The 288,358-nt window shown below is 38.6% G+C and overlaps 4 protein-coding genes and 1 long non-coding RNA gene across 9 annotated transcripts; 1 reads left to right on the top strand and 4 right to left on the bottom strand.

The window, feature by feature from the left end:
• Nucleotides 1-95,258: 95,258 nt before the first annotated feature.
• On the top strand, nucleotides 95,259-143,806 carry DAPP1 (dual adaptor of phosphotyrosine and 3-phosphoinositides 1). Of its 2 annotated transcripts, none has more exons than XM_026015644.2 (10): nucleotides 95,259-96,014; nucleotides 96,735-96,870; nucleotides 115,697-115,819; nucleotides 119,701-119,834; nucleotides 131,385-131,515; nucleotides 135,767-135,814; nucleotides 137,113-137,175; nucleotides 138,116-138,201; nucleotides 140,499-140,586; nucleotides 142,065-143,806. In XM_026015644.2, exons 2-10 carry the CDS (start codon nucleotides 96,770-96,772, stop codon nucleotides 142,131-142,133), a joined length of 843 nt encoding a protein of 280 aa, XP_025871429.1. In that variant the 5' UTR covers nucleotides 95,259-96,014; nucleotides 96,735-96,769; the 3' UTR covers nucleotides 142,134-143,806. The 2 variants fall into 2 exon arrangements, with proteins under 2 accessions (XP_025871429.1, XP_072611682.1); XM_072755581.1 differs by lacking the exon at nucleotides 95,259-96,014 and adding an exon at nucleotides 96,143-96,577.
• Nucleotides 140,498-144,842, bottom strand: LOC140598586 (uncharacterized). The gene is made up of 2 exons (XR_012001042.1): nucleotides 144,766-144,842; nucleotides 140,498-140,528 (listed from the first exon to the last, which is right to left on the bottom strand). It is a non-coding gene; the product is annotated as an uncharacterized lncRNA (long non-coding RNA).
• Nucleotides 144,843-150,760: 5,918 nt separating this feature from the next.
• Nucleotides 150,761-164,601, bottom strand: LAMTOR3 (late endosomal/lysosomal adaptor, MAPK and MTOR activator 3). Of its 3 annotated transcripts, none has more exons than XM_026015624.2 (7): nucleotides 164,453-164,601; nucleotides 164,116-164,161; nucleotides 161,537-161,571; nucleotides 157,122-157,180; nucleotides 154,969-155,102; nucleotides 153,832-153,895; nucleotides 150,761-151,622 (listed from the first exon to the last, which is right to left on the bottom strand). In XM_026015624.2, exons 2-7 carry the CDS (start codon nucleotides 164,122-164,124, stop codon nucleotides 151,549-151,551), a joined length of 375 nt encoding a protein of 124 aa, XP_025871409.1. In that variant the 5' UTR covers nucleotides 164,125-164,161; nucleotides 164,453-164,601; the 3' UTR covers nucleotides 150,761-151,548. The 3 variants fall into 3 exon arrangements, with proteins under 3 accessions (XP_025871409.1, XP_025871410.1, XP_025871411.1); XM_026015625.2 differs by having other exon boundaries at nucleotides 164,339-164,590; XM_026015626.2 differs by having other exon boundaries at nucleotides 164,420-164,590.
• Nucleotides 164,602-171,159: 6,558 nt separating this feature from the next.
• On the bottom strand, nucleotides 171,160-219,100 carry DNAJB14 (DnaJ heat shock protein family (Hsp40) member B14). Of its 2 annotated transcripts, XM_026015607.2 has the most exons (9): nucleotides 218,693-218,896; nucleotides 212,699-212,781; nucleotides 202,696-202,867; nucleotides 195,549-195,694; nucleotides 184,161-184,346; nucleotides 182,256-182,350; nucleotides 181,366-181,475; nucleotides 180,349-180,521; nucleotides 171,160-176,112 (listed from the first exon to the last, which is right to left on the bottom strand). In XM_026015607.2, the coding sequence occupies exons 3-9, from the start codon at nucleotides 202,848-202,850 to the stop codon at nucleotides 175,988-175,990; spliced, it is 990 nt and encodes a 329-aa protein (XP_025871392.2). In that variant the 5' UTR covers nucleotides 202,851-202,867; nucleotides 212,699-212,781; nucleotides 218,693-218,896; the 3' UTR covers nucleotides 171,160-175,987. The 2 variants fall into 2 exon arrangements, with proteins under 2 accessions (XP_025871392.2, XP_025871391.2); XM_026015606.2 differs by lacking the exon at nucleotides 212,699-212,781 and having other exon boundaries at nucleotides 218,693-219,100.
• A 1,310-nt stretch (nucleotides 219,101-220,410) lies between these two features.
• Nucleotides 220,411-222,974, bottom strand: H2AZ1 (H2A.Z variant histone 1). The gene is made up of 5 exons (XM_026015639.2): nucleotides 222,558-222,974; nucleotides 222,043-222,120; nucleotides 221,639-221,752; nucleotides 221,127-221,256; nucleotides 220,411-220,850 (listed from the first exon to the last, which is right to left on the bottom strand). The coding sequence occupies exons 1-5, from the start codon at nucleotides 222,558-222,560 to the stop codon at nucleotides 220,789-220,791; spliced, it is 387 nt and encodes a 128-aa protein (XP_025871424.1). The 5' UTR covers nucleotides 222,561-222,974; the 3' UTR covers nucleotides 220,411-220,788.
• Between the last annotated feature and the right edge of the window lie 65,384 nt (nucleotides 222,975-288,358).

Here is a 288,358-nt window from a genome sequence, read left to right as displayed (position 1 = left end):
TGGGTCCTTTCCCAACTGCCCGAATGCCTGCTGCCGTCTGCCCTCCTTTCCTCTCCCAGAGCCTGTGTGGGGCAAGGACTGTTTCAGGTTGGCCTTAGCTCCTAAAGGCTCCTGGTAGGCATCTTTCCTTACTCTTACCTATTCTGTTTAGTTGGGCTTATATACCTCACATGACATTCCTCAAGAAGCTATGTAGACTTCTTCTGGAAATTTTTGTTTGCACAACCATAGAGAAGCAAGATGGCAGGACTGCACAACTGAAGGGGCTGTGGCCTGAACACATTACAGTCTGTGTCAGTAGCGTCTTCTGTAGTGGACAGCAATATACAGCCTGTTCGGTCACATGTGGGGTAGCCCCAGTAGGAGAGCTAGAAGCTGTAAGAATATTCCTTGCAATCGAGTCAGAAGCTTGATCACATGCACACTCTCTTCCATGCTCCGGCAAATTGTTTTGGTCACTTTAATCTAACTTTCTAGTCAGCACTGGAAAGTGTTCTAAGTACCGGCATTCTTTTTTTTTTTTTTAAGATTCATTTATTCATTTATTCATGAGACACACACACACACACACACAGAGAGAGAGAGAGAGAGAGAGAGAGAGAGAGAGGCAGAGACACAGGCAGAGGGAGAAGCAGGCTCCATTCAGGGACCCCGATGTGGGACTCGATCCTGGGTCTCCAGGACACGCCCTGGGTCAAAAGCAGGCACTAAACCGCTGCGCCACCCAGGCATCCCCAGGACATTGTTTCTGGCTCTTCCCTCAGTCACCTACCCTCCAGCTGGGCTACTTACTGTCCAGGGATCAGCTGTACTTGTTGACTATATTCTTTTAATTACATATTATATAAGCCAGTGAAATGAGAGTCCTTTTTTCTATGAATACTAAGGGGAATGACCTGGAAAGACTTAATAAAAACAAGCCACCAAAAATATTGCTATGGAATTATGTATGGGAAAGTTAATTCTGTAGGGAAAGATCGTAAAAATCTATATGGTATCTACTTTATGACTGTTTCACGAGTATCTTGGAGTTCTAATTCCACTTTAGAGAAATCCAACCTGGAAATCGTACATAGTGTGTCAAAAAGTGGAATTCACTTAAAAGGGGCAACAACATAAGTCCAGTGTGTCCACACTCAAATCAAGCCTGGGCCCTACATTAGTCACTGGAAAATAGACATATATGCTTTAAGATAAAACAAAATATTTAGACGGATATGTATAATTTTTATTATTCCCCACTTTGAGACAGACCGGAAAGTATTCTTTCTGTAAAAACAACCAGGCAAACAAGCAAGCAAACCCACAGCAAAACAGTCCAGGCTCTGAGTTTCTGTTGGCATTTTCATTCCAGAGAAGTCCCTTCTATTGAAGTGGTCCCTGACTGGCCTTGCATTTGTGCAGCTGTCAGGCTCAATGGCCACTATAACACAGACAGCATGGTCATTTCCAACTACAACAGGTGTCCCTGATTTTTAGTCTTTCTTAAATTTCAGCAGAGACTGCAGTATGACCATGAAAAAAAAAGTTGGACCAAAGGAAGAAAGATAGGGGTGCAGAGTGAATGGTTTGACCTGGAGGCTCTCTCTCCAACTGGTCAGTACATTTGTAGCGCCAAGGAGCTCTGCCTGGCAAAGCCACCAGTACAAAGGTTTACTGATTCTGCTTTTAACTGAGATCAGCTGCTGAATGACTTGTATCATTTTTGTTGGGTAAGAGCAGGATGGTGATTATAGAAATCTATCTGTGCCCAGTGATAGTTGTAACTATGTACAGTAAAATTGGCATTGCTAGGGGTCAATAGAAGTGTGCTGGCTAAGTGGGTATTGACCTAAAAAGTGTAATATATTAGTGCAAAGAAGATGTGTTACACTCTCTGGTAGAAGGTATAGCCATTCTGAAATCAGAGTGTGGATCTCTGGTGTGCAAAGCAGTTTGTGAGAGACTAAGTATTTTATCAGGAGTCTCTATGATCTGTAATTAATTATAGTCTTTAGTAAACAAATCAAGAACTTAATGCCTTAAATTATAGATAAGTCGTGAACTTTCAAAATGGCATCTTGTCATCTATAGAATTCTACCTGGGAAAGTGGACTAGGTCTTCAAATCTTCAAAGTGAACATCTCCTACACCCTACCACCAACTGACCTCCTCTGACCCTCCTCCTTGTGATAGCCATTGTCTTAGTCCAGACATATTTTGAACATATTAAAATATATTTTTTTTTACAACACAGTTGAAATCACATCTTATATACTGTTCTGCAACTTTCTTTATGCCTTTTATTTTTAAAGCTCTACCATAAGGTAGAGTTCTATGTATTTACTAAAGATTATTTAGCTAGCTAGCTCATGTCCTACTTTGTAGCAGGTATATGGGCATAGTAGGAAAAAAACCCACTAAAATAATACAGAAGGATAAAACTTTAAAAATAACTGCTGACAGTCTGGAAGACACAAGAGATAGTCTGAGGGGGTGGGGAAGGGGCTGACATCTGAGGAGAAGTAATTTCTATCAAGAGCAGGAATAGGTTTGCTCTGATGAGTCTTTTCATCTTCTTTGAAATTCAAGGCTCACCTCAGGCTCAATGAGAATCTGTTTAATTTCCCAGGGAGCTATCTGTGGAATAAAACTGGAGCAATGTTAGGATATGTCCCCCACCTTTTTCATTATCCCTAACTAATCTCTGCTAATTTATAGCGCCTCAACTAAGGTACTAATTAGGTGGGAGTCAGCGTTTTTGAGAGTCAGACTTTCTGGTAGAATGGGAGTTAAACTATTATGAAGCCTGTTGATTCCTTTGGTTAATATTTTTCCTTTCATCCAGAACTATGCTCACTTCTTTGGTGGAGAAGCTGAATGAGCTGAACAGAGCCCTCTAAATTAAAAGAGCCAATTGGAGGATAGTTCTTAATGGGATAAAAAGTTGTGCTCCCCAGTTTTCATCAGTGGGAAAGAGTTATGGAGTTCCACAAGAGGGGCATTGGCTTTGGGGCAGACCATGTGCTTGGGTTCAAATCCAGAGTCTACTACATACTAGCCACGTGATCTAGGCACAACTCAACTCTCTCCAAGCCTTTATCTACTAGTGTGTAAGCGGAGGTATATGAATCCTTTCATTATAGGGCTACTGGGAAAAGTACATAAGATAATGTACATTCTCATGGGTTAGGTCCCTCTGTGCACTGGGTCAGACATTGTGTTAGATTTCCAGAATGACACGTGCTAAGTATATGGTAGGCAGTTATTAAAGACTTGTCGACTTGACTCAATTTCATAAAGTAACAGGGAATCTAAAAAAAATAAAGAAAACAAATAGGAGACCATCACTTAAAGAGCTTTGGAATGGTGCTATAAGATAGTAGATTAGGTAACTCTTTCTAAATATGCCCCCCAGGCCTTCTTTTCCAAAACAGACATAGAGAGAAGGAATAGGGAGAAGAAAAATCAGATATTTCTTGAGACTAAAAGACAAGTTATACAAATAATGAATATAATATATCCACTACAGGGTGATTTTTAATGAAAAATTCTTTTTGTGAAGGGCCATGGCTTAACCTCTGACCCTATTCACTTCCAGGATACAGATATCTGGGATAATATTTCCCAGTCTCAGCCCTACTACTGACATTCTGGGAGAGATGATGCTCTGCTGTGTGTGTGGGGTGGGGGGTTGGGGAATGTGTCCCAAGCATTTTGTTATGTTTGGGAGCATCCCTGACTTCTGCACTCTAATACTCTCCACCTAGTTGTGACAACCAAAAATGTCTCCAGACATTGTCAAATGTCCTAAATCCCACAAAATTGTTCCTGATTGAGAACCACTGCTTTAGGGCTAATTTGACCAAAGAATGTAAGAAAATAATATATTCCCAAGGCATAATATATTCCTAGCACTCGGGCTTAGGCCAATATGTTGCTAGGACATATTAGAAGATATGTAATTTATATCAAGAGTTATTGGAGGATAGTTGCTGGGACACTTCTGAGTGCAGATGTTTCTGTCAGCCAGATTAGACCTCCAGTCCAGCCATATGTTTGTGCCCAAAGGGGGAAAGGATTACAAAAACTGGGAAGATCATTTTTCACTGAAGTCCCTCAGAAACAGTGAGAAATGTCATCCTTCCTCATCATCTGTCTCTCTTGCTAACTCTGGCCACTCTTCCCCCTGATGTTCCTCCAATGTACTGGATTAATCATGTCTTTTACTCTGTACTCTGTTTGATCCTTTGACATCTCAGGGCGTGCTGACTCTGGAGGGACTCCCATCCTAGGGCTAGCCAATTTCTAGAGATAGCAAACAACCTGCCCGCTAGTGTGACTTTCATATGCAAACTAGCCAACCCAGAGCCCACACCATCACCTACCTCCTCAATGGGTTCTGACAATTAGGGCCACTATTCCCCTGCCTCTATCACCCCCAGAACCAGGTACCAGATAATGAGGGGGCAGCAACTTTGCCTCAGAGCCTGCTGAAATCATTCAAACTTGCCAATTCTGAACTGTGTATCCTGCATACTGTGCCTTCTCCTACCACAGAGCTCTTGCCCTTGCCGTTCCTTCTGCCAGAGATGGCCCTCTTTCTTCAGAACTCCTTCACCCAGACCCCATGAACTTCCCAAGACCCCAGAGCTCATTTCAATTAGGAACTTCCTTGGAGACCTGAGCCCCAGCCAAGGTCAAGTCCCTTTGCCATTGTTCTTATAAGCTCTCTACTCCTTCTTCTTGTTACTTAAGGTAGCTTGCATTTGATTCCCTGAGTCATTATTTGATTAAGTCTGGTATCCCCTTTTAGATTGAAAACACCCAAAGAACAGCAGCTGTGTCCTTTTTTTCTTGCTACTGCATCTTCAGCACACTCCCTGGTACCTGATACGTGCTCAATATTTGTTGGTTGAATGAATAGATTGGATCCATTGGGGACTCCTAGAAATGACAGGAGGAGTCTTTGAAGAGGACCTAAAGCCCAGCAAAAGAAAATTAAGAGAGAGTCAGAGAAATATATTTCATTATAGTTAACATGGCTTCATTGTCCCTGGGCAGCTGGATGGTAACGGACAACACAATGTTAATAGATTATAGCACATATACATGATGGCATATTATGCAACCACTGGAAATCACGTTTGATTTGTCTCATACACATAGAAAGGAACACCATGTATATATTCAAATTATATTGCAGATTTATGTTTAACATGTAAAAATGATCCCGATATATTATTCAATATTTAAAAAGCAGGTTGTAGAACAATTTGTAGAAGGTGATATTGCTTTGTTTAAAATTAGTATAAAATTATAAATATGTGCTGATCATATGCCAGGCACTGTGAGAAACACTTTACTTTTATATGAAATATCTTATAAGAGCCCTAAGAGGAAGATACTTTTATCTCCATTTGCTAACTCTGGCCACTCTTCCCCCTGATGTTCCTCCAATGTACTGGATTAATCATGTCTTTTACTCTGTACTCTTTTTGATCCTTTGACATCTCAGGTCAAAGATAAAAGTTAAAGAAAGATAAAAGAAAATAGATAAAGAAAGATAAAGATAATAATGAGCTTTTACTGGTAGAACACTTGCCTGTAGCTCTATATTAATATCATAACTACTTTAACAACTATGTGAATAATGATCCCCTCAAGTTAGGATTATTTACTTCCTCTTTTTCCTAAATTTTATGCAATGAATATGGGTTAATTTTGCAACATAACATAATTCATTTAAAAATACATGTATAAATAAATAAATAAAAATACATGTATATGTTTTTTAATGACAAAAATGTTCTTAAGCAATGTTAATTGTCAGATAAGACAGTGAGATAAATTTTATATACATTTCAGTGATGTTTTGTAAAAAGCAAAATATATATATATATATATATATATATATATAGAAAGGAAATGGGTAAAAAAAAAAAGAAAGGAAATGAGTATTAATGTTATGTTTTTTTCTCTTTACTTGAGCACTTTGGCATTTCCCAAGTTGCTTATAATGACCTTGCTTTTGTTATTAAGCAGTTTGTGAAAGTTGGCCACTGGACAACAGTTAGTACTGGAATACTTTAATTGCAGACTAACCCCCCTCCCTAAAGTTTCTGAGGCATTTTGAACTCTCACCCCCAGAATGTCGGGTATATAGGAGATTTCTTTTTTTTTTTCCCTATAGCAAAACTAATTTTTATGTCAAATTTAAGAATGGAAAAAGTCTCGATGCCAATGTACTTCACTCCCCCTTCTTCCCCAGCCCACCCCTACCTTCACCCCTGCCTGCACTCCATTCCTAGGGATTAGTCACCGTGTTGTACTGTAACTCAAAATATCAGGGAAAATGAAACACATGTTAGTATTTCAGAAATATGATCCTTCCTCATATCAATCGTACTGAAACAGTCAGACCCCAACCAGACCAAACCAAATTCACCCCCCCACCCTGCGAGGGATTGACACATTGGCCTTTTCAAGGTAGGACTCTAAATTGTGAAAATCTTACCCTCCTGTGACTTCAAGTCAGCCAGGCTGGCAGGACCTCTTTTTCCTCAGGTTGAGGGTTAATCGTCAAATGGAGATAGAATCCTCTTTACCTAGAAGGGTGGTCATATCAGGTCATCCTGGAGAGAACTACAAGAGTACATTGAAGCCTAAGCTGGCAGCTGCTTTTGGCTATTAAGTAGTCTTTCTGCTCTAGAGCAGATGGTGTTGGCAGTGCCATAGAAGTCACCCTGGAAAGACACAAACACTTGAAAAGTTGGCTTTGACTTGCCATGTTAAGTATCTTTTGAGTTTTTATATATATACACACACACACATATGTATGCGTATAGATTGAATTTGATAAATATATATATAACATATATTTTATGTATGTTACATATATGTCACTAGCATTTATACGATGTCTACATGGTCTGACATCAGACCGTGTTCTTTCACTGCCTACCTAAGCCAGGGCCTGGTACACGCTGGGCACTCCATTTCAATTTGTGGCATTTATGACAGATAAATGGCAAATGAATTCTAAAGGGTGAATATCCACAGGTAACATGCGCACAGCTAGGACACAATTCAAATGTATTCTATCCATAAAAGGACACAGGACGAGTCTTAAGGAATAAGAGGGCAGCTCGCAGCTTTTGGCGGAGCCCCAGAGTTGGAGCAAGGACAGGCCTGGAGTGGGAGATGCTGACTTGTGCCATGCTGGGTATGGAGGGGAGGGAGCCCCTGCTCCGTCCGAGGGCCTCCCGGGTTCACAGCAGACCCGGAGCCACCGCAGAGAGTCAGCCCCAAGCGCCACGTGTCTCACTCAGGACAGCCTCACGTAGGACTGCCCTCCCCAGACGCCCCGAAGCTGCCAGAGCCCTGCAAGCACTAAGTCCTTCTGGGGGCTGGGGCTCCGGAGTGCGAGGGCTCATCTGAACCTGGTTTGGGAGTCAGCCAAGAATCTGATGGCAAACGACCATCTCAGAATGACTTTGGGAATTTGGAACTCAGTGCTGGGTGACACCCTCTGTTTCCATTATTATCGTCATGATCATTAACTTTGCAATTACATTTATTTGAACACCTACCCACCAGGCACTGTGCCAACTACTTTGTTTCTAATTGTTACAATTTCTCCAGAAGGTATTATTAGCTCCATGTTACAAAAGTGAAAATGAGCCCCAGAGAGGCTAAATAACTTTCTTAAGGCTCACAGCTAGGAAAAGGCCTGCCTTCTCAGCTCCAAAATCCATCAATGACTGCTCATTACCTAGAGTCGCTGTTTGTATCCCTATTTCAAAGAACACGGTGGTGGTAGTGGTGGTGGTGGGGGGGGGGGGTGCCACAAAGGGACTTCAGGAGCCATCTCAAGGGCAAGATCATGTGGCAGGTTCCAGGGTTCCTCCCCGCAGAGCACGTTTTGATGAAGCTTCAATGATTTCCTCTATTTTCGATACCAGTCATCCAAGTAAGATTTAATTTGATTTCTTCAGGGCTCTGCTCTAATATTTGAAAAAAGAAAAAGAAAAAAAAAAAAACAAAACAAAGAGTGGAAGGAATTGAAATAGGAAGGGAGGGCTGGAGGGAGAAAAAGATTTTTAAAAAGCCATTGTCATAAAGGAGAAAATCTAAACTTCTCAATTGTGGTATTTCAGGACCTTCCGAAACTTTCCCCAAGACATCATCCCACCTATAACCACATCCCTGTTCTTGAATATTTCTGCTCCCATCACACTGGCCAGATTGTTGTTTCTGGAGCTCTCCTCTTGTCTATTTGCCTCTGTGTCTCTTTTCTTCAGTCTCCCAAGCCCGAGCTGTTTCCTCCTGCCCTCCATTCCTGCTGTTACACAGCTTCTGCCCCTTGAAGACTTCCCTAGTATACCCCACCTGGAAGTTATTCAGAAGGGCAGTGGGTGGGGGTGGGTGGAAGGTGCCACTGGCATCTGGTGGGTAGGGCCCCGGGATGCTGCTAAATATTCTATAATGTACAGGACAGGCTAAAATTGTCAGTGGTGCCACGGGATGGAAGCCCTCCAACAAGGCATGGAAACTAAATAACAAACATTGAAAAGAAAAAAGTAAAACCATCTTTATTCTCAGATGACATGATTCTTAATGTAGTAATTCGTAAAGAATCTATAAAATACTATGATAACTAATAAGTGAATTCATAGAGGTCATAAGATATAAAGTCAATACGCCAAAAAATTAATGTTATTTTTGTGTGCTTGCAGACAACACTTAGAAAATATTTTCTGATCAAAGCAACAAATACATAAATTTGCTGAAAGATATCAAAAATCTAAATAAATGGGGAGACAGAATTTTTATGGCCCAACGGACACAATATCGTTAAGATATCAATTCTCCCAGGCCGCCTGGGTGGCTCAGTGGTTGAGCATCTGCCTCTGGCTCATGTCATGATCCCTAGGACCTGGGATTGAGTCCTGGCAGGACTCAAGTGGGAGCCTGCTTCTCCTTCTGCCTGTGTCTCTGCCTCACTCTCGGTGTCTCTGATAAATGAGTAAGTAAAATCTTTTTTAAAAAAGAGATAAATTCTCCCTATATTAATCCATACATTAAAAACAATCTCAACTAAACATTAAGACATTTTTCTGTAGAAATTGACGCCAGTATGAATCCAACATGATTCCACAAATATTTGGACGACTCACCAAGTTTTAAGATGATGTTAAGACCTATTATAAAGCTATAGTAATCAAGATAATGTGGAATTATCATAAGTATAGACAAATAAATTGATGGAACAGATTAGAAAGTTGGGAAATACACTGATACATATAGAATCAATTGATTTTCTAAATAAAGGTTTCAAGACGAATTGTAGGAAAGAAAGTCTTTTAAACAAATGGAGCTGGAAAAACTAGAATAAATATATAGGGGATAAAAATGAACCTGTACCTCACACTTTATAAAAAATTAATTCAGGATGGATCATAAACCTAAATGTAAAATCTAAAGTTATAGAGTTTCTAGAAGAAAATGTAAGAGAGTATCTTTGGAAATTTGGGGAAGGCAGAGATTTCATAAGGGTGATCCAAAAAGGATGAATTGTTTAAGAAAAAGAGAGTTAAATTTCATCAAAGTCAAAAACTTCTACTCATTTGAAAACACTATTAAGAAAATGAATAGACAACCATAGACTAGGAAAAAATATTCATTCATGAATATATATCTGACAAAGGTCTTGTATCCAGACTATATATACAAAAAAGCAAACCAATTAAAAAATGGCAAAACATTTGAATAGATAATTTATACCCCAAAATGAGCATTAATCCAAGGGAAAATTAGCACACATAAAAATGATTAAGCACAAATACATCCTAGAATATACATATTATAGATAAAATTATATTTATATTCTAATTGTATGTAATATATGATGTATTCTAATTATGTATTATACATATTCTAATGATATATTCTGAATAAAAGTAACTATATATAATAAAATATACATTTATAATTTATAATATAATTATGTTATAATATAATGTATAATATATAGAATACATATAAATTTATAATATATAGTATATATAACTAGAATATATTTAATTCTATTAAAATTCTAAAATTTGTGTATTCCAGGATGTATAGATCCTTGAATTGGTGCTATGCTTTCCCCACTGTATCCTATTAGCTGGTACGTGATTCTCATTTGTCCCATTCCTAGTTATGCCAGCTTTGATCATTTGATTAAGGTAATGTCAACCAGCTGTCTGTTTTTTCCACTGTAAATTCACTCTTTCCCTCTTGTATCTCGTCAGTATTTTGTGAAAAAATACTTTTTCATTAGCAATTTTTATTTATTTTTTAAAATTTTTTTTACTTAAATTCAGTTTGCCAACATATAGTATAATACCCATCAAGTCCCCTCAGTCCATCAAGTGCCCTCCTTAATGTGAAAAGATATTTTGAGGCTATGAAAACAACCTGCTTTTCATCAAATTTTTACTTCCATTAAAATGTAACCTCTATTAAAGTTTCTTACCCGAGTAATTGCTATTCTGTTTGCCCAAAAATGATATTTTAATGTTAACCTCTGTTCTACATGAATTACTTGCTGTGTTATTGTTAGAAATGTTGTAAGAAGTTTTCTCTTCATTTTTCTGCCTGTTTATTTATTTATATCAGTCTGGACTCAGATATCCCTATTTAAATCAGTAGATTATAACTTGTTACTGTCATTATTTATTTTGATGTTTGGATTGTCCCAGATTTGGCCAATAGGAGACCCCTTATACTAGCTACTATGTTCTTTTTTACATAGCTTTATCATTCTTTGAGTTCTTCCTTACTTCCTAGCACCATATGACTAGCAGTGTAATTTCCCTGACCCAGCCCTAGAAATCAGTCACTTCTCCAAGGATCCTGAGTCTTTCTTCGTGGTAAGTGATATTTATAAGCTTGGTTATAGGGGGCGCTTGGGTGGCTCAGTGGTTGAGCGCCTGCCTTTGGCTTGGGTGGTGATCCCAGGATCCTGGGATCAAGTCCTGCTTCTGGCTCCTTGCGAGGAGCCTGCTTTTCTTTCTGCCTAAGTCTTTGCCTCTCTCCCTATGTCTCTCATGAATAAATAAATAAAATCATAAAATCTAAAAAAAAAATGAATAAATAAGCCAAGCTCAGGATGCGGATACCTATTACCATTGGGGTATTGCTGCTTCCAGGACTTCTCAGTAGCCAGAGCTAGGAAATAATGAATGCTTGCAGAGGAAGACACACACACACACACACACACACACACACACACACACCCATATACATACAGTTACATATACATATATATCTATGTTTATGGCCGTTCTATATTGAAAACTACAATATTTATTTTAGCTTTTCTCATTTTAATATCTGTAGCTTCTTTCTCTAACTTTGAGAAATCTGGCTCCCATTATCCTCAGTATACTTATATGGTCAGTCCTCATATAAAAGCAATCTATTGCCCTTGCCAAGCTGCCACACACACGACTAGGTGCACCTTCCTCACAAGAGCCCCGACATACCTCTGAGATGCTGCAGCTTTACAAGGTAGGCCTTCCTATCTCAGGCTCTGATCCAATAGGTTTTGAGAAGGAGGGAAAATAGAAGGATGGAAGGGAAGGAGCGATGGATGGAGGGATGGAAAGTTCTTCCATTTAATGTAACTGAATTTACCAATATTTTCCTTCACTGTTTGGATTTCATTGTCTAAGAATTCCCTCCCTATTCCAATTTTGTAAAGACAGCCTGACACATTTTCTCTTAAAAATTTTATAGTTTTGTCTTCCTCATTTAAATCTTTCCTTGGGATTGATTTTTATCTATAGCATGTGGTTAAGGGTCCAATTTCTTTCTTCTTTTTCTTTCCTCCTCTTTCTCTTTTTATGTTTATTATTATGATTATTTTATAACATGGAAAATATTTGTCCCAATAGCATATATTAAAGTGCATTTCTTCCTCACAAAATATGCTTTTTAAAACTGCAAAGTGAAAGTAATTTAATTTGAAAAAGAGAAGAGAAAATTCAGACTATATCATGTCTGAGTCTCAACAGATCACATGCCTTTATCTTCAGTTGCAATCATTTTGAGTCACACCATAATGTTTCTTGGGAACAAAAATCAAATGTTAAACCAAGGTGGGCATTCATATTTCCAGCAGAACTAAAGGATTATTCAGATTGCATTGCCAAGAAGCTATTATTTATTGAAGCAGAAATAATAGGGCCATTTGTAGGATTTGTCATTAGAAGGCATCCCCTAACCATTTGCTTGGCATGCATTGCCTTTGATTAATATGGTATTGCACACACATTTATGGCTGCCCTTTGATATGAATATTTGTCACAGCTGACACTGATGGGCACAGAATCATTTCTGACTGGCCAACTGGCTATGTTGACTCATCCAGGATATAGATGCTCTAATCTTTTAAAAGAAGATAATGTAGCAATACAGAATGTGCTTTGTTTAAAACAATTGCAAACACATAATAAACCATAGTAATAAATTTTCCAGTAGAAAATAAGTCTTAGAACTATAGGGTATGCTTATGGGTGAATTAAAGCCCTGTACACTTAATGAGGTATAATGTCTAAAGTATGCCAATAATGTGTGTTGGAGATCTAACCTGTTATTACCCTATGGAGGTCATATTCATGTGTTTTGTGAGCAAGGAAGCCACTTTTAAAATAGACACTATGGGCTTTTTCCAATATTAGTCTTAGGGGTAATTGATATTTTATATTTGTCAGTTACTAACTCTTATTTTCCCTTGATGGAAACCATATCTGTTGCATTTATATCCTGTGTAAAACTGAAATTTTCTCTTGTAGATGTATTAATATGCTTGATATGGTGACTCAGCAGCTGGTAGGAAGTTGACGCTCTCAGAGGTTATCAGTGGATACTTCCATCATCACTCAGCAGTGATAAAGGGAATTTATGTAAGTGATTGCTTTGTGAACACAGCAGCAGTCCACAATAATATTCTGCTTCCTAACCCCACGACAAGACTCAGTGAAGATGTTAAATGTGGATAATGAATTTATAATAGAAATCTTGGAACAGGACAACGTTTTGTACAGAGTAGGAACAGTAAGCTCTTCTTAACTGCCCAGACCTACTAGAGCCTCTTTCTCAGCCCTTTTTTCTGGGCTTGTTTTCTAAGCCAATCCCTGGGTTTTGACTTTTGAGAATGAAACCCCTTTTTCCCAACCCCCAGTCATTATCCACCCCTTTTCTTACTTCCTACGCCCCCACAACACCTCTCCAACACAACCATGCTCTTTCCCTGCCCTATGCTTCTGGCTGACTTGACCCAACTTGATTCTCAGAGCAGATCGCCTCAGCCTACTCATTGTTCCTAGACCTGCTTTATGTGGGGCAGTCTTAAAAAAACCTCACAATACCACTTCCTTTCAAAAAATGGGTTGCTAATAATTGTCATTCATATTTACTATATGCCCCAGCATGTGTATTGGGCACCACAGAAAGATATGAATGGGGTGTCTATCCCACCCTGGGGAGTCTTGGTCACAGAGGACCTCTAGGCTGGTAAAATTCCTCTCCTTTAAGTTTGAGCAGCACTTGGAACAAGCAAATTGCATCCAAGAAATATGAATTTGTAGAGAGATTGTCAGTTATCATCTCACTGTGAAAAACACTACTGGCAAGACACTTAGGTCTTCTGGTTGACAAGTTGCATTTCTGGTTAGAAAAACCATCTGAAAACATGTCCAGTAATTTGTTTAGTATGTAGAGCCCAAATTTAAGAGAACTGGGTGTCTTGTATGGGACATTCTGTGAAATGAAGACAAAACCTAGTGACTTTTCTTTGCTTCTAGAGCTCATCTTTATAGTAATCTGGATGAGTCCAAATGCTGCAAATTAGTAGTTCTTATCTCCATAGATAATGAAGATCAGATCCTAAAGCGGCTGTTTTCAAGGCCTAGTGACTTTCTCTTTCAGCCTGGTGATCTCTTGATATTGAAATTATGTTTCTCTGAGCATTTATCTATTGGCATATACACAGGAAAGTAACTGAGGACTTAGACACAATAATTTTGCTTTGGAAATCACACTCTAGAAGGTAAATAAAGCTCCAAAGCCTGAAAGATAGAAGGTGCTCTGTAAATATGAAAAACCCAATGATAAATAAATGAGTACAAATAATTCAAAATTAACTAAAATTTTTTGAAGAACTTTATGAAAAATAGATTCAAAAGTGGCCATTCTTGGTGTCGAATTCTTTTAAGAAGAAAGTAGTTTTATAGAACTAGTAATGAATAACAGTTGATACATCATTTATTGAAAGGTTTCACATACAAGGGATGACTCATTAAGGTGGAGAATCCCACACTGTTCACTTGGAATCTAATTTGCAAGACTTTCTGTTCAGTAAAGCCCAGTAGTAACATGGCAGGAATAAAAATCTGCCAAATCAAATTGAGCACGTACTCAAAGCTTTTCTTTCTTCCAGTTATAAAGTGAAAAAGAGCTCTTGTAAAGAAGAAAAGTAAAGAAGAATATGTAGGGTGCCTTGCTGTGTGTGCTTCACATATTCAAATATATCTTTTCAATAAGGACCAAATGTCATTTTCAGACATAACCCTTAGTCAGTTTTGTTAATGTATACTCTTTGTGAAGCCATAATCACAAACTGTATTTGAATGAAATGGCCTTATTATACATGAGTTGCCATGCTTTGTACCACATGATGGTGTGACCATGAGCAAAGCTGCTCTGTGGCCAAGGACCAGCCATTGAGCCAAAGGCAGTCATTTATAGTCTGGCCAGCAGCTTATGAGCTGGCTGGAGCCATAACAATGCATACTAAGGATGTTCCTTTAGCACCCAATGCATGCTGCATTCCGACACTTTCTCTCAGGGAGTTCAACTAAAAGATAGATGCAGCTGGTGGAAAAGAAGACCTGAAGGCCCAGAAATAAGGCAGTAAACAGAAGCCTGAGACCACAAAGGCACAGAGACAGTTTTCAATGGTATCATAGTAAAGGCAGAGTGCTGTCCAAAATGGTGGAATGCTAGAGTAGAGGATGAATGATGTGTCTTGTTGATGGAATGTGAAAATAAAGGCCAATCAAATGACAGCAAGCAAAAGCTATTTGTTCTGAGTTTGCTATAGCAAGGGAGACTGCCATGTCACTTGCAGCCTTTGACAGAGCCTCAAAGCAGGCAGAGGAGTGGGGGAAACTTTATAGTAGATGAAAGAGAAGGCTTCTGGTGTGCCCTCATTGAGGCCTCTGGCAAGGGGAACTACTGGTGGGCTAACTAGAAGTAGGACATTCTGTGTGATTGGTTAGGGGTGCATATTTGGCTTTCTCTGATTTACCCTAAGTTGGAAGCAGGAACAAAAATTAGGGCAGACATTGATTATTAATGAAGCCCTGGACATTTGGGCTGATTGTTACAGAAATTATTGTTTAGCTTCCTGGGTTGCCACCAGAAATGGCAATCTGGCTTCCTTCAAGTGAGATATAACTGGTTGTTCATTGCAGACAAGGGGTTGGCTTCCTGGGAAAAGGACTGTAGGTTGCCAGCCAATGGTCTAGTTTTATATATGGTCTAGCCATTGTCCATTTGTGTGTTCAGTCCTTAAGGAATCTAGCTGTTGTGTCTGTAGTCCCATTCTCCAGAGGGCCTGCCTCTGCAGTTGTTGAAATTGTTTCCAATATTTTCTGCTTTAAAACTGTTTAAAACTGTTTCTGTTTGGGGCACCTGGGTGGCTCAGTCAGTTAAGCAAATGACTCTTGGTTTCGGCTCAGGTCATGATCTTGGGGGTCATGAGATCGAGCCCCCCATCATGCTCAGTGCTCAGCCAGGAGTCTGCTTGAGATGCTTTTCCACCTCCCTCTCCCTCTACTCCTCCACACTGTTCCAGCACTCTTTCTCTCTCTCAAATAAATAAATAAATAAATACAGTCTTAAAAAATAAAAACAAAAGACTGTTTCTGCTTTTAAAATTAGGATTGGGGATCCCTGGGTGGCACAGCGGTTTGGCGCCTGCCTTTGGCCCAGGGCGCGATCCTGGAGACCCTGGATCGAGTCCCACATCAGGCTCCCGGTGCATGGAGCCTGCTTCTCCCTCTGTCTGTGTCTCTGCCTCTCTCTCTCTCTCTGTGACTATCATAAATAAATAAAAATTTAAAAAAAATAAAATAAAATTAGGATTGTCTGAAGTTTAACACAAAACTCCCATATGCTGGAAATGCCCTCAGTTCCAGGCAAACCGGGATGGTCAGTGGCAGTACCTATTAATATCCTTTCAGTAGTCCTAATTAACTGAGTTAATAAGCAAGGCATTGATGGTTTTTAACATCTCATCATGTTCAGCGCTCTCTATCCCTCGAAATATAAAACAGCCTAATACAAGGCAAAATGATATCCTCATTTTTAACAAGCAAGGTAGTGAAAACTCCATTTCTCTCGGATCATTTGCACATGAGTGCAATAGAATGCTGCATTGGGAATTAGGAGGCCTGCCTTTGCTGCCAGCCAGCTCTGTGACCTTGCATACATCGCAGAGGAGCAGAATGGTAACGTGTGCACTTTCTGGAGACTTGGTTTCAACAATTTGTTCACTATAGCTTTGGGAAAGTTACTTCAGAGCCCAAATTTTCTCATTTGCAAAACAGAGATTCTACTCATCTAGCTTTTAGGATCATTGTAAGAAGTGTATAAAATTACATATGTAAAACAGTTATCCCATTGCCTGGTGTGTAATATGCTTCAATAAATCTATACATTTTGCAAATATATTTTTCTTGCTAATACCACTGATCAGGGCCTGAGTTGTGCCCCCCTCAACCAATTCGTATGTTGAAGTCCTGACCACCACCACCCTATATCTGAGAATGAGACTGTATTTGAAGAGAGACAGTTGAGTTAAAATGAGGGAATAAGGGCGGGGCCTAGACCAGTATGACTGGTGTCCTTACAAGAAGTGGAGATTAGGACATAAACAAGTAGAGAGGCAAGAAGAGGTGAAGACACAGGAGGGAGGCAGCCATCTACAAGCCAAAGAAAGAGGCCTCAGAAGAAACCAACCCTGCCAACACCTTGATCCTGGACTTCTAGCCTCTAGAATCATGGGCAAATTCCTCTTGTTCAAGCCCCCTGGTACTTAGTTATGGCAGTCCTAGTGATTGACTATATCTCTAAAGATGACATCCTAATTCAAATAAACAACTTGAGATAGAGTAGCAACATTCTATAGTCTGCTAGCCGGTCAATTATTGGTTGATTTAATCTATACCTGATGCTCATACATAGTGAGAAAATATGCAAAATGTTTTCATCCAGAAGGTCTCCACAGCAAGCAAATATTTCTATGTCTCAGAATTAGTGGGTTTCTAAAGATGTTGACTGAAATCACAGTATCTCTCAGCTGTATAAAACTTAAAAATTACCTGTTGGGAAGAAGATTTCTATTTTTTCAAAAATACTATGTTCCTAATCTCAACAAATAAGACAAGAGGGGTTTCAGAGAGCTGTTTACATACTCCATACTGAAATAGACTGTCCTCATACCCAGAAAAGCAGGAAGAGTGTTCTGAGAACAAACAGCTGCTGTCAAGAAGGGTTCCCTCTTCCCCATCTGTCACTCTCAATTCTTGGGACTACATCCTGGCCTCTGGGTATCCTTGTGAATCTTCAGGTGCTACTGAGCTCTAGTGCCTTAATGACCACACAGTGGGGACCTTCACCCAGGAAACTGCTACAGAGCACCAGGGGAGGCTGTTGTCTTGAGTCTGCCATGACTGTGATAACTCAGCTTTTGATAAAAGTACCCAGTTATTGGAGGGCAGGATATTTCAGTGATTGCTGAAAGGAGTTAAAAGGTCAAGGCTACAACTTCAAGCCATTATACTGTGAAGTTCTTTTTTCTCTTAATTGTTTGCTAAGAGGCACAGGTTATCTGCAGATGCCTGATTGGCTTTGAGAGAGACTAAAATTGCCCCATGTCCTACATTCCCAGAGGAGAGTGTGAGCTACTCTCACTGAAGAACCAACTACCAGTGTGGTTTGGGTATACGTTTTCTCCAAAAAGACAGGAACAGTGCAAGAGGAAAGATAAGTAATAAAATAAAATGGGTAATCTTGCCATGCTGAATGGCAACTACAAGTAACACAAAGTAACACTACAGCAAATATGCTGTAAAAACACTAGGCATATCTCCTCAAGAGAATAACATAGTAATTTCCGATGCTCCCATGTGGGACACACAAAAGAGCTTTGAAAAAAAACCCCAAAAACAAAAAACAAAAACCACAACCTGAGGAATCCAAGCTAACAGAGGTTTCTAAAAACCCAGCAGCATGGAGTATCTAACAAGGAAGAAAATATCTAGGGTACACAGAGTGCCAAGCACCCCATCAATTTAGTTAATCATCTGCAACCATATTACATGCTTTGACTGACTACAGTTTGGATATTTGGGTTTCCTGTAACATCAACCTCCATGTGACGTCTGAGCTCAATTGTCTTCTGTCCCCCTGAAGGCAGTGGTGGGGAAGGACAGAGTGGAGGTTGGAGGGGCATGGATTGCTTCTCAGGCTGTCAGAGAAGCAGCTGTTCCCTCCTAACAGGGACTGAATTTCAATCTGAAGACTTTTGTCACAATGCTTTTTACCTCTTTTCCAACTTTCCAAATTTGAATTCTATAAACATCTGTATGCATTTTGTATCACTATAGAAAACAGCTACACCTTTGATTTAATTTTTAAGTATCTTTTCAAATATTTTGAGATCATTAAATGGTGCTATGACCTGATCTTTAGTTTGGGGGATATATTGTTTACCAAAGAGCCAAATAGCAGTTTCCAGACAGCAATTTTAAAGTCATGGGAAGCTTGCCAGTTACTCTGAACTCCCATCTTTCCTTTCCATCAAATGAAAAGGATGGTCAGGGGAAAAGAGACATTATTTTTTTAGTCTTTGCAAACTTTGATCAGTCTACAAAATCCCATTTCCAAGGACGGTGACTGTGAACTGCTTAATGACTATAAGTCAAACAGGTTTCATAACATTCTCCAAAGGTATGATTTTAATTCAGGTTCAAGCTTCTACCTTCCTAAGTGATGGCTTCTTTCATGCTTGCTTAATTTTTTTCTTGCCTTGTGCCACTATAATTATTTTAATATAAATCAAATACAAAAGGATAGGATTTTCAACCATATCCTTCTACTTGCTAAAGCCCTCAATCAAGGCCCAACTAAGATCCCTCTAACAACCTTGTAGAATCTTCTCCATATGGATGGATCTAATCTTGCCCTTCCTAAGTGTCCTACAGCATCATGTATCCCATCTAGAATAGCACTCACCGTATCAGAAATGCCTCTCAACACTGGATTATATACTCTTTGAGGAGAGAAATAGTACATGATTCTTTGTATTCTCAGGGCCTGTGTTCTCCCCCCATATAATCCCTGGAGTATAGTCAATGCTCCATTAATCCTTGTTGAATCAATTTAAGGCTCTATTGAAATCAAAGACACCACTGGATACCTCTGTTTTATGAAAACTCACTCATGATCAAGGTGCTAAAAAATAAAGACCATCCCAAGACAACGTTTATACATGATATTCCATCTTTGGAATAATTTTCTATAAAGTTACCAAAACAGTCCCACAACTGTAATGTGATGTTTATTAAGGCCATTGACCTAGAAATTCATAAAAAAAAAAGCTATTGCAGAAAGAGCTGACGCCAAGATCTTTGCAACTCTGAGAGCTATAATGGTATAAAGATGGCTAGAGCATGTTAAGGACCTTCTTTTTCTATTTCATCAAGAACATTAAGAATCAAAAAGAATCAAATAAATATTTGCTTTGCACATTTATCTCTATTACCATGAAATTTTCTCACAGGTATTTGCTTAATCACATATATTAGTGACACCTGAAAGGGGCTTAGCAGTTTAAGATTTGACCATGCTTTATCTTAATATTTTAGGGCCTCATTCAACAAGTACGTATAATTTACTATTTCCCAGGCACAGTGGTAGATGCTGGGATTATAACAATCAATACTCTTTCCTCCCCAAAATCAAATTCCTGTCCCTCTCTACTTCCTTAGTAATTTTAATCAGGGTAACAATGTGCCTGGCTAAAAATCTCAAGCTTCCTAGACCGTCATAATTGGGTGCAGTGAAGCAATACATTGCAGACAATAAAATATAAGCTGAAGGTTTTCAAGAAATCAACCTTATAATTTTAAGTTATTTGGGGGGCATTTCTCTGTTTCTTGCAGCTGAATAAATTTCTGACAATACAGCAAGGCAAACCCAAGTACTGTTGAAGTGTGACACTTAACTGCCAGAGGAATGATAGGGCTTAAAAGTTGACGTCTCATATCCTGAGCCTTTTATTTCTAGACTAATCTGAAATCTTCTCAGTGGGTGGATGAATGAGAAGAATTGAGGAAATACACCTTCCTCTGTTTTAGGGAAGGAAGTGGATTATGGACCCATATTATTACCATTAGGCCCGAGATACAGTGTGGGTGTTTGTTGTAAGGCAGTATCACGCTAATGAATCCAGTTGGCGTTTGTGTTCTGTGGACAGGTAAAGAAGTAAACTTATAAGTAAAGGATCAGTTCCCACAGTGCTATGTCCCTCCTTTGGGCCACAATCTGGCCCTTCCAGGGGAAGGAACAGGATCTTTATAGGAGAACTCAAAGGCATTTTCTCTTCTTCTAAATCCAGATTTCCTTACCGACACTGCCACTGTACACCCTTGAAAAGAAGGCAGTCCAGGGCAAGAATTTTCTTATTAGCAAGCAAATTATGGCTGGAAGCCAAAACAACCAGCAGAGGAGTAAGTGTCTGGTTTGGGGGGAGAGGGGGCGATGCTAAATGAATTGAAATAGAGATATATTATTGCATTTCCTGCCTCTCTTTTGAGGTCACTTTGGTCCTTAGATCATCCTTTGTAATAATCACTCACCTCTGACTGGAAAAGCAAAGTCACTCCCACTGGCGGGTAAATATAGTAAGACACTTGCAATGCAATGCCTTTGAGGAGCCAGCATCCTCTCTATAGGGAGCAACCTCATCTCAATAACAAAGAGATAGTGAGGGACCTCCAGCTGGCCTGCTGGGTGTTCTGGGCCTCAAACAGCTGCTTCCGGATGTGTCATTCCCACCTTTCACAGCCTTTCACCGGAAATATTTACTGGCTCACACATAGAATAGAAAATCTTTCCAATTGGGCAAGTTGGTGTAAAGGCCCAAGGTGGGAGCTGTCAGAGTTCTTGGAGGAACACACCTGGAACAGCAGCCTGAGTCCCAGCGGAGGACAAGGAGGTTCCAGGCATGTCAGATGCCTTTGGTCACGGACATGGGGCTGGGTGCCTAGGATGGGGTCCTTCTCATTTTTTTCTTTATAATCCCATTGCTGCTGTTAAAGTTTTTAATTTTTCCAAGTCGCCATTACAAATACAGTGCCCCCTTCCTGCAACTGTGTGTGTGTGTGTGTGTGTGTGTGTACGCATGCATGCACACACATGCACGTAACACCCATATGTTTGTAGAGAAAGGAAAGTAGATGGGAAGAAAGAGCCTCCTGCACCCTGGAAACGTATTTGCAATTACTCAAGACATTTGTAAATAACTATACTTATAGCTCTGTCGGAGTAGCTAAAATATAACAAACATAGAAAAGAAGTGAATGGACTAAAATAAAAAGTGAGTCTCAGGAAAGGGCCTTGCTGCTTGGTTTACAGAGCAGTTTTTTTTTTCTCCCTCTATCACCTGCCTACCAGGTCCCCGCCAGCTTGTCTTGCCAAGGCCAGTGACTCAGCAGAGCGTGCCTCCAGCAGCTACTGAATGACACCCTGGGAGCAGTTACTGTGGGTCTCTATACTCAAGAGCAGCATAAGGACTGATGAGGCATTGTATCTTTGTTCCTGCGGTTTGCATCTCAAAATGCATGCCCATTGCAGTGTGCATTTTCTGCACGCCTCTACCTTGCCTCAGTGCCATGGAGTGATGCAGTAAGAAGCCACAAGAGAGGCCTCCTGCAGTCTTCAGTCTCAAGCCTGTGATTTTCTCATCTGACTTGGCATTTAGAACAGCTGAGTGGCTCCAGCCCTGGCCAGATGTTGCTCAGAGCTGTGCAGGGGGGGTATCTTGCTTTGTGACATGATTAAGTGAAAGCATACGCTTTCTCTTTCCTTGACTTTCTCAGTGCCCAGAACTGAAATCAATCCAATCGGTAAAATCCTGATGCAGCAAACGATAAACGTCAAGGCTTACTACCCTTACTGAAAAAGCACCAGACTCAGCTCCCTCTGACACAGCTCCACAGCTGGGGGAGTTTTGCCTTTACCTGGAGACCAGGCATTTCCCTCCCTGTTGAAAAGCAGGAAATTGCCATTAGATGGAGCTCCATGAAAGAAAAAAAATAGAGGATGGGCTTTTTCTGGGCTAGGAAGAGGTTTTTCCTAGGAAATCTACTGGAATTGTTAAAGGAACAAGCTTCATTCTGGTATGTGATTTTACAGAGTAAAACTCCATAAGAACTCAGCAGACATCTCTCTGACATTAACGGTACCAGTGCAAACCCCTCCGGGTTAACATCCAAGAGGAACCTGGCAAATGGGAAATATGCAGGCCTTGGAAATGACATCAAAATCACCAAGAACAATCTAGTTCATGTCATGGGGGGGGGGTTAGAGTATACCAGTGAACTCAGATCTCTTTGTAATTTGTAAAGTGGGCTCTAAACTAGCTCATTTACATCTCTCTGCTTCTTGATCATCCAGGCCACCAGGAGACTTTTGTGTGTTCAGACATGGAGCAAGCTAAAGTCAAAGAGATGGATGGTCTGGGAAGAGAAAGGCAACTTAGTGTATAGAGTCAGAACGAAGCTTCTAGGCTGGCTCCATGTGATGGTGTGCACGATGCTGGAACCAACTACTCCAGCCAAGCAAGATTGTTCTCCTTTGCTTTATGGATAGGGTCAACTCAGAATGTGCATGATCCTGCGAATATTTATGCGTCATGGGAAAAACACAATCCTTCTGAGTATCACAGAAGAAAAAAACTGTAGTTTTTTGTTGTTGTTGTTAACAGCCAGCTACTAGTATTATTTAACTGAATCATAATTATGGATATTCCATGTCAGAAATTTGTGAAGCATGTTTCATTTCAGACCTTCTGTATGCCGAGGTCTCAGATACTACCATAGAGCTCAAAACAGCAAGAGAAAGAAAATAAAAATAAATCATTTCACTGAGTTTCTTTATACCCACATGAAACTATAGTACAAGATTTATATGCTATAAGCAGTGAAGAAATGATGGATTTAAAAAGTGAAAATGGTTCTATGAACTGATCTGCACCAATCAATTTTTGATTGTTTTGTTTGTTTTAAGATTTTATTTATTTATTTGAGAGCGAGAGAGAGAGAGAGAAAGAGAGAGAGCACGAGTGCAGGGAGAGGGGTAGAAGAAGAGGGAAAAGCAGACTCCCCACTGAGTAGGGAGTCCAGTGACGCAGGACTCAATCCCAGGACCCTGGGATCACGAGGCAGATGCTTAACCAACTGAGCGCTCTGTTGTACCAATCAATTCTTGAAAGAAGTTGTTTTTCTTCTGTTTTCTAATTGTGCCTATATAATTCTTCCATCAATGCAGACATTGTCCATTTGTCCTTTTATTTTTACCCCATATACATCACTTGACATGTCAGAAGAGATGTGCCTTTAAAGCATTTGTTTGTGAATCAAAATCTATTCTAATTTTTTTAAAACTGGTGGTTGCCAGAGGGAGATGGGTAGGGGATGGGTGAAATGGATAAAGAGGATTAAGAGGAACAAGCTTCCAATTATAAACTAAATTAGTCATGGAGATGAAAAGTACAACATAGAGAATATAGTCAATAATATTGTATTAACGTTGTGTGGTGACCGAGGGTGACTACACTTATAGTGAGCATTGATTAATGTATAGAATTGTTGAATCACTGTGTTGTACACCTGAACTAATATAAAACTATGTTATTTTTACTTCAATTAAAAATATATTTTAATCACACTGGGAGAGTCTTTATTACACTATTGAGAATAATTTCACAGATAAAACATTTTTTAGAGAGTGAATAATTAAACTACAGTAAATCTTTTACATACATAGGAGTTCGTATACTGAGTGTGCATAGTACAAAAAACTCTACACAAAGTAGCACATTGTGGTACCCTTTACATATATGGTGGGTGTTCTCAGTTCGGTCAGTTAGCTTGTGCCTTCCAAAAGATATCCCAGAGATCCTCAAACATTCCGAAGATCTGAGTTCCTTCACTAGACCTCAAATGATGCTCTCCCACACCTTCACTTACGTCCTGATTCTCACCCTGAACTCAACTATCCACCTGGTCTTAAGTCTGCTCACACCCAAAAAGGCAATGTATAAGAAATGATAGCCTTGTTACTGAGACTCCCAGAAGAATAAGGGAAGAAATTTCAAGGCTTAGGAGGGCAAGATGGAAGAAAAGGAAGAGGGCAACAGAGCATAATCAAACAGTGCTGAACCATTTGTCTGTGATTCGACGTTAACTTCATCAGCGAGTGCCTGGATGGAGTATTCATTTGGATTTCTATTCTCGCACTTACCCTCCTGTCCCCCAACAAAGAAAAAAAAAAACTAGATTCCCCAGGACTCACTGACTGATTGGGGAATGAGAAAAGAAAAGGATCAAGGGGGAAAAAAAAAAGAAAGAAAAGGATCAAGGAGGATGTGGTATTCCTGACTTGGATTACCAGTAGATGATGATGTTGTTCGCTGAGGTCAGGGTGGACACTTCTACAACATGTCTATCTGAATTTGGTAAAAGAGTGTGGTAAAGAATTGTTGTACTACTATTGCTTTATATCTATTTATAGTTCTCAAAGTTTTTTCAAAAACACTATCTCTTTTGATATAACAGCCCAATAAAGTATGTAGGTTAGTCATCAATAGCCTTGTTTTCAAGATAATAAATCTGAGGCCCCAAATGCTTAAATGATTGTCCAAAGATCACAGAAGAAAGAAGTGGCAAGGCGGGGCTTGAACTTCGGTCTTCTGTTTCTGGATCCTTAGAGCACTGAGTTTAGTATTTATTTATGCTTTGTAACTTCATAAATGTTAGTTAAGTCGCCCTTACAAAAGTATATAGTCTCCAGAAAAGACAATGATAATAATGGTCTATGTTTAGTCTCTGATTTTCTCTGTCTTAGCACTATTGACCTTTTGGGCCAGGGGTTGTCCTGTGCACTGAACGGCTTCTAGAGCAATCCTGGCCTCTACCGATTTAATGCCAATAGCACATTCCAAGTTACGACAAGTAAATATGCTTTTAGTCTTTGCCAAACATTCTCCAAAGGGCAAATCGCCCTTGGTTGAAAGTCACTGATTTAGTATGTTACAATCCTGGGCACATAGGAGAAGCCCAATAATTTCCTGGTGATTGAAAGCTAATATGCATCCTGGCATGTTTTTAATAGAAACTGATCAAACAACCAAGTTAAATTGGAGTGTAAAGTCAAGGACGTGGCCTTTTTAGCACTTGGAACAGTGCCTACCAAACTGGAGAGGATCATGACGGGGACTGCCCTTCCGCTGGTTACCAGAATCAACACAATTCTATAGGGCTTAATTTAGGAAGAGAAGAGGGACCTGGTTTCTTTCAAAAGTAGGTATGTCCTACACACATCATGTACATATGTGTACATGTCATGCACAGTCTCGGCTTCCCTCCGCACTGCAGCAGCGGCCTGGAGTAGAGGGCACACTTGTGTGTGTTCAGAAATCCCAGCACAGGGAAGAGCTCCTCGAAACGCTGTGAGTGGAAGGAGCCCGGGACTTGAGCACCTTGGGAGCAGAGTCTATTTCTATCTCTGCTACTAACCGAGTAGTAAGACCTTTGGCAGGTCACTGCACTTCTCTGGACTCAGCGTCCTCATTCATAAAACGAGGAGGTTGGAATATATTATCTCCTAGGTACCTTCCAACTCGAACATTTCTTTATGATTCCATGACACAGGTCCCCAGCGCCCTGTGTGAAAACCTGCAGATTGCTTGTGCTACTGAGTTCAAGCTTTTCACATTCTTTCAAAGATAATAAAGTGCCTATATTATTCTTTAAACAACATTTCCAATGAGGGCTGAAGCAACACCCCTTAATAAAATACATTAATATTTCTGCAGTAAAATGTATGGCTGTTCAGACTCAGTGAAATACATAAAGATGATTAACAACAAGGCATTGGTTCAGGTTCAATTTTATTTTTTATTTTTTAATTTTTTTGGCCACAAAGGCAAACAAAAAGAAGAAACCCTCCTTGGTTTTCATACCACTTTAAACTTCAGAATTGTGGCTAGGCAATCCTCTATGTGTACTTAATTTTGATTATTGATAATTCATTAGTAAATCTTGTTATAAGGAAGTAAAGCCTGCTAAAAAGGCCTAGGGTGTACTTTAAAAATTTTTTTGGATGTAAGAGTTATATTTAAAAAAAACAATAGAAAAAAAAGGTCTTTCCTCAATATTTATTCTCTTGGTTTCCAATTTCAAAGCTAGCACAGTGGCATTCCCTCAGGCCTTGATTTTTCTTCTACTCTTGTTATCATGCCAAAAAATGATGACCCCAGGTAATATCATGTGATGGGAAAAATATGAACACCAAAATGAACATTAAATGAATTCCTTCTTTATCTTAATAAAAAAGTGAATAATCAATTTCATGAAAATGGTAACTAAATGAAAAGTTATCGAAATGTGTTTAACTCAAAAAATTTAACAAATACAATACAACTGTTTGTTTTATGTTATATTAATTGAGATCATGTTAGCAGGCAGTACAACAAAATGAAAAAGGAAGAAAATTCAGTAAATGATGTTTACAGTGCAATGCTGCTGGAAAGCTCTGATAGTTTCTGGCTGGCAAAGATTTTAGGTTCTACGGTTGGACGTGAGTCTGACTCTCCTGCAGGTGTCCGTTTTCCAAATCTCTATTAATAGTGCTGCCACGCACGGCACTTTCTTTCACTCACTCAACACTTTGTCACACATTAGCAATACTCCTCAACAGAAAAACACCACTGAGCTAAACATGTTCAAAAGCCTTTTACCAAACAGAAAATGCATGCTCCCTCTACTTAAAGAGAAACTAGGGCAGGTAGGGAGCCCACGGTTAAAGTCATACAATCTTTGAGTCAGAAGCGAAAAGCAGAATATAATTGCTTTGCACTTTCTGGAAGCAGCAAGGTAGAAAGCCAAGACTTGACATATTTCAAGCCATAGAGAAATCGAGAGACAGGGTGGAGGGTAGGGGGAAGGACAGAGGGAGGAGGGAAAAGAAGGAGGGAAGAGTTTGCGAAATGGTGTTGATTATGGAAATTTGCCATGAAATATCCAGTTGTTCACTTGTCTGTTTTGTCTCATTTGCTATTCTAATAATGAAGAGGATGATGACAAATGTCAATCATAGTGCTAGGTGTTGGGAATTCTAGGGCAAGGAAGACACTTGAAAGCTAGGGCTTAGTGATATGAACAAATAAACAAAAAAGAAAAGAATTTATTTTCAAGAAATGATAAATGCTGCAAAGGAAAGCAACCACGCGCTCAAAGGAATTGTCAAAAAGCCTTTCTGGGATGTGGGAGTTAGACTCAAAACCTGAAGGAGGACAGTAAGGCAGCCACGGGACACACTCCCACTGCCAAAGCCCCACATAGGAAGGGGCTGGGGTAACTGCAGAAGAGAAAAGAGATGGGCAGGGGGCAGGTGGTGGTTGGAGAAGTGGCAGGACCTGGGCTACAGGACCAGAGCTACAGTAAGGAGGCTGTGTTCCTGCAAGGATCAATGAGAGGGCCCAAAGGGCATAGCAAAGGAGAGACGATCGGTTTTATATTTTTAAAATGAGCATGCCAGCTGCCTTGTGGAGAATGGATTGGGAAGACATGAGAGAAGGTGAGAGTCCTCATTAGAAGGCTGATTTAGATGGGGCGATTGCAAGAATTTAAGAATGTTCAAATACACTAAGATTAAGGCTGGTCAAGGAGAGGAAGGGCTATTATATTTACAGAGTCAGGTCCCCCAAAGCCTGTGATTTCTAAGCTTTAACATGTATCTGCTTATACTTTCAACCTTCAACTTCTGTACGATTCAAAAAAATATGTTGATTTCCTGGTGTGGATAGTTGTTTTTATAATCCAAATATAGACAAGACTGCCACAAAGGCCATATTGCTACACACCTAAGCATTCACCCTGACCTCAGATGAACAATCCTTTACCTTCTCCATGTCCTGTAGGATATTAAAAATTGAAATTATATTTCCTCTCAAGCTTTATCTTCCTAGGCTGAAAAACACCTGTCTCAAAAAAAGTTGCCCCTTTGTTAGCATATCTATTTTAGATCCTCCCACCACTCCTTTTTCTAAGTTGACCAGTGGATCTTCTTAAGATGTAGAGTTAGAGGCAGCCCTGGTGGCCCAGTGGTTTAGCACCGCCTTTGGCCTGGGGTGTGATCCTGGAGACCAGGGATCGAGTCCCACATCAGGATCCCTGCATGGAGCCTGCTTCTCCCTCTGCCTGTGTCTCTGCCTCTTTTTCTCTCTGTGTCTGTCGTGAATAAATAAATAAATAAAATCTAAAAAAAAAAAAAAAAAAACAGATGTAGAGTTAGCATTCCATCCAAAAAACCAAACATGGATACTATGCTTTATTTAGTTTCCTTGTTCTTTTTTCTTAAAATTTTATTGATTCATTGGAGAGAGAAAGTTTGAGCGAGCATGAGTGGGGGAGGGGTAGAGGGAGAAGCAGAGTTCCTGCTGAGCCCAAGGGGAGCCTCCACCTGGGCATCCACTGGGCCTTGATCCCAGTACCTTAGACATGACCTGAGCTGAAATCAGAGGCTTGACTGACTCAGTCTCCCAGGCACCCTCTAGGTAAAGGGTTTATTTATCGTGTGTATTATGCTTAAATGGGTGAGCAGTTTGTTTCAGCTAGGAACCATGGGAAGTGAGGGAGACACCTGCTGGTGTGTGTGTGTGTGTGTATGTGTATGTGTACACACATACACATGCACACACGTTGGCCTTAATTACCATATTTTCACACTTTGAGTCAGATTTTTACATGTCTTTTCAATTTTTGTTATCCTGTTAAGATTTATGCTTTCATAGTGGGCTGAGTGTTCTCACTGGTGAAACAAGGTTGAATGAAGAATTTAATGAGTTACATATGACTGTGTAACAAATTTTCAAACCTAGAAACTTCTAACAAGAAATGTTTACCATCTCATAGCTTCTACAGCGTAAGAATTCAGGAGAAACTTAACTGGTTCTGCCTCAACGTCTCTTACGAAGTTGCATTAATGATGTTTGCCAAGTCTATGGCCATCTGAATGCTTGAATGGAGTAAAGATCTTCTTCCAGAATGGCTCACCTACATGTTGAAAACTGAAGGTGGCCCTTGGCAGGAGGCCTCAGTTCCTTTCTAGGAATGCTTGAGTGTCCTCATGACATGGCAGCTGGCTTCTCTCAGAGCTAAGAATCCAAGAGACAATGAGGCAGAAACCCATATCTTTTATGACCTAGCCTCTAAAGTCATGATTTATCCTTTCTGTGGAATGTAGGGGCCAAGCAAGGTTTTACAAGGGAGTAGATCAGGCGTGAGAACATGGCACTGATTCATGCCAGAGCAAAAGGTGTTCTGATTCAGATAGGCACTTACCTAGTACTTGGAAAAACATTTATGATTCACAATAATTCATTAATTATTATAATAGTAAATAATATTATTACTGTTTATTTTTCAACAACTACTGTGTACTGTGTACTAAGAATACAGTAGGAAGGGACACCTGGGGGGCTCAGTCAGTTAAGTGTCTGCCTTAAGGTCAGGTCACAATCCCAGGGTGCTGGGATCAAGTCCTTCATTGGGCTCCCTGATCAACAGAGAGCTGGCTTCTCTCCCTCTGCTGCTTCCCCTGCTTGTGCTTTCTCTCTCTCTCTGTCAAATAAATAGATAAAATCTTTAAAAAAATACAGTGGGAAGATGGGCTCCCTGTCGTCATGAAGCTTAGAATCTAGGAGGGACTATGTGTAAATAAAAAGGCAATGTCGTTATACTGTGTTGAACTCTGTGACAGGAGAGGTACAGGATGGTGGAATTTCAAAGGAAAAACATTTGATCAAGAATTGAGATGTTGAGGTGCCTGAGTGTCTCAGATGGTTAAGCATCTGCTTTTGGCGCAGTCCATGATCCCAGGGACCTGGGGGTCTGCTTCTCCCTTTCCCTCTCCCCCCCTTCTCATGCTCTCTCTCTCTCTGTCTCTTTCTGTCTCCCTCTGTCTCAAATAAATAAATAAAATCTTAAAAGAATTGAATTGAGATGTCAATGGAAGGTAAAGGAGGACGTGACAATGGAACCAAAGCTTTAAAAAAGGAGTTAGCAGCTGAAAGGGAAACAGAGAGTATTCTAGACCAAGAGAATAGCACACGGAACAAGAATAACCCTGTAGCAAGAAAGAACAGGTCCCTCTATAACAACTAAAAGTGTGTCTGGAGCTAAACATGCAATCCTGAGGATGGCAAGAAGTGAGAATGAAGTGGTAATCCAGTGGCAGGATTTCAGTTGGGATGAAGGGGTAGGACCTAAACCCTAGAAGAGAGAGAGGACTCAAAGGGAGGAAAGCAAAGGCTAGCCCTGGCAACACAGGGATTCTTGGGGGTTCTCCAAACAGAAGCTGTGAGGTTGGGACAGACATCTGGTGGGAGGTTTTGCCAATTCAAGTGATATCTAAGATGGGACATCTCTTATGATGATTCATATTGAAAGTGGTCACACTTACACAAGTGCCAGGTCAGGGAGGTGTGGGGGTTCACCATGGAGGGCAGCTGAGATGCAACATGGCTCATGAACTCAAAGGAGAGGCCAGCAGATGCAAACGAGAGTCCTCAGATAATAATGTCAAGAGAATACCGTGGACATGGAGGTAGAGGGTGAATAAGGCTCAGGAACCAAACCCACGAACCCTGGATAAATGTCTCTTCATGCAAAGCCTTGAGCTTCTAGCCAGGGGCAGAGTAGTTCCTTAGACATCCACCCCAGACCAGACTGCATGAGTAAAGGGAACACATCTGTTAGAAATTAACGTCTGAAGAACAAAGAAGAAAAGTAGATGGCCTTGGAATTTAAAGATAGAGGCATCCTGGGTAGTCAGTCTGGATGCTGTTGCCTCAATTAAATAAGAGATCTTCAGGATTGCATTTGGAGAGTGTATGGGCTGAGCTTTCAAAAAAGGCTTAATGGTGGGCCCGGTAGTGCAAGAAAATAGGCAGGATCTAGAATCCAATGGTTCCTGACCCATGGAAAATCCAAGGCTGTTTTGTATGGTGGTTCCTAAACTTTAGTCTGCATTAGAAGAATGCAAAATCCTTGCTTAAATTCAGATTTCTAGGGCCCATACCCTGGCACTCTGATTCAACAGGTCAGGAGTTGAAGTCAGTAATCCATATTGTAAGAAGACTTGCCGGTGACTCTGAGGCTAAGAGGCTGGCAAACAACACTTTGCAAACAACTATTTGGAACTTAAAGTTAGGCATAGTGGTGAAGAGTGTGGATCCTGCAGCCAGGCTGCATAGATATTAGTGCCCCGCTCAGTCACTTACCTTCATCTCCAGGAAGGTGAGTCTATGCCTCAGTTTGCTTAGATGTGAAAGAGAGTCATAGTACACACCTGACTGGTTGTTATGAAATTAGGCAAGTTAATAAATGTAAAGTCCAGAGCCTGGCACAGTTTAAATATTTGACTTATGTAAATAATTACTATGAACTCCAAACATACGAATATTGCTTGAAAAAAAGGTTTAGCAAAATTTACATGTGAAATTCCAAACCTCATGCATTTTTGTGGTGCTACAGATTTATGGTACAACAAAAAAAGAGACAAATTTATATCAACATTCATTTCTGTCTCAACATATCTTTCAAATACTTCAACATCACCTTCTGCCTACTCTGAAACTCTTAAACTCAATATGATTATTTAGAAAAGGTTAAAATGGGGGGAAGTTAGAAATGATATTGGCAACGCTGATTAGATGGTAGTAAAGCTGATGATTGTCATTTGTGTTACAAGTATATGCCTGTTGGCATTTGGAGGGCAATGTACACAATGACCCATCCACCCACTCAACCACCCATCATGACAGGCAGTGGGCAATGCTGCATACATTTGCACTGGCGGCTAGATGCAATGATGTGGCCCTCACCCCTGAGTTGCTACAGGGAAGACAAGGATGATGTCAACTTCCACCTCTGTAATCCTGGGCCATTTACTCTGGAGGGCTATAAGGCAGGTCATACTGTCCTACATTTTTATGAATGGAGGAAGCTGGAAACCCAAAAGTTTAAGTGGCTAATAAAAAAAGAATATCAGGATTCAAATCCAGGTCTTCAAAGATTGTTTAGATTGTTGTTCTATCTCGTTTTAACCTACTATATAGTGTCTTTCTACCCAATAAAAGGAGGGGCTATTAAAAATGACTTTCTAGCTCAACTTTGGAGTAGGCCTCAGAGAAAAAGAAAAACAGAAGGAAAGCAACACACTAATTTCATGCACATAATGAATGCTAGTGACATTTAATGCTAGTGAGTTTAAATGTTTGGGTACCCACATTTGGGGGATATTTGTGTGACATGATTGACACAAATACATAAAAACCCTACACATATAAAATGATTTGATGCCATGTAGGTATAAATTAAACTTTATGACAGGGGTTGAATTTGACAAAATAACGTGATATAAGTGGGGTTATCTGATAGTTGTAAGGAGACACTGACAAAGGATATTTTCATACCTACTTTGGAGACCATGAAGGATACTGTACTCAGTACTATTTACTGAGCACCTACTCTGTACTAGGAACCTTAAAGTGGTTACCTCAAATACCTCTAAAAATAACTAGGAGAGGTGGGCATTGACTTGAACATCAACAGAAAAGAAATTGAGAACCAGTGTAGTCTGTCCAGTGGCACAGGACTTGTTAGTGATGGGAAGAGTTGCTGTTTGAACCCAGGTCTGTCTTACTCCAGGCATATGGTCTTGCTTCTTTCTACACTAGATGCTGCAAGTCATTGGAACCAAAAGAATTCTTGGTTCTTTCTCTCCTAATTCCTTAATGCTGAGTTTCCTAAAACCTATTCTTGTTAACTGACGTTTCTCCCAAATCTGCCTCTCGTCATGTGTTTTCTCTCTGTGACTCCCTTGGCAATCATCCCAATCAGCCGGGCTTGACGCCTTTTTTCCATTCATCCTACCCATCCAATCTGTTTGCAAGTGCTGGCAATTCTAATTCTATCTTCATTTTCACACCGTTCCCCTATCTCGCCTGACAGGAACCACCTACTGCAATGCCTCACGACTTCTAGCCTACTAGGTTGAAATAACCTTTAAAATGGTCCCCAATAAATCCCACCTACTGGTATTTATACCTTGAGTAACCCCCTCCCCTTGCATGTTGACTGGGGTTGACAATTTGCTTTGAATTAGTAGAATAAGGCACAGTGAATAGAATATGGCACATGTGATGGCATATCACTTCTGAGATTGGGTTACAAAGAGACTCTGGTTTCCATCTTGCTTATCTGTTTTTTTTCTCCTTCCCCTCTCCTCCCCTCTCCTCTCTTTCCCCTTCCCTTCTCTTTCCTTACCTTCTCTTCCCTTCCATTCCTTTCCCTCCCTGCATTCTGGTTTAGAACAAAAAAAATTATTGCCTTACTGTTCTGGAGGTCAGAAGTTCAAGATCAAGCTATTAGCAGGGCCATAGTCTCTCTGAGGCACTAGAGAGTGCCTTCTTCTCTTCCAGCTTGTAGATGCATTACTACGATCTTGAGTTCATCTTCATATAGCCATCTTCACATCCTCTATGTGTGTCTCTTCTTGCTCTTTTTTTTTGCTCTCTCACTTGCAGGCTCTGATGGAAGCTGGCTGACATGTAATGAGCTACCCTATGGACAGATTCACTTGGCAAGAAATTGAGGGGGGTCTCTGGCCAATGACCTTGGAAGGACTGGGGTTCCCAGTCTAATGGCCAGTGATGAGTTGAATCCTGCTATGTCTACACCCAGATTTCTGATCTACAGAAACTAAGTTAATGAATGCTTGTTGTTTTAAGCTGTAAATTTTGTGATGCTTTATTATGCATCAACAGGTAACCAATATACTTTCAATGGGATTCCCAAATCTAGGAATAGCATTATTAATTTTGGGGCTGCCAAATTAAACTTGTAGTAATATAATTCTGATTGTGTCATTCCCCTGTTAAAAACCTTCAATGACTACTCATTTGCCTTTAGAAAATATCAGCTTCTCAGCTTAGCAATGAGATGTTTTATCATCAAGTTCCAGAATAATGGTTAATCATTAAGGATTTTTTCATAGTTGAAGGCAATAATATGTAATTCAGGTATCATTGGAATCCACTCTGTCCTTTAAAGCCTAAATACGATAGGCTTCAACCACCACTACACATTCTGTGGAAAACCCAACACCCTTTCCAATATTTATATCCGTTCCTGGTGGGTTTATGTTCTCATAATCACCTCTGGCTTCATTTTTCCCCTGATTAATTAATTAAGTGTGTGGATTCTCTCTCCATCCTACACAGTACTGTTCCACATCATGTTAGCCCAGATAAGAAACTCAAATCCTGTTCCGTGATACACATAGAACCACACATATAAACAAGACTGTTAAAAAAAAAAAAAAACCACAAGACTGTTGTGGGGCACCTAGATAGTTCAGTGGGTTAAGCATCCGACTCTTGATTTCAGCTCTGATCATGATCTCATTGGTCAGAAGATCAAGCCCCCTTCAGGCTCCACATTCAACAAGGAGTCTGCTTGAAGATTCTCTCCCTCTGCTCCTTCTCCCACTCATGCTCACTTGCTTTCTCTCTCTCTCTCTCTCTAAAATAAAGAAATCTTAAAAAAAAAAGTGTTGTGTGAGGCAGATTTTGCTAAATTTTGAAGATTTGCCTCATATCTCAAATAATTTCAAGTGAATGTTAGATACTGCCATTAAAATATTTTTGGAAGTTAGAAAATTAAAACATAAATTAAGGTTGATTTGTATTGGAAACACTGGAAAGATACCCTAGAAACTAAAAAAGAAACTTCCTGGAAGTGAGAGAGAGTGGAATGGGGTAGATAAGGACAAAAGTTGGACTAAGACATTTCATTGAATATATTTTGATTTATGAACCATATAAATGTATTTTTCTAGATGACTAAAATTTCAAAGAATTTAATTTAATTTACAAAATTATTTAACACCCTCCACTGGGAATTTCTCAGTGATCACATCACCCTGCTGGATTCTGAATCCCCCTCTCATTTCTCCTCTTTAAATATTCCTTCAGGGCAGCCTGGGTGGCTCAGAGGTTTAGTCCAGGGCATGATCCTGGAGACCCAGTATCAAGTCCCATGTCAGTCTTCCTGTGTGGAGCCTGTTTCTCTTTCTGCCTGTGTCTCTGGCTCTCTCTCTCTCTCTCTGTCTCTGTGTCTCTCATGAATAAATAAATTTTAAAAAATCTTTAAACACTCCTTCAAGGGCTAAATCCTTTCCTGCTCCAATGGATTTTTCTCACAATTCAATTAAACTCTCTTTTGTCCTCACTCTCAAACTCAGCTCTTTTCAAGGCTACTTTTGCACATTAAAAACTCATGAAAGTATTGATATACACAAAGTACAAAGGGAGACCTAAGAGTGGTACTTTCCAATGCACTCTCTCATCCAGGATATAGAATAAGGTTGGAGAAATGGGGAACAGGTGTCAGTGGGGCTATGTTACCACAGAGAAATTGGAAGGGGGGAAACCCAATAGAGGAGGTGAAAGGATAGCAAAAGCAAGTTGTGCTTATTAAAGAACTTGGCTTGGGACCAACCGGACTGCACTCTCTAGCTTCTTGTACCATCTTTGTTGGGCATGTGTGTCCTGGATACGCTAATAAAACTTAAATTGCCTTTAATTACTTACGTTGTCAAAGTGACTTTGAATTCTGTAGTGTAACTTTTAAGCATCATATTTTTTTAATTAAGCAAAAATTTGAACTGGCATTTCACCAAAAAAAGGATATACGAATAGCTAATAAACATACAAAAAGGTGCTCAAGTTCATGAGTCATCAGGAGGTGCAAACCAAATACATGAGATATACTACAGGCTTATCAGAAAGGCTAACATGTAACAGACAATCCAAAGTGTTGGTAAGGTTGTACAAAACTGCTGGTAGAAGTGTAAATTGGTATAAGCACCTTGGTAAACTGGCAGCATTGACTAAAGCTCAACTTCTGCATCATTTAAATATTCTTTGACTCAGCCATTTCACTCTTAGGTATACTCCAGATATGTGTACATATGCCATGGTGAGGATATTTTAAAATTTTATCTTATGTTAAATTTAACTACATTTTTGAATATAGTCTGGGGTATTTAAAACTCACAATTCTACTGCTTATTTTATTTTGTTCCTTAGCTATCTATGTGACCTTGGGCAGGCCACTTTACCTCTCTGGGCCTCATTTTCCTCAGATATTGAATGAGGAATTTAATGAGCAATCCCAAATTGAAGATCCCCATAATGTCGATATTCTATGTATCCATGATTTGGCTTCCATACCCTCCTAACTGCATCTCTCCCACATCCCCCCATCTCTTGTTAATCTATGTTAATAGATACCATCTATGTTAATAAAAAACCATAGCTAGCAGTTCCCAGGATAGCTTTGCCCATTCTCCCCCACCTGCATAGCTTTGCCTTTATCTCAGCAGGTCCATACCTGCTTGGAATATCTTGTCCTCCAGAAAACTCTTCTTGATTTCACTCTATTAAATATCATCTGACTTTTCTCTGAAATACTATGATACTTATAATGCTTAATTAATAATACTTAACTTATAATACTTAAAATAATTTATGCATTTATTTATGCATTTCTTGTGTCAACATCATTCTCTATCTTGTATTTCAGTTATTTGTTTACATTTTATCTCTTATTTCAGACTCTGAGATCTTTTGAGAGAAAGATATTTGCATTGTTTGGCCTATCATAGAAATTTATCAAGAATGCGTTGACCAAATGGAGACTTAGGTTGTTCTTGACTTTGTTTTCCATCACAAGAAGAACAACTAACAACTATTCAAGATTAAGATGCCACTGAAAGAATCCTAGAACATGGTGATGAGGTTCAAGCCCTCCCTGAACCACAGAGACCAAGACAGACTGCATTAGAAAGGTAAGAGAAGTGTCTACACAGAGACTGCATTGCCTCTACCCTGGACAAGTGCAGCACCATGCTCAGAGATCTCCTTAAACTTCTCATTCCTCCAGCAGGAAAAGAGGATCCAGTGGGAAAAATCAGCCCCACTCCAGCATTGTGGTTCACTTTTTAGGAGCCCTACTCTGATCTCACACCACAGGGATTGCAGAGGAATCTGCAGGGCTCAATCACTGAGAATCTGACTGTAGTGAAGGAGGAGGGAGGGACTTGCAACAGCCACCATATGGGTCTTGGCAGACTGAGTTCATACCTTCAGTGCCCAAGTAGTAATCCTAATAATTGTTTTTGCCCATATACAGAACCAAGTTAGGGATGCACTCTCACCTAGACCTTGGTAGGGAACAGATGTGCCTGGTTGGGATTCTCAAATGAGGCGTTTTGCCAGCCCTATGGCCTAGTGGACCCACACCCTGGCAAGGAGCTGAATCACAGCTCCACCCACTGTGGAGAGTGTCTTCTAGCCCCATATGACCAGAAGGACTGGTGAAAACTCCTGGAAGCAGTATGGCACAGACCTGCTCAAGTCGAGGTGGTGGGCAAAGCTGATTGTTCCCAGAGCAAAGCCAGTACCAGGGGTAGAGTTTCTGTGGCATGCACAAGCAGGGGGTTTAATTCATATCCAAGGGTGAAGGTAGTTCCTGGCCCCTGCCAACTGGAGAACCTCCTTGGGAAATTGAGAGTAACCCAGAGTGTCCTCTCCTCCTCTTGCCCAGGCAAGGGAGCTAAGAAATAGCTCCCACCACTGTGGAGAGTGTCTTCCTGCCCCACTCAATCAGAAGGGTTGGAGACATCTCCAGGAAGCAGTGCAACCCAGTAGCCCTGGAGCTAAGAGGGGGGTAGGTGAAGCTGATACACTGCAGAGCAAAACCAGGACCTTCTTTAGTCAGGGCACTTGGAATATGGGTTGGCTTAAGACAACAACAATGAACTTTACCAGCTTTAGAGTTATTTCTCCTAATGCGCCTGAACAGAAAATCTAATTCACATCCCCATTCATCATTGAATACAGCCTTCAGCCTGTCCAATCAAGGTCTCTAATTATAGCACACAGGAAGCTGTATAACCCATTCAACAGCCCTATGCATGGTGGCAATTAAACACAGAGCACAGCCCATGGCTTCCCCATCTGCAGAGCAAAACTAGTGACCTCATCTGACCAAGGAATTCAGTGCACACTCTGGCCAGATTTAAGTCTCCAAACAATGAGTTGCACAGATCCTGAACACTAGCTGCTCTCTCAGGGCAAGAAAGCTAATTTATAGCCCCATCTATAACTGAATATAGTACTCAGTCTCAACCATCTAAGCCTGAACAGAGAATCCAGACAACTGCTGAGTCTATCCTACAGACTCACATGGGGAGGGAATCAAGCCAGTAGTCCTATCCAACTATTCTCAGTCAGTGGCAGATATCCCCATCTCCATCCTCAGAGTTCAGATAGTTGCTTCACCCCAAAATAGACCATAATAGTAGCTCCCAAAGGCATTATCAGCACATACCCCCAGAAACCCAAACTGTGTTGACTAAGGAAGAACTTTCTCTGGAAGAAGTGCCTAGTTACCCAAATACAGTGATACCAACATAAAGAATCAAGGATCACAAAAAAATCAGGTACATATGACACCACGAAGGGAAACTTACAAAGTTCTAATAACTCACTTAAAAGAAATGGAGATCTACAAACCACCCCAGACACAGAATTCAGAACAATCCTTTCAAGGAATTTTAGTGAACTACAAGAAAACACAAATGACTACACAAAATTAGGAAAACAATGCATGAACATAATGAGAAGTTGAATAATTGAATAATTATTGAACTAATAACTGGGGTTGAATAATTCAACAATTGAACTAAAGATTTTAATAGAGAATGTCAGAAGTACAATCAGTGACCTGGAATATAGGACATGGGAAATTACCCAGAGGAGCAAAAAGAAAAAGAACTTTTTAAAAAGTAAAGAAAGCCTACGGGACAAAATGAAAAGAAACAATATTTGCACTATGAGAATTTCAGAAGGAGAAGAGAACTAAAAAGGAAACCTTCCTGAACTTGGGGAGAAAAATGAACATCCAGATTCACTATACTTATTATAATTAAATTGTCAAAAGTTAAAGATAAAAAGTTTTAAGAGCAGAAAGAGAAGAGAGCGAAGTTACATACAAGGGAATCCCCATAGCCACAAATTTCTCAACAGAAACTTTTCAGGGCAGGAAAGAAGGGGATGACATATTTAAAATATTGAAAGAAATTGTCAACCAAGAAGTCTGTACTTGGGAAAGTTGTCCTTCAAAAATGAAGGAGGGATAAAAATTTGTCCAAATATAAGCCGAGGGAGTTCATTACCACAGAGCTGCTTTGCAGAAAATACTAAAGGAAGCTCTTTGAGGGGAAGTAAAAGAATGCTAATTAACACCAAAAAAGCATAAAGAGTAGTGTAAATATTAGTGGTAATGGTAAAAATATAGTCATTGTAGAATTCAGCAATATGGCAACAGTGGAGCATAATTCACTTATTACTCTAGTTTAAAAGTTAAAAAATGAATGTAGTATAAATTACCACAACTACAATAATCTACCATTAGTATCACAATATAAAAAATGTGAATTTATGACAACAATAATCTAAAATGTAAGTGGAAGAAGTAAAAATGTGAAGTATACTAATTCTATTGAAGTTAACTGCAATCAGTTTAAAGTAGGGTGTTATAAGTTTAAGATATTTTATTTAAGACTCATAGTGACCACAAAGGAAAATTCTGTAGTAATTATACAAAAGAACACAATAAAGAAGCCGAAGCCAAAGCAGACTTATACCAAAAAACATCAAAAAACACAAGAAAAGACCGCAGGATAAGAAACAAGGAACAATGGATCTACAAAACAACCAAAAAACAATTAACAAAATGGCAATAGTAAGTCCTTACCTATCAATAATTACTTTAAACATAAAAGGATTAAAGTCTCTAATAGAAAGTGTCTAAAAGACATAGAATGGCTGAGTGGATTTAAAAAAAAATAAAGACACAATATGCTGTTTATAAGATACTCATTTTAGCCTGAAAGACACATATAGACTGAGAGAGAAGGGATGGAAAGACATTTTGAACAAATGGCAACCCCTAAAAAGCTATACTTATTTCAGACAAAGTAGACTTTAAGCTGAAAATGGTAAAAGGAGACAAAGAAAATCATTATGTAATGAATAAAGGATAAGAGGATATAATAATTATAAATAAATGCACCCAATATGGGAGTACCTACATATATAAAGCAATAATGAATGAAAGTAAAAGGAGATAAATAGCAATACAGCAATTGTGGAGGATTTTACTACTTAACTTTTAACAATGGGTAGATCATCCAGAGAAACAATAATGAAACAGCGAATTTAAGCAGCACTGTGGACCAAATGAATCCAACAGACCTATATAGGATATTTTATCCAATAACAGAAGAATACACATTCTTCTCAAATGCACATGAAATCTTTTCTAGGATAGATCATATGTTAAGCCATAAAACAAGTCAGTAAATTCAAGAAGGCTGAAATCATACCAAGTATCTTCTCTGACCACAATGGCATAAAACTAGAAATAACAGCAAGAAGAAAGCTGGAAAATTTGTGAACACATGGAAGTTAAACAGTAGTCTTCTGAACAACCAATGGAGCAAAGAAATTCGAGGGGAAATAAAAATGTTTCTTGAGATAAGTGAAAATGGAAACAAAACATACCAGAATTGTGGGATGTAACAAAAGCAGTTCTAGGTGGGAAGTTCATAGCAATAAACACCTACATTAGAAGCAAGAAGGATCCCAAATAAACAATGTAACTCTATACCTTAAGAAATCAGAAAAATTAAAACAAACTAAGCTTGAAGTTAGCAGAAGAAAATAATAAAAATTAAATCAGAAATAAAGTACAGAAAGGAAATACAATAGAAAAGATTAATCAAACTAAGTTGTTTCTTTTAAAATATAAATAAAATTGATGACCCTTAGATAGACTAACCAAGGGAAAAAGAGAAAGAATCCAAATCAACAAAACAAATGAAAAAGGAAACATTACATCTGATGACATCTGATTCAAAGGACCATAAGAGGCTATAGTGAACAACTACATGCGAGCAAACTAAACTTAAAAAAAGTTTGAAAAATTCTTAGAAATATACAACTTAACAAGACTTAATAAGAAAAAATAGAAAATCTGAATAGTCCAATTGCTAGTTGGGAGATCGAATCAGTAATCGAATATCTCCAAATGAAGAAAAGCCCAGGACCAGAGAGCTTTTTGGTGAATTTTAGTAAATATTTAAAGAAGAATTAGGAGTTGGGGGGATGGGGCCAGATAGTGGAGGATTAGGGTCCCCAATTCACCTGGCTCCACCAACTTACCTAGATAACTTTCAAATCATCCTGAAAACCTACGGATTTGACCTGAGATTTAAAGAGAGAACAGCGGGAACGCTACAGGGAGAAGAGTTTGCGCTTCTAATAAGGTAGGAAGGCGGAAAAAAATAAAAAAGAATCCAGTGGGGGAGGGGCCCGCGAGGAGACGGGTTAAGGCCGCAGCGAGAGCCTCCAGGACAGGAAGGCCCAGCCCCTGAGAAGTGGGGACTTTATTTTTTTTAAGATTTTATTTATTCAAAAAAAAAAAAAAAAGAAAAAAAGATTTTATTTATTTATTCATGAGAGACACACAGAGAAAGAGAAAGAGGCAGAGACACGGGCAGAGGGAGAAGCAGGCTCCATGCAGGGAGCCCGACGTGGGACTCGATCCCGGGTATCCCGGACCATGCCCTGGACTGAAGGCGGCGCTAAGCCGCTAAACCAGCGGGGCGGCCCGGAAGCAGGAACTTCAAAAATCCGCACCAGATTCTTCTCTGACCGAAAGGCGCTTAGAGGGAACTCAGGCAGGACCGAGGAGGGGCCTCCGGTCTCCCGGGGTCACTAACAGAGGAGGTGAGCCCGGGGGAGAGCACCCCACACCCCGCGGCCGATCTCGGTAAAGGGCTGGAGCACCTGGCGGGGCCTCGGGGAGAAGCTGGGGGTCAGGCGGGGGCTCCGGGCGGAGGGGGCTGCGCCCTGCTGCCTCCGGGAGCCACGGCCCCCCTGGAGTGTGGTTCCAGCAGCGCAGGCCCCGGGCCCCAGGGCGCCAGGGGACACAGCTGGGATCCTGAGCTCCCCCGGGACAGGTAGAGGTGGGGAGGGTACAGGACAGCGAGGACTCTCCTGCCTCCGGGCGCCCAGAGCTGTGCAGATCAGCGCAGATCAGCGCCCCCGCCCCAGAGCATCTAGGGCAGTCCAGACTGGGAGACTGCGGGTGGTTACTGGGGAAGCTGACTCCAGGGCTGGAGAGCTGGCCGCTGCCAGTGGGGTTGTTCCTCTTGGTGTCACCCTATGCCGGGATGGAGCGGGTCGCCAGGGAGCAGAGGCCTCACGGTAAACAGCTCCCACTGAGCCGTGCACCTGGCAGGGGGTGGGGCAGCTCCCCCGGGTGCACACACCTGAGAATCAGCATAGCAGGTCCCTCCCCCAGAAGACTGGCTGGAAGGACACGAGATGAGCAAGTTCTTGACCGAGCAGCGCTGGAAAGCTCCAGGAGAAGTCGAGGGATTTAGAGTATATAGAACCAGAGGATACCCCTCCTTTTTTTTTTTCTTCCTTTTTCCAGTACAACTCATTTTTATATCAGACTGTAAATTTCCAGTTTTTTTCTCTTTTCCCACCTTAACTACAATATTTTACCACCTCTTCATTTTTAAGATTCTTCCTTTTTGACTTTCATATTTCTACAATTACAGGTCCCAGATATATTTTCCACTTTTAGATTCCCTTCAACATACTCAACTTAATTTGGAGATATACAAGATATGTTTGTTTTGTTTTGTTTTGTTTGTTTTCTCTGCCTCATTTTGTTCTACAATGGCAGAAGTTAATAGCTTCTAAAACATGACCACTATGCACCCAGAACCAAGTGGTATACCGTGCTGGTTCATTCTATGAGATTCTTCATTCCCATTCTGCCCCCCTCTTTTATCTCATTTATGTTTTGGTGGTCAATGTTGGGGCCCTCTACAAGTATTTCTGGTTTATATAAATTTGGGACTGAGCATTTCTAATATACAGGACTTAATATACTCAGAAACAACAGGATCAACCTCTAGAACCCCTCAGGTAGACTATATTCTCCCTCCACTACAACTTCTTCACCACCACCACCACCACCATCACCCAGTCTCCCCCCCTTTTTTATTCTCTTTTTTTTCTTTTTCCTTTTTCTTTTTGTTTTCTTTTTTTCCTTAGGATTCCTGGCCTTTTATTTTTTACTACTTTGTTTTAAAATTTGTTTTTCACTTTAGTGGTCCTTTTGTTTTATTTTGTTCTGACCTTTGTTTTCAATTTCTGGTCTCTGCCCTCAGCAGAATAATCTAGGGTGAAATTTACTTAGGTTGTGGTTGATATTCTTGATGGAGCCTGCTCATACAGCCACTCTGCACTGAGCAAAATACTAGAAAGAAGAACTCACCACAAAAGAAATAATCAGAAACAGTACTCTCTCCCACAGAGTTACAGAATATGGATTACAATTCAATGTCAGAAAGCCAATTCAGAAGCACAATTATAAAGCTACTGGTGGCTCTGGAAAAAAGCATAAAGGATTCAAGAGACTTCATGACTGCACAATTTAGATCTAATCAGGCCGAAATTAAGAATCAATTAAATGAAATGCAATCCAAACTGGAGATCCAAACAATGAGGATTAATGAGGTAGAAGAAAGAGTGAGTGACATAGAAGACAAGTTGATGGCAAGGAAGCTGAGGAAAAAAGAAAAAAACAATTAAAGACCATGAAGAAAGGTTAAGGGAAATAAATGACAGCCTCAGAAGGAAAAAACTACGTATAATTGGGGATCCAGAGGGTGCCGAGAGGGACAGAAGACCAGAAAGCACGTTTGAACAAATCACAGCTGAGAACTTCCCTAATTGGGGAAGGGAAACAGGCATTCAGATCCAGGAGATAGAGAGGTCCCCCCAAAAATCAATAAAAACTATTCAACACCTCGACATTTAATACTAAAACTTGGAAATTCCGAAGATAAAGAGAAAATCCTTAAAGCAGCAAGAGACAAGACATACCTAAATTATATGGGGAGAAGTATTAGATTAACAGCAGACCTCTCCACAGAGACCTGGCAGGCCAGAAAGGGCTGGCAGGATATATTCAGGGTCCTAAATGAGAAGAATCTGCAGCCAAGAGTACTTTATCCAGCAAGGCTCTCATTCAGAATAGAAGGAGAGATAAATAGCTTCCAAGATAGGCAGAACTTGAAAGAATATGTGACCACCAAACCAGCTCTGCAAGAAATATTAAGGGGTACTTTGTAAAAGAAAGAGGAAGTCCAAAGAAATAGTCCAGAAAAACAGACACTGAATAGGTATTATGATAACACAAATTCATATCTTTCAATAGTAACTCTGAACGTGAATGGACTAAATTAAATGATCTCATCAAAAGATGCAGGGTTTCACACTGGGAGCTTTCCCCTAAGATCAGGAACAGGACAGGGATGTCCACTCTCGCCACTGCTATTCAACATAGTACTAGAAGTCCTAGCCTCAGCAATCAGGCAACAACAACAAAAAATAAATAAAAGGCATTCAAATTGGCAAAGAAGAATTCAAACTCTCCCTCTTCGCAGAAGACATGATACTGTACATAGAAAACCCAAAAGACTCCACCCCAAGATTGCTAGAACTCATACAGCAATTTGGCAGTGTGGCAGGATACAAAATTAATGCCCAGAAAAGGGTGGCATTTCTATACACTAACAGTGAGACTGAAGAAAGAGAAATTAAGGAATTAATCCCATTTACAATTGCACCCAAAAGTATAAGATATCTAGGAATAAACCTAACCAAAGAGGTAAAGGATCTATACCCTGAAAACTACAGAAGACTTCTGAAAGAAATTGAGGAAGACACAAAGAGATGGAAAAATATTCCATGCTCATGGATTGGAAGAATTAATATTGTGAAAATATCTATGCTACCCATAACAATTTACATATTCAATGCAATCCCTATCAAAATGCCATGGACTTTCTTCAGAGAGTTGGATAAATCATCTTAAGATTTCTGTGGAATCAGAAAAGACCCCGAATAGCCAGGGGAATATTGAAAAAGAAAACCAGAGCTGGGGGCATCACAATGTCAGATTTCAGGTTGAAGGGCTAGTTTCCAAGATCTATAAAGAACTTATTAAACTCAACAGCAAAGAAACAAACAATCCAATCATGAAATGGGCAAAAGACATGAACAGAAATTTCACCAAAGAAGGCATACACATGGCCAACAAGCACATGAGAAAATGCTCTGCATCACTGGCCATCAAGGAAATACAAATCAAAACCATAATGAGATACCACCTCACACCAGTGAGAATGGGGGATATTAACAAGGCAGGAAACCACAAATGTTGGAGAGGATGTGGAGAAAGGAGAACCCTCTTGCACTGTTGGTGGGAATGTGAACTGGTGCAGCCACTCTGGAAAACTGTATGGAGGTTCCTCAAAGAGTTAAAAATAGACCTACCCTCTGACCCAGCAATTGCACTGCTGGGGATTTACCCCAAAGATACAGATGCAGCGAAACACTGGAACACCTGCACCCCAATGTTTTGCTAGCAGCAATGTCCACAATAGCCAAACTGTGGAAGGAGCCTCGGTGTCCATCGAAAGATGAATGGATAAAGAAGATGTGGTCTATGTATACAATGGAATATTACTCAGCCATTAGAAACTACAAATACCCATCTTTTGGTTTGACGTGGATGGACCTGGAGGGTATGATGCTGAGTGATGTAAGTCAATCAGAGAAGGACAAACATTATATGGTCTCATTCATTTGGGGAATGTAAAAATTAGTGAAAGGGAATGAAGGGAAAGGGGAGAAAATGAGTGAAAATATCAGTGAGGGTGACAAAACATGAGAGACTCCTAACTCTGGGAAACAAACAAGGGGTAGTGGAAAGGGAGATGGGTGGGGGTATGGGGTGATTGGGTGATGGGCACTGAGGGGGGCATTTGATGGGATGAGCACTGGGTATTATGCTATATGTTGGCAAATTGAACTCCAATAAAAAATATGCAAAAATAAAGAAAGAAAGGACAATTAACCCCAGTTCTTTTCAAAAGCTTACAATTAATCAAAGAGGAGGGAGCACTCCCAAATTCATTGTACAAAGCGAGCATTATCCTGATATCAAAATCAGAATAGTACACTAGATAACAAAACTATAGGACAATATCCTCAATGAACATAGTTCTCAATACAATACTGGCAAACTGAATTTAACAGCACATTAAAAGGATTATATACCATGATCAAGTGAGATTTATCCCTGCGAGCAAGCATAGTTCAACATATGCAAATAAATTATTCTAATACATCACATTAGTAAAATGAAAGAAAAGAATCATATGATCATCTCAATACACACAGAAAAAGCATTTGACAAAATTCAACATCCATTCATGAAAAAATTTCTTAACAAATGAGGCATGGAAAAAACATATCTCCACATAATAAAGGCCATATATGATAAGCCCATGGTTAACATCATACTTAATGGTGAAAAATTGAAAGTTTTTCCTCTAAGATCAGGAACAAGACAAGGGTGCCCACTCTCACCACTCCTATTTGACATAGTACTATAAGTTCTAGCTAGAACAATCAGGTAAGATAGAGAAATGAAAGGCATCAGGATTTGAAATGAAGATTTAAATTGTCTCTATTTGCAGATGACATGATTTTATATAGAAAAAATCTTAGAGACTCCACCAGAAAACTGTTAGATCTAGCTAATAAATTCAGTGAAGCTTCAGGATACAAATTAACATACAAAAATCAGGAGTTTTTCTATACTCTAACAATAGATTTTCTGAAAAAGAAATAAAGAAGTTAATCCCATTTACAGTACCATCAAAAACAATAAAATACTTATGAATAAATTTAACTAAAGAAGCAAAAGATCTCTACCCTGAAAACTATGAGACATTGATGAAATAAACTGAGGTCACAAATAAGCGGATTAAAAAATCAATATTGTTAAAACATCAATACTACCAAAGCCATCTATAGATACACTGTAATTTCTATTAGAATTTCAATGGCATTTTTTTACAGAAGTAGACAAACAATCCTAAAATATACATGGAACCACAAAAGATCCTGAATACAAAGCAACCCTGAGAAAGAAGACCCAAAGTCGGGGCACCAGGGTGGCTCAGTCAAACACCTGCCTTCAGCTCAGGTCCTGATCCCAAGGTCCCAGAATTGAGCCTCGCATCAGGCTGCCTGTTCGGTGGGGAGTTTGCTTCTCCCTCTGCCCCTCCCCACCACTCATGCTCTTTCTCTCTCTTTCTCAGATAAATGAAATCTTAAAAAAAAAAAAAATAGAGGCACAAGGCATCATCTTCTGATTTCAAGCTATACTATAAAACACAGTCATCAAAATAGTATGGTACTGGCATAAAAACAGACAAATAAGCCACCGGAACAGAACTGAGAGCCAGAAGGAAACTCAAGCATATATGGTCAACTAACATTTGATGAGGAAGCCAAGAATACTTGATGGAGAAAAGTCTTTTCAATAAATGGTCCAGAGATAATTGCATATTTCCATGTAAATGAATGAAACTGGACCCATATCTTTTACCAATCACAAGAACTAACTGAAAATGGATTAAAGACTTAAATGTAAGACCTCAAACCATGAAATTCCTAGAGGAAAACATAGAAATAAAGCTCCTTGACATGGGTCTTATAATGACTTTTTGATACAACACCTAAAGTACAAGCAACAAAATTAAACTAAACACCTGGGACTACATCAAGTTACAAAGCTCCTACAGGGATCCCTGGGTGGTGCAGCGGTTTAGCGCCTGCCTTTGGCCCAGGGCACGATCCTGGAGACCCAGGATCAAATCCCACATCGGGCTCCCGGTGCATGGAGCCTGCTTCTCCCTCTGCCTGTGTCTCTGCCTCTCTCTCTCTCTGTGACTATAAAAAAAAAAAAAAAGCTCCTACGTAGCAAAAGAAGCCATTAACAAAATGAGAAGACAACTTACAGAGTGTGAAAAAATATTTGCAAGCTATATATCTGATAAGGGGTTAATATTCAAAACATATAGAGAACTCATACAACTCAATAGCAAAAAAAAAAAAAAAAGTAACTCAATTTAAAAATGGACTGGGGCACCTGGGACTGTGACTCTTGATTCCAGCTCAGGTCATGACTCAGGGTCGGGAGATTAAGCCCTGCATCAGGCTTCATGCTGGGCCATGGAGCCTGTTTAAGATTCTCTCTCTCTCACTCTCTCTCTCTCTCTCTCTTCCTCTGCCCCTTCCCCACTCTCTCTCTTCCTAAATAAATGAATAAACAAATAATAAAATAATAAAAAATAAAAGGGGGCAAAGGACCTGAATAGACATTTCAGGTCTCCTATATATAAGAAGATATACAATAGGCCAACAAGTATATGAAAAGATGCTCAACATCACCAATCATTAGGGAAATGCAAATTAAAACCATAAAGAGATATCACCTCACACTTAAAAAAGCTATCATCAAAAAAAAAAGAAAGAAAGAAAGAAAGAAAGAAAGAAAGAAAGAAAGAAAGAAAGAAAGAAAGAAAGAAATAACAAACCCTGGCATGGATGTGGAGGAAAGGAAACCCTTGTGCACTGTTGGTAGGACTGTAAATTGGTATAGCAACTATAGAAAACAGTATGAAGTTGCCTCAAAAAATTAAAAATAGAACTATCATATGATCCAGCAATTCCACTTCTGGGAATATATCCAAAGAAAATGAAAACACTAACTTGAAAAGCTATCTGCAACCCCGTGTTCATAGCAGCACTATTTACGATAGCCAAGACATGGAAACAACCTAATTGTCCATCAATGGGTGAATGGATAAAGAAGTTGGGATTTATTTATGCAGTGGAATATTACTCAGCTATTAAAAAAAACAAGGAAATCCCACCACTTGCAACAACCTTGAAGGCATTACGCTTAAGGGAAATAAATCAGAGAAAAAACAAATACTATGTGATCTCACTTACATATAGAATAATTTTTAAAAATACTGGTAGAAAGAGAAATTGGACCTGTGGTTGATTGCCAGAGGTGGGAAGTAGGGGGTGCAGAAGGTAGTCTAAAGGTACAAACTTCTGGGTGTAAGAGGGGGTTGTAAGAGGGATAAGTGCTACAGATGGAAAGTACCGCATGATGACTGTAGCTGCATGACATATAGGAGAGTTGTTGAGACAGTAAATTTTATGAGTTCTCATCGCAAAAAGAATTGTTTTTCCTTTTTTTCTTTTTTATTGTATCTATATAAAAGATGGATGTTAGCTGAGTCTACAGTGGTAATCATTTCCCAATATCTGTAAATCAAACTATCATGCTGTATACTTTAAACTCATACAATGATGTATGCCAATTATTTCTCCAAAAAATGGAGATAAAAAGAACTTATTGAAGTAATTAATTCTTTTAAGAATGTCAATAATATCAAGCCACTCCTACTGCAAAAGAAATCTAACATAGAAATTTCTTTAAAACATCTGAATCCAATGACCAAGATATCATCGTCATTTTATAGCTTAGTGCATTCCCACATTAGGGTTTGTCATAAGACAACTAAAGGAATCGAATCTGGTAATTACTGTACCATGGGGCTCTCATCTAGAAAGAATGACCATGTACAGCTGAGAAAGTGTGTGTGTTAGTTTCTGAGGCTGAACTGAACTCCTTTCCTAAGTAGGGCAGCAGGAATGAGGCAGAAGAGCTGACTCTATTTGTCTCGTGTTGGTCGTCTTTCCTTCTCTGGCCTCCTGGGTGTAACAGATGCGAAAGAAAGGCTTTGTACAGTTCTATCTAAGCCAGGAGAACCATCCCCAGGGAGGGTTCAGTTAACCTTCATTAGTCGCTAACTATCTTTTGCAGGTTGTTTCTAAATTAAGTTCTGTAGATTAGTGGCTTTCAGTCTTCCCATGCATGAAGCCGACTGCTCTTGCTCCTGTGAGTAATCCCTAAGGAAGTCATAGCCATGATGATCCATGCGGGGGCGAAAACTAAACTCAAGACCGGAGGGGTTTTTAGAGTAATAGTTTTTTTTTTTTCTTTTTCATTTTCAGATAGTAAAGTAACATAATGATGTAGAATGCTAGTCAATTAAAATGCAGTTATCTTTCAAACAAGAGGCTTTACAAAATGATTTTCAAAAAAAAGACAGGTGTGATAGTTGCATCTGACATTTGGCCATCAGCCACAAAGACTATGGGGGTAAACTGAGAACCTCCCTCCCTCTTCTCTCAGATTTCACTCTACCTGAAAATGTAAATGTCAGATCTGTTGTTCCAGGTGGAGTTACTTTAATTCACAGCAAATTTTATCTTGCTGTGAATTGTAGTTACATTGTCAAGATGAAGAAGGATATGTGGTTGGACATATTCTTGCTGATTTGTTAAAAGGCACCTTAATTTTGAGTTCAGCCTTACTGGAAAGCTATCTGGAAATATGTATTCAAAGTTTTAAAACTTTTCCTTTAACCAAGAAATTGCACTTTTGGAAATTTAATCTAAAGAAACAATTAAGAATTTATTTGTCCCAGATATGTACCTCTAAGAATATTTGCATGAGAACTATTTGTAGTAATGAGAAATCAGAAATAATCTAAATGTCCAACAATAGAGGATTGATTAAATCAACTTTGGCCTGGTCATATCCTTGAGTACTATTCAACTCTTTAGAGTGATGTTATAGAAAAATTATGTATTGATATATAAAGATATCCAGTATATATTCTTACTTTAAAAAATATATCTTATGCCCATTTTTTTTTAATTAATTTTTATTGGTGTTCAATTTACCAACATACAGAAAAACACCCAGTGCTCATCCCGTCAAGTGTCCACCTCAGTGCCCGTCACCCATTCCCCTCCAACACCCGCCCTCCTCCCCCTCCACCACCCCTAGTTCGTTTCCCCGAGTTAGGAGTCTTTATGTTCTGTCTCCCTTCCTGATATTTCCCAACATTTCTTCTCCCTTCCTTTATATTCCCTTTCACTATTATTCATATTCCCCAAATGAATGAGAACATACACTGTTTGTCCTTCTCCGACTGACTTATTACACTCAGCATAATACCCTCCAGTTCCATCCACGTTGAAGCAAATGGTGGGTATTTGTCGTTTCTAATCGCTGAGTAATATTCCATTGTATACATAAACCACATCTTCTTTATCCATTCATCTTTCGATGGACACCGAGGCTCCTTCCACAGTTTGGCTATTGTGGCCATTGCTGATAGAAACATCGGGGTGCAGGTGTCCCGACGTTTCATTGCATCTGAATCTTTGGGGTAAATCCCCAACAGTGCAATTGCTGGGTCGTAGGGCAGGTCTATTTTTAACTCTTTGAGGAACCTCCACACAGTTTTCCAGAGTGGCTGCACCAGTTCACATTCCCACCAACAGTGTAAGAGGGTTCCCTTTTCTCCGCATCCTCTCCAACATTTGTTGTTTCCTGCCTTGTTAATTTTCCCCATTCTCACTGGTGTGAGGTGGTATCTCATTGTGGTTTTGATTTGTATTTCCCTGATGGCAAGTGATGCAGAGCATTTTCTCATGTGCTTGTTGGCCATGTCCATGTCTTCCTCTGTGAGATTTCTCTTCATGTCTTTTGCCCATTTCATGATTGGATTGTTTGTTTCTTTGGTGTTGAGTTTAATAAGTTCTTTATAGATTTTGGAAACTAGCCCTTTATCTGATACGTCATTTGCAAATATCTTCTCCCATTCTGTAGGTTGTCTTTTAGTTTTGTTGACTGTATCCTTTGCTGTGCAAAAGCTTCTTATCTTGATGAAGTCCCAATAGTTCATTTTTGCTTTTGTTTCTTTTGCCTTCGTGGATGTATCTTGCAAGAAATTACTGTGGCCAAGTTCAAAAAGGGTGTTGCCTGTGTTCTCCTCTAGGATTTTGATGGACTCTTGTCTCACATTTAGATCTCTCATCCATTTTGAGTTTATCTTTGTGTATGGTGAAAGAGAGTGGTCCAGTTTCATTCTTCTGCATGTGGATGTCCAATTTTCCCAGCACCATTTATTGAAGAGACTGTCTTTCTTCCAATGGATAGTCTTTCCTCCTTTATCGAATATTAGATGACCATAAAGTTCAGGGTCCATTTCTGGGTTCTCTATTCTGTTCCATTGATCTATGTGTCTGTTTTTGTGCCAGTACCACACTGTCTTGATGACCACAGCTTTGTAGTACAACCTGAAATCTGGCATTGTGATGCCCCCAGCTATGGTTTTCTTTTTTAAAATTCCCCTGGCTATACGGGGTCTTTTCTGATTCCACACAAATCTTAAAATAATTTGTTCTAACTCTCTGAAGAAAGTCCATGGTATTTTGATAGGGATTGCATTAAACGTGTAAATTGCCCTGGGTAACATTGACATTTTTACAATATTAATTCTGCCAATCCATGAGCATGGAATATTTTTCCATCTCTTTGTGTCTTCCTCAATTTCTTTCAGAAGTGTTCTATAGTTTTTAGGGTATAGATCTTTTACCTCTTTGGTTAGGTTTATTCCTAGGTATCTTATGCTTTTGGGTGCAATTGTAAATGGGATTGAGTCCTTAATTTCTCTTTCTTCAGTCTCATTGTTGGTGTATAGAAATGCCATTGATTTCTGGGCATTGATTTTGTATCCTGCCACGCTACCAAATTGCTGTATGAGTTCTAGCAATCTTGGGGTGGAGGCTTTTGGGTTTTCTATGTAGAGTATCATGTCATCGGCGAAGAGGGAGAGTTTGACTTCTTCTTTGCCAATTTGAATGCCTTTAATGTCTTTTTGTTGTCTGATTGCTGAGGCGAGGACTTCCAGAACTATGTTGAACAGCAGTGGTGAGAGTGGACATCCCTGTCTTGTTCCTGATCTTAGGGGAAAGGCTCCCAGTGCTTCCCCATTGAGAATGATATTTGCTGTGGGCTTTTCATAGATGGCTTTTAAGATGTCGAGGAAAGTTCCCTCTATCCCAACACTCTGAAGGGTTTTGATCAGGAATGGATGCTGTATTTTGTCAAATGCTTTCTCTGCATCTAATGAGAGGATCATATGGTTCTTGGTTTTTCTCTTGCTGATATGATGAATCACATTGATGGTTTTACGAGTGTTGAACCAGCCTTGTGTCCCAGGGATAAATCCTACTTGGTCATGGTGAATAATTTTCTTAATGTGTTGTTGGATCCTATTGGCTAGTATCTTGTTGAGAATTTTTGCATCCATGTTCATCAGGGATATTGGTCTGTAATTCTCCTTTTTGGTGGGGTCTTTGTCTGGTTTCGGAATTAAGGTGATGCTGGCCTCGTAGAACGAATTTGGAAGTACTCCATCTCTTTCTATCTTTCCAAACTGCTTTAGTAGAATAGGTATGATTTCTTCTTTAAACGTTTGATAGAATTCCCCTGGGAAGCCATCTGGCCCTGGACTCTTGTGTCTTGGGAGGTTTTTGATGACTGCTTCAATTTCCTCCCTGGTTATTGGCCTGTTCAGGTTTTCTATTTCTTCCTGCTCCAGTTTTGGTAGTTTGTGGCTTTCCAGGAATGCATCCATTTCTTCTAGATTTCCTAATTTATTGGCGTACAGCTGTTCATAATATGTTTTTAAAATCATTTGTATTTCCTTGGTGTTGGTAGTGATCTCTCCTTTCTCATTCATGATTTTATTAATTTGAGTCTTCTCTCTCTTCTTTTTAATAAGGTTGGCTAATGGTTTATCTATCTTATTAATTCTTTCAAAGAACCAACTCCTGGTTCTGTTGATCTGTTCCACAGTTCTTTTGGTCTCGATATCATTGAGTTCTGCTCGAATTTTAATTAACTGTCTTCTTCTGCTGGGGGTGGGGTCTATTTGTTGCTTTTTCTCTAGTTCCTTTATGTGTAAGGTGAGCTTTTGAATTTGAGATCTTTCCAGTTTTTGAATGGATGCTTGTATTGCGATGTATTTCCCCCTCAGTACTGCTTTTGCTGCATCCCAAAGATTTTGAACGGTTGTATCTTCATTCTCATTAGTTTCCATGAATCTTTTTAATTCTTCCTTAATTTCCTGGTTGACCTTTTCATCTTTTAGCAGGATGGTCCTTAACCTCCACGTGTTTGTGGTCCTTCCATACTTCTTGTTGTGATTAAGTTCTAATTTCAAGGCATTATGGTCTGAGAATATACAGGGGACTATCCCGATCTTTTGGTATCGGTTCAGACCCGATTTGTGACCCAGTATGTGGTCTATTCTGGAGAAAGTTCCATGTGCACTTGAGAAGAATGTGTATTCAGTTGAGCTTGGATGTAAAGTTCTGTAGATATCTGTGAAATCCATCTGGTCCAGTGTATCATTTAAAGCTTTCGTTTCTTTGGAGATGTTGTGCTTAGAAGACCTATCCAGGGTAGAAAGAGCTAGATTGAAGTCACCAAGTATAAGTGTATTATTATCAAGGTATTTCTTCAGTTTGGTTATTAATTGGTTTAAATATTTGGCAGCTCCCACATTCGGGGCATATATATTGAGGATTGTTAAGTCCTCTTGTTGGATAGATCCTTTGAGTATGAGATAGTGTCCCTCTTCATCTCTCACTATAGTCTTTGGGGTAAATTTTAATTTATCTGATATAAGGATGGCAACCCCTGCTTTCTTTTGAGGACCATTTGAATGGTAAATGGTTCTCCAACCTCTTATTTTCAGGTTGTAGGTATCCTTCTGTCTAAAATGAGTCTCTTGTAGACAGCAAATAGATGGGTCCTGCTTTTTTATCCAGTCTGAAACCCTGCGCCTTTTGATGGGGTCATTAAGCCCGTTCACGTTCAGAGTTACTACTGATAGATATGAGTTTAGTGTCATCATATCTATTCAGTCCTTGTTTTTGTGGATTGTTCCACTGAACTTCTTCTTAAAGGGGAATTTTAAGAGTCCCCCTTAAAATTTCTTGCAGAGCTGGTTTGGAGGTTACATATTCTTTCAGTTGCTGTCTGTCTTGGAAGCTCTTTATCTCTCCTTCCATTTTGAATGAAAGCCTTGCTGGATAAAGTATTCTTGGTTGCATGTTCTTTTCATTTAGGACCCTGAATATATCCTGCCAGCCCTTTCTGGCCTGCCAGGTCTCTGTGGAGAGGTCTGCTGTTACCCTAATATTCCTCCCCATAAAAGTCAGGGACTTTTTTTCTCTTGCTGCTTTAAGGATTTTCTCCTTATCTTTGGAATTTGCAAGCTTCACTATTAAATGTCGAGGTGTTGAACGGTTTTTGTTGATTTTAGGGGGGGATCTCTCTATTTCCTGGATCTGAATGCCTGTTTCCCTTCCCAGATTCGGAAAGTTTTCAGCTATGATTTGTTCAAATACATATTCTGGCCCTCTGTCCCTTTCGGCGCCCTCAGGAACCCCAATTAAACGTAGGTTTTTCTTCCTCAGGCTGTCATTTATTTCCCTTAATCTATCCTCATGGTCTTTTAATTGCTTGTCTCTTTTTTCCTCAGTTTCCCTCTTTGCCATCAACTTGTCTTCTATGTCACTCACTCGTTCTTCCACCTCGTCAAGCCTCGTCGTTAGGACTTCTAGCTTGGATTGCATCTCATTTAATTGATTTTTAATTTCTGTCTGATTGGATCTAAATTCTGCAGTCATGAAGTCTCTTGAGTCCTTTATGGTTTTTTCTAGAGCCACCAGTAGCTGTAAAATAGTGCTTCTGAATTGGCTTTCTGACATTGAATTGTAATCCATATTTTGTAACTCTGTGGGAGAGTGGGCTGTTTCTGATTCTTTTTTTTGAGGTGAGGTTTTCCTTCTAGTCATTTTGCTCAGTGCAGAGTGGCCAAAAACAAGTTGTATTGGGAAAAGGAGAAAAAGAGAGAGAAGGAAAGAAAAGAGAAAAAGAAAAAAGAGAAAGAGGAAAAAAAAAGGGGGGGAAAGAGAAGAAAAAGAAAGAAAAAGAAAGAAAGGAGATAAAAGAAAAAAAAGGGGGGGTGGGGCGGGGTAAGCAATCAGAAATCAAGAAGAAAGAAAGAAAAAAAAAAAGCACAAAACAAAACAAACAAATAAAAAAAAAACACACAAAAAAACCAAAAACAAAAACAAAAAAAAACCAAAAGCAAAAACCACGGGGAGTATCTTCCGATTCTGTGTACTTTAAGTCCCTTGACTTCCCTTGGAACTGGTCCGTGTCGCTGGTCTTCTGGGGGAGGGGCCTGCTGTGCTGACTCTCAGGTGTCAGCACTTGGGGGAGCTGCTCTGCCCCTGCCTGGTGCAGGGCTCAGTGGGGGTTGTTCACCCCGTGAGGCCCCAGGAGGAAGCCACAGTGGCGGGGGCAGCTCTGGGACCCTGGGGTCAGCTCCCGCAGTAGCTCCGGGTCTCTCCGGCTGCAGGGCCTGGGGGCTCCCGGGTGGGGCCGCTGATCTGCTCAGTTCCAGGCAGGAGCGTCCTTGCTGTCCTGGGCCCTCCCGGCCTCTGCCTGTCCCGGGGGAGGCCGGATCCTGGGCTGTGTCCCGGCGCCCTGTGCTCCGGGGCCTGTGCTGTTGGATTCGCGCTCCCGCCCCGCAGCCCCCTCCGCGGAGCCGCCGCCCGAGCCCCTCCGAGCTGTTCCCGGAGCCCCACAGCCCCCTCCGCGGAGCTTCTTCCTCCGCCCGAGCCGCTGCCGCCGAGCTGTTCCCGGAGCCGCGCCGCCCCCTCCGCGGAGCTTCTTCCTCCGCCCGAGCCGCCGCCGCTGAGCTGTTCCCGGAGCCGCGCAGCCCCCTCCGCGGAGCCGCCGCCCGAGCCCCTCCGAGCTGCTCCGGGTCCCGCCGAGCGCTGCAGCCCTTAGGGAGCTCGGCGCATCACCGGGGCGCAGTTCCTCTGTTACTGTCCCAGGGAGCCCGAGGGCATCCCCGCCTTTCTGGGGATCCTGCTCCAATTCCCCGGGAGGCCTTTCCGCGGGGAAGGTGGGTGCAGCTCCTGCTCCTCCGGGACGGGGCTCTCCTGTCCTGGGGACACTCGCCCCGGCCTCAGCCCGGCTCCTCGCGGGGCCCCTCCCCCTTGGAGGCCTTTTGTGTCTTTATTTCTTTTTCCCCGTCTTCCTACCTTGATAGAAGCGCGAACTCTTCTCACTGTAGCGTTCCAGCTGGTCTCTCTTTAAATCTCAGGCCGAATTCGTAGATTTTCAGGATGATTGGATGGTTTTCTAGGTAATTTGTTGAGGACAAGTGTCCTGGAGACCCTACTCCTCCGCCATCTTGCCCCTCCCCCCTCTTATGCCCATTTTTAAAAAAAACAACTAAACATCTAAAATGTGTTGAATATTTACTATGCACTGACATTCATATACATCTTCATATTTAATCCTAAAGCAATTCTATGAAGTAGATATTAATATTACTATTACCTTCACTTTACAAATGATGATTATTCTCAAGGTCATAGGAGTAGTAAATGGCAGAACCATGAGAAAGAAAGAGAGAGAGAGAGTAAGGACAGAGAAAGATCAGGAGGTATGGATTAGTGAGTTACATCCTAAAGGATCTGCTGCAAGATGTTAAAAACTATCATCTATTAATAGGATTGTGAGTGTTTCCTTCTTTTTGTGCCTACATTTTTTTTTTCTATAATGAGATTGAGTTGGTTTCATCATTAGAATTATTTAGTCTCTCAAAAAAAAAAAAAAAAAAAGAATTATTTAGTCTCTCAAACATCTTTTCTTTTCCTTGATCCTTTTCAGGATGGCCTCATATATACCTGAGAACTCTGGCTCATGTGACCTCTTGGTTACAGGACTGGTGGAGAAGGCATCAATTCATGCAGAGTCCTCTAGATCTTGCCAAGCTCTGTCACAGAGTAGCTAGTCAACTGCTCCTTGTACTGGTGACTAATGAGATGAAATGAATCCTATTTGACTTGTTGGATACATACTTCCACTACTAATGACCACATGGTCTTTGGTCATTGATCTCCCCACTCTCAGAGGCCTCCTCTTTCCAATACCAGGCTCTACAGCCAAAGATGCCCTAAGAAACACTGTGTTCCTCTCAGTCAGCACCTGGGCATGTTTGTTCCCCATGAATGCTCTGTGTAAACTGAAGGGTTACCTCTTTTTCTTATTGTGTTAAGAACAGATAATATAAGACTTACCCTCTTAGCAAATTTTTAAGAGTATAATACAACATTGCTAACTATAAATACATGCTATACAGCAGATCTCTGGAACTTATTCATCTTGTGTAACTGTAACTTTGTATCTCTTGGACAGCAACTCCCCATTCCCCCTCTCCCTAAGCCCTGAAAACAATCATTCTACCTTGTGCTTCTATGAGTTTGACTATTTCAGATAAAAGGTATAACCTCTTAAACTCACTCCTGCTGGTGCCTTTCCACCATCTCTCTGAATCTTACTGGAAGTGGTTACAAGTCTGGCTTCCCTTAGCTCCTTGTACACTTTTTCCAGCATGCTCAGGCAACTAGGATTCCTCTGCGTGTTTCCTCCCCTGTCACCATCTGCATCTACCTCCTTCTCTCATAGCCCATCCCCAGTAGAAGAAGGAAGTCTTTCTTTTTTTTTTTTTTTTTTTATTTCTATCAGATCAGGACTTGCCTTAATGAAATCTTTATGAACAGGCACACCAGGCCTGATTTTGAGTATGCTAAAGGTGAGGATAGAGGAATTTCCTCTCTCCAGAATGACTACTTTTCAGAACTGTTATTGAAAATTATGTTTTAGATGCCAGAGGAGGAATAGTAGCTCTTTATTTCTCTTGATATACACGCAGCAACAATTTGAAAACTTCCTTAACAAAGCAGTCAGAAGTATCAAATGAATTTCTTCAGAAGATATAGGGGAAGTCAGTTCAAGAAAATTCAAAGACATGGGGCACCTGGATGGCTCAGTCAGTTAAGCATCTGTCTGACTCTTGGTTTCAGCTCAGGTCATATCTCAGTGTTATGGATTGAGTCCCAGTTGGGCTCTGCACTCAGGGCAGAGTTTGCTGGAATCCTCTCTCTCTCTCTCTCTCTCTCACTCTCTACTTCTTTCCCTGTGCTCACTCCCTCTCTCTCTCTCTAAAATAAATACATAAAATCTTTAAAAAAGGACAATTCAAAGACACAATATTTACATTTCCCTAATACATTATTATAGAAAAGATTGAAATTTGGCATAGAGATTATATACTTAGGGAACAGGACAAATTACATAGGCTTTCAGAAAAATGGAAAGCATCTCAATTAGTGAAAGTTTGAGAAAAATGATCAGATGCTATGTCTTTCTATAAAGCTCTGAAAAAATATTGAGAACATTCTCTAAGAATGCTAGGGTAGTGGCTTGCCATAAATGAGAGTTAGAATAGAAAGGCAAATTTGGAAATAGCCATAAGAAGTACTAAATGAAATACGTAGGATACTTTGAAAGAAAAGCCAACTCAGGAGTAAGAGGAACTAAAAGAAAGGAAAGTGGAGAACTACAAACGACCACTTACAACAAAAGTACATGGAGCTTATCTTTGAGGTCAAACAGAACAGAAATCAAATGCAGCTTTGCTAGTTACTGACTATATGACAACTGGAAGTGACCAAAGCTCACTTTCACCAACCATTTATTCATTTAAGAGATGGAGATGATAATACCTAATACAATGACTTATAGTGACAATAAAAATCAGATAATATGTAAATGAGAGTAAATGACATAATGTAAATTTCTCAAAGTACTGCGGAGTATATAATAGATGTTCAGTAAACAGTGGCTAAACACATGTCATCAACACTATCATACGCCATCATCTCACTATCACTATCATTAGAAAAGGCACAGAACATATGAAAAACAACTAGAAAAAAGGTTATGGTTCAGGCCTAGAAGAAGCTATTAGAAATCATTGTCAGAATGATGAATGAGAATCATAAAAGGAGATATGAGGTAAACCAGACACTCTTTAGGAAACTTCACATGAAGACAAAAGAAAAATGGGGATATATATATGAATTCCTCATGGATATGGAACCAGATGTGGTAGTAAATTCAGACTCTTTACAACAGAGTTTAGAAAGGTCAACTTGCTTCCTCCACTGAGCCACACAACTCTGAAACAAGAAGGCAAGAAGAGGAAGAAGCGGAGAAAAAGAACATGCACTATATTTAGATTTTACACTGATCATGATAAGAGCCTTCAAGTCCTGTATACATCCCCCACACATGTAGCTTCCATATCCAGAGCATGAAGCCCTCCTTGAGCACAGGATGTGTTGCAACCTGAATGTTCTCCTTGAGCTTCTGCACCCAGGCCTCTTTCTCCCTTCCTGGTCTTCATTTCCCTATCGTCCTATGCAAGAGAATTTTAAGTATGCAAAAACCTTTACTATTCGCTGCACCTGGTGCTATGCTTAGGGACACAGATCTTGACACAGGAGCAAGATGGCTTAATGCTTGGGATTGGCATTTCAAGAAAAGAGAAGGATGCCACAATGAAGTCTTATCTGTGAGAGCCCCCTATCAGACACAGTATTTGGAGAGGTGTTCAATATTTGCCCCTTGCTTAAACCTGCTATTTTTTGTTGTTTCACTGCAGTTCTTCAAATTTGTGGAGCTGTCACTTGTTTCTAGCCACAGTATGGCAGGCCCCAGCCCTAACAATGAACATGCTGATGAATTATTGCCTTTTTCTAGGGCTCTCCTCTAGGAGTTCCACATAATTATGTGACTAATTAGCAGATGTGTCTGCTGGCTGGTTTGTTGCCTACTTCTCCATCAGGCAGGAGAGCTTTATTTGGGAACATTCTATCCTGACATGAATAAGTTTGTTTACTTCTGCCAACAGCCCCATATATATGTCTGTTCCCACACTGCATAGAGTTCCACAGCTGAGTTGCTATAATTGCTATTGTGAGTTATTTTTTATCTAAACTAATATTACTATCTGCCCACAGTCTTCTTGGCATGTTTTTGTTTGTTTGTTGTGTTTTGTTTTTTTAGGAAAGAGGGGCTAAAATATCTCATCTTCATCAATGCAAACTGGCATATAGAGAGGAGATTCAGAAAAAAGCAATTTGCACATTCAGGGACCTGGGAAATGAAAGTTTGCATTATTCATACTATAAAAATGCTTTTCTCCCACAATAGAACTCCAGAAGTCCTTTACTCAAATCATTTACTCTGATATAAATATTGTGGCTAAAAGTCCTGACCTTTGGCTTATTCTATCATTCAGTTCTCAAAAGCTACCTCAAAGCTACCTGTTCATTTAATTAATGCTTCATGCCTCGAACACATTTTTTAGCATATGAAAACACTAGGTAGGCTCAAATCCCCAGAGACTTCTGAAACTCAAACAATTATGAAATCCAAAATCAGTTTAATTTATTAGTGATCAATTTTTGCTAAAAACTTGCTAGCTTTGTTCCATTCCATTCAGTTCAACAAATGGAATGTGCCATGCCAGGCAGAGGGGAGACAAAGATGCTCTCAAAGATCTGAAGGTCTCCTGGGGAACACTGGAACACAAACAGATCGTTTCAACCCAATGCCTAAGTGCTTTCTCAGGCCTTTGCACAGGTTGCTATGGGAACACAGAGAGGCAACCTCTTACCTGTTGGCAATTTGGAGGAATTGAAAGATCTGGAGGAAATGGTCACCAGGACTAGGATGTGAGATTTGTGTATGAATTGATCAGGCCAGTGAGGAAGATGGGCATGTGCATTCCAGCAAAGGAATTCACACTTAAGTGTGAAGTGTGAGTGAGGAAATGACAGTAGGTCAGAGTTTGAAGTGAACCATAATACATTGCTATGTCAACCATTTTAACCTACAGAAATGGTGGTTTCATGTGGTTCTACCCCATCAGTGGTGGTCAGTTACAGACGACTTTGTATTAATTTCAGGTTGAACAACGTGTGCTTTCTCTTACGTGGGGTAGAAACAAATGAAGAATTTTAAATAGGTGAGTTTCTTACTCAGATCTGTACTTTAGACAGACCATTGTCACAGGGAAAGAGAGTGGCCAAAACCAGTTGGCTCCCCACCTTCTTTCTGCCTCTCATTTTCTCTCATTGGATGATAGCCCCGGTGAGAGCTAGTGCAGGTCTGAAGTAAGTTCCAGATACTAAAGCAGAGGTAATTACAAGATAAAATCTGTCAGACGAGTTACTGATTTCCAGTGGAGAAAAGGAGAGGAGAAGTCTCAGGTTTCTGGTTTGTGTCACCAGAGGGAATTTGGAGCCATTAACTCAAAAGCCTGGTTTGGGGTGAAAATAATGAGTTATGTTTTGAATGTATTGATTATGGGCTTCCTGTGGAACATTCCAACAGAGACAGTTATCCAGAAGGAAAGTGAATATGGGCATCTAATCCAGGGAGGACTCTGAACTAGAATGAGAAATCTGGGAACCATCAGGTCTTCAGAGGGCAGGGTGGGAACAGCCAGTAAAAAGCATGAGAGTGGCTGACACTACTAAGAAGCATGCAATTTTCAAGGGAACTTTATAGAGCTAATGTTTTCTTTACTTGCTTTTTAACTGAAGATGCTTTAAAAATAATCTTATTTGTAAATGTGAAAAAGAGCTTCCCTGATGAAATGGAGGTGAGAGCCACAGAACCCCACTTGCCCAGGCTCCCTACTCCTTTTTTCCTTCAGAGAAGAAGCCCCAGAAATCTCCAAGGAACACTTGGGAAATGAGAGATCTGGATCAGGGGTCAGAAAACTGAAACCCACGGGCCACATCCAGCCCACTGCCTGCTTTTGTAAATAAAGTTATATTGGAACACAGCTACATGCATTCTTTTTCTTATTCTGTGTTCATGCTATAGCAACAGAGTTGAGCTGTGACAAGGACTGTGTAGACTGCAGAGCCTAAAATAATTACCGTCTGGCCCTTTACAGAAAAAAGTCCCTGACCCTTGGTCTAGACTAAACCCTTGATTTCAGGAATGAGAAGACTGAGGCCCAGAGAATTTAAATAACATCTGAAAAACTGCTCAGGCTAGAATACATCTTGGGATCCAGCTCCCACTCTCCTTCTCTTTAAAAAAAAAAAGCAGAATTAGCGATTAATTTGCAAAAGAATGAACTGGTTGCTATACCCACCCACAATAATTCTCATAAGAGCAGTAAACTAAAAGCTCTTGTCACTGAATTTCCTTTCACTTTGGAGCAAAATACAGTCCTTAGTATTTCATTGTTGCTATTATCTTAGAAATAAACTCCCTTTATCTATACTACCAATTATTCTATGACAAATTACTCCTGCCTAATTCGATGAACTCAATTCTTCCCTAGTTGAACATTTTCTGTAAAAATGTGAAGTATCCTCTTTCCTACACTAGGTAAGGTATATTGGAATATTAGTTCTCCAGAGTGGAGTCAGTAGTCGGTATGGTGGTTCACAGAGGTGCAACATCTGCCGTTCCAAGTGGCAGGCACAGGTCCTCATTACCCACCCACCCTGGCCCCCTGTGTGGCTCCTTCCCCTTCCCTAACTCACCCCTTTCCTGCATCGCTCCTGTAGCCAGACACTGTGTAAGAACTGGGGCCCGGGGCTGGGCCAGCAGGAGCTAGCACAGAAGAGTGCTGGAACTTCAGAGGTGGAGAGATGAGGAGAGGGGGCTGGGAGGAAAGCCCAGGGACCCCGGTTCCAGCATGTGCAGGCACGGTAGGCCTGCCTTGGGTTCTCCCCTCGCTTCAGTCCTGCTCTCACATTTGGACAGAGAAGAAACACAAGGCAGGAGGCACACGTTGCACAGTTCTAAATGTAGTTCAGACAGCACCAACTGGGAAGGGGAAAATTTCCCACGGCTACCAGCAGGATTGTAATGTAGTCAGAGGTCTGGCGATGAAGAGACGTGAATGTGGTCTTGGTTCATCTGCTGATGACAAAGCATTGTTGTATGGCCTCCATTTTCTTCAATCTGTATCCCGTTTGTCTAGAGCAATAGAATGAATATAGAGACAGTAATAGCAAACACTTATTTGTCATGTTTCTTTTAAGAATGGAAAGGGACAAGTGATCCAGCACTAAGGAAAGGGAAGAGGTTTTTTTTAAAAAAAAAAAAAAGATTTTATTTATTTATTCTTGAGAGAGAGAGAGAGAGGCAGGCAGAGGGAGAAGCAGGTTCCATGCAGGGAGACTGACGTGGGACTCGATCCCGGGACTCCAGGATCACGCCCTGGGCTGAAGGCAGGCGCTCAATTGCTGAGCCACCAGGGCTGCCCGGAAGAGGTTGTTTTTATTTATTTATTTTTATTTATTTATTTTTTAAAAGATTTTATTTATTTATTCATGACAGACACAGAGAGAGATAGAGAGAGAGAGAGATAGGCAGAGGGAGAAGCAGGCCCCACGCAGGGAGCCCGATGGAGGACTCGATCCTGGGACACCAGTATCATACCCAGGCCCAAGGTGGCGCCAAACCAGTGGGCCATCGGTGCTGCCCAAGAGGTTGTTTTTATAGATAAACAAGAGCAAAATAATAATAATAATAATAATAATAATAATAAAAATATAAAAAAATAAAACAAGAGCTATGGTGTTTAAGAATATCAGAATAAAATTTCCATTGTGTTTAGCTAAGACTTTTTCTGGACACATGAGGTGAGGGAGAGAAGTGAGATGGAGGAGCATAGAATAAGGAAGATCTTTATAAGAAAATGAGACAGTTAACTCTCATAAGCTTACCAACCCTCTTGATATACTTCTCTCCACTTGTTTTGTAAACCATCAGCTCCACTTCATACAGTTAGCCATGTTATTTCAAGTATAATGAAGAAAAGCATATGTAGGGCTAAATTTGTACCTGAAGGGTAAATATTTTAGTATTATGCATTTATTTATCAAATATTTATATAGCTGCTTAACTATTGCCAAGAACTATTGTAATAGCTTCATAAATATTAACTCCTTCTTAAATAGTTATGGACTACATCAGAGAAAGAACTGAATACTAAGTTAGAAAAGTTGGTACAGAAAAAAAGAGGAAAACATTATTAGAAGCAAGATCGGGAAGGGGGAATGCAAACAATACAGCGACAACTGGTATTTTTTTTTTACTCTATCTTGCTTCTATAGAACAACTCCTGTCCTGAACATTTTGTTGCTTCACTTAGAGTGTTTCTGTGAGAATCCCATGCTAGCTCAGCTAGCAAGGACACTTTATCTCCCCCAGGGGACATTCACATCAATGATCAATTTTCCTCCCTGCGGGGACTTAAAAGAAAAAAAAATGCTTAAATTTATATCTTGCTTTTGAAGTTATTCTAGGTACACCTTTTACAGATTTGTATTTAAATATGTAAACTGCAATACCAAAAAATTATTTAACTACAATATTTGTATACTTCCAATTACCAAGAACCTTCCTTAAGTATCTGACAGCCATTTCCTATAACTGCAGTATCCTCACATTTTCACTATTTTCCTTTCACCTATTAGAATCTTCTCTTTCTTTTTTTTTTTTTTAAGATTTAATTTATTTATTCATGAGAGACAGAGAGAGAGAGGGAGAGAGAGGCAGAGACACAGGCAGAGGGAGAAACAGGCTCCCCACAGGGAGCTGGATGCAGGACTCAATCCTAGGACCCTGGGATCAAGCCCTGAGCCAAAAGCAGACGCTCAACCACTGAGCCACCCATGCGCCCCTAGAATCTTCTTTTTCAAGAATGTGTCCTATCCTTCTAATTAGCTCTTCTAGATCTTTACATGTCTCTGACTTACACATTTCCGCTGGCTCAATAACCTCATCCACACAAATGTGGTTGTGTATGTTTCCTTTCATCCTTCAATTCACGAAGTTTTATTCAAAGAATTCAGAGACCGCATATGATTGTCTTCCTTCCTGCCTCCTCAGTCTTTGGTCAGAAGTTTGCTATTGGCCCTTCGTGCTTCACTGCCTATGGCCAGCAGGGGGCTATGTGGGTTTATCATGTGTCACCACTGCTGTCTGAGTCCATCTGTTCCCTGAGCTCATGGTTCGTCCTCAAGTCCACTCCTTTCTAAAGATCTTTATTTCTTTATATTATATGAACAAGTGTGTCGATCTCCTTTCATCCATTCATCTGGCCAATACCATGTGTGTTGAATTTCTAGTATGCGCCAGACACAGTGTGTTACCTCTACATGTCCAATGATGAACAAAACAGACATCATCCCGGTTCTCATGAAATAAGAGGGAAGTAAACAAATATTACTTTGATTGTGCTAGATGCTAGGAAGGAAATAATCAAGGATCACTGAGGAAAATAAAAGAGCAAGGACCTGTTTAGAGTGGTCAAGAAAGGCTTCTTTAGTGACATGTCATTTTAGCTGTGATCCTAAAGACCTTTTAATGATATATTTCCCTAATTTTCTCTTTTGAAACTTTTACCCTTGTCCTTCAGCCATCTCCTAGCATCCTTTTACAGAGGTCCTTTTCTCTGTTAGCAAAACTAGATTAACACACACTTCCTGCACCTTTTTTGAGACTCATCCAATTTATTGGTAATTGATTCTGGTATGTGTGGTCCTGAAAATCTTGCGTTACTTTGGTGGGCCCTGTGGCCTGGCCTGTGTGTACCATTTACAGTGTTTCCCTATGCGGACTATGGCTGACCCAGGCCATCTCTGGATGTCAACTATTATGACACTGGCTGTTTCATTTTTGACCAGTAATTAAACTCCCACCTGCATTGTTTTCCTTCTCTCCTCACTTTTCCTGTTTCCAAAGTAGTCCCTTAAAGAACTCTACCTTCAAAAATCTAGCTACGCAAAACACTACATACACACAAAAGCATGAATGAGCATGTAAACACATACTAGTGGTTATCCCTGGAGAGTACATGTAGTGGTTTTCTGTGGCTGTTGTAACAAATCATCACATACACACAGACTCAAAACAACACTAATCCATCATCTCACAGTTCTGTAGTTCAGAAGTCCAAAAGGAGTCTCATTGAGCTGAAATCAAGATATTTAGAAAAAGGAATCAGAATTTTCTCCTTCGACCTTGCCTCATATAATAATAAGAGTTTAGATTTGTGTGGTACTTATTATGTTCCAGACACTGTTCTGAACACTTTACATATATTAAGCTAACTCATTTACATACACTTTTTAATGAGATAGCTAGTATCCTTAAAACCATTTTATTTATTTATTTATTTATTTAGAATTTTTTTAATTATTATTTATTTATGATAGTCACAGAGAGAGAGAGAGAGAGAGAGAGAGAGAGGCAGAGACACAGGCAGAGGTAGAAGCAGGCTCCATGCACTGGGAGCTCGACGTGGGATTCCATCCTGGGTCTCCAGGATCGCGCCCTGGGCCAAAGGCAGGCGCCAAACCGCTGCGCCACCCAGGGATCCCCTTAAAACCATTTTAAAGATTGAAATAGGCATAGAGGAAGAAACTGAGACCTAGTAGAGTTACGTAACTTACCAAAGGCCACATAGCTAACAAGAGACAGGGCTGAAATTCAAACTCCAGAATCCAGAATCCATCTTCTGGTATATTCTTATATAGTCAGTCTTGTTTTTCTATCTTCTTGTTCCAACATTTTTTCTTAATTTGCCATATTTTTTTCATCTCTTATTCCTTTTGCCCAAACCTTTTTTTTTTTTTTTTTGATAATCTAATTTCTTCTATTAGCGTAGCAAGATCAGAAAAAGGAAGTACAGCATCTCTCATAACCTCTATTCTTCCAGGTACATAAGAGCCAGGAATACTACTGGTGATTACTCTTTTTTGGATTATTACCGACTGTTCACTCCCTGCAATCCTCGGAACCAAACAAGGTTCACTGCTGTGTTCTTCAATCCTCTATTTATGCAAGTTGATTCTAAGTATTTGGTTTCCTTTCACTTTTTTTTTTATTATTTCTGATGGTGTTTGAATGCTTTCTGCAACATAGTTAGATCCTGTTCTATCACAATCAAGACAAATGTTATACTCTAAAATCAAATTCTCTTTTACATTTATTTTAGAAAAGAAGAAGGGAAACTAATGTATATTGATTGGCTCTTAAGCCAAGAAAGAGGAAATGCTTTTTCAAATGTTTATTTAACGTTCACAATAGAGCTGTGAGGCATGTGGTACCACACTATTTTATAACTGAGAAATGAAACGTTAGAGAATAATTGTATCTATAAATCATTGATGGCTTGCTTTGATCCACAATCTGTTTTCATGCATTATCTCATTCAATCCTCGGAACCAAACAAGGTCATATTTTTTATCTCATCTATAGATGAGGAAACTGAGGCCTAAGGGGGTTAAATAAATTCCCGTAAATCATCAGGAAAACATGGTTTATCTGACTTTAAGGGCTATTATCTTTTCTCATTACCACACTCAGATCTTGGCTCCAGCTTCTCTTGGAGAATCTGTTATTCTTATGTTTTTCAATCTTACTCTTTAGGAATTTCTATAAAGTGAGGTAAATTCAAATGCCCACAGAACCCAAACAGGTAACAAGAAGGAGCAAGACAAACCATGTGTCAGGAATGCAATGATGTGAGCTAAATGGAAACAGTAACTGATCCTAGACTCTAATATCCCCAGGGGCACATGGACAGAACTGATTATGAGGCTGCATCCATGCACAAAATAAAGACTGGGAAGTTCCACACCCAAGAGTGATTGAGACCAACTGGCTGTGGGCTCAGGGGCTTGGAGCCTTGGTATAACATTTTCACGTGGGAATGCCATCCCATATTCCAGACCTCTAGATTTTTTTAAGACAAGATAGAAAGTTATACTTTTAAATTATAGTCCCTAGTTTTTCAATGATGGCAATTAATTTAGCTTTTTGTTCTTGGGCCTCCAGTTTGGGACCTCTGATCTAAGTGGTGTCTTGTGCCTTCTTGTCTACTTGATCTTTACTTTTCTCCACCTTTTCCATAATATCATGGAATTTCGTTTCCTTATATCCTATGTCACTTTTTTTTAAAAAGATTATTTATTTATTTATTCATGAGATACAGAGCGTGAAAGAGAGGCAGAGACATAGGCCAAGGGAAAAGCAGGCTCCCTGCAAGCAGCCCGATGCTGGACTTGATCCTGGATCCTGGGATCCCCAGCACATCTTCATTACATAACTGGAAGTTTATACCTCTTAATCCCCTTTACCTATTTTACCCACCCCTCCATCCTCTCTCCTCCAGCTGCTACCTGTTTGTACAATGCATTTATTAGTCTGTTTCTGTTTCATTTTGTTTGTTCATTTGTTTTTTTTAGATTCCACAGATAAGTGAAATAATATTGTATTTGTCTCTTACTTTCCTATTTATTTCACTTAACAATAGCCTTTACGCCCATCCTTGTTTTCCTAAACAGTAAGATTTTTATGGTTGAGTACTACCATTGTGCGTCTGTACACATACATACATAACGTCTTCTTTATTCATTTACCTATCAATGGAAACAGGTTGTTTCCATATGTTGGCTATTGTAAGTAGTGCAAGAAACATAGGGGTGCATTTATCTTCTTGAATTAATGTTTTTATTTTCTTCAGGTAAATATTCACAAGTGGAATTGTGTATCATATGGTATTTCTATTTTTAACTTTTTGGGGAAACTCCATACTATTTTTCACAGTGGCTGCACCAACTTACATTCCCACCAAAAGTGCACAAGAGTTTTCTTTTTTCCACATGTTCACCAACATTTTTTTTGTTTTTTGTCTTTTTGACACTAGCCATTCTGACTGGGGTGAGGTGATATCTCATTGTGGGTTTGACTTGCATTTCCTTGATGATTACTGATGTTGATCATTCCATGTGTCTGTTGTCCATCCATGTGTCTTTTTTGGAAAAATGTCTGTTCAGGTCCTCTCCTCCTTTTGTAGTTGTATATTTGCTTTTTGGTGTTGAGTTGAATGCATTCTTTATACATTGTGGATATTAATCCCTTATCAGATATATAATTGGAAATTTTCTTCCATTCAGTATGTTGCCTTTTAGTTTTATTGGCCATGCAAAAACTTTTCAGTTTAAGGTAGTCTCAATTGTTTGTTTTTTGTTTCTTCTTTTGTTGCCCTTGCTTGAGGAAACAGATCCAAAAACATATTACTAAGATGTCCAAGAGTTCACTGACTGTTTCCTTTTAAGAGTTTAATAATTTCAGGCCTTACATGTCAGTCTTTAATCCATTTTGAGTTGGTTTTTGTATATGGGATAAGAAATAGTTTAGTTTTATTCTTTTGCATATAGCTGCCCAGTTTTCCCAGCACCATTATTGAAGAGACTGCCTTTTCCCCATTGTATATTCTTGCCCTTTTTGTTGTAGATTAATTGACCATATATGCATGGACCTATTTCTGGGCTCTCTATCCTTTTCCATCAATTTATGTGTCTTTTTGTGTCAGTACATAGTGTTTTATTGTATATCCTGAAATCTGTGAGTATGATACCTCCATACCTCTGTTCTTTTTTCTCAAGATTGCTTTGGCTGTTCAAGGTCTTTTGCAGTTCTATAAGAATTTTAAGATTATTTGTTCTAGTTTCATTTATTTTTTTAATGCCATTCGGTTGCACTGAACTTGTAGATTGTTTTGGCAGTGTGGACATTTTAACAATATTAATCCTTCTAATCCATGAGCTAGCATACCTCGCCATTTATGCATGTCTTCTTCAATTTCTTTCATCAGTGTCTCATGATTTTCAGAGTACAGGTCTCTCGTCTCATTGGTTAGATTTATTCCTAGGTATTTTATTCTTTTTGATGCAATTACAAGTGGGATTATTTTTTTCTTAATTTCTTTTTCTGATGGTTTGTTATTAGTGTATTGAAACCCAACACATTTCTGTATATTAATTTGTAACCTATAACTTTACTGAATTTATTTATTAGTTTCAATAATTTTTTGGTAGACTTTTTAGTATTTTCCTTATTTGTTTCATGTCGTCTGCAACTAGCGACAGTTTTAATTCTTTCTTACCAATTTGGATGCCTTTTGTTTATTTTTCTTGTCTGATTAGTATGGCTAGAACTTCCAGTACTATGGTAAATAAAAGTGGCAAAAGTGGACATACTTGTCTTGTTCCTGATCTTAGAGGGAAAGCTTTTAGCTTTTCATCATGGAGTATAATGTTAGCTGTGAGTTTGTCATATATGGCCTTTACTATGTCAAGGTGTGTTTCTCCTACATCCACTTTAAGAGTTTTTATCATAAATGGATACTGAATTTTGTCCATTACTTTACCTGTATCTCTTGAGATGATCATATAGTCTTTTCTATTTTTTAATATTAATTAACATTTGTTTAATTACCTTTAATAATTTAATTACCTTTATTAATAGGTAATATGACCTTTAGTATACAGGAAGAAGACAGCCAAGAGGGGTTTGAAACAATTCTTTCCTCAGGGCCCTCAGAAGAAACCAAACCTGCTGTCATCTTAATTTCAGACTTCTAGCTTCCAGAACTGTGAGAAAATAAGTTTCTGTTATGTAGGCCTCTCAGCATGTGGCACTTTGTCATGGCAACCAAGAGAGAGTATGAAATCCTCCTTCATTCTATGTTAAACCCAGCAGCCAGAGTGACCCTGTTAAGACCTAAGTCAAATCACACCTCTTCTCTGTGAAGACTCCCTAAAGCCAAAGTCCTTCCACCACCATGCAGTGACCTATTCTCCTCTTCTGCCTTCCCAACACCCTCTCCCACAAAGCTGCCCTCACTCTTTCTGCTTTGGCCACTGCAGCCTTTTTCTGTCCCCCAATCACAAGGCACTGGCTCTACCTCAGGGTCTTTTCACTGCTGGCCTTCTGCCAAATGTTCTTCCCAGGATTCTTCCCAGCACTGGTTCCCTCTCCTCACTTCTTTCAGGCTTTTCCTCAGGTAGAATTTTTTGAGTGAGGCCTTTTCTGTCCATTTAATATGAAATTGCAATCCCTCCTACACACACACACACACACACACACACACACACTCCACTATACCCTTGCCTGAAATCTTCTTCTCCTTAGTCCCCATTACTATCTAACATAGGGTATATTTCATTTCTCTTTTAATATTGTCTATCACCCTACTCAAATGCAAATTCCACAGGGGCAAGGATTTTTGACTGTTTTATTCACTCCTTTGTGTACTGGGTCTGACACATAATTGATACCCAATAAATAGTTCTTGAATGAATGATTCAATAAGGAATTAGTGAATAAGAAATCCTTTATACCAATTGGAAGTCTTCCTTCTTCCTAATTGAAAAGCCTTGGTGATGTTATCAACTTCATCCTTCCCTTTTACAACACACTATAATGCAAAACTTTGGTGGTTTTACTGGTGCTATTAACTTACACACCACATGTAACCATGGCATAACGTGGTTTAAAATCCCTAATAGGGCAGCCGTGGTGGCTCAGAGGTTTAGTGCCGCCTTCAGCCCAGGGCCTGATCCTGGGGACCCAGGATCGAGTCCCATGTCGGGCTCCCTGCATGGAGCCTGCTTCTCCCTCTGCCTGTGTCTCTGCCTCTCTCTCTCTCATTAATAAATAAATAAAATCTTTAAAAAAAAATAAAATAAAATCCCTAATAAATTTTGAAAGAGAATGAGAAGACTTTTTTAGTCATAACTACCAATGACTCTTTTCACCATCCTTTTTCCCCTGATAAAATAAATCTAGTAAATCTAAAATAAAACTAATTTCGTTCCTGTTCCAAAGTTCCTCTCACACCCATTTGCAAGGTATCCTTTCTACTATTCAAACATCCTTCTTACTTCATAGAATTTGAATTGCTACAATCATATCCCTCCATTTTCTCTCTATGAAATTAATAATCAAAATCCTCAGTGCCTTTTTGCAGTAAATGTACAATATCTGCTTTCCTAGTAAAGCTATAGATTTCTGCTTTCTACATGAAAAACAGATTCTGAGCAATATTAAAACCATTATAGCCGTAATAGGATGCTAAACAATAATAGATTTCTTAATTTTCAGAGATTGAACCATATTCTAAACCTGACAAAAGAAAGACTTATAAACCCTATGTTTTTCAAAATATGGCCTGGAAAAGTTTGGGAGTGATTTTAAGCATCCAATGGGGCAAACTGTAGCTTCCAACTTCTCTGTCTCCAGTAAGCCCCTGAGCTATTAATCTTGTCCTGCTTTTGAACAGGACTGCTGCTTTCCTGTCCGCCATGTGACTTACAAGATCAGAGGCAAGATTACATGCCTTCCTTAAAGTCCCTTCCATCAGGATTCTATGAATGTTGTTCATGCTGGGTAAGGAGCTGACCACAAAATACTTCAACTGTCATTGGTGTAAGATTCTTGGTTGGAATATTTTTGGAGTTAAAAGACCTATATTTTTAAGCAGCAATTCAGCCTGCTTTTTAGTTTCTAAAAGATTTCTAGGAATCAAGGTTATAAAGAGACTGCCCTAACAGTTGAAGCTTCAATTACATTTTATTCTTTGACTTGATTTCAATGGCTTCCAAAAAGTATTTGCCAAGTGAGGTCATGGTGGGAGGCAAAAGAGATGCATAATGTCAGTCCTAAAAATGCTTGCCTTCTGGCAGAGAAGATCAAATTAACATCTTTAAAACAGTGAGAAACCAAAAAATGCAAATTGGGTAGTACTAATCAGAAGTGCAAGAGTAGTTCAGAGAAAGGAGAAGAGAGGGACCTATAGAAGTCAGGAAAAGTCTCAGGAATGAGGCAGGATATCAGATCAAAATTTAGGGGAGAATAGGATAAGGGTTGAAAGAATAGGCAAGGGAATAGGCATGGGTATACTGTATCAAGAGAAATAGCATAAGTGAAAGCATGGATATCTTTCCTGAGGAATTCTAAGTGGAAGATAAAAATCTTCAGCCTCCAAGGCTTTTCCTCCCTTCCTCCAAAATGCACAATCACCTGGCTACTATGGGGTTTTGAAAGCACCCCATGACTGAAGCCCATGTGTATCAGGTGAGAAAGCATGTGGAAGTCTATTCTTGGAATAATAAGTGAGTGTCTCTTAGTTTCTCCACTACATTTTGAAGAATATAAGTGAGCAAATGTCAGATTCAAATAGTTCTCTCAAGAAGGATAATTTTAGTTGACTGTTTGGGACTGGAAGCCTGTCTGGGCACGTACAAGCACAGATATCAGTTACCTTTAGTTACTGAGGAGGAGCAGGTGTCTAAACAAAGCTGCTGCTAGCCAAACTGATTTAAAATGACACTGTGCTCCTCCACAGCCCCAGGGATTAGTGAGCATGCAGCAGGCCCAAGATCACCTTTTACAGATGGCTTTTGAGGACACCTGCACTTAATTAACTGTCACAGTCAATGGCTACATATGAACCTGGCATTTTGTCCTGAAAGAGTTGTGAAGTTATAACAGCATAATACTGTCAGGATTAAACCTGGAGAAAGTGACTCTAGGCTGTTTGACCCAGGCTCAGTGTCTTCTGGAATGTTCCTGAGTCTCTTTGAGTTCCCATTTAACTTTAAGTAAGTTAGGTGAAGATGTAACTTATTATTCTTTCTTATTTCTGTGCTACTACTTTTCCTATTTGCCAGAACATGTTTACTGAGCACTTACTGTGTGCAAGGCTTTCTGCCAAATGTTTGAGCAAAGGAGGGAAACACAGAGATGATGAGAAAATTCATGTCTTCCAACAGTGTGAAACCTCTTTTGGTAGCTCAGTGGGGTAGAGTAAGTCTGAAGCCATAAGAACATGATACAGAATATTCCAAGGGGAGGGAGGGGAGGGAGTGATTAATTTGGGGGGAAAGTTTCTACAATGACTCCTCAGAGTTAGTTTTTGATTTGTGTTTTGCAGAATAGACCATATCCTAATTGGGGTAATTGCATGATAATAGAAATGCAAACAGAAGCACAAAATATAAAAGTGCATGATGTATTTGAAAAATACATCTGCAGCCTAGTGTTGTTGGAGGGGATATAATGAAAGCTATGTGTTATTTTAAATTTATTTATTTATTTATTTATTTATTTATTTAGAGAGCCCATGTTTGGTGTGTATGGGGGGGGGGCAGAAGGAGAGAGAGTGAGAGAGAGAGAGAGAGAGAGAGAATCTTAAGCTGGCTCCAGGCTGGACATGGGGGGTTTGATCTCATGACCCTGAAATCATGACCTGAGACAAAAATCAAGAGTCAGGCTTTTAACTGACTGAGACACCCAAACACCCTCAAAAATATGTTTTAAAAGGTTGGTTGAAGCCAGATGATGGGGAAGTTGAATGCCAGGCTAAGAAAATACAATTTTTTTTCTATATACAAATGACAATTACTGAAAATTTTGAGCAAGAAGATATAGCACGACCGTATGTAAATATTAGTATGTGAAAGATAGCAAAATATGCCACTCCAAAATATACTGTTTTGGCATAAGGATTATTATGAGTGAAAGACAATTGAAAAGAAACAAGGATAAGAATAGCTGCTTGCCTCCCCATATTTATCTAAAGGCAGAAAATAAATTTGTAAAGGTGTCCCCTGCCCCTCTCTACCAGAAAGGACAGAAGTTAATCACCAGAGACAACTCTAGCCTTTCACTGGCCCAGAGGAATCTACGTAACAAACCTTGCTAAAACTAGCCCTCAGGTACCATTACTTTCCCCATATATTTGCCTTCCCACAATTTGCCACTCCTAAAGACTCAAAGTCTTTTTCCTCTGTCTTGTCACTTCTCCAAAAAATTATCCTTTTGTAAAGCTTTATAAGCCCAAGTTCTAACCATCATTTTGAGTTACCACTGGATGCTCCCATGTGCATGCACAATGCATTTGTTAATAGACTTCTGTTTGTTTTTCTTTTATTGATCTGCTTTTTTGTCAGCCCAATTTATGAGGCTCCAGCCAAAAAACCTAAGATGGGTAGAAAGAAAATAATTTTCCCCTCCCCTGCCTGTGCTACCAGGGACATGATGGATGGATTCAAGATAAAAAAGGCCAGTAAGGACCAGTCATCACCATATTTCTAAAATGAGATGACAGAGGCCTGACCTGGTCCAGAGACAGTGAGAATGGCCACAAGGGACAGATTCAGTACACAGGCTGAGGTACAGGGAAGAATAGAGGTTGGCTCCAAATATAGCTTTAGTTGGTGTTCGCATGTCATCTTCTACCACACTTTCTCTGAATATCCATCTCATGGACTAGGACGTCAACCTATTTCTATTCACAAAGAAACTTTAACTTATGGACCTTCTAGGTCTTTTAGATCTTCCCAGATCACAATTAACTACAAGTGTACTAAGGCTGGGAAAGGATCTAACTTCAAATCCTAGCTGGGAGGATAGAGATACTTTCAAACTGGAAAGAGAAAACAGCAAGAACCAGTTTGTGAAGAAGGAGACCAGGGACACTTTTGATTTCAGTTGCCTGGTGGCCATTATTGTAGAGATGGCCCCATGGAAATTAGGAATGCTCACTTGGTGTTCTCTCATAGCATTTGACAGAGGTGATTACTGCTGTCTCAGGTATTTGTGAACATTCAGTGTAATCTTTTGTTTGTTTCTCTTCATTTGTTTCTTTGGAAATTAACTATTGCAGGAACATTCTAATGAATCTTCCACATTGAAGACAAGATGGAAAATACTCTCAGAGACTGAATCTTTCTAGAAAACTTCATCAGTGTTGAGATTAACACTACGGGAAATCTTGTAACAGAGCTATAAAGGCCACATCTTGTCTTTTAAGAGGGATAACAGGCTTTGACCTGACGGCACAGGATGAAGATAATTTATTTTACTTTTATATACATAAAATTGCTTATTTATATGAACAATTGCCTTTGATCTATTATAACAGCTTATGCCTTCCTGAATCCAATCCTAGGACATCCTCTTTCCCTAAGATTCTGAAGAGGGGGGAATTCCCACAAGGGCACGCCTTGCCTCAAGAACAGAAGGGACAGCCCCCTCTTTGTCCAAAATGCTTATTCAGGAGTAACTGGATATTAAACATTAGATGGCAAATGTGTTGCAGAGTTTCCAATTCCTCTGAAAGTAAACCTAATGCCCATATTGAAGCTTTCATTAGTTGAAAACTTTAAAAAGATTCAGATCATTGGAATTGATATGTTTAACTGTTCTTGCCTAAATCTAGATCATCTTGAACAATTTAGGTTATAACACTTGCTTTTACTGCCTCTTAAACACTTGTGAAACATAATTTTTTAAAAGATATTGTTTGTTTATTTATTTATTTATTTATTTATTTATTTATTTATTTATGAGAGATTAGAGATAGAGAGAGAGCACACCAGTGGGAGGGGCAAAGGGAGAGGGAGAGTTCCAAGCAGACTCGGCACTGAGTACAGAACCTGACATGGGGCTTGACACACAGCCCAATCTCACAACCCTGAGCCAAAACCAAGAGCTGGATGCCTAACTGATGGCACCACCCAGGTACTGTTGAAACATAATTTTGAAAAATACATTCTTGAATGATAAAAACAAAAATATAAAACAAATTTGATACCCCAGACATGGGAATTTTGATGTGCTCATTCGTAGTCATAATTCAGCTGTGTTTTGACCCAGATGACATTTTCTGATACTTGTTACCTGCCGAAGAGCATTCGTAGCCTAGGATTTTTGAGCAATTTTGAGTGTGTGTGTTTGAAGCTTGCCTCTACTTACAGAAGAAAACTTGCATAAATTTGCTACGTAGGAGACAATTCTATTTTTTATCCAAATGTATCATCACTTTACACACTATATCATCACCTTACAGTTTGAGGAAGAGGAAAACATCATCTGGAAAAAAATATGTGTAGGAAATTCACTATGACTCTCTTTGATTTAGAGGTGGTTTCCACAAAGCTGATATGTTTCTGTGTGTGTGTGTGTGTGTGTGTGTGTGTGTTTCTCTCCCAAAATAAATAAACAAATATATAACAAAGAAGATGTTTTAACAAGACTGAGTTTTACTTCTATGTTTGGTCCTAAAGCCAAATATTTTCAAGATAAAAACTTTCCAAAAAAAAAAAAAAAACTTTCCAAGCTAGGAGAAACAAGCATTCTTTGTAAAAATGCCTTCTTGCCACTAATCAGAATCATTTCAGGTCATTATAGTTGGCCATGATGCAAATTCTCATGATGGAAGGTCAGTATGGCATTAGGAATAGAAAGAGCCTTTCTCAGAGCCTTGGAGACCACCTCGAGTTAAGTCCTCTGCTGCAGGGCTCCTTCTGGCTCATTCCCAACCCGTGGCCTCTTGTGCTAAACCTTGTCTACATCTGATAGCTCCACCAGGCCCTACGCTCAGTGGAAAAATACCATCTGCACATGTTATTCCCCATCCTCTGTGGCTGGAAGACATTGATGACATGTAGTACTCCAGACCTCCAGAGTTGTTTCCAGGAATGAACTCTTTTTCATGGCAGGTGTCCACAAATCATTCCACTCTATAGATGGTCAGGCTGAGTCTCGAGGATTGAATGACTTGCTCTCTGAAAATCCCTACAGAGCAATGACAGAGCCATATTCATAAGGTAGGGAGTGCCTCCAAAGACATGGGTCATCCCACATGTAAACTCAGGAAATGAAAACGTGGCCTTGGGCTAAACTGCAAGAGAGAACATTTAGGAGGGTTAAGTATAGTCACCTCAACTGGAAGACAGCCAGTGTTCAGGGTGCCAGGCCCATGAGCTTACACAAAATCACCCTAGGATCCTTAACTGCCATAGGGGGGTTGCTTTGTTCTTTTTTTTTTTTTTTAAGATTTATTTATTTGAGAGACAGAGAGAGAGAGAGAGAGAGAGAGAGAGAGAGTATGAGCAGGGGAGAGGAGCAGGAAGGAGAGGGAGAAGCAGGCTCCCTGCTGAGCAAGGAGCCTGATGTGGGGCTCGATCCCAGGACCCTGAGATCATGACCTGAGCCAAAGGTAGATGCTTAACCAACTAAGCCACCCAGGTACCCAGCATACTTTTTAAAAAATCTCTCCTCAAAATAAATTTTTCATGAGTCTAACTCCAAGTGTTAACTATACAATCATTTTTAAATTAAGGATGAAAGAGTTAGTGGGTAAGGAGGAGAAAGAATAGGTGTTGATTCTTGGGAAATCAGAGGTACAGTCCAGTACAGCTCAGAGTGATTTCTTCTTTTAAAAAATCCCTCTTATTTGATTTCTTCTTTACAGTATTCTATTTGTTTTGTTAAAGCCTGAGAAGTGTATCTCTCAAGGTGTGACTCCTTGCTGCCCAGGTGTGGGGATAGGGCTACTGCTCCATCTGCCTACCTTCAGAGTTGTCGTGAGTGCAGCCCTGAGGTGCTAACCCCATGGTGGGTGATGTGAGCCCAACAAGTGGGCCAGTAAGGTCTGTTCTCCACTCTCTGGGGAGCCCCAGCCTCCCTGCTTGCAGTGGGGGTGGTAAAACAGAGTGTGTGCGGGCAAGGGTTTTGGGGTCTGATAGACCTATGAGTTGAACCAACGTTTCACTTCTTGCTGCCATGCCATGCGCAGACCTCGTTATTTGTTTTTACCTCAGAAATAATAATACCCGGCCCTCTATTAGAGGCTGTGAGAACAGATGACAGGATGACACAGAGTAGTCATCAAAGGACCTGACAAGGGATATCAGCAGTACATCTTTAGGGGATCTTGCTTCTCATTGAAATAATAATCTTGAACAATTTAGGTAATCACAGTTGCTTTTACTACATCTAAAACACCTTAGTCAGGGCACCTGGCTGACTCAATTGGTAAAGCATGTGACTCTCAATCTCCAGGTTGTAAAATGGGTGTAGAGATTACTTAAAAATATAATCTTTAGGGATCCCTGGGTGGCGCAGCGGTTTGGCGCCTGCCTTTGGCCCAGGGCGTGATCCTGGAGTCCGGGATCGAGTCCCGCGTCGGGCTCCCGGCATGTTTCTCCCTCCTCCTGTGTCTCTGCCCCTCTCTCTCTATGTCTATCATAAATAAATAAATCTTAAAAAAAAAAAAGAGCCTGTCCTCTATTTCTTTCTTTAAAAAAAAAAAGATTTTATTTATTCATGAAAGACACAGAGAGAGAGAGAGGCAGAAGCAGGCTCCCTGTGGGGAGCCCAATGCTGGACTCAATCCCAGGACCCCAGGATCACACCCTGAGGCAGACGCTCAACCACTGAGCCACCCAGGCTCTCCTTTTCTATTTCCAACAATGATGCAATAGGCTATTTTCTGTGAGTTTTCCGTGAAACCACTGACATTTGCTAACTAACCCTGTCTCCAATACTCTATATCCAATACCCAATCACACTTTGCAGAAGTGTCTTATTTATTTATTTTTTAAAGATTATATATATATATATATATATAATATATATATATATATTATTCATTTATAATAGTCACACAGAGAGAGAGAGAGAGGCAGAGACACAGGCAGAGGGAGAAGCAGGCTCCATGCCGGGAGCCCGACGCGGGACTCCATCCCGGGACTAGATCCCGGGACTAGATCCCGGGACTCCAGGATCACACCCTGGGCCAAAGGCAGGCGCTAAACTGCTGAGCCCCCCAGGGATCCCCCAAGGACAGGCTCTTTTAATTGGTGTTTCAAATGTCTCCAATTTTTTTCTTTGACTCTCAATTTGAAATCGTATGAAGTTTCTTCCTTGCTGGAAGGTGTGTGCATTAAGGTGGCTGGCGTTCTATTATGGGAGACCAGCTATGCCAAACTGGCTGTTGGCTCATGCGTTTGCTGTTAGCAGTCTTCCATATTTTCCCATGCATTCTCCCCTTCCTCAAAAGCAGAGGCCATGTGGGCACCTCTCTCAATCCCTGCTTCCCCAGTCCCAAAACTTGCTAGTATTCAATGAATTCTGTCAATGAACTGTTGGATGCATGTGGAACATTTACTGCCTGGGGTTTCTCCAAAGATACAACATACTGAGTTCCCCATCTCATCAAAGCCACTTTCTCCATCCAAATTTCTGTATTTAACTATAATTTAACTATAATCCTCAACAAGCAAGCAGGGGTTTAGGTTGTTTTGGGTTGGGTTTTTTGTTTGTTGTTTTTGTTTTTTGCCACTATCTAGCTCTTTTTCTGTGTAACTGTGTTTGTTTTGATCCAAGTCTACTGGTCTGTGTTTTCTTCCTACAAACTATTCTTAATAAAAAAAATTAAAAAAAAAAAAAAGCTTTTCTCTGAGACTTTTAGCTTCCCTGAGGCTGGGCAGGTAAACTTATGTGGCCTGAATTTTATGTGCTTTGAAAATTCTAATTATAACTTTTTGGGGAGTTGCTGTGCAAAGTGCTATATACAAGAAGAGCTGGATGGTGGACAGACAGCCTAGCAGGGATTAAACTTGCATGGCACTTTGGGGTTGGTGCAGCTGCCACCACTAAGGCCCCAACACATACCCCTGGGGACAAAGGTTTACTGTGACATATTGTTGTATTTTACTGGGCTCTTAGAAAGGGGCCTGGGTAAAGGACGGGAATGTAGTGCTGTTAAAGGTGGCGAGGCTGGCTCCCCCTCGAAGCTCATTTAGGGGCACCAAGGAATCGCCCCAAAACAGTGCACGCCTTTCATTCTACAGCTGAAAGGTAGAATCTGAAAGGTGAAATCTAAAAATCCCTGCTAAGGTCATAGTGTGCCACTTCATAAGAGAGAGTCACTAACTAGTTAGGGAGTGGCAATGAGGGGGACAGCATGGGGCCACTCCCCTTAGAAGGAGGGGCTTCAGAGTAGAGAGCTTATTTACACATTTTGTTCCTGGGGTGGTCCGATGAGGATAAAATAAATTTTCGTATTAAGAATATCCACTTGAGGAGTCTCAGGATAGCTACTTCCTCCTCCTCGCACCACCCTGCTTTATCCAGCTCACAGTCCACCACAAACGGCCAGCCTTGTGGGGTGAGAAATGATTGTCCTCTCCCCCTTCCAAGTGCCTCATTTTTGTCATTATATGCAAATGCTAGGCCACAGTGAAGGTCAATGGGCACATCAGGTTGCTTACATCTTTGCTTTTCAACCTGCGGCCCGTGCGCCAGCCGCATCAACATCACCTACTGACATCTGATTTGTTATAAACGAAGACTCCTGCCCCCACCCCAGACCTTCTGAATCAGAATCGGTACTCTACCAAGATCCCCAGATGATGTATGTGCAGATGAATGTCTAAGAAGCACTGACTCTGATCTTAATGTGGATTTATTCAATTTTGGTTGTCATGTTAGACAATGGATCATTTCTGGATGTTGAAAGAGGATATGAGGACACAAGAAGCAGTACCCCATTCCACTCCTTGATAGATGCACTTGACTGTCTTGAGAGCCCATCATCCTGTCAGGCTGAGGCAAAGTCATTTCACTAGTTTGTCCCTTCCTGGATCAATATCTTCCACCTGCCAGTGACCAGGTCACAGGCATTTCCCTTCCGGAGTCCATCTAAGGGTTTCCAGAAGGGAAAAGGACTAGCTCACGTAGGCTCACGTCTCCACCTGCAGCTCTACTTCCCCTCTGCTCCAGCTGTTACCCTATTCTTGGGCAGCCTCTGCTTCAGATTTTTAGAGATGCAGATGTAATCTCCAATCATCCCCAGAAAAAGAAGGTACATATCAGAGCTCCAAGGCCCACAGCTGCTGTTACTTGGAGCTCTTTGCTGGGTTCTCATATTCACCTCTGTTTCAGGTAAGAACATTTCCTTCCAAGTGGCCACCTCTTTTCTGGAGAGGGGGCCAGGAAGTGACAACATTGGGAGAAGAAAGGCACCCATGCAAGATGGCCAGAACTAGTGGCCAGAGGGCAAAGTTGAGATCCCCAGGTAATGCTCTGTGGAGATGTGGAAGAAGAAATTCAGCCCAGAGAGCGTGCTATTCCAAACCATGAGGTTTCTTGCTGAGCTGTGCTATAATAAGAGCCTCCCTCCATTTCTCAGGCAAGGCGTTAGCAAAGTCTGTTGTCTCCAACTCCTTGGCAGGAGAGCTGACGTTCGGAGACCATGTCTGGCCTACGGTCACCCTAGATTTGGGTGGAAGCGAGAAGTTGAGAACTGTAACTATGAAAGTATAAGCCCCTTAAATTCACAGAAATCTCAGGGAAAACACTATATTTGCCACAAATATGGGATAGGGGAGCCTGGACCAATTACTTTTTTTTTTAATTAAATGAATGAGTGCCCCAGAAGGGACTTGGATCACCTGGGAGACAGTAATACCACTGAGTGTAACTGTGCCCTTTCCTGCCAGGACACAAGGCTTCTGGAGGGTAAGAGGGATCGGGTCAGGAAAAGCCATCACAGCCTGCTGCATCAAGTCCTGAAGGTTCCCCTGGTCACTCTCTGAAATCCAGCTGCCACTCCTTTCCCCTCTGCCCCTTCCCTGTCAGACACATAGCTGTCTGAACCCAAAGTTCTCATTCCTTCCCATGGGACCCCAGAATCATCAATGATATCGAGTAACCCATACCCCTAAGAAGACTTTTGTCTGTGGAACACACTTGGAGGATCTCCATGAGAGCCCCCGACTCCTGATACCTGCTTATCTGAGTCTCAGCTGAGCTGTAGAGACACAGGGCAAGAGCACTTGAGTGTACTCAGCTGCCACCATGCAAGCATGAAAAAATCCCTGCCTTTCCTGTTTCTGGAAGTTCTTCTTGCTCTACCTACCCAGCCCACTGCCTGCCAACACACACCAGATGCATCAAAGGAATGACTGAGCCTTCTTTTGTGAGGAAGTGTTGACTGGTGCAAAGAGGTACAACTGGTTAGGTCATGAGATGCTTGGTTTTCTTCAATCAGGCTTACGACACTCATGTCCCTAGAAACCTGAAAATCTATCACCATGGCACTCATGGTCTGTGGGTTCTTCCACAGTCTCCAATGGACCTCAACCTTTAGAGGCCATGAGAATCAACCGGGGTGACTGTCAAAGATACAGATTCCTGAGCCCTGAGCCCAGTTGGGCCCACTGGGAGAAGCCCTGCTCCAGAGCTTGGCCTTTGGTCTTCCAGGGTGCTTACTTCATCTCCCCACCCTCTAGAGTCATTCATGTCTGCTCCTCCATGGCCTGCAGATTCTTAAACTCCCTTTGGGGCTGGGTTCATCCTTTTTGTTTTTGGCATATTCTTGCTTTAAGAGCCACCCACCTCCCCAGTGTAGTCAGGTTCCTCTTTTTCAGTTTCTCTGACTCCTTCTCAATGTTTCTCCCTAAAACCCTATCCCAGTTCCTTATAATTCTGCCCTTCCTCCTGCCTCCTCTCTCCACTTAACCTTCTGGAAATAATTCACCTTGGTAATAGTCCCTTTCATACAGACCACAAGACAAGATGAAACAAACACATTTACGTTTTAAGGAAAACTTCTCTTTTCTCTCATTAACATATTTGAAATACCAAAGACTCCATCTTTGTATGTTTCCAGACCTGTGGGTGTGGAAGGAGCAGTGACAAACTCGACCTACTTCAAAATTGTTGCTGTGGCCAAATATGTTCCCTATGAACAAGGGGCTGCCCTCCAGCTGCTTCCACCATGAGACCCAGTACCTAAACAGGTCTCACCGTTCCCAGTCAGCATGACAATGAAGGGGTGCTACTTTAGCAGTTTAATAATACCTACAGCCCTGATTTTAAATGAAAAATAAAATGCTTTGAAGATTTATATTTACTAAATGAGTGGGAAAAGTAAGTGCTGAAAATATAATTGCAGGAACAAAGGAATCTTGGTGAGACAGAAAATGAATTACATCTAAACCATTCAATAGTTTGGTTTTTAATGTATCTTCTATAAATATGGTGTCGGGTAACACTCCATTCTTTTAATAAAGAGCTAAACTTTTGTAGATAGGAGGAGGAAAAAATGCAGTGGATCTAATCTGCTCTGCAGATGAAAGAGCGTTCAAACCAGTGTGGTATGACTGCCACCTAGTGGCAGGATATCCTCATCGCAGAAGTCCTGCTCCGTGGAAGCAGAGGAGGGGACTACAGCAGGTGCCTAGACTGCGGGGCTAATTTACAAATGCAAACCACCAGGTGACTACAGTCAAGTTATATTTTCTATCATGTCAACACTTACAGCTCCTAGGGCTACTTTAAGGTAGATATTTGTTGATACAGTTTCAAAGAAAGCAATGTAGGGACCTGTAAATCCTGGTCTTCTCCCTCAAATGGTAGTCTATTTCACTCAGGCTCCAAATGGACAAATGATATATATTTGAGGTTCAAGTTTACTCTCAATTTCATTGAGAAAACACTCAGTGATTTAAAATATCTCAGAAAACACTTGTGATTTAAAAATAAAAAAGCACTAAGGTTTGCTGATTTTTGTATCATTGGAAGCAGTAAGGAAAGAACGGTGAGCTAAGTCAGATTCACTCAGCACCACTGCTGACCCACTGTGGACCTTAGGCAAGTATTTCTGTTACTGGTCAACCCACTTGCCCAACTTGTTAAACAGAGGAATTGAAATTGATTCTACCTAAGACGCTCTCCACAAAAAGTTCCAAGACTTCTGTTTCTTAATTTCCACCCTACGGTGGGCCAAAACTTTTTGAAGCTTAGCAAAGCTGCTCCATTCACTCTGCACCATCCTTCCCCTCCAAGCATGAACATTATTAGGGGTGATTTCAAGCCTGACCCATTTTCATAACCTGATTCGATCACTTCTGGGAAACAGAGTGTCTCAGAAATATCTCGGATGGCCAGTTGGTCAAGTAATCCTTGACGTTTGTCATTTGCACCAATAGGTTTACTACAGCAGTCTTTTCAAGTGAATTTCACCAAAAAGACAGAAAGGATTTAAATAAAGCCCACAAGATTAGAAAATGGGTAACCTGATAGTTTCATTTTGTTGAGTTAGCTACTTTTGCAAACTTAAAAACAAAAGCTGGTGCGTTAGAGGTTTCATTTCAGTACACGCTTTCATTATTCAGAAATCAGTGCCAAGACGATTAGGCATGACCTTTCCATACAGATGGTGCCTCCCTTCGCTGGCGCAAACAGCACCTGTCACAAGAACCCTCAAATGCAGATGTTTGCATATTTTTAAGACACAGTGTCTTAAAATGGTAAAATGAGTGCTGAAGTAAAGGCTCTACGGAAAAGAGCGTAATATCACGTAATCTGTTTGAATGACCTGATAAGAAAGCCACGCTGCAGTTCTAGGAAATAGGAGAGAGATCAAACAAAGTAATCCTCTTTAAACACATGCACATGTGCTTTCTTAAAATTATTAGAATAACATATAAACCTTACTTTATCTGAAAGCAGTTGATTCACTGTGGTAAGAGGTATATTATTAAATGAGCATGATCCCCAGCCTCAACACAAAGTATGATGCGCACTTGGCATGTGTGGGATAGTTTCCAGAATCCTGTATGATTGTTTCCCCAAAGTCCTAATATCTCAAAGTTAAAAGGGATTTTTAAAGTGATTTCCCCCAAATATAAGAATCCCTTCAGTAGTAGCTACAAAGTAAGGGGAAAGGAAGGTTTAGGGAGCAATTTAACTCCAAGGATAGCCAATAAGATTGAGCAACAAGAATGAATCCAGTGATAAGTCAGTCTGCTTTTATTTATCACCAGTGACCCTCAATTCCAAACAACATCAACTATAAGATGCTCATCCAGGCAGGGGCAGACCACCTTCACTTCCCTACCTTTTCCAGCCTGGCTGACTCCCAGGCTTTCTACATGCTTTAGCCTCTCTGATTTAAAATTACATGACTAAAAACATACTCCTTTCTTTTTCTTAGATTTTCTAATAGGTTAGAATAGATTTTCTACTTTATATCTACTAATTATTAAAATGATATTTTATAACTAAAAGGTATAAAAACAACATAAATAAGCACTTAAAAATTTGTCCATAATTCCACTATCCAGAGATGCTTCCAGCCTAGGAGAGGCATATTTACTGCATGTTCTCCTCCTATCAATTTTTCTTTACATGATTGAGGTCATTTATGTATCTATACTAAAGGCCCTTAATAAATCACATTTTTAAAGGCTGCATAATAATCCACTCTATTGGGCTGTGGTAAACATGTTTTAACTATTCTGTTAATGTTATGCATTTAAGTTGTTTCTAACCTGTCACTCTTACAAGATAATGTAATGATGAAGATGACTATAATATTATTGTATTTGTCAGAGTATTTTGGTTAATTCCTAGAAACAGAATTACCGGATCAAAGATTAAGCATTTCTTATGAAAGCCTTAGCAATTATACTGCTAAATGGATAGTTTACATACCTACAGCAGTGCAGGAAAATGCTGATCACATCAGAACTCACTGACTCGGAGTATTACTATCAGGCAGTTAGGTAAGAGGGAGACAGCATTGTTTGTTTCTTTTCATTTTTGCTAATTCCATAAGCAAAAACAGGATCCCATTACTAACACAATTTATATTTCTTTGATACCAGTGGGATTTTGCATTTTCTCATTTATGAATTCTCTTCAAGTCCTTTGTTCATATAGATAGCCACTCTTTGGAACATACTTTTTTTACTAAGAAAATGCATAAAGAAGCACAATTTTTTAATAAGTTTGCCTGCCTGGGCAAGTCTTATACTGAAAGTCTTTCTCTTCTGCCATGTAACCTTGACCCTGCCAACCAAGTGCTGCCTCCTGGGGACACAAAGACTAAGTAGTCATCCTTTCCTTTCCATGGGTCCTTGACCCTTACAGATAACCATCACAGGCCCCTCTGTGCTTCTCTTCTCACACTGATCCACAGTTCCATCATCCTATTCGGTCACATTTTAGTTTGTTGGAGTCCACTGGAGTGGTGGATGTAGAACAAAAGTCAAGCTATGGTCTCACCAGGAGGACGGGTCAGGACTTTGAGCTCTACTGGCTTTGGTGCTGTTTGTCCTTGTTAATGTTGCCTAAAGTCCTTGACCCTTTATCTATCATCTACCTTCCTATCTATCATCTATCTATCTGCTGTACTATCTCATGGATGTTTCACAAGTAATAAAGCTACCAAAACTCCAAATCTCTTTCAAATGACTTTTCTCAGGCCAGATCTCTTTATTCTGTGCTCAAAGGATTGATTTGAAGGCTTTAAAAGCAGATCTTTACATTGACGGGAGATGTGGCAGACATTACTAGTAATGCAAAAAAAAAAAAAAAGAAAAAAGAAAAATCCATTCTCCTCTTATTTTGGTACACAGCTAGATTTCATTTCTTTTTTTTTTTTTAAGATTTTATTTATTTATTCATGAGAGACACAGAGAGAGAGAGAGAGGCAGAGACACAGGCAGAGGCAGAACCAGGCTCCACACAGGGAGCCCGAAGTGGGACCCAATCCCAGGACTCCAGGACCATGCCCTGGGCCAAAGGCAGGCGCTAAACTGCTGAGCCACCCAGGGATCCCTAGATTTCATTTCTAAACTCTAGGTTGCAGTTGGGTAGAGCCACAGGATAAGTTGTGTTCAGTGGAATTGGGGCAGTTATATGTGTCTCTTGTTGGTCTAGCCCATAAAAATCTCCCTTAACTGCTCCTCCATGCTGACTGGATTTATGAAACTGAGAACAATTTTGAAATCCTTGTGTTAAATATGGTGTGACCACTGAAGGCCTGGTTGTAAATGACTATGAGGTAGAGGTTGCCCCCACTGACTTCAATACACGCGCTGGATAATTACATGCATAAGAATTAAACTTCCTTCATGTTAAAGGATTAAATGTTGAGTCTACCTGAAGGAGTAATTTGGCATACCCTAACTAACACAGGAGAAAGTGAGGTATAGTGGAAAGAACCTAGAATGAAAATATATGTTGCAGGTCCATTCCTGCATTCCTGACCCCTATTTTCCTTATATGACAGAGGGCTGGAAGCCCACCAACTACATTTTGTTGGTTCCCTTGCCAACTGTCTTCTAGAAAGAGTCTGTCAATTGGGAAACTGGAGAAAGAAATAAATCTTTTTTTTTTCTTTTTTTTTTTTTTCCTTTCTGCTTTAGGCAGTACCTCCAGCAGCAATCGTGGCTTCTGCAAGCTGGAGAAGCATTAGTGCCACTTTTCGGCTGCATCTACAGAAGCATGTCTTCCTAGGTCCCCCAGACCAGCAGTGGCAGTGTCTCCCTCAGTACATCAGCAATGAGGACTTGTGTGCCTGGATCAAAGGAAGTCACAGCTTCCCAATCTCCCTTTACTTCTCTTGTTCTTCTGACATCTTTGTAGCCAATTCCCTACATTATATCCCTCCCTGATTGAAGTATCTAGAATGGTTTCTACTTTCTAACCTGGACACTGACTGATGATACACACAAATTCTGTTCTTGGAGCTGCTAATTACTAACATATCCCTTACCATTTCTGAGCCCCAATTTTCTTGTCACTTAAAAAATAACCAGAATTGCACCTAGGTGGGTCAGTCAGTTAAGCGTCTGACTCGATCTCAGCTCAGGTCTTGATCTTGGGGTGTGAGTTCAATCCTCTCATTCGGCTCCACATTTGGGGGAGGGAGGAGCCTACTTAAACAAACAAACCAACCAAGAATAATGAAAACTGCTCTACCTAATTAACATAACATTCATGATATCCAAAGGAAAGTGGCTATGGAAACTCATTGCAATTTATACATACATTACTGTCTTTTTTTAAGGAAGTTAAGTTACCTCATGTTGGTCACATCTCCCTCTTTCTAGAATTTTAGGAACCTCTTGAATATTTCTAAATCCTCATCCAGTTAAATATATTATCATTGTCCTCTGAAAAAAGACTAATACAATCTGCTGTCAACAGGGAAAACTGTTATTCTAAAACCACTGAGGGCAAAGCTTCAGTCCTTTCACATCACCTGATTGGCAAAGATCACCAATGAACCAATGAGCCTGGCTTCCTGTAACTATGCAGAACTGACTGAATGCCAAAGATGGCCTTGGGCACAGAATACATGGTAGACACAAAGGAAGATGGACCTCAGTATCCCAGGTGAATGCTCCGTGACTTTTACCTGCATACACTTAGGCCTTTCTTAAAAGAAGGACCTCAGCCCTTTATCCCTCAAATCCTCCCCAATAATTTCTGGGAGTTCCCTGAAACATCGCCTCACATGTGCTGAAGACCAGGTCCCCCTCCTGATTTTTGCTCTATCTTTTGTACCAAAAGTCCTACGAAGACCATTTAGCCATGCCGTCCATGAGTGCACAGGACTCCACCCTACCTTCTGGGCTCTGTGGACAGAGTAAAGTAGACAGAAGCAGGACAGGACTGGCTTTTAATCCCACTACAGTTCTCTCCTCAGGTAGGTGACTTTACATAACTGCCTTTAGTGGATTTGTGATATCATCATTTTTATGATGTTCTTAGAGAGATAAAAAATTGTGCTGAGGTAGACTAGACTGGCCTTTCTGATGTTTTAAGACTAGGCAATGCTTTGCGGTTAGATGTTATGTATGCCTAGGATATTTGGCAGCACGATATACCAGATGCCAGTAGGTGCCTCAGGTTGTGAAACCAAAAATGTCTCCAGACACTACCAAATGTCCCCTGGAGGACAAAATTGCTCCCAGTTGAGAACTACTGTCTTAGGGTCTATGGATATGCTGTATTAAGATTCCCCAGAGAGGGGCACCTGGCTGGCTTAATCAGTGGAGTGTGCAACTCTTGATCTTGAGGTTGTGAGTTCAAGGTGTATGTTGGGTATAGAATTTACTTAAGAATAATAAAATCTTAGAAGAAAAAAAAAAGATTCTCCAGAGAAACAGAACCAAAAGGATATGTATAAATAGAAATGAGATTTATTATAAGGAATTGGCTCGCATGATTATGGAGGCTGGCAAGTACAAAATCTGCAGGGTTGGCTGGCAGGCTAGAAACCCAGGAGAGTTGATGTTCTTTTGAGGCCACAGGCCGTCTGCTGTAAAATCAGGAAGACAGATGCTACAGATGAAGTCTAAAGGCATTCTGCTGGAGAATTCTCTTACTCAGGAAAGGCTGGTCTTTTTTGTTCTATTCAGGCCTTCAACTGATTGAAGAAAGTCCCCTCAATTATGAAAAGCAATTTGCTTTACTCAGAATCCATCAATTTAGATGTTAATGTAATTTTAAAAAGCCCTCACTAAAATGCCCAGAATACTGTTTGACCAAATAGCTGGGCACCCTGTGGCCCGGTTAAGTTGATACATAAAATTTGCAGTATGTGGATACATAGCTATCAAGACAAGATAACTGCTACTTGAAGCTCACATTCCAAGCAGTGTCCCAAGAGATAAACAAGTGTTTCAGGTGTCTAGCGCTGGGAAAGAGACCATTCCAAACTTTGCGGCAAAGAATAGCAACCATTTTATTATGTACATGTATTTTTTTAGATCCAAAATTCAAACAAGGCAGAGAAGGGATGGCTTGTCTCTGCTCTTCAGAGCCTGAGCCTTCAGTTGGCAAGACTCAAACCACTGGGAATCATATAAATGGCTGGAGGCTGGAATCATCTAGAGGCTTCTTCAGTAGTGTGTCTGGAACCTGGATTGGGATGATTCGAGCTGGGCTCATCTGTAACTGTCACCCAGAGTACACACATTCCAGAGTAAAACATTCCATGTGACTTGGGCTTCTCTTGACATCACAGCTAGCTTCTAAAAGGGAGCACCTTAGACAGAATGTCTGGAGAGTGAGTATTCCAAGACATCAAGCAGAAACTGCAAGGCTTCTTACAACCTAGCCCTGAAAGTCATGCAGTGTCACTTCCACCATGTTCTATTGGTCACAGGTGATCACCAAGAATAGGCCAAATTCAAAGGAGGGGAATTAGGTACCACCTCTTGATGGAAGAGCAACAAGTTCACACTGTGGAAGATCATTTGGGCTGAGAAATAAAGATAGATATAGAATATATCACTTTATATATTATACAATTTACTTGCCACAACAAGTAAGCAAAAACCCTATATAATTAATTCAGGTAGAGTTAAATAGAAGAGGTATCCAAAATATTGAGATTGCAAGTGAATACAGGGAATCTTTCGGATGATGAAAACATTCTAAAATTGAATTGTGGTGATGGCTGCACATTCTGTAAATTTACTAAAAATCGTTGTATTGTATACTTTCAGGACACTATGGTACATAAATTATACTACAGTACATCTGTTACATATACAGTTAGCATGCCACAAGTATTGAAGAATCAGAATAAACATGGGTGCTGACTCTAATGCTAGAACAGAGTCCCAGAGATCCCTCTTCATTTACTGGGTAGTGGAAAGGTCTCAGATGTCTGGGAATAGGGATGGCCAGGATGACTGGGGGACACTCAGGGGTTCAGAGCAGTAGCTATTTTCAAACTTAGATGGAAATATTTTAACAACCAACATCGAGTGCTTTGACAAGCAGTAAGGTAGAGTAAGGGAACTCAAAGAATAGGCTAGGGGCAGGAGGAGAAGCATTTTAATACAGTAGCTAAGGAAGCTCCTTCCTGAGAAGGTGACCTTTGAACAAAACACCTGAGTGAAGTGAAAGAGGAAACCACATGAGATCTAGAGAGAGAGAAAACCAGGAAAAAGTAAAAGCAATATATGGCCCTGAGGCAAAAATGAACCAAGTTCAAGGAGGAGCAAGGAGGACAGAAAAACTAGTTGAAGAGAGTGAGGAGAATGCCAAATGTGTATGTCCTATAATCTAGAAGATACCCTATCTCTGCTTCAATAACACAGCAGCTGAAAATACTGATAGGAACGGAGATAAAGTTCCCAATGCCCATAAACTCGATCCTTGGCACGCCCTTCCTGTGGCCCTGATGGAGCCTGGGACTTTGCTCTACTCTGGATTACAGCAGGTGTGGGCCACCTATGGCCCCTGAGAAGTTCTGACAGAACGGAGCTTTCTTGGGTGGCCTACCACAGTGTGATTCCTAGGGAGTCTCAGTGCGAGACAGGGATTTCCCACTGCTGCAGGGGACTTTAGATTCTCCACCTTCCCTGATGGGTGCTCTGCATTGCTGTGCTATACTACTTCTATAGAACTCTCAAACACTGCAAGATGATATGAGGGAATTAAATCGCACCACTGGTTTAGCGAAAGGAACCAATAGTTCCCATTAGATTAAGAAGGCGAGGAATGGAGCTCAGGATTGACTATTGAAAGTGAAAAGTGAGAAAACAATAGAGAAAGGAGGAAATAAGAAAGAGGAACAAGGAAAGGTTCAGAAGGCTGGTGAGCTTTAGCCATATCCAGGCAGCCTGTTCAACAAAGAAGCTAAGACCGCTTGTAGAGATGAGAAGAAAATAAAATAGGGTCTCAGTTAATTCAAGACAACCCAATTGCCTTAGCCTTTGAAACTGGGTTAAAGATCACATAATTGTGGCAGAGAACACAGAGGTGGTGGCTTCAAGCAAAACTAAATTGGTCTATTTTTATAAGCAGTATGGCAGCTCTGAGCCTGCCACAGAATTAAGAGAAGCGATGGAAGCCCTCGGGTTGGAGAGCTGTCCTGCAGCTGGAAAATGTGGTCAGTCCTTTCTTTCTCCACTGTTTCTGTGCTCTAATTTAATATTAAATGGTAATTTATTTATTTTTCTTTTTCATGGATCGGGAGAACAGAAAGTGGGAAACAGAGTAAGGCTGCCTCAACACTAAACTATGGTAACCTTGGTCCATGGTAATCCCAAGCCATGGTTTCCCTTACAGAATGTATCCTTTATTTCCCACCAACATAAATGATGAAGAAAGAGAGAGCATGCTTATTTTATAACAAACAGTTAACCAAGGAAGCTGAAAGACCATTCCTTCTGTGAAGAGAATGAGTAAAATTGCCATTGCCAGGTAACCAGGTAAAAAGCAGACATTGTGATATTTAAGCCTTCTGTAGAGAGAAATAAATTAGGGTAAGATCGAAAAGGATCTTCAACTATATTCATTCTTTTTAAGTTCTCCTTAGAGGAGTCTCAAGTCCTAGAAACCCATTCTTCTAATAAAGAAATTCAAATCTAGACACAATAACTCTCCCCAAATTTCTCTTTATAAGAAAATTGATGGTTTGGATGTGATAGTCATTCTGATAAAGGCCCAAGATTTCTTGATAAATAAAAATGTTTCCAACAAAGCATAACATGTTCCAGAATTGTTAAAACAGCTTGGTTGTTTGTATCCATTTCTATGTTCAAAACCCACATGGAAAGAATTTAGTGCTAGGAACCACTACTATTGAAAAGAATATTGAAGTAAGTTAAAAATTAAGTAAGTTAAAAGAATATTGAAGTAAGTTAAATAATATTTATATTTATAATATATATATTATATAAATATATATATACCTCCTATTTGTTTGGAAGCAAAAGTTGCAGTTTCTTGAGATATATATATATGTGTGTGTGTGTATGTGTATATATATATATACACATATGTAAATATGCTTATGTGTGTATAATATCTAAACAATCCAGTATTTTGATGACTACCCAGCATTTTGTTGAATCCAAGTGGTAATGCTGCAGCAACTGGTACTGCTCCAATGCTAAATGTGTAGTTAGTGGAGCAGGAGGCCAGTAGGGAAAGGAGACTGCCTGGGGGAAATGGGGTAAGTGACAGAAAGAATGACATTAGAGGAGAGGGTCACCAATGGAGTAGCAAAATGAGAACAGGAGGAAGGCAGGAAGACTGAAAATGGGAAGAGGGTGATATTAGTAAGCTTTGCTTCTTCCCTGAAAAAAAAAAAAAAAGAGAGAGAGAGAGGAGAGGTTAAGTAAAAGAAAAACCAGAATCTGCTAAAATGGGAACAAGATAGATACTGAAACACTGAACAAAAAGCTCTGGAAAGAGAACAGGAAATCTCTGCCCAGATGCCCCAATCTCTGCCAAATGTACATTCAGCACCTCCCAGGCCGGGGCTGGCGTCTGTTGCAAGAGGACCCTGTGCTCCTCTCCGTACACGCTGTAGCAAAAAGAATTGTAAATGTTCACGTACAATCAGTTACAAGAGTGTTATCAGAGCTTAGTCTCTCCCCCAGGCTGTGTTTAGACATCAGGAATTTCTCCCACACAATCAAAGTAAGCCAGGGTCTCCCAAATCACTGACAAACAGGAACACGAGGGAGAACTTTTATTTTTTTTATTTCAAAGATTTTCTTTTCTTTTCTTTCCTTTTCTTTTCTCTTCTTTTCTTTTTTTTTTTCTTTCTTTTCTTTTCTTTTTTTCTTTTCTTTCTTCTTCTTCTTTTTTTTTTTTGGAGTTCAATTTGCCGACATATAGCATATCACCCAGAGCTCATCCCGTCAAGTGCCCCCCTCAATGCCTGTCACCCAGTCACCCCAACCCCCCCACCTCCCTTGTACATTTCCCAAGGGAAGAACCTTAAGGAAAGGCGGAATGGTGCCAGATGCAGATCCTCTGCTTTAGGAACAGCTCCTCTGGACTGGCATCCTGCAAGACAGTCTCCTCAAACTTGAACGGGCACGGGAGTCACCTTGGGGATCTTGTTTAAATGCAGATACTGGTCCAGACAGGCTGGGACAGAAGCTCTGCATTGTGACAAGCCCCTAGTCATGCCAGTGCTGCTGGTCTTGGGTTACAGAGCACCCCTGTGACCCCTGAGTGAGTTAGGGTAAGAGAGATAGAGAGAAGGGAAAGAATCCAGAAGCACATTCTCTCCTGCATGTAAATAGAGAGAGAAGGCCGGAAGCCACACATGTTCTTTGTTCATTTACTACCTCACTTCGTCCGACTCCCAGACACTCAGCGTTGCTGCAGTTTCCCTTGAGCACCTGCAGGCAGACGGGCTGCTCTGCTGCACCGATACCAGCGGTGAGTAAGCCCAGTGAAGGAGGGGGGCTCCCAGGCTCCCCGCACCAGGCTGGTCCCTCCAACTTTTCCTGCCATCTCACCCCAACCTTCCTCCTCAGAGAAAACAGCAGTTGTCTCTGAATCTTGCCAGTCTGAATGCCACGGGCATGTTGAAAAGCTTGGGTAATCAAGGCAGAAGTATCGAGAAGGCACTAAAAACCAGACTTGAGGATCGAGGCTAGTGGTTTGACTCTGATTTCTACACCTGCCGTAAAGATGCTCCTGATACAGAAGCTTCCTCGGAGCCCCTTGCGTTGGCGCATGAGATGGAAGATGGGGGTGCCTGCCTGTACCCTCTTCTCCCAGGGCTGATAATAGCACCTGGGAGAAACTATGTTTGGCCTTGCCAAAGGAGTGTGAATGGATGGATAGTCCGAGCCCAGCTGGGGTGACTTCATCTTACTTTGCTTTGACAGAAACTGCATGTTGCATGATGCAGTGTGGGTGCCCTCCGAGGTAGCTACCTACGTTTGCATACTTCCTGGCTGACAGAAGACTCCTGCCCGTGCCTCAGGGCCAGGGTGGTGAGTGTCAGTGGGAGGAGTAACCCAAGTTTCACTTCCTCGCTGGTTGGAGCCCAGCCACAGCAGGCTTCTCTCTCAGAGGAGGAGAGCGGGAGGAGCAGTAGAGCCCATCTCTCTCTCTCTCTCTCTCTCTCTCTCTCTCTGCCTCTTCCCATAGCAACTGGCAGGGGCTCGGGGACGTGAGGAGCGCGAATGGGCAGAGCAGAGTCTCTCGAAGGGAAGATGAGCACCCAGGATCCTTCAGATCTGTGGAGCAGATCAGATGGAGATGCTGAGCTGCTTCAGGAATTGGGGTAAGAAGCAAGTCTTCTTTTCAAAGTACTTCTTGGGTGACCATTGACTCCCAACTCCCTCCCAGATGTTCCCTTCGGTTGACTATCTTCAGCACCCTGCCGTCTCAGTCCTCTTCGCTTTCCACTTCACCCCTTTGTGTCTGTTAGGCATCTTTCTGCTTGGGGCCAATCACATTTTAAAGGCATATAGTATTTTCCCAAGTGTGAAAACATGTAAGCAGAAAAAATGGGACAAAAATCAAATGTTGGGCATTCTTTGAGACTAGGAACAGGATCGAGATGTATGAGTCGATGCTACTTGGTTTCCTTGGTGCAGATCTGGTTTATGAATAAAAGTGCTGTTCAGAAGTTTGGAGCTCTAAGCTATTGACAGTAAGAGGGCTGCATTGCCAGTAAGATAAACAGAAAGCCTAGCCTATTGCATCGGAGAGGGACTTTTTCAAAAGAGAAAGAATGAGGAAGTATCTGCCCTGTCTCATCTGTGTTTCTCTCTCCTGACACTGCATTTGTCTTGTATGTATGTGTGTCTTGTAGGTGCAACTTTGAGCCTTTTAAATACTAACAAGTCAGGAAGAGGATAAAATTCCTGCCTCAAACAGGTTATAAGTTTAGGTAAGGTGGCATCATCCTAGTCCTGTCTTTAAGAAGGGACCAGATGAGACAACCCATCAGGGTATTTAATAAAAGAAGCAAGTATTACACAAGAGAGGTGTAGGGGGTTTCCTGGAAAAACTGGACCTTTACCCTAAAGCACCAGAAATATCCTAATGAGGCTGATTTTGACACCTGTGCTTCACAAGAGGCAAGACCAGCACCTCTTCATAAATAGCACTGTCTCCACAGCAACCCAGTGACATAGAGCCTATTATCTCCAACTTACAAAGGAAGAAAATGGCACCCAAGGGGTTGAAGAACTCTCCTACATCACACATCAACAAATGGCAAAACTGGGATTTCAACCTGCAAAAGCCTATGTTCTTTGCCAGAGAAAAACTGAAACAGGGATGAAATCTCTGCATTAAGTCAGCAGAGATTATATCTTTTGTGTGGTATTATTGTAAAAGTTCTCCATAAGTCCAGCCTTCAGATTTTAAAATGGAGGTCTCAGAATTGAACTCTACCCTCACTAGATAAATCAGATATAACAGTGAGAATTTTCCAGAGTCTACTCCCCTTACTGGGAATTCAGAGTTCTCAGATACCACTGTTCTTCTAGGATGAATCTCCAAAGTGAAAGGGTAAAATACCCCTGAGCATCCAAACAGGTGTCACAAAGTCCAGGCACTAAAGCTAGACCCTTGGGCTCTCACTTACAGCCTTATGAAATTATTAAAGTATAATTTGTTACATGCTTCATTATCAATATCCCCAGCCTATGATCAGCAGGAAGCTCCAAAAGAGAAGAGAGACAAAGGAGGTACTCAATTCTGGTTCTATGAGCCCACATCCAATGCTTGAGTGACGCTGTAACCTCCTTGGATGACAGAGATGAGCTAAATGATGTCTCTTCTCTCTACCATATGCCCACAGCAGGAAGTGACTGTGGGCAAAACCCACAAGGAAAACAGAATTGTGCCTTCCCTCTGTTGTCAAAGAATGGGCATTTAATACAACCCAGAAACACCCAAACCAGGTACTTTTATACCAAGACTTCTGTATTTCAAACGGCCTGGACATTTACTAAACATTTGATGATGGTTTCCATAAAAGGCAAGCGGCAGTTAATCTGGGAAAATTGCTCTCCGGTTCAGGTTTTCAACCTTAGCTGTACACTGGTGTCACACAAAAAGTTTTTAAAAATTGCTGTCCGGGCCACATGCCAGACAAATGACATTAGGTTCTTGGGAGTGAGCGTTTTCTTTTTATACTCCCCAAGTGACTCCAGAGAGAGACCAAGGTTGGGAGTCACTGCATAGAGTATAAATCCATCAGAAGTGCTGAGAAAAGTATGATTTTATTTTTCACTTATTGGGAATGTAGCTGAATCTTAAAGGCATTAATAAATGTTGACATTTTGTTTGTTGGTTTGGAAGCAGTTTGCTTAACAATTTTATTGAGGTGTACTTTACGGATAACACACCCTCATTTCAAGTATACAAATCCACAATTTTTAGTGACTTTAAAGAGTGGTTCAAACATCACCATAAATCAATTTTAGAACATTTTCATTTCCCCAATAAGAACATTTAGTAGTATGGTTTATTTAAATACGATCAATAGCATGCTGATAAACCACTTGGACAAGGGATGATTTCTAGAGTCTGCCTATACTTCTACTACAGGCGATTTCAAGCTGCCAAAGGTTCAACAACCCACCTGTAAAATTCCTGGAAATTTAATAATGGACTTGAGCAAGTTCTTGCCCCTTCAGGACATCTCTGATATACCTTTTGCAGGTGTTAATATGTCAGAAAACCCGAAAACGAACTGTTACCCCTTGCAGAATTCTGAATATAAGTGAGACTCTTCCTTTGAGACTTTAAGTCACTGGTTAGGTGTGATCTGTACCAAAACTTTGGATTAATTCAGTTTTTAAAAGGCTCCATTAAAACAATATGACTTAATGTAATTGATAAATAATCAGTGGCTGGTTTTAGTGACTTAATTTTTGAATTATTTTAAATATATTACTTGAGTTGTTAGGTAGATTTGTATGTTTGTATTTTCCTCTTTTTTTTTTTAAGATTTTATTTATTTATTCATGAGAGACACAAGCAGAGGGAGAAGCAGGCTCCATGTAGGGAACCCAATGTGGGACTTGATTCCCAGACTCCAGAATCACACCCTGAGCCAAAGGCAGATGCTCAACTGCTGAGCCACCCAGGCGTCCCAATATTCTTATTTTTCATAGATATAAACAGGTAATGCGATGGTTAGAGTTCATATATCCTTGTTCTTGGTCCCTATTTTTATTCGGGCTCTCGAATATGTAAACTCCAAAAATTAAACCCTGAACTGCAGCAAATCAATCCATCACTTGTCTTTCTAGGGCACACATGGCTTACTCAGAACACTGGTTTATTCTTTTCTAAAGTACCCAGATCATGGAACTCTGAGGCATTGTTGAGTCTCATCTATAGAGGGTCAATCTAAAAACATTTATTTTCTTTAATTAGAAATGTATGAATGTGTCCAAAACAAAGGGGAAATAAAACCATCTGTGATTGTTGCTCAGCTTCATTTATACTTTGGAGGGATGGGATTAGGGAAGGAGGTGGACTGTGGGGAGGAAGGAATGGACAAGGGGTGCCCAGAATGGTCAGTGATAAGGAAGAGGTGGGCTGAGAACAGCTGGGCTGTTTGTTGCTTTCAAAATGAAGCAATGGGGAAATGAAACAAGTAGTGACTACTAGAGAGGTCACCTAAATAACTAACTAGATATAAAACTGCTAGTTAGCCAATAATTTAAAGTTCCAGACATTCTTTGATTATAACAATGTTTCCTACAAAGACAATGTATTAAATCAATCAGTCAATCAATCTCTAATTTTTCTACCCTTGAACATATAAGAGGAGGTTAGAATAGATCAGGGGTCAGCAAGTTTTTTTTGTAAAAAACCAGATAAATTTTCCAGGCTTGGCAAGCTTTATGATTTTGGCCACAACTACTCACATCTGCCACTGTCATGCAAAAACAGCCATAGATAATACAGAACCAAATGACCGTGGCAGTGTTCAAACAAAATGTTATTTATGGATAGTGAAATTTGAATTTCATATTATTTTCATGAGTCATAAAATATTCTTCTATGGTTTTCCCCAACCATTTAAAAATATAAAATAATTCCTGTCTCTTAATCTATACAAAAACTTGTACCCTGGCAGGATTTAGCCCTCGAGTGGTGGGTGGTTTGCTGACTCAGGGAACAGATGATGATAATCAAAATGAGTCCTCATAATGAGGCAGACAGTTTTGCATACACTAGCTCTTGTCTTCAGAAGGTACTGGCATTTCAACTTTACATACAAGAAGACTCACTAGTAGAAAAATCAAGTTGCAGAGAATCTGTTGTGATAGTCATTATTTACTGACCGCATACTATGTGCCAGCATCATGCCATAATGTCCATTATGTCACTAAGTGTTATGTCCAGTAACACTTTGAATGTGGTATAATTAGGCCTATTTCATAGAGACAGAGAGTGAGTTCAGATAAGTTTGGTGAACCATCCAGGTCACAGACCTCACAGAGGTGCAGCTGAGGGACATGTGTGAGAGCTTACCCCAAAGCGGATGCTCTTTCCACTGATCGAAGAAGCTCTATGTTCTAATAATGGCAACGGTAATCATTGGATGTCACTATGTGCCAGCCACTATTTTAAGCTCTTTGCATGTATGATTTATTAAATTCACACATCACTGTGATAGATACTATCACAAATATCATTTCCATTTACAAATGAGAAAAGTGAAGGACAGAGCTTTTATCACATGTCCAAGTTTACATGCTCAAAAATCTTTAAATCCTAAAATTTTGTTCCAGGCTCACATGACTGTGCACTAAAGCAATTTGCTAATTTTCATCAAACTTGTCTCTTCTTATGATAGTAGCTCTATTTGTTAGTACTACTATGAACTGAGAGACACAAAGCAAGTTCTGTGATTACTACTACAAATATTATTACTAAAAGATACTATTCTTAAAAAATAAAAAGATAAAACATACAGAAAAAATAAAATAAAAGACATTTTTCTTTCAAGTTCTTCAAAAAATATGCATTCTCATGCACACAAAGCTAGGCCAATACCCTAATTAATCAAAACTTTATTGAATTTTGTGTAGATTCCATTTTTCAGAGCTAGACAAACAGAATAGGCTAAGTATAGTAAAGTCAAGGTTTTGCCCTTGTTTTTGTTTTTGTAGAGAGAGTGAGCAGATGGGGATGGGCAGAGGGAGAGAGAGAGAGAAAGAATCCTCAGCAGGCTCCATGCCCAGCACAGAGCCTGATGTAGGGTTCTATCTCACAACCCTGAGATCTCGAACCAGGCCAAAATCAAGATCAGAGGCTCAACCAACTGAGCCACCCAGCTTCCCCTAAAGTCAAAGTTTTAAAGGAATCTGTTTACAAAGCTCTGATACCAAGTAGAGCTATAGAGCTTGTTCCTTTTCTGTGCACAACTCTATAATCTTGGATTCTAAAAATGGAAGGTAATTCTCTCATGGATGTAGGGGAATATGTAACTAGTGTACAGTTCAGTCTCCCCTTGACTCAAATTAATTTCCTCTTCAGTTGTGTTTTCTGTTCCTCTGTGAGTGGTGGTGACTTCCTTCTACCTACATGTGGAAATCTGTCCACAAAGCTTCTTCAGACTGAGTGGGGTCACTTTGTTCATTCATTCACACATCCATTCATAGATCCAGCTGTTGAATGATGACATTATGCAAGGTAGTGTGGGGACATTGAAATTAAGAAGAAGAAATGGCTGTCCCTTCAAAGGGTTTACAGCACAGAGGACAGAGACTGTACACGCCCATGTAGTTAGAATGTGGGGGAGAAGGGCTGAGGGTCATGACTGTGTCTAGATAAAGAACACAGCACACGGCAAGATGGAAGGAGCTCACTGGTTGTGGACAATATGGCTTTGGACCTGGTAGGTATTTGTCAGTTGAGTCAGAAAAGATGACATTTGCTAATGAGAAAATGGCATGAGTAAAGGGGTAAAAGTGGCAAAACACGGGAGTATTCAAAAAGTAAAAGAAATCCACACAATTCTGGGCCTCTCATCCTTGGGACTCAGCACCTAATGAGCTCTCATTCAGTTGGTTCTGGGCTCTAACTCTCAGAGTCCCCATGGGAAGCCTCATTCTTTGTGGAACATCCACCTGCCTTTCCTCTTCTAGTTTCTATTGTCATAGCCATAGCCATAGCCCTTTTTTTTTTTAAGCCTGCATTAATTTCTTTTTCTTCCCAACTCCCCTAGAGGATAAATTCCTATTCTGAGCCCACACGTTTCTGGCTCCTACTCCCTGTTATGGACCTGTCTAAAACCAGTACAGATCACCTAGTGGACTCTTTTTTTTTTTTTTTTTTTTTTTTACCTTGTGGACTCTTAACCATGTTGCTTGCTTCACCTCCAGATTCTCTATGGTCATATGTTCTCCCTGCCACCTGCTCACTAGAGTCTTCCCCCATTATCTGTTTTTGTTTAAAAATATTTATAACTTTAGGGGCATCTGAGCGGCCTGATCGGTTAAACATCCAACTCTTGATTTTGGCTCCGAATCATGATCTCAGGGTCATGGGATCAAGCCCCACATTGGGTGCTCATCGAGGAGTCTGCTAAACCCTCCTCTTCTGCTTCTCTCCCACTCCCTGTACTCTCTCTCTCTCAAATAAATAAATAAAATCTTTTATTTTTTTAATTAATTAATTTATTTATTTATTCATGATAGACATAGAGAGAGAGAGAGAGGCAGAGACACAGGAGGAGGGAGAAGCAGGCTCCATGCCGGGAGCCCAACATGGGACTTGATCCTGGGACTCCAGGATCGCACCCTGGGCCAAAGGCAGGTGCTAAACCACTGAGCCACCCAGGGATCCCCAATAAAATCTTTTAAAAAAATGTTTATAGCTTTTATTTATTTTGTTTATTTATTTATTTATTTATTTATTTATTTATTTATTTATTTATTGTTTATAGCTTTTAAAAAGCATAAAAGCAATGTTATTTGTTTTGATAAAAATATGGTTAGGAAAGAGAATGTTACTTTTTAGAAACCCACGCTGGACTACTTAAAGTGTCATTATATCTAAAATCAACTTTTAAATTGTTCATCCAAAAATATATAAAGAATATATGGCCAAAGTTTGAAAATTATGCTACTTAAAATATGGGTATTATTTAAGTATGCATATTATTTTTTCTATTATATATGCTATTTTTCTACTTACTGAAGTTACTCATAATAAACAGTTAAAATAATAATCATTATTTTATAATAATAATAATAAAAAAAATAATAAAAATAATAATCATTATTGAAAATTTGGGATATAAAGGCTCCCAAAAAGTCAGTCATGTACAACCATCCAGAATGACATATTGTTCAACCTGTCTTCAGTCTTTTAAAAATATTTTTCTGTAAATACACCCCCCCGACACACACAGATAAAATTGTGGCCATAACACATATATATATTTTTCTCTTGCTTTCTGATAGGATATTTTTCCGTCATCTATTTTTAGTCTGTGTCAAAGCAAGTTCTGGGTCTGGTTTTTCCCCGGATCAACCTGTTTCCCTCTATTAAAGTCTGGATATTTAGGTTGGTCCAAATTCCAGAAGGCTTTATATAGATTAAGAGTTTGGACTTTGGTCAAACTCCATTTGACAATACGGACTTACTGAATGCTTTTAGGAATGTGGAATTATGTGGTCGTCATGTTTTGTTTTTAGATTAATCTGGTAAATAAATCTGGTAGTTGAGCTCATGATAGGTAGCAATGGGTCCAGAGCCAAGAAAACTAATTAATGAGGGACTTTACAGATTGGTGAATAAGGAACTAGAATGGTGACCTAGGAACAGCAAGAGAGGAAAGGAGGTAGAAGCCACTAATTCCACTTAGCTAAGCACAGTAAGTGATTTACATTCAAGTAAGAATGAGTTCTGCATTTGTATAGTTTTTCAAAATAATGTCAAAGGTATTTTGAAAACCTTAATGTCACAAGTGTCTTTGAATTCATTCTTTGTTTTCTTTACCACTACCTATTTCTAACGTTGTCTGCAGTTGTAGAATTCTGACTTAACACCAGTAGATACTGTGTCTTGGATTGATTCTCTAGATACTACACTTCACAAATGTCAATCCTAAAGCACTGAGAGGTTTGTCCACCTGCTCTAAGCTGAACACAGTAAACTCCTTTACATGGTGAACTCCCAGGGAGCAGGAATGTAGCTGATTCATCCTTGTCTGCTCCACGCCAGCCCACCACTTGGCAAAGAACAGATGTCTGAAGATTTGAATTCCCCCAAGTTGAGTCAAAATCAAGACCAGAATTTAAAGTCCTTGACTTTAGCCCTCTTCCACACCAACCCTGATGATACATTTGCATTTGTTACCCTCAGACTCATTCTGTCCCCTTGTACCTGAAAGTTTTTACACATGGTGAGAGGCATCATCTGAACCATGCAACACAGAGGAGATAACTAATAACAAAGATCTGTTTGTATTTTTTTCATCCTACAAAGTTTGGGACTCTCTCCGGTAGCTGTAGCTTGCTAAAAGTGGCCCTGTCTTCTGTAGCCACCTGCAATAGCAGCTTGCCAGCAGTAACTCCAGTCCAAAGACAATGACCTGGAAGCAGTATTTTATGCAGAACAGACTACAAGAATAATGAGAATGAGCACAGAGTCAAGCTTGATTCCACTTGCGGATGAACGCTCCTGAGAAAATCTCTGGCGTGGGTCTCTACCCAGACATTCCAGGCCTCTGCAAGTTCTTATCCATGAAATATTTTTACCAATCAGTCTCTGAGGTTTGGCTCCCAGTCCAAATCAAACTGTTGTTAAGCCCCAATCCCTGGGGGACCAGTAATGCTCTTTTAGTCTTGTGACCATTCCCGCACTGTGCTGGCTGACCTGGGCATGGCCTGAAGGACCTGGGCTGGAATGAGATACAAATTGCCACCCATCCTCCCACACTGGGCTCCATGACACTGCCCACCCTGGTCCCTGCAAGTCCTTGAGTTCCCTGGTGTGGCGACCCATCTATGAGTGAGGCTCTGCGGATCTCTATGGGTCTGTGTCCTTCTCTCTCTTTGGTTTCTCTGCCTCTGTCCCCTGAATACTCTGTGTCCCTCTGTTTTGTGTTTCCCAAGCCACTGCCCTGTGTGCTTCCGCTGTATGTGGGAGCCACTGTGCCTTTCTCTGGCTCTGAATCTCTGTGCCACTCTCTGACTATATGAGTCTTTGTTTCTGCCTCTGACTCTGTTTCCATCCTCAGAACTGCTTTCCTCATTCCTTGGACTCCTTCAAGAACAGGTTTGCCCTGATCTCCGACTCCTGGGAAAATTCTCTCTTTCCCTTCAGTCCTGTTTTGCTTTAGAGAGTTTTGACACCTACAAAACAAAACAAAACAAAACAACAACAACAAAAAAACCCCACACACCAAAAACAAAAACAAAAAACCCAAAGTTTCGGACCTACCTTCAGTTCCTCATTTGACCAGCTAGCCAGAGCCCTGCTTCTATCATCACTCAGGTATGTCTCCTAATGCCCGGGGCAGCTGGCCTCAGCATTTAGTTCTGCTATTAGCACATGTAAATGTGGGCATTCAGAATGGCAATATGAAAAGCCACAGACAAGCAGGTTGTATGACAGAAACTGCCTTATTAGAAGGACTTTGGTGAGCTTATCTTCAGCCTAACCTCTGCATAACACTTAGGCCTCTCTTAGGCTTCATTAATATCTAAAAACTTTGCAAGGCCTGTTTGGTTCTCTCCACTTGGACAGGGTCTGTTGCTATGATCAATGGAAAAATAAGCTCACATTTGTGAATATGGGATATAACGTATTTATATGGACAACACTGTCTTATCCTAGATATTGGCACGACCTTAGTATAATATGCATTGCAGTGCTGATAGTTGAGCTGACAAGGTTTTTCCTTATCCTAAACCCACAATTTCTGATGGCGTAAAGGGCCAAGAACTTTATTTCTCACAAAGTCATGGTGTTTAGAACCAATCACATGACCAAATGAACATGAAGGAAATCAGCAGCCAAGCAATCCTGTAGAACAATTCAAGTGCTAAGGATGGGTTAACCCAAGTTAAGATTGTTTGGAGTAGGATTGCTCAATAGTTTTATCTTATGTTCTATCAACTGTGTGTTGAGAAGGATTCTGAGGCCAAGTATAACCTTAGCCAGAAAGAAAACAGATAAATTAGTAATATCATCCATGGCCTTTAAAGAGAGGAGGGACATCATACATTATACATTTGCTGCCTTTGGGCTAGAGGGTACAAAGAGTGTGTCTGTATCATTCAAAAGTGAGAATAATTTTGAAAACGAAGGAAAAAGAACATTCTCTAAAGAGTGTTTTTATTGACTGCTCAACTCCAAGGACTTTTAGCTACAGTCACACATTCGGGAGTCTCTGTTCTTGCTTTAGATTGAAATATATATTTTATTTATAACTTTGATGGGACTGAATGTAGATTTTTTGTCACTTCTCTTTGCCCAGAAGGGGAAGAATAAATCAATAAATATCTAAATAATCTGTAGATGTGGGTTACTAAGAAATTTTCTCGCCAAGAAATATATAATCCAAATGGTTGAGTGGCTCAAGTTTTAACATGAAAGACCATTTCCTATGCCCAATGTTATTTGACATTACTGCTCAATATAAAGCCTCTGTTCCAACTAGACATTCTCTTTCCTATAAATGCCATGCATGTGTCAACACAGTGCCTTTGCTTAGGCCATTTCTCCTGTTGCAATGCCCTTTTCTCTCATTATTTAAACCTATATTTATTCTTAAAAAGTGTCAATTCATGGTCTTCCTCCTCCATGAAGCCTTCCCTGATATGCCAGTCCCCTGTGAGCTCCCCCTCTTATATCATTTACTGTCCATATCACTAGGAGTGCAGCTATTTGGGAAATTTCTGTGTGCAAATCCTCCTCTTTTCCTCCCCATTAGACCTTTAAGATCACCTAGTACTTTCTTTGCTCTCTGTGTGCTCCTCTTTAGGTGAGAAACACCGTGAACTCAAACCATTGAAGTTGCTGAAACAAATTAAAGTTTTTAGGATCAAGAGTCCTTGACCTCTGTGTTTCTCAAACTCCAAACTTCATTATAGATCATATAAGACTCTTGATAAATACAGATTATAGTTCAACAAGTGTAGGGGGGCCTGAGAATGTACATATCTAACAAGATGGCAGAGCACTGAGTAGCAAGGCTTTGTGTTGTTTTTCAAACACCAGGCACAATGTTTTAGTGTCCATAAAGTCAATGTAGTGGGTCACAATCATGTTTGTCAAAAATAAATGGAAGAGAAAAGAAAATGATATATAGTAAGTATCCTATGGAAATACAGTGTTGTTTCCTATAATACTTTGTGTTTTTTGTGTGTGCCTACAATGTGTGTGTGTGTGAGAGAGAGAGAGAGAGAGAGAGAAATGAAATATTAATTTTGTATCAGTGACTTAAGACAATAAAACACAATGGGATAAAAACTATGAAGGCACCAATATGCTGGGGCAATTTCCCTGAAGGCTCTAGTACAAAGGGGCACTGCACTGGAATGGGACAAGGGGCTGGCTTGAGGACCAGCTGCTGGATCTAGCTGGTCTGCCTTTCTCTGTGGTTGAGCTGGCTTCCTGTACCTAACTGAGAGGCAGCTATGAAAATTCTTTAGTGGGTGTGTGTTTCCTACTTTGTTACTATATCATGGAAGGGGTAACACCACTGTTTCCTTCAAGGTCAACTGCTGGTTTGGGTAATCTCATAAACCCAGTGCAAATATTCTTTAGAAGCTTGAGGAGTCTCTGCTCTGTTACCTCCATTAGCCTTGAAACATATTTATAGCAATGTGTGGGCCTTGGGGGAAAAAAAAGAATATAACATTACTTGAATGTATGTTATAAATAGTTTCTTGCTCTTTTTTACTTCTTCAGAAAAAATGAGACCAAAAGAATTTTTTTTTAATTTTTTGTTTCAGGAAAGATTGAACCTTATTCCAAACTATTCCTATGCCTAGCACAATGTCTAGCATATCATATCTAGCATAAGATACAAGACTTGCTATTTATAATGTTTTATATTTAACAATTCTTGTATCTTGTTCTCTCCTGCAAAAGTTAAAGAATCATTATAAAAGTTTGTAAAAGAAGACAGACTTTCCATATGTTTCCAACATATGGAAACATAAGAGTTTTCTTACCATAGTGTTGTTATTAGTCACCTTGACTGCTGAGAACAGTAAAGTTGCTACTTGGATGTCACATACCTAACAAGTTGGAAGTTGGAGCAGACAGGGGAGCTAAGGAAATGACCAGAGACAAAGGCATGGTCTCTTTTGCCCAGAATTCTCACTGACGCTCCACGTTACATACACTACATAAACGTTTATGATCCAAGTTAGCTGCTTATTAACATTTCTTTTCAGTTGGTGTTTGCTAGTTGTAAAAAGGTTTCTTACTGCACTTACTTCTGAAAACATCAGCCTCCTAATGCAGTTGGGGAAGACGTGACCGAACAGCAGAGGAAAATGAGTTTTAATCAACTGTTGGTGCGGCATGAATCAGCAGCATGATGCAATTGTCAAGAAATGAATGCAATCTTGGGTTGCCTTCTACTGTGTACCTAGCAGAATACTACTTCTACTGTGTACCTCCCTAGAATAAGGGAGATCCTTTGAGGCTTAGTTTTACACATCAGATCTTACCTTTAAGATAGATTTTTAAAATTTGGAAGGTATTCAAAGAAGATAAGATCCCTGGGTGATAAAGGAACTGAAAGCCTGTCATAAAAAGAGAAGTTGAAGGTGAAGGAAAGAGAAAATGTACAATCTAAATGATTTAACTATTTGTTTAAGTATCCTGTATGAAACTCCAAGAAGTAGGGATGCCTGGGTGGCTTAGTGGTTGAGCATCTGCCTTTGTCTCATGTCATTATCCCACATTGGGCTCTCTATGGGGAGCCTGCTTCTCCCTCTGCCTATGTCTCTGCCTTTCTCTCCATGTCTCTCATGAATAAATAAATAAAATCTTAAAAAAAAAAAAAGAACTCCAATAAGTAGCTCTGGCACCATCTGTGGAAAGCTACACAGCAGAAAACAGCAATTCAGTGTAGGAAGAGTTTTCTGGCCATCAATCATGGCAGTACGTAAAGAGCTTGCCTATAAAGTAGTAAGTTCCTGTCATTGACAATATGTACCAAAGACTGGGTAAGAGTCTCGTTAGGGTTGAGGTTTAATCACATACTGTACAAAAGAATTTTTAAAAAGACTCATAAACCAAATTTGTGGTTGCAGTGGGGATTATACATGGATTTTATTTACTAAGCTAAACATTTTTTTTTTCAAGATCTATTTATTTATTTGAGAGAGAGAGCTAGAATGAGTGTACATGCACGATCAGGGGAAGATGCAGAGGGAGAGAGAGAAGCTTAAGCAGGCTTCCCACTGAGCACAGAGCCCAATGTGGGGGTCAATCTCATGACCCTGAGATTATGACCTGAGCCAAAAACAAGAGGCAGGCACTTAACTGATTGAACTACTCAGGCGCCCCTAAACTAAACATTTGTTGTTTGATTTTTTTTAAAGATTAGAAGTATATACAATTTTTATGGTCACCAGAAAGAAGTTTACTGTAAAACCAACGAGGCTTCAGCTTCAGGGCCCCTCCTTAGTACAGACCACAGCCATATAGTTAATAAATGCCATCCACTCAAAAAGTATTTAAGTTTAGTTCCTATACATGAAAATGTAAAATATCCTGGAATCTTAGAGCTCATATTTGAGAGAAATTTGATAGAGGTCCCAGAATCTGCCAACAATTTAAAAAATTTCATTACCAATAAACCTGAAAATAATTTTTCTATGCTGTCAATAATTTCTAAAATAGTCTAGATAAAAGACCAAATTATTGTTCTATTCTCTCTCTAGAAAAAGATATTATAAAATTGTCATATGAAGAAATAATCAAAGATAATACAACCAAAAATGTAGAGGAAAAAAGTATAATGGTATGCGAGACAGTTAATGAAAATAAGTTATTTTTCTTGGTTTTGTGATGTTTGTAATATTTCTCAGCTTTTTAAATCTGTAAGTTTTTGTGATTTCTCATTCCAAATGATTTCTTATTTTTGGTAATTTTATATTAATTTTCTTAAAGAGAATTCCAAACTTTACAAACTTCAAGCTCCTCAAAATCTGACCCATCCCCTTAAAAATCAGAATAATCAAAAAATAATTTTTTTTACCACAGTTTCAATGATAGGAGCTTAGGTGGGACCCAGTTTCATGCAATTAGAACTTTAAGTAATGAGCTGTCAGATGTGCGTATTAAGCCATAAAAATCCGTGGAGCCATCAACCAAGGATCTGTCAATATCCAGGGCCCTATGTAACTTGGCCAACCACCCAGCTTCATCTCACCACCCCTGACTGCCTTTGTGCCCTGCTGGCACTCACCCCCAGTTACTCACACCACCAAGTGGTGCTCTGATACCAGACACACCTACCATTCTCTTGTTTCTAGGTCTGCACTCCTCCTAATTCCTTTCCCATGGAATAGCTCCCTGAACAATTGTCATTCCAAATCATACCAGGCTTAAATGGAGAAAAAGTTTTTCTCTCTCCTCTCTCTTTCTCTCTCTCTCTCTCTCTCTCTCTCTCTCTCTCTCTCTCTCTCTTTCTCCCTCTCCTTCTCCTTCCCTCTCCCAATCCCCAAAGTGCTAGGTCAGTTCCAGTGTTCAGCACACAATAGTTGAATAAATCAAAGAATAAAACAAACTATTAACAGGGCTATCTCTGGAGGTTAGATTAAAGAAGAAATTAATAGGATCTTTAATCTTGGTTCCTTCCAGGATTTGAGTTTGGTGTGCATTTTTTTCAGACTTTTTTTTTTTTTTAAGATTTTATTTATTTGAGAGAAAGAGAGTATGAGCTGCGGTGCGGGGAGGCAGAGGTAGAACGCGATTCCGATGAGGGGGTTGATTCCAGCACTCTGGTATCATGACCTGAGCCGAAGGAAGATGTTTAACTAACTGAGCCACCCAGGCTCCCTTTTTATTCAGACATTTATTTTATGTGTTTACATGCCTTTATATGTAAATATATATGTATTTTATTTTTTGGGTGGAAGGAAAAGATTTTTTTTTTTAATAAGTGGTATCATACTGCACCTGCCACTAGTTCCTCTAACTTACTGACATATTTTGGGGTCCATCAACCTTGATGTGTGCATGTACCACAAACATCTTCAGTGATTCTTAGTGGGGGTGCGCTTGGCTTCTGAGCAGGACAATTTTCACTTGTTCAGGACTGCACTGTTCTTTGTTAGGAGTTAAGCATTCTGCCCCCGTCCCAAAGTGCCAGTAGCACCTGACCCCTTGCCCTCATCACTTGGCAATGAAATGCTCTCAACACCTTTTCACTTTCAGTTAACTTATTACATAATCTTATCCTTTGAGTTCAACTTTATCATTTCATTGTTGGTAGATATTTAGGCTGGTTTCAAATTTTTACTCTCACCAAGAAACACCTCTGTTCCTATTTCCATCTGCTTATGTGTGAGTGGTTCTGGAGGCAGACACTAGAACAGGAATTGCTGGTCACACGTCCATCCATGTTCTGTTCACATGTGCTAGATTCCCCTCTGACTTACACCCTTTTACCAACAGTAGATGGTAATAGCCATGGCCCTGTATTCTTCAATACCTAATCCTCTCTAATTCTCCAGTTTTAGCCAATCTGGCAAATAAAGAAAATAATGACATTATCTTAATTTGCATTTCTCTGATTAGTATTGAGATTTATTTGAAATACATATTTCCTCTTTTGTGAGAGACTTTCACTTTCTCTTCTGTATGTGTACATATTTTAATTTTTACTATACATGATTTCTAATCAGAAAAAATAATGCACACTTTAAAAAAACAACTTACATGTCCTTTAAGGCCCACTCAGGTATTGGTTCATTCCAACAATGGTCTAGATCTTTCTCCCTGGAACCATTCTCTTGGACAGAGTTTGCAAAGTACTTGTCTTATCCTCTTGACTAAATTAATAGAACCCAGGGGCACCTGAGTGGCTCAGTGGTTGAGCATCTGCCTTCAGCTCAGGTTGTGATTCTGAGGTCCTGGGATTGAGTTCCGCATCAGGGTCCCTACAGGGAGCCTGCTTCTCCCTCTGTCTGTTTCTGCCTTTGTGTGTGTGTTGTGTGTGTGTCTCTCATGAATAAATAAATGAAATATTTTTTAAAAAAATAATTAATGAATAGACTCTAGACTGAGGCTTTTACATTTTTGTTCCCTTTGACCTGCCTTCTATAAAGTCTTGTGCAATATTCTGCACAGATTTGAAGCTTAATAAATAAAAATTTGAATGATAAAATGTAGAGAAGGTTGATTATGGGAAAATATTGACTTTATTTTCAACCTTTAGCTCTTTGTGTGAGTGAGGTCTTGATTGAATCTTACCAAAAGTGGGACATATTCCTATAAAGAACATGTAATGTTCTTGGACCTATAGTCACCTCTCTGGAAGATATGCTCATCAAAATTTCTAGGAAAGGAATACTTAATTAGAAGAGGAAGTTCAGATATATGTGGAAGAGCTCTTTGGGGAATGAAGATCCCACTGCCCCATACACATCATGAAGTTAGGAGGCTGCGTGACAGTCTCTGTGTTAGGTTATCCCAAGCCCAGGACTCCATAAAACCCCCAGGGGATAGCGATAGTGACTCAATCAAGCTGCCACCCAGAAATTAACGTGTGCTGACATGTTCCACATTAGAGCACAGTCTGATTCTCCTTGCTTTATACTCAAGTATTTCTTATGTGTTGGTCATATATAGTTATTATTTAGAAAATTACCATAATAAAGTTCTTAGTAAAAAAAAAATGTCATCAAGCTGTAATCATCAGAAGAATTCTGTAAATTTTTTTTTTAAGATTTTATTTATTTATTCATGAGAGACACAGAGAGAGAGAGAGAGAGGCAGAGACACAGGCAGAGGGAGAAGCAGGCTCCATGCCGGAGCCCGACGTGGGACTCGATCCTGGGTCTCTGGGATCATGCCCTCGGCTGAAGGCAGGCACCAAAATGCTGAGCCACCCAGGGATCCAGGCAATCTGTAAATGTTTTAAACACAGACTTCGGATCTCATACAGACTTCGGATCTCTTTTGAAAAGAATCCAAAGGACTATCCAAATCCTTTATGTTTTAGAATTTTGTTAATCAAGTTTTATTATTTCAAATAAGTGATCTATTGCTCAAACGGACCCTCATGCCAAAATATTCATCCAAAAATTAATTATTGGTATAATGTATTTAAGGGCTTGTGACCTTTAAAGATTTCACCTATCAAAAAGAATTAGAATTTTGGCTGTACCCAAACCTGAAGTTTTTTATACCAGTCATTCTTTTTTTTTTAATTGAGGCATGACTGACATGCAACATTGTACTAGTTCAAGGTTCCAATTATCCTTTGAAAGTGTTTTGTAATAAGAAGATTTGAACTCATCTGTGAATCAGGTCATTGAACCGGGCTGCTTTGTGCTTAAACAGCTTAGTGGGTGTTCTTACAAAATATTTCTCCTTGCCATTGCTTCCAGCTAGCAAATCTATTTCTCATACAGGATGGAGGCATCTGTGCCCCACAGAGGAAATATGCTAAAGAAGCATGTATTGGGAAATGCAGATTTAGAAAACAGATAGCTTGGAGACCTATGTAGAAATTTCCTTCCACAGATGGTCTTATGTGTACTTTTTATTACCAGGCTAAACTTTCATGCCAGAGGGATGTCACAGTAGATGCCAGGGTGGTTCATGACACCAGGAGCCCTCGCCCTCAGGTGAACCCCCAAGAACTGAGGTTCTTCCTTGAAGTTCTTGTACATACCTCTTCAATAGCTTTTTAATCACTGACATAGTTGACATCCCTTGTGTAGTTGCCTGTGTCCCCTTCCCTTCTGCTGCCCTGAGCCTTGTAGCAGCAACTGTCCCAAGTACCTAGCTTCCTGTTATCCAAAATAAATTCAAAGTAATAAAACAATTATATTCATGCAACAAGAAAAGCACACCACAGAGGATATCACAAGTTATGGCCTTGTGGTCTCAGTGGCTTCGTGTAACAATTGTGTACTCTGTTCAGCTATTTGCTAGGCCTGTTTTGGCCATTTCATGTGTGTTAATGTGAGCAGTACTTACAACTGGCCCATGAAATATGGCTAGTATGAATCCTGTTTTAGAAGGGAGAAAACAGAGGCTCGGACTGGTTACATAACTTGCCCAAGGTTGTACAGCTGGTAGAGGTATCTATCACCTGGATAGAATTCAGGCAAATCAACTCCAGGTTAAAATTCCTTGTGTTCAACTTCATTTCAGTCAAGACAATGGACTCCAGTACAGTTGCTCAGTGGTTTTCCAACACTCAAAATGCAGTACAGCACATGCAAAAGAGAATGTGAGAGAGAAATCAAAAAAAGAAAAAATTGGCCAAACCTTATCCTTATGGTTATTTTTGACTTGGAATTTGAAAAAATTTGTTTACACAGTAACATATTGTATGTTTGTTTGCTAGGGCTGCCATGACAAAGTGCCACAAAATGGGTGGTTTAAACAGCAGAAATTGATTGTCCCAGAGTTCCGGAGGATGGAAGCTAGAAATGCAGTTGTCACTTCTGTTGGTCCCTTCCAGGGCTTGTAGGGAGGGATCTGTTCCAGCCCTCTCGTCCTGACTTGTAAGACGGCCGTCTTCACAGGTTCACAGGGCATTCTCCGTCTGCAAGGCTGTCTCCAAATATGCCCTTTTTATAGGAAGACACCCACCCTAAATGACCTCATTATAACTTGCTAAAGACAAGACCTCATCTCCAAATAAGGTCACATGCTGAAGTCACATACTGAAGACTTCAACATATGAATCTCCTGGACACAACTCAACCCCTAACACTGCTGTTAGCCAATTCTCTCTACAGTCCACTCAGCCCAGCCCAAAGCATTCCTTGTCCTCATGTTTGGGCTGAGAGTTTGGTCTCTGGACTACCCATGGTGGAGAATATTGCTGAGGTAATCTCTGAGAGGAAAATCCAGTGAAGGAAGAGTCAACCTGTGGTTTGTCCTGAGTGAAAGTGTGGTTCTCTCCTTCCTAGGTGGTATCACGGCAACCTCACACGTCATGCAGCCGAGGCTCTTCTCCTCTCAAACGGATGTGATGGAAGCTACCTTCTGAGGGACAGCAATGAACGGACCGGGCTGTACTCCCTCTCTGTGAGGTAGGAGACTTAAGAACTCTAGGAATTCAACATTGTCCCATCTCTTCCTAACACGGACATTGACTTGATCATCACACTCCAATTACCAGATAACAAAATTCTTACATTGCCAGAAAAAATTCTCTTGATTCCTGTTAGATCTCCAGGTCTAAGCATTCCAAGCTCTGAATGGTGGGCTGTAGGAAACATTCTCCCTCCTTCCCTTCACAGGGAAGAAAATGTGAGAGCTGAAGGGCACTTTATGAATTGTTCAATGTCTTGCTTGACTGGTGGAGAACCTGAAACCCAAAGTGGTAAAGTGTCTTTGCACCCAATAAATCAGCAATAGAAACAGCACCAGAATCCAAATCCCTGAAACCTGGCGCAGTGCCCTGTTAATATCCCTGCTTCCCCTGAAAAATCAGAATGATTCATGTCTGTACAGCTTCCATAAGCACAAACTCGAGCAGGCAGTAAGGCAAATTTTAAGTTTTTTTCTATAAGTGGACTGACCTTTCTCAAAGCTCCACTTCCTCTGAATATTAATGAAATTAATCCAGTCGCTACCCAGCCCAAGCCTGTGATGATCCAGTCCTTCTGGAGTCTCTCTCCTCCCTGCTTCTTCCTGGCTGTCCTCCTCATCAGGGAAGCTGCCCTTGCCTTGTGATAATCAGGGGGAGTCACTGGTTTTCAGTCAGCATCTGTCACCTTGGCCTCTACGGACACGTAGCAAGTCTTTCTGGGTTCATGGGGAGTTGCTGTCTGCTAAACTAGGGATGTGAGGACTCCATGAAATTGCCCAGGCACCCACTTGTTAACCTCAAACCATTATTGTTTTGCTACTGTTCTGATGGCACCTCTGTATACCTCTGAAAAGAATCCCTTCGTGTTGCATCTCTCATGCTGATCTGGCATAAGGAAGTTTTCTCTACTCTTTTCTCCTCTGTGTAGACTGGGCCTCCTTGTCACTAACTCAGTAGCAACATCTACACTCCTTTCTCTCTGAATCCTCTTTTTCATCCAGTTTAGAAACATTTTTGTTCTGTTCTGTTTTGTTTTTTAAGGCTCCTCTCCCTCTGATAGAGGGAAAAACTGGCTTCAAAAGTATTTCCCTGGGAGCACCTGGCTCAGTCAGTTAAGCATCTGCCTTTGGCTCAGGTTATGATCATGGGGTCCCTGGGCTCTGCTCAGCAGGGAATCTGCTTCTCCCTCGGCACCTCCCAACTGCTTTTGCTCTCTTGCATGTTCTTTCTCTCATATAAATAAATAAAATCTAAAAAAAAAAAAAAGTATTTCCCTAAATAATTGATGGCAGGCTTCTATGAGCTCAAACACAGAATTAACATTTTTTAAATCCTCTTTTTGGGTTTCCAGACTTCCATGTTTTCTCTGCCACGTAACAAATTACCCCAAATTTAATGGCTTTAAACAACTACATTGAGGGACACCTCAGTAGCTCAGCGGTTGAACGTCTGCCTTCAGCTCAGGGTATGATCCCAGGGTACTGGGATCAAGTACCACATCAGGCTCCCTGCGAGGAGCCTGCTACTTCCTCTGTCTGTGTCTCTGCCTCTCTGTGTGTCTCTCATGAATAAATAAATAAAATCTTTTAAAAAAATTAAACAACTACATTAATTATCTCACAGTTTCTGTGCATTAGAAGTCCAAGTGGGTTCTCCTGTTTCTCTGCTGGGGCTCCTACCAGGCCAAAACTAAGGTGCTGGCTGAGGTTGTGGTTCATCTGGTTTATTCTCTATGTCCTCTTCCTTCATTCTCTTTTTCTTCATTCTTTCCCATTCATTTCCTTGCTGCTAGGGACTGAGCTCCCCATTTTCCATCTAGCTATGGACCAAGGACCAGGGTCAGCTTCTGGAATCCACCCACAGTTCCCTGACAAGTGGCTCCCACAGGCAGTTCACCACATGAATTGTTTGCTTCCTTCTAGGCCAACTAGAGCATGTCTCTCTGATGTCTCTCTGATATCTCCTGGGACTAGCCAGAAAGAAAAATTTGCTTTTACCAAGACTCTTATGTGATTAGGTTGGGCCCACCCCCAGATAATCTCCCTTATTGTAAGATCAGCTAATTTGGGGCTTTAATTATCTGCAAAATCCCTTCATAGCAGCATCTACACTAGCATTTTATAGAATAAATGGGAAAAGATGTATGTAGTCCAGGGACTGAGAATTGAAGACATGTTAGATTGCTGCCTGCCACCCCTTCCACTCCTGGGAGCAGTGCAAGTCAATACACCTACTTTAAGGCTAGTGGCAGAAATCGATAGGAGTGTGATGGGGTAAATAAGAGGGTCATAGAGAAAACACACACACATTCATTAACATTTTTTCATGTTACTCTGTTTTGCTTAAACTTTTTCTAAATAACATTTTTGGGAAAATTATTAATCAGACATGAAATTCTGCTTGGGTGGAAGCAGAAATGGTGCTTTCTTTGATCAATAGCAAAGGTCAAAACTTCATCAAGTGGTTAGGCTGCACATCCTTTAAATGCATAGATCTCCCCAAAATCGCAAACAAACCTGTGGAATTATTGGATCAAAGAATATTAGCTTTTCACCTATATATGTCTCATCTGAACAATTAGATCAGAAGCTTCTTACAATTAGGTGGTATATATATATATATATATATATATATATATATATATAGCTTATTTTACTCATTCATTTGTTGACTCCCTTAATAATAAATATTTGAGAGCATCCATTGTATGCCAACCACTTTGGTAAGTGTTGTAAAAGATTCAGACTTTGCCCTGAGGATGTATGGCCTCAGCAGCAGTGGGACACTACACAGGTTGCTCACTACAAGGCAGAGTGCAGTAACCAATGGGAAAGAAAGAAGGTAAGTGTTTGGATGGTTGAGGAGAGCAAAGCAAATGACTCAAGATGGAAGTATCATGCAGTAACTGGTAGAGTAGGTAATATTTGAACTGACACTTGATCAGAAACAAAGAGGATGATGTTGCAGGTGAAGGGAACTAAGAATGCTAAGGGACAACAGGAGAAACTTCTAGGAGAATTATGGGTCCACTTGGATGAGAGCAGCTGTTCTCAGAGTGTGGTCCCTAGACCAGCAGCATTCCCTGAGAATAGGTTAGGAGAGCAAATTCCCAGACCCCATACCTTGGAAGTACTGAATCGGGAATTTAGGAGGTAAGAACTAGAAATCTGGGTTTTAACAAGCCCTCTGGGTGATTCTGATTTCAGATGTGTGCTAAAGTTGGAGCAGGCCATTCGTAGAGAGGAGAGGAAGAGTGGGAGTCAAATAGTATATATTTATTTGCATCTGTAGATAAATAATATATATAATTTATATATTTATATATGTTTATATATAATTATATATATCTATAATTTATAATTTATTTAAGGCTCTACCTCATTCCAAAAATGAGATGGAAAATGACATTGTAGGAGATTAGATATTTTATTCCATAGGCCATTGAACCAACATGGCAAGAAAAGGGCTGGGCTCACACAACTAATTAAGTGACAGAAGCAGAATTCAGACTGACTCTCAAACAAGTAAGCACCACAAAGAGGACAACTTGGGGAGGGTGCTACCTGCCTTTTCTATCATCCCTATTCTCTGCCGGTCTTAAACACATGCCCCTGAAAGGAGTTACTGTTCAAGGACCCTCTCGGTAAGTCAGAGAACATACAGGGAGAATCATCTCTTGTTTTCCATTGCAGTGAAAAATTGAGAAGAGCTTTGCCAAAAACACGAGTGCTTTAAAAATGCCAGTGGTGTCAATAATTGTGTCGTAATTCTCATTTTTAGAAAGGTTTAATAGTGACGCTAATATCTAAAGTTATATTTCCCTTCAAAAAAAGATACGCATTTGTTGAATAACCTTAAGCATTTCTTTTTCCCTTTCAGAGCCAAAGACTCTGTCAAACACTTTCATGTTGAATATACTGGATATTCATTTAAATTTGGCTTTAATGAATTCTCATCTTTGAAGGATTTTGTCAAGCATTTTGCAAATCAGCCTTTGATTGGAAGTGAGACAGGTAAGCAGTGAACAGATAGATATTTGACCTATGAGACATTGTTTCAGGATGGAGGAGGGATAGGGAAGATTTCATTAAGTAGCTGTCACTTCTGTTGAGTATGTGCATATGCTACCCAATTAGGTATGTTTAGAAACTTTTTTCCAATTACCATGCCATATGTTACATTAATAAATAAATTACATCATATATATATTATCTTAAGGAGAAAATAATGTGATCTGTACCAAGTAGATAGTTTTCTTAGAATGTGTTATTTAACAGATTGATTAAAAATACACAATTTTTAAAAAATAGTCTATTTTATAATAATGCAATAAAAAAGGAAAGAAGAAAGGCTAGAACAACTTTCTGATACTTCATAATTTTAGGTATGGGCAGTTTGCATATTGGGGGGCCATAAAAGATAATTTTGGGCATTTTTTTACTTAAGTTTCCACAAAGATTTCAGAATTTTGAAAATATTGATTAGAAGTCAGCCATGCTCTCGAGCAAGACCTTTATTTCACCATAAAATTCTCTTTCTCTTGTCCTGGTTTTTGCACTGGACTTAAATATGGACAGGAAATTTTGAATTTCCCTGTTTGAGTGGTTAATGTCAAACTAGAATATTCAAATTAAAAAAAAAAAAACACTACCCTGGTATTTAAATTATCTAACTTGTTTTTCTGTACCAGTTCAATAAAGTAAGCAAAAGATCACCCCAATATTTGTGATACAGATCACAATTTTATGCGACCTAAATGAAGATTACTCTCAATTAATCAAAAATTGGGCACTTCCAGAACTTGAGGTAGAAGAGGAACTCAAGACTTAACAGCACAACTGTTCTACTATGAATTTGTACACACTCATTTTCTTGGTAAACATGACCAATGGGCTTTCTGTTACCTTCACTGTGGTGGGGAAAGATGCCACCACTGGTTTTTCCTTTTCTGCTGTTTCTGTGGCCTGGATAGAACCTGATATGAATCGGACAGTATCAAGTATAGATGAAAAGCACAGGGGAAACCACAAAATAGTTGCCTTACTTTATACTGACCACAGAAGGCCTATGATAGAATATTCCAAACTACAAAATTGAAGCTATATATATTTTTTCTGGTGGAAATTCTTCCAGTCGGCCCTGATAATTACTTCACCATTTAACCAGCAGTAATTCTCATAAACACATAGCAGGTGGGCATGCATTATTTATTTCCATCACTACTTTGTCATTGGCATGCCAATGCCAATTTCTCAAATCCCTTCACTTCAGACTTCCTACTTTTTTCCAACTCTATGCTCAATTTTATTCACTTCTTGGTCACTAGAAATTAAGGAGAGATTTTTGAAGCTAAAGACTTTGTTTTATCTGCTATTGGGTGTGTCCTTCTCCATACACCCCAGGTCCTGCTACAGAGCATGACACTTTGGGTGAGTGAATGGATGGCTGGATGGATAACTATGAGTGGGAACTCTGTGTAGCTTCAAAGCCATGATAAGGGTTATCTTGTAGCTTTTTTTTTCCTCCAAGCAACGTCAGCTATCTTCTTTTAAACTCTCCTTCTAGACTCTATTTTTAACTCCTTTGATCATTCTCTGAACTTTCTCCAAGTTAGGGAGAAAGTATACATTCTGCCTATCGAAACGTCTCAAAAAACTTGAAGATCAAAGTGAATGTAATGGTTTCTGGTTGAACCTTTCTGCCACAGGTCCAATATCCAGGCAAAAGCATCACCTACAACTTGTCCAAAGTCAAGGCTCCTTGACATTGAATTCAGGACAATGAAATTTCCTGTAAATATGTTAAATTCCCCTGTAAAGACATTAATGTAACTAAGGTTTACCATTAATCCATTAGGGATTGGGGGAAAAAAAGGGTATAATCCTGATTCCTATGGTGGTTTATCCAAAGCCAAAGTTTGCTGTATCATTAACATTACCATCACTACTTTATTTATTGCAGTAAAACTCAGGAAACTAAGATTTTCATCCTCCCTGCTGTATCTTCTCTGTTCTATTCGTTATCCATCAGAGAATGTGTTATTATTTGAACCCCTGCTATAGGCTCTTGATGTTTATGGGTATGTCCTAGGCTTACTAACTCCAGCCCTTCAGTTAGGTTCCCCTAACTCTGAAATATTCCTCTTATCTGTCACAGCCAGATGAAGGCAAAGCCACTGAGGCTGGGAACAAGGGGAAAAACCCATGACAAATGAATGTTCTAGTTGTGCCCCTCTGGGAGTAATAGGCCTCAGGAAACAAGATAACGTGCTGAAGTCATGATGACTCTTAAGCCCAGCAGATTTTCAGAAGCCACAGTCAGCACTGTGACCTGTGAATAACAGTGAATGGAAACCAGGATGCCACCTTCTAAAAATAGATCTCTTCTTATTCATTTAAGTATTGGCTCCTGGTTTTGACTCCTAGTGATTGGGAAACCTGCAGGCTGACGATTTCTTGCTTACCATCAGATGAAGTGCCAATTCTTAAAGTTTTCATTTGATTAAAGATACCAGGGGAAGTATTTGTCTGCACCATGGATGAGGCCTGCCTAGAGTCTTACCTCCAGATTTTAGGAATGGAAAGGAATAGAACTGGGTATTTCAGCCCCCTCCTTTTCTCCCAAATCTCTGTCATGCCAGCATCCCCCCCCTGCAGTGCCTGGAGAATGAATGTATTTAAAAAAGACTTCCCCACACTTATCCACTGGCTGGTATGGCATTGCCTCCAGGGGCAAGATGGGCATTGCCCATCAGGGGCTATTTGGACCTCCAAATAGCCAATAGCCTTCCATTTCGCCTTACAGTTGTATATAACATAGAGGGAAACCCAGCTTCCCCTTAGGCTCTGGGTTCTAAGAGAATGTTTGTATTCAGGAGAGGTAAAAGTGTTAACCTCAAGGGAAGAATACTATTTTAAGATACCTTTTTTCCTATTCTATTCCTAGCCTCTATTCTTTAAATTCTCAATATTTGTTTCCTAATCTGAAGAGTGAAGATTTCCTAAGCAAGGTCTAAACCTCCTGACAACCTCAATGTCCTATTATTATAATTTTCCTTGCTATAATCTGCGTTTAACCTTTCCAATCTCTGTGAAAGTTTTTGTTCACTCTAATTTCTCCTTAGTAACACCCATAAACACTCTTAAGATATTTCTGATTGTCAAATCCCAATCATTTCCCAAGTATATCATAAAAACATCCGGCATGCTCTTTTCCCTTACTTTCCCTCAGTGGCTCTTTTATCTTCTAACATATTGCAAAATTGACTTAAAAAAATCTTTGCAAAAAAATTAAAAATAAAAAAAAAAATCTTTGAGAAGCACCTGCGTGGCTCAGAGGTTGAGCTTCTGCTTTTGGTTCAGGTCATGATCTTGGAGTCCTGGGATTCAGTCCCGCATCAGGCTCCCCAGAGGGAGCCTGCTTCTCCCTCTGCCTGTGTCTCTGCCTCTCTCTGTGTTTCTCATGAATAAATAAATAAAATCTTTAAAAAAAAAATCTTTGCACTAGTAAGTAAATCCTATGAAAAGAGGGATTTTTGTCAGTGTCGTACCCTGATCATACATCCCAGTATGTAAAAGAATAAATGACGGGGGATCCCCGGGTGGCTCAGCGGTTTAACGCCTGCCTTTGGCCTGGGGCGTGATCCCGGAGTCCCAGGATCGAGTCCCACATCCCACATCAGGCTCCCTGCATGCAGCCTGCTTCTCCCTCTGCCTGTGTCTCTGCCTCTCTCTCTCTCTCTCTTTCTCTTTCTCTGTGTCTTTCATGAATGGATGAATAAAATCTTTTAAAAAAAAAGAATAAATGCTAATAATTATCCACATTTCATCATTTCATGTTGCTTTCCATTTATCTCATTACCCAAGCCTGCATTGCAACACTGCAACCAGCAAAGTTCTGACAATGAATTTTTACTTCCAAAGTTTATACAAAATATCATTTGAAATGATACTTTGTGTTGTATGTATGCTCAGTAATGATTAAATTCAGATTTTGACTTTCATTTGTAATCATAAGCTGCTATGTAAAACTTCCTTCATATTTGTACATAGATTTAAAATTCAACTTAAGTAGACTTGGAAATTTGAGACTTCTTTATTAGCATGGATACTTTAGGTCCATTGTTAATTTTTACTGTATCTTCTTGTAATTAGCTAAGTTTAATACACATAACCTTGAAAATTTAGACAGCATTTGTCTTATTTAATTTATTTATTTGAGAGAGAGAGAGAGAGTGAGAGAGAGCAGCAGACTTCCCACTGAGGGTGGAGTGCACAGCCCAGCTCGGGGCTCAATCCCAGGACCCTAAGATCATGACCTGAACTGAAGGGGAGATGCCTAACCTAAGACACCCTTCGTAGCATTTCTTTATCCTTAAAAGTCCAAATATTATTAGAACAAAAATTACCTTTCTCATTACCTTTGATTTCTATTAGAATGCTGTATGTGAAATAGTCATATATAATTTATTATAGGAATTATTGTGCGGTGACTTTAATCACCTACCTAGCATGAAAGCATATGATAACAAGTCAAGTGCTTTGTTTGTGCTTACCCTTTATAATAATTGGTTCTCAGTTTTGAAGATCCTATCTGGTTCTTTCTTAAATGTCAAATTTCCACTTCTCTTTTTGTCTTAATGTGGGGATTCCCAACCTCTTGGTAACCACTATAGTTATTATTATTTTATTTTGTAACGCCAGCCTTTTTTACCCAGATGGTATTTAAAATTAAGTTAAAATTCATTGGAGTTTGGGAGTTGTGTGACATTTCTGAAAATAATTGGCGACAACTCAGAATTTTGCCAAACCACAACCAAGAATCGCTTCTTCAGTGTATGCTTGCCAAAAAAGGAAATTCTCTTAGTTTGTAATGATGTGTGCTTGAAAAAGGAAAAAGCAGGCAAGGAAGGAAAGGGAAGCACCATTTGTGGGGTGCTTACTCTCCTCCGAGCATGCTATTGGATGTTTTCACATACATCGAATTACTGAATCTTCTGAAACACCCACAATAATGTGAAAGTGGTCCCACTTTCGGATGAGGAAATAAAAACAGACATTTTGAGTTTTTTGGCCAAGGGGAGCACAGCTGGCGAGCAGCAGAGCTGGGAGTGGAGTCCAGGCCCACCGTGTGCTGAAGCACCGGGACTTTCCAGTGGCCTACGGGTGACGCGGCAGCACGACATCGCCACGGCACAGTGTGACCTCGAGTAGGTTTGGGTGGGAAGATCCCCACCACAGCGACATTGGAGCATGTTCATAGGACACGGCAGGGCTATCCCCCAGGCTCTTCTAAAAGGTCTGCAGCAGTATTTTTGGGTTGTGATGTGGAGCCATTGTCCTACAGAATGTTAATCAGTTTGAGCTTCGTCTTTGTAGTTATTGCTGTTCTTATTTTATTTACATGAATTGCCATTTGAGAAACTATACCGGAGGAAATCTTAAAACAGAAAAAGGCTGGCTAGAAAACCTATGTAGGCCCGTCATATTTATGTGAAGTGTGAATGGGAAGGTGGAAGAAAAGGAAAATGAGGCACGAAGACACAATGACATCAGGAAGGAAGTGCTTCAAATGGACACTGTCCATTTATAGGAAAAAGGACACACCTTTGGTTACCAAGCGTCCTCATAATTCTTGCCCCTGCCTTGGGCCTGGGTGTTTAACTACATTTCTAGGATATTAGGATGGGAAGGGAGTCCACAGACCATCTTATTTTTCCCCTACAAAAGAAAAAACTGAGGCCTGGTGAGAAATGTTGAGGCAAAAACTCACATATCCTTTCCTCAAGCTGCCTCCTAAAGAATCCGTTTCTTTGATTTTCATTTCCATGTATGCTCTCCTGCCCACGATAGAGTACAACATCTCATGGGCCACAGAGTTTCCATGGTGTGGCCACCACGGCTGAGAATAATATGTTATATCATGAGTAAACACAGGAACTCCCAGTTCGACGCCAGGCTCTGCCGCTCACCAGCTGGATGCCCTTGGGCAAATTATGTAACCTCTCTGAGATTCAGTTTCATCATCTTATAAATTAGAGCCGATGATCTAATAGTTCATGCCTTAATAGTTCATGACTTGCTGTTGAAGATTGAATGAGATTAGGTATGTAAGACTATAAAAATAATTCTTAGCATGGCATAAATAATCATTATTGCTGTTTTTAATGAAGCATTTTTATAGTAATTCACTCCAACGTATCATATGCAAGAGTTGTACATTCCTTGGTGGATCATGAAGTGTTAGTGAGGGACGATTGAATTTGTGTTTATCAAATGTTTATGTCATCTCCAAATTTTAAGCCAGTTCCCACAGTGGATTCAGATGAAAGGTCAGATCAAGCGACCGCTCCAGAAAGAATGACCTGACTTGACTTGGGTATTTTAACAGAATCTTCTGACCTGGCTGACTCATTTGCTTTTTCATTCCTCTGTGTAGTTCTCCCTGTGAGGCTGGAAATGGAAAATTAAAGCCCCTGACTATGTAAATGAACATAGTTTCACCAGCACCATTTTATGATGGGTTCAAGTTCATCTGCAGAGCAGGTGGCAAAGAAGAAAGGAGAAAAGATCCTGAATATTCCTGTCGTTCTCTCTAGAAAACCACTTCCCACTGGCAGGAGGGGACAGGGGAACCTGTCATGGATATGCCAGTCGCAAAGTGTGTTTTCTGAGCCCGAGGGCAATAACGAAACATGGATGGATGTGGTCTTGTTTTCATTTAATTCAGCAAATATGTATTGGGGGCCACCTGTGAGCTGCACACTATTACTACTGACAATATAGTGAGGCACCAGATATCATCCTCACCTTCAAACTTCTTCCAGTCTAGCTGAGAAACCTGATGGGTTAAGCACTAGCTTTAGTGCATAAAAGAAATACTCTAAATAGAAGTTTCCCTTTTAAGAGCTTTGTGTGCTCTTGCACTACTCTGTTTCAGAATATCACCCCGATGCCTGAGGCTTGAGACTGCCCTTGCTGTGTTCCTGAGGTCCTGCAGGAATACAAGCGAGGGAGTCCTTCGATGCAATCTCACAATGTTACGTACAGAGTGGGTGTCCTGTAAGTTAGCAGTTCAGTCAAAGCAAACTGAAACGCCTGCCTTGGTCCCTCTCTGATCACCTCAAAAATGTACCTCCACCGAGTGCTTCTGAAACCCAAAGTTTCATGTCAAAGGCAGGAAGCAGCAATCTCCTTCATGTAGCTCAGAAACTGAAGTGAAACTCGCAGCCAGGTTTCCAAGACCTGTGGCGGTAGAGTTTCCTCTCTCCTCCCTTTACCAGCCCCTGCCTCCTTTTGCTTTAACCAAACCTTCTGATCAAATCCTGGAGTTAACTTGGCCTGAATATCACTAACCCCAAGTTCCTCCTTTACGGAGCCAAGGCACTACCTTGAGCCTTGGGTGGAAATAGAACGAGTCTGTGGTGGCTATATTCTATAACTTTCTTTTGATTGAAAAAACAATGGGTCAAGAGAAGTACAGGGAGAGAAGTGGATTTTTCTGTTTTTTTTTTTTTTTTTTTTTTTTTGTTTGTTTGTTTTAGTTAAGGATATTACTATTCCGTCCCAGAATATAAAGGTGGGATGAACACCAAGAGACAATAAAGAATCAGCCCTGTGATCATGCCAACTCTGAAGCTTTCAGCGAACTGAAATGCTTCCCTTGGTCCTGCTCTGATCACCTCAAAAATGTACCTCTACCCAGCTTTCCTGAGACCAGGTTTTATGTCAAAGGCAGGAAAGAACAGTCTCCTTCATGTAGCTCAGAAACTGAAGTTAGTGGGCCTTCTCTTCAGAGAAGTAACTAATTAGATCCCCGGGAAGTGGATCCCATGACTGTACCCGGGTGAGGTGTTTGTGGGGGACACCCAGGGCCTGTGAGGATCTACCCTGGTGTAGAGGATGGGGCAGTTTCTACAGAAGATGAGATCATCATAAACCCAGCAGCTATGCCAAGAAGCCTATGTATTGTTTTCTCCTTGGGCAGAATGGTCAGCTAAGAAGACCTATCTTTAGGAGGCAGGATTATCCATGGGAGCTAATGTTTTATACGCAGATTGCCATTTTCTTCCTTCCACCATTCAATCTAGCCTCATTCACCATCTTACTAGTAAAAATCAATCTATACTCAATTCTACTTTCCTGTTGACTCATTATCATTTCTCTCAGTTTAGCTTTTGTTGGTTAAACTTTAGAAGAGGTTTTTGAAATAGAATTTGATCCCTCCCCCCATTGGAAATGTGAACAGCTGTACATGCCGTTGTGGTCCTGTCCTTGCCCCCAGGGCAGGGTCATCGTGGCCCTGGCAAGGCTGGTTCCTTCCAGGCTCTTCTCTGACTTGAACCTGAATTACTATGGCATTCATTTACCCAATCACTGATCAATCCTTCATTATGTCAGCATCTGTACCAGGAGATGGAGCTACAAAGATAAATTTGGGACCATACCTGCCCTGAAGGGACTCACAGCGTTGGGAAATGCACCTGTTGAAAAGACAGTGGCTTTATAATTCCAAGTGGTTATAGTTCTGTGGCTATAAGCAGCACCCCCACCCAGAGATCCTTAGAATATAGCACAACTTGCCCTCAAGTCTATGCTTACCTCCCAGGCACTAATACTGTGGTAGACAAGATAATGTCCCCCCCCAAAGTTGCCCACATCTCTTCCTGGACCTGTGAATATGTTACGTTACCTGGTAAGAGGGAATTAACTTTGCAGATGGAATTAGGACTATTAGCTGACTTTGGATGGGGAGGTTATCCTGGGTTTTCCAGGCAGGCCCATTCTAATTGCAAGCCCTTATAAGTGAAAGATGGAGGCAGTAGAGGGAGACCCCAGACACATGGCAATGTGGGCAGGCCTCACACGCACTGTTGCTGGCTTTGAAGAGGGAGGAATGGGGCCACCAGGGAAGAAATGCTGGCAGCCTCTAGAAGCTAGAAAAGACAAGGAATGGATTCTCCCCTAGAGCCTTTCCCGAAGGAAAACAGCCCTTGCCAATACCTTGATTTTTAGATTAGTGAGACCCATTTCAGACTTCTGACCTCCAGAACTATATGATAATAAATTCAAGTTATTTTAAGTCACTACAGCTGCGGTAACTTGTTACAGAAGCAATAGGAAACCACTATAGGTGGTATGCCTGGTTGTGGACAAAAACAGGATTGACCAGGCACATCTTTCTAAGGCATCATTAAAGAAATATATTTTCATATTAAACATATGGAAACAGATGAAAATTTAGCATCATCGTTGAAAAGAAAGCATTAAGATTTCATATTTTTTCTAACCTGTGAGCTGCTTGGAGCCCTGGGCTCCAGTCCCCTCTCCCGCACTCAGATGGAAGGGCTTAGGAGGCACTCATTCGTCTTCAAGCTGTAGTCAGTGGCTTCTAGACTCTGCCATTTTATTCTTGGCAGAATGTCACACATGGGGCTTTTTTAACTCGACATTTAAAAATTCATGTTCCAAAGATGCAATCGTTGGGTTTTCATTTACGAATTTAAAAATACTCTATATCAAAGCATAATAACATCTAACATTTTCATAATCCTTTCGCAAACACTTTTTATTCGGTGCCTCAAACAGCCTTGGGAAGAAAGAGTCATTATTCTCACGTGTCTGGGGAGGAAACAGGAGCTAGACTGACTGCCCGGGGTCAATAGGTACTGAGCGCCAGTAGTGGCTCTTTCCATGATGCCATGGTGACCCCTGGGCACATCGCTAGGGGTGAGTCTCTGGGGAGGGTCACCCTGGAGCCAACCCCACACTCACCAAGCATCTGGCATGCTATGATTGTGTCACAGAGCCCCTGAGCCTGTACAACGGCTGCTCTTGAATTAGGCGTCTCTGCTTTCATTATGACTGTAAAACTGTAACTGGCCCCTTGTCCTGATATGACTGGATCTGTTCTCATGCAAGAATCACATTGACAAAAGAGCGCTGACGACGTGCAAGGGCAGGACAGAGGCTTCTGATAGCTGCGAAAGCCATTTTTCATTGTGATCCCAATGCTACAGTTGTGAACAGGATGCAGAAGAGGGAGGAGGTCAGGGTCTCATTCTTGTCTGGGGGCAAGGTCAGAGACCCTCTCCTGGCTTTTCTCAGTGCCCCTTTTCAAGTGACAGCAAGGAGTCACGTTGGTCCGCTCTCAGATGCCACGGTTGTGTTTTTGCAGTCAGTACGTCATGCATACCTGAGCGCCGAGCACCATAGAATGGTTTGGCTTTGTTTTAGGTGTAGTATTATTATCTTGTGCTTTTTAACTGCAGAGGTGATCTCTCTGTGTCCTTATTATCTCCTTCTTACTCCAGTTCAAGGTCCACACTATCTATAATCTTTCAAAATACCTTTTCAAAGAAGCCTTTCTGACCACCCCCATGAAATATCATTCTTCTCCCAACGCCACCCTCATCATCTGCCTTATGTCTTTATCTTGCTCTATTAGGATTTCCAGAACACTGCTCTCACCTGATGTATATTCTATTTCTTTTCATTTTTTTTTCTGGCTCCCCTACCAGAGGACCAGGTGCTGTATCTTCTTTGTTTGCTGTTGTATCCTCATTACCTGGACAAGTGTCTGGCACATAGTAGAGCCCAATAAATACTTGTTGAATACATTACTGAATTCTTGATATCTCCCCCACGGTCTGGTACAATCTCAGGCCTGCCTTTTATAAGACTCCAGTAAAATAAAAAGCAAGAAACCATAGCAAGAGGGAAGAAACCCTTAACTCACTCTTTTTGTAAGTTATCTGGTTCCCGATCAGCTAATTGATTGGGAGAAGGGAAGAGTATAGAGGGGGGATGGTTAGAAGTGTTGAGTCAGAAGTGCTCTCAGCCTTGGAGGGACTCACCCAAGCCCCCAAAGACTGGCCCTTTTTCTGTCCAGTCCTCTTCCTCCAGATGGAAGTGAAGGCAATCATACATAAGCTGGTTCAGGTCATGTTCACTTGAGCAAAGCAAATTCCCATGTAGCTTATTTTATTAATCAGGTGGTAGGAGACAGTAGGGAAAATGCAACGAGTCCACTTTTTTTGGGATCCACTGATTTGTTACAAGTTTGTTCTGAAACCATGGAATAAATCCTCTCATGCCCCAGTGCATTTGTTGGGTTTTACTTTCACGGCCTTTATAAAGGCTACCTGGAAGACTTCCAATTATACCTTAAAGTCTGGACCCATGTAGCCTCCTTCGTGAAGGCTTTTCCAAAGTGTTCCATAGAAGGGGTCTTCGGGTCCCCGGGCGTCCCTGGCATGTGTCCTCTGCATCTCTGACACTGATGTCATCACGCTGTCCACTTAAATGACTACCTGTTTATTGACATCTGTTGCTAGTTTTGCCTGAGCACTAGGAGAACAGAAATCATCTCATCATGCTTTATATCTCCAGTGTCCACCCTAAGTGCCTGGCACATAGTTGGTACTCGATAAACGTCAAGAAAATGAACACGGAAAAAGATCTAAAAACAGGAGGCTAAAATCTAGCCCCAGGTCTCTGCTTGTTAGCATTGGGACCTTCTTTCTGGGTCTACTCTTCTGATTATGTTCTTCTGTCTTCACCCAGGCACTCTGATTGTCCTGAAACACCCCTATCCGAGGAAAGTGGAAGAACCTTCCATTTATGAGTCTGTCCGGGTTCACACAGCAATGCAGACGGGCAGAACGGAGAATGACCTCGTGCCCACTGCACCTTCTGTAAGTGGCTCTCCATCCGCCGCCGCCGTCAGACACTCTTAAACATTCGTTTGTTCACGTGAAAACTCTAACTTGGGTTATAAAACCTGGAAAGGAACATAAGGTTTGAAGCCCATGACTCATTTCCTCTGATCCAGGGTAAATCCTCAAGAAATACAATGCCATAGTGATGGGACTGTAAACACTGAAAATGGCACGTCTATTCCCGTCCTGACTTAGGATGGACGAAAGATGCTGCTGTTCACATGGTTGGCCAAACTGTAATTCAAGTTCCCTATATTCAGAAAAAAGAAATTTACATTTCAATTATCTGCGGAAGGAAAATATTCACACGTTGACTATAAAACCCGAGGATGTTGTTTTTTCCTATTTTTTTTCTCTCCTTCACTGAAGGAGAGGTACGGACAGAAAACATTTGCGCTTCTTTGCAACGTGGGCCCTGGGCCTTGTTCAGTCTCAGTGAGGCCCCAGCGAGCGCTCATTGTCTTTCAAGAGCCCATTTCCGCTGGTCCCGTGAGCTGTGACCCTGCAAACATTCCTCCCGGCACCGCCCGTCCCCTCACGGTGCTCAGGGCTCCCCTGTCCTTCTCCCTTCCTGCTTTGTCAAATGCTCCTGCTGTAAGAGGAGCATCAGGATTTGTGCGGATCAGAAAGAAGGCAACCCGCAGAAGAAATGCCGAGAGCCGACTCTACACTTGGAACCGGCATCCCCCCAAGACACTCCGCTACAAATGACAGTTATAAATGTGTGGCCCTCCTGTCTGCAGCACCTTTTCCACCCTTCTACCCTGCCACCCCCGAGATCCTTCTTAAAAAGCAGATGGATCACATGACCTCCCTGCTTAACCTTCGGTGGTGCCTGCTGTCCTCTGGCCCACCTGGCCCTGTTCCTTCTGGTCCCTCCAGCTTCACCTGTGCCATTCCCAGGCTCACAACAAAGTGCATTTCTCTGCGCTCCTTCTGCCCGCACTGCCCCCTCCACCCCCCACAGCTATCCCCTCATCACCCTTCAAGACTGGCATCAGAGACCAGTGTCTCTCAGAAAGCCTTCCTGGGCCCCTCCTTGCTTTCTTTAAAGTGGCCCTCTTTTGTGCTGGGAGCACCCTCTGCTTGCCTTTGTCCTGGAACCATCATCCAGGGGGGCTGGGTGGGGGGTCCTAACTACCTAGGCATGCGTCTGCCTTCCCTGGTGGCTTGACACTTCTCAGGATAAGAATCATAGCTTGTCTTTGTAGCTTTGTAGCCTAGCCTGGTTCGTGGTGCATGTTACATTTTTGTTTCTGTGCTACATCCACTCAAAAATAAAAATCCTGGAAACTGATTGAAAGCGATATTTTAGCTTTGTTACAGTTGTAGGAAGACTCATCAAACTAGCAAGGTTAGGAAAGCAAGACAATAAATAGTCTCCAGTCAAAAGAGACCAAAGAACAGAGCAAGACTTACCTCCCAATCAATTCTTTGATTTCCAGCCAACCCACCCGTCCCTTCCCTGACTTTCCTCTTTACGGAACGACATGGAAGGCCTTGGAGAACCCTCACCCTGCCACCAGTCACCTCAACATCTCTTTCATCTGTCCTGTCAATGTAGCTTCACACTCTCCTCTACTGCACTTACCCTGAAGATCCTCACTCAGGGTCAGTTGGACCATACCCTACTACACGTGTTCTTTATCAACAGTAAAATGCAGGACCTAAGCTGTAGAGCGGGTGTGAGCATAAGAGGTAGCATACTTGGGTGGAAATAAACCTCTTTAACCCAATTCTGCAAGCCTTATTGCTTCCCTTCTTTGCTTACTTCAAGTATCAGATAGATTCTCCTGCCCTAATCTCAATATGACTCTACATAGAAGTGTCTGTATAATGGAGTTTTTAAAACAGTGGTGAGGAATTGGGGGAGTCTGGCTGCACCCACACTGTATAATGACAAATCCACCGAGCTTATTGTGCATCAATACATAGGGAAAACTACTAACATGTTCTAGTGTCACAGGAAGAGAGAACGGTATAAGAGCCTAGAGGTGAGAACTAAATCGAGGTATTTTGAAGACTAGCAGGAAGATCATGATTGGCATGAAGTGAGCGAGAGGAAATGTGGTAGGAGATGCGATCATGGAGGGAAGGAGGGGTGGATCTTTTCTCAAAGGGCTCACCACCCAGCTAAGTGTTTGGAAATTCACAGTGCTTTGGAGCATTACTGGCATTAGCAGGTGTCAAAAACTGTGAAGAGCCTGGACTTGACTTGCTCGCAGACTAACCAAGCTCCATGGCTTCATGGCAGACCGCTGGTCATCTGCCCCTTCCTCTAGAGGAAGACACTCTCTCCATCTTCTAAGGTTGTGTGCTCTACAAACATGCTTTAAAAATGGGTCTGGAACAAAGGGCTGTTGGTACCTTGCTGATAAGACATACAGACATGTAAGAGGCCCTGGAAAATTGTTTCCCAACGATGGGCAGGGGCCATGGAAGCCAACTGTGCTGCTACACAGGAAAAGAAGTCTCCCATCCGAAATGTCAGCTCTATCTCCTTTGAACAACATAGAAGGCCTTGGAGGACAAGATAAAGGATTTTTTGTTGTTGTTCTAAGTGCCAAGCAGAAATTGTGAGAGTTTTGAGCAACATAATTTAAGCTTTAACATTTTTTTAAAACAGTTCATTCTCACCACAAAGTGGAAAATGGAATATGGCCAAAGTTTGGAGCAAGGCGAGTATTTAGGGGGCGATTGTAGTGGTCCAGAGAGAGACAGTGGTAGTTCAAACTGGGGAGTGGGGGTAGGAACTGGTGAACTTCAGGGTGTGCTGTGCAGGTAGAAGAGACAAGTCTTAGGACAGGTTGAATGTGGTACATGAAAGAGAGTCACACGGTAGTCCAGGAGGACTTTGCTAAGATGGCAGGAGGGGTGGGTCTGGGGGACGGGAATGAGCAGTTTTGTTTTGGACCTGGGGGATGTGAAATACCAGTTGGTTGTGTTGGTAGAGATTAAGTGAGATAATATATCTTGCAAGCCTGATACAAGAATAAGTCCTATCTAAAATGTTAGCTTCCTTAGCTTTCCTGTTGTGGGATTCATCATTTTTTAACGACTCCCTCCTACTAAAATTTCTGTTCCCTTTGCTTTGGAAACATTTTTCTCTTTGTTCTGTTATCTGCCTAATGTAAGATACAGAGTAACGTCATGCTCAAACAAAATATCCTACAAGGAATTCAGTTTTTGCAATTTATGTAGTTACACATTTCTTCGTCTTAGGATCCTTGTTTCATGCATATTTCTATTTGCACAGTTCCCCACCAGTCCTTACCTTTTATAGGTGCCAGCTATGTGTTATCCTTGAATTAATGCTATGTGAGTTAAGAAGTGACTCATTGTCACTTCAAATCCCTTTTGGATAAGCAAATGTGAATAAATCTGCATTCCTGAAAGTCTTTCCCACGGAATAGAGGTCTCAAGAGATGGTCTCTGAAAAAAAGGGGCGGTGGGGGGGGGGGAATGGAAGAGGATCATGTGATAAAATAAATATTGGAAATGCTATTTCTCATGTTCCCTCTTAAAATTCACAAGGAATACTGGCATAATGCAGGCTCTGGGGAGTAATGAAATGCTCCTACTTCATCCAGAGTTTCCTAGATGTATTGACCCAATGTCAATGTGTGTGTGGGTGCGCACAGGCACCTTTGTGGGGAACACCGCTGCAACAATTTAAACAGCTAGGTTGGGCAGTCCGGGTGGCTCAGCGGTTTAGCACCACCTTCAGCCCAGGGTGTGATCCTGGAGACCCCGGATCGAGTCCCGCATCGGGCTCCCTACATGGAGCCTGCTTCTCCCTCTGCCTGTGTCTCTGCCTCTCTCTCTCTCTGTGTGTGTCTCTCTCTATCTCTCTCTGTGCGTCTCATGAATAAATAAATAAAATATTTTTAAAAATAAAAAATAAACAGCTGGGTTTCACTTAACACTGCCCAACACTGACGTTTACAAGCGCCGGGATGTGGCTTATGGCTTGCAAATTACTCTCAAGTTAGAAGAGAGTCTTCCAGTGATCACCTGTTGCTACAGAATTCCTCCAGATGATCCAGTCTGGGAACAGTCTCTCACAACACAGGGAGGATTTTCAAGTGTCTCGGGGAAGAAATGTAAGGCAATTATTTAAAGGTCAAAGGCAAACTGGTGTTTCATGTTCAAATAGGACCGAAATAGAAAGACAAAAATCATGTTGTAATAGTTCTGGGCTTCACTTGGAGTTTCTTTCTTTTTCAGCTGGGCACCAAAGAAGGTTACCTCACCAAACAGGGGGGCCTGGTCAAGGTAAGAAGACATGTTTTTGCTAGCACCGGCCATAGACAGACAACATGTCATGTAGACTAAATTCTTGCTTTGACTTTTTCTTTTAAAAAAGCATAATTGCCTATTTTGACCCAGTTATAATATTTTCCTGTTTCAAGAGTTGATCTTTATCACTAATATTAGTCAACATTCTGGAAAGTCACTTGACTTTTCTTTGGCAATGTCAAAGGTGTGAGAGTAGTTTACTGTTACAACCCGCCACTGCCCCCAAAACATACAGTCCTTTTCATGGAACAATCCTGGAAGAAAGTAGCAAGTTAACTCTAGAAGATTTCTCTCTTTTTTTTTTTAAACAAGGAAGTCAAAATTGTATAAAATGTTTACCTAAAAGTAGGCCAAAAACATCACTGGCATTAATGTAACTATGTTATAAAATCCCAAAGAAAGCACAATTTAAAACTTTACTAATCTGGGGCATCCACTGTCCCTCCATTTGTGTAATTGTGCCTTTCAAAGTACGCTACTTCATTTTAATGTGCTAAGAAGGCCTTCATAGAATATGTCTACTCCTCCCTATTTTAAGAGTCAGGGCACTTAACCTGCTTGACGTTAACCTAAATATTGTTACTTGTGTTCCTATTAGACTGGATGCTCCCTAAGAGTGGAAAGTATTTATGCTTATAACATACTTATTTTTAAGTTGTCTGTTACTTTTTTTAACTGGGCATATTGCCACTCAAGAGAAGATGAGGGTTCTGTTAGTACCTAGGAGGGAGAAGGTGGGAACCAACAGCACCTGCTACCAATACTGTGGAATTCTTAGACAACTCTTAGAAAATCATGTAGTTTGAGGTTGTTCAACTTCAATTTGTGTATTTGTTAAACAATAATATTTTTGGCATTGTATAAAGGATGTAATATATATAAATCTCCAAGGGTAGTATCTAGCCCATAATAGGTGCTTACAAAATGGTACCTATTCTTATCATAGAGTTAATAAACATTTAGTGATTTGTCATAAATCACCTTGGATAATAGACTATTACTATTACTATTGGGGATTGGCTAGTTTAGACTATTACTTTGTATTTGTTTACATCTGTCAATATCTCTGCCTTCATCATGAACTCTACGTATGAAATCATTTGTCTTTGTAGATATTTTCAAACTTTTCTTCAGAGATGACTTTGCCATAACAATATTTTATTGTAGCTAATCTTTTAGATTCTTTTCAAATGAAAGGAAATGGTCCAGTTCAAATACTGCATTCCCATGTCCAAAACCTACATGTTTTTGTTTTTGTTTTTGTTTTTCCTCAGACCTGGAAAACAAGATGGTTCACGCTGCACAGGAATGAACTGAAATACTTCAAAGACCAGATGGTGAGAAACATGATAATACCTTTTCCTTTTAAAAATCAGCTCTCTAGATGGAAGGAACATCTGCCATTGAGATCTCTGATTTTTTTCCCTATGAGCAACTGAAACACCAATAAATGTTTGGAAATATGAATTCTTGATTTGTGATATGGGCAGAGTTTTTCTTTTCTTTTTAAGTTAGCTCTACACCCCGTATGAGGCTCAAACTCATGACCCCAACCAAGATCAAGAGCTGCAGGCTACATGGACTAAGCCAGCCAGGAGCCTCGAGCAGAGTTCTTTCACAAGGATGAGATGTGTGTTCCAGCAACTGCTCTTTTGAACTGGCTCAACTAGCTCCCAGTGCACAGCATCCTCTTAGGGCAATGGGATTGTTCTCTTGTCACCATGTATTAGCTCTCTCTGCAGCAATTTCTCCCTTTATCAAAAATATCCCCAACTCTTGATCTCAGCTCAGGTCTTGATCTCAGCGTCTTGAGTTCTAGCCCCAAGATGAACTCCACGCTGGGCATGGAGCCTACTTCAAACAAACAAACAAACAAACAAACAAACAAACAACAATGTCTGTTTCCCATGCCCATTTCATTAAGCCAATTTGAAATTATTTTATTTCTTCTTACTTTCCATACCCCAATTTTCTGAGAAAACAGAAGTTTAAAAACATGAAAGAAAACTATGATTCCCTTCCGTATTTAAAATGCATCTCTGTTAAATTTAAATTGATAAAGACAATCTTTTTCTAACATCCAGTTTCATAACTAGCCAATCCCCAAACCAGGGGTTATGACACCCCTTAGTAAGCTTCTCCATGATCAGCCCCCTCAGTGAAAATAAAATGGCCATAGTGGAAGATTTTTAGGGAAATAGGTGCTGAACAAATTTATGTGTTTTTTTTGTGTGTGTGTGTGTGATGACAATAGGCTGTTTTTTTTTTTCTTTTAAGTCACCAGAACCGATTCGGATCTTAGACTTGACAGAGTGTTCGGCTGTACAATTTGATTATTCACAGGAAAGGGTAAACTGTTTTTGGTAAGTTGTTTTGTAAAGAAAATGATTTCAAAAGTCTTCTTGCCAATTATTTTCGCTGAGGAATAAAAAAAAAGAAAAGAAAAGAAAAGAAAAAACCCTGAATGTCCTTATGTGTATGAATGTCCTGATCTGAGGTACATGGATTTAACTAACACACAGGACATATATGTCAGGAGTGCTTCCAGCTGAGTGTGACGTAATGGCTCATTTAAAGGGACTTAAACAAATAGGCAGGTCTGGTGGCTACAGTTTTTTATGTGGTATGCTGCCTAAGTATACGTGTAACAGGATGCCATTCTCATCTTGTTCCTTTGGAGTTTTTTTACTCAATTTTATTTTTAACTTTGTTGCCTCCAACAATGAATGATTTGTATTATTATGGCAATTTCTGGCAGATGACAAAACACAAAAGTGTTTTGTTCTAACCAAATCAGTATATTATGACAGTTTTCTAACTGGGAAAAGCAAAATGTCTTGAAAAAGAAGTGTCTTATTTCCCATCAAGTTTTATTTTAATGTTTTTCAAACATACAAATGTTGAAAGATTCATATGCCCATATACCCTTCAGCTACATGCATCATTAACATTTTGCCCTGTCAGTTTTACCACTATTCATTTTTGTCCTGAACCAATTGAATTATAAGTTGGAGATATCATGGCACTTTACCCCTATATACTCTTGTACACACTTTTTAAGAATAAAAATCTCACTATTATTCCCCTAATTATTCCCCTAAATTATTCCCCTAAATTAACATTAATTCTGTAACATCAACCAATAATGGGTATCTTTTTAAAATTCAGTTAAAAGTAACCATATGAGCCAGCAGGGGCATTACTTCTTATATAACAAAATATCAGGAGGCAGGCAGCTAGCTTGACAAGATCAGCACCAGCATCTCTAGAGTTCTCTTGGCCTTTAATGTTTCACTTGCTACTTTAGTGTCCATGAGAGCTACTCCAGCTTTAGGCCTCACATTTTCATGTCAGTCATGAAGGATGGAGGGTTGGTATCAGCCATTTCTGTCCCTTTTGATCACAAAGGCAGACATTTTCTCAGAAATCTTCTATCAGATTTCCACTCCTATCTCATTGGCCAGGGCTGGGCCCCATGGCCATTGCTGGCAGCAGGGGAAGTTAGAAAACTAGTAGGATCATAATTTGCTCCCAACTAATTATAATTTATTGCCTGGGGTCCTGTTAGCAAGAAGAAAGGAAAAATTTTCTGCATTAATAGGCAATTAATAATGTCTCTCACAGGGAGTACCAAACAATGACAATTCCAGAAAGTTTTATACAGTGTGTGCGCAGTAGCACCACTCCCTCCCCACTGTCTGCTCCTCACCCACCTGGACCTCACATCAAGGTTTACCTTCTATGCACAGGGACTTACTTCTTGTCTATTCAACATTAATTACTGATACAAACAAGATATACTGCTTGGCTTTAAGCAATAGAAACCCTTCTGAATTTTAGTTCAAGGCTTTTTAGGCTTTTTTTTTTTTTTTTCTTGAGAGGAGGGAAAAAGGATTTTTAGTGTTTTGCATCCCAACTGTAAGGATAGGAAATACAGGCAGGATGTAAGTTAGGGCTGACCTTATTAGTCAAAAGATTTGACTATATAGCCAAAGAGACAGTCAATGAAGAGTTACCATATTCCTGGAATAAGTTTTTCATGCGAGTAGGAAAGTTTGTCTTCTTCCAGCAGAGATTAACTCATGACAGAGCGGGCAAAATGAATAGTTGAAGATATTTATTATCCTTTTTCCTGTGTTCTGAATAGTTAAAACTGCTTACATCCACAGAGGAGAGATAATTTCTCATCCAATCAAGCCAACACAAATGAGTTTCTTCAGAAAACTCTTATAAGACTTACTTATTCTTTGAATCACAGCACAGGTTCTGAGTCATTTAACACATCAGCTGAATAAACACAACGTGTTTATTATATTATATATTGTATTATAAATACGAGTGTTGTATTCAGTCTAAGACATAAGCAACAAAAGGATCTGGGGGTGTCCTGGTCATGTTTTTTCTTTTTCCAATTCTCATTAGAAAATTGAAATCTGACCGCCGCGCCCCCCCCAAAAAAAGAAAGAAAATAGAAATCTGGTTGATGATGATAATATGAATCTACAACTTCCTCAATATTTCTGCCACTTGCTGGAATTCACCAGTTCTTCCAGTAGCTTTGTTGATTCTTTTTTTTCCTGTTGAATGTTCTAATTACCGTTCAACCGATATATTCAGGCAACCGTCTGGAGCATCTTATGTGTTTCTTTTGTCTTATCAGCTTGGTGTTCCCATTCAGGACATTTTATCTCTGTGCAAAGACAGGAGTAGAAGCTGATGAGTGGATCAAGATATTACGCTGGAAACTGGTGAGTTATACAAGTCCTCTGGATGCCTAGGACTCAGAAGTAACATGTTGATGATTTCAAATGTATTTCTGTTGCTAGTGTCAGACTATCCCCAAGAATCAATGGGATGTCCACTGGCAGGCTCATGGAATAGTCTGTTTATTCTCATGAGACACAGAAGGCACGTAGACAGGGGTAAAAGAGAAAAGAGTTGCACTGGGATCTCTGCCCCAGAGCCTTAGCCTCATGCCCTCAAGTATGTTAGTCTTCCTTTGAGTGTGCAGCCTGGTCCAGTCTTGCCCAGAGGAGGTCCCATGGGACCAGAAGGTCAGTTAGGGGAAAGTTGACATATTTCTATAGTAGAAAATCCTTTTAAATAGAGGAGGAAGGCTGCCAGAGGAACTTAGCTCAGCTTTCAGTGTCTTTGTGAAGATCAAGACAAAATGTGGTTTATTTGGTCTACTTCCTATGTACCCCTGCCAGGGGGAAGACAGAGCACTTATAAAAATTTACCAGTCTCATACATTTTTTTGTATCTATGTTTGCAACTTAGTGAGTCGTTAGTCAAGAACTTATCCTTTAAGCTTTCTAAAAATTTTCATAAATACCATCTTGAAACCCTTGATGCTTTCCAATATAAACAATTTTTCCTGATATTTTATGTAATTAGCTGATATGTAGAAATTCGTTGCATATCCTTTTCTAGATGCTAGGACTTTTGTTTTTGGTTATCTTTTCAGTTTGAAATGCAAATAAATATACCACTCAGTCTGAGATAGTTCCAAAGTATTTGCTATTCAGTGGGGAAATACTTTGCCACATAAAACATTTACTCAGATAGGAATCAGCTTTTTATTCTTTGTATTTTGTAATTATGCAAGTGACATCATTATTTGGGGAAAATTAAGGTAAAAAATATCAAATTCACACACTTTCAGACTTCTCCCTGTGCAAATAAGTATTCAAAAACAAAATTTAGTCATTCTTCAGTGTTTTTTTTACCTGTGTGCTCCACTGACAATGTATTATAAACATTTTTCCCTATCAATAAACTTAGAGTTAAGTATTCATTTTGATTCATTGAGTAGTATTGCATTTTATGAACTGCCATAAGTATTAGGCCAATTCCCAATTTGTATGTGTTTTAGAAACTACTTTACAGTATTTATCCTGAGAAAAATATAGAAAATCATACCAGGGGCACCTGGTGGCTCAGTGGTTGAGCCTCTGCCTTCAGTTCAGGACCTGATCCCAAGGTCCTGGGATCAAGTCCCACATCAGGCTCCTCTCGGGGAGCCTGCTTCTCTTTCTGCCTCTCTGAGTCTCTCATGAATAAATAAATAAATCTTAAAAAAAAAACCCATACTGAAAATTGTCACCTATTAATTCATTTATAGTGGCACCATGTTATTACTAACCAGCATGTCTTATTTAATATGTCAAGTTCGTTATCTTAAAATTACTCAATAATAAATATGCACGTGCATGCTCTATTACAGTCTCAAATAAGAAAGCAGCTCGACCAAGGGGAAGGCACAATCCGATCTCGGTCATTCATCTTTAAATAGACCTTTCCTGACTAAGGATGTCCTGACTCAGGAGCAGGGTGGCATGGTCCTTGATGCTGTGATCCACAGCAGGCTTCAGAGGAAAGCTGACTAAGGATTTCTCTTTCAAAACAAATCAAAAGCAGATGCGGATTTGGACTTTTCAGAACACACCACATTTGCTGACTCACAGGTCACTGCTTGCCCTTCAAGATGTTGTTGTCTTCTTGAGAATATCAAAGCATCATCGTTCTGATGAAAACAGATGGAACCACCAGCCCAGGCATGCTCACTCTCAGAATGCCCAATAGAAGATAAAGGGATCTTGTTTTCCCTCACTGTGGTCCTCAAGCTGGTTGACATTAGTTGCCTAGAGTCCCATTCTGCCTTACAGTCAGCTCATCTGACATCCAGGTTGTGCCATCAACCAGGACGGGAACAGCTGTGTACTTTGACTGCCTCTACATCAAGTGTATGGAAATAGCAAACACCAAAGATGGGGGGAGGCAGCGTTATTTTTGCTTGTCTTTTCTCTTCATACAGAAACAATTTCCAAAACTAAAATGGGAAATGTTGGCAGTTATTTATTTTTCTCTTCATAAAAGGCTCAGAAATCTAGAGGGTCCTTCCCTCCCTTCTAATGATAAACCTGTGAGAATTAAATATCCTGTGGACTATCAGGTAGGAAGATAAAGGAAGGTAAAACCTAAAAAAAAATCTCTTCATCATTTTGGGGGGCAATGTTTTCAAGAGTAAGAAAACAAATGAGGAAAGATAATAAAATAGTAGATGACTTGTAGTTTAATAATAGTAATTGGCATTATTATCACTCTAACAATAATAGAGCACTTGTAGCACCAATTTGACTTCATCCAACACTTCTGCCCATGGATTGAGAGACTTCTCAAGCAGAGAAGAGTGTGCTATGGCAATCTCTTCCCCAGGGTGAGCTGTCCACACTGGCCCAGGGGAAGTAAGAATCACCTTGCATTAATTTCACCGAGCACCCTGAGCTTCATTCAAGAGCAACTTCTGTTGCCAGTTAAAGGAGCAACACTAAATCCACTCAAAATATATGATGATGTGTTACTCCACATTTTCAAGCTAGAATCAGGGGGTTGAAATAAGAGAACAAGACGCTGGCATCCAGAATTCATAATTAGATTCGAATCCCTCCTCTTATCTTTATTAATATTGCTTTTTTAGTAGAAGTTTTATAGGTAGGAAGAGAGATAAAAGTGGAGGGAGACCCCAAAACTAAAAAGAGTATGGTGCAAAGCTATGATCTAACACTGCTTTTGCAGTCCAAGTGCATACCTTCATCAGTACATTTCTTCTGTTACTTAGACACCCAGGACTCAGAAGTTATATTACATTTTTGTATACTTCAACAAGGTTTTTAATGTATTTTGTTATGTGTATCATATGAGATAAAGCAAATGTCAAGTTAAAATGTTTTGTGTCAGTTTCACAAAGGAGTTCCAAATGAATCCCCACTGAGGTGTGTGGTGCGTGTTTTGTTTTCGTAGAACCAAGAGTTTTTCTTTGCGTAGGTCATATTGTTCTTACTTTTTTGTAAAATGTGCCATGTTTATTTATATTCTTTGGTTAAGTTTATTAAAAAGAGCATTTTTTTGTGCCTGTAATACTTTGCTATTAAAATATATGCTTACTATCTGTAATTTAAAAAGAAATAGAACCGATTACTGTCATAAATGACCATGAAGAATCCACTTCTGTTAGACTGTGTGTTACCAAGAATTTGGAGTTGAAGAAATAGTCCCTGTTCTGAGGGAGTTCTTAGTTAAATATGGAAAAGATAATAAAGACATATATGGGGATCCCTGGGTGGCGCAGCGGTTTGGCGCCTGCCTTTGGCCCAGGGCGCGATCCTGGAGACCCCGGATCGAATCCCACATCAGGCTCCCGGTGCATGGAGCCTGCTTCTTCCTCCGCCTGTGTCTCTGCCTCTCTCTCTCTCTCTCTCTCTCTCTGTGACTATCATAAATAAATAAAAAAAAAAATTTAAAAAAAGACATATATGATCATGGATAGAAATAAACAAGACAAATTCTGCATGTGAGATACACAAAGCTCTATGGTGGAGGGTATATTTCAGCAGGGATAGAATCATTTTTGGAGGGGCTTTGACGTGAAGAGGTCAAGCTAATTGGTAATATATGTGACATATACTACGTCATTAGCACTCCACTAGATGTTTTCCTGCTGTCAGCAGTCCTGAAAAGTGGATTTTGCCCCCTGACAGGAGCCTGGTGCAGTTCCCTCAGCTATTTCTCCAAGTCCAAGAGGAGGGAGGATATTTTGTGCAAACAGCAATTGGAGCAGGGCTGTCTGAGAGAACAGCCAGTCGGGGAGGTCTGAGTCAGGTCTTGTCTGCTACCAGGTAGGTGCTTAACATAAAGGAAGTGCCACTTAAGACACAGCCAAAGTGTTAGGGGGTATTCTGAGAATCCCCGCCCTCCTCCTGCCCAGGTAAATCTTGCCCCATGGAAGCACCGTTCCCTCTGGACTAGGGGAGTCACTTCCATGATGAGGACAGCTATTCGTGTCTCTGAAGGCAACCTGTCCCCTATTGCTGAGCCACTGAACCTGAGAACACTCAGTGAGTCAGAGCCCTTCTCTTCCCACCCACCTGGCTTGCAAGAGTAGGCTCCTCATCTCCCCTCTCGCTTACGCCATGTGCACTGGTCAGAGAGTTGGGCTGTGTTCCTAGTTCAAGCAAAGAGCAAGAGAACTTATATTACAGGGTTAACACCAGTCCTACTGCCCTTCCCCTCCACTACTTCAGGTTGGTCGCAACAAACCCAATTTTTTGCCAAACTCTTCCAGGCCAAGTATGCTGCAGAGCATACTCAAGCTTACACTCAATCACTGTAGCACAGTTTCTTAAATCATCAGTAGGGAAGGACCAGATTTCCTTTTTCTTTCTGTTTTTAAACTTCTGATCTATCATAGACTGAGATTTTGTAAAACCCAAGGAAAAAAGTCATTAGGACATGAGGTAAAACTACAAATATCACAAATCTCAATTTTTTATTATCAAAATCAACAGACATTAAGTTGGTATGTCTAATTGCTATAAAGTAAACACTTTATTCTCAACCCCTGTGTTATTTTGTCACGTACTGCTAACAGGCTCCATAGCCCGGCTTGTGGACCCCATTTCTAGTAGCTCTGGTCTAGTGAACCTGCAGATAAAAGGAAACCGAGCACTTTCCTGAGAAGGAATCCACCCAAGGGAAGAGAAAGTCGTGCGAATGTTTTGCTGATGGGTTATGGACATTCGTCATGGGGGCAGGGTGATTCCGAGCACACTCTTGTCCGTTACTCCCACAGTGAAAATGTAAAGGAGCGGTTTCACTAGGGTCCTAAGGGGAACACGTAGGAATTGTAAGTTGTGTCACATGCATAGCTGTGCAGAATGCACCCTTAGCCTCCAGCAGCATCTAGGCACTCATGTTCTCACTACAGTAGCAGTGGCCAGGATGGAACTCCCAGAGAATATGAGCAAGAGTAAATGAAATGGGTAGGTGTCTGCAAAAACTGGTTTCAGAAGTAGATCTATAGGGCTCGGGGGTGGGGTGGGGTGGGGGAGGGGCCCCCAGAAATATCTGGAAGACATTTGAAAGGGACTGGGTCTTCCACAGAAGAAGCAAAGATGAAACCAGAGAAGCAGGGCGAGTTCCTGAACCTGTGGTTATTTCTCCAGTTCTAGAATGCTTACTTGGTATAGACTTACTCGGGACCTGGCAAATATCCACCTCCATTTTCTGACCTGCACTGTGGAGAGCTACTGTAGTCGGAAAGGACAAATGTGAGTCACTGGAACTGTCTCTACTTAGGAAGATAGTAAACCAGAAGCAATACCACATTTCTGGAATGGTTTCGGAGATTAGTGTCACCGTCAAGGACTTGAAGGATGCGGGGGTGGTTGATTCCCACCACATCCCCGTGCAGCCCACCTATTTGAACCCTGCAGAGAACAGGATCTCATAGGATGACAGTGGATTATCAATCAGGTGGTGACTATAACCGCAGCTACGATTCTAGATGTGATTTCATTGCTTGAGATTAACACAGCCTCCGGTCCCTGACATGCAGCTATTGATCTGGCAAATGTTTTTGCTATTAGCAAAGGCCGCCGGAAGCAGCTCGCTTTATCTGGTAAGGCCAGCAATCCACCTTTCACCATCCTACCTTGGAGATTTATCTTACTTCAGTTCAGCCTTATGTCATAATTTAGTCCACACCAACCTTGACCACATTTTTCATAAGACATCACATGGGTCCACTGTATTGATAACATTATGCTGATTGAACCTAAGGTGCAAGAGGCAGCAACGATTCTAGACTTAGTGGTAAGATATTTGGTTGAGGGTGGGAAATAAATTCAGCAAAAACTCAGGGGCTTTCATCTCACTGAAATTCTGGGGGCCCAGTGGTATGGGGACAGGTCAAGACAGCTTTTCTAAGGTAAAGGATAACTTGTTGCATCTGGCCCTTTTCACACCAAAAAAGAGGCACAATACCTAATGGGCCTCCTTGGATTTTGGAGTTAATATAAATCAGATACCCGTCATGGAATTTGCTGGTTTTACTATGTTCTCCATCATCCTGAAGCTGCAGCCCTGATAGAATGGTGGAATGGCCTTTTGAAGACTCCGTTAGAGCACCACGTAAGTGGCAATATCTAGCTGGGCTGGGCAGTGTCTCCATATTCTAATGCTGTGGTAGTCTAGAGGTTTTGGTTTCAAAGCAAGGAATGGTGGAAGCATTCTGTTGCTACCAGCTTCATTGGACTTCTCCTTTGGAATCAGCAGGTACAGAAGGGAATTAACTGTACTGACTGGGCCGATTGGTCCTGATTTCCAGGGGGACACTGGGCTGCTACTGCACCATGGAGGGAAGAGTATGTTCACGACACAGCACATCCTCTAGAGAATCTCAGGATCACCGAGTCCCATGACTAAAGTCAATGGAAAACTACAATTCAGGCAGGACAACCAATGGGTTGGATTCTCCAGAAATAATGGTTTGGGTCACCCCACAGGCTAGAGCTGTGATCAGCTGAGGTGCTTGCTGAGGGCAAAAGGAATATGGAATGGGTAATGGAGGGCCGTTACGAATACCAGCTACAGCTACGTACTCAGCTGCAGACACAAGGACTGTGATTATTGTATTTCTTGTTTTGTTATGAATGTTTGTGTGTAGATGAATGTGTATGAATACACATATTAAGCAAAACTTTTCTTTCCTCTTGTATTCTATCATTCAACTTAAGATGTATTAAAAAGGGTTAACCTCACATCACAGTCTTTAAACTACAGTATCTGGGTGGCTCAGTTGGTTGAGTGACTCTTGGTTTCAGCTCAAGTCATGATCTCAGGGTCCTGGGATCGAGCCCTGTGTCAGAGTCTGTGCTCAGCAGGCGTCTGCTTGCATTCTCTCTCTTCTCCCTCCCCCTTTTTCTCTCTCAAATAAATATTTTTAAAAATATAGTATATGAAGGAAAAAAGTGAATGAACGCCCAAGTACTTTGCATCCTCTGGGGAAAGTGAACATCTTTTCTGTATGTAGGTTAGTTGTTTGAGGTTTGACAGAAATAGAAGTTGGCTACTGACTTTATTTGAAGGTAAGTATGCTTTAGGAAGATGGATATGATGCCAAGCCCACAAGGGTAGTCCGAGGTTAGTTCTAGGTGTCAACTTAGTAAGGCCATAGTACCTATTCAATAGACCATGAATCTACATGTTGCTATGTATTTTGTAGATGTGCTTAAATCAACATCATCTGAATCCATGGAATTTAAATAGAAGAGATTATTCTCCATAATATGAGCAGGCTTCATCCAGTTGAAAGGCCGGCCTTATGAGCAAAACTGAGGTTTCTGTGAGGAAATTGAAGTCTTCTGCCTGAAGACTGCAGTCTCAGCTACTGCCTGAGGATATCCAGCCTTCTGGCCCACCCTACAGATTTTGGACCAGCCAGTTCCTGCAATCACATAAGCCAATTCCTTGAAATTAATTTAATACATATATATTCTGTTTCCGTTTCTTTGGCAATCCTTAATACAATTTTCTTCCCCAAATACCGCATCAACCATGTTATTATAAATTTTGCTTGCTGGAATATTTTATTCTTTTTGAAGTTAAAAATTCAAAAACCAATGAAGTTTACACTGAAAAGGTTCATTCCTGGGACCCTTGTTCCCCAGGTACCTAGCGCTACTCCTTGGGAGGCTACAAGTGTTACCAGGTCCTTCCCTACTGTTACAAACATGTACATACAAGTGTATTTTTATTTCTTATATATAAATTGCAGCACACTATGCAATTTCACACCATGCTTTTCTCACTGAACATATATTGGATTTCTATCTCAGTAACTAAAGCACTTCTCCCCTTTTCTTTTCCACTGGGCAAATGTAGTAACTTATTTAACTAATCCTCTGATTAGGGTGACTAATAATTTATCTAAAGTGAGACACTTGAGAGTTGAAAAGAGCATTAATAGGGGCACCTGGGTGGCTCAGTCAGTTGAGCAACCCACTCTTGGTTAAGCTAAGGTCAGGGTTGTGGGAGCCTGTTTGGGATTCTTTCCCCTTCTTCTTTTCTCTAAAATAAATAAAATCTTTAAAAAGAGAAAGAAGTAACATTAATAATTACACAAAAAATAACAGGTATAAACTGGTACTGTTAAGAAGCCCAGAAAATAGGGCTTACCCTATCTATGATGGGATATTTAGGTTGTATCCATTCTTTCGGTTATCACCAAATTGCAATGAATATACCTACAAACACATAGTTTTGTACATGTCCATTTCCATCAGTAGACATTTCTAGAAGTGGAATTGCTGGGTGTGGTAATTTTTTTAATCTACTTGACTGGCCACAGGGTGCCCAAATAAACATTATTTCTTGTCTATGATGATGTTCCATCATTCAACCTGTGGACTAAGTAGATTGCCTTGTGCTGTGGGAGCAGGCATTACCCAATCCATTGAAAAGTATGAATAAAACAAAATTGGAAGGAATTTGCCCTGTTTGCCTCACTCTTGGGTTAACACATGTTAACTTGTCTTCTGCCTTCAGTGGGATTTATATCATTGGCTCCCCTGGTTCTCCATCTTGGCAGATGGCAGACCATAGTACTCAGCTTCCAGAATTATGAGTGCCAATTCCTCCTAAGTGTTTTATATTTGTGTAACATTTATAATATATATTTATACATAATAAAAAATGTGTATCCTACTGGTTCTAATTCTCTGGAGAATTCTAATACATGAGGCCAAAGGTTATGTGCATTTGGAAGTTTCACAGAGACTGCCACAGAGTCCTATATAAAGGGTATACAAGATATACACTTCTACCAGAAAGGCATAAAAAATGCCTGTCCTACTTTATTGAATAATCCTTTTCCCACTGGCTTATGTCATCCTCATAATGTTTTAAGTCCTCATATGTCCATAGTAAAGTCTGTTTCTGGGTTTTTCTGTTCCATTGACCCACTTAATTGTGTACCTAATCAAGTTTATACTACTTTTTAAAACTAGTTCATCTAGTTTTATATAACCTTTTCAAACATTTCTGATTTTCACCTATTTACTTTTACAGGTAAGCTGTAGAACAATTTATCTCTTTCAAACAGAAATTTTAATAGTAATATTAATATTCACCATGGGAGGATTAAAAGTATCTCCATTTATTATAGTTTCCTTTCTTGGGATTTTTAGGCATATATTATCATCTGAAGTTAATGTTCTGCATTGCATTAGCAACAATCTCCGGTACGCTATTCAGTAATAATCCCAGATAATGGGAATTCTAGATTTGATTTTATTTTGGGGTACTTCTATATTATAATGTGCACATTCAATGCTTTATTAGGTTTCATGAACTATTGATAGCTCCCTGCAGATCAAACATGTCTCCTGCTTCTATTCCACATAAAGGCTACTGCTCTTGCCCAACATAAATCCCTCCACCTCTGGGTTTCTACAGCATCCTGGATAGCTGTATCACTATATCCTATGCCTGTTTTTATTTACAGAGCTGTAAGTTCTTCAAAAGAAGGTACCATAACTTAGTTTCATGTTTGTATAAAAGCAGGGAGAGGGGAAGAAAAGGAGGGAGGGAGGAGAGAGATAGGGGAGAAAAGGCAAGCAGGCACAGTGCTGACTACTCACTGCACAACTCCAGGGACAGCATTCACACATTCCACATGAAAGGTACCTCTGGAGCACAGAAATATGATATGAATTGTACTTCTTAGAATTCTGCAATGTGGTAGCTCTGGTGCATGGCACACAACAGGTGCTCAATGCATGTGTACTGAACTCTACCAGTGACAAACTGTCAAAGAACCCAAAGAAACTAACTCTGAATGGTGGACTGCCTTCCTGAATATAAAGGGCATATTCTAGAACCAAGATACTTCTTTCAAAGAAAGTAAATTAGGCTCATGGATGAGGTTTACTTTCCAATTAACACTAGGTACAACAGTCTCCAAACCAACAACTGTAAGCAAAACTCACTGCTTATTCATGTAGTTGAAAATGAATTCAGTTAATTATATTCTTTAAACTTTTGAAAGAAGCCAGAAAAGAAACCTATTTAGTGCTCAAACTATACTTTAAAAAATACTATTTTATTTATACTCATGTATGAAAAAAAAAATGGCTTTACTACCATGTTTACATACATACCAATTCTGGAAACAGAATTCAATAATGAATTACTTCTAAATTTTATAAAGAACACACAAACATTAAAACACTGATTGGTTATAGAAAGCAGAGTGGAGAAAAAAAACCATTAGCTATCATTTTCATTAAAGAGCAGCACCCTCTGAAAAGAATCAAATCAATTAGTAATATTCACTTATATTGCAAAATAATATATACATAGAAAAGTTAGTGATTGTACTGATTTTATTACTTTTACTAAGCCATTTATCTTCCTCACACTCAATGCAAAGAAATAAAACAATATAAAGAAAAATATGTCCTCATTATTATTCACAATAAAAAGGGTCTGCTTCATTCTGCAGGCCTGGGCATATTATATAATAGGGAGCACTTAATGGCTCAAGTGGATCAAAGTATCATTTTGATTCTGATCCAATGAATAGAATCTCATGCATATCTGTGACTGGACTAACTCCATGGGAGCTGTGATGTAATGAACCGTTTCTGTGGTAACCCCAGATCTCACTAAGTCAAGAAAAGACCCTACACAAGAAAAGATAACAATCAATCTGTCCATAAATTATAACTATAGGCTCTTTCTTTAGTGTAAGGTGGGAAAAGGGGCCCTTTCTTGAGTACATGGATACAAGTATTGTTGTGGTCTAAAGATTGCTGGATTGATATTGTGTCTGTTATGATGAAAAGGTTTACGTCAAAACCACTGCCAGATTAGGAAACTTCCACAACTTGTCTCAATTCTTCAAATAACGGAGCAAGTTCCTTTTCTAGGCTGACAATGAGTCCTAAAACAGAGAGATAAGAAAATTAGAACATCAGAAAAATATTCCCGAAAAAGTCTTTGACTTAGATTTCCTACTGTCAAAATTTAATTACTAAAAAGCAAACAAGATCTAGTTTATTCCCTATAAATAAAGCAAAATACTATAATTCTAACTAATCAAAACCGCTTTTCATTATGAAGTTTATTTTCATTATTAAAGTATATAAATTTAAAAAATATTCATATGTATTAGAAGATATAAATTATATGTACTGCAATTTTGTTAAGAGTTTTGAAAAGAATAATTTATACTTTATTGTTCTAAAATCTGTACTGATCAGAAATGATACAAGATTTTTACTTAAAAAGGTACACTTTTGGGGGATCCCTGGGTGGCTCAGTGGTTTAGTGTCTGCCTTTGGCCCAGGGCGTGATCCTGGGGTCCTGGGATCGAGTCCTACATCGGGCTCCCTGCATGGAGTCTGCTTCTCCCTCTGCCTGTGTCTCTGCCTCTCTCTCTCTCTTTCTCTCTCTCTCTTTCTCTGTGTCTCTCATGAGTAAATAAAATCTTTTAAAAAATAAAAAAATAAATTAAAAAAAATAAAAAGGTACACTTTTTTTCCTGAACAGATTCTAACAGATTTTATCAAAATACAAGTAAACAGGCTGCTTCAACCTTGAATAAAGAAATATTAGAAAACTATTTTATAAATTCAGTAATGCTAAAGTGTAAATGGGTATTTCAATTGAAAAAATTAATTTTAAAGATGAATGTAAAACATACACTTCCATGTTGCAAATTTAGTGTTGAATCTGGGAGACAATGTAGTCTAGAAATTAGCCTATCTAGCTTTTCCTTAGTTTGTCAGAGTAAAAAATTATTTATCTTAAATATCTTAGAAACTGTTTGTTTTATGCTCAAAGATCTTCCTCTATTTCACAGAATATTAAAAGCATCTGGGATTCTCAAAATGTTCTAGATTGGGTGCTTGGGTGGCTCAGTCAGTTGGGCCAACTGCCCCTGGCCAAGTCATGATCCAGGGGTCCTGGAATCAAGTCCCACCTCAGGCTCCCTTCTCAGCTGGGAGTCTGCTTCTCCCTCTCCCCGCCCCGCCCCAATCTGCTCTCTCCTTCTCTCTCTTACATACATATATACCACAGAGTGGAAGAAAACATTTTAAAAAAATGTTCTAGGTACTAAAATATAATTCCGTACATTATCAAAATTTGTAACGACTGATGACTCAGTATATGATGGTGACTGATCACAACTGATATTTAATATACTTTAAATATCAACACCACAACTATCCTCTATAATTTACAAAGTATTTTCACATATACTATTTTACAGCTTTGAAACATTTAAAAATGGAAGAGACCTTCTAGATCATCAATTCTAAACCCCTCATTTTAAAAACAAGGCATCTAAAGACAAGTTTCAGTGACACAGCTGGAAACAGAATGTGCTCAAACAACTTGGAAAGAAAAAAGCAGAAAAAAGAATGTATAACAGTTCTAAATAGCAGTCAAATCTAAAGGAGATAATACTTTAAAAAAAAAAAATCCCACTTTATCCAAAAGGGAGTATAGTATGTAAACTACAGAATACAGTCATTATTTTAAACATAAATATCTGGTCAAGGTCACTGAATATAATGGGATCCTATGATCTGCTATAGAAAGTACAGCTTCTTGGTGGTGTGTGTTCTCAAAATCTTTGGCCCTTAGAAAGAACACATATATGTTCATCCTAGTCCAGACTCTTAAAATCTAAATCACATTAATTTTGCCCAATATCATTCAAGATTTAATAATCTCTAATAGATTGGTCTACATGGAATTGAACTCATCCTTGACCATTTTATGTGTTTGGTTATCTTTTCCACTCTATTTTCTTAAGTTGTTTCAAATGTGAGCAAAATGTAGCATTCCAATGCTGAAGATAATTTAATTTTCCTTTCTCTCTTAAAAGACACTTACCCATACAATGTTCATTTGAACTAGAAAATAACCCCATCAGACAAAGAAAGTAGGTATTAGCTCCATTATACAGCTAGGAAAAACAGAATCGAGAGAAGTTACTTTTCTGGAGACCAAGGAATAGATGGTGGAGTTGGGCCATTAATTCAGCTTTGCTGACTCTAAATCTACTATTTCTGTCATATTATACTGCTCAGATATGGTATTACAAGAAATTAAAAGCTGTATTTAAGGTAGTTAAAACACACCTGTATTGGCATTGCTGCTGGCTATGAAACTCACCACCAAAGGTAAACGATTGAATTGAACCACCTAAAAAGAAAGTAAGATCTAAGTAAATGTTACTCAATGAAGTATCTTAATTTTTCAAAACTTTTATTTAAATGGCCAATGTGTAAGATACTACCTAGCATCATGTAATATGAAAGAGCTGAAAATAAGTATTTCTGTACAACAGACAGAGTATCTCTTAGAGACATTATCATTATTCAACCTGCATAGATTTGAAGGCAGGACTATGTCATCTTCCTTTCTCTAGCTCCAAAGCCTAGCAGTGTGTCAATTATTACGTGGCAGGGACTCCGGAAATATTTGATTACATGGCTAAAGTCAGTATTTCTCATTCAAGTAGTTATATCTTGATGATTTTCCTGCTTCCTGTAACACTATTAATTTAAATTTAACTTCAACTATCACTTTAAAAAAGTTAGTTTCAAACTAATCTTTATTAGTAAAATTAAAGGTCAAAAGGGGTTGTTATCTTTTGCCTAATACACATGAGAATATGTGTATTTATTTTTTAAAATAAAAAAATGTCACTTGTGTAACATCAGCAGTACATGAATCAAATTCTGGGAAACACAGCTCTAAAGCAGAAGCTATTAATTTATTCTAAACAAAAAAAATGCAGCTACACATCAAGAGGTATGTAGCAATGAAATTCTCTCATAATAACCCCACTTATATATATATCTTTAAACCAAATGAAGGAATTAGCAGCAATAACAAATTTTAGTAACTTATGTGACCATCAAAGGGAACTTTTTATTTGTCACAACAACAAAATAAGTGTGTCATTTGAGAAATCATATTTGTTAAGCTAAGGGCACCATCTACTGGAGGTAAGAGTGACCTGACTTCTCTTTTTAGGATAATGCACTTTATTAATAAATCTTTTAATCACTTTTCCATATTAATTAATTCCTGGTATACTGGAATAAAATGTGAAGACAATTACTACAATTCAACACAACTTTGAAGGCTAAGATTTTAAAATGCCATCCACACTTCAAAACTAAAACTTAGAATAACATAAGTTATTCTATATAGAAGACTATTATAATAATAGGTGAAAGCAGCAAACCATTCAATTATTATGAACCTACCTGGTAGGTGTTATAGTAACAGATGATACTTTTATTTTTTGAAAGACCAAGTTTGCTCCCTTGGTCTGTTGCAAGGGCAAAAGTAGATAAGAAACCAGGTCTCAAAGCATGCTCTGGAGCATTATCATTGGCCACTGGAAATACAAATGATTTAAATAAAAATCAATGCAGTGGATATGATAAAAGTTTATCGTACTTTTTTTTAAAAAACATAAATCAGTGAAAATATTGAGCACAAGAGGTACTATGCTTCACAATACTGAAGATCATATCAATAACTGGGTCTCATCCATTTTGGTGAGAAAAACTGCTCAATGAAAAACTGAATGATCATAACTAAGGGAGGAAATACTGATTCTCGTAATTTTTTTTAAAGAATTCTAAATGTATATATTTTCTTAATATCTACTTTAAAACACAAATTAATCAGTACATTTAATAAACTAAATGTTCTGGTTAACTGAGATCCAAGTTAGAATATAATAATGAAAAAAACTTCCAGAAAACCTTTGCTCTCATAAAACCTATAACATATCACTTGAAGATATTTAATAATTTTGCAGCTGGCCATTTGTTTTAAGTTTCTTTCACTCATTAAAAGGCCTGAATGGAGTTAGTTCTACCAATAAGTGCAGAGCTTAAGGCCTTAATACAGAGATCCTAAGAAAGAACATTAGAGCTGGGAAATCTCCAACATTATTTTGATTTTGTTCAAAGCCCTCATTACCAGAACTGAGAAAAGGTGAAAAGGCAGGTGACTTACTTGCCCATGGTATGGTGGCTTAGAATGCACACTGAACCACACACAACAGAAGATAATTGGTTCTATTACTATCTTGTCACTGACTCACTTGTAACTCTGCACTAACGATGTACTTTTTGCACTTGACCATCTTTGTTTACAAAAAGAAAGAACTAAATTAGGTGATTTCTAAACTTTCTCTGAATTCTAAAGTCTAAAATCATCTGACACAGATGATAACCTCAGGTGGAAAATAAATTAAATGTAAAGAACATTACTTAATCTTTCTTTGGTAAATCTATTACAGCATCCCTAAAGAACTAGGAACATCCATGTGATGACATTAAGAAACAAGTAGTAAAAATAGTCTTAATACACACTGGCACAGTGACATCATATATATTTTAAAAAGCTGAGGGGCATCTGGGTGGCTCAGTCAGTTAAGTGACTGACTTGATTTCAGCTCAGGTTATGATCTCATGGCCATGAGATTGAGCCCCATGTCAGGCTCCTGGTTCTGGCCAGAGTCTGCTTGTCCCTCTCCTTCCCCCTCTGCTCCTCTACACTGCTCTCATGCCTAGTGCTCTCTCTCTCAAATAAGTAAATAAAACCTAAAAAAAAAAAAAGACTGAAAATCAAGGAAAAAAATTAGTTTTTAGGTTAACAAGCTCTTCTTTAGGCGAGAAAGTTGTTAGAGTCTAATTAATTAAAGTAATTGTGAAGTTAACAGTTTAAAAAATATCTTATTTCTAGCAAAGGAGAAAATTAACAGAGACTCAACAACAACAAAAAAACAATATATGTGAATTCAAATGTATGAAAGTTTATACGACAACCACCAGCAGTACTGATCAAAAATTATACGTTAGGGAAATGTGTGTGTATAATATATACAGCTGCATACATGCTTAGTCTGAGCACTATTTACTAATGTTTACATTATACCACTAATGTCTTTAATGCAAAATCGGGCTTGTGATAAACCCATGCTTAAACTCTTGATGGTGACACAATCCATTCAAAATGTAATAAGTTATAAACTCCAACCCAGCCTTCAACATACAAAAGCAAACATCTCCCCCTAAACTGAGACCATCGCCTGAATTTACTGAAATAGCTTTTATATGCTTACCTTCTGCCCTACTCAGACATAAGTATGTTTTTATTCAAAAGCAAACATGAGGTGCACTTGGGTGGCTCAGTGGTTGAGCATCTGCCTGTGGCTCAGGTTGTGATCCTGGGGTCCTGGGATTGAGTCCTGCATCAGGATCTCTGCAGGGAGCCTGCCTCTCCCTCTCCCTGTATCTCTGCCTCTCTCTGTGTCTTTCATGAATAAATAAGTAAAATCTAAAAAAAAAAAAAAAAAAAAAAAGCAAACATGACACTGACATGCAGGTGGCTCAGTTTTTACCTTTAATAACGGGGACTCCATCTCTATCTGACACAACAATAGCATGGAGCCCTTCAACACTAGAAAGAAAAAAAAGTTAAAATATTATGAAGCATTTCATTTTCTCAAAATATGTACCTTAAAGTCATTACGGGGATTTTCAAGTATATTTCTGAAAAACTGTCAACTCAGTTGCTGACCTCGTAAGTTCCTAAATTTCTGCCAAAACTTCCAGAAATTGAATAACCATGCCTATTACTGACATGCTTATAATCTTTACCAATTTATGCTATTGATAAAGATCTAAAACACAGATAATTCTCCATTAAAATGGCTAATTATCTTTCCATTATTTATGAAAGTATGACAGGTTATCATCAGCAGTAGCTATAGTGACAATGGTATTAAGTGCCATCAAGATATCTGTGGGGTATGAGAGCCTAGAAGAGGGGGGTGATTTAGACAAGTGGGTCAGGGAAGGCAGTGATAGTTAAGCTGAGGTGTTATGGCACTGGTCAGGAGAAGACTGACAGAAAGACTGCTCTAGGCTGAAGGAACAGGTTGGAAAGAATGAAGGTCTGTCTGGTATGTCAGTTATGCCTAATAAGCAGTAAGTGGAATCATCAAAACTGTAACTGTATAATCCAGTCTAGGCTCTCCTACATTTACTATTTAAACCACCCTGAGCTAGTTATGAAACCTCTGTAAGCCCCTGTTAAAAATATGAAATGGGAATAACTACTTATGTAGCTATTGTAAAATTTAATAAAATAATCCATGTAAAGTAGAATCTGATAGTTAAAATTCACAAATATTAATTATTACTAATTGCCATCAGAATGTCATCTGCACACACTGACAATTTATTAGGCAGTTTACGTATTAACTCTTTAGAGAATTCCAAGAGCACAAAACTTAAGTGTTAAAAATTAGAATGGGAAAACATTCTCAAACTTTCAGCCCCATAATCTTGTAATATCCAGGACTACTACTCAGAAATATGTTCAATGCTAACTATAACCCAGATCATTCTTTGTTAACCTTAATGTTTTGAGTTAGAAATAGGAATTGTCATATTAAGATACTGAAATTAAACTTTAAAGATCCCAGTGGCAAAAACTTTTAAGTCAGAGAAGTGTTATTAAAATTTGAGAAAATGTTATAAACACTATCACTTATGAACTTCACATTAAAAGTAAGAACGATGAAATAACCATGTATAAACATTTACTGGTATTACTTTTCATGATCATTCAATTCTGGAATTATCTACAGATTAAAATGTGCTCTGCATGGTTTTTTTTTTTTTCTCTGTAAGGTTAATGTATAAAAGAAATTCTTATTAAAAACTAGTTAAATAAAATAAAAGTATATTCTACAGATACATATACACACAGAAACAATTTTGTACAGTTATCAACAGCAACATCACTTGAAATAGGAAGAAAACCTAACTATTAAGAAAGACAAGATCAATAAATTATGACACACGTATACAATGGAATACTTTACAGCCATTAAAAATAAAGTTTTTTGTTATGTACTGGGAAGGACTGATCTCAAAGGTATATTGTTAAGTGAAAAAACATAGTATTGCATAGTGCGTGTACAGGAAACAAAATTTATATCATAACAAGGGTAGGCACACATATGTATTGTTGCAATGGACTGTTTGTCACCCCCAAAATTCGTATGTTGAAACCCTAATCCCAATGTGATGGTATTTAGAGGTGGGGCCTTTGGGAGGCAATTAGGATATGGGGTGGAGCCCTCAGAATGGGAATAGTGTCCTTACTTAAGGCTAGAGACTAGCTAGCCCTCCTTCTACCATATGGAGATAGGTGAAGTCTATAATCTGCAACTCAGAAAGCGGCCTTCACCAGAATCCAACCATGCTGGCACCTCGATCTTGTACTTCCAGCCTCCACAACTGTGAGAATTTCACTTATTTATAGGAAATCCAATCTATGGTACACTTTGTCCTAATAGCCTCAACCAAGACCTATGTGTATATGTATAAATATGTGTGCTTATTTACCTGCTTGTTTCTAGGTGTGTAAATTAACTTCGAGGGTAATGGGTGCCTTCAAGAGGGGAACTGTGTGGTGGGGGAAAACCAAACCAAACCAAACCTATGGTCCTAATCCCTTTCTTCTACTATAGAAAGATTTTCATCACACTCTTACAAATACTCTTTTTACAAATATCAACTAGGCTTCTGCTCCTATATTTTGTTGCCAGTGTGGTATCTTTCCAACCCTACTGGTCAATTTTACCATCCTTTCAATATGCTAAACCTCCAACGAGGCAGATACAGAAAGCCTAAGTACAGAAAGCCTTCATTTTGTACAGTTCCAATGTGGACTATAGTTACCACAGCTGAATTAAATAACTCCACTCTCCCTGACAGGATGGCTCAAATTTCAGGAAGTACGGTGTATTAAGTGAGTAACGGCATACAATACAAACTCCACTAACTCTTCGCACAAATCACTATGTGAATAACTTTGTAAATGACAGATGCACACTGTCCCATCACTTCTTTCAAAGTGTGTCAGTGACTGGTCACTGAGCATCTGTTACTTAGTTTATGCAGGGACAGTAAAGCATGGAGTATTATTATCTCCTTGTCTTCCAATGAAAAAGCATATGACATTAAAAAGAAAAACAGAACTGAAATAGGGAACTGGCTAATAAAGATGAAATATAGCAAAGGAAGTAAAGGTGACAATGCTGGAAGTGAAATTCAAATAGAAAGTAAGCACTCATAGATGAGATAACTGGCCAAAAGAATGCTGACATTTTTACTGTTGTGCACAAGACGTGCAGTTAGAGGAGCTTCGTGAAAGTGCACTTACTGACAGAATTTACGAAAGTGGGCTGTGATGAAAAGGATGAAAATCTCCCAGAGGAAGTGATGCTGGCAAAAAACTTCGAACATCAACAGTACAAAGGACAAAATGGTGGAAGCTGATCCACATTTGGAGAGGAGTATGCCAATTTGCCAAGGCACAGAAAAGATGCCTGCTCCTTATCTTAAGGTTTTACCTTTCATATATTTTACTATATATGCAAAGAAGCAGGCACTGTTCAAACCACACTTGAGAAGTTTTCTACAAAGAAAGTAACACTGTAATACTCAGTATTTCCACTGTTTTTAAATTGTGGTGTATTAAACAAATATTGGTTTTAGCATTTGTTTCCATCCCTTCAAACAGAACCAACAAAAGGTTTTAATGTTTTGACAAAATCTTCTAAAGGTCACAAAACAACTGTCATTTTCCCCAGGAATTACTAAAATTGCTTTGGACGGTTTCGGCTTGTACAGTCATTTTTATGGCCCTGAACTATGGAGCAAAGCCTGCTCATCATGTTAAAAACAGAATCAGTGCTCTAGTTTTGCAAGTACTAGAAGGAAGAGAGTAAAAATGAATTCAAGTACTACATTAACATGAAACCAGAAGTAAGTTACTTAACAGTTCAATAGTACGTTCTTCCTGAATATAGAAAAATATATGTAAATCAAACCCAGGAGACAAGGTCATTAATTTCTACTGGTTGCAGCCAGGGTAAAGGCACAAGTCAATAGGCAAACCACGTCAAACAATTCACACAAAAATCCAAACAAGAGAATTTTTTTTTTTTTAACCTACCTACAGAAATAAATCGACATCCAAAATCTTTTAAAATTCACACATTTGGAGAATTCTTTAAAAAGTGTAAAAAAAAAAAAAAGGGATCTCACTTTTACACCTCAAAGGTCATTCAGTAATGCTGAAATATAAAAATGGATGTTTTAAGTTGTATTCTCTTTCTCATATTAACTCTCAGGTATTACTTTACACTAAGCTAAACGTGAATTTTAATACAACTAAAGTGACAAAGTCCTTTGAACCACAAAAATATCTAAAAGGAAGTTTGCTGTCTTCCACACAGAACCTAATTGATACTGGTGCATCAAATGGACTGGGTGCAGGCAAAAGAAAGCTTTGTGATTTTTCCAAGTATGAATGCTGTCTATATCCAGCATTTTTGGGTTATGCAGACTCAGCAATTAGGTCTTAAAAATGATACTAGAGGAAAGGCATGTTCTTAGGGTTTTTCCCCTTAAAACTGCTCTAACTACTTCAAAGTATAATCCAGTAAACTGCTGACAGTATATTTGAAAGAACTCTCAAGTGGCAAGAAATCTAACTTCTAGCCCTCTGGCATTCATGAGCTGTTTAACTTCAGACAAGTCACATAACTTCTCTAAGCCTCATATTATTTATCTGCAAATTCAAAGGATATTTCTTGTGCTAATGTCAAATATGTGAAAATGCTAAACAGCAGCATAATATACACATACTAGTCTATAATATACAGAAACGAAATGTTACATAAAATCAACATATATTATGCAGAATTTGTTTAATAACAAATTAGTAATTTTTTACCTTGGTAATTTTTTATACAGGAATCGCTTTAGGTCCTGAAAGAGAATATAAGAAATCACATTATAATAATATGCCTTGGACTGGTTCTCTAGTTACTGTCCCACCCACATTTCAGGTACTTTAAATTGTCACTCATAATCTTTCTTGTGTTTTCTTTCTGATTTTGATACTAGCTGTGTGACTTGGAACAAGTTATTTATTAGCCTTTTTCTCTAAGCTCCAGTTTCATTAGTTGTTGAGAAAGGATAAATCACAGAACCTATGTCATAAGACTGTTGTTAAAATTTATTGAGAAGATGTATGTAAACTAATTAGCCTGTCTGGACAAAAATATAGCAAATACATATTAGCTGTAAAATTAGATCATATTTTTCATACTATTTTACATCCTGTGGCCACTGTCTTGTTCACTTGAGAATGTATTATAAACATCTTCCTGTGTCCACAGATAAACCTTCTAATGTCACTTTAACAATCATGGGTAAACTCACTTCTCTGAAACTCCATTTGTTTTCATGACTACAGTAAATGACAATGTGTGTCAAGTGTTAAGCATGGAAGAGAGCTGGGACTAAAGAAATTAAACACTATTTTATTTCCTCTCCTTACACTTTCTCACCTGGTGAATTTCACTGACAATTTAGGTATCAATTATGAGGTCTACCTAGGTAAATCAGGTATCTGTTGTTTTGAACCTCTAATCCCTACTATTCTCCAAACCTGAATGTTCATTTTATTTCATGTTATCATCACCATCTTACCTCTGCTCTTATCTTAAACACACATATTAAAATACAACTCACAACATTTCTTGTGAAATATAGATTTCCTCAATCTCTTATTGTTTCCACTAACGGCACTACCAATCCCATTATTCAGGTCTGAGACACAGAGTAACATTTAACCCTAATAACATCACCTTTATCATTTCTAAATGATTTGTGATGTCAAATGTTTTTAAAATGATCTCTTCTTCTCCTTTTCAACTGACATTATAATTCAGGTTCACTTTTTTATTTATGACTTGTGCTAGCCTAACTGGTATGCTGGTCTCCCATTTCTATCCCATACAATTCTACACAATGCTAGTAGCCATATTATTATACTTTTTCACCTGGGTTAGAGGTGCCAGATGATTCTGTGTGCAGCCAAGGCTGAGAACCAACATCTGAGTAGCTCTCCACTGTTTAAAAAATTCTCTACAAATTCTTTTAATATTTGAGCCTCTCTACAATATGGTCAACACCTAATTTTACAGTCTTGCTTCCTACCACACCCTCATAACCTCAGCCCCAGCAAACGTGGACAACTCACAGCTCCTCCACACACCTCTTTCCCTTTCCCATCTCTCAAACTTTGCTTATACTATTCATTTTAATAATAATTCTTTATTAAAGAATTTTAAGAAAAAATGCTACTTATTTAGAGCTAATCTCAACCACCAAATACTCCAAATAAGCTTTCCTAATACAAACCAGATGTAATACCTCTCTTCTTCGAATTTTCACACAATAATTTATAGACATTTATGATCACCTGCTTACTATACCTTAAAAAGAAATTTAAAAACCCTTAAAGAGAGGAATTATACCTTAATTGTTGTTATTTCACCCACAGCCCTTATTGCAACAACCTTTGCAAGGTGATGCTCAATAGATATATAGTGATTTGACGATGCCTGGAGAATAAGGTCTCAAGAACATAATGACAAACACCCCAAAAAATGAAGTGTCTGTATGTAAAGGCATACAAAGTTCCGAAATATTCAAACACATAATCTTGCAACCAAAAAGAAAAAAAAAATCACATTCATATTAATGTTTAATGACCATTTAACCTAGCGGTTAAGAGCATAAACTCTGGAGTCAGACTGTCTGGCTTGGTACCTGGACTCTACAACTTACCAGCCGTGTAACCTGAGGCAAGTTACTTCCATCTTTCTATGCCTTGGCATCCTCATCTAGAACACAAGGATAGTAACAGTGCCTACTTCCTGAAAGTTGTAAGAATTACATACGTTCAGTGTTTCGAGGAATGCCCAGCATGTACAGAAGTAAAATAATAACAGGATGTAAAATATAAAGATTCGTAGTATTAATTCCCTGTTGTTCCTAGTAACTGGTACAATCAAGTTTCCTAAACTTCGAATTTGGGTTTTGTTGCTGCGCTAAAGAGGTTATCAGTCAGAAATCATCTCAAATTGCCTCCAGTGAATCTAGAGACACATCATGACCACTTTACTGGGAAAAAGTAGATTCACACGGCCGCCAAATACCATTTAGAAATTCAAATGGTGTTCAGAGCCTCTCTTACGCCCGCTGGACTGGGGAGTGGCAAGTACAATTTTCTCCACCTCAGACACCTTAGCGTCCTCCACCCTCACTGTGGGCAGAAACTCAGGACCCACAACATCTCTTCATATTAGTCACTCACTCCGGAGTCTACAGAAAATACACGGCGGTGGGCGGGTTAAAAGTAAACACATTTCTGCTCGGGACACTCTGCCTCTCCCCGCGCAGTAGGCCTCCAGCAAACTCCCCACCCTCCCCGCTTCCTCTTGTGTGGGTGCGTTAACTCACATCCGCCATGACGAACCCCTTTCTTCCGCAGGATCAATCTCCACTCCTGGAAGAGAAACTCCTGGTGATTCTCCCCTCAAGACTTCTTCTCACCTCCAGCCTAATAAGCGGAGTCGGCTCTCATCACGGCCGGGCAAGGATCCGTGGCTCTAAGACTCGCACCAGGGAAGCCCAAGCGAGGTGGGAGTTCCCAAAGAGCCAGAAGGAAGCTGGGATGCCCTACCTCAGCCCACTCCACCCTCCAGTCGCCGACATGTAGGCCCAAAGGAGAGGGGAAGGCCAGTCCTCTCCCTCTCCGTCTCACCGCTCGCGCCCCCTGCGGGCCCCGGCTGTATACCGAGCGAAGCGGCTCGAGTTACTGGCTTTCTGAGCTGCGGTGCTCTCTCCGCCGTAACTTCAGGGACAGTTTCAAAGACAAGTCTCCTCGGGAAGCCGTCGTCACATGACTTGTGACCTCCTCCGCGCTCCCGGAAGCAGTTCTCTGTCTCCGAGGCCCGAGACACGGCATTTCCGGGGAGGTGCGAGGGCCTTGGCGTCGGTCACGCCCCGCCCCTCCCGGCCCCGCCCCGCCCCTCTGCGGGGCGCTCCCTGCGCCTGCGCAAGACTTAAAGACGGGGGGCGGGCTCGCTGGTGGATGCGGGCTTCGCTGGAAACCGTCGGGTTCCTAAAGAGCCCCGGGAAAAGTATGCAAGAGGACGTTGTTGTGTGGGGAGGGTGCATACATTTCATTAGTTTCTCAAAGTCCTTAAGACTTTTTTCATCTTCAGATGAAGAAGTTTGAAGGGCTGTTGTTTACAGGCTGAGCGGCACGCAGGATTGCCTGTGCCCTGAAGTCCCTGGTTCCCGGGACGCCTGGCAGGCTGAGTCAATGAGCATATGACTTGATCGCGGGGTGCTGAGTTCTAGCCCCACTGGCTGAAGACGGTACTTAAAAATAAAATCTGAAAGAAGGAAAGAAAGAAAGAAAGAAAGAAAAGGAAAGAAAGAAAGAAAGAAAGAAAGAAAGAAAGAAAGAAAGAAAGAAAGAAAGAGAAAGAAAGAAAGAGAAAGAAAGAAAAGGAAAGAAAGAAGAAAAGAAAAGAAAGAAAAGGAAAGAAAGAAAGAAAGAAAAGGAAAGAAAGGAAAGGAAGGAAGGAAAGAAAAAGGAAAAGAAAGAAAGAAAAAGGAAAAGAAAGAAAAGAAAAGAAAAGAAAAGAAAAAAGAAAAGAGGTCCCGGGTTCATAGGTTTCTGACCCCAATGTCCGCCTCTGCCTTGGCTTTTTCAAGAGTGCTCTGCAGGGGCCTGTCTAGATTGAATAGAGGAGCCTTGGGCCTCCTGGAGTTTTCACAGTTGTGCAACTCAACTTGTGCAGATAATGGATAACCTGTCCTTGGCTCGTGTTTTAGGAGGCTGTGACTTCTAAGGACTAACAGTATTTTGTTTGGTGCTCGTTTGCACATGTAACAAAACCTACAATTGGTGGTAAGAAAACGAAGGCTATGGGAACTTGAGGACTCCTCATCTTCAGCTCCCAATCCCTAAAAGTCCGAGGGCGATAGGAATTAACTCTAGCCCAAGACATGGTGGACACTGATTTCCTGGTTATCCTTGAGAAGATGAAATGGTAAACTACAGAGCTGTTTAAACTGTTAAAAATGACCAAATTATTACAAGTGAACTTGACAGTTCCATAGCAACTCACATTTTGAAGTTCACGTCCTTTTTCTCATTTGAATTAAACCCTTTGACTTCTTAGCTTCTGGGATGCTGCATTACTTATTTTCGGTCCTCACCCAGTCTAGTTTGCTTCCTAATTCTTTAGATGATGGCATTTAAAGCTTGTCTTTGGTTTCTGTATTTCTCTTTTCACATTTTCCTGAGAATGTGAGTCCCAAGTCTACACCTTTCCTCAGAATTCTAGGTTCACATTTTTAGCTGCTTCTGGGTTGTTGGATATTTCTACATACGTGTCTTTTAGTCAGCTCTGACTCAAAAGCTCCAAAAATTTCTCATATAAGCTTTTTTTCCTAACGTGTATCTGTATTGTTTCCATGATTCTACTAGTCAGGTATCATGTTTGGGACTGCTAATCTTTTGTTCCTCGTGTCTGCTACCCTAACGATTTTTTCATCTATATTTTTTCAATTCTTCATTCAAACCCTTATTTTATTTAGCAAGATGATATTAATAGCCTTAGTAATGGCCAGATAAGCCTTCCAAAACAATGCACATTACTGCTGTTCAAAAAATCTTTAGCGATGTATGTACCACTGCAGACTGATAAAGTTGACAGTCTTATACTGACACAAGCATCCTATTTTACTTCTAAATACATTCTAATGTGAATCCTGTACTCCAGCCAAGTTGATTACTTCACCCTTCCATCACTGGTTATTCTTTCTCCACACTGGTTCTGGAGGGTCTTTTAAACTCACATGTTTATTTCTCTTGTAGGGGAGGAAGAACATACTTCTACCCTCTTAGGTTTTTATGGCTGGGCCTAAGAAACTGATACATTATCTGGTGAAAAACATACACATTTATTAAAATTCTTATGTGTATATGGCAGTCTTCAGAAGGAAGTAAGGTCCAAAGAAATCATTAGATCCACAAGTTAAATACCTTTTTATACAAAGAACAACAAATTTTGGGGATATGACAAGAAAGGGGGCTTGGGTAAGGGACAGTAAATTGTGGGACAGTGACTCTGAAATATATACGTGAAACCAATGGCAGATAAAGATTATTTAGTAGACTTGTTTGTACAGGTCCATTTTGGCATCAGTCTTGCCTTTGGTGGTAAGAATGTTCTCTTCCTGGTAAGAGGGCACCTTTCTCAGAGGAAATTTTATGACCTGCTTTTTGGTAAAAGAGATCAAAGAATCCTTCCTGCATCTGTTTTCTTAGTGCCTTCAGTTCAAAATGATCAATATGCCTAAGTGGCATATTTTGGGGTGGCATGTTCTGAACCCCTTCAGTTTCTACCTTAAATATGTATTTATTTTTTGAGAGAAAGAACATATGCATGTGTGCACATGCACAGGGTTGAGGAGGGGCAGAAGGAGAGAGAGACAGAAATAGAGGGAGAGGGAGAAGCAGACCCCCACAGGGAGCCCTATGTGGGACTCAATCCCCCAACCCTGGGATCAGGCCCTGAGCTGAAGGCAGATGCTCAACCACTAAGCAACCCAGGTGTCCAGGAGACAGCATCTTAAGCAGGCTCCATGCCCAGGGCACAGCCCGATGAGGGGGTAAATCTCAGGACCTTGAGATCATGACCTGGGAGCTGAAATCAAGAGTTGGTCATTTAACTGACTGAACCACCCAGATAATATAATATCTACATTAGATATTTATTTTATTTATTTATTATTAAAAAGATTTTACTTATTTATTCATTAGACACACACACACACACACACACACACACAGAGACACAGGCAGAGGGAGAAGCAGGCTTCATGCAGGGAGCCTCACGTGGGACCCAATCCCAAGTCTCCAGGATCACACCCTGGGCTGAAGGCAGCTCTAAACCACTGAGCCACCCGAGCTGCCCAACCTTAGATACGTAAATCTTGTTTTCTGACAATATCTTCTCACATATCACATTCTCTTGAATGCTACTATATGTTACCTAGAATAATTGATATTTGTGCATAATTTATGTGTCATAGTTTTGATTTGTTTTCCCAATGAAACCCTAACGCCTAGAAGGCTGGGTCATGTTTTGGATTTTTTCCAGTTTCCTGCAATGACTAAATGTCTTGCATTCTTTAGGCACTCATTCAGCATCTGTGGAATAAAAGTGATTAAAAGAAACTGTTAATTCTGGCCCTGATGACAACTTCTTAGTTGCCCAAGTTTAGAGGCAAATAAAAATATGAACTCTAGCAAGTTCTTTTAATTTCCGGAAGCGCTATTTTTCATTTAACATCCATCCTAATGACTTTGATAAATGATAATTGACCTGGAAAATACTGATTTTTTTTTTTTCTTCTTGGGTGGCAAAAAAGGGAGAGCATAGCTTTCTAAACTCTCCAAATATCACTACATCCTCAAATTGAAAGAACTTAGATTCCTAATTTCCAAGTGTGGTGGTTTTTGAATTATGGCAGTAAATGGGAGATTGATCTGTTTTGAATTTACTCACTGCTGCTGGTATAAGACTAGGGGAAATATTTACCAGCCTAAAGGATTATCAGCACTATGTACCAGTTCTCCAAGGGGGTATACCAGCTGATCCCTGAGGTTCAGGAAGAAATTAGTAGAAACTGTATACATACGCACACAAAATTTTATCTTACTATTCAAATTTTCTAGTACACAGCATTCTAGAGAAATAGTATACCGTAAATATAATACATTAAACAGTTAAATATGTACATGTTGTAAAAGTTCTAACTTTATTGGTTGCATCAAAAGCCTTTGTTTCTGCTTATTTTTAGCTTAAGTTTCTCTTAGCTTTTGTATATGCCTAGGACCTCTCAATTTCTTTTTTATTTTTTTTATTTTTTTATAATAAATTATTTTTTATTGGTGTTCAATTTACCAACATACAGAATAACACCCAGTGCTCATCCTGTCAAGTGCCCCCCTCAGTGCCCGTCACCCATTCACCCCCACCCCCCGCCCTCCTCCCCTTCCACCACCCCTAGTTCGTTTCCCAGAGTTAGGAGTCTTTGTGTTCTGTCTCCCTTTCTGATATTTCCCACACATTTCTTCACCCTTCCCTTATATTCCCTTTCACTATTAGTTATATTCCCCAAATGAATGAGAACATACAATGTTTGTCCTTCTCCGACTGACTTACTTCACTCAGCGTAATACCCTCCAGTTCCATCCACGTTGAAGCAAAAGGTGGGTATTTGTCGTTTCTAATGGCTGAGGAATATTACTCAGCCATTAGAAAAAATTTTTTTAATTCTTCTTTCCTATAAAAAATTATCAGGATCCCTGGGTAGCTCAGTGGTTTAGCATCTGCCTTCAGCCCAGGGTGTGATCCTGGAGTCCCAGGATCGAGTCCCGCATCAGGCTTCCTGCATGGAGCCTGCTTCTCCCTCTGCCTCTCTCTCTGGGTCTCTCATAAATAAATAAAATATTTTAAAAATAAACAAACTCATGGGGAGGAGAGTCTTGCTGATTTTCCAACATACAAAAATGAAAATTTTATCACTTAGATTGGCCAAGTTGGAAAATGTTTTGCTAATATTGATGCTGGCTATGGTTTGGGATTTGGCCCATCGAGAATACAATTATAAAGTCATAGGCAATAACTTTTAGTTCTTTTATACTACCACTTATTGTCCTCACACCCTGGATTCAGGCAGTCACCTGAGAAATCACTAATTCAAACGATCTCTGGCTTGCATACAATAAACAATCACAATCAATGGATCACTCACATGTCAACATCTTAAACTCCCCTACCTTCAGCCTGACAGAACTCCAACTCTGGATGAGTTTGATGAGTTGTATTCCACTGCTCATGCATAGGCTGATGGGTTAGACTGGAGAAAATAAACAACTAAATAGATTGTAAATTCTGTCACCAATCTGGGACTCATAAAAACCCTTTTGCATTCAATAGCTGACTCAGTGAAAAAACAATTTCTTCAATTTGTCTTCTAAGCCTCTGTTTATTTTTCTTTTCCCCTCCCCGACTTTACCCTGCCTATTCATCAAGCCAATGAAAGGCATGACATCTTACTAACCAACACTACAAATCTACCTGCCTTTGCACCCATCCTCCATGCGTCCCTTTCTTAAAAAATGCTGGTGGTCGCTTAGCTAAAATAATTCTTCCAATGGACATAATATCCTCTTGGACATATCAGGCACTTACTGGTACTACTCTTACTGGTATTACTCTTTCACTTTCTACCTGCCCCTTTATAACAGAATGAAAAATAACAGAATAAAACATCTCTCATGCAATAAGATCTCATGTAATTAATAATTGAAAAAATAAAAGCCTTCTTTAGAAACCACATCCTCTTTCAGCTGACATCCTTCTCTATCTACTCTTTTTCACAGCCAGAATTTTGGGAAGTTTTTAATTGCTGCCTCTATTTATCCCAAATCCAATCAATCAAATAATTCTCTTGACTCTACCTCCTGAATCTCTCTCAAAATCATTCAGTTATCTGTATTTCTACTCTAGATCAAACCATGATCATCTGTCCTTTGCCAATAACTTCCTATCCTCCCTACATTCACTTTTACCCTCCAGTCTTCTCTGCACAACAACCCTAAAATGATACTTTAAAAACTCAAATCTCATATGTAACTCCATCCTTAAAAATATCAAAGGGTTTTCTATTGGCATAGGATAAATTCCAATCATCATCATCACTTATATGTGGTTTTATGGAACTTGGCTCCTATCTTATTTTAATTCTCTAACTTACCCTGTCTTTCCTATGCTATAATCATATGAGTTGGGACGCCTGGGTGGCTCAGTGGTTGAGCATCTGCCTTTGGCTCAGGGCGTGATCTGAGTCCTGGGATGGAGTCCCGCATCGGGCTTCCTATATGGATCCTGCTTCTTCCTCTGCCTGAGTCTCTGCCTCTCCTTCTGTGTCTCTCATGAATAAATAAATAAAATCTTTTAAAAAAATCATATGAGTTTGTTTCCGTGCAAGTTTGTTTTCACTTCTGTAAAGTTTCTATGGCTTTATCAACTTATTAGCACATTCTGCCTGCCTGAAATAGCTCTCTAGTATTCACCTCACTCCTACTTATTTCATCTTTTGGGTTTCAGTTTAAGCTCCTTTTCTCAGAGAAACTTTCCCTGATCCTCCCAAAGTAGGTTAAGTCTTCCAGATATATGTTCTCAGTGTACCTTGTAATTTTCCTTGTAGCATTCATCATAATTAGTTATTTATTTGACATTGATTTTCCTGGCTAGATGTAAACTCCATAAGGATTTCTGTCTTGTTCAGTGATTAATTCCCAGCACTCAGCTCACTGCCTAGGATAAAGCAGGCATTCATACATTTGTTGAATGGTTTAGTGAGTGAAAGAAAGTGCATATTAAGAATATAAAAGATGATAAAAACACATCCTTTACAGTGAGAACAGACCTTCTTTTTATTCATATATTGAGATAAACTGCAGAGACTGAAAGACAAAAATTCATCACAAATCATTCAGCAGAACATTCATTAAAAATCAAATGCATTTTCTTTAACAGAGTTCTCACACAGAAAATTTTATTTTATAAGTCTGATATAACACTAAGTATTTTACAAATCAGACATTTTTAAACCTAATTGTATAATCTTGAATGCACTATAGACAAAGTAAGATCTCCTTTGCCAGTTTCACTTAACTGGTACAAGGCTTCCATTAAAATTTCATCACACCTTGAAAATTACCTGCAGCTTTTAAACAACACATGATTTAAACCGTAAATGGAAGAAAGTCTTATGTAGCCATCCAAAAAAATGAAAACAAAAATAGGTAAGAAGCATTTCTTAATATAAATAAGTTACAAAATATAATTTATGTGGAGTTTCTTTCTTCTTGTTGGTATAGTCAGCCAACTCAAAAACAATTCATTTTGAAATCGATGCTTAGAATACTCCAGTGTCACCGGTAAACCTCTATTATTTTAGTGGTACTCTTAAATGGCAAAGTAGAATGAGACTGGAATGTCCCGACTCCTGTGTCAAAGTGAAGGAGATTTGCTCAAAATCATGCCGGTTGTCATCGCTGAGCAGTTACCAGACAGCTTGGCAACCCAGTAATCCCAATTGTTAATAATAACTTACTAAACTAGACACTTCAAGAAACACTTCTTACCCCTACATATTTCCATTGCTAGGTACAGAAACATACAATTATATTTGAAATATGGGCCTTCTAATAGGAATCTCTGCTTTAAAATTTGAAAATGATCAATGGGAAGAATTCACACCAACAGAATTCTGTGGAATGATTTTCAAAGTTAGAAATGAGAATATCCACTGCTAATGGAAGCCCTGTTCTGTGCAAACATAGTGTGGTATATATTAAACAATCACACATTTGAGGTATTAGCTGGAAAAAAATATATATATATGTATATATATATACACACCTATACATGGACACATCACAGAATATTCACAAGTCCATTGGCCCCAAAACCAGCAGATAATAAAATTAAATGAGAATGAATCAAGTACCAACAGGAAAAAGTTACATATAGGACACTTACAAAAAACATGGTTATAGAATCCTTAATATAAGGAGTATGTTTTGAATTAATGTTTTGAGGGAAAATGTTTCCATTTATATGAAAGTCTATTTAATAGTAATGGAAACCAAAAAGGAAGCCTGAATTCTAGGACTGTGGTGCCTGTCGGATTATTAAAGGGACGTGCAAGAATTCTTTAAAGATTCTCATTCTACTCACTTTTTCTTTGTAATTACAAATTAGAATTTAAAAAGTTTTGTACATTATTGTTACACTACTCTTTACTTTTTCATTGGTTTAGAGAATTTTATGGACTTCAGGCATAGTCCAACGGGCTAACAGGTACAGTTTTTTTTTTTTTTTAGCTATTTAGTAAAGATTAAAATTCAGATTTATTGTTCATTTTCAGAAGTTTTTCTGTTCAGACAAGAAAAGATTATGAACGCTCTTTTGGTCTGTTTCACTCAGGATGAAGACAGATGGTAATAGGGGTAGTATTAAACCTAAGCTTCATTTAAGGAAGCTAAATGAATGCACAGATTCTCCTTTTGAACCATAGGGTCCTTTGACATAACACTTACTTAACTGGCAAGATGGCTCATTTGGTTCTCAGGTCAACATCAAAAAATATTTTACTGCCTTACCACAGGTAGAAGATTTTTTTTAAGGAAATATATGGGAAAACATTATGAATAATATGTCACAGTTATTAAGTAACAGCTGCATTTAAAACTATTAAAGGTCAAAAAGAAATTAAGAAGGTAACCATTTTTCTCACTATACACTATTTTACATACTAGTGGAACTGAAGATTAAAAGGAAGACAACTTAGGCTTAAAAGTGCAATCACAGTAAAGGGCTGGGACTCCACATTTCTGTTCCTGTGAACACCTGAGCTGACACGAAAGCAGAGTGGTGTAATGCACTGGCATATATTTGCTTTAAGGATTTATTCTTCTCTACCAAATTTCTGTAAGTTATAAAGAAAAATGCAGTGATTTTGAAACAAATACTTATTTAAGCATTCAAATGCAATCTGTTCCTAAAATACATTGTTTTTATTTATTACATGGATTAAATTTGAATTTTCTCATTGAGAATGAAATTCTCAGATTGGATCAAAATAAATTCTCAACCTTATAAGCAACTAGCACCAGTCTACTTGGGAACTAAGGAATAAAAAAAAAGGAGGAGTAAAGATACTATCTACTTTATCCCAAATCCTCACAAGGATAATGTTTATATGTATGTGTAAAAAGATAAAAATGTAAAGCATTAATAAATATAGTTGCTACCAAACTTCTAAAATATCAGTTAGAAAAGCTAGTAAAGCACTACTCAAAGATTGAGAGTTTTCAGGCAATGGTTAAAGTGAACAGTACAAGTTATCAAATGAAATTGCAAAGCCTGTGTAGTAAAAATAAGATGGTAAAATGTTGAGATTTTTATCGTAAGAGTAGCAAACATGAAAATCTTACATCTCAAGATAGTTCATATCTTCTTACTTTGTAGAATTAACCCAAAATTCTAAGACACTTAGTTGGACCTTCTCACCAAAATATGGATGACATTAAGGACTTAATATTTCCTTGCATACTTTATATGTGGCTTAAATTATCAGGCACTCAATCAGTTATTTCACATAGTTGTTTGAAAATTTGATTTTATCAAACACATTTCCCCGTCATTTTATGAAATGTGATGAAATGCAGCAATGCAACTGAAATATAATACTGTCCAAAAGCCATATATGACTTCATAATATATAACTTCACTTAACTTGATAACTTCATCTATCCCTTTAAAGCCAAGATTAAGGGAAAAAGAATCGCTCAAAAAGAGTTCGATTCACATTAGTGTCAATCACAATAGTGTAGATTTCTCATTAAAACTGGAAAAATGAATGGATTAAATTATTTCATTCAAATTTTTGTAATTTTTCTGATGTATATGAACTTTCAAAGTTAATTAGAATGTTATGACCTTATTTTTTAAAAATTCATTCTGCAGGCTCAAGAACAGATTTAATTTGTATTTTAAGCACTGCTATTTTTTTAATTTAAAAGTCGCATTTGTAAAATAAAACTGGTGAAGCTGTCCAGTTTTCCTAGGGCAGTAGGTTGTTTAGTTTAACTCATTAATTAATTCAGATATTTCTACTGATTCACCTGGAAAAGGGGATACAAGAGAACATTTTAAAAAGAATGGTCATTTTAGCAGTTTTATTCAACAGATGCTATAAAATCAACTACAGTCAGAAAACAACAACAAAAACCTTTAAACAGAAGAACAGAGCCACTCAAACTAGCATGCTCTCACACACAAAAAAACTACCAAAGATGCATTTGTGTCCCATTAACTGAGTATGAAGCAAAATCATTAAAATATTACAACTGTTAAACATAGAAGACTAGAAATCAAATAGTTTCGTACTGAATATACAGGCACCAAGAACTTCAATTTCCAGCTTACTTTTCTAATTTATATTATGGATTGAATTAGAGAGAGCTTATTCCTATAAGATTAATTGAATGACTCAATGGTGAATATTTTGTAGCTCAGAATTTTATAAGGATGACTTGCTATAAAGTCACTATTCTACCTACCTGCTGCCATATTTCTGCTCACCGTTGCATGTGGCCAAACAGATCATGCTCTGATCAAGTAGTGTGCTGTACTCTACTTATATATTTAAGAGTTGGCAATCAGGTTAAAAAGGCACAAAGCTTCATTTTAGTAGTATTTTTCTCTTATTACTCATTTGTAGAAGAACCCATTAACTTTGGATCCTGCTTAAATGATCACTAAGAAGAAACTAAAATTTCCATGGGGGCAAAACAGGTGGGTCCTTTTCTTCATGAATCATAGCAGCTTTCAAAGACAGACATATAAACATTTGGGAGCCTTTGAATTACTAGAATTGGAAATGACATAACTGCAGTTTACTGTTGAAGACCCTTTTTGTTTAATATCTACATAGCCATCTCCTCATATTTTCTTTAAAATCTATCAGTATAGCATTTCTTTTCTATGCATGGCTTAGCAATTCATAAAACTAAATAGCAAACTGATATTCTACACCAGTTCATTTATCTCAATATATATTCTGGATTATAATGGCAATATTAAAAATATCAATTCCCTCTAAGCTGATAATGCTACAAGATTTACACAGTTAAATAGCTTTTTTGTTTTTTCTTTTCTTTTTGAAAAAGTTTCGTTGCTTAAACTTCACAAACATTCAACATCTGACAAGAAAAATGTAATTTTGTCACAGAACACTTATTCTATCAGTTTAAACTAAAGTGTCTCATGGAGTTAAATGCTAAAAGAATTTAAATAAAAATGCAGTAACCCATATACAAAATGATCATTCCATAAATATTTACATGACCAAAGGAAACATGGAGAATCACTAAAACTGGAAACTGCTACAGGTGTGATAATCCTTTCTCAAGACATTTTTAGTTAGGAATAATATACGCTTTTAAAATGAAAATAGTTGCCAGAAGCATAACTAAAATATTAATTTTAGTTTTCAGTTCCTTACTATTCAAAGGAGCCAGGAGGTCATAAACAGTCCAAGATTTCAGGGACCAACTATGCAGTTTAGTTTTTAACATACAATCTTTTTCTTTAGCTCTCAGGACGAAACGAAACTTACTTACAGAAAAAATAAAGAGGATGCTAAAAGTTATAAATACAATCCCAGTTCATCCTCCTTTATAAATACTGGTCAGCCGCTCCAATTCTTTACAGTTGTCCATGCTCAAGGCATCAGCCTTCCTTCGGAGCCGATCATCACGGTATACTTTGGCTGCATACTGCATATCTGTTTCTGTTAACAAACCAAAATATTTTGCTTAGTAGATAATAATTTAGGTCACTTTGTTACTTAAGCTGAAATTATGTTTAAAGAAGCCCTTCAATATATTTCTAATAATTGACCCTTTTTTAAAAAGAAAGAAATCCAAGTATTACTCCTAAGAGCCTTTGGAAGCCTAGTATCTAAAACAAACACAGAGCTACTCTGCGAAAGAAATGAAAATAAAATCCTATCCACTCTTTCCCTCACTCCTGTCCTCAAAAGTTTAAAAACTGATGCTCTAAAGCACCATTTCGACCTTGCATACTAAAGACATATCATATGCTATTCAATCCTGCTGGTGATTGTTTTTGGTGTGACCTCTTGTTAAGGTTTCAGGTTAATTAATTATGCCACGACTTGAGTAGAAAAGTTTGAAATCTTGCCCTGAGTTTGCTTGAATTAAAAAAAAAAAAAAGGAAAGAAAATCTTACTGAAGGATCACAAAAGGGGAAAAAAGTTTGCTATAGAATCACTGTAGAGTTATTTAGCAAACAAGTACTTCTGAGACTTCTTTCAGTATGTGGATAGCATTACTAAGGAAAAAGAAACGGACTATAAATCTCTAGAGAACTATTCCTTGCTATCTTTCTGTTCCTCTCAGTCATTTCACTGTTCAGTAACTCTTCCAAAGGGTGGGGGCACTTAGAAAATATGTAACCAGACACAGAAAAAAGTCAGTTACTTTCTGGAAAACAATGGCCAAAGTAAAGGACATCAGTCAGCACCACATTCAAAATATACTCACAGCAAGAGTATATTCTATTTGTAAAGATCTTCATAAATGACCTTGTATTCAGTCAATCCAGCTAAGATTTAACAATCAAAATCACTCCATCCCCTTTATTTACAAGTGAGGCACTTGTAAAATCCTTTTGCAGATGCATCTTCCCAGATGAGGTAGATAAACCGAAGTTCACAGAGCTAGTCAATGGCGGTCTAGATTCCAAGCCAAACTTCCAATTCCTAGCTTAACATTCTTTCCATTACTTCAAATTACTGCTTGTATCTTATAAAATGACTACTGTATCAATATAGACATTAGAGAGTGTTAGAAATGACTGCAAAACAGAAAAACCCTGGTTAAAAAAAATCAATTGGCCAACAACCTTTTTGATGACATTGATTTATAAAACAAGGTGAGTTCATCCTGATTAATAAGTAAAACATTCAATCAGTGGATTAATTAACATTATACTGAGCTCCTTCCACTTTCATCTTCATTTAAAACCCCTAACCTCTAGATGTGCTGAATTTGTTAAGTTTTATTTTGATAATTTCAAGGAGTACCTGGGTGGCTCAGTCTGTTAGGCATTGGACTTAAGCTCAGGTTCTGACCTCAGGGTCCTGGGATGGAGCCCTGCATGAGCTGTGCTCAGGAGGGAGTCCGCTTGTCTCTCTGCCCCTCCCCCCACCAAGCTCCCCTTCTCCCCTTCTGTCAAATAAATAAATCTTAAAATTTCAAACCTTCACAAAAGAGTACTACAATGAACACTCTAAAACCCTTTACATCTTGATTGATCAATCTTTCACATTTTGTCAAATTTGCTTCAGCTCTCTCTTGTAATAAAGGCTGTTGTGGTGGTGCTAGTGGTTATTATTTTGTAAAACCTTTTGAGACTTTTCATTCCTAATTACTCCAGCATGTTTCTCTTAAGAACAAGGGCATTGTCTTACCTAACCCCAATTTTCAAATTCAGAAATCTAACAACTATAATTCTATCATCTAATATATAGTTCATATTCACATTTCACCAGCAGCCCCAATGATGTCCTTTATAGCCATTTCCTCCACACCCCATCTGGGATCCAACTCAGGATCACACATTGTACCTAACTGTCATTTCTTTTCAGTCTTTAAGAGTTTTGTCTTGTTCCATTGATATTCTTTAAATAAGTAAGTTGTTTTTTAATAATGACTTATTAAAATCAGATTCACTTAAAACTTATGAAAGTAACTTTAAAAGACACACATATAACTGTGTACAATACAGCTGTAGACAACTTCGTATCATAAACAGAACACAGACTGAAAGCCTGTGAAACTTTAATATCAATCTTGCCAGATGATTAAAAGATTAAGTATGCCAAGCAAAAACACTTGGCTTATGGTATGGATAGGAAAAAAAAATAATTACATTATAGTAAGTAAAAATACTGAACACTTACTGATGCAAGATATTATGCTAAGTGTTAACATGTATTATCTGTTATGGTCCACATTTTAATGATAACATAAATGAGATTTAGAAAGGTTAACTAACTTGGCCTAGGCAACATGTTGGTGGAACCAGGATCTTGTCTTGCAAGGCAGTCCCAGAGCCTGCACTTTAGCTGTAACATTACACTATCTTCCGTAAATATGAATATATTTTCCTTCCTTCTTTCTATTTGTATAGTCGATTTCCCAATTATTTAAGGTAATAGAATTTAAGTATACATAATCCAAAAATTGTCCATATTTGGCTGAAGATTAGAATTTGTATTTGAAAGGTGATATACCTAATGTGTTAGTCATTCTTTTAACACAAAACAAGCAAGTCTTTCCTATTCATTTTTATGAATTCAGTAATCCTTCAACCAATTATTCCTATATCCATTGAAAGTTTACCATATGCCTATGATATGCCAAGGACTGTGTAAGGCACTAGACATCAAAAAGTGAAATGAAATAAGTAAAATTTGGTATCCACTGCCCTTAAGACCTTCTGCTAATGCAATTTCTCAGCCTTAGCAACGTCAGCATTTTGGGCCAGGTAAATCTTTTTTGTGGGGGCTGTCCTGTGCATTGCAGGATGTTTAGCGGCACCCCAGCCTCAATCCTTTATACACAGGCAGCAATCTCTTCCATCCCCAACTGGTGGTGACACACAAAAAGTTTCCAGACATTACCAGATGTGATGTGAAGCAGAGCAAATCTTTCCCGGTTGACAACTAGTCTAATGCAACCTTCTCCACACTGATTTCACTGACTCAGAGACTGAGACACCAAGGAGGCTGTATCTCTTTTAAGTACCACTATATAGAATATAGATGAGGAAACCAAGGTCAGAGATATGAACTTTCTTGGAAGTATACAAAAGTTATATTTTATCAAATTTTCCCTAGTAGATGAGATGATGATAACCACTACCATTTTATGGGCCTTTTACTACATGTAAAACACTTTATTGTCTGATTTAATTTCACAACAAACTGGCAAAGCTGGGTATTATTGAGAAAATTGTGGCACACAGTGCCTGGATTCTGGAGACAAATGGATTGCTTGAATCATGGACTACCTCTATGGCCCTGGGTAAGTTACTAAACTCTCTTTACCTCAGTTTCCTTATATATAAAAAAGGTATAACTCTACAGTATTGTTGTAGAGATTAAATGAGTTAACATATGTAAAGTGCTTGGGACAGTGACTGAAATAATAGGTATTATATATGTGACAGTTATTTCCTCCTACCACTCATCATCATCATCCATTTTACACCCGAGGGAGTAAACTCATACATGTTAGAATATTTGGCCCTAATCACTCAGCTAAAGATCCCAGAGTGAGGTTTCAGCTTTAGTCTGTTTAATTCCAAAGTCTACACTGTATTGTCTACATTATTATTTGTAACAGTCAGAAAAACAATAACCATAACAACACTTGCTTCACATGCATCTCTGTAGATTCTTATGGTCAAACTTTTATAGGTGGAACTGCTTCTTAAGTTAAGGAAGTTGAAGATGGAAAATGCCAAACAAATTGATTAAGTGTTACCTAAGATTTTTTGTACAGAATAAACAAAGGAAAATGGAATGTCAACAGAACTCATTATACACTAAGTGTTAAATGTTGAAGATAAATTAATGAAGAGTTTCAAACTTCACTCTGAAACAGGATGCATATTAAAACTGATGATATAGCTAATGCGCCAGAATTTTTTTCTTTCTTAGTGCTATGATAATAAGGCATGTTACAATTGACAACATCTTAAATACAATGAAATTTAGTATCATTCACTTATTCAACCAAATATTTATTGATAACATCACAAGTGCTTGCTATGCGCCAAACACTGTTATAAGACCACATAAAAGATTTTAAGTTTTGAGCTCCAATTATGTGCCAGGCAATTCTAGAACCTTTCTTGAATAGGGAAACCTACAATAATCAATCAATTCCAAAGACTCTGAATAAATTTTTATATGTTAAACATTTAATTAACTTACTTTGTTGTCTTTCTTTCCAGCAATTATTTCGAATATTAGTCACATAATCTTCTTCCACACTCTTTTCCACTTTTTGTAATAACATTCCTTTATATTCATTTTTAAAGTCCTTGTTGACATAATAAACAACACCCAAGTTTTCTGTTTGCATTTTAATAGTTTGCCCTGATCCACTGTAAAAGAAATGCTTGATCATTATTTTTAATGAAAATTGCACATTCTGATCCTGCTACTACAAACCAAGCTAACAAAAACAATTACAAAAAATTAAAAAGTTAATATTGGTAATCATTTATTTACATTATTTCAAACTGCCTAAAACCACCATTCATGTCATTAAAAAGTAATTTCATTAATACAATATGTTCTTATAAGTTCTTTCAACTTTTAGTTAATAAAAATCTTATTTAGGAGCAATAAAAAGTTATTTCTTATTTTTAGATCAATTTGTTTTTAATACTGTAAAATCACTGCCAATATGATTGTACTTAGTTTCCCTTATGTTCACTGTATTACACTAAAGTTGTCTAGAATGGATGCTGTGTTAAATTTCCTTTTTGTCCTGATCTCTTACATATAAAGTACATTGTAGAAAAACATTTTATATAAGAGAAAAGTAATATTTGCTTTCAGTTAACCGATATTTACAAACAAAAGAATGTAGTCATTTACCCCTCAATAATATAAGTCTATGTAACATCAATTACAATTCTACTTTTGTCTTTCAAGTATTTTTGTCTTTTAAACTATTTTTTGCCTGTGAATTCAACACATTACCTATCATATTAAATTACTATCAGGTTCAAATATAGTACTTCTGTCTTTATCCACAATGGAACAGAAATGTAACTAACAAGATAATACAAATTTATTACTTGAGTAACTATTTTTTAAATTAGATATTTTAAAATCTGATATAGTAATAGAAGATTGCTTAAAAGTTGAAGAGAGCACAAAGCCCTTTACAAGAAGCTAGATAAGAAACAATTTTTTTTAAAACTTCACTTAGCTACTTACGATCTGGGATATAAGGAATAAGGAGGATTAGAGACCATCAATTGGCTTAATAATGACACGAGGATCAATACAATAATGGGCATCAGCTGGATAAACACAGAAAAACCTCCCTACAAAAAATCATCAAAAAATAATAAATTGTAATATAATTGTAGTTGTTAATAATCCAACAGTTGTCATATATTTTTAGAGGCAGAAAGGGCATTTGAGATCATCTGATTCAGTGCTTTCAAATCTCCCTGATCATAACAGCTTCCTAGAGTGATTCTTAAAAATATCCCTTTCCAGGTGCTTTATGTAGAGATCCTGATTTGGAAAACACTGATGTAAACTGATCTCATGTTACAGATGAGGACGTTCTCTATTTATCTTGCAAATCTAGCATTCCCTTGAATTTGAGGGTGGTATAAGGAAGCAGATGAGTGGGGGCCCAGGCTTTTCAATTTTTAGTCTAGTGTTCTTTCCATTTACCTTTCTACTCCATGTAATTTAAGGACAACATGCAATTAGGTATAACTGCATTAGAACAAGCAAAGTAACTATCAATTTAAGTTCTTTAGTACTAATTCCAAATGTTTTAGGACCAACATGAGAACTTGTCTTCAAAGCGTGTATACCACAGGGATATACTTCATCGGAATCACAGAACACCAACTTAAGGTGTCATTTTGCCCACCACCCTCCAGCTTGACTTCTACCCTAGTTCCCTTAATATCCCTAAGAGACTGTCCAGTCTATTGAATACCTCTGGTAATAGAAAACTCATTACTTCCTTTTAAAATAACTTCCCCTATTTTTAGATAATTCTTTTTTTTTTTAGATAATTCTAATTGCTTTTTCTGAGCTGAAATTTTGCCATTTTGAGATTTCTAATCATATCATAAACATACATCTCCTCTTTCTTCTTCTCTCTCATGTCCACTGTGTCGATGCTGATGTTGATGGCTATAACCAGCTCGTCCATTTGAAAATGAATGTACACTACCTAAAAAATTAAAAGCAAGACTAAATTAAGGAGAGCAACTGTGATCAGAAAAATCATATTTTCTTTTACATTCTTGTTTAATTTTTAAAAATTACTATAATAATGTATGTTTGAGTAGTGAATGCTTACTGCTCTGTGAGTAAAAAGTAGATGGAAACAGAAATGATTCTCCCCAGACTTTCCTTTCTTTAAAGTAGAAGTTCTCATATGTGGAATTTAAGAAACAAAACAGAGGAACATATGGGAAGGGGAGAAAAAAGAAGGAGGGAAACAAGCCACAAGACCCTCTTAAAGACAGAGAACAGAGGGTTGATGCAGGGAGGAAGATGGGGGATGGGCTAAATGGGTGATGGGGATTAAGGAGGGCACTTGTGATGAGCTGGATGTTGTATGTAAGTGATGAATCACTGAATTCTACTCCTAAAACCAATGCTGCACCGTATGTACCGAACTGGAATTTAAAAGTAGAAGTTCTTTATGAAACCATGAGTAAGAGTTCCTGCCTAATATTGCATCCATAGAGGACTTTTGTTGTAGTTGATTGTTTTTACAAATCTTGGGTCATCACTCTGAAATTCTTGCCTTCCTCATTTATCAACAAATCACAAATACCTTTGGAAATCAAAATAGTGCTTTCACTCATTAAAAAAAAAAAAACAAGTATAATATACTCTGTAATCTACTATGGCAGGGGTAGACCACAATTTATTCAAACATTCAGTTTCTGAAGGACTTTCAGGTTGTTTTCAAATAAGATGAGCAATCAGAAATAGCTACCATGTCAAAGTAACTTATGTTAAAACAAGAACTGTAATTCAACTACCTGAAAATTCACTACTACTTGAAAGATTTGTTCTTAGTATATCCTCCATAAAAATTACTAGTCTGAATAATTTTTTGTGAGAGATAATTATATACCCTAATATGTCAAAATACATGCTGTATTTTCAGTCATTAATTTATATTTATACATTCTCCTTCCATGAAGGATGCTTTACAAAATGCCCTATCAATGACCACAATCTTGCTCAATAATATTCAGACAGGATCATCAGACCAAAGTATATTAGTACATTCGTAAAGATTCTCCTAATTTTGAATTGAATGTTTAACTTAGCACTTAAATGTTGTAAATATGACTGGAGCTATAATTTTAACTACCTTATAGGAGCTATTCTTAAAGAAAATTAATTTTCATATAACTCATAGTAAACATAAGTAGAGTTCAATACAACTTACACTGGTACTATAAAATCTATTTAGTAGTAACTCTACCATATTTACTCTGATGGCCTAGTTCAACTAATTATTTCTATTTTAATTTTAAAACCCCACTACTTTATATATAACCTATGAATCAGACATTTTAATATTGCAATGGAAAGTACTACCTCCATATACATTCACATTAGCAATTTATAATGAATGAAATGCCTACAATGATCTTCAGAGAACCAATGTCAAATTGTCATCTAGGGTACAGGATACCTCCTGTAATTGTAATAGCACTTAACTAAGATATTGTCACTGGATTTCCTACTTATACATCCTTTCTTTAGCTTTATATAAAATAGAGAATATCTGTACTCATTTCTTCTTTTAAAAAATTAAAACATGTTATAGAAAAAAGGCAAACTTACAGTCAAAGTAGTAAGGCTAACATTTTTTTCACCTTCATGAAAAATCATCAGACGATCATAATACTACAAGAAATGTAGGGGAGAAGCTTGACAAATCTCCAAATAGCCTAACTGGGGGTGTAAATCTCTAGCTTCATAAAATAGAATATTTATAACTAACATTAAAATACCTGAAGGAAATCCACCACCAAAGAATATATTAAATAAGTCTTCTGGAGTTATATCAGCTTCACAACCTCTATGGAAATTAAATCTACCATTGTTTTGGTGATTACACGCTTGTTCTTCATTGCCTGTGAGGTCATACTGTTTTCTTTTTTCTGGATTGCTTAAAACAGCATAAGCATTTCCAATCTCTGAAAAGGTAATGAGTAAAAGGTGGTAAGCAAAGTTTTTACATTATAAAAAGACTTCCCCATATAAAAGCTACCGTCATATTCACAAAAAAAACAAAAAACCAAACAAATCCTACCTGAGACAAATTAAAAAAAAAAAGTAAAATAGTAACAATTTCTTATAAAGGTTTATACATTAGCTGTGCCTGGCTGGCTCATTGAGTTAAGCTTCAGACTCTTGATTTCGGCTCAGATCATGATCTCAAGGTCATGAGATTGAGCCTGGAGGCAGGTTCCATGCTGGGCTTGGAGCCTCCTTAAGATTCTCTCTGTCCCTCTTCCTCTGCCCCTCCCCCCCTTAAAAAAAGGTGGTTTTTTTTTTTTTAAGATTTTATTTATTCATTAGAGACACTGAGAGACAGGCAGAGCCCTAGGCAGAGGGAGAAGCAGGCTCCCTGCGGAGAGCTGGATGCAGGACTCATTCCGGGACCCCAGGATTACTACACGAGTCCAAGGCAGAGCCTCAACCACTGAGCCCCCCCAGGAGCCCCAAAGGTTTCTACATTAAACTTATACACTACTTGCAATTACACATATTATTACCTCCCAATACAAATTTTTATATGAGACTGGTAAGTCTTCCTACTATCTTTAACATAAAAGAATGTTCATCTTGCTTTCTTACTATTGTGCTCCATCCTCTAATATCCTACTTCTTCTTTTGAATATCCTAATCTAGTCATTCATTAGTGCTACTCAAACCAATAATAATAGCTGTAGCTACTAACTACCATACTCTGAACCCAATATATTTTTACATTATTCATTATTATCCTTACTATATGGATGAGCCTTCTGAGGCTCAAACAGGTTAGGATACTTGTTCAAGGTCAAAAATTTTTTTCAGGATAGTAGGTATATTCTATGCAACCTTTACTGTAAACCTGTTTTTATATACTCTAGCCCAGAGTGAACTATCTTTCATTTTATTCATTAATAATTTGTTTCTCTTGAAACTGTCAACTCCACGAGGATAGGGAAGGTATCTATGTTTTCACTGCAATATCCATCCCCATGGTCCAGGATAAAGTCTGAATTTGCTTTTGAATGGATCCAGATAGTCTCTAGTATTCCCTATCTCACTTTGCTAGTTTTATGATATTTACTTATAAAGAATTTGATTTCCCATCTCATATTCCTACTCCAAAAGAGGCAATGGTTACCAAATGTCTTCTTGAGGTAATTTACAAAAGCTGTAATGCTTTGATCTAAAAGTGGGAATTACCTTATTCTCATTCTGATACTTCTAAATACAGCTTACTTCTTAAAGTAGATTGTAAACCTTTTGCAATATGGGATAGTTTAAAAAAATACTTTTCAGATCCCATGCGGTAGCTGCCACAGGTAATGACAAGCAAATAGGTGCTCATTAGGTAGTTGTTTTTGGATAATTACATAGCACACTGCAATGAATTATACCCACGTACTCTGCAACTTTTCTTCTGATGGAGATTCTAAAACCTGGGATTCAGAAATAGCTTTCAGGGGTTCTGTGAATCCCAGTATATGAAAAATTAGTTGGATGGTCCACTTATCTGAGGAGATAGTCCAAAACTCTCTTTAGATTCTCAGATAGATTTATGAATCAGAAATATAGCCATCATTTATAATATTGGGGAAAGCATGATCAGAAATCTAAACAACATACCTAGCAAACAACAGCAAGGTATTAACCAATACCCAAAAAAGAAGCATATCTATAAAAATCTGCCAGAGTTGTACTTCCAATAATATCAGTTTTAGGATTTATCTCTATATACTAAATAGACTATTCCAGGTAATTTCACATGCTATTATTTTTTAAACTACTGATATATGGTTTTAAGGTTTTAAGGCTTTGCTTTTTAAAAAAATAAATTCCAAACATTAAGATATTTTAGAAGATCTCTGTGAAATATTGTTATAATCCATAACTATATATGCAAGACAATTTATCTACTATGACTAGAGTAATTTTCGATTTATTTACGTTGTGCTATACCCATTATCAAATTTTTCAGTTTCTCATTTCCTAAAAAATTAAATCTCAAATTTATTTTGGTATTCAAAAGCTTTACAAAACACATTTCTACCTCAGTCTCATTTATTTCACCAAAATTACCTTCCACCATATTCTTTTTTCTTTAAACTTTATTTTGAGATAATTTTAAATTTATATGAAGTTGTAAGAAATAATACAGAGAAATCCTTTAAACCTGTTACCTAATTTCTCCAATGGCAGCATCTTGTAAAATTAAAGTACTATCACAAATAGGATATGGACATTGGTATAATCAGGACACAGGACATTTCCATCACCATCCTCCTGTCGCTCTCATATAATCATATCCACTTCCTTCCCCTTCATCCCCTTTTAACCCCTGACAACCACTAATCTAGTCTCTATTTCTATATTTTTATGATTTCAAGAATATTATATAAATAAAATAATATAGTATACAAATGGAATGAAACCATTTGGGATTAAGCTTTTTTTCAGTCAGCATAGTTCTTTGGCAATCAATCCAGGTTGGTATGTAAGCCAAAACAGTAGTACCCACCTTCACCCTCAAGCTATGGTTTCAGTTACCCTCAATCAAGCATGATCTCGAAGCAGATGATCCTTCTTCTTACCTATCATCTGAAGGTCAATAGCAGCCTAATGCTGCATCAGAGTGACTAAATCATTCACCTCACTCCATCTCATCATGTAAGCATTTTATCATTCCATATCATCATAACAAGCGTGAATGAAGTACAATACCGTATCTTGAGAGACAGACTTTTTATGTAACTTTTATTATAGTATATTGTTAAAATTGTTGTTTTTTTGTTAATTATTGTTAATATCTTAGTGATATTGTTATTGTTAATTTTTATTGTTTTATTTTATTGGTTTTTAATTTTTTAAAATTGTTTTATTTTTGTTTTTTATTTTTGTTATGTTATTGTTTTATTGTTAATTATTGTTAATATCTTAGTGATCCTAATTTAAAAATCACCCTTTATCATAGGTATTTACATATAAGGAAAAAAAAAACAGTATATATAGGGTTCAGTACTATCTGTTGTTTCAGGAAGCCACTGTGGGTCTTGGAATATTTTCCCTGAAAATAAGGAGTGTGTGTGTGTGTTGGGGGGGGGGAGGGGCTACTGTAGTCCATTCCTTTTTATTTATTTATTTATTTATTTTTAAATATTTTATTTATTTATTCACGACAGACAGAGAGAGAGAGAGAGAGGCAGACACACAGGCAGAGGGAGAAGCAGGCTCCATGCCAGGAGCCCCACGATCCTGGAACTCGAGGATTGTGCCCTGGGCCTAAAGCAGGCGTTAAAACTTGGGCCACCCTTTTTATTGCTGAGTAATATTCCTTTTTATTGCTGAGTAGTATTCCATGGTATGGATGTACCACTGTTTCTTTCACCGTCCACCCAATGAACAACATCTGGGTTGTTTCTAGTTTTTGGTATTATGAATAAAACTGCTATTTACATCCATGTACAAGTTTATACATAAACATCAATTTTTACCTCTAGGATAAATACCCAGGAATACAATTGCTAAGTTGTATGGTAATTGAATAGTTTTGAGAAATTGCCAAACTGTTTTAGAGTGACTGTGTCATTTCACATCCCATCAACAATGTATGAGTGATCCAGTTTCTCTACATCCATACCAGTTATTTGGTGTTGTTGCTATTTTTTTATTTAAGCCATTTTGAAAGCTGCATAGTGGTATCTCATGGGTTTTACTTTATCTCTAATGGCTAATGAATGATGTTAAAAATCTTTCAATTGCTTATTTCAATTGCTTATTATTGCTTTCAATTGTGGTATGTTTTTTTCTCATTTTCTAACTGAATTGTCTGTTTTTAAAATTTTCAGTTTGGGGAGTTCTTTTTGTATTCTAAATACTAGTCCTTTTCAGATATGTTTGGTGAATATTCTCTCCCACCTTGTTACTTGTCTTTTCATCCTCTTCATAAGGTCTCTGCAGAGGAAACATTAAAAAAAATTTTGATGACCCATATATTATTTAGAAATGCGCTATCCAGTTTCCAAGTGATTAGACATGTTTCAATTATCTTTCTGTCATTAATTTTTACTTTGATTTCATCGTGGTCAGAGAACCAACTCCGTATGACTTCAGACTTTTAGTTTGGTAGAGGTTTATTTTTTGACCCAGGATATGCTCTATCTGGGTCTATGTTTTGTGAGCACTTGAAAAGAATTTATAATCTGCTGTTGTTGGATAGAGTGTTCTATAAATATTGATTAGAGCTTGTTGGGTAATGATGATGTTTCATTCTTCCATATTCTTCCTGATTTTCTGTCAAGCTGTTCTATCAATTATTGACAGAGAGGTGCTGAAGTTTCCAACTATAATTATGAATTTGTCTATCTCTCCTTCAGTTCTATCAGTTTTTGATTTACATATTTTGCATCTGTTTTTTAATGCAAACACATGTATATTGTTATGTTACCCTGAAGGACTGATCCTCTTATAATTCCTTCTTTGGTAACTTTTTTAGTCTAAATTTACTTTATCTAATATTAATATAGCCACTCTTGCTTTCTTTTATTTTTTTATTTTTATTTTTTAAAAGATTTTATTTATTCATGAGAGATACAGAGAGAGAGAGAGAGAGAGAGAGAGAGAGAGAGAGAGAGAGGCAGAGACATAGGCAGAGGAAGAAGCAGGCTCTATGCAGGGAGCCCGATGTGGGACTCGATCCCAGGTCTCCAGGATCAGGCCCTGGGCTGACAGATGCGCTAAACTGCTGAGCCACCCGGGCTGCCCCTTGCTTTCTTTTAATTAAAGTTTTATGATATATCTTTTTCCATTTCTTTACCTTCGGCCTGTCTGTATTGTTATAAAAGAGGTGTGTTTCTTATATAGAACATGTTTTTAATTCTTATAGTCATGTTTTTTTTAATTCATTCTGCCAATCTGTCTTTTAATTGGCATATTTAGATCACGTACATTTAATGTAGTTATTGGTAAGTTAGGGTTTATGTCTATTTTATTTTTTGCTTATTGTTCTTTATCCTGACTTCCTGTGAGTGGAACATTTTTTTTAGAATTTCATTTTTATTTATTTAGTGTTTTCTGAGTGTATCTGTTTATACAACTTTTTAGTGGTTGCTCAAGGTGTTATATTACACATACACAATTTATCACAGCCTACTGCTGTTATCATTTTACTAGTTCAAGTATACCATGAAACCCTTACTTTTTTAACTTTCTTTTATCCGTCCCCATTTATAACACAATTGTCCTATATATTTTCTTGGCATACATTTAGAACCATACAGACAATGCTAAAAGTTTTCTTCAGATGTCAAACAACTTAGAAATTCAAGAGGAGAAACAAAATATATTGCATTTACCCATTTTTTGCTTACCATATTCTTCCTTTTTCATATTTCAAGATTTCTTCTTTTATTGTTTTATTTTGGTTAGAGAACTTCCTTTAGCTATTCTTTTAGGGTATGTGTGCCAATGATAAATTCTCTTTTTACTTTCATCTGAAAATGTCTGGATTTCTCCTTCATTCCTGAAGGATGTTTTTACTGGGTATACAATTCTAGGCGAAAGTTCTTTTCTTTCAAAAGATACTTGGAAAATGGGTCATTGCCTCCCAGCCTGCATGGTCTCTGATGTGAAATTCACTGTCATTTGAATTGCTTTTCCCCAGTAGGTAAGGTGTCATTTCTCTTTTGATTCTTTCAAAATTTTCTTCATCTTTAGTTTTCAAAAGTTTGACTCTGATGTGTCTTTGTGTGAATTTTGGGAGGTTTATCTGTTTGGGGTTCATTCAACTTCTTGAATTATGTAAGTTTATATCTTTTGACAAGTATGGGAAGTATTCAATCTTTATTTATTTATTTTTGAGTACTTTTTCAGCCAAGTTCTCTTCTTCCTTTCCTTTTAAGACCTCAATGATATAAATGTTAAATCTTGTTACAGGTTCCATTTGTCCCTGGAGCTTTTCAGATTAGATACTATTTTTCTATTTTCCAATTCACTGATTCTTTCCTGTCACTTTGCTGTTTATTCCATTTATTGCTTGATTTTATTTTGGTTTTTGTATTTTTAAGTTGTAAAATTTCCATTTGATTCTTTATACCTTTTATTTGCTCAGATTTCCTATTTCTTTGTTGAAACTCTTCTTTTACAAAATTTATTTAAAGCATATTTGTAATTGCTCATTGAAGCATTTTTATGATAGATGCTTTAACATCTTTGTTAATCACTAACTTCTCTGTCATCTCCACGTGGATATCTATGACTTCCTAAATTTAATTTGAGATTTTCCTTGTTCTTAGTAATGATAAATGATTTTCTACTGAAATGCGGTCATTTGAGATATTATCTTATGAAACTCTGAATCTATCTAAAACTTCTGTTTTTAACTGTCTTCCTCTGACATTATTCTGGTACAGGAAGAGGAAATACCACCTTTTTACTTCCAGATGGGAATAAAAGTTCAGGTTTCCCCCTTGGCCTCTGATAACATCTGTAAAGAGGAGCTCATTACTGCTGAGCGGGGATAAGATTCTTAGTCTCCCATGAAGTGTCCAGTCATATCTCTGTGGCTGGAAACGGTAGGTAGGGGTGCCTCATTACTCCCCCCACCCCTGGTGGGTTCACTAACACAAGGATATAGCTTTGTTTGCCTCTAAATGATGCTTAAAGTCCTGAGTCTCCACTAAGTCACTTATGACACTACCCCAATGAGGAGGGAAAAGGGCACCTTGTTACTGCCAAGCAGAAGTACCAGCTCCCTGCTTGATCATCTCTCTTAACACCCCAGTAAAGGGGGTAGGCATCTTATTACAGCCCAGAGAGGGTAACAGGCTGGGTTTTTACTCAGCCTTTGCTGATGTGGGTGCGGTAGGACCACAGTTTTTTCTTGGATTTGGCTGTATTGCATGGTTATTGCTTAAAATTCTTCTGTCTTACCAGGTTGCCCCCTTCCTGGTTGTTTAGCTAGAGAAAGCAGGCTTTTCTTGGGGATTGTTTATCTGTGCTTATTGGTATTTATGGGTTGTCTGCTTTCCCAGTACCTAGTCTAAGATATAAAAGGCAAATGAAAACCCAAGCAACTTACTGCCATGTAGTTCTTTGGGTCCCAAGGTCCCTAGCTCATCTACCTTCTTTTTTCCACCTTTCAAAGGTTTTTTTTTTTTTCATGTTTCTTTTAAGATTTTATTTATTTATTCACGAGAGAGAGAGAGAGAGAGAGAGCGTGCGAGAGAGAGAGATAGAGACAGAGACACAGGCAGAGAGAGAAGCAGGCTCCCCACAAGAAGCCCAATATGAGACTTGATTCCGAATCCTGGGATCACGCCCTGAGCGGAAGGCAGATAATCAACCGCTGAACCACCCAGGTGTCCCATCATGTTTGTTTTATATGTAATATTCAGTTTTATACATTGTGCAAGGAATAGGGAAAAGTACATCTATTCCATCTTCCTGAAAGTGGAACTCCTCATTGATTTTTAAATCACTTCCCTCCTTCTCATACCCAAATTTCTGCCATTTTCTCTCTTCTCTAGTCATAGAAATCATACTCATGTCCAGAAAACTCTTAATTCTCACCTATTACATAAAGGTTTCTCTGATTACTCTGATTATAATCTACCTTATCTTTCTGACTTTTCTTCAAACATCTGTGTCCAATGTTTTGGTATTTAATTATATTCAGTCTTCTGGGAGATCCTTAAATCAGCTAATCTCTCTGAGTCTCAATTTTCTTACTGGGGAAAGGAAGGGTGACACTAGTCCCCTGACTACTTCATAAGATTTTTAATAAGCATTAAATGAAAAAATAGGAATGAAGAACTATAAAATGCTTGTCAAATGAAATGTATACTACTATTCCAAATATTCTGTGTGACACTTCTCAAATTCTTTGAGGAAGAGGATATCTCATATTCTCCTTTTGTATTTCTCTACAAAAACTAGCCCAGATGTTAGGAATATTGAATTACCAGACCTAACATAAGTAAAACTATCTGATCCATTATTATTTATTAAGTAAACATATAAACAACTAATCCACACCCCTTGTTATTACTCTCATGTTGATGTGAATAGGCACAGGTACCATTCAAAAGGCCTCTGAAATACTTTGAAGTATTTGCAGTGAGATAAAGTAGACCAAGTATACTTTGAAGACGTCCATGTCAGATAGAAGGAAAGGGATCCATTTCATTCAAATATTTTTTAAAAGATAAAGTAGACCAAGTATACTTTGAAGACGTCCATGTCAGATAGAAGGAAAGGGATCCATTTCATTCAAATATTTTTTAAAAGTATGTTCATATATATTGTGCAAGTCACTCTCTAGAGGTAAATAAAATATTCCCTGCTTCAAGACACTTGAGTTACAATCTTAACTGTAAAGGACAAATAGCTATATGAACTTAAGAGTTTATTTAGTCTATCCTCCTTGATAGCAACCTTTTATTTTTAAATCTTTACAAAACACACAAATGAAAGAGCACCTGGCTAGCTCAGCATTTTTTTTTTCATGTGACTCTTGATTGTGAGTTCAAGCTCCACATTGGGCATTGAGCTTATTTAAAAATCAAAACAAAACAAAAACACAAGTGAAAATATCTTTCCTATCTAATTTAATTCCCTAAACCAATTACTTCCTCTTTTTTCTATTCTTGGAGGAAATAAAAAGCAAATGGTTTCTGGTTTCGATCTTCTGTAAAAAGTGTTTTATTTTTATTTATTTTTATTTTTATTTTTTTAAATTTTTATTTATTTATGATAGTCACAGAGAGAGAAAGAGAGAGAGGCAGAGACATAGGCAGAGGGAGAAGCAGGCTCCATGCATCGGGAGCCTGATGTGGGATTCGATCCCGGGTCTCGAGGATCGCGCCCTGGGCCAAAGGCAGGCGCCAAACCGCTGCGCCACCCAGGGATCCCTGTAAAAAGTGTTTTAGTAGTTACAGAGCAATCAATCTGTACTTAGTTTTCATACAAAAGAAAAAAAAAACTATAGTATTTACTTAAAATAAACTGCTTGGTATCCCAAAAACAGAAGTTAGGATTGGTTGGTTAGAAATAAAATGATTCAGAAGATAAAGAAAAGACTCTGCATGCTGAATAAATGAAACCTGCCATTTCTGAATGATGACACTAACCGTAATATTTTCTAATTAAGTACCTTTGCTCACCAAGCATCTGTGAATTACAACGTAGTTTTCTATGTAGTTTCCACTCAATGAAAAATGGGCTCATCAACCAACTCCCTATTCTGATCCTCTTTGGGATTAATAAATTGGCATTCTGATTTACAGACAACCTCCTGTGTATTGAATAATGTGAGCCTCTTCTCTAGAGATGAACCACCTCCCAGCATGTTGATAAATATTGTTTCCAGTTTGCAAAGTAGAGCATCAGACTCTGAAATGTACCACATCGAACTGTAATCACCTTTGTAAAGCCCTTCTGAAAGTCTAGCTGGGGTGACATTTATGCTGCTCACCTCTTCAAAATACATAGGATCTAAAAATATTGGTAGGTCCACTTACCAAGACTAATAATGCTAAATGACTTCAATACAGAAGTGAGAGAAAGAAGCAGTTTAACATTTTTAACATTAATGGAGAATTAATACTGAAATCACTTAGCAGATCACAAACATGAAAATAACTCACTGCCGAAATGTTTTTCATTATATAAAAACACCAATTTGAAATTAAATGATTTTAATTCATAATGTGAAAAACTGTTTTTAACTTTGGGGGGGAACATGTGCTAGCTAAAGTTAGTGTTTTTGAGTAAAGAAACATTTTCTGTACTTTCAACATGCCACTTTTAAGGTAACAAACAGAGAAGGCTCTCGTCATAGTGATACTTTATACTTTCACCAGCACCACTTTGGCAGTTGCTTTTATTGAAACATATTAATAATTGCCAGAATATATTTTATTTGGCAACTTCCTTCAAGAAATAAAACTGTTTTAGAAACAATTTTAATAGTATTTTGTGAAAGACCAATGAAACCATCTATCTTTTAGGAGCATTTTATTCTATTTATTTATTTTATTTTTATTTTTATTTTTATTTTCATTTTTCAGAAAAAGAGAAATGATGTGAGTTGTGGGGAAGGGCAGAGGGAGAGAGAAAGAATCTTAAGCACGTTTCACACCCAGGGTGGAGTTAGATGCAGGGCTACATCTCAAGACCCTGAGATCATGACCTGAGCAGAAATCAAAAGTCAGATGTTTAACCAACTGACCCACCTGGGCACCCCAGGAGCATTTTAAAAATTAGCATTTCCTTTCTGTTATTCCAAGACCCCAGCACTTCACTGCAAATATTGTATGTTGGCTCTATAAATGCCAAATTCAAAAGAAGGAACAATCACAAATATAAGCATTTTCCTGCGAATTAGAAGTTAACTATTATGAAGAAATTGTATGTGACAAAATACAAAATTATAAAATCAACTCTCTGACATTTATTTACTAAATTGGCAGAGACAAAAACCTCAAAATTATATTAAGAAAGAAAATGAAGAAAAATGAATAGTAGGCAAAAGGAAAAAAAACTAATTCTTTTTTTTTTTTAAAGTAAGCTCATGCTCAACGTGGAGCTCAAATTCACGACCTGAGATCAAGAGCTACATGCTCCACTGACTAAGCCAGTCAGGTACCCAAAGAAACTAATTCTTATAAAGAAAAAAAAAAAATCACATTTGTTAGAACCACATATAAATAAATGCAAAAATTGGCCAGTTAACAGAAATACAAGAACACCGGGCAGACAATCCAAATTTTCCAATTCTAGACAGTCTCTATCCTAAAAACTTGCAAAAGCTGTATTTTGTTTTAGTTCCCTTTGGAGGCAGATGGCAAAACATGAGAAGCTCATGTGTAATCACCACACTACTAGCATGTGGTAAACTAGAAAGCATGCACGATCATCTAGAAAAGTTGCTTAGGACTTTGCCAAAACTGGCATTTTGCTTTTGTGAAGCCACACCGCATTTTATAACAAATTAATAGTACAGTTTTAAAGGATTTTGAGGATCTTGCTTATGCTGGCTTCTAAATAAATGCACCAGTCTAAAAGCAGAACTTAATATTCTAAAACACTGTAAAGTAGGATTCAAAAAAGAGCTTAGGAAAATTGCTTTAAAAGGTTTACTTTACTTTTAAAAGCATCTGTTGCTCCAGGTGCATGGTTTTTGTCTGGATGAAACTTCAAAGCAAGCTTTCTATAAGCTTTTTTCAAATCTTCATCACCAGCATCTTTGGTAACTCCGAGTACTTCATAGTAATTTTTACATTTGTTTATGCTGTGAACAAAAGAGTGTGTTACAATGCAAATTTCAAGGAAGAACTTCATGTAATATCTCTAATTTTTTATTTATAAGAATAGTAGGAAGAACTATCTGCAGATTGTTTTCTCAGTGTCAAATGATAGCTTATCCTGTTAAAGGTTATTGCTTCATTCTCACAGACTATTCCTTTAACCTCTTTCCTGTCTAAGGAGAGTTGGCCATGAGAATGTCCTTGGTGTTTTTTATCACAACTACAGAGAAGTAAGGCAAAGCCCATAACAACCATGGATTAAGAACAGAGCACATGCTGAAACTAAAATGAGAGGGCGAGAACAATTTTACAGTATTCTTAGGTACACAAAGAAATTCCAAAACTGTTCACAAGTATGTTGTAGCTAAAGATTAATTAATATGCATTGCATCCCAAGATTTTAGTTGTTGCATAACATAGACCTAACCAAATACAAAGCAAGTTTAGCACATGTAAAACAACTACAAGTATCCTAAGGTTTAAATCTCAAGGCAAGTTTAACTCAGCTCCACTATACTAAAGGGAACTCATCTGCGTCAGTCTAAGAAAAAGAAAATCTCAATATGTATCACAGGACTTAAAAATGCTTTTTACACCCAATTTTCATTATGATAAGCATACTTTTAAAGATTATTTACATAGCTAACTAAGATGTTAACAGATTTAAGCCCAGAGTCTTGGAAGTACATTAAGAAAAAAAATAAGTTCTGAATGGAGAAGAGAACATTAATACTTTCAAATGCTAATATTCTCCCCAAACCTAATAATTTTCCTCCACTAAAATAATGTACTATTTTAAACATTTTCTGTGGAGTACTTGATGACTTTAGATGTGTCCCACGTATGACGGTTTGAGGTAGTAACAGGTGAAAAGATCTTAGACATAATCGTTCGCCGGCAGCTAAGGAATTGCAGAGTATCTCAAAGTTCTCAAAGGAAAGAGACAAGATTGATCTTATTTTACTATTGAATCTATAAGCCATAATAGTGCTTGGTACAGGATAGGTTCTCAGTAAATATTTCTGGAATAAATGATCCTTTGCTCTCCTTTTATTATGAAAAGTACCAACATTTGTTAAATGAACAAAGTAAAAAAAAAAAAAAGAGAGAGAAGACATGTATAAGATTACAGAAAATTTTTATAATCATACATCAACAAAAATCTGTTATGCAGTCTTCTTTATGGTAACAATTAAAATTGGATTTTTCTGCTTTAGATATTTAATAAATATTAACACAGTCAACTTTATTTCATAAACGTGATATTTCCTTTATTTAATCAATAATATTTATTGAGCACCAATTTTGTCACAGACGGTGCTCTGAGCACTTGAGGTATATTAGTGAACAAAACAGAAACATTTGTAGAGATTCCTGCCTTTGTAGAGACCCATTCTCCCAGATATGTTTAGAAACTATGTGATAGAGAAAAAGGGAAAGGGGACATTTATAGAACACCTACTGTGTGTCAGGCACAGGTCCACAATCACATATCTATAAACCTCTGAAAAATGAGAGTTATTCTATAATTTGACTGCAAAAACCTGACTTGAACTCTTTTAGGGGCAAAGTTTGTCCTGAATGGATGTGAAGCTGCTACAGAATTTTCACTTATCCCATTTAAGTGTGAATATTTGTACAAGTTGCTGCAGAAAGGTTACTATTAGGTTATGGGCTGCTCACCAGATGTTATATGTTATTACGTAATGTATAATATATGCTCCTTATTACCTTTCTAAAATGGGAACAATTCTGAATTCCAAACTACATCTGGTCTACAAAGATTTCACACAGAGCTACAGAACCTTATTATGTTGTCTATTTTACACAAATTGTCTCATGTATTCCTCATTAGGTAGATGTTATTCCTAGGACAATAAGAACCAATGAGAAAACCAAGGCTTTGAATGGTTAATTAAGTTGCCAAAAGTTCTATAACCAAGTAATAAATGGGAACTGAAATTTACTTCCTCAACAAAAATTTACAGAGCATCTACTTTGTGATAGACTCTGTTTCAGATGTTAGTAGTGAAAATAAAACAGTAAAAAAAATCCCTCTTCACATTAAATTTACAATCAGAAAAGGGATGAGCAATGAACAAATATACAAGTAAAATATAAAATACGTCCTATGATAATAAATATTTAGAGAAAACTAAAGTGACAAAGGAGACAAGAGAATGGATGTGAAGGCCACCTATTCTAAATAAGATGATTAGGAAAGGCCCCACAAGTAAGGATTCCAATCTGAAGTCTGACTTGAAAATCCTGCTATCTCAGAACCAGACAAGGAAAAGGAGCCCTTTAGACACCAGAGTAACCCATCTCTTTCTTTCTGTTTGCTTTTCCAATCAGTGTTTAAACAAACTTTTCTCTCATAGTTATTTTCAAATGTTGACTTTGGTGCCCAAAACATGCCTTCTCCACCCTCCTTCTTGCTTAGTTTCTACAACTTCTTCAGTCTTCAACTTAGCTTTCCCTTTCCTCAAGAACTCAAATTCCTCAAGACTAGGTTTGGTGTTCCTCTTATATTACCCCCTGCAAAGCCCTCTGGACTTGAGCCCTCTCCCAGCAATGACCACAATGTACTGAAGCTATCATGTCTGACTACTCTTCTAGACTATAGGGCCCTTGAAGGCAAGGATTTTGTCTTGTTCATCATATGCATTGAATGGATGAATGATGGATAGACAGATGGATGACTGGGTCCATCTGAGGGCAGAAATGGTTAGGATCTAAAAGTTAAAGGTGATAAATGCTATACTGAAAATATAGATGGCACCAAAAGTCAATTTGGAATAGAGGATAACGGACTGTAGGACAAGGAACAGTGCTGCGAATGTGACAGATACTATCTGGATGCAGAAAACAAAAGGAAGTGATCAACAGAACTACTAAACAATCCTAAAGTCATTATTACTTGGTTTGCATGCATAAGACGATTAATTATACACAAGATTAACTGTAAAATTGTTTTGTTGAGATTTCTTGAGCATAAAAGCCTAGGCAATAGAAAAAGGCAGCCCAACAGAGGACTGCTGGATAGTGTAGGGAAATTAGGTTGGAATCCACAATCCTCTAGAGATGGGTCATAATGCTAAGAATTGTCACAAAGACAGGGAGTCTGCATCTCCCTCTCCTTCTGCCCCTCCCCCCAACTCATGTGCTCTCTCAAATAAATAAAATCTTTAAAAAAAGGAAAAGAACTGTCACAAAGAGAAAAAAGGTAGGAAAACAATTACTTCACTAATTCTTAAGGGTAGCTAGTTTTACCATATCCTCCCTGCACTGAGTTTTTCATCATATATTAGAGGAGAAATTTTTTGAGAAGGCAGCAGAAAGGTATCAAGTTGATATCATCAATGCACAGGCTGAAGACCACTATATATTTCAGGTAATGCTCCAAATGTACTCATTTACCTAATTTTTCACATCTGAATGAGAAATTACCATTCACATATTTATTTTAATTCATATTTCGTTCATCATTCCTTCACCAATTAAATGCATTTGTCATACTTCTTAAAATTCACTCCTTACTGAAAGATTCAAACTTTCTTCTCCATCTTCACCAAATAATTTTTTTAAAGAGATAAAAAAGAAAATAAATTAAAAAGAAGTAACCTATTACCTACCCTGGAAGGAAGTATTATACAACCAGTCCAGAAAGACTGCAGCCTCAACAATCGAGAAGTACATCTAGTTCAGCCTCTATGTCTTCCTTTATGTGCATGAAAGCATAGTGGATAGGGCAGGAGAGTCCTCTTTCAATTCTTTTTTGCATGTTATAGCTGATCATTTAAATAGGCTCCAATTTAATTGGTGTTTAGGGAAATATTTATACCGAGACAAAGGTTTATTTATTTGTTAAGTTTAGCAAAATCATTTCTTTTCATTTAAAAAACTGCAGCTTAAATCAAATCCTAATCAAATCCCCATAATTCAAATGACTTCACAATTGTACAAAAGTGTTCCCAATTGATAAATAGTATGATGCCCCAGTTAATGCTTTCACATTGATTTATAAATTTTTTAAGTAAAAGATGGGCCTTTTTTTCAATGAGAAAGTAAAAACTTCAAGTTAGATCTAGAACACGTCTCAATAATTTTTCAATATATTTCAACTCAAAGACAACAAACAGTGTTTAGTTACACAGAATATTATTAGCTCTACAAAGTTATACACTTCAGTCTTATTGTAAGCTAGCTCTTACTTATGCAATGGATGCAGTATTATTGCATGGCTTCTCCCATTGAGCCAAACTGTCACTGAGCAACTTGTTTGCATAATCCTGCTAACACAAGATAACATGGCTTTCTTCAGAAAAAAATCCCCTGTGTATAGGTAAAACAAAAAACAAAACATACAGCATGTAAGTGTTTGCTGGTGATCTGTTACCTCACTAAAGCAACACTTATGAAGGCTAATATAATGAGTAAGTGTTACCTATTTCGGCCAAGCAACTCACAGAAGTTATCAACTGAAGTACTCTGATAACTTAGGGATTCTATTAAAGAATCATTCAGTCACATTTAGTTTTCAAAGGAAAAAAACTGCATTTAATAAAAAAGGGATAAAATTATTGACCAGAGAAACAATTTCTAGTTCAGCTATACTACTAAGCTAATACGGGATCCCTGGGTGGCGCAGCGGTTTGGCGCCTGCCTTTGGCCCAGGGCGCGATCCTGGAGACCCGGGATCGAATCCCACGTCGGGCTCCAGGGGCATGGAGCCTGCTTCTCCTCCTTCTGCCTGTGTCTCTGCCTCTCTCTCTCTCTCTGTGACTATCATAAATAAAACAAAATAAAATTCTTTAAAAAAAAAAAAAAAAACTACTAAGCTAATACTTAAACCCAATAAGAATTCATGGTTTCAAACTTGGCTGGGTTCTCAATGCTAACCAGCAATCCTTCCTTTCCCTTTGCTTTACCCCTCTGTAAATTTTCCATACTATCACAACTTCCTCAAGCTTCCAATCTCATCTCTTTGCTCCTAACTCTCAGAGGATAACCTCATCTCCAATTTCACAGAGAATATAGAAGCCAACAGACAGAAACTCCCTCAACACCATGTTTCCATCTTTCCAGTTCTGGCCATATACAAAGTGTATCTGTACCTGCCATCATCTGTCATTCTTCCATTCTCAAAATACTCCAAGAGATAAGAGATAGCAAAACAAAAGCACTGCTTTTCCTTCCTTCTTTCTACCATACCTTGATTTACTCCTCTTTTCCTTTCAAGGTGAGATGAGAGGAAATAAAAGATGATTTAAAAAAAATAGCACCAGATTTAGGAAATTCCTATTTTCCAGAACTTTCAACTATATTTTTTTCTAAATAGAAATCATATACAATACAATTGAGTTTATTTGGTTCTTTTAGTAAAAACATACTCTCCCAATAGAAAGTAAATTCTACAAGAAAATACAATTTGTTTTCAAATAGATGTGGTTTCCTGGAATGCATTTCAGCACACTATTTCATTAAAGCTTTATCTTAAAGAAATTCAAAGGTCTCTCATTTATTCATTTACTTACTCAGCCATCTCTGACACAATACTAGTTATAAAAGTAGTTAGCAAAATTACTTATTTCCCAAAAGTGCTTCACTATCATTCATGCTAATCAAATACCCTTTACCATGGCTTCCCCATGATTAGGGAGTCTTTTATCTTTTCTTTTTTCTCACCAAATGCCAAGATCTGTGGTTATACTCAGACAAAAATGTTACAATCAAGCTTTAGTGTCTAAATACATTGGGGGAAGAAGAAAAATGTAAATACACTGATTATTTGATTTAAAATGATTCAATTCTAAATTATGGTAAGAAAAAAAAGAACTAAAAAGCAATGGAGAAAAATGGTGAGAAAAAAAAAAAGTAAGATTAGAAGAAAATAGGTAAGGAAAATGTAAAGAGAAAGATAATCTAGTTTTACCTACTCTTCACTTGAGCTATTTCTCTGTACTATAATTTAATCTCCATATGAATTGTCTGATTAACCACTGTTTAGAGTTTTTCATCCTTACACTTTAGTTTACCTAGAGAACATCAGTACAATATAAAATACAGCTTCCCTAAGTTGTAGCAGAAAACAAAACAGCATTTTCTATAGTGTTTCATACTCAAAGGTTCACTTTATTGCCAGAAAATCTTTTCTTAATTATATAATCAGTTACGTCAGATTCCCAAGACCCAGTTCACAATTTTCCAACTCTACCTAATTCTACTTTAAGTAGAAGTGTATCATGGGGTAAAACTAGAAACACAGAGGCAGGATCATTAGAGTAAGAAAAACATTAAAAGAATAGGATATTATAATGTTTGCATATATATAAAGATGGCCTAAAAGAGAAAAAAAAAAACTATGCTACATTAACACAAGTAGGAATTTGAAAATGCTGTTGCTATGGCCCTCAATTTTCTTCTCATGTGAAATTCTACTTTCCTACATACAGAAGACAAAACAATTCTTTATCCTCTGTTAATATAGTTATCTACATATTATACTTTGTCAAAAAATTCAAATAATGTTCCCCAAGAAAAAAATATCTGGAAGCAACTTTGTGCCTTATAGTTACTTTTATTTAAAAGATGGAACCTGGGGATCCCTGGGTGGCGCAGCGGTTTGGCGCTTGCCTTTGGCCCAGGGCGCGATCCTGGAGACCCAGGATCGAATCCCACGTTGGGCTCCCGGTGCATGGAGCTTGCTTTTCCCTCTGCCTGTGTCTCTGCTTCTCTCTCTCTCTCTCTATCATAAATAAATTAAAAAAAAAAAAAAAAAAAAAAAGATGGAACCTTCCATAGAGTTGGTACTTTACAGATTGAGTTGGTAAATAACATAAAGCATAAGATACCGAGAGTTCAATTCTTCCATGTTTGTTCTTTCACTTAATTATAGTTCACACACTTATTTTTAGGTGTTATAACATTAAAATATTAGATTAGTATCAATTATAGTTGAGATGTAAGTCATATTTATCCCTACCTGAGAACTCCATCTATTTGGTCTTTGGTGTAGCCTTTTCCACCTTCATTACCACCAGATGTGCTGTCCTTTGTACAATTAGGCTTGCTCTGACCTTGACAACCTGATGGTTTTCGGCAATGAGGGCTATTTCCAGCGGTGCTTCCATTTTTCATAATTATTTCCAATAGTGCTGTAGAAAGATAAAGAAAGCAAACTATGCTATGTTACATCATGTGCATACACATGATCTTGAGAAGAAAGTTATAAAGCTGAAAATTAAAAATCACGTACTCCAAAAGTATTCACCACAGGGTTTTTAAAAATAAAATATAATTCCTTACATATCTGTTTACAGACCACTCACTAATCATTACTTAGAAGTAGAATATTAAGAAATTAAACCTAGTAACTCAAAAATACTATCATTTAATTCCTTATGACACATTTTCACTTGTCATATCATGGTGAAATTATAGAATACCAAAGAAAAAGAGATAGTCTTTAAAGAAGCCAATGAGATTAGCTACCAAGAAACAGAAATTAGACTTTCTATTTATTTCTCAACAACCACCATGGTAGCTAAAAGGCATGGAAATAATATCTCCAAAATGCTCAGAAAGAATAACTGTCAACTTGAATTCTGCACTTATTTTCTAGAAAATACAGAAGATCAAAAACATTTTCAAAGAAACAAAAACTGACAAAATTTAGCACTAAGATTTCACTAGAGGATACTGTAATATATATGTTTTGGGCAGAATGAAATGCTTCCGAATAGGTGAAAATGTAAAACAGAATGGTGAGCAAATTCTGTGGTATATGTATGAGTAAATCTAAACATTGAATCTATAAAACAATAACATATTTTGTCTAGGATTTGCTTTAAAACACTGGAAGAATATAAAAGAGAAGGTAGAGAAAATATATATGAAATAAGATTGGCCATATATATTCATAAAGGTTAAAGATGAGAGGGCAATAGGAATTGATTACACTATTCCCTTTCCTTTTGTGTATGCTTAAAACTTTCCATAAGTTAAAACTAAACATAAGGGACACCTGGGTGGCTCAGTGGGTTAAATGTCTGCCTTGGACTCAGGTCATGATCTCAGGGTCATGGGATGGAGTTCTGAGTCAGGCTCCCTCTCAGTGAGCAGTCTGCTTCTCCCTTTACCTCCACTGTTGTACATGCTCTCACTTTCTTATTGTCTCAAACAAATAAAATCTCTTTAAAAAGATTAAAAAGAAAACCTTAAGCATAAAAAAAAAGAACTAAAAGGAAGAAGCAGAGAAATCCACCATGGTGATAGAAGATTTAACACATTTCAATTTAACACACTTCAATGTCAGTTATTAATTGACACAGGGGAGATAAAAAAAAATCACCAAGGACACAAATGATATAAACATCTAATTTATCCAGCTTGATCTAAGTAAGATACACACACACACACACACACACACACACACACACATTATGTCTAACAATTGGTGAATATTCACTCTTTACAGGCACACAGGAATAAAAAAAACTGGCATTATATAGCTAGACCATAATGTTACTCTCTTTGAATTTCTAAGAAGTAGTCATGTATTCTAAGTCATGTATTCATTCAAAGAAGCACAATGTATTTAAGTAAGAAATCAATTTTAAAATTTAAGTAGATCACAAATAGGTTAGAAAAAAAAATCAAGACAACTCATGTACCAAAGAAATAATCATAATAGAATTGAAAAAAAAATGAACATACTACATATCAGAACATGAGAGTCAACAAATGGTGCTGGGGCAAGTGAATATTCATTTGGATCCCTTTGTCACCATATACAAAAATTAGCTTAGAACAGATCACATACCTAAATGGATGTGTGAAGTAAATATAAGGGTAAGAAAAATTTCTTCCTAGAACAAAATATAGGAATACATCTTTGTGACCTTGGGTCAGACAAAACACTTTTAGATAAAAGTACAGGTAACAAAGAAAAATAGAGAAACCAGACTTCATCAAAATTAAAAACTTTGTCCCTTCAAATAATATTATCAATAAAGTAAAAAGACAATCCACAGAAAGAGAGAACATATTTAAGAAATCATACAACTGAAAACACATACCCAATAAAAACACACATCTATATAAAAACTGGCTCACAAATGTTCATAACAGCATTGTTCATAACAGAAAAACACTGGAAACAATCCAAATGTTCATCAATTGATGAATGGATAAATAAAATGTGATATGTTCATACAATGGAATATTATTCAACAATAAAAAGAAATGAAGTACCAAGGAAACAACAAAACTAAAAGGCAGCCTATGTAATGGGAAAAGATACTTGCAAATGACATATCTGATAAAGCGTTAGTATCCACAATCTATAAAAAACTTATCAAACTCAACACCCAAGACAGATAATCCAGTTAAGAAATAGGTAGAAGACCTGAATAGACATTTTTCCAAAGAAGACATACAAATGGCTAACAGACACATGTAAAAGATGCTCAACATCACTCATCATCAGGGAAATACAAATCAAAACTATAATGAAATACCACATCACATCTTTCAGAGTGGCTAAAATTAACACAAGAAATGACAGGTGTTAGCAAGGATGGAGAGATAGGAGAACCCTCTTATACTCTTAGTAGGAATGCAAATTGGTGCAGCCTCTGGAAAATAGTATGGAGTCTCCTCAAAACCAGTCTATGATCCAGCAATTTGCACTACTAAGTATTTATCCAAAGGATACAAAAATACAGATTCAAGGGGTATATGTACCATGATGTTTATAGCAGCATTATCAACAATAGCCAAAGTATGGAAGGAGACCAAATGTCTATCAGCTGATGAAGGATAAAGATGTGAGATGTGAGATGTGTGTGTACACACACACAGACACACAGACACACACACAATGAAATATTAGTCATCAAAAAAACCGAAATCTTGCCATTTGCAACAACATGGATGGAGCTAGACTGTTTTATGCTAAGCGAAAGAAGTCAAAGAAAGACAAATACCATAAGATTTCACTTATATGTGGAATTTAAGAAACAAAACAGGCGAATATATGGGAAGGGGGCGGGAAAAAGGGACGGAGGAAAACAAACCACAAAAGACTCTTAACCATAGAGAAGAAGCTGAAGGTTGAAGGAGGGAAGTAGGAGGGGGATGGGCTAGATGAGTGAGGGGTATTAAGAAGGGAACTTATGACTGAGCACTGGATGTTGTATGTAAGTGATGAACCACTGAATTCCATTCTTAAAACCAATATTGCACTGTAGGTTAACTAACTAGAATTTAAATAAAAATTTGGGGGAAAAATGAAGTACTGATATGCTACAACATAGATGAACTTGAAAACATGCTCAGTAAAAAAGAAACCAGTCACAAATATTGTATGATTCTATTTATCTGAAATGTATAGAATAGACGAATGTACAGAGAAGAAAGTCTATTAGTCATTGCCAAGGGCTAGTGGGGAGGAAAGGTTGGAATTGGGGACAAACAAGGATTGACTGCTAATGATTATAGGGTTTCTTTCGGAGGTGAAGAAAATGTCCTAAAGTTGTTTGCTGCAATGGTTGCACAATTGTGAATGTACTAAAACCTGTTGAATGGTATACTTTAAATGAATGAATTATATGTATGTGACTTTTATCTCAATAAAGCTGTTATATATTTATTTTTAAAGACCCTAGCAGTGTTGGCAAATTTGCAAACATATAATTATTATATATATGTGTGTGTGTGTGTGCGCGCTATGTGTGTGCATGCATATATACACTTCTTTCTACTATATCTTTTCCCTAGCTAATGCATTCAAGAGGTCACAAAAAACATACATTCAGTTTTTATGATATCCAGTTGCAGATGATACAGAAAGGCTCTTAGATAGCAACCTATGTTATTAACAAGTATAGTATATGTTATATAGTTAATTTTTTATAGTTAATTTTTAACTATAGTTTAGCTTGTATTTAATGCAATCATAATGTTAACCTTGAGAGCAGAAGCCAGCATAGTCTAGAGGCTAGTAGTTCACAAAAATTCTCAAAAATTTTGTGAGAATTTTGGGAACAAGGATGTGACAAAGTTAATATTTTAAATCTCTACCAATTCCCTTAGAAAATCTGAGCAATTAGATAGCAAAACCAAAATCTAATGCACAAAATCCTAAAATACCAGAAGGTGAGGAAGAACCACCAATAGCTACAAGATCTATGTGGGTTTTACCATCTGTGTGGGAAGAAGTAGAGCACAGTAACAGGGTATTTGCCAGTCCACAGAACAAAAGAACTCCAAAATAACCCACAATGACTGCCTATATTACAACACAGCAGGCAAAACTGAAGAAGGTATGTAAAAAAAAAAAAAGAGTTTTGCTCACTATAGTAGCATGTGAATGACATACATGGTCCACAGTAAACTTGTAAAGGCGTAGAAACTGCAGGCACTACAAATACTCAGAGCTAATCAGTCAAAACTCTCATCCAGAACAAAGTCACATTAAGAATCTTCTAGGAACAGGACCCAAGCTGAAGAGGGCAGGGGCAATAGAAGAAATAAGAAACCAGGGCACGTGGGTGGCTCAGTCAGTTAAGCATCTGCCTTCAGCTCAGGTCCTGAACTTGGGGTCCTGGGATTGAGTCCCAAGTCAGGCTCCCTGCTCAGCAGGGTATCTGCTTCTCCTTCTCACTCTGCCCCTCTCCCCAGCTCCCACGCACTTCCTCTCTCTCTCTAAAATTTCTTTCTTTTTTTTTTTTTTTAAGATTTTACTTACTTATTCATGAGAGACACAGAGACAGAGGCAGAGACACAGGCAGAGGGAGAAGCAGGCTCCATGCAGGGAGCCCTATGCGGGACTTGATCCCAGGACTCCAGGATCACACCCTGGGCCAAAGGCAGACGCTAAACCGCTGAGCCACCCAGGGATCACCTAAAATGTTTTTTTAATTTTTATTTATTTATGATAGTCACACAGAGAGAGACAGAGGCAGAGACACAGGCAGAGGGAGAAGCAGGCTCCATGCACCGGGAACCCGACGTGGGACTCGATCCCGGGTCTCCAGGATCGCGCCCTGGGCCAAAGGCAGGTGCTAAACCGCTGTGCCACCCAGGGATCCCCCCTAAAATCTCTTTTAGCAACTTTACTAAGTTATCTTTGCCATAAAATTTACACATGTTTAAGAAATATAACTTGAGGGCACCTGGGGCGCGGGGGGGGGGGGGGGCTCAGTCAATTAAGCGTCTACCTTCAGCTCAGGTCATGATCCAGGGTCCTGGAATTGAGTCCCACATCAGCTCCCTGTCCTGCAGGGAGTCTGCTTCTCCCTCTGCCCCTCCCCCCCATTCGTTCTCTTTCTCTTGCTTGCTCTTGGTCTCCCAAATAAATAAATAAGTAATAAAAAAAGAAAGAAAGAAAGAAAGAAAGAAAGAAAGAAAGAAAGAAAGAAAGAAAGAAAGAAAGAAATTCATGATGAAGTGGAGAAGGAGAAAAGAGAGAAGAAAACTTATATAGCAAGGTGACATATTTTCAAACATTACCCAAAAACCGGAGAAGGAATTCTGTGTATTTAGAAAGGCTAACTAACTTCACATAAAAATGACTATAAAAAATAAGTAAAAGAAAATGGTAGAACTGATACCTGATACAAAGTTATTGTGAGAAAAAAAAAAAAGTAAATAGGAATAAAATAAATCTCTGAAGACAATGAAAGCATACCACAAAGACTTGCCAACAAAATAGGTAAACACCATAAACCACTACCTCAAAATAAGCTGAATTTTTAAAAAGTTATACATAATATGAAAATATACCATAAATCAGAATTAGAACAACCCCCAGAATTATTCATTAGATGATGAAACTTAGATGATGAAACTCAGGAAAGACTAAGAAATAAAAAAAGAAAGTCAATTCAAAAAAAAAAAAAAAAACTAGGAGAAACGAAGAATTAACAAACTACAAATAATGTATAAGCAAAAGAGAATGTTAAAGGGGGAAAATTTTTTAAATTAAAAATTGAAAAGGACAAAAAGTTAGAAAGAAAAAGGCAAATACTAAAAATAGTTTAAGAATATCCAACATATATTTAATAGGATTCCTAAAAAAAAGAAAATAAAGCATAGGAATAAAACCAATAAAACAATAATTGGAGAATACTTTTCCAATAAAAACATCTCAAACCATACAATGAAAGGGCAAATCACATACCTATGAATATTGGCACAAAATGACCAATACCACAATATATTCTTTTAAAACTAACTGAGCATCTAGGCAAAAAAGATAAAGCAACTTAAAATGAAAGAAAGTTAGATTGTCATCAAACTTTGCTTACCAGTAGTATTTACAAAAAACAATGGAATAACAAATTTAGATACCCAAAGAAAGAAAATTTCACCCAAGTACTTTGTATGCACCAACTAACTTCAAGCACTAAGGCCACAGACGAACAGTTTCCAACATTCCAGAACTTAGGAGCATAGTCCCCACAAGCCCTTCCTAAAAATCTACTAGAGAACAAGCTTCATGAATCTCAAATAATTATAAATACATTGATATAAGGACTGATGGTGAGCACTAAATGTGTAGTGACCTACAGAGATAAGACTAAATTACAATTAAAAGAGAGAGCATATAACATGTAATGATAATATGCTCTGACACTGTAGATGGATTCAAATATTTTTAAAATGGTGGGCTTCCTTTGGCTTGTCTTTTACTTGAAAAAAAAAAACACAAAGTATTGGTCTTCTTTTCTGTTCTCTTCTCTATCTTTTGGCAGCTGAAGCCTAGATGAAGTTTATTGGACCCAAGAGGACAATTACAGCCAAAAAAAAAAAAAAAAAAAGGGCTGAGAATGATACTACATATATGGAACTGGAGAAAGCTAGAGTGAATCCTGGACTGATATCAAAATTAATAAAGATTAAATTACTATACATATACATATGCCCATATACAAACACATATAACACACAGATATATACACCTACATACATACATTCACACATACATATATTTCTTAGTTCTGTCAACTGAGAGGACCTAAAGGCAATCCCAACCCTGCAGCAAGAAGCCTATCTAGTGCATACATCTTAGTTTCCAAGTACCATGGCTAATTCCCAGGACAATAAAAAGTGAACCTGAAATTTTTTTTGTGCCAGAAAGTAAGGAAGCTCAAAGAGTGATTAAGATATGTCAAAAAGACACAGGAGTCAACTTGAAGGGACTTCTGACTAAATCTGAAGCAATCTGAGCATCAAAATTACAAATAATAGTAATGGGGGCACCTGAGTGGTTCAGTTGGTTGAGTATCTGATGCTTGGTTTTTGGCTCAGGTCATGATCTAATGGGTCATGAGACTGAGCCCCACTTCAGACTCTGCCACTCAGTGAAGAGTCTGCTTGATTCTCTCCCTTTCCCTCTCCCTCTCCCCCTATCTGCCCATGCACTCTCTCTCAAATAAATAAATCTTTAAAAAAAAAAAAGGATAGTAATGGATTAAATATGAATCCATGACTCCAAACTAATAAAGTTGAGTGCCAACTAATCCATTATAGAAGGAATGATAGAATTAGAAAATCACCATTTGACAACCATTAGAAATTTATTTAGGAAAAGAATCATTGATGGAGCTAAAAGGAATTGGGGAAAGCCTATTGGTGAACAGGACATTTACACAGTTTCAAGTATTTTCCCACAAAATATTTATTAATTACAAAGGGGAGAAAAAGTAAGTTTAGAATGGAGAAACCTAATAATAACCACCTCAAACAATTGATCAAAATTAGCATCATCCAATAAAGCCTATATCACTACTGACATGTTATACTAAGAAAACAACATCACTTCTATGTATTCCTGACAAAAATTCATATGAAGAAATGTCAAGCCCAAGTTGAGGGAAATCTGGAATGCCTGGGTGGCTCAGTGGTTGAGCATCTGCCTTTGGCTCAGGGCATGATCCCGGGATCCAGGATCGAGTTCGGCATCAGGCTCCTTGTGGGGGGCCTGCCCCTCTCTCTGTGTCTCTAATGAATAAATAAATAAAATCTTTTAAAAAATCGAGGGAAATTCCAGAAAATGATTATCCTGTACTCTTCAAAAATGCCAAAGTCAAGGGAAAAATATGTCAAAATAATGCAGCAGGTGTCTTTTTGCTATCAAAGACGTAATTGGAAAGATTGGCAGAATCCGAATGAGGTACGTGTTAATTTCATTAATTTGATGGTTATACAAGAGTGCCCCTATCCTAGAAAATATACACTGAATTATTGAGGGGTAACAGGACATCATATCTGCAACTTACTTTTAACTGACTCAGGAAAAATTATAATAAGAACAAATTGTGTGTGTATACATGGGGTGAGGGAGACACCAGGGAAGGACAGAGGAAAGGTGTGATAAAGCAAGTGAAGTAAAATTTTATCAAGTAGGAAGCCTGAGTGAAATATACAAGTAAAGTCTATACTATTCTGACTTTCCTAGGAATTTTAAATTACTTCAAAATTTAAAAAAAACTTAAAATGGAGAGGGAAAATGTGGAGTATAAGCAAACACTTTTAAATAACTGTATTAGTGGAGTAATATTAGTAATACTACCCTGAAACTATTATGCATGTTATGCTGTGGCAAAAAGCTAAAAAAAAAATAATAATCATGACATATTCTATCATTTACCATGGCCTTGAGAACCAGCATTACTATTGTGGAAGGAAGGGGATGGAAATATAAGCTAGGAAAAAGAAAAAAAAAAAAAAAAGAAAAAGGTATATAAACTAGAGAAGTTTAATACCCCAAAGTGCTTAATTTGAATGAAAAGTAACAGTATAAACCCATAAGCTGTTTCAGCTTTAGAAAAAAAAAAAAGTTATTTCCTAGTCTGTACACTGAGAAGTCCCAGAGACAATGAACAATCTAGTAGCTACAGCATCCCTAGTTCCAGACTGTGATGTTGAAACACACACAAAGAAGCCAGGGCTTATTGGGAATATGACTGATTCCAGATCTGTCACAGAAAATGTACAAGAGGAGCCTGCAACATTCTGTTATAGCAAACAGCAAGTAACTATTAAAGACTATTGGGAATCTGTCTGTACTGAGGAGCTAAAATCTAAAGGGGTTTCCCTACTGGCCAAAGACCTAACAAATAATACAGTTGACCCTGAACAACCCAACCATTAGAGGCACCAACCCTCATGCAGTTAAAAATACCCATTTAACTTTTGACTCTCTAAAAATCTAACTACTAATAGCCTACTATTGACTGGGAGGAAGTCTTACCAATAACATAAACAGTCAATTAGCGCATATGTTATATATGTGTTATCTAATGTATTCTTATAATAAAATAAGCTAGAGAAAAATGTTACTAAGAAAATCAGAAGGAAGAGAAAATATATTTCTAGTACTGTATCGTATTTATCAAAAAAAAAAAAATCTGATTAGTGGATCCACACAGTTCAAACCCATGCTGTTCAAGGGTCAACTATACTAATAGCTGCTTTTGAGAAAAAAAGGGAACCAACTCCTTTTCTTGAAAACTGATAAAAGCAATCAGGCACTTGTCTTTTCTGTATGAATTGTACCACTGTGTAACCATAAGACAGGAAAGGGGAAGTATCTCTTTATAGAAGTAGTTCAGCTAATAAATGATGAATTTTCTAAAACTTGTGGAGCCAGATATGAAAATGGTTTTATGTGTTTAGTATTTACAGGTGGACACAAAGTCCCTATGCATGCTAGTTAGAAGTTATCTATATATTCCCTTGCATTCTTAGCACAAAAATAATCTAGTTTTTTTCTGGACATCTTCCAGATTAATAGCTAGATGGTGAATATTGCTGAAGCAGGACCAGACTCTGTTTTATATTTTTAACATTTTTACTATACAGAAAACTTTTCTACGTCATGCATAGGGGCTCTGCTTAACAATGGCTACATGTGTACATGCACTCACACCAAACACTCTTTAGCTCCAAAGAGTGAAAATCTGGGCAAGTTCCATTACCTCTGGGTCTCAATATCCAGTTTTGTCATCTTAAAAATGGAATCAGCAAGGTTTTCTGTATTAACAATCTCTGGAACCAATGCCTGAGAAGGTAATATGATTCAGTTCAAATACTGCCACAATTTAGAACATATTCGATTTTTCTGATTTATTAAGTTCTCAGCTATCACATGAGATCTCATTTGCAACAATGTGTAGTATTACAAACATTAGTTGGGCAAATACAGTACTTACAAACCAGACTACATCTACTCTTGGTTTTCAAAATTATACATCATTTTATGCCTTCACTTTCCACACCTACTGTCTTGCTTTTGGGGTTTTGGTGGAATCTGCAATTAATTTAGGAATACCTATATTTCAGACTAGTGAAAAAGTAAATACAGTATTAAAAATGTTTACGTGAATAATCCAAAAGTGAAGAACCAAGATCTATTTTTATTTCCTAAGTTTCTACTGCACACCTGATGCATAGAGTATCCACCATTAACTAAATCTAAAATAAGAATGCATGATGTGAAAAACAAATGCATCTTTTCCTCTTCTTTACAAACCAGAAACAATTTTTATTTGTGTGATCATAAGAGTAATGTTTCTCAACTCATTAAAAAAGATATAACAAAGTAAAAATCACTTATGAATTCTACACAAGAAAAATCACTCAACCGTTTTGGTATACTTGACTCTAGTTATTCTAGTTAGCTGTTGAGTTTCTTATGTATGCTTAAACAAGATTAGAATAATCTACATATGTTTATAACTCACTTTTATTTCATTGTGTATTTCATTTTATATCAATAAATATCAATCCACTTTATTTATTTATTTATCTATCTATCTATTTATTTATTTTTCAGGACTGTTGCAATAGAGAAGTAATCAGGCTTACCTCTGAATTCAGCAAAGATAGCTGGGGATTTATGGCCAAAGAGCAGGATGAAGGGATCAGTGGATAGAAAATTACTGAGGCACATTATCATTTTTAATAGGCACATAGTATCTGAATCCAATGCAATTTATTTAATCAATTCCCACTAATGAATATTTATACTCTTTCCAAAATTTGCTACTGACAATTTTTATATATACATTTTTGCATACTTATCTGATTATTGAAAAGCTTCATTTGTGAATATGGTAAGCCATGATTAAATTAAGTTTCAAACCAAATTCAGTATTCTTTAACTATAATATCTGAAACAGTTTGGCTATTAGCTGAAATTTGGAGATCATTTTATAACACTTAACTCAATGTTATCGAAACAATTGTTCTGAATGTTATAATTCGTACTCGTCACTAAATTTTAATTAAGTCAGAAATAGAAAGAGAATGGAACTGCCTTAAAAGGAATAGGTTGGTTAATACTCCAGATGTGTAATGACAGTTTAAAAAGCTTTATTTTACTATTTTGAGTGAGGCAAAAGGACGGAACTTTGAATTTTTTATTAGATTTAAATTTTAAAAAATATAGCCAAAAGAAAAACAAGGAAAACTCTATATACATATCTCTCACATGAGGGGAAAAAACAGGGGACTATTTTAATTGCTATTGTGCTGATAGATGTTGCAAATTACATGAGTTACCCATTCATTAAAGCAGACACAGGATGGCTTTTTTTGAAGTTGTAGGCCACAATTTAGATCAAGTTACTAAGAAATTCTTGAAAATAATCAAAATGCTCTTTTCTGGAAAAAACAAACAAATCTGTAAGTCAAACTGCCTCCCAATTAGTATGAAACACTAAAGTTAATACTAAGTAAATAGCAATGCAAAACATTAAAATAGTGAGATTGTATCCCTCTGTGAAAGTCCAAAACATATCAATAATTCAATAAATATACAGTTTAAGAAACTAAAATGTAATTTACTTTTCTGCCTGCTGACATTATTTTTCCAGAATATGTAGTAGCTAGTAGCTAGTCATATGTATCAATCCTTTTGAACATAAACCAAACTCGAAGTACGAAAATATCTGATTATTTGTAAAAGTCAATTCACTTAGAAGTCCATTGCAATAAACGAACCATAAAATAATATCTTTAACTAAAACATAGAAAGCAATGATGTCCTAGATCCATTTGAAGATCAAGCTTTTTCCTCAAGGAAAACTCTTGCCAACTTTTTAAAGTGTTTTATCAATTAGACTGCTCACCTGGCAAAAATAAAATGTAAAGAAGATAAAAATTTTGGAATGTAGGTAGAATTTACTCTCATATTTTCCCATTCACTGTACAAGAATAATAGAAGTCAAATGCAATGTTTTCTTTTGCCCATCTTAGTATAACAACACATCAGAGGAACCTCCAGTCAAAACTGAGTTATAAGAGTTTGACAATAATCTAGAATAGGAGAAATTCAGAAATAAAATTTTAAAATTTAATTTTAATCAATAGCTTCAATTTCTTTCTACACTAAATATTTTCTCAGGACTTAAAACAAATCTTCTAGACCTTTCTTTCCCCTAAATTCTTAAATTATTCCATTACACATCTTCTGAGAACATTCTATGTAAAACACTTCACTAAGTATTTGTGTATAACTCTATTTCAGCTAATGCTCCCATAAACCCTGTGATGAAATCTTCATTTCACATATAATCAAAAAAGACTTAGAGATGCTAAGTAACTTGTCCTTGGTTACAAAATTGTCAGGGGCAAAGTCTGCATCTGAACTTTCTGACCACACAACTATAACCTATCACTTTACTTGGTTATCACAGACTGACTTTACAAGACATTGTACTATTAATTTTCACTGTTATTTTTCTTAATTTTCTCCATGTTCATGTCTTTAAGAGCAACAACTATGTTGTGCTTTGATATCTTATAGTATCCTTTAACAGACTGATTTCAAATTGCTTATATGATGGGGGCGCCTGGATGGCTCAGTCGGTACAGCATACAACTTTTGATCTTAAGGTTGTGAGTTCAAGCTATGTCAGGCACAGAGCTTAGTTAAAATAACAAAGTAAGACAAAACACTGAAAGAATGAAGTTTCTCAATGAAACAACAACAAAAACCCCACATCACTTATATAAGAATGACAAGCTACAAGTTTAAAGTTTCTCAGAGCCCCACACTTGTTAGACAGAAATAATACCAAAAAAATTGAGTTCTTAACTGTTAAATGCATTTCATGTATTAATTCATTTGATTCTCATAACAGCTTCATAAAATCTGTACATTACTGTCCCATTTTGTAGATGAAAGAGCCAAAGGCTAGAGAGGTTATCCCTACTTGCCTAAGATTAAGGATATTAGCTTGTAGGTAGAGGAGATAGGCTTCAAAAGTCAAGGTATTCTGTGTTGAGTGGTTATTTGCTTTACGTTAAAACTGTCTAGTACTAAATAATGGCTAAAATGAAACAATGTATTTATACAGTATGCAAAAAATTTTAACCATGGGCAATTATTTCTTGGATATGACACCAAAAGCACAGGCGATAAGAGCAAAGACAGACAAAAGAGATTACATCAAGCTTAACAACTTCTGTATATCAAAGAACATAACAAACAGAATGAAAGACTTCCTATAGAATGGGAAAAAAATGGGCCATTCATGTATCTGATAAAGGGTTTTTATCCAAAATATATAAAGAACTCCTACAACTCAACTACAAAACAACCCAATTATAAAATGGGCAAGGGCACCTGGATGGCTCAGTCCATTAAGTGTCTGACTCTTGACTTCAGCTCAGGTCATGATCTAAGTAAGGGTCATGGTATAGAGCCCTGCTCTGCACTTAGCATGGAGTCGGCTGGAGTTATCTCTCTCCCTCTGCCCTCCCCCCTACTTGCACACCCCCCCCCCATAAATAAATAAATTAATTAATTAATTAATAATAAATAAATGCTTAAAAAATAAGCCACTTTCTGTCAATCACCTGAGCTCTATCCTCAACACCCTAATAAGTAAAAAATTATTTTAAAAAAATGGCCAAAGGACTTGAATAGACATTTCTCCACAGATGATACAAACAAGCCAACATGTGTATAAAAGCATGCTCAATACCACTAATCATTAAAAAAAAAAAAAAAATGCAACCACAATGGGATATCACCTCACACTTTTCAGGATGGCTACTATCAAAAACAAATAAGAGAGTTTTGGTGAGGATGCAGAAAAATTGTAACTCTTGCACACTGTTGGTAGGAATGTAAAATGGTGCAATTGCAATGGAAAATAGAACAGTAGTTCCTCAAAAAAATTAAAAATAGAACTGTCACTATGATCCAGCAATCCCATTTCTGGGTATGCATGTGAAAGAACTGAAAGCAGGAGAAACTTGCAATGTGATACTTGCACACCCATGCTTATAGCACCATTCACAATAGCCATGCTATAGAAACAACCTAAATATCTATTGGCAGATGACTGAATAATGAAAATGTGGAGTGTGTGTGTGTGTGTGTGTGTGTGTAATGAAATATTATACAGTCTTAAAAAGAAAATCATATCATGTGCTACAACATGTATTTAAAGAACATTATGCTAAGTGAAATAAACTAGTCAAAAAACACAAATATTGTATGATTTCACTTACATAAGGTATCAAAAGTAGTAGAATTTTAAAAGTAAAGAAAAGTGTTGCCAAGGCCTGGGAAACAGGGAAAATAGGGAGTTGTTTCACTGGTATAGAATTTCAGTTCTATAAGATGAAAAAATTCTAGAGATCTATGACACAACAGTGTGAAAATGGTTAATACCACTGAACCATATGCTTAAAAATGGTTAAGTAAATTTCGTTACGTATTTTTGCCACATTTTTAAAAATATTAACTCCTTTTCTTTCACTTCCTTTTCCTATCCTCTCAAGTATAGTATTCAACAGCAGTGTAATGAAAATGTTAGAGAAAAGCAAACAATAAAAGAGCTTCAACAATATAAAAAAAATCGAGAAAACAATAAAATAAAACAGCCTCACATTCTTATTAACTTATCATTAGTTTTCTTAACCTAGAAATACCTTGAACCTCGAGCGAAACAGTTTTTAATTGGCAAGCCGATACAGCATAGTGGTTAAAGGCTTTCTGGAGGTAGAAAGCTCAAGTACTATTCTGACTTTGCTACTAATTACTCTGTGACCTTCGGCAGAATATTTGCATTCATTCATTCCCTCATTCATTCATTCATCCATCAAAAAGTCTGTTTACACATAAGTAAACCCAGTCAAATGAATTCCACCTCTACACAGGACTGCTCTGAGGAGTAAATGAAATAATTCATAGGAAACACTAGGCACAAGGCCTGGCACTTGGTCAGCGCTCGGTAAATGGTGACTGCTACTCTTACTTTAAAGCCTGCAGAGCAGAACATGAAGAGGGCGAATTCAAGTAAAGCCAGTTCAGCAGACTATTCCTTAGCGATTTGCCTGATTTATCGATAACTGAGGTGTTAGAAAATCAGATACTACTGAGGAAATCAATGCCAAATTTTGCTCCTGTCTTCTAAAAAAGTCTGTACCAGGGAAAAGCAATGTCATCTCAGGTATTCAAAATGTTTGCTTTGGGAACAGGGTTTTCTGCCCTAGAGGTGGTGGAACGGAGACCTGTGCCTTAGCCACTAGAGTTCCCCATTGCTCTCAGTTCACTAGGGGCCTAGGCCTTCCTTGAGGGCGAGGATGCGGTGGGAGGGGGCCACACGAGCCAACAGCCCTATAAGAAGCCCCCCCCCCCCACACACACACACAGTTAAGATGGGGCCAGAGAGATCTAGAAGAATGACAGCCAGACCCGTACAAACCGACCGGGGAACCGGGGACACTCGCCTGTCCACAGAGAGCCGGCACCTGGAAGGCAAGCTAGTGCGGAGGCAACCTCGGGGAGCCCAACCCAGGCCCGGCCCGGGACAGTCGGGGCCGCGCGGGGGTGTGGCGGGGTCAGGCAGGCCGGGGGCCCCGCGGGTTCCCGGAGGGGCGGCGGTGGGGGCGGGGGCGGGCGACGCGGCGGCCTGGGCAGCCGGCAGGTGGGGAAGGGGCACCGAGCGCCTCACCGCGGGCCGAGGGCAGTGGGTAGAGCTTCTCCGCCTTCTGCAGGAAGCGCTGGGCCTTCTCACGGTTGCCGGCGTTCAGGGCCTCCCGGGCGATCTCCACACATTTCTCCGCCTCATCCCGGTTCCCCTCCATGGCTTGCGCTTCCTTCCGTTTCCTCCAGCGGCGCAGCTACGGGGGACGGACTCCGCGGCCGCGGCGGAGGCGAGCCGGCCCGGGGCGGGGGCGTGCGGGGGCGAGCGGGGAGGAGAGCCGGGGACCGAGGCGGCGGCGGCGGCCCGGGCGGACTGGCGGGCTCACAGCTCCGCCTCCTCACGGCGGCCTCCCCGCCCCCCGCGGGCCGCTACGGCGCGAGCCGCATCCCTCCGGCCCCCCGGACCGAGCTCCCGGGCCTGGGAGGCCGAGCCGACGGTCTGCCGGTGCGCGGCGCCGCCACGCTCGGCGCCGACCAACGTGGGGGCCGGGGGGGCGGGCGATACCAGCCCGGCTGCCCGCCGGGGGATTCCGCCGAGGTGGGGGCCCGGCCGCCCGCCCGAGCAGCGCCCTGCCCCCTGACCTCCTGGCGGCCGGGGCGACGGGAGGGGGCTGGGGACGCCCGTTTACAGCAAAAACTCGGGGACCCAAGGGCTCGCCCCGGGGCCCCTCAGCCCTGGGAGGTTTCGGTCGGGTGAGAATCGCGCTGTCAGTCCCTAGGCAGCGCTTCCGGCACAGGTGTTCTGGAGCACAGTGGAGCGTCGTTTGACCCGAACTACGGTGGTGCTTTATTTATTCCCTTCGATTACAGCTGCACACCGTTTTTCCTGACCCGTATTCCGTTAAATTGTCTTTCGGTACACCCAGAAGGTACTTTATTTGCAGTTTGCAAATTATTCTGGTGAAAAGCCCTAATCCTGATCCTTTACCACCAAAACAAGGCAGAAACCACCGTTTTATTATCACAGAATTGACTACTTGTTGGATTTTCTCCCTTCTCCCATTTTCATGGCACCTCCTCGTGAAATGCTGAACCACGTCATGTTGGGTCTCCTTGGGGAGAGAGGGACCACTTATTGCTTGGGACTATCACCCAAATTAAAATTAGGGCAGGAACTTCCCACAAAGCCAGACTCAAAATAGGCCACTCAACCCAAGCAAAAAATACCTTTTTTCACGATGTTCAATCAAGCTATTGTTAGCACACAAATATGTAACTCAGGACTTGCAAAGAAATACTGATGCTCTTCTGGAAAATGCGAATAGCATGGGCCCTCTCCCACCCCCACCCCTCCCCTCCCCGGATGTTTAACGACTCAAAGATTTAACTCAAGCAGACTTCAAAACACGAAAAAACATTATCTTCAAAGTCTAAACTGCAAGTTCCCTCGGTGTAGGTATGTAGCTGTAACGCAGGACTTCCTTTACCTGCGCTCTCCCTCCCCAAATTCACCACACCAACAGCCCACCAATGTGATGCCACCACGTAAGAGTAGACACAGCCAACAGAGACCGTCAAGCCCAGCCTCTAAGAAACAGCAACCTGTCCCATTCCAGCTCCTGCCAACGTTTGAAGATCCTTAATAGCTCATTACATGTTAAAAAAATTACACTTGGGGGTTCTGACTTGGTTGATCTACAAGTCTACAATTTCAAGAGAAGAAATATGCTTATGTTACTACTGCTCTGAGTTACCTACTCAAAAGAAAGGAATTCCCATTACAATCAATCAAATATAAAACACAACTAGTTTGGGATATGACCTTTATTGAGCTTATCCACTGGAGTGGAAATAATGTCTGTACAAAACCAAATGTTTGTTACTATAACTTCTGCATCACAATTAAAATCCAAACAGTTTTTTAAAAACAGTCAACTCAATCAAAACCCACTACTTCAGAATCAATAGCTTCTTTGAAGCCACAGTAACACTTAAATATGGTTAAGACTCGAATGCAGAAATTTGGTTGGTTGGAAAGCTAATTAAACTTCCAACTTGCTCAAATAGAATTACAAAAAGGCAAAATTGTGTTTTTCACAGAGATACAGTCCACTGGAATCACCAACACTGGACAGCTGTTAAGAGTATTTAGAGTCCTGAGATAATAAGGAATCCAGGCATCCTTTAAACAGTCTTCTGTTGTCCTTTCTTCCCAATCAGAGATTTGTGGATGTGTGGAATAACACCTAGGAGAAGAACAGAGAGGGATTAATTCTACTTTTTAATATACATATTTTAAAAATCACACAACACTTAAAAAACCAAGACAATGTTCAACTTCAAAGAGGTCTTTAAATGCAAAGCTCAAGTATGTACAAATTCATTAAGTTCTATATACGAATCAAATTTCTTGGTGCAACGACACTGAAGTCGACTGAAAACAGGCCTTCTTCTTGACTAAGAATTAATGAGCGCTAAGGAATTTTTTTCTCCAAAGGAACAAAATTTTAGTATTTACATACCACCACCAGCAATTGTAGCCTTGATGAGGGAATCCAATTCTTCATCTCCACGAATAGCAAGTTGCAAGTGACGAGGGGTAATACGCTTTACCTTCAAGTCTTTCGATGCATTTCCTGCCAATTCAAGTACCTACAAGGCAGATTTTAATCAACCTCCTTCCAAACTTTCCTTAAAGTCAAATGTTAGTCAATCTCCTTCCACCTTTCCTTAAAGCCAAAACCCAGGGAGTAGAATCCAATCTCCAGGAGAGTAATCTACCAAATGTCGCCTTCCCCTACTATCTGAATGGCAACACAAGCAAACGGGGGCACGCAATTTTATTTCCAAGAGCAGCAAACTCCAAGCCCAGTAGGATCCCTCAATGAACACCAGCCCCCTCTAGCGTTCTCAGAAGCTTCTAGCCGTGATTAAGGCCTGGGAGTTTTTCTTGCATCACTTTCCTCCTTCCCTCTCGCCGCCTCCCCCCAGCCCCCCCAAACCTTTTCCAGATTATAGGCGTACACCCATTTACCTCTGCGGTGAGGTACTCCAGGATGGCTGCGCTGTACACAGCGGCAGTCGCGCCCACACGTCCATGACTGGTCGTCCTAGATTTCAGGTGTCGATGAATACGGCCCACCGGGAACTTAATTTTAAGCACACAAACATAAATGCACAAAGATGTTAGAGTCAAAGACGGCAATCTTACGCGCGCGCCAAAGCAAGGGGGCACGGACGCTGGTGCAGCAACGCGCCCCAGCATCGACACACGTGATCGGCCCCCCCCCCCCCCCGATATTTATCGTATCGGCGAACCAAGTCGCGACACCGCATCACCCACGCAAAGACCAAACGCCCATCTAGAGCGATGATAAACAAGAAAAGAGGCGGAAAGAAAAACGCCACAATCCCTGGACTGCACGAGCCACCACTGACCTGCAAGCCGGCTCTCTGTGAGCGGGAAACCGCCTTTGTCTTGGCCTTTCCGGAGTCCTTCCCAGCCTTACCGCCAGCCTGCGGCGCGCACACGCCCGCGAGCGAAGGAGGAACGGGGAATATAGGATTACCAGGGCGGCGTGCCCCTCCCCCACCGCGGCGCGGCCCAGGCGCGAGCGCGGCCCCGTGCCCAGCCGGGGTCTCCGGCCAGCCGCGCGCCGCAAGGGCGACCCCGCCCGCCCGCCCGCCCCCCGCGGCGCGCCCGCCGCGGCCGCGCGCCTCCGTCCGCCCGCCGGCCCCCAGCGGCGCTGCGCGCGCCACCCAACCGCCGCCGCCCGCCGCGAGAGCCGAGGCTGCTCCGCTCGCCGCCGACAAAACACCTCCCCCCGCTCTTCCAAATCCTGTCTCCGCGCGTTCCCAACCGTCGCCACTTCACCCCCATCCCCCGAGCGTAACGGGTTTTTCTCCCATCGGCAAAAACCCGCGGAGTCTTCGAGCGCCTCCGCGAAGTTTACCATTTCGAATTCTGCTGAAGCTCAAACAAGCAAGGCAGAGAAAGGACTAGTCAGACAGCCAGCGAGATCCCACCGCCTACTCCTCCGTCGCACCGCGATTCAAACTGCGCTGTCTCCCGCCTTCCCCGCTCCCTTTATACCGCTGAATGTTCCCTCATCCGGGAACTCGGATTGCTCATCCCACCAATGGCTGCCACCCGCCCTCGGGACGCGTCCTTGAGGCCTCAGCCAATGAGCAAGCGCAGAGCAGGGCGGAGGGGCGGGCGCTCCGCCGCTCGAGCCGCTATTGGGGCGTGGGGAAGGAGGTGGGGGGAGGGCGGAGGGATGGGAACTGAGGAGAAGAAGGGCACGGCGGCGGGAGGGAAGAAACAGAGCGAGCTACGCTGCGGGAGCGAGGAGACCCGCCGGCCGTGGTCACGTGTCCGGGGGAGGAGCCGAGAGGCCGGCCCAGGGGAGGGGCGCGCGGTGGCGCCCCCGGGCTCCGGCCCGATCCCGCCGCTGCGTGTGGCGCTCTCCTGACCTGGCTCCGTCCCGCACCGCCCACCGCCCGGTCGCCGCGGCCGGAGCGCTCCGAGGCCGAGACCCGCTGACCCACAGCCTTTTTTTTCTTTTTCTTTTTTTTTTTTCTTCCGGGGCCCGGGGCAGCCGCCTCCGCGCCCCGCTCTCCTCTGGTCTGACAGGTGGCGCGTCCGCGTCGCGGGAGGTGGCCCCCACTCGGGGAACCACAGGCTTAACCGGGATCCGGCGGTCCTTCGCGGCGGCAAAGCCCCCGCCTCTGGTCGCGCCCCGCTGCTCCCGCGGCCTCTCGAGCTGTGCCGCCCCCATTTTCTGTCCTCTCCACTTTGGGAGCGAACGGCGGAGCAGAGTCCCCTCGAGGGTCGCAAAAGGCCTTTTGGTCTCCGCACCGGAGGGCTTGGGCCGAGGCCGTATTCTTTCATCAAATCATAAACCATGTTTTTCTGGAGGCTGCACATCAGCGGGTCGTACTTGGAGCCTGATACCTAGAGCTGATTTAGTGACACCTGGAAGCCACTGTGTGTCAACTTTTCTATACAAAACCTTTCGCTACGTGACAAATGTTCTATAAATGTCACTGGGGTAACTTCTAACATGATTCACAGACGGTTACAGATGGTCCCTGTAATCAATTGCAAATGGTGGGCTTAAAAAATAGGCCCGAACACCGAGTCCTATGGTAACGCCAGCTACTTTGTCTTCCAACTAATGGATGAATAACACCTGTGAGCATCTCCAGACGCTCGTAGCGATCTAAGTATTTCATGATTATAGTTGTTAACGCTTTACCAGTATTTCCAACATGAAGTAATTTTGAAATAAGTGTTGAGTACTTTAGACTGGGTTTCAGTTTGAGAGATTTTGTCAAATGAGAGCACTTCATTTGGGAGCTAGATTCTAGAGAAGAGATTCCCAATAATTTTGGTACTAAGGCTTATTAGTTCCTCTCCTTGGAACTAAGGAGTTGTTAACGATGTCATCAATAGCAAGACTTAATCAGTTCCCCCACCGAATTTATACAATGACAATAAAAAAATAAAAATAAAAATAAAAACCCAACCCTGTGAAGCCTGATGTTACAGTACCTAGGCCCCACTGGACCTTTCTGCTATACAACTCACAAACCCACATTAATACCGACCTTCTCCAGTTTAGAGACTATGTTCTCTTGGTTATGAGGCCCAGCTAAAGGAATTCACTGTTGCCTTACCCAATAGACTTTAATAGAAGGAACTCAGGAACTGGTAGAAATGGATTCTGCTCTTCTTTCTTATTATGTTATCATAGTTACTAACTTTTTGGAACTTCCAGGTCTTCTGTGAAAAGAGTATGTATGGGGCAGCCCAGGTGGCTCAGTGGTTTAGGGCCGCCTTCAGCCCAGGGTGTGATGCTGGAGACCCAGGATCCAGTCCCACGTCAGGCTCCCTGCATGGAGCCTGCTTATCCCCTCTGCCTCTCTCTGTGTGTGTCTCTCATGAGTAAATAAATAAAATCTTTAAAAAAAAGGGGGGGGGTATGTATGGTATCGCTTATTTTAAAGTGGTTGTTGAAAGATTAAAAGGAGAGGGTATGCGATGTACCCTCTAGCATGTATTTGTCACACAGTAAGCACTCAGTCATAGCTATGATTATCTTCTACCCTGGATGCTGAGGAGGGGTGAAATAAAGTATCTTTGATTCCTGAATATTTTTTCCTGGCTAGTACATTGTCTTCCTTTGACCTGAAAGTAGCAGCCTGAAACCTGCCCAAGTATGCACAACCAAGGCATCCATCCTCCAAACTAAAGTCCTAAATTGGTTTAATACATTCCATAGTTTTCCTCTTCCTGTGGATAACAGGATAACATCAGTTTTCTCACTTCTCACAGCAGTTTTGTGATTGCTGCTCTTTTTCCCTCTCCGGAAAACGCATGGTACAAATATGTTAATATTCTTGGATTATATCTCCTGTACTTGTGTTTATCCTGAGCTATGTATACAATATAGATAGCCAAAGCTATATAATTATTTTGTTCAGTGCCATATCCAACAGCTAGTTAATTCCTCTTTTGTCGTAAAAATCTAAATATGAAGTAGATGACTCCACTATTACTTACTCTCTACTTAATGGCCTTATCCTAAACTCCAAACTGTCTATGACCAGTTATTATCATCCCTCAAATACTAGCTTGTATGTTAACTACTGTGTTTGTTTGTTTGTTTGTTTGTTTGTTTGTTTGTTTTTACCTTTTATGGTGAAAATTTAAGAATCGCACACTTAGGAATCTCAAATTTCTGAAAAACATCTTGCTTTAAACACCTATTTTTAAGCAAATAAAAACTTACAAGTCATTTCAAAAGATATCAGCCTAAGCTAATGACAGAATTTTTCTGTTCAAGAAATCCTCATTAGAATCCTCATTCCTCTACTTAGGGCATCCAGGAAAGAATGTGCCCTCACTTACTCTGAGTTCCTATGTGATATAATACAACATACTGACCTAGAGTTAAAAACCCAGAATGAGTCTGGGTAGCCACTCACTTGTTATACAGCCTGAAGTAACAAACTCTAAGTCACAGTTTCTTCCTTTATGAAGTAGGGATTCCTAGCATCAGAGAAACCAACCTTATAGAACTGTGAAAGGATTTCATGAAGTATAAAGAATATATGGGCGGGGGCAGGGGTCACCTGAGTGGCTCACTTGGTTGAGAAATCAACTCTTCATATTGGCTCAGGTCCTGATCTTGGGGGTCCTGGGATCCAGCCCTTTAGATTGGCTCTGCACTCAGCTGGGGAGTCTGCTTGTGGATTATCTTTCTCCTTCCTCTGCCCTCTCCCAGCTGATGCAAATGCTTTCTCTTTCTCTTTCTTAAATAAATAAATAAATAAATAAATAAATAAATCTTTAAAAATTATATGGAATAATGTATTAATATTGTGGGACAAAGACTGTAGTCCTCCCTGAATTCATCATATAAAAATGATTACATTAGGAGAAACCTATGTGTTTACATTGTTGATGAAACCACAGCCATAGATTTAAATTCCCAAATGCCCAGTTGTTTGCTTCCCATGACCACAGATTTCATACACTTAATTCATAAATACAGGACATAGATTACAAAGAAGATCAGCTAAATCCATTCTACTTCAATCCACTGCCATTTCAGGAAAATCAGTTTGAAAATCATGGGATCCAGTGTGTCTTTTAATACGGTACTAAACATTTTTTTTTCTCTAACAGTCCTCAGAATGTTTGAAAATTTGCTTTTTTTAAAATAAAAAAACTAGGGTTTTTTTTTTCTCTCATATCCTTTCATTATCTATTTTGGCCTTTCTGAGCAGAGAGAGGGAGTCTATGTGTCGATCTTGTTTTCCCAAATAAGATTTCACCTATATTAGTATTTTATAACTTACCCCACCAGCTAAATTGTAAATACTGTGCATCATAATACATGATACATAACCCTTCCCTAATGAAGGACTAGATGTGATATATTCCAGGTTGGTGCTGCCAGCCTGTTAGGTAAACTAGAACACAGTCATTAAGTTGTACTACGTGTCAGGCACTATGCCAAGCAATTGCAGTTGGGAGACAGGATATGTAGACCTTAGGTTCTTCCTTCGATCTAGCTGAAAGGATTAGACAAGAAAGAAAAATTAAACAATGCTTTAATCATTAAGATCACATTAATAAGGCTGTTACATAATAAGTTTCTGATTGGCCGCCAAATCAATAGTTTCTCTAAAGGACAGAGACAACTGTGGGCTGGAGTGTTTTGAAGAATTTATGTTTTCACCAAAGGATGTAGGCACAGCATCCAGGAATTTTTTTTTTTTTTTTTTTAAGATATGCCCTTCTCTTCTTGCTGACTGGAATGAAAACAGAATTGGAAAGCCATTTTGGACCATGAAACGAACTTGGGAATATAGGTCACACATGAAGGAAAATAAGATAGAGAAAGCAAGTAATACTATGGAGTATCAAACCCGCCCTGGATTTCTCTGAACTTTTACATCTATTTTGTCTGAGCCACTTTTATTTTGGATTATCTGTCACTTGCAGTTGAACCTGATCTTAACCACTACACTTAACCATTACAACATCCTAAATCTTGGAGAAAGATAGCAGACCTTACCCTGAGGAACTGAGAAACCAATTAATACCTCAGAGAAGGGGAAATACAGTGTTCATTGATTTTAGGATACTAATCTAGCATGAGGTAGGAGGCAAAACATAAAAGGGAAAATTTTGTTAGAAGACGATATATGTTACTTAGGTATATAGCCTAAAACCAGTATAACACTGTAACCAAGAGAATGATATAAAACATCTTAAAGGAAGAATCAATAAGATTTAGTAACTGACTGGGTCTGACATTTAGGAAGGCATGGGAAGTGGACACAAATAAGTGAAAAGGCATAAAAGAACATACCCAGATTTTTAGATTGGTGATCTGGGATATAAAGTAGCATCTAACAAAGTGGGGATCGGTGCCTGGCTGGTTTAATCGGTGGAGCCTGCAACTCTTAATCTTGGGTAATGGGTTTGAGCCCTGCTGTTGAATGTGGAACCTACTTAAAATAAAACTTTTTAAAAATAAAATTAAAAAAAAATGGGGAAGCCAAGAGGGTAGATGTGAGTAGACAGAGGAGAGAAGAGCTAAGTTAGGAAAGTTATGAAATATTTAAGTTGATATTTAGAGAATTCACGTGGAATTTTCAAGTACGTATGCTGGAAATAAGGGCAGGAGTTTGTGAAAGGAAGAGCTTCAGAGATCTATCCCAAGGAGCATGCCTCACCAAAAAGTTCTATAGTGCTGTCAGAACTGTTAACAGATAAACTGAGGCATATTTAAAAGTGCAAGAGTTTATGGGAGCAAAAATTGATTGGAATTGGGCAACACCAAACCAGAAATAGTTAGGGGCCCTCCACTGACAGGAGCTGGGGAAAAGACTTACAAAGAGAAGGTGTGAAAGCAGAGAGAGGAAATTCATTGATTAGCTATAGCTTAGAGCTTAGTTGACTCTTTGTCATTGGTTGTCTTAAATTTCTATTTCATAGCCTGGAGGCATTTACAGGCTTAGATTTTAGGCTGCCGTGCCATTAGAGCCACTTCAATGTAATGGCCTCCTTGTTTAGTTAATTGAACACCAATAGCAACACCAAGGAAAACAGTGAATACAATTGAGAGCTAAATAGCAGACAAAGGAAAAGACCCAAAGAAGTGAAGTGTGTGTGGTGTCTCACCAGGCATAATGATTCCATAGTAAACTAGAAAATTCCCCTAGTTACAATATCTAACAAGATGATGTTCAAAACACTTCCACAAGTGTATTGCTGCTAGCTCTGGGAAATGAACTGTTCTTGATCTTTACTATTCTGTTTACCGAAGATTGCCAGAGATTTTGAGACGAACTCTGTTTTTATCTAAACTCTTGGTTGTTATGTAAATTTCTTATGCCCAATGTTATAAGGCAAGGATAACTAAGAAAAGCTCATTGGCTAAATTCTCGGAGTTTAAAATTCCATATAGTTCTCTTAGTATGAGAGGGAATCCAAATGCCATCTTTATCCTAAGGAGAAAAGGGAAGCACTACAAAAGGGGGGGAAAAAAGACGAGTCTAAAACCATGAAATTTATACTTCATACTCCTCCACAGACTCAATTCCAGGGCAAAAGCCATATGAAAGGGGTGGCCATCATATCTATTGTTAAAACTTTGTAGAGACAAGCATAACCCCACAGTCCTCTCAATTGGATGGAAATGGTTCAAGAGAAACATCTAAAGGCTTTTCCAGACTCAGATTTTCCCAGCTTTGTCTTGTGTGGTGTGTGTCTGTTTGGGGAGGGGGATTGGTGGCAAGGGGGAGCAGTTCGAAGCTGTTTATTAGCCTAGAACAACCTAGGGAAAACAACTAATACAGCTAACTAGCTTAGAATCATCTTGTTAGCTATTTTAATTGCTTTAAAGAGATTTCTGAATGAAAAACTTCTCAGGAGAGAATTTAATTAGTGCTTTTGACCACACATACCTAACTTTTTCTGTCTTAAATGAAATACGTAAACTCTCTAAGCAACAGTGTTTAAGACACCAGTGTTATTCTTTCTAGATGAATACTGTTTTCATTGTCTTCTAGTGTCCTAGAAGACATGGAATAGTCGTTAATTTCTTCAATAAGCCTCCTCTACTGCTCAGAATCTCAGCAGGAAACAGTCTGAGACAATCTTTTCCTCCATTAATAGATTAATCCAACAACTCTAGACAAGAGCTGTCCAGGTCATTTATCATATTTCACCACAGGATATGGAAATTTACATGCTGGCTCTTTGTTTAGATTTTTATTTCCTGTTTTAAAATTAAAACAGTGTACTCATCTTAATTTTCAAAAATGAAACAAGTCACTTTTTCTCCAAAATAAGCTGACAGTTCGGGAATTTAAAAAAATATGTAAGGAAAGGGAAAAGTCTGGCCAATCAGTGTTATTATATATTATTATAATGCAGAAATACTTGTTTCACATCACTGATTTTGTAAGGTAGTAAAATATGCAGAAAGGGTTTGTTCAAATTAATGAATATTATGAGTGACAGAGCATTTGAAGATAAACACAGTATCTTGAGGATAAATACTTATATGATATAAATATAAATATACAACAAATTTATAATATTTTCACGTAAGAATATATGTAACATTCCAAGTAACTGCTAAATGTATTGCCTAGGATAAATACCAGTACATTTGCTTTAAAATTTTTTCTATAATAACATTAATTATCATAAATGTATCAAAGCTCAAGTACTTTTAAAATCTATTTTTGAACATTTCTGCTTCTTATGTTTTCTGTGAAAGTTGGTTTATGAACATTCTTTATAAATAAGTCAAACTACAGTTCAATTTCCAATAACATATTGAAAGTTTCAGATGAACAGATCTGAAATTTTGAGGCTCTACTCTTGGTTGGTTGCCTGTGGCAATTGGATTGGCCTCAAAGACTGGGGGACATGACTTGAAATCACTTCTACAAAGCAACGCATTTTTATTCAGACTGCATATTTTGGAGGTAGCCAAATCTCTTCATGTCACCTCTAGGTACTGAATTTTCCCTTGAATGATAGCTCATGTAAAAATATAGACATTTGTAAGATTGCAACTGTCATAAGCTCCCCTGATCCATTTGCTGCACACACTTCAAAAGGCTGTCTTGAAAGGACACAGTGTCTATTCTCTGACATGATCTTTATATGGGTTTTAGATTTGTATATAGACATTCAAGTAAATAAACTCAAAAACATGAACTATGTAATCAGAGCCCAGAATGGCAGAGACTGGCCCATTGTTCACCAAACCCATTTCTTCTTCCTGAGCATGCCACTGAAACTCCTGCTCCCTTGCCAGGAGGGGTGGCCATGTGTGGCCATGTGATGGATGCTTGTCAAGGAGTGTGGAAGTGGAACGTGTCATTTCTACCTCAAGTCTTTCAAAAGGTGTGCCTTCTCCACTCTCCTTTTCTGTATTTGAGGGTTGTGCACAAAGAAGGAGACTTCCAAATTGAAAGATTTTCGATCCTCAGGATTGATCATACAAAGACTACAGACCAACTAGAAACACCAGACTAATACTTTTATTGTGTTGTCACCACAGTTTTGTTGTTTATTTATTACAGCAGTTAGCCTTCTTTATCTAATACACCTAATTTATAGCTGCTAAACAAGCAATGTAAGTAATGTGTTTTTGAGAGACCTATATCTGTGTGATCCATTGTTATTAGAATGTCCATCTTATTTGCTAATACTACATACTACAATAGAAAGAGTTTTGGCAAACATTCCCTACTAAAGAATTCTTGTTTTCGTTATTCCCTACTTTTATAAAAAGATTGTGCTTTGAAAAATACAGAATAACTTATGCACATCTTATTTATTGTGGCATTGTTTGTAACAGCAAAAGACTGGAAATAACTCAGATTATCGTCAACAGAAAACATATCAATAAACTGATACATTGACATAATGAAATAAGATGGAGCTATAAAAAGGAATGAAGAAAAATCTCTATGCACTGAAATATAGTGATCTTTTACATATATTACTTAGGGAAAGAAATAATGTGCAGAGTGGTGCCTGGGTGGCTCAGTGGGTTAAACATCTGCCTTCAATTCAGGGCATGATCCCAGGGGCCTGGGATTGAGCCCTGTGTTGAGCTTCCTGCTTGGTGGGGAGCCTGCTTCTCCTTTTCCGTCTACTGCTCCCCCTGCTTGTGCTTGCTCTCTCTCTCTGTCAAATAAATAAATAAAATATTTAAAAAAAAGAAAAAATGCAGAATATGGTATTTAGTATGTTATGTTTTCTGTAAAAGTTCACCTATTTGCTCAGATTTGCAAAAAGAAACAATAGTGGATGAATACATCAAAAATTAATAAAGATTATTATGGTGAGAGGGAGGGAGGGAGAAAAAATAGGGATGGAAGCAAAACTTGTTTCACAGTTTTATAACACAGGGTGTTATAAATATTTTTATAGAATTTAAAAGACTCCAATAAGCAAACTATAAATATTGAAAGCAAACTGAATTAAATAAACCTAATTGGATATTAAGTTGATGCCATGTTCTATTTTAAAAAAATTTCTTTGTTTATGAGAGCAAGAGAGAGAGGGGAGGAGCAGAGGGCAAGAGACAAGCGGACTCCAGGGTGAGTGGGGAGCCGGATGAGGGGCTCAATCTCAGGATGCCACAATCATGAGCTGAGCTGAAATCAAGAGTCAGACGCTTAACCGAATGGGCCACCTAGGTGCCCCAAGTTGGTGCCATATTCTAACAGAAAAGATTTAGTCTAAGTAAATTTAGAAATAATGTTTCTCTTAATCTTTAGTGAGATATACAATAAATACAAAAAGAGCTACCAAGAAGCGTTAATAATTAACGTTGGGAATTATATCAGTATTGTTATTTTTAAAAAAATTATTGGGGCGCCTGGGTGGCTCAGTCAGTTGAGTGTCTGTCTTTGGCTCAGGTCAGGATCTCAGGGTCCTGGGATTGAGTCCTGTATTGGGATCCCTGCTCAGGGGAGTCTGCTTCTCCCTCTGCCATTCCCCCTTGCTCATAGTCTGTCTCTCTCTCCCTGTCTCTTACTCTCTCCCTCTTTCTCTTTCTCAACAAATAAATAAAAATTAAAAAGTTATATGTATGTTACAGGATAAATTTATAGGTACGTTAATTTTCTTAAGTATAGATAATTTAGCATAAGGAAAAAAAAGAGGTATAAAACTAATAAAATTAAGACCCTGTAATCTCATATTTGAATGGGAATATCAGTGAGAACATATAATTTTACCTTTCCTCTTGAAAAAGATATCTTAGGGGGCATCTGGGTGGCTCAGTCAGTTAAGTGTCTGTCTTTGGCTCAGGTCATGATCCTAGGGTCCTGAGATTGAGTCCTGAATTGGGCTCCCTGCTCAGCAAGAAGTCTGCTTCTCCCTCTCTCTGCCCTTTTCCAACCGTTTGTGCTCACTCTTAAATAAATAAATAAATAAATAAATAAATAAATAAATAAATAAATAAATAAATATCTTAGCTCTGTCCAAGGAAAAAACCTTAAAAGCAATGACAAATCAATAGCAGCAAATATCCGTAGTCATAAGATCTTTGGAGAAAAGGGTGACTCCAGAGCTGGGGCAGAAAATGTACATGATAAGCTTATATTAAATTGTATTATATTGTCCCAAAAAGTAAGGGCATCATCAAAGACTATAGATGCCTGCAAAAAGAACACTGGAAAAGGTGAGAGAAACCTCCTGCTAGCCAAAATGGGGAAATTTGAATATCAAAAGAATAACGACCATAAGCTTAAGTCAAACACATTGAATTTAGAAAAAGAAATTAATTTAAATTAAAGATTAAAAAAAGAGGAAGGAGAGAGGACAGAGAGAGGAGAGGGTGAAGGAGGAAGGAAGGATAGGAGGAGGGAAGGAGAAAGGGAAAAGTAAATTCATTGGATGCAACTGGAAGTATCCACAGCACCAACTGGTTACTCTAATCTGATAATTAAAGGTGAAGAAGGAAGCATTTACCCTGTTGCTCTGCTATGGATTACATTTCATTTTATACTGAACTAGTTGATGAAGACTAAATTCTCCTAAACAGAGGAATTCAAGCCAATAAACACGGAAGAAATAATAGAATTAGGAATAAAATCCCATTTGCAACCTTGACATCAATTCTTCAAAGGTCATCAATCTACAGTAAAAACATCTTGTCTTTATAAAATATTCCACTGAAGATTGAGACTCATACTGTTTCCAAGTTTACCTGGAAAATTATTTTAAAAGAATATTTTATAGATGGGGTGGCATAGTTCACTTCGTATCTATTCAAGTGTTTAGGCCACTGGAAATCAAAGGACAACAGGCAATGCAAGGGAGTATTAGCCACATGTAGGATGTGGGCAATTGACCTGGTTTCCTCAAAAAGAAAATAGCATTGAGGAAGGAGAAGAGAGAGAGTTTGAGAGAGAGAGAGAAAGAAAGAGAAAGAAGAAGCTGTTTTAGACAGCTTTAGAAGAGACTTTAAAGAATTCAAAAGAATTTTTTTTTTTAAGAATTATTTTAAAAGAATTAGGAGGCAGAATAAACCAATAAAATGTGTTGAACCTTGTTCGGAAGCTGATATCTCTTAATTTTTTCTTTTAAGTTTTTAGCTAATGGGGGAAATTTGAATATGAACTTAACATTAATATTCAATAATTACTGTTAATGTTATTAGATAAAATAATGGCATTTGGATATGTAAAAACAACAACAAAACCCCCCCAAAAACCCACCCCCTATGTTATTATTTTAAAATTGAACACAAATACTGAGGAGAAAGATGAAATGACTTCTGGAATTTACTTTAAAATGTTCCAACCAAAAGATGATCTCCTTTTTAAGTGTAGGAGAGAGAAATAATACAGCAAAATATTGATGATTATTAAAATTGAGTATGTTTTGAAAATTTCAGGAAAATTTCAAAAAATGTCTTTAAAAGATGATGAAACTGCTACAAATGATATCTTTATTTTGTAAAAGAAGAAGAAAATGGTAAGCTTTGCTTTGTAGCCATGCAGTTAGCTCCTTGTGTGGGGCTCAAACTACATTTGGCATCACAACTTTGCCCTTTAAAAAAAATTTTTTTTAATAAAGGGCAACTCCAGTACCTGATTTGAACAAAACAGGCTGGCTTCTCAGCCACTCTGGTTTTACCATATGAAGAATATTTTCGGGGCACCTGGTTGGTTTAGTGGTTGAGCCTTTGCCTTTGGCTCAGGGCATGATCCAGAGTCCTAGGATCAAATCCCAAGATCAAGTCCCACATCGGGCTCCCCACAGGAAGCTTTCTTCTCCCTCTGCTTATGTCTCTGCCTCTCTCTCTGTGTCTGTCATGAATAAATACATAAAATCTTTTTTTTAAAAGGATATTTTCTTGTTTGAGGTTGCGCTTAGCCATGTTTAACAGATAATCTCATCTAGATGAATGTTTTTGTTGTTAATTTTGTTTTGCTCTTGCTATACTAAGATAACATGCAGGGAACTTGTTCAAGAATTCACCAGATACGAGTATGGGTCACATAAAAGAAGGAGCAGTGAGGCATTAGTGGGGGGAAAAAGGAAAATTGAATTCAGACAACATGGATTTGACACTGATACTTCCAGGCTAAGAATCAAATCATCCCCTGAGTGAGTATTGGCACTTCTCTTAGGCAAAGTGAGAATGGTAACAGGGCTATTGTAAAGACTTCGTGAGCTACGTAAGGTACTTTTTCATCTCTAGAGCATCATACCAAGGTAAAACATTACTAGCATGGAGACTGAATCCCAGCAATATTTCACACCACCATTGTCACTTTACAAAAGTAAAACACTATATGGATTTTTTTCTTTAAATTTTCAAAGATTTATTTATTTTAGAGAGAGAGCAAGTGCTCAAGAGAGCATGAGCAGGAGGGGCAGAGGGAGAGGGAGAATCTTAAGCAGACTCTGTACTGAGCAGGGAGCCGACTCAGGGCTGGAACTCATGGCCCTGAGATCATGACCTAAGCCGAAACCAAGAGTTGGAGGCGTAACTGGCTGTTCCACCCAGGAGCCCCAAAACATTTTTATCAATTTTTAAACATAAATCAAATAAACAAACTGAAAGTTTCCATTAAAAGATATCAAAGTAAAGCAATTAATTTCATAATGCAGCTAATTACCTCAGTTTTACTGTTTCAAGCCTCATCTTTATTAGATCAAAAATTTGTGTCTGTTTGTTTTATTTCATCACCTAATACAATTGTAACTCTTAAAAAACTTATAAGTAAATTTAGTACCATACATAGGGGCAACAGGTAGCATTAATTGTGACTTGGATTGTTTTCAGTAATTTATAATTTCAATTTGCAGTCAATATTCCTTCTCGCTATGCCCTAGAATGCAGCTTTTCTCTAAATTGTATAAGCCACATAAATATCTGGTCTTAATGAAAAGTTGTTCTTACGATATATTTTTGAGTCCTGAAAAGAGAATTGAAGAAAATGTGCTTCCCCCATCCTCTCTTCAGAAAAAGAGACCACATGAAAGAACATGAATATCTCTTTAAATAATTAATGGCTTAAGGGCTACAAAGTACTGCAAATATAAATAACAAGAATGATCTTTTTCCTACTACACAGCAATAAGAAACACATTTCAGCTCACTCTACGGGTTCCTCTCAAGAGAGGGATGAGGCCCCACAGTTCCACATTGGCTTTTAGACTTTGTGCCTGTTAAACCTCCTTTCACTATGGTGATGGTAGAGTTTCTTTTTAAAAAAATATTTTATTTATTTATTCATGACAGACACAGAGAGAGAGAGGCAGAGACATAGGCAGAGGGAGAAACAGGCTCCATGCAGGGAGCCCGATGTGGGACTTGATCTCAGGACTCGATCCCAGGACTCCGGGATCATGCCCTGAGCCCAAGGCAGCTGTTCAACCTCTGAGCCACCCAGGCATCCCAATGTTAGAGCTTCTTTGGTTAAGTTGTGATTTCATCATTTTGGGTGATATGATAGAGAAAACATATATTCCTGTGGATACTGTGGGCACTTCCAGTACCTTTATCAACTCTCTCTTCCAACTTTCCTCTCCCTCACTGGTTTTCTGTCTTTCAATCTAGATCAATTTTAACTGGTTTTAACTGTCTTTCAATCTAGATCAATTGACTTCCATTAAAATGTTTATTTACTTATTTTTGAAAAGTTTAAACTTTTACATGTTTCAACATTTGAAAGGTTAAAAAAAATAAGTCATGTAGTGAAAATTCTCTCTCCTACCCATGTCCCTCAATTACCCAGAAGTATATGTTTTCCCCAGATTTCCTTGATCACCTGTTTTCATTCTCATTGTTTCTTTCCCCTATCTGAAATGTCCTTCAAACATCTTTTGATTTTTGTTCTTCACTTCTTCAAAATTTATTTTGATACTCTCCTTTAATGAGCTTTCCCTGAACCATCACCTCTAGAATTGATCCCTTATTTTCTTTATTCTGCACAATTGAATATGGTTTTTACCCTAATTTTTAAAAATATGCTAAAAATATGCTTAAAATTGCTAATGTTTCTAAATTATTTTCAAAATAAGTGGGAAATATCAGAAAAGGAGACAGAACATGAAAGACTCCTAACTCTGGGAAACGAACCAAACTAGGGGTGGTGGGCAGGGGGTGGGGGTGACTGGGTGGCGGGCACTGAGGCAGGCACTTGACGGGATGAGCACTGGGTGTTATTCTGTATGTTGACAAATTGAACACCAATAAAAAATAAATTTCTTTAAAAAATAAATAAATAAATAATTTTCAAATTTCCTGAACAGACTTGAGATTTCTGAACAGCTTACAGATTTTTAGTTTCCTTGAAAGCAAGAAGTGACCTCTATATCTTTTGTTTTCCATAGAGCAGGTAGTCTGGACTCATGCAAATAGTTGATGCCAAATACCCTCTCTATCCTCAAAAACCTTACCAGGTAGTTCTTAAAATTTGCTGCTTTAAGAATCACCTGGAGAGGTTTGGAAACTCATAACATCCTGGCTTCACCCTATACCAATTAAATCAGGATCTAAGCACAAGCACTATTTAAAACTCACCAGATAACTCCAACTTGCAGCTAAATTTAAGAATCAGTAACCTAGCCAAACTCCATGCCCTCGAGCTCATAGTATGACCTCATTTCAAAAAACATGCCCTTGCTACCAACGTCAAACATGCCCCCTTCCTGCATTCATACTATTTATGCTTTGCTTCCGTTGTTGGTAAGAAAGAGTTCCTCTTCCTCCCACAGGACTCCTTTCAGCAGCCATATTTTCTTTGCTCTTCTTCATTGAAAACTTTCTCATAAGGCTTTGCTATGAAGATAGTTGTCTATTTGTTTTTAACCTCCAAGTCCCTCTTCAACTCACTAATATCTGGCTTTTATTCCCATCAGGTGTGCAAAAATGGTCTTACTGGTGTTACTTGTCATGTTGCCAAACCCAAGAATCAGTTTTCTGCCTTCTTCCCACTTCTTAGCAGCAGGATCCCTTTGTTGGAAACATTGTCTTTTCTTGATTTCCCAGACACCATGTGGTTGCTCTTCTCTTCTCCTTCTATTGCATCTTATCCACCTGCCTTCAGGATGCCAGTTTCCCCGAGTTTTATCCTAAGCCCTCTGTTGTCTCCAAACATTCCCGTGTACCACTTGCGCCTAGAGATGTTTTTAGATAGTAAATGGTTGAAATGTTTTTTTTACCTTAACAGATAAGTGCTTTTTTTTTTTTTTTTTGGTGCTATTAGAAAAGACTACAACCTACAAATCAAACTCACTTTAACACTATAAACTGAAGGAGGATAAGTTTTTTTTTTTTTAATTTTTATTTATTTATGATAGTCACAGAGAGAGAGAGAGAGAGGCAGAGGGAGAAGCAGGCTCCATGCACCCGGAGCCGGACGTGGGACTCGATCCTGGGTCTCCAGGATCGCGCCCTGGGCCAAAGGCAGGCGCCAAACCGCTGCGCCACCCAGGGATCCCGAGGATAAGTTTATTTTTTTTTATTTTTATTTATTTATTTTTATTTATTTATGATAGTCACAGAGAGAGAGAGAGAGAGGCAGAGACACAGGCAGAGGGAGAAGCAGGCTCCACGCGCCAGGAGCCCGACGTGGGATTCGATCCCGGGTCTCCAGGATCGCGCCCTGGGCCAAAGGCAGGCGCCAAACCGCTGCGCCACCCAGGGGATCCCCCGAGGATAAGTTTAAATAGCAAATCATATAGCAAACTTCATAAAACATTCTTTACACATCTCTTTTACTTTTTTCCCCAAGTGTCTTGTCCAGATTGCAGCTGCTTTGCTCTCTCCAAAATCCTCCACCCACTGTACAGCTAGGTCTCCTTTTTCCTTTATAGACTTTTCCCTAAGCATACTCTCTTGCTCCCCTCTCCCCACCTGTCTTCAGCAGAAACACCTCCTGCTGATGAACTTCTGTACAATGGGGATCAAACCTGCTTTTTTTTTTTTTTTTAATGAGAAGTTACAGTTCACCTAAAAGGGAAGTCTTCAAAATAGAGAATATGTACATTGCAAGGAAGCCATGGAAAAATTGCTTGATATGGAAGAGATATTCTGGGGAAGAGAGATTATTGAATTGATTATTATTGTCTCATATATGCTTTTACTATCTAAGAGTCAAGAATAATTTACACGTAGGAATGTTGGTATACTTTAGGAACAGGGGCGTCTCAAAAGCACCTATGTCAGGATCAAAGCTGTCATATTTATCACCAATTTATTTATTTAATGGGATGAAGCATTATCAATATACAACTCTATTAAATCTGCATCTCAGGGCACCTGGGTGGCTCAGTGGTTGAGCATCTGCCTTTGGCTTAGGTCATGATCCAGAGGTCCTGGGATTGAGTCCCACATTGGGCTCCCCACAGAGAGCCTGCTTCTCCCTCTGCCTATGTCTCTGTCTCTCTCTTTGTGTCTCTCATGAATAAATAAATAAAATCTTAAAAAAAATAAATCTGCATCTCTAGGATTTTAATTGAATAGTGCTGATATAATAAATCTACCATTTTCTAATAGTTCTGTTAAAATCTTTTAAACTCATAATAAATATATTATTGTATAATATTAATATATATAATTTATATATAATATATAAATATATGACATGATATATTTAATAACTCTACTAGTATCTATGGGTTATATTTATCAGGTTATAATAAAACTCCAACAAATACACTGTTTCATTATTCATTTGTACAATGACTTTAAATGCATCATCTGTAGCATTTGTGGAGGCTCATGTACTATATCCCTGAATATTTACATGTCAAAAATTAAGCTAGCATTGTTAAATAAAATACAGTTTATTCCCCTACATGACAAAATTACATTTATATTGACAAAAAATTTTAAATGTGAAGAGTTATGTAATTTTTTTTAACTCCAAGTTAGAAAATATGAAGGATGACTGATATTAATTATGGTTGTCATGTCTGACCTTCTGCTGATGGCCCAGGGATGTTTGGATGGTATAAAATAAAAGTAAATAGAATCAGTAAATTATTATATATTTATTCTGTAAGAATTATTTTTCTTGCTTTCATTTTAGAAAAATTACTATGTTACGATAAAGATTCTCACCTAATAGGTATTGACATTATGCTAAATTTCTTGATTCATTAAAACTTTTCAATAGTTTTTAGAATTAATTTTAATTGGGCAAAGCTTCACTTAGCTGAAGCAAAAACCATCTGTAATTTCAATCCAGTTCTTAAGGCAATACTTCAATTCGGTAATTAATTGTGAATTTTACATAGCATCTGCAAACATTATAAAGGGTTCATGTGTGGTAAATTATTGTTACCCCATAAGACTTTATAAAATATTTAAGATTTCATTGTCATCACCTATATTGCAATTTATTCTATGTCTTAAAGCAATATCTAAGTCTGTATAGTGACATGAAGAATTGCCAGCACACTTGACTGATTCTATATTTAGATTGACATATTCAATTGTAATATGAATTAGATAATGTTAAAAAAAGTTCCTCAGCTACCATGTGTAATTGTGATTATCATGCTAGTTTATGAATATTTCTGGAAGCACAACTGGAACACACACAGAAAAGCAAAAAAAAAAAAAAAAAAAAAAGCAAACACTAAGCATTCCCAGGTAACAATATTTTGTTATTCAAGAAACTATTATTTCATTGGCTTGGTTTCAGAATTGCTTTGTAGATACATGACGCTGTGTACAAGTAGCCCTATTTCTGAACAAAGAAGTATATTTCTAAGGCATAAGAAATAAAGCCAAATCTTAGTTTAAGTTAAATAATAGGGGAGAAATACAGATGTTTCAAAATGTCATAGATATTTGAGACAGTGATTTAAAAATACATATCCACTCACCAATAAGATTTTAAGTTGCCACAAATTGCTGATCTTAATCTGTAATTAAGTGACATTTTATAACTTTACTCAAGATAGGCTTAAACATGTATGATGTTACCAAATCTCTATGACTCAATAATGTATTCAACAGCTATTTTCAATACAAGTGAAATTCATAAATGTTAGGCAAAATATTGATTTAATTAATAGTAATATTAAGAAATAATTGATATTCAGGAATTAATATATATGGACAACCTGTGGCAAATCTGAACATAAGCAAGATGTATTTTTTAAACTTTTTAAGTTTTGTTTTGTTATAGTTAAGAACTCAACATGAGATCTACTCTCTTAACCGATTTTAAGGATATAATATAATAAGCATAATGTTGTACACCAGATCTCTAGACCTTAATTCATCTTGCTTATCTGAAACTTTATACCTGTTGATTAGCCACTCCGCATTTCCATCTGCCCTCTTTCCCTGGCCATCACTGCTCTTCTCTGCTTCTATGAATTCGACTATTTTAGATACCTCATATGAGTGGAATTGTGGGGCAGCCCGGGTGTCTCAGCGGTTTAGCGCCTCCTTCAGCCCAGGGCCTGATCCTGGAGACCCGGGATTAAGTCCCACATCAGGCTCCATGCGTGGAGCCTCCTTCTCCCTCTGCCTCTCTTTCTCTCTTGTGTCTCATGAATAAATAATTAAAATCTTAAAAAAAAAATAAGTGGAATTGTGCGGTATTTGTCCTTCTGTGACTAGCTTGTTTCACTTACACAGTGATCCCCAGGTTCATCCCTGTTGTTGCAAATGGCAGGATTACCTTCTTTTTTTTTTGAGATTGAGTAATATTCTATTGTATGTATATACCACATTTTCGTTATGCATTTGTTCATCCATGTGCAAGGTATGGATGATTTTAAATGGGCCACATGCTAATATGTGAAATATTTTATTACACACTTCTGAGATCTATTTTATTGCTTTATTGATATGTATTCATGTTTACTTTTCGAATTTCTTTTTAAATTATAAATTGAGATGAGGGAATTAATTGAGTTCTAAGGATCTTCAACCCCTTGCCTTATTTAACATACATTTGGACCTAAACTTAATGGAACAAAATGCCTTTGAGGTTTTTATTGACCAAAGGGCCATCATTTTATAGAATGAAAACAGAACCTGTCTCTGAACAACCAGCTATATTCAGTAGCTTAATATTTATTGAATACCCAACATAACAGTCACTGTTCTAGACACTGGCTTGCAATAGTGAACAAAAAAATCTTGCCTTCAGGGAACTCACATTCTAGTAGTGGAATGGGGTAAAGGTGAGGACACAGAACAAGAACAAATGAATAAATTATATCAATGTTTAAGACTACGTACAGCGAAGAAAAATCAGAATAGGGGAATAGTGTGCTCGTCGGAGGTTGCAGTTTTAAAAAGATTGTCATGGAAGACCTCACTGAGAAGATGACAGGTAGATCATTAAGGAGACATTACAACACACACACACACATTAAAAAGAAATCTCAAATTTACACAAAAGTTAAAAGTACAATACAAAGAATTCTTTTTCCCCCCTAATCTATTAGACAGTAAGTAGCTGATACCCATTACCTCTAAATACTTTGGGGTATATTCTTTATATTCTTTATTCTAATGCAGGATATTCTCCTGCATTACCACAATATAGCCAATAAAATCAAGAAATCACCATTATCACATTATTACCATCAAATCCACATCAAGTACATAGAGCCTTTTCAAGTTTCTCCATTGGTCCCAATTATGACTTTTATTGCAAAAATATCCAGTTCAGAATCATGGATTGCATGGAGTTGTTTTGTCTTTTTCATGCTGGGCCTGGAATAATCCACCCACCTTCTTTTAAATTTCATGACCCTGACTATTTTTAATATTATAGACCACTTACTTTGTAAAATGTCTCTCAGTTTGAATTTGTCTGATCTTTCCTCATGAGTGCATTCAAATTTCATATCTCTGGTAAGAATATCATAGAAATAATGCTCTCTTCCTCTCATTTCATTCTATATAGTGGCTCATGGCTTTAATTTGTCCCATTATTGATGCTATTAACTTGAATAACTTGATTAAGGTATAATCTGCCAGGTTTCTCCTCTGTGAAGTTATTCCTTTTATTTTTTGTAATTAATATGTGTTTTGTGGAGAGGTACTTCAAAACTATTTCTCAACCTATTTCTCATTAAACTTTCTTTTTTTTTTCTCATTAAACTTTCTATTTATTCATTTATTTTTCTGCATCCATCTATCTATCCATCTAGCTAATCATTGATTGAATCCATGATTTCCTACTTAATCTGTGCATTATAGTTTTTACTACCATTATTTACTGGTGCTGTCAATGGTCCCAGATTTGGCTGGTAGGAGCCCTTTCAAGCTGATACTGGTGTGTTTTTGACATGTCCCTATCATTCAGGAACAGTCCCTTGTTTAGGGGCACAGGATATCCAGCCTAATTTTTTTTTAATTTTTAAGTTTGGAAATAGTTAACACACAATGTTGCATTAGTTTCAGGGGTACAAGTGATTAAACTTCTCAATATGTTATGCTATGCTCACCACAAGTGTAGCTAGCTATCATCTGTCACTACACAATGCTATTATATTATTACTGACTATATTCATTAGCTGTGTCCTTTATTCCCATGACTTGCTCATTTCGTAGCGGGAACCCATGCTCATCTTGTGCTTTGTTGATCCTTTCCCTGAAATCAGTCATTTCTTCAAGGAGTCTTTTTCTTTTTAGTAGAGACTAATGTATAAGCCATGATCTAGGTGTTTGATGTGCTTAATGGCATTGGGGGCATGGATGAAGATGGCGGTGATTACTGCCCTAAGGCCTTATTAGTGGTAAGAGAGAAGGAATAAATATACATATACACACATACATACATTTACAAGTGTACTAATTTTCACATCCATCTATAAGTATTGAAAATAATGAGTTTAATCAGTACTTTAGATTCCAATCAAACAACACAGAATTCATTTTAGTTTTCTCCCTTCTTTTTTTCCAGTGAGTTAAACATATGTTTATTCTCATATGCTTCTACACATAAGTTTCCACACCTTAATGAATGAAGATGTTACTGGAAAGGTACATTATACACAGGGTAGAGTCAATGAGTTAATAGTTTTCTCTCTTTTTATGTTTATTTGATTAATCTGCAGTAGCCCCTCCCCATTGTGGAAGCTTCCTTATCCCATCTGCATGTTTAGGCTTTAATTCCCTGCCCTGGACTACTGCACATCCACCTTCCTCAGTCAGGCTCTTATGTACCATTCCAGGTCACCTTGCTTGCATACATTATCTTCTCCCCTCCGTAGGCTCTCACACCCTGCATTGGGCCTTTCCTTGCATGATAACCTCTTTGTTCTGCTTGACACTTCAAGTTGGGCTTTCTCCCATGTGGACTCCCTTCTTAATCTACACCATCTCTGAATCCCTGTTTGAAGATGTCCCCATGGGTGAACACCCTCCTCAGGCTCTGATTCCTTGCATGGGCTGCCTCCCCAGGTCGGTGTCCTCACTCTTCTCTCGCTCTGATACTCCATCCCACACATGTCCTTTGTATAACACCTTCCTTATCCTGCTCAGGATCTAATAGCCTCCCTCCACCCCACCCCATTGGAGAGCCCTCCTTATCCAGCTCTGGCTCTGACACCTGATGCCAATTTGCTCACTCAAGTATGTCATGCTCATTCTTTTGGGCTCCAAGTCCCCAAACTAGAATCCTGTCCCTGTATGGAGGCCTCCCTCACTCCGCTTGGGAGCAAACATCTCCCTCCCAGCCCTTTTTTGCTGAATGAGTACCCTCTTCACCCTTCTCACACTCCGACACTATGAACTGGACAATCTCCTTCCCAATATGCATGCTCTTCTCATTCTTCAAGGTCTCTGATACCTCATGCAATTCTGCCTATTTGTTTGGATATCTCCCTTGATCTGTTCATCTAATGTTTTTAAGACTGAATTGTTCAGTAGGATGAATGCGAATAGAAGGGAAAGAGCAAGAGAAGAGAAGAGCATGGCTACTTTTTAATAAACAAAAAATGATACAGATACATTATGGCTTTGTGATGCATTAGCTCCTTTGCTATAACAAAATACCAGAGACTAGATGGCTCATAAAAAACAAACATTTAGGGATCCCTGGGTGGCGCAGCGGTTTGGCGCCTGACTTTGGCCCAGGGCGCGATCCTGGAGACCCGGGATCGAATCCCACATCGGGCTCCCGGTGCATGGAGCCTGCTTTCTCCCTCTGCCTGTGTCTCTGCCTCTCTCTCTCTCTCTCTCTGTGACTATCATAAATAAAACAAACAAAAAAAAAACAAAAAAAAAAAAACATTTATTTCTCCCAGTTATGGGTCTGGAAGTCTGAGATCAGGATACCCACATGATCAGTTTCTGGTGAAGGCCCTCTTGTGGGCTATGGACTGCTAATTTCTCATTGTGTCCTCCTTACATGACAGAAAGGAATGAAGAACTCTCGGGATCCTCTTTTATAAGGACACTGATCCCACTCACTAGGCTGTGCCTTCATGGATTAATCATTTCCCCAAGTCTCCACTTCCTAATAGTTTTTATCTTAGGGATTAGGATTTCAACATATGAATTTGAGAGGGACACAAACATTTGCTACATAGCATATGCCGCTCTGGAATTAACCTTCAATTTGAACCAGACTTCAACTTTTGCTTTTAAGTCTCTGAGGAAAATAGGTGCTCTAAATCCCAGTCTTCTGCTCTGAAGAGGAGAATAGAGGTTGCCCTAAAGCCACAGGACTAACATTTTCATGTAAAATTAAGTTGATGATTTGGGTGCCTTAGACTACCCATCTAAAGAAATAGGGATGTGAGGGAGGATGAGGGAAAGCTGAATCACTGAAAAATCGTGTTTATTAACAAGTAAAGAATATGAGACAACAACAGTGTAGAAGCAATCCACTAACAAATATATATGGAGTTTCTACTAAGACATAGAGAATCACTCTTGATCAATTTTTTCGTATTTCAATAGTCTCTTAGGATTTCCTTATATCATAACACAGCAATTAATGTTAATAAAACAATGAATCATTTATAAAAGGCAAAGTGAAGGTCCACTTACTTTGTTTTTAAAGGCAGAAAAGTGTATTAGAATACTTAAAAAAATGGCTGACAATTATTTAGTGCTTAAATTTTAGTTACTTGGAAAATATACATGTGCAAAAACTCCATTTCATTTATCATTGGAAAGTAAAGTGCCATTGTTTGTATTAGAACCTATCCAAACTCAAGATCCTACACTGTCATTGCCTCCAGCTAGCTGTAAGACTTTGGGGTAGTCACTATATATTTTAGGACCTTCCATTTCCTCATCTGTGACATAAGGGAGTTGGTCTAAATTTACTCAAAGATGACCGTTAACTCTAACATTCTGTATATTAAAGCAGATTAAGGTAGGGTGTTTTTATCTCCTAAAAAGAGCTTCAAGTTTATATAAGGCATTAAAGAATAACATATTTTGTGTTGGGAATTGCCCAATGGAGTAAAAATGACTGATCAGAAATGAAATATTCATTGACTGGACACCCACACAAGTCTAAGAATAAGATGTGGTTTTCTCTCAACTGTTAGAAAATTTGAATAATGGAGTATGAAGTCCATAAGTAACTAATTTATCATTTGAGATTTACATTAGAAATCAGCTGTTGGAATTTCCCAGAAGGTAATTTCCCACTATAGTTTATCTTTCTCAATATGTGGACCATTAGAAGGCACCCTAGGTGATGAATCAGACCAATAACAAAATATTTCATTTGTATAGTGCTTCCACTTTAAGTATAGATATCCCTTGCTTTTTGAAAGTTTACTCTACCCCACTTTGCTTTTCCCAAAAGACCTACATTTGTTCCTGTTTTCACTAACCAAAAGATAATTGAGGAGGATTTTCTCTTTTAAGAAAAAAGGCAAAACAGGAAAAGAGCATTCAGTGTTTGTTTTGCAGCAGCTATTATAGAGGAGTGACAGTGAGCACCCTAAGCAGTAAGAGGGGTCTGGCCAAGCTCCTTCTCTGTGAAGTACACTCAGCATCTCAGCATCCATAACTTTGAGCTGTGTCTGTGAGCATCTATGCTTTACCTCAATGTATCTTGTGCATCTGTTGGCAAGATGTGTCCTAAAGTGTCAGAAAAGCCTGAGAGAGGCTATTTTTGGAGTCTGGGAACACTAAAAAATTTTTCTGTGTAAATTAATGGTAATTGCTTCCTCACTTTACATCTTTTTGGCCTATGAAATGTTTCATTGAATGCTCTACTTTCAAAAAGTACTTCTGGTGACAATTTCCCCCTTTCTTTCTTTTTTTTTTTTGTTTTTTTAGGCTTATTTATTTTGAGGGAGCGGGGCAAAAGGAGGGGGAGAGAGAGTCCCAAGCAGACTCCATGTTGAGTACAGAGCCCCACAGAGGGGTTGATCTCACTACCCTTGAGGTCATCACCTGACTGGAAACCAAATCTAATGCCCAGCCAACTGTGTCACCCAGACGCCCCTCCCCCTTGTTTTCTTAGAGTTCATTTCCTTGGTCTGGCTGCCCAAGGAAACAGCTTTGAGGTTTTTGAGTATATTTTTCCCTGGCATAGACCAGCAGTATTTCCTCACTTGGGATGTTGAGTTGAAGAATATCAAAGCTGATTTAGATATAAGTGGAAATTGAAAAAGAAAGACTACACCAGGATATCCCAAGAGGTAGCACTAGAAAGTGACTGATCACATTCCTGCTCAAATTATTGAGGTAAAAAAAAGTTGAAAAGGTTAAGAAGAGAGGAGAAAGAAAATGAGCCTGGAAGAGCTAAGACACATATATTATCTTAATTTACTTTCACGGCTACCATGAGGTAATGTCATATCATGGATTTGTACATTAAAAGAATACTACTCAGAAGGATAAGTGACTTATTTTCCAAAGATTGCATGACTAGTTATTTTTGAACCGCACTCTTGACTTAACTCTTGACTTATAACATTCGTGTAAACACCCTCCAGCTTTGCTGCTACACTGTCCTGCCAGTACTGGCTCTGCATTGGCATCATGACCTTGGAAAACTCAGTATCTCTGAGTCTCAGCTTCCCAGTCTGTGAAGCAGAGTTACAACACAGTATTACCTTATTTAATGGGGTTGTTTTAATACTATATAATGAAATGTCTTATTATGTTATATGGTTTATAAAGGGGCACTGATGCGTGATTTTATACAGTTAATTCTTACAAAGGGCTGTAAAAATCAAATGAGAATGTGTATGAAAGCAGTTGTATTGTAATGATCACATGCTTCTACTTACATATCTACTTCCTATCTCTGAAGCTGTTGAAATTCTTGGGCTTTTGGTTATGATTTAAAGTTGTCCAGTGAGACATTTCAAATAGGTACCATAGCCTTTGCTAATGCTTAAAATGAAATAAAGGCATAAGTAAGAATTTTATAACCTATAATGTCCAAATTCTTTAAATAGACATTGAGGGCCATTAATATTCTGTTCACCATGACTTAATAACATTAATGTAATCACCCTTCAACTTTGCTATCCTCAGGCTTCAATGAATTCTTCCTCCGTGTCCGCCTCTTGGGTGTTCTACTAACGGTCAGTTCTATGCCTGTATCTTGCCCCACATTCAGTTTCTCCAGCCAAGAACACACTCTACCTATTGTCTATTCTTCCAGATATAGGCCACAAATGTGAGTTTTGTTCTCCAATAGCTATTAGTTCTTACTGGCTATAGCAGGGTAGGCAAATTATGACCCACAATCTGTTTTTGTAAATGAAGTGTTTTTGGAATTCAGCCTATGACAGGGCTACAAAGGCAGGGCTGAGTAGTTATAACAGAGACCATATGGCACATAAAGCCTTAAATATTTACTTTCTATCTATACTACCTATTTACTATCTACCTAGTACTAAAGGGGACTATCTGGCTCTTTATAGAAAACATTTGCCAAGCCTGGGTCCATAGCAAATTTCACTTACTCATTGAAAAGCCTGGATCTGGCAAGATAGGAACAGCTTTTTTTCCCTGAAATTATTTATTATTTATAGTAACTTAAGGACATCAAAATTACAATAGTATGCTGAGTGCATATTTTATTGTTATATCAGTAAAGCACAATTTTGAAATTTTATTATAAGATGAAAGGATTAAATATATTTTGGTGTTATGACAATGGTAGAGCAACAAAGCCAAAAAATATTACATACTATGAGATATAATGACAACAGGTGGCCAAGGTAATAGGGGAAAGGTAGGTAACAAAAGATAATCCTTAGCAGAAAGCTTGGGTTGGGAGGGACACATCAAAGATAACTTCTGGACAAAGAAAGCTAAGGATCATGACAAAGGCCTAGTGTCTGCTCATTGCTACTGTGAAGCCAGTCACAGATTCATGGGTGGATAATAGATAGCTGGCTGGCAAAGTCTGTAGAAAATGCACATGCCATTTGCATTGATCATGAATACTATAGAGGAACAATTTCTGATTAATTGTTAACAAAGCACTGTATTGTGTGGAGAACACCTGTGCATGCCTTTGAGGGGCACCAACTGGGGAGCATTGGTCTCTGCACTGGGAAGCACTATTTTCCTCTGTTGGTCATATTTTCCCAACTATATGAATCTATTTAAGGCTACAAACAATGCCACATATTTCTACCATCCACATTCTTAGGTACAGCGTTACCTTATTGTGCATGAAAGCTAAACCCAACACTTGGTCCTGCCTTTCTAAATAGCTCTTTTCTCTGCTTCAGAAGAGTCAGGAGGACAGATTATTTTCCATGAACCAAATATAGCCCATGTCTATTAGATAGAGAGACTTCTTCAAATGTTACTAAATAACAATTTGTCAAAGTGAAATGTCATTTCCAAATCTCTTCATAAGTTCTGGTAAATAGCTTTTATGTTCTCATCCATAAATACATATTACAATATAACCCTTCATAATTATAAAGACGTTAAATGAATCAGACATTTATTCTCATTGAAAATTTGATTTTTGGTTGCTGGAAAAGATAAACCTTTGCTTTATGCTTGCTAACCAGATCTTTCTACTTTTTGTCTTAGTAATAAGTTATTTCAAATCCGGTGGATTTTTTTTTTCCCGGTGGATTTTTTTAAGTAGTCTTAATTTTTTAGAGAATTTTGGGTTCACAGCAAAATTGAAAGGAAGGCACAGAGATTTCCCATATATACACATAGCTTCCCCCATCACCAACATCCTCCACCATAATATCACATTTGTTACAACTGATGAACCTACACTGACACATCACTATTACCAAAAGACCATAGTTTACTTTAGCATTCATTCTTGATATTGTGCATACTATGGGTCCATATCATTATATGTGTATAATGTATCCACAAATACAGTATCCTATAGAGCAGTTTCACTGGTCTAAAAATCCCCTGCACTCCATCTTTTTTCATTTTTTCCTTCTACTCATACTGTATGTAGGCTTTTCAGATTGGCTTCTTTCACTTAGTAATGTACATCTGAGTTTCCTCCATGTCTTTTCATGTCTTGATAGCTCATTTCTTTTTAGTGCTGAATAATATTATCTGAATATATATATATATATACCACGGTTCATTTATCCATTCACCTACTGAAGGACATCTTATTTGCTTCCAAGTTTTGGTAATTATGGATAAAGCTCCTATGAACATCTGTGGGCAGATTTTTGTGTGGATATAAGGTTTAAACCTTTGGGTAAATACCAAGAAGTACAACTGCTGAATCATATGGTGAATTTGTTTAGTTTTGTAAGAAACTGACAACTGTCTTCCCAAATGGCTGTACTACTTTGCATTCATACCAGGGATGAGTAAAAGTTCCTGTTTCTCCACATCCTTGCCAGCATTTGGATATGGTCAGGGTTCAAGATTTTGGCCATTCTAATACATGTGTAATGGTATCTCATTGTTTGTTTTAATACTATCTATTTATTTGTTTTTTTGTATAAACTCTACCTCCAGTGTGGGGCTCAAACTGATGACCGTGAGATTAAGAGTTGCAAGCTCTATCGACTGAGCCAGCCAGGTACCCTTGATTAAACAACCCCATTGTTGTTTTAATTTATATTTTCCTGATGGTGTATGATGTGGAACATCTTTTCATGTGCTTATTTGTGTTCTGTACATCTTTTTTGATGAGTTGTCTATTAAGATCTTTGACCTATTTTTAATTGGCTGTTTTCTTATTGCTGAGTTTTAAGAGCTCTTTGTATATTTTGGATAATAGTCCTTTATCAGATATGTATTTTGCAAATTATTTCTCCCAGTCTATGGATTGTTTTTTTCATTTTCTTGACAGAAAATCTTTTCTTTCACAAAGCAGAAAAATTTAATTTTAATGAAGTCTGCTTTATTCTTTCTTTTATGGGTTAGGTTTTTGGTCTTGTGTCTAAAATGTCCACTTTTTTCTGCCTTTTGTAGTTTTCTCTGAACATTTTAAATGACTCCATTTTCTCTTTCTTAGCATAGAAGTTGAACTTTTCCAAACTTTTTAGAACTTTTTTTAATACTAACCCACAAGTTTGCTGTATACATTTACAACTAATCCAAGTTCACTTTTGAATAACACTATACTGCTTATAATAGAAAATCATCTTAATCCCTCCCTCTCATCTCTTGTATCATTGCTGTCATTCATGTCACTTATACACACACACACACAAGTCTACATAATTAAATATATTTTTGTTATTATTTTGAACAAACTCTTATCTGTTAGATCATGTACAAATAAGAAAAATAAAGGTCTTTAATTTGTCTTCTCTTATTCCTTCTCTGATGCTCTTCCTTTCATACTGTAGATAAGAACTTATGACTTGTATTATGTTATTTCCCTCTAACATTTCTTGCAAAACAGGTTTACTGGCAACGAATTCCCTCAATTTTTGTTTGTGAAAGTCTTTATCTCTCCTTCACTTTGAAAAATAATTTTGCAGGGTACAGAATTTTAAGTTGATGGAATTTTTTTCTCTGTACTTCAAATAGTTCACCCCATTCCCTTTTTCCTTGCCTGGTTTCTGAGAAGTCAGATGGAATTCCTATTTTTGCACTTCTATAAGTAAGTGGTTTTTATTTTTTCTGACTTCTTTTGGGATTTTATCTTTATCTTTCATTTTCTGTAGTTTGAAGATGACATGCCTAAATGTCATTTTTTGGGGGGACATCTATTCTGTTTGGTGTTCTCTGAGACTCCTGGATCCATGATTTGGTATATGACATTAATTTAGGAAAATTCTCAGACCTTGTGTTTTAGACATTTCTTCTGTTCCTTTCTCTCTCTTCCTTCTGGTATTTCTATTATATATATATTAGACATTTTATAGTTATTTCATAGTTCTTGGATAGTCTGTTCTTTTATTTTCTAGGCTTTTCAGTTTTGGAGTTTTCTTCCTTTATTTTTTTTTAAAGATGTATTTATTTATTTTCCAGAGAGAGAGAGAGAGAGAGAGAGAATGAGCAGAGGGGAGAGACAGAAGGAGAGGGAGAAAGAGAAACTTAAACAGACTCCATGCTGCGCATGGAGCCCGATGCAGGGCTCAATCTCATGACCCTGAGATCAGATCTGAGCTGGAAACCAAGAGTCAAATGCTTAACCTCATGCTTTGGAGTTTTCTGTTAAGATTTCTGCAAGCTCACATATTTTTTCTTCCATGTCCAAGCTCCTAATATGCCCATTTGAAGCATTCTTCATTTCTGTTAGTGTTTTTGCTTTCTAGTATTTCTTTTTAGTTCTTTCTCTGAATTCCTATTTGCTTACATTGCCTATCTGTTCTTACGTGCTGTCTACTTTATCCATTAACATTCTTAGCATATTAATCATAGTTATTTTTAACTCCCTATTGATAATTCCAACATCTTTGCCATATCTTTGTCTAGTTCTGATGTTTGTTTGGTCTCTTTAAATTGTGTTTTTGCCAGTTAGTATGCCTTGTAATTTTTTCTTTATCACTGAACACTGGGTAAAAGGAAATGCTATAAATAGACCTTCAATAATATGGAAGCGAGGTGTTGGCATAAGGAAAGTGTTCGCTTGTACTATGATTGGGTCTTAGTCTTTTAGTGAGCATGTATCTGCTTTACAAGCGATTTTCAGGTTTTTTTCCTCCCCTTTTAGGTGGGACAGAATGGATAGAATGGGCTCGAGTTGGGTACTTTCCTTCTTTCAGTTCAATTCAGCTCTCATAAAACTCCAACAGGTAAGGCTCTAGTTAAATAGCTTCTCCTGTTATGTTCAGAAGAACAAAGTGAGTGCTCTGGCATATTTCAAAAACAGTTTCTTTCCTCCTACTCCTCCTAGAAGCTCAAGGGGATTTTTCTCTGATAGTTACTGTGAGAACCAGATCAACTTCCTGAAGGGAAAACTTAAAAACATGTATGAGTGGGGGGATCTGTATGATTGGGTCCTCCTGGAGTTTTGAACTCTCAGAATTGTCCATACTGAGCCTCCAGCAATTAGTCAGTTATAGTTCAGATTTTCCTACCCCAGCACTGGTTCTCACAAAGGTTTCTGCTCTGGTAAGTTGTGATTCTCTGCATTTGCCTGTCTGTTTCTCCAGTTCTAAGGACAGAGGTTTGCTCTGTTTTTGTTTTTTCATAGATCTTAGAAGAGTTGTTGATTTTTTTCAGTTTTTCAGTTTGTTCAACTTTGTATTTGTCGTTAGGACATGGTGATGACTTCTAAGTTTCTTACATACTGAATTGGAAACTGAAGTCCAAATGATTTTTTTTAAAGAAGATAGAATTTAAAAATCTAAGTTACAGTAAATCTCAAAAATGTCACACAGATTTGGAGTGTGACTTCTAATTAGGTAATACTAAAGTAAATCATTGATTTTTTAACTTTAAAAATTGTCATGTATATTTTATATAACATAAAATTTACAATTTTAACCATTTTTTAGTGCACAGTTCGGTAGCGTTGAAGTATAATATGTTGCTGTGCAACCATCACTGCCATCTATCTCTGGAACTTTCCCCATCTTCCTAAACTGAAACTCTGTACTTGCTAAATAGTAACTCTCCATTTCTCCCTTGCCTCGCCCCTCCCAACCACTATTTTACTTTTCTATGAATTCAACTACCCTCGGACCTCATATAAGTAGAATCATCCAATACCTGTCCCTTGGTGTTTGGCTTATTTCACTTGGCATGATGTGTTCAAGGTTCATTCATGTCACAACGCATCATAATACCCTTTTTTAAGGTTGAATGATATTTCATTATACATATATTTCATTTTGTTTATCCATTCATCTGTTGATGGACATTGGATTGTTCCTACCTTTTGGCTGTTCTGAAGAGTGCTGCTATGAAAACTGGTGTACGGAACCTGCGCATCTGACTTTTTTTTTCTTAGAAAAAGCCCTTTTTTAAAATAAGTATTTATAAAGTGATTAATACTTGTTGGGCATTGTGCTAGGTGCTAGGTACACCCTAGTAATCTTAGAGCTCATCATTATGCCTCCTTATTTCTTGGATGTATAGAATCTAGGTTAGTAAAAAACTAATCTACACTTGGTGATGACATTGCTACCCAGCAGTCCAAATGCAAAGTGCCAATATTAATGTATTTGGGGTCTAACGGTAAAATATACAGAAAATATTTTCTCATAAAATACCTAAAAGAATCACAATACTACAGAGATTTTGTTTAACATGTTAAGTGAGTATGCACTTTTTAAAGCCAGAGCCTTCTTTTCTCAGTTGTATGAAGTATGTTTTATTTATTTCAATAAATATACTCTCATTTGAACATTCTCTGGGGTAATAGAAAGACCCGGCACATCTAGCTTGAAATGGAATGGTTGGTTCTTCAGCTTAATACTAAGCAGTGATTAAAAAAAAAGTCTCTAGGGTAAACATCTTGATCATTACCATTTACGTTGAATGGAGAAACTAAGTATTGCTTGAGCATTATCCTCATTTGCCAGGTCTTTGACAAGTCATATTGCCTCTGCACTTGTTTCCTGGGGATAGTAATGCTTATCTTGTGGAGGTGTTTCAAAAATGAAATGAGAGGATTCATGTGAAAGCATTTTGTTAACTCAAGCACTATACCAATATAAGGAGTTTAACAAGTTGCTATTTGCAAACATGTCCTAATATTAATGTCTTAATGACTACAAAGAAGTGTCAAAATGTTCCCACCTTCTGCTGCTTCTTAAAGAATGTAACCTAAGTTGTGAAACCTTTTCCCCAATGGAATTCAAGAAAGCCACTCAGAATTGAAGAAAGGAATGTGTTCTATAATTTTTTTTTTCCTCTCTGAATGGGGCCATATACTGAAAGGACTCAACCAAGCATACAACTATCCATTCCCACTTGCTTGCATGTGACCCTCTGTCTCACAGAATGCCACCCTCCACAGACCATTCCATTTCCACAATGACCACTAACCTGTCCCAGTTCCTTGCAGCCAAACGGGATATCTATAACTAAATGCTCTTCAAACATTTATTTATTTGTATTTATTTTAATTTTTAAGTGTAACTGCAGTAATAGTTAACAAACAGTGTTAGTTTCAGGCGTGCAAAGAGTGATAACCCATTTTATTTATTTTACTTTAAAAAATTTTAATTCTAGTATAGTTCACATACTGTGTTGTATTAGTTTCAGGTGACACTCCTCAAACATTTAGAAAGAGCAACCATTTCCTTTTGCTGGGGACTTTCCTTTAGACCAGATTTTCAGAATTTTTACCAGTCTGACAACTGCTCATTGGATATTTTTTGTTCTTCTATTTCTCTTATGGTGCCTAGAATTGAGCACAATAGTGCACATACTGTATGAATAATGCAGAAAAAAATGACTTTTCTTATTCTAGGCCCTGTACTTCTATTAACACTTCCTAAATTCATATTAAAGTTTTAGCAAAAGCCTTGACTCACTTTTTTTGTTTTTATACCAGCTGCTGGTTGAGCCATATTTTACCCATTCTATTTTCCTATAGTGGCTTTTAAAAATTCAGCTGGGGTCACCTGGGTGCTCAGTTGATTAAGCGATTGACTCTTGGCATTTAGCTCAGGTCATGATTTCAAGGTGGTGAGATCGAGTCCCACACTCAGCTTGGAGTCTGCCTGGGATTTTTTCTTCCCCTCTCCTTCTGCCCTTCCCCTTGCTTTCTCTCTCTCTCTCAAATGAATAGATAAATAGAATATTTAAAAAAATGATTCTCAATCTTTCTGTGTCTCCCTCTGCTCATGCGTGCTTTCCTTCTTAAAAAAAATTCAGTTTTAAAATTGAATCTATTTTTGTAAATTTCGTCCTGTCAGATGTAAAAATGAAAGAGTATAGAAAACATTTTTGTTTCTAAGCCTTCTAATTCATATGGAGCCCACTCTAGCTTCTTTCCTGTGTTTGGATGTAAAAGCCTAAGAACAGTGCTCCTGTACCTTCAGTGTTATTGGCTTTCCTCGTACTTGAACTACTTGAATGGGTTTCTGATCTTTGCACTCAAAAAACAGTCTCAACCAGAAAACACAGCATTAACCCAATTAGGACTCATTTTACTTATCCTTAGTGGATGGATGGCCGGGACTGGAGGCCAACCTAAGAAATGATCCCAAACTAAAGACCAAGAATTGTAGCAGCCTTGACTACACAATTGCCAGAACAAAAAGAAAATACTCCTCCAGACTGTATCTTTCTTGTATTGAAAATGAAAGAAACGACTGTGTAAAAACGATCATTTATGGGGAGGAACACAATGAATGTGTGTATGCAAAGCATGCACTGGACTTGGAGTTAGGGGACGCTGATTATTATCCTAATGCCACTACATTCAAGTTGTGGGACTTTTGGCTGGTCACAACTTTCCTAGGCTTCGATTTCTCTATATGTAACAAAGAGTTAGGTGGATTACGCATAACATCTGAGGTCCTCTTTGGCTCGAAATGTCAGCTTCAGTATGTTTCATGTGCTGGGTGCATAGCACCACTTTGCCATCTCTCATGGTAGTCCTCTTCAGCCTTGCTTTCCTTGCTGTGTCTGGAAGATATTTCTTCCAAAGTCCTGGAGACAGCCAGGACCATCACAGGTGTGGAACTGTGGTTTATGGATTCAAGCCCCTTCCTCCCATCTCTCACCTGTATCCCTCTGATTCTCTTCTCTGGATATGCATAAGCCTTCCTTATCTTTGTTCTTCTACTTTCAACAAGTCCACTTCTGATTTGTCCAATCTTCCTGGCCTATGGTAAAATCTAGGATTAATGTAATATAGTATTTCCCCCTCACCAATAAGTTTAGCTCTGATTGCTATAGCAGTACTTGGAGAGATTCCTGGTTTATTTTAATAGCTTCAGAGTATTCCATCGTTTAGATGTATCAGAATCCACCTCATTAATTCTCTATTGCAGTTGCCAGTAATATCCCTTTACTTTCATGGTTTTGATTATGTCTGTATTCACCTGCAGGACCAATTCGTAGAGATGGAATTATTGGGTTAAAAGGCAGAGAGTTATGTGTGATATCGAAGGATACTTCTGAATTTCTCTCCAAAAAAGTGCTTGTCCCAACTTACATACCCATACCCACAAGTGATATGAAGGGCCTGTTTTCAACACTTATTCCAATGCAGTGTATGGTCAGATCAAACTTTTTGGGTTTTCCAATTTGGTAAGCGAGAGATAATATGTCACTATCATTTTAAATTGTATTCTTTTATTGTGATTGAGGTTAAGCATTTTTTCATGTGTTTGACGGCTATTTGTCTTTCCATTTTTGTTATCTGTTAATATCATTTGCTAATGCTGCTATTTAGGTATATTAAAGATAATTTGATATAGGCTTTCAAAATTATGTAAAATAAAGCTTAGATAATGATCAAAAATCAGGACAGAAGGTTTTAAATCTAAAAATAATTACAAAAAGGGGGACCTGGGTGGCTCAGTGGTTGAGCATCTGCCTTTGGCTCAGGTCATGATCCCAGGGTCCTGGGATCAAGTCCCTCATCGGGCTCCCCACAGGGAGCCTGCTTCTTCCTCTTCCTATGTCTGCTTTTTCCTTTGTGTCTCTCATGAATAAATAAACAAAATCTTTTAAAAATATAAAATAGGGATGCCTGGGTGGCTCAGTGGTTGAGTGCCTGTGTTTGGCTCAGGGCGTGATTCTGGAGTCCCAGGATTGAGTCCCACATTGGGCTCCCTGCATGGAACCTGCTTCTCCCTCTGCCTATGTCTCTGCTCTCTCTCTGTGTCTCTCATGAATAAATAAATACAATCTTTTAAAAAATAAGATACATAAAATAAATAAAAATAATTACAAAGAAAATTTTGTAGGAATTCTTTCTTCTTTTAAAGGTTATATATTTAAATAATGTCTACAACAACCGTCAGGCTCAAACTCACAACCCTGAGGTCAAGAGTCCCATGCTCCTCCGACTGAGCCAGCCAGGTGCCCATGGAGGAATTCTTTTTTTTTTTTTAAGCTTTTAATATTTATTTGACACACACACACACACAGAGCACAAGCAAGAAGGGCAGCAGACAGAGAGAGAGGGAGAAGCAGACTCTCCGCTGAGTAGGGAGCCCACCTTGGGACTCGATCCCAGGACCCTGGGATCATGACCTGAGCTTTAGGCAGATGCTTAACCAACTGAGCCACCCAGGTGCCCCTCTGGAGGAATTTTTTGTCATCATGTTTCCTTTTGCATTTTATTCTCTATCTTCTCTTTCCTATTTACCTCTCTTTTCCCTCAACTATTCATGAAGAATTTAAATATACATTTAGTATTTCTATTTAGTTAGGAGGGATTGCTCTTACCTTGCTTCTTTGCACCTATAACATTTGATGTAGTTGTCTAGGCTATGCCTGGACTGTGGCCTGAGTGAGGTATTCACTCTACCTGCATGAACGCTATGGAAACCAGTGTAAGGCATTTCTAGCTTCAGCAGTGGGAAGCAGGCTCTGCCTCACAAGATGGGGAGGTTCGATCATTGGAAGGGCGTTTAGATTCTGGATGTTCAAAAAGATTGACAATTGTCATTAGCAGTTCTCAATTGATCTTCTTCTCTAGGCAGTTTTCTTTAAAAACCCACTTGAAAATCAAGACTAATTGTCTATTTCTTCTCTTGCCCTAAAATGTTGAGGGTTAAAGAGGCAAATAATTGGTCCTTTCTTCACAAAGCCTGATCAGAGTTTGGTTGGGGGAGGAAATAGGAAAATGCAGTTGGAGAAATAGTTGCCAAAGCCAAAATTTATGCCTGGAATTACCAGTTTTTAATCCTTTATTCTAATTTTTTAAATTATATACTCTACCTGCTTACTTTTTCTAAAAAAAGATTTCACACTAACGTTTTCTGGATAAAAATAACAGCTTATTGTTCTTATAGTTTCTAGAATTACAACAGTTAAATTAGGGCTAGCCGCAAAGATACACATGGCCTAAAAATAAAGTTATTACGCCTCTACTCCCCAGGCTAATGGTATTAGTTTGTTAGAGCTGCTGTAATAAAGTACCACAAACTGGGTGGCTTAAGCAACAGAAATAGAATGTCCTGCAGTTCAGGAGACTATGAGCCCAGGATCATGGTGTGGCAGGATTGGTTCCTCCTGAGGCCAGCAAGGGAAGGCTCTGTTTCAGTCTTCCCTCCTCAGCTTGTGATTAGCTGTCTTCTCCCTGTGTTTACCCATTGCCTTCCCTCTATACATGTCTCTGTGTCCAAATTTATCATTTTTATAGGGATATGGGCCATGTTGGATTAGGGCCCATCCAAATGATCTCATTTTAACTTGCTTACCTCTATTTCCAAATAAGGTCATGTTCTGAGGTTCTATAGATCAGGACACCAACATAGGATTTTTGAGGGGGTTGTGATTACCATTAATCTTGTTGCTGATCTTAATAAACTTTGTGTTTGAGAGGGGAGAAAAAGAGAATGTAAACGACTGTAATAGCTATATTGCATTCTAATTTGGGGGAAAAGTAGTGCGGAGGGCCAGGAGTCTGAGATAATGACATTGCCAAATGTGGACAAGCTCCAGAAGACCTGTCAGTATACAATCTCTTTTTATAATATTTTAAAATAATAATTTGTAGATATGATGTAGGCAATTAAAATAAGTAGAATCTGGTACCTATATGTCTTATGCACAGCTCTAAAAGCCTTTTTTTTTTTTTTCAATTTAAAAAAACACAACTTTAGGACTCCTGGCTGGCTTAGTAGAGCATGCAACTTTTGATCTTGGGGTCGCAAGTCCAAGCCCCACATTAAATGTAGCACTTACTCTAAAAAATTTTTTTAAAAAAAGCACAACTTTTCTAATCTTAAGGTACTAAACTTACTTCTCTTCTCTAATTCTCAGGTGTTAAAACTTATTTTTTTTAAGATTTCATTTATTTATTCATGAGAGACAGGGAGAGAGAGGCAGGCAGAGACACAGGCAGAGGGAGAAGCAGGCTCCATGCAGGGAGCTGGATGCTGGACTCCATCCGGGGACCTAGGGATCGTGCCCTGAGCTGAAGGCAGACAGACGCTCAACCGCTGAGCCACCCAGGCGTCGTAAAACTTATTTTGGAAATAATTTGACAATTTTGCAGAAGTTAGTTTTACTAATTTCACTGAATTTTTCTTTGATTACAAAAACCACACAAGAAATCTCAAAACTCACGAGTTTTCATATGGATTTTTCCAATCAATTGAAACCACATTTTTTGAGCACCTGTATATAAAACAGAATAGTTTTATATTCTAGCTCAAAAAAATGTGCTAGAGTCAGAAAAATTGTGATGAATCTTCTCTAATCCATCTGCCATATCTACTGCACAGGACTAAAAAAATGATAGAGTAAACAAAAAAAGCCTCACAAGTCCAAAGTACTTTTATAACCAGCTATGAACAAACAGCCTCACTTTGCTTTTAGGTTACTTAAACATATGGCAAATTCTCTATTGGTCTCAAGCACCTTAGAATGAAAATGGAGATGATTGATGAGATGTTACAAGTAATTAATAGTATGAACAAATACTGTTAACTTTTATTGAATAGCATTATGAAAATTACAGTCTTAAGATTTGAAAAATAGGCTTGAGTCTAAGACGACTCCCTTCTGAGTCTCCTTTGCATTTAGTTTGAGCCTATTTAGTTTCCTACACATTCTTTTTTGCATTTTGACATACTACATTTTGGAAAATTTCCTAATTTTGGCAAACCATACATATTTCCTACCATACTCTGCATGAAGTTTACAGTCAGAATGTATTCTATTCATATTCAGTTTCTTTGGGTCTTCCTCCTTTGCACCTTGCTGGTCACTATAAACATTGCAATCTTTGTGAAACTTTTGAATGTGAATGAGCAAAGCAGCCACATGATGGCAGCATGTTAAAAGAATAAGGATTGCTCACTTGAGGCCATCCTTTTAATCTTTAAAAATCTGTATGAAGAGGAAAACTTCAAATCTACCAATTTACTGAATCCTTGATCTTCATTGATTCTTACAGAGGCAGGAGCTTGGAGAAAGAGATGGTTTCCAGATTTCAAAAACAATAAGGATGCAAGAAAACAGAGGGCTCTGAACATTGAGATTTTAAGCTAGAACCAGACAATCAGGATGTGACTCATCCTTCAAGCTGAATGGTTTTTGGTTGCGATTAGGGAATTGTTTGGCAAATTGTATAAAGAAAAAGGATAATTTATGGATAGTGCCTAATTTTAATGTCTGGTAGTTATACAGATGTTTTTGATTGCTCTGCTGATTAAATTTTTAAAAGTCATATACATGTGTGTGTTAAATATTTTTAAATGGGTTGCCAAAATATTGCAATAATAATTTGAACAGCTTTTTGGCCTTGTCATCTGTGACTAAGGATTTTTATTTCATTAACAAACAAATTAGTCAACATTTGTTGGAAATCTCCAACTGCATGATAATTGCATAAGTAGGAGAGAGAGAAAGAAGTTCTTGTGCTGGAAGTCTAGGTGTAATTTATCTGTCCCTGTAGACAATGTCATCCTCTTTCTTATTTAAAGTCTTGATATTGTTTTCTCTAGTATTGGCATCGTTTTCAGCCAGGCTTTCTTTGGTGATGCCAAATATAACCCTGGATCATGTTTAGCTGGAGGTTTAGTTACGTTAAAAAGACAGTTCTTTCCCCCAAAAGTTTCAGCGAAAGTTCTGGAGCTGGCTCCTATTGGCTGGGCTCAGGTCACTTGTAAATTCCTGAGCTAATCAAAGTGACAAGGAGAATAGAGCATTCTGATTTGCCAGGCCAGGCACGGGCAAGTGGCTGGGTGCATATTGAGCCACTTGCCTCCCCACTAACAACATAAGAAAAGAGAAACAGACATTAAATAGTTTGCTGTACTGTTGCTTATCATGCCCAACATAGAGCTTTTATCACAGTTGAAACTCACACTCAGATTTCCCAAATGACAGTGGTTTTACCTATGTACAACAGTATGGAGTACCTGTGAGTAAAATAATGTTGTTATATTAAATGATCTAATATGCAATAATCAAACTATGTTTGGTCATAAGAAAAATCACCTAGCCGGAGTTTCTCAAATTGTGTCTGCCAATGTCATAATTTCTTGGGGTGTTTGCTATAAATAGACTTCCTGCATCAGAATCTCAAGAGATCGGGTCCTAGGAAGTAGCATTTTTAAGCAAGAGGCTTTTAGGCACTGTGATTTTAAGCATTTCTGGCTTAACATATTTAATCGTATGCAGCCCTAGAGATTGCATATTTGTAAACAAGAAATCAGAGATCTACAAGATATGTTTCAATCCCTTCTTTAGGCTTGCCTCTTACTCTGGTCATCTTTTTTTTGTTCTTTTGTCCTGCTCAGAGTTGAAATACTCAGAAAGGCTGAGAATTATACCAACATTATGTCTAATTTGTAGCATTCCAAATTAATCACTGTTAAGTCTATTAGTCTTCATAGCAAATCTTAAAATAAAAATACAGAATTAGAAAAGGCCTTAGCTGAACTAACTCCTCTTATACTCCGATAAAGACTGATTTCCAGAAAAGTAAGTGAATTGCTAAGCTGGGCAATTAATACGGATGGCCCTTTTGAAACCACTCATTTTTAAATGACTATTTCATTTGGGGAAGTGGTCATAAAAGTCAGTTAGCATTTAGAATGAAAACCCAGCTTTAGTTACATTTAATTGTTTGCGCACCAGAGCATAAAATTCAATTTCAGAACCCTGAACCATATTTTATGATATGTCTTTATTAATGGTTATTAGACATTTGCTATCCCTCTACATGTATTCCTCATTCCTCACAATGCTGAGTGTAAGTGCTAGCATGCCCACTTTGTAAATGAGGAATCTGGGACACGCATAGATTAGGTAACTCGGCCTAGATCAGTATTTCTCAAACTTCTAAGAGACTTGGCAGTCTGGTTAGTATGCAAATTCCGATTTAGTAGGTCTGGGGTGGGACCTGAGATTCTGCATCTTTAACCAGCTCACAGGTGAAGGCCAACATTGTTGGCTTGCTGATCATACATCAAGTGACAGGGTCTTAGATCATGAAATAATTCACAGTAGGCCGGCAGGGTCTTAACCCCGGCTAACTGACACTGAAGCAGAGTATGCATTGACCTTTCTCTTTATTACATTATAATTTACACCCTACAGATAGAGGAGTGAGGTCACTTTTTGCTGAATGTTTATTTGTGATGTAACTTTATCCTTGAGGAATATGCAGGGAAATGAAGCCTATTCAGACCATTCTCACCTCAGAGGCTGTCTCCTCTACATCTGCCTGTTTTGAGATGGCTCCTTACATAATCATGAGGGTAAACAACTGATATACTTAAATTATTTTGAATCCATACAACCATTCTCTATCAATGCAGTATTCAATAAATTACATGAGCTAGTTAACACTCTATTACAAAATAGGCTTTGTGTTAGATGATTTTGCCCAGCTATGGGCTAGTGTAAGTGTTCTGAGCCATGTTCAAGGTAGGCTAGGCTAAGCTGGATGTTCTGTAGGTTAGATGCATTAAATCCATTTTCAACTTACAATATTATCAATTTACAATAGGGTTATTGGACATAACCCCATTATAAATTGAGGAAGACCTATATTGTCGAGTGGCAAAACTAAAACACCTTAGTAATGAATTTGATGTCCTTTATTCAAGGGAAATAATCCATGGATTTGGATTACCAAATACAGTTCCTTACAAGCAGAGGAGCACTGGTCTGGAGGACTTTGGGAGAAAAGCAAGTTTTATAGGACATTAGAAGCAGCAAGGCAGAGGGGCACCAGACTGGGCCACTCAGTTAATGCATCTGACTCCTGATTTGGCTCACGTCATGACCTCAGGGTACTGAGATCCAGCCCTAAATTCAGCTCCATGCTGAACAGGGAGTTGGCTAGGGATTCTCTCTTCTTCTGCCCCTTCCCCCTTTGTGTGTGTCTGTGTGTCTGTGTGTGCGCACACACGTGCGCAGAAACAGAGCATGATTGGCTAGCAGGTCGGGATTTCTGTGTAGGGCTAACAGTTCCTGTTTCCTAGGGTAAAGTAAGCTAGCTAACGTTAAATTGAAGGATTGGGATTGGTGTATGCTGGGATTCCCTGACAGTGAGGTGTTTCCCCTAAGTGCAGGCTAACTTAGGTTTAGATTTGTGATGTGGGACAGGCCACCCACATGGAGGCAATGGGTTGCCTCCATTTTGTGGATCCTAATGTATGACTTAACTCTATCAATATAATCTGTATTTTTCCTTTGCTTCTAGCTTGATTTCTAGTTTATCTTCCTTTTCTTCCTATTTTCCTTCGTTTTCATAGTTCGTTTTCTTCTGATTCTTCTTTTTGTCCCATACTTTCTTTTTGTCCAAAAGCCACTTCTTTTATATTATACTATAATTTTAACAGTTACTGAAAGTAAAGAAAATTCAAATTAGCCACCTTTATACTGTATTACTTTGGTAAAAAGTAGCCTGGAGTCAAGGATTTCCTTTGTACCCCTTATTTTTTCTTCAGGTGAGGGTAGTTTGACTGACTTAGTCTGTGTAAACAGAGGGACAGGGGAAATAAAACTGGATGCTCAGCATAAAAAGGCCTAATGACAAAGCTATTTTTAGGCAAAGGGGCTTTTTTGTCTTTTCCATGTTATTCTTTACAACCGTTTGGTATCTCTGTTCTCAGGTTCTTATCTTTAAAAGACAGCTGCTTTACCTCAAGCATAAATCAGAAAAGGAAAAGGAGCTACCCAGCAAAGCCTGGCCTGGAGGGAGGATGAAAGGGGATAGAAGTTGAGAGAGGGGAAGGGAAGAATAAAGGTCCCCTGGAGAGTCAACTCCAGGCCAAGCACAATAAAAGAGAATCCTCTACCCTTCTGGTGAGCACAGACTGAACAGAGAATCCTACTTGAGAAGAAAAAGATGAAGCCCTGGATGCCTCAGAGGCAGCAAAGAAGATCCCATGCGAGTGACAAATATGCCTTGGGAGCAAATCTGCCCTGGAAGTACAAGGCGTACCCTCCGCGTTCATGGCATAAATGGGAGGTAGGTGCTCAATTCCAGGATACAAGATGGAACTGGGAAAGAGGACAAAATGTGATTAATCGTCAGTCATAGTTATGTAAAATAGGAACCACACTGCGTTTTCCCAGAATGCTCCAGAGTCAAGACTTTATACATGAAGTATTTCAGTTTTCTTGGAAAATATATTGCAAGTAGATTTTTAAAAAGATTTTATTTATTTGATCATGAGAGGCACAAAAACATAGGCAGAGGGAGAAGCAGGCTCCCCACGGGGAGCCCCATGCAAAACTCTACCCAGGACCCCGGGATAACAACCTGAGTCGAAGACAAACACTCAACCACTGAGCCACCCAGGAGTTTCTATTGAATATAGATTTATTCAAAATTATACACATCAAAAAAACTCTCAAAATTTCCATATACACACAAATCTGAGCTTCCCAGTTAACATTAATATATTTAAAAACAATCAATTGTTAAAAGAAAAAAACTCATTAAAATTTAGCGAGAATGATTATTTGACACCAGATAGCTAGCTTTACATTTTTCTTTTCCTTACTTTTTTTTAGCCAGCTGTTAGGAATTATATAAATACGGCTTAATTTATACAAACTTAGCTAGAAAATTGGAGGACTAATATCAACGTCAGTTAAGATTTCTATCCTTTGAAAATTAGCTTAATACTGAAAATTTAGAGCTTTTAAAAAATAAAATTCTGGATAAGAAGAATAAAAATGTGCTACCAGATTTGTTTGCTCTCAGTATTTTCAGCTCACTTATATTTTAACATGCTCTTACTCTAAGTTATCAGAGAGTGGATTATTCAAATATAGGTAAGTAAAGGTGATGGGGGCTGCAGAAGTGGGGAAAGGGGGAATGTCAGCAATTTTGTGATGGCAAATCAGCAGATGAAAAAAATGCAAATTAATTCTCATTTTAGATATCTTTTGCAGCCAGAAATACAACACTAGGCCCTTTAAGGATGCCAGTCTTGATTTATATTACTCTTTCCAGCTGCATTTAAATATACCTCTTTATCTCTCCGCATTTCTTTTCTCTCAGTTGATGGCTAATGGACACTGCACACCTGACAGGCCCCAAGGACAGGGAGTTAGAAACACTTTCAGGGAGCATAACAGTTCAGCTCCCAGCTATAAACATGCACACACACATAACCAGGAACCAAAGGAAGTTAAGAAGGAGTTGTGATGTACTCATAAGAAAAAAAAAGCTATGGGATATATTAACATAAAGCTCAGTTTAACAGAATATTCTTGAATGGAAACTATTGTGATTGCTGTGCTAACAAGTAACACTGATGTCTCAGGGATAGAAATTGTATGAAGATTATAAGACTATAGATACACCCTCATATATATTGTTTTTTAAAATTAGTTTTTTTAAATGGTAAGGTATGTACATGGTATATAATTCAAGAATTATTTCGTAAGGAAAAAGCCCCCTAATCTCCTTATCACTAGCTCCCTACCTGTCCCTCTTCACCTCTACCCATCAGTCTTGCTCCTTAGAGGCAACCACTATAGACAGTATCTTGTGTATTATTATACCAGAGATGTAATGTGGAAGATTTTAAACTCTCTATTCTGTGCCTTAGTTGAAACTTAAGAGGTTCAGTTTCCATTGACTTGAAACAACAAAATGGAACTCTAGTCTTTGATTCTGACCTGAAACAACTGCCATTTATCAGTCCTAATAACTGAGAACTTGCTAGATATGCCAGGAATAGCCCTGATTCTGCTTTAGGAGCTAGATCTTCCCCTAGCAACAAGTTAAATGGCCAACTCTCTTAACGAACCCTGTTTCACTATTTATTGCTGTATAATTACAGCTAAGTCCAAATGAAAATGTAAAATGAATGTGACTGACTTATATAAGTTGAATGATATGGGCAGTCTTGGGCTGTGAAAGGAAACACATTGCTTTTTGTTTTTTTGTTATTCTATCCAAGGTTTCCTATCTACTTTGGGTGAATTATTACCAGTCACATGAAAATACACTGATTAAAAAAAAAGACAAGGAGAAGCTGCACATCTCCCTCTTGTGTGGAGTGCTGATAAATTTATATGGCTATTTTGTCTGTGTAAACTGCCAATTATTAATAATTCATCAATAGATCTTTTGAGTTCTAAGCACTTTAAAATCGATAATGTCTCCAAAATATCTATAATTTGCAACCATTTGAGATTTACCAGGATGATACAGCAGAAAGTCCTTATCAAAATATCCAAAATACCCCCTTTGGTTCTTATGATGGCAAAGTTTTATTTTGTTTTGGCATTTATAGTAGAGTTAACTAAATGGCTCTGTGTTAGTTCTTGGTGCTATAAATGTGAGATTAAATTGGAACAATTGTGACAATGCATAATGAAATCACTGTTGTTATTCCCTGTTCACACCCAAAATGGTTCACATAGCAGCCTGAGAGGTGGACTGCCAGGTGCAAAACAAACTCTGCAGCTAGCAGCACTTTTAAGTTTTGGCAGAAGAGTTATCCAGTGATGAGGTTCAAGACGGGAATGCCACATCTCCAGGAGCATTCTAATAGTGTTGCTAGCTATGAATTACTACACCTTCAATAGGAAGTCACAAGGGTCTATGCCTGTTCAATATTTATTTTCCTGGATCACCCATCTAAAAGATGTTATTTGTCATTATTTATAATTCATTTGGCTGTTTGATGAAAAAGCTGTCATATTTTTTCTACTTTCTAAACTAAATTTTAATTTTCAAAGCTATATGCAGACATAGTTTAAAAAGTTCAGTATTTCATAAGGCTTATAATTTAAAAATGACACTTTTCTCCCCCTTCCTTCTCCTGATTATTGCTCCTCAAAGAAAACCACTTTCAACTTTTAGACCTTCCTCCTGGTGTTTGCTGTCATATTTCTAAATAACATTCATGTAATGCTATTTTGTTCAATTTATGTATTATTGATCAATTCCCTAATTCTAGCCTCTGCTTTCCTGCTCCTCAAACAGTTATCCTCTCCTCTTTCTAGTATAGCTGCAGCTTCATTTTTGGCTGAATCAATATTCAGTTGTCATTATTATGCACATTTAAATAGTAGTCTAATGTAGGGGAGGAAAAAATTTTCATTGGCCCTCCTAGGGTCCTTGGTTGTGTCTGATAAATTAAACCAACAAAGAGAGGCGCCTGAGTGGCTCAGTCAAATGTCAGACTCTTGGTTTCAGCTCAGGTCATGATCTCAGGGACCTGGGATGGAAACCCGTGTTGTGGAATCCAGCCCTGAGTTGGCTCCTCACTGAGCACAGAGTCTGCTTGAGATTCTCTCCCTCTCCCTCGGCCCCTCCCCACCCGATGCATGTGTGCATGTGTGTTGTGTGGGTGCTGTGTGTGCACTCTCTCTAAAATAAATAAAATCTTTTATGAAAAATAAACTAACAAAGACAGGAGAAAAGCATACAAATATACTTAATATAACTTTTACATGACACAGGAGTCTTCATAAGGAAAAGAAGACCTTTTGAAGAAATTATAATCTGAGTGTTTCTATGTGGGATTTGCTGAAGAATGGAACCTCATGGAGAAACAGGACAAGAAGTATGAGTGAAGTGTAGCAACCTGGAAAAAGCTCAGCAAAGCCTCTTCATTTGGATTCTGGGTCTCAGAGATAAGGATACCCCTTTCTTGTAGGTATAGTGGGGGCACGTCTCAAATGAGGGTCTTATGATCTGCTTCAGGTGAGAAGGGGAGAGGAATGTCAGAGAAACCTTCCTGCTTCTGCTGTTTTCTCAAACTTAGCTTGAAAGATTCAATACGCCAAGGTGCTGTATTTTGGGGTATCCTGTTTTGAACCCCATCAGTATCATGATTATAATTACTTTCTTCTATAACTTTGTTTTCTAGGTAGTTGTAATTTCCTTTTTCTCCTTAGTTCTCCATGTACCTATAGCTAATTCATCCTGTATTGCTTCACAAAGTATTGACTTCCTCTTAATATCTTCTAGCACTTCGGATAATCTCTCAGCTTCCCCATTTTCTTGAAGACACAAGTTCCATTCTGCTACTCCAGTCTGGGGCTCTCTGTCCCCTCCACTTGCTTTCCAGCTATCTTCTTGGGATTTCCCACCACATCATCCTGGAAGTCCCCGTTGCTTTCCTCTTGGACCACATTCTTCATTCTTGGAGCCTTGACACTCCCTCCTTCTTGGTTCATGCCCCTGCTCTAGTGTGGCACTGAACCCTGGAGGCCTTTGCATCTCTGAAAAGGAAAATGTTCTCATTCTATCATCATATTTTTTTTATAGTTAGACAAGGTGTAGAATTTGAGACTTGTAATACTTTATTCTTCAAATTTGAGGAGATTTTTCTACTATGTTCTAGGTATGAACATAGCTTTGATACTGAAACATCTGGTATATTCAGATTCATGCTTCTTGGTATGTGAGTTCTTTTTCCTTTTCTTCTCATTCCCCTCACTCTCCTGGAAGCTTTTAGAATCTTATTTTCTATAGCTAATGTTCTGAAGTTTCTCAGTGATATGTGTTTATATGACTTTTCCCCCCATTGTACTGGACTCCTTTTTTCATCTTGGTGTGACCTTTTAGTCTTAAAACTGTTTTTCAGTTCTGGAGATTTTCTTGAATCATGTTTTGATAATTTTCTCCATTTCATTTTCTCTGATTTCTTCACGGATGTCTTATTATGGTGAAGTTAGATTTCCTGGAAAGATGATTTAATCCTCTTTTATCTTTTTGTTTTCTTGTTCCCACCTCCCCAGTCCCACTCCCAGTTGGTTTTCTGCCAATTTAGTGAGGTTTCAGGAAAGAACACACATAAACATTTGTTTATTGTACCATATTTAGCCATAGTCTGACAATTATGGAGGTGCTAAAGCTTTGTAGGGAACTAACTGCTCCCTAAACTGGTTGCTAACTAGATCATAGAAGGACAGTGACTAAATAGGCCATTGATATGGGATTATCCTTTTTAAATTCAAATATGAAATTAGCTCCCATGGAAATTTCTGTGAAGCTACCTGACATCCATAAAGTTTAGGATAGGGTAATGATTTCAGTTCTCCAGGGGGAGAAGGAAAAACAAAATCAATTCCTTGTGTGAAAACTCTACTTTGTCCCTAGGATTAAATTGGTCTCAAATATCAGTGGCATTCTCTTGGCCATCAAATATCCAACAAACAAAATACAGACATGCCTTTTTACTACTGACCTGACTTTTAAAATGATAGAGTCATTAGAATTTACTTTTAATTTATAAATACGAGAAGAAAAGTCAAATTTCATTCCAGTTTGGACTTAAAATTTTTTTTTAGCTTTCTGTCCATATAAATAGGATTCGAGGGACTTTCAAGAATTAATGCTCCTACGGGCACCTGGGTGGCTCAGTGGTTGAGCAGCTGCCTTTGGGTCAGGTTCTGATCCCAGGGTCCTGGGATTGAGCACTGCATCAGGCTCCTCGTAGGGAGTCTGCTTCTCCCTCTGCCTGTGTCTCTGCCTCTCTCTGCATCTCTCATGCATAAATAAATAAAATCTTTAAAAAAGGAATAAATGCTCCTATATCTAATTATTGTAGTTCTCTTTAAGGCAATAGTGGTTTGCAACATTCCTAGTATGTTCTCCTAAGCTTTCACTCTGCACCCTCCCCCCTCCACTCCCATGTTAGCCAGGACCAGTGTTTTCTACACAGGGGTGCACACATGGATTACAGGCACTGCTAGGAGCTTCCTTTTCCAACATGAAGACCAAGTTAATCTTCAGGAAGTATTTGTAGAATGCCTCTGATTACTACTGAACAATAAGTATCTAGGACAGAGTAGGAGATGCATCAGCAGCCACAGAAAGAATGAAACACACACTTATTTGGAGAAGCTGTAGGTCCTCTTTAGCTTGTAATTTAACTCAAGATTGTCTTTTCCCTCCCAATTTACCTGTCTGTTGATCAGTTATTTATTAATACTGAGGACATGAAAAAATAGTAGGCTGTATGTAAAGGGTTAACACGGGGCTTGGGCTGATGGAAGAGGAGTGACCTCCCCTCTTTTCTTGGTAAGCTTTCCTTGGCCACCACAGAGGGAAGATAAACTGTGGAATGTTGTGTCTAATTTGCTTTATTTACCTTTGCTCTGTGCAAACTGCAAGGCGGGGGTGGGGGGTGAGGGTGTGTGGCGGGGTGGATTCCATGGGTTGGTATGCAGGCCTCAGGCCAGTAGGACTGGAACAGTTTAAAAGATAGTGGGGAAGTTGAGGGTGGCTTCACTGTGGCCAGTGACCACAGGCATGTCCTGCAGCTGCCCCACCAGCTGTGGGTGATGGGTGGCTTGTGGGTCTTCCGATGACATGCATAGACTGCGCTTACTGTACCTCCTGTCCATTTCCCTCAACAAAGCTTGGCAAACATATTGTTAGCTGAAACCTTGTTTGTGGCTTGTGAGACTGAGTGTCAGTTTGGCCTCGTAACAACCATTGTAGCACCTCCAAGGCAAATTCAAAACTGTTATCTCAGGTGATTTTTGCTTTTTTAGTAATTTTAGCTACTTTGAATTTTATAATTACCAACACATGGTATGTTTTAATATTTCTCCTTAAATACTTGAAAGTCTCAAACTGATTCTTCTTGAGAATTGGCTAAGAACAAAGAAAGATAATCAGTAAATTCTTTAAATTAAGTTCAAGTCATACTCCATTCAATTTCATTCATTCAAATATTGAATGAGCCATGGTGTATGAGGCAGTTAGTGAAACCGTAGGAATACAAAAATAAATGAACAGGGGCCCCTGGGTGGCTCAGTGATTGAGTGGCTGTCTTTGGCTCAGGTTGTGATCCTGGGGTCCTGGGATCGAGTCCTGCATCAGGCTCCCTGTGGGTAGCTTCTCCCTCTACCCGTGTCTCTGCCTCTCTCTGTGTGTCTCTCATGAATGAATAAATAAAATCTTTAAAAACAACCAAAACAAAAATAAGTGAACATACACAAAACATCGTTTCCTTTGCAGAACATATAAAATGTGGGTGTGCTTCTTTAATTGCTGTGTGGGCAGCATTCATTTATTGAAATTGATATTATCATGAACATATAATGGAAAAATGCTCCTCACAATAGGAAAGTGAATATCGACCATGAATAGGGCAAAGCTGTTTTCAAAAGATAGCATTGTGGGAAATTGTTTCACAGTTGGCTGTGGCTGCTTTTCCACTGTAATGGGATAGGTACATGGTGCCATGGAAGACAAGGAAGATCACCGAACCCAATGGTTCTTCTAAGATGGATTGGGGGCCTCAAGGCTGGGCTTGGTGATGAGCTAGATTGCTGAATAACTCCGAATGAGGTGGTGGCGGTTGAGTCTAGTCCGTGCCAGCAGGGAGGAGAAAGGTGACTGCATAAGAGATGGCAGGAGTCTGATCAGGTGGGACTAGCAACTGACTGAATGTAGGAGAACTGAAGAAGAGGTCATTTGTGAGGGAGAAAGTAGGGAATTCAATTTCAGACAATTTGATCCATGTTAACTGTTCTCTAGGACAAAAAATGTTGGTCCCATCAGTGGCAGAACTTTTGGAAGAACTTTACTTGGCAGAATTAGACACCATCCTCTCATCCTTGGAACTTTATACATTTTGCATCTTTATTAAGGTGCTTATCATGCTGTTTTGCAATCTGCTTATATTTCTGCTCCACCACTTTGGAATGCTTGAGAGCAGGGTCTGGGTCATATGTTTATTTTTGCGACCACAGAGTTTAGCACAAATTATGTCCTCAAACTTACAGAACTGACCTTAGTCAGGGACTGAAATATTGATTCTAGTCATGTCATCACTTAAGGATCCATTTAAAACTAGTTTTCCCTGTAATGAATTTTGTGTTTTAACGGATTTCTACCAAACAAACTGCAATGGTAAAATAATCTCTGGCTTCTGATCAGTTGATATCAACACTGTACTGGTTGAAAAAAATTCCAACAAAAAGTAAAGCAATTTGATGTTTTAGCTTTAGCAATGCTAATTAAATATTATCTTCATTCAAATATGAAATACTGAAATAGTTTGAAACTTTCTTTTTTTTCCTCCTTAACATTTATATTTAAGATTTATCCCTGTTGATATAGTGAACTGAAACCCAACCTTGCTTAAAAATATTCATTAGGATGTTTTACCCTTAATGCAGGTTTGGTGGTTACCTCTAGGAAGAGAGTAGACAAGAGCTGACAGTGAATGTGTTATTATTTCTACAACGTTGTATTTCTTAAAAAATACTTGGAGCAAAAATGGCAAAATATAAGCCAACCAAATATGGCTGGTGGGTGCATGGGAAACCTAATTTCTTTTCTTGTATATTTGAAAATTGCATGCTTTAAAAAATGAAACAGCTGATCTCAAATGGCCCTTTTCAGCAACCCATATAAAAAGTTGTTGATATATTTACTCATGAAAAAATATACTGTGAACTTGTAAGATTCCAGATTGGAAACATTTGCCTTTAAATTTAAAAAGCATTACTTTAAAAACATTAGAATATATATAGAATTCTAATTATTGACAATAGAGGAAGACAGATCACAAGAGATATGAAACTTCCAAAAAGCGAAATCTTGATATTTAAAGTTAAAATGTCTTTAACTCTATGTAACTGAAATTACCACCTTTATTCAGGTGGCTCAAATGTTTAGTCTAGACATCTGTAAAATTCCCAACATCCCTATCCAACAGCCTGCTTTGTAGCACTTCTTTGAGCCAAATATGACCCAAACAAGTCATGAACCCCTGCGTCCTCTCTCCTCAGCACTCCAAACCTGATCCTCTTGTTCCAGTGACTGGAGTCATGTGAATCAGACACCCATGAAATTCCTTGGTCACTAAGCCTTATAACATTAGTATTCACTTCATTCCATGCTTTCTTTACAGGAATCTTTTTAAGATTGTGTCCACTTTATGAAGATTATTTCAGTTAAACTAGCATTTTGTCCATAAATACACTTAACCTGACATACACAAACTGAAGCACAACCCATATGTGCAAGTCATTAATAGACATATATATATGTGACTTTATATATATACATACACACACAGTAGCCAGAACATCAGGAGATACATATATAGATATATAAATATATCAATATAGATATCTCTCAATATCTATCTATCATCTATCTATCTAATCAAATATCCTCTTGGGATCTTCCCTTGACTTTTCATCTTTCCTTCCCTTCCCATCTTTTATAAAAAGGCCATGTGAACACTCAGAGACACATAGGGAAGAATGCCATGTGACCACGGTGGCAGAGAATGGAGTGATGCATCTGCAAACCAAGGAGCCCCAAGAATAAGCAGAGCCATCAGAAGCAAGGAGAGAGGTGTGGTTATCCATCTTTTTTTCTCTGCCCACCCCCCACTCCTTCTTACCATGGAGATGTCAGTGAATCCAGTCCAGGCAAGACTAGTGTGGTAAGAAGGTTCTTCCTTGCCAATTCTTTATGTGCTGTAAGTTCCTTCTCAGATAGAAAGAAATGTAGTTTTTATCATCTTCAGTATATTTCCTTATATGCTTAACAGTTAACTTGTTTTCTCATTGTAATAATTTTTCCAACCACTCAGTAGCCTCCTCTGAGTGCTACCTCCTTACCATGCTAGTATGATACTTCACAGAGCTCCTACCAATTTTTGAATATAACATGATCTATCCATACTGGATCTCAAACTAACACAACTCATTGGCAAACTAACATTGTAGGAAAACCAAAGCCACTTGCCCACAGCAACTTGAAGTGATTTTTTTTCTTAAAGATTTCTTTCTTTATTTTAGGGAGGGAGGAGCGGAAGGAGAGAGAGAGAGTCTCAAGCAGACTCTCCACTGAGTGCACAGCCAACATGGGGCTTAATCTCAAGACCCTGAGATCATGACCTGAGCTGAAATCAAGAACTGGCCACTTAACCGACTGAGCCACACAGGTTCCCCTTGATCATGATATTTCATAATGAGAGAATCAGAGTGGCAAAATTTGGGTTGTACTTGGGTTGTGAATGCTCAGAAAAAGGAAGTAGTGATCCTTATGAGCCAGCAATGCTTCCGAACAAAATTACAAAAAAACCTCATTGTCTTTTTAAATGGAAATAATAACTGTGATCCAGATATTAATAGCCATGATCTAGATATGTTGCTTTTGAATTTTAGCAAACATGTCCCATGATGTTTGGAAGACAAAAATAGAAAGATTTAAGCAGAGTGTTAGAGCATTTAGGTGACCTGCTGATGCTGATTTACCTACGTGGAATTTTCAGTAAATTCAGGTATAAACGGGGCACAGAATGCAAAGAATGAAGTATCTCTTTCTGCCACAGTCAGCCCCATCTCAGGAAATAGAACTACTCTTCACCCTACTGCTCCGATCATGTGCCTTGAGGTTATTTTTGATTCTTTTCTTTATCTTACTCTTCATATCCAGTTCATCAGCAAGTTCTGTCACCCCTGTCAAGAACGATGAAGAGTCTGAGGTTTTACCTGGGCAGAAGTTAGTGAATCATGTGCCATGGTTTCATGGAGACAAAGGACAGCATAGTACAGCAATAGCAGCAGCCTGAGCTCAGCGTTTGTGACAGTTCTTGGAGTTCCAATATCCCACAGGGTGATGCCCAGAGAGTTGAGTGATACCTGCCCATGCAGTGGGTTGAATTACAGCACAACAACTCTGATATTTGGAAATCCAAATCTTTTATAATAGACAGGAAGCCTGTCTAGCCTTTGCTTTGAAGGGTATACTTATTTTCTAGGGCTACCATAACAAAGTGTCACAAACTGGGTGGCTGAAAATAACAGAAATTCATTCTCTCATAGTTTAGGAGGCTGAACATCCAAAATCAAGTTGTTGGCAGGTTTGGTTCTTTCTGGAAGCTCTGAGGGAGGATATCCACACCTCTCTCCTTGCTTCTGATGGCTCTGCTTATTCTTGGGGCTCCTTGGTTTGCAGATGCATCACTCCATCCTCTGCCACCGTGGTCACATGGCATTCTTCCCTATGTGTCTCTGAGTGTTCATATGGCCTTTTAATAAGGACATCAGACAAAAGACATGGGTCGTAAGTGCTTAGATGTAGGGCCCACCCTTAGCCATTGTAATGTCATCTTAACTCAGTATATCTGCAAAGACCTTATTTCCAAATAAGAAACAGGGTCTTCTTCAATTTTGAGGTTCTGGTGGTGGTGGCAGGAGCAGAAGGACAGGTGTCACAGATTTTATAATCTAATCTGAAAGGTGCCCTCTGGGGCTGGCTTCATGGTTGTGTGACTTATGCATTTGCACAGAGCCCTGTGAATGAAAAAAGCCCACGCTTGGCTTACTGCTCTGGTTTCTAAATATTACTAGTACTACTTGAACCAAGGGCTCTACAGGTTCATTTTGCACTTGGCCCTAAAAATGAGGTAGCTGGTGGTGTCTTATCACTCTTGTATTCTATTGGCTAGTACAGAGTCACTAGATTCAGCCTACACTTAAGGGGAGGAGCTTATACAAAATGTAAATACCATTAGGCAGTGAACATTGGGAGTCATTTTAGAGGCTGTCTATCACAATCTGCCCACCAGCTCCAATGATTCATCTTCCTTGTAAGTGTAAAATATACTCACCACCTCCCAAGGTCCCCAAAATTCTCACCCAACTCTAGTATCACCTCAAAATTTAGAATCTCAGCATCTAAATCAGGTCCAGAGGTGAATGAGGCTCTCCATGTACTTTTCCTTAAGTACAACTTTATGAATATAATTTCTATCTGTGACCTGTGGGACTAAAAAGGCAAGTTATCTGCCTCCATACACCCAACATACAATGGTGAGACAGGCAGAGGAAAACTGCCATGGACAGGTCAGTTCAAATAGGGGGTAAAATAGGAGTCACAAAGGAGATCTCAATCCATAGCAATTCTGAAGTCCAGCAAGGCAAATATTGGAAGTTCCTTGATTGGGTCTCAAGTTCTGGGAATAATTCCCTAGGCTTTTATTTTTATTTTTTTTAAGATTTTATTTATTCATGAGAGACACAGAAGGAGGGGAAAGATGTAGGCACATGGAGAAACAGGCTCCCTGCAAGAAGCCCGATGGGAGACTTGATCCCAGACCCTGGGATCACGTCCTGAGCGGAAGGGGAAGGCAGAGATGCTCAACCACTGAGCCATCCAGGCGTCCCTCTCTAAGGCTTTTAGTTCCACCCTCCGAACTGTTGGTTCCACTTTCTGATCTATCCTTCCTTTCTTCATAAAAGGTACCAGGTGTTTGCAGCCAAATACTTTTCTTAGCTTGCTTTCTGCAAGTAGAAATTTGGGGGCCCAATGACTTCTTTTCATTTCCTACTATCTGTCCTTTTGGGCTAAAGCTGGAAGTGTTTCGCCAATATAATTCTCTCAAATCTTTCTGGATTTTGCGTGAAACTCATTGAATTTTACTCCATTAGACAAAGCCACAATCATACATCTCTTTGAGATAAATTCTTCTCTACTTTTCTTTGCCCATTCTTTCTATCTATCCTTTTATTTGTTTTTAATTTTTCAATTTAATTTAATTAAAAAAATCTATTTATACATGATAGACACAGAGAGGCAGAGACACAAGCAGAGAGAGAAGCAGGCTCCACGCAGGGAGCCCGGTGTGGGACTCAATCCCAGGACTACAGGATCACTTCCTGGGTCAAAGGCAGGCACTCCACCCCTGAGCCACCCCGGTATCCCATCAATTTAATTTAATTTTTAAAAAAGTAATCTCTACACCTAGCTTGGGGCTCAAACTCACCAACCCTGAGATCAAGAGGCAGATGCTCTATTGATTGGGCCAGTCAGCTGGCCCCATCCTTTTAAAAACTGTTAACCTTACCTCACATTATTTTCTATTCTCCTTCTGTTCTTTATGGCATTTATTACTATTTAATATGTTGAATGTTTTACTTATTTGTTTTAATTTTTATCTGTTCCCACATTTTTCTACCCCAATTGTAAGCTACAACAGGTTAGTGAATTTTGCTTGTTTTGTTCACTATTTTATCTGCAGTGATTAAAACAGCGTCAGACATATTCAAAAGAAATGCTAAATAAATAAAATAATTTCAAAAAGGATTTGGAGAGTTTCAACACAGACATTCATCTGCTGTGAAACCTTGTAACATATAGAAATACATGAAAGATCACCTGCTCATGAAGCAAAATCAATAGAAACGACTTTTGAAGTCCTGGTATGAGGATAAGAAATTATAATAAAATACCTCCCTGAACACATATCAAAAAAGACAAACAAAACACATCTCCAACAACAAAAATAATACCATCATACACACACACACATAGATTGACACACAGACTTTGGCATTCATTGTTGTGAATAACCAATAATTCTCTGATGAGGGGAGAGATAGTCATCAAATCTGAAATTCTATTATAGAAATTACTTAGAGTAATATATAATTTATAAACAGGATATATTTATAAGTATAAATAGTTAAAATTTTGCCCATATTGGATTATGGTAAGGTTATCATTTTCTTTTTTTTTTTAATATTTATTTATTTATTTATTTATTTATTTATTTATTTATTTATGATAGAGAGAGAGAGGCAGAGACACAGGCAGAGGGACAAGCAGGCTCCATGCCGGGAGCCTGACATGGGACTCGATCCCGGGACTCCAGGATCACGCCCTGGGCCAAAGGCAGGCGCCAAACCGCTGAGCCACCCAGGGATCCCCAGGTTATCATTTTCTTCTCTCTTGTATCTTCAATATGACCATGAAAAATATTTAATGATCTTTGTTTTGTACTTATAATAATTCTGAATTAAAGTCTGTAGAATCCCTCTGTTATTCTCCAAGTTAACAATTTCTGATTGATTTATTTGGCTAAACAAATTAAGTTAAAATAATTTGTTAAAATAGTCTATTTTCAAGTTCAGTTCTTAGTATAGGAATCTGTAATAGATTTTTTCCCTTTTATGCCAGCAACTGAGAATTGGGTTTTTAGGTTAGAAGCTGCATTCTTTTCTTCTCCTCGAAGTAGAAGCACATCCAAAAGGGAAGGTGTCAATCCCATTGTATTTTTTTTCAGTATGACCTTCTCTTTAGAAGCCAGCTGAGTATAACCAGGGGATGAATCTGAGGGCCCTATGGAGCAGTTTGTCATTTTGCTGCATAGTGTTGGCTTACTAGTATGGGCTGAATTTTGTCCTCTTCTCCCCCCAAATTCATATATTAAAGTCCTAACCCCTAGGACCTCAGAGTGTGACTCTATTTGATACAGGATCTTTAGAGAGGTAATTTAGTTAAAATAAGGTCATTAACACAAGCCCTAATCCAGTATGACCAATGTCCTTACAAAAGTAGGAAATTTGGACACAGAGAGTACAGAGGGAAGATGATGTGAAGATACAGGAAGAAGACAGTCATCTATAGAAACCAATCCTTCTGACAGCTTGATCTGGAACATCTCTCTCCAGACTGTGAGGAAATAAATTTCTATTGTGTAAGCCACTCTGTTATACTTTTTAATGGCAGCCCTAACAAACTGAATTCTCATCTCCATTTGTCTTCTGGATGCCACTGACTCACTAGGATCTTTTTAGGGAGGAAGCTGCAAGTGTGTTCTGAAGGTCTTCTGTCTCTGTAGAAGCAGCTGATAGTATTGGACAAATGAACTAGGGCTGTGCCTTCTCCAGCCTGTGCGAGAGCAGGGCAGCAACCTCCCTCCCCATCTTAGCTCCCCATCATGTTTCTGCCCAAAGAACAAACACATTAATTCTTTTTCTTCTTCCTCTTTTGCTTCTGCCTCCACTTTTCCCCCCTTTTATAAACTGCCAAGATTCTATTGATCAGCATCCAATCCTAGTTAATTATCCAATCTAGTTATCTTGCATCATCCAAGGGAAAGCAGTATCAGAATGACTAAAAATAGGTTAAAACACCAGTGACAGCAAATATTTTTTCCCAAAAGAGACCTATAAAGGACACATCTCATCTTTAAATAATATGCATCTCATCCTGAAATGCCTTTTTCAGAATATACTCATTGCTTCCACATCTGAACCATATCTGAAGTAGATTCCCACACTACTCTTTGCGTTCCTCCTTTTCTTTCTTTTTCTTTTTGCAGATGCTGGTCACAATGGGAACCATAATCTCTCTGCTTTATATCTGGCTGTATTCCAAAAGCTTCCATTTCCATGTGGCACATCTTTATGCTTGCTTTGGGTATCCCAGTGCCCAAATTATTGTTGGCCAGAGATACCTGAAAGGTAACTTCTGGTGCTCATTTTACTGGGGAGCTATGGGAGTGGGATGAGGGATGGGACTTGCTCTTTGGATTTCTGTATCTGTAGATTAATAAAAGATTTTAGCATCAAGCAGTTAACAGAGTCTCCTTTTTTTTCTATGATATCTTTTGTTTTTACCCAGGAGCTGGTGTGGTGAAGGATGAAGAGATGGCAATGTATTGGTTTAGATATGAAAGACCAATCTACCAAGAGCAAAACTGCAGAGTTATTTCAGGAAGTGCTGAATAGAAAATCTTATGATTTTTGGTGCTTTTATCCTAGAATGAAAATAAGGTAGAGATATAAACTCTATTAATATTTAAGTCTTGGTACCTTCTCTACTTTTTCCACTTGGCGGAGAGGCAGGAGTAGTGGTGGAGGTGATGTGGCTGATGCATTGAAAAACAGTCTACATCATGTAAGCAAACAATAGATTAGCTTTAAAGGAGCTAAATTGGGGGTGCCTGAGTGGCTCAGTGGTTAAATGTCTGCCTTCAGCTCAGGTCATGATCCAGGTTCCTGGGATCCAGCCCCTGCATCAAGCTGTGTCTGCTCGCAGGGAGTCTGCTTCTCCCTCTGCCCTTCCCTTTGCCTTTCTTCCTGCTCATGCTCACTCTATGTGCTCTCTGTCTCTCAAATAAATAAATAAAATATTTTTTAAAAAGCTCAATTGGAACACATGTAACATTCTAGTTGAGATTTAGCACATCAGTAATTTTATTAACAGTGCTATGTGTTAGCATTACCGTATTAAAATTCTGAGCTCTTGACCATAAAAGACACATTAATTTGAAGTTTTAAAGTAGAAATACATATTTCTTATTGTTTAGTCCATTTTTTTTGGCTTAAATTTCATGCAACTGGTTTGTATTCAGTGTTCTAAATTTTTCACAGGCAGCTTTCTTTTCTTTCTTTCTTTTTTTTTTTTTTTTTTACGATTTTATTTACTTATTCATAAGAGACACAGAGAGAGGCAGAGAGAGGCAGAGAGAGAGGCAGAGACAGGAGAACCAGGCTCCATGCAAGGAGTCCGATATGGGACTTGATTCTGGGACTCCGAGATCACGCCCTGAGCCAAAGGCAGAGGCTCAACCGCTGAGCCACCCAAGCGTCCCAACACAGGCAGCTTTCTTAATTCTGACTGTATAATATTGGCCTGATGAGTCCTCACAGAAAAATATCCAAAATTATATGTTTAGTTTGAGAAAATAAGAATTACTCTAGAAAAATACACTTGAACACTCCACCTCACACTCTAGAGGTTAAAAAATAGAAACGGTCTCTGAGATGTTAGAAACTCTCTTTTTATGGAGACTGTGATAGAAAATAAAGACAAATTAGATGCAAAGCCAGAGTCACTTAATATAGAGAACGGGCTTTGAGTTCATGCAGTCTCAATTTACTTGTTACCATACTCTCTAAACTGTGTTGTCCAAAATGGCATACACTAGCCACAAAGATTACTGAGCACGTGAAGTGTGACTAGTCTGAGTAGAGAGGTAAAATACACACTGGATTTCCAAGATTTAATGTGAAGAAAGGAATATAAATTATATAGTTAATAATTCTTTATATTGATTACATGTTGAATAATAATGTGATAGGATTAAATAAAATATATTACTTAAATTAATTTTACCTATTTCTTTTAAAACTTTTAATGCAGTGACCAGGAAATTCAAAATTATGTATGGCTTGCATTATATTTCTATTAGATGATGCTGATGTACACTGCTGTACAGGATCTTATGATCCTGAGAAATGTTCAGTTATCTGAGAGAGAAGTGAACACATTTATGACTTTGCTATTACCCATGAACTGATGAGCTTATTCTTCTCAGATGTTGCCTTCCTTTTCTCTAGAATAGTGGTTGACAAACTTGGCTTCGTATTAGAATCTCCTGGGTAGTTTTGAAACATGCTGATGCTTGGCTCCAGATTGACTTAAGTGAACAGAAAAAGCTCCCCAAGGGACTGTAAATGTGTAGTCAGGTCAAACCACCACTCTAGAAGTCTGCAGTGATTATAAAGTAAACATAAACCAGCAGAGGAAGCTATTTCAGGAACTCATTTCAACACAAAGTTGAAAATGGATATTCTGATAAAGTTCACCTGGCAACAGAAAAAATAACTTTGAGAATCAGGAGGGAATGACATGGCTATAGTGGAGCTAAATGTGGTTGGTGATTGACTAAACGAGGCTGAAGCCCCTGCTACTGGGAGTGTAGGCCATATACCTGCAATGTTGGCATCACCTGGCAGGCACTTGCTATAAATGCAGCATCTGAGACCCTAACCCAGCCTCCCAAGCAGAGATTTCATTTCAACAAGGTTCTAGGGTGACTAGTATGTGCATTAAACTTGCCCTGAACAACATTTTGGAAACCAGGTTCTGTCTTCCATGGGATAGTACAATTAAAGGCCAGTATGAAAAATGAAAAAACCTTTCCATCTTTCAGTGATGGCATCCCTTGTCAGGAATAGGGTGGGGAAAGCATTACAAAAACAAGACCTTCATGTGCTTTTATAACAGGATTTACAGTTAATGACTTACAAAATAATTTTTGACTAACAAGGAAAATTTTGAAAAAAAAAAACCCCAAAAATCACATATGTCTTATCACATAGTAAAGACTACTGTAAACATTTTGATGGATATTCTTCTAGATTTTTTTTCAAATGACATATGTATAATATTCCTTAATTTACTTGAAGATTCCCCTATTTATGTTTAGTCCTTTTCCTAGTTTCTTACTATCACAAACTGCTGTTGGAAAGAGCCCTTCATCTATATCTTTTTGTACAGCTGATTTCCTTACCAAAAAAAGAAAAAATCACTAAAAATAGAACCATCAGGCCAGATAAGTATCATTTCTAAAGCTTTTGGTACATATTGAAAAACTATTCTGAAAGGTTGTCCAAGTCCATTCTAGTATATGTTCATAGATTTAAAAATATTTTAAAAATTATTTGTTAATCTTTACCAACTTGAATAACAACATAAGATGTCTCATTTAAAATTTATCATTTTTATCAATTATAAAGTTGAACATTTTTTTTAAAACATGTCTTGTAATTTTTGTTTCTTTTTCTGCGAATTGTCGGTTCATGTTGTCTGCCCGTTTTTCCTTTGGCTTTTATTTTTCTACTAATTTTCCAAAATTTTCATGCATCAAAAATAGCAAACTTATGTACATTTCCTTGTATTTCTGACAATTTTTCCCTAATCATAACTAACTTGGAAAAAAAATTGCAAAGTAAGAAGGCAATAATTCTATAATTCATGTTGTCCAATAAAATGGCCATCAGCCACATGCAGCCATTTGAATTTAAATTAATAAAGATAAAAAATTGAGTTCTTGGGGCATCTGGGTGGCTTAGTTGGTTAAGTATCTGATTCTTGATTTTGGTTCAGGTCATGATCTCAGAGGTGAGATCAAGCCCTGCACTGGACTTTCTGCTGGGCTTGGAGCCTGCTTAAGAGTCTCTCTCCGTCTTGCTCTGCCTTTTCCCTCTAAAAATAAATAAATACATAAATTAAATAAATAAAAAAATAATAAATAAATAAATACACATTCAGTGTTTTAGTTGCACTATATACATTCCAAGTATTTAATAGGCACATTAGTAGCCACAGCAGCTACTCTATTGGACAGAGCAGATATAGAATATTTCTATCTTTGGAGAGCTCTATTGGAGAGTACTGGCATATCACATTTATACTACAGCAACTGGAAATAGTGCTTAAGGATTAGCTTATATTTTACCAAATTCCTAACATTCCCAGATGGTTCTTTCCTGTATTTTGATTTCCTGTATATTTTGGAGAGAAGAGTATAATTATTTTGATATTTGGAAAAGCCAACAAATACATTTGGAGCAAATAAGTGATTTAATTATTCTTATATTAGTTTTAAAATAAGTATTGCACATGCTTCAAATGAGAGACTTTTTTAATGAAAGAGACTTTTTAATGTTTGTCTAGATCTATAATAAGATGGTTCCCACTAATGGTTACATATTTGTATTGGCACTTCTTTTGATTTTACTAAGGACATACCTTTTTGTGAGACTGTTTCCTTGTTTTTTATTGCATGCTCACTCCCCACCACCCTTCCAGCCCATATAACCAGTCCCCTTTTCTTTTCCTTTCTTTTCAGACAAGCCTCCAAGCAGGACCATCCCTATGCTTCCTTTAACCTTGCAGTAGGAAAACTAAAAGACATGACTGGATCCATGGAAGTAGGGTAATGAAATTAGCTGTCTTTTCTCTTCTAGTTGAGATGTCATTCCTTCTAAACCTGCCCCCATATGTTACCTGCAATTGACAGACAAAAGTGTTTTATATATAGTTCACTTCCTACTCTTGCCTTTTTATGTACTTACATTGTTATGAGTTATGATAAAAGTCACAAAGTAAGGGAATCTAAGATTCATACATGTGCATAGATTCCACTGATTATATTCTTAAGGCATTCCATGAACCTGAGACAAAAGGCCAGGTTATTTCATGGTCCTTACAGTCTCCTACACCTTGGGTATACCATCTTTATGTTATGGCCTTAAAGAATTTTCATATAAACAGAATGAAACATAAGAATCTAAGGGAGATAGCTCTCTTTGGGCACAAATTCTCCCTGTGTTTATTGCACTAATCCTCTTCTGGTTACTCGTAGTCATTAAGAGAAGTACAACTATTTTCTCTGGAGAAGTTCTCAATGTTTTTGAATAGTTCATAGTCTGTGACATTTTTTATGCAGCTATTTTGAGACAGAGATATTTTGATAGGGTCCCAAAAATAAACCATTAAACTTTCAGCTTGCTTTTTATTTCAACTAATGTAACTGACATATATTCCATTACCAAGTAATGCATACAACCTCCTCCTTCAAATTCTATCCTTTAATCTACCTCAGACTGGTGAGTAGACAAGATTCACAAAGAGGGATTCTCAGTGAGGCGCTGATGGATATAGAGTGAGTTTTGGGAATTGACATAACACTCGGGGATATTAGTTGCATGCATAATTTGGTAATGAAATTTTGAAATAATCTTTCCAAGGCAGCCAAGTCAAAATGGTATAGACAATATGTTCCCTTATGATTGACAGTTGGTAGTTTCACAGCTGATGGACAGGCATGTCGAGTGGGGCCTGTCTCCAGTTACCACTTCCAAACTAGAATTTAGAATTTGCTTGCAAGAGAGGGGTCTCAGACACTACCTAAGAGTCTTGGCTAGAAAAACTCTTCTAAATAGGGCAAAAAAAAAAAAAAAAAAAAATCCAGCTGGACTATGATGCTGTAAGACTATTTCTTCATGTGGCTTTGATTTTATTATGAAGACACCTATGATGAAACTCAGATGAAACAGCATGTATTTCCCTCAATACCTTAGAATGAGTCCAAACAGGTGTTAACCTGGCCTTAGCCTAAACATTGGACATGCAGGTGCTTTCGGTTTACTTTTTCTTTACATGACTAAATAACTGCCTCTTCTAGGGATGTAGAGATTCTCCTTAATGTTGGTGCAAGACAGGGGGTTCAAGAAGCTCAGGAACTTCTGGAGAATGTTATTTGGACCAGAAGCAAGCTCTTCCCAGCTACAAGAATTAGGAGTTTTTACAAACCGTAGTGTGTGTGCTGCACACTTCCTGGATCAAGACACTTCCCTCTCCCTCACTCACTGTTACCTTGCAATGCTCAGTGGAACTTTAAATGGAAGTGGCTTTTAGTTATAGTTTTATATGCTGCTGCATCATCAATTTGCTGTTCAAAATCCTTTAAGCAAGGTATTGCTTGTGTTTTCCTGGGATCCAAGTTTGAGCTCTTCTGGATGGAGGAATATTTCATTTGGATTTCATTACTGCTCACCTCAGCTTAGTTTCAAGTCAGCGAACATTATATGAAGTGGTAGGAGGGAAAGAAGGAAGGAACCTGTCACCAGAGATTTGGCTTCTTGGATGTGTTAGTTGGCACCCACAGATCACTGAAGGAGCTAAACTCATCATTAGCCTAATCTATGACATGTGGTGTTCTGCTTAAAATAAACTTGTTTTCTTGTCTCTATATTTCAGTTATCTGCTCTATTAGATTTCTATGGTATTTTATTGTATTACTTTTTGTATTACTTTGTGTAAAAAGTCCTTTATGGGGAAAAAGTTAAAAGGCTGTGAATATTGCCAACAAAAGAAAAAAGGATAAAATGTAAGATCTCACATTTACTGAGCACCTGTCATGTTGTAAGGTTTTTTCCTAACTGCTTTTAAGTATTTTAGCATTTATTAGTTATAAAAGCCTTATGAGGTGGATTGTGTCATCATTCTTATTTTACAGATGTGGGAATAAATGTGTAGAAGTCAAGTAATATGTGCAGGGTCATAAAATGAGAGGTAGGATAAGATTTTGCAATTCTTAACTAGTTCTGCTACCATTACTCTCTCAAATCTCCTTCCTAATAATTTCAAAGATTCTTCAAGAGCAGCTACTTGGTTTATTAGGAGTACATAGTGAAAACTTGAGAACTTACCTTAGCTCAATAGCTCAATTACTCAGCCACATTTTCTATGTCTTTTCTTTTTCTTTTTTTTTTAAGCATGAACAACATATACCTAAACTTTTAAAGAGGCATTTTAACCTTAAATATAGTTACCTTTATTTATTGCATTTAGATTATAGCGCAATTCAGAAACATGTGAGGATGACAAAAATGTCAAATTAGAATTCAATAAAATGATTAAGCTGTTTAAAATACTTGTTTCACGTTTAAGTTTGAGTATCAAATTTATACTGTATGCAAGATGACTGAATCTTAGTCAATCTTTTGAAACTGCTTAGAGTCATAAAGCTGAACAGAAATCAAAACGGCTGCGCTGATGCTTTGGTGAACTTCCATCTTAAAGTAACCTCTTTCCTCTCCTTCCCAAATCTCCCCTCCTCCCTTCTTAGCCTTTTGTTTCGAGAACCCAATACCACCCTAAAGACAAGACGAAGGAGGCTAGTAGCACTTATACAATTCCTGTCAAAATGGACTAGATCTTGTATTTCCCTATAACTCCTCCCCAACCCCAGCCCCTTCCTGTGGGAGCGCTTGCAGTTTTTGAAGGCCTTAGCCTGCTATAGCCTCCTTTGCTCCGCAAAGCAATAAAGCTATTGTTCCTCTTTATCCCAAACTCTGTCTTCACATTGTATTTTGATTCCAAAGCACAGGGGTTAGTTTTGATAACACTTCTTGTCCAAACTTGCTCAAACTCACAAAGATGTTGATGAAATGGTCCCAGATTGTTTTTTGTTCATGAAGCAATTAAAAACCTTCCAGTATAGAAAATCCAAAATACATAAACTAAATTCTTCACTTGAACTGTTGATAACAGTTCCACTTTAAGAACTTACATTTTCCCAGAGGACACAGTCTTCATTTCAATCTATATTGTTTGAGATAAAGCTCTGGAAATTTTATCCTGAGCCGTGAGTATTCATTTGCATAATACTAGGGCAAAACTTTCTGGCATCATGTAAATGAATTTTTTTTTAGACTTTCACAATGATACCACTTTACTGCATTGCATTCTAAAGCAGTATATCAAAGATTTGTTTATAGTGACAACCAAAGCCTGCCATTATGCTGCTACCATAGAAATAACCACTACCTGGTGTTCAATGTCTTTATTTTTAAAAATTCCTTTAGTTGATGTCTATGAGTATCTCCAACTAACATTGATTTTAGGTATTTGAGGGTGTTAATATGTCTTCTAACGGCTCTTCATTGATGAAATAAAGTGGTAGAGTAATTCAAGTTATTGAAAAACATAACTGCAATTAGAAAGGCCAGTAGGGACTCACTATAAAACCCCTTCAATTCTGACTTTCTTACCACTTGAGTGTTAAATAGGGCATGACCTGCCAGTCCACTGAGCCGATTGAAGCCAAACCCTTCATGCAAAACCAAAGTGTGAAACATCAGGATTTCCCTGACTTCAAAGATCTTCTCGCTTTCCTTTTTGTAATTGGGGAAAGATTCAAGTGGGAAAAGCAAGAAACAAGAAAGAAATTGAA

Source organism: Vulpes vulpes, chromosome 4, assembly GCF_048418805.1.
Source record: "Vulpes vulpes isolate BD-2025 chromosome 4, VulVul3, whole genome shotgun sequence".
NCBI classification, from domain to species: Eukaryota; Metazoa; Chordata; class Mammalia; order Carnivora; family Canidae; genus Vulpes; species Vulpes vulpes.
The sequence above is the reverse complement of the archived record's forward strand: the minus strand, read 5'-3'. Positions and strand labels throughout refer to the sequence as shown.

Excerpts from the sequence above, each read along its gene's own strand:
- DAPP1 (XM_026015644.2), top strand. The coding sequence starts at position 96,770 with ATGGGCAGAGCAGAGTCTCTCGAAGGGAAGATGAGCACCCAGGATCCT. Across the intron at positions 96,871-115,696 it reads GAGCTGCTTCAGGAATTGGG|GTGGTATCACGGCAACCTCA; the intron begins GTAAGAAGCAAG and ends TCTCCTTCCTAG. Across the intron at positions 138,202-140,498 it reads GAAAGGGTAAACTGTTTTTG|CTTGGTGTTCCCATTCAGGA; the intron begins GTAAGTTGTTTT and ends TTGTCTTATCAG.
- LAMTOR3 (XM_026015624.2), bottom strand. Across the intron at positions 155,103-157,121 it reads TGGAGTCCCCGTTATTAAAG|TGGCCAATGATAATGCTCCA; the intron begins GTAAAAACTGAG and ends TTGTATTTCCAG. Across the intron at positions 153,896-154,968 it reads GTTACTATAACACCTACCAG|GTGGTTCAATTCAATCGTTT; the intron begins GTAGGTTCATAA and ends CTTTCTTTTTAG.
- DNAJB14 (XM_026015606.2), bottom strand. The coding sequence starts at position 218,825 with ATGGAGGGGAACCGGGATGAGGCGGAGAAATGTGTGGAGATCGCCCGG. Across the intron at positions 180,522-181,365 it reads TATTCCTTATATCCCAGATC|TGGATCAGGGCAAACTATTA; the intron begins GTAAGTAGCTAA and ends TTTCTTTTACAG. Across the intron at positions 176,113-180,348 it reads CTGGAAAGAAAGACAACAAA|AAACAGATATGCAGTATGCA; the intron begins GTAAGTTAATTA and ends GTTTGTTAACAG.
- H2AZ1 (XM_026015639.2), bottom strand. Across the intron at positions 221,753-222,042 it reads CACAGAGAGCCGGCTTGCAG|TTCCCGGTGGGCCGTATTCA; the intron begins GTCAGTGGTGGC and ends CTTAAAATTAAG. Across the intron at positions 220,851-221,126 it reads GGCTACAATTGCTGGTGGTG|GTGTTATTCCACACATCCAC; the intron begins GTATGTAAATAC and ends TTCTTCTCCTAG.